Source organism: Lissotriton vulgaris, chromosome 12 (assembly GCF_964263255.1).
Source record: "Lissotriton vulgaris chromosome 12, aLisVul1.2, whole genome shotgun sequence".
Classification (NCBI taxonomy): domain Eukaryota; kingdom Metazoa; phylum Chordata; class Amphibia; order Caudata; family Salamandridae; genus Lissotriton; species Lissotriton vulgaris.
The window spans coordinates 396969150-397257507 of NC_141700.1; positions in this window are offsets into that span (position 1 = coordinate 396969150).

The window sequence follows — 288358 nt, forward strand, 5'->3', positions numbered from 1 at the left end:
GGGGCGGGTTGCGGACCTCCGCACACACCTGCTGCGGTGTTGTCTGTTTTTCCTGTTGTTTCCAGCGATGTGTCCAGGCAGCTGCTGGCCAATCTGAAATCTGGCTCGCCACTGGACCCCTGCCCCGCCAAATTTTTGGCTGGGATGGTGGCGGTGGTGAACCCGCTGGTTAATCCCATCCTCAATGCCTCTTTGAGGGAGGGGAGGGTCCCTAGCTCTTGGAAAAGAGCGATGGTGATCCCCCTCCTTAAGAAACCGGGTCTCGATGCCGAGGTCTTGGCCAATTATAGGCCAATTTCACTTCTTCCGGCCCTCGCGAAGATCACGGAAAAACACGTTCACGGTGTCCTGTCGAGCTTTTTGGAAGCTAACAATCTGCTCCACCCATACCAATCCGGTTTCCGTCCTAATTTTAGTACGGAAACGGCTTTGCTGGAGGTCACCGAGATCATCAGGGAGACTCTGGATGTCGGCGGGAGGGCCATGTTGGTCATGCTAGACCTATCGGCGGCCTTCAACACCGTCCCCCATAGGGCACTCTTAGCGAGGCTTTATGACATCGGCCTGAGGGGGACGGCGCTCAGGTGGTTCACATCTTTCCTTGAAGGCCGCCGCCAGACGGTCTGGGTCTCCCAGAGCTCTGCCGAGATGCCGCCACTGGGAGTTGGGGTTCCACAGGGCTCTGTGTTGAGCCCCATGTTGTTTAACATCTTTATGTCCCCTTTGGCGGCCTTGGTGGAAGCATATGGGGCCCAGATCGTCTCCTACGCCGACGACACGCAACTCCTCTTCACATGCGGGAAAGACCAGGAGTTTGATGGAGGGAGAATTCGGACTGCCTCGCATTGGTCTTCGACTGGTTCCAACGGAACAGTCTGAGGGCCAACTCCAGCAAGTCCGAGGTTCTATTCTTTGGTTGCGTCGCCGATCCGGAGTGGCAGCAATGGTGGCCGTCTGACATGAGCCCTCCTGCACAGTCTTCCTTGGTGGCTAAAAATCTGGGTGTCAAGCTGGACAACCAGCTGTCGCTGAGAACACATATCATGGGTCTGGCTGGCACCTGTTATGGAATTTTGAAAATGATCCGTAAATTCCTGCCCCTGCTGTCTGAGGAGCACAGGCGGATTACTGTGCAGGCTCTCGTGGGCTCAAGGCTAGACTATGCTAATGCCCTCTTTCTCGGCCTCCCTGATTACCTAGTTCAGCGCCTACAGGTGGTACAGAACTCTGCTGCCCGGGCTATTTTTGGCCTGCGCAGACGCGCCCGAGCCTCCGGGCTGCTACAGGCGCTACACTGGCTGCTGATCCGGAAGCGGATCCAGTTCAAATCCCTGACTCTGATGCACAAAGCCTTGTTTGGATCAGGGGCTGGATACCTGCGGCGGCGTCTGGCCTTCTATCGACTAGTCCGCTCTTTGCGTTCGGAATCTCTTTATAAAGCGGTGGTCCCGCGGGTGAGGAAGGCCCGCGCGGGAGGGCGTTCATTCAGTTGCAAAGCTCCCCAGCTGTGGAACTCGCTTCCTCTTTCGCTTCGCAGCACTGCCAATTTGTTCCAGTTCAGGAAGAGCCTGAAGACCTGGCTTTTTAATCTTTAGGCTGTTTTTACTGTTTCTGTTTTAGTTCTGTTCTTATTTTCGCTGTGTTGTGTTATTTTTACTCTGAGTTGCAGGTGGAAAGCGCCGGGACACTCTTTTCGAGTAGCCGTGCGCTATACAAAAGCGTTATAACATAACATAACATAACATAACATAACATAACATTTGAGGAAATCCATTTCGGAGTCCCCGTTTAAAAAAGCTTTAAAAACATGGCTCTTTGGTCTTCCATAGTGTTTTCCGTTTCCCTGATTACCTTCCACAGTTTACTTGCACTACAAGTGCTGGGATACTTCTGAGGGAGGTAGCCGAGTGCTTTATAAGCTGTAATAATTATAATAATATTAATATGGTTTGATGAGCCAATGGCAGTTCCTAAGCCTGAGCGTTTAGAATTTGCCCTTGATGAAGCAAGGATTCAAGAAAACGAAACTTACCCGCATCAATTCCTCATTAACAAGTACTAATCTCTAGATAAAGAAAAGAAGTATAAAATTACATGCACATGACATTCACATATAGGGAAGAAAGCGATATGCACATTTAAATAACAAAGAATAATTTGCAGCGTGATCAAATCCTGCTTTAAACTGAAAATGCTTCTGCGCATGTGCAAACCAGAAACACGTAAATAACCATTTGATTAACTCATTTGAGAGGGAAACTCTCACGCATGCACAAGAATTACTAACCTTAGGTCTTGAGGCATCCTGTGCCTGGAATATGCTTGCCTGAACTTTAAAAGAAACTAGTCTGCTAAAGCTTTTGCTTAAAGAAAAAGAATTTACCATGGGATAGAATAGAAGTGGGTGGTGAACAGTGACAATCACATATTTGAGAAATTAACATATGTTTATGATTCTTTCATTAATAGTGTACACATGAGCCGTTGTACCTTGGCAATGAAAGAAAATGGCACTGGAAGAAAGATTGTACTGCGCATGTCCGGAAAGAGACTAAATATGACCTAGTGGCCGGAAAGATGAATGACTGCCAAAGATCAAGGACAGCAGCTGTGTGAACATGGGAGCGTGTGATATTTGTCAATGGAGCTTGAATAAAATGTTATTTAGTTTGCAATAAAATATGTATGGGAAAGAAAGACATTGATGAGTGAAAGGGGAAGGGTTTATTAAACAAAGGGGTTCATTACAAAAATGAATATGACAGCATGAGGTGATGACAATTCCCCTGCCCCTGCCAAATAGCAGTCCACGAGCAACGGATATTTGCAACTTTTGAGGGTGGGACATGCAGAATTAAAGAGTATAACTAGAGGGACAAAAGTTTTTTTTAGTGTGTTCATCATGAGAGCGATCGATCAATGCTGAGAGAGAGAGAGAGGGAGGCGAGAGCTGTTGCTAGAAAGAAGATAACACATTGGGAAGATTCAATTCTGAAAGACTACCTGATAACATTGAATTTACTAGCAATTACTATCTACATGACTAACAAAACAATATGTGCCTCGGGCCAGGTTGTGTCTTCACATCTGCTCACTCAATGGTTAGGCGTTTACTGTTGAAATCTAAAAGAAAGACTGGACTCTGTAGATAGGTTGAGTTGTAGTTTAATGACCATCCACTCTCCTCACTGGAGAGCACACCAACATTCCACAGAGAGCTTCAATGTGGGGGAACCAACAGGGACGAAAGGGTAGGGGTGGCCAGAACATACCAAACAGCTGATTGCAACACATCTCCCTTCCTTATAAAGAAGCCAAGACAATAAGGAAATGGACACCTGGGATGGAAAAAGAGGCTGGAGAAAAACTGCTGGAAGGGCAGCAACAGAAATGTACACAACAAGTGATATTACATATGTGCATTTACAATGTTGTCAAAACTCCACCATTGACCATTTTCAAGCTGGACCACATTCTTGAGCACTATAACAATCTTACTTGGAGAATGATATCTACTGAGAGTGGTCCCCACCTAGTTGTTCCTTCTAGCTTGTACCATGTCGCCCACCTCCCACTTGCGGGCTTTCACACCATGTTTTTGGTCATACCACTGCTTGTATTTGTCTTGGTGTTGTCTGATCTGTCCTCCTGCCTCCTCCTGATCTACTCCTGTGACGCTGCCACCACTTAACCAACTGGGATTTAACTTGGTACAGGGTTCCCTACCACGTAAAGACACAAAAGGTGAAACCCCAGTTACTTTATTGGGTGACGTATGATATGCCCACAGACATTCCTTAAGAGAGTTCTCTATGTCATGTCCATTGATGGCAGCTAACTGGATATTTTCTTTCATGATCTTGTTCGCCCGCTCCACCAGACCATTAGCCTTTGGGTAGTATAAGGCAGTGGTTTCATGCCTTATGTCAAAACCTCTCAGATATTCCTGCATTTCTTCTGAGGTGAACTGTACCCCATTATCGGTGATTATAATGGAGGGTATCCCTTCCTAATAGAACACTTCTTTTAAGAAATGAATCACCGTTTTTGTGGTGATACTATTTACAAACCTTTGCTTGATCCAGTGTGATGTATAGTGAATCAGGACCAACATAAATCTCTTTTGTACACCAAGTTCCTGCATAGGCCCAATAATGTCCATAGCCAACTGGTTCCATGGCTTGGTTGGCACACTCACTGGAGACAAGGGAGCTTTGTGTACCACCTTTGACTTGTCGCTTCTGTCACATGCCACACACTCCTTTACAATTTGTTCAGCCATGGCATCCATCTTTGGGAACCAGAAACTTGATCTTACTCTAGCCTTGGTAGCACTCCGCCCAAGGTGGCCTTTGTGTGCCAAGTCAATAACTCTCTTTCTGAGCTCTTTAGGGGGTATTACCCTGTTATTGCGGTATACCTTCACACCAATGACACTCAGTTCATTCCTGACTTCCCAATACTCTTCGATCCCTGCTCCAAGTTCGTTCTTCTTATTAGGCCATCCTTGTCTCATGTATTCTTTCAGGGCACACAGCTCCTTATCCGCCTTCATACCGTCCTCCCACTCTTTTTCAGTGATGGCGGGAAAGTCCATTATCAATATTGGGCTGTCTAGAGCTTCTACAGGTATGCCTGTTTCTGGCAAGGGTAACCTAGATAGGAAATCTGAGATTTTATTTTCTTTGCCCGGCACATGTTCTATCTTGAAATTGTAATGTTCAAGTCCTAGGATCCATCTGCTGATCCGCGGGGTGCAATTTTCGAGACCTTTCACTGAAAATATATATGCAAGGGGCTTATGGTCAGTCCAAATCGTGAACCTTAAACCCCATAGAAAAAACTTAAAATGTCTCACAGCCCAAAAGCAGGCTGAAGCTTCCCATTCAATTACGGAGTAGTTCTTCTCTGGTTTTGAGAGAATCTTGATGCAAAGGCAATGATCTTCTCATCACTTCCATCTTTTTGAAAGAGAGTGGCGCCCAGCCCATTGTTTGAGGCATCAGTAACGAGAATAGTTTTCTTTGACGGATCAATAGTTCCTAATGCCGGAGGGTTGATCAGAACGTCCTTCAAGTCAGTTGCCACCACTTCTTGCTCTTCATTCCACTCGAACTCTTTGTTTTTCTTCAAGAGTTCCCTCAAAGGTTTGCATTTTGCAGCAAAGTTGTCGACGTACTTGGACATATGCTCCATGAGCCCCAGGAAAGACTTAAGTTCCTCTTTGTTCCTCAGATGGGGAGCTTCTTTTACTGCTCGGATCAAGCTGCTCTTAGGCCTGAATCCATCTTCTGAGATTGAATGTCCCAGGTACTCGATTTGTTGTACTTTTATGTTGCACTTTTCTTTTTTTACTGTTAGGCCATCATCCATGAGCCTCTTAAAAACTTGCCTTAAAACACCATCATGTTCTTCTGAATTGTGGCCGTAGACCAAAATATCGTCTTGGAAACACATGGTCCGTTCTACACCTTCCAAGATCTTCTGCATTGCTTTTTGGAAAATAGCCGCAGCAGATGCAAGGCCAAAAGGCATTCTTTTAAACATAAATGCCCCGCAAGGTGTAATGAAAGCCGTGAGTGTTCTTGAATCCAGATGCAACTCGATCTGGTGGTATGCCATAGATAAATCTATCACACTAAAATACTTTGCCGGACCCATAGTGCTAAACATTTCATTGATAATTGGCAAGGGGTGTCTTTCTACCCAAATACTGCCATTGAGACTGCGCAAGTCAACACAGAGACAAATTCCTTCTCCATTGGACTTGGCTGCGATAACTATCGGAGCCAACCATTCTGAACAGTCTATGGGTTGGATTATGTCTAAGTCACACAGCTTGCACAACTCATTTTCCAGAGGATCTTTTAATTTGAGAGGCACTGGACGTAAACTGTGTACAACAGGTTTTGCATTGTATTTTAGCTTGATCTTATGTTGGAAATTGTGCAAACAACCTAGTTCCTCCTTGAATAGCTGCTTGAACTCTTCACAAATATTATCCCCCTTATGGAACTTTTCTGTGCACAGGACTTGTTCAGCACTATTAGGGTCTAAAATGATTCCTAGCTCTTTCTGGTGTACCCATCCTAAAATGTTGGAACCTGATTTTACTACATAGACTGTTCCATAAGTCTTCCTGTCCTTAAACTGCAGCTGCACATTTTTCATACTCAAAAGAGGAATGGTTCCCATGTTGTAACCTGTTGGAGAAATATCTTGTGTCTTTAACTCACTAATCCTATTGTTACTCAGGGAAACATAATCATCCTTGTTCAGTAGGGTGAACGGTGAACAAGAATCAGCATACATTTCTACACATTCATCATCAATGAATACTTCACATTTAGGATAAATTGAATTTACTGTGTCACTGACATCTTTTACTTGCAAGGTACATTTTTCCATTTTTTGCTCTATACAATTCACTTCCTTACTAGTGACCTTCTCATTGTTCCTTTCCTGTTCTCTTATGTGTACTTCACCATCACGACACACCCTCGCAAAATGCCCTCTCCTATTGCATTTTGTACAAGTGACATACCTGGCTGGGCATTGGAAAAAAGTAGCAAAATGGTTATTACTGCCACACCTGTAGCCCTTAGGACCCCTTTCTCTGTTATCTACTCTATTATTAACATTTTCCTTAAATTTCATCTTATACACGTCACTCTTGTCTTCTACATCATAAATTTTTGCCACAGCCTCACCATCAGGTTTCATTTCCTTTACGCACCTTGCAGTGTGCTCAACTGACTTCGCTATTTCAATAGCTTCCCTTAGTCCTGGATTCTTTGCTAATAATTTTTCTTGGGTACGCGGATTATTACTGCACCCCACTAGTTGGTCTCTTATTAATGAATCGGTGAGGTTGCCATACTCACATAGTTGAGTAAGTCCCCACAAAGGTGCAATATAATTCTGCACTGACTCCTGTTAGCCCTGACTCCTTTTAAAAAACTTGTGTCGTTCTAGAACTACATTGATTCTATCTCCAAAATGCTTTTCTAGTTTCCCCATGGTTTGTTCAAACACATCTACCTCTCCCACTACATTTCCCTCCTGTTCTGGTACTGGTAAGGATTCGTACACCTTGCGCCCTTGCACACCCAGATTATGGAGTAATATGTGCTGTTTCCTTACTGAGTTGAACCTTTGACCCCCAATTGCTATGAGATAAGATTCAAACAGTTTCACCCATTCCTTCCAACTTATCTCAGGTTCACCAATGTCGTTCAAAAAGGGCGGGGGTTGATTCATGCTGGCTGCTGCCATATTTACAAGAGAGTGAAAAAGCACCACAGGAATATGGTAAGTAATCGGGAATGGTTGATAAGGCGTGAACCTAGCAAAAACAATATGACAAAAGCAAGCAAAATTAACACAGCCTAAATTTCGTTTTTTCCACAGTAGGCCCACTACCACCACCAAATGTTTTATTTACCACTGGATACACCACCACAGTCAAATGTTCAGGAGGGGAGAAAAGGGACGAATGCTGTAATGTTTTTGACTTGAAATGCGGAGCCCAGCTGCAAGACAGTATGCTCACCGCCTTGCCAGAAGGTGAACCTCCAGGAATATAAACTTTGCCTCCTCAATTAACCTTGAAAAACCTAATGTTGCAGATGAACTGCTTCAAAATACCTAGATCTCGTCTGACAGGAAAAGAGACGGCCCCCTGCGCAGTTCCGTCGCCAGTGTTGGAAAACTAAAAGAAAGACTGGACTCTGTAGATAGGTTGAGTTGTAGTTTATTGACCATCCACTCTCCTCACTGGAAAGCACACCAACATTCCACAGAGAGCTTCAGTGTGAGGCGAACCAACAGGGACGAAAGGGTAGGGGTGGCCAGAACATACCAAACAGCTGATTGCAACAGTTACCTGTCCTGTCCTAATCCTGTCCTGAACATGTCACCTGAAACTATTTTCGAGGGGTCCAAAATTCTTGGCCAGAAGGGTCTGATATTTCACCATCCTAGGTAAATATATATCTATGTATTGTGTCAATGAGCCTTTTCTTTCTATCCTCTCTTTCCTGAGGTACTCGTCACTGGAATTATAGAATAATTTAGATAAATTGAATCTTACCTCTTCAGAATGATGGAGTTAACACTGTAACTTTGTCTTTGATTCTCATGGTAAAATTCAGATAAACTTTTAAATTTTAATCGAGTCTGTGGTATTTAATGAATACAACAGGTAAATACTTCTTGGTTAAATGATCAAATCTAATCAAATAAAATAGATCCATGTGTAAGAAAGGGCTTAGTAACTAAATAGGCTTACATTTTCGAGACACATAGAAAAGCCCTAAAATTGATCCCCAGCGGGGTTACATCGACAGGATTATTGTGTGAGTGTATGATTTATGGACCGAATGTGTGTATTTTAGTGATAATTATCCGCCGGTTGGTGTCCCGCTGGATCACTTCCGGCAGTCCATCATCAACTGGCGCTTCCAGGATGGCACCTACGGAAATACCTAGCTCATTGGTAAGTAACAAATAAGCACACCACACACCCCAACTCCACAATCATGCAACTCACAACTCTGGTAATGCACGCGTTACAAACTCACATAAAACATGCCAAACAACATGCCCACCCACCTGACATGAGTGCACAACTTACTGTGGTAAGCTGGGCTAGCCATGTACATGAGACATCAATGGCATGGCACCTCAGCCACACTGTAGCAGATTGTAGGGAGAGGTGGGAACCAGGCATGTGCGAAGGAGGCAAGTGATTCATGAATGAGAATGTACAAAATGCCAAGTGTGGCGTGAATGTGCTGGCCAGACTGCAGTATGCAGACCACAGACATAACCACGTCGACATACACTGCTGGTGTTTGGAGTGTAGTGGACAGTTGACACAACCATCTCGCCTCAGGCAGAGGGGAAGACCTGGGAAATGTAGCTGTGTCGTACCCCCCTGTGAGCGTAAGCGGAGTGGACTTGCGAATGACTGTCCAGTGTAGGGGTATGGTCCATCAACCCGGGGCTCTGGGCATCGTTAAGTTTTGGCCTTGCCAAGGAAGTAACTAATGTGTGTGTCTCTGTTGTAGTGTTCGGCGCCACCCGTCCCGCAATGGACAATGTTGCTATGTAGCATGCCCCCGGTGTGCGGGTTCGGCCGAAATGGTAAATGATGGAGTGCAAGCCCTCTCGTGGTCAGGGATCATACATGCCAACTGTTGTGTGTGTCGCTATTACCGCAAAATAAGCCAAATGTCTACCCTCAACCGCATCGCGAGTTCAGCCAGCCATGAACTCTACATCTGTGTCTGCCCTATCCTTATCATAGGCCTACACAGATGTGGCCTCCCATCCTCAGCGCACAACATCACTGTGTCATTGTCAGGCTTGTGGACATGCGCAGACAGGCATGACAATGGTGTGCCGTAGGAGTGTAAGTGATGCAATTGCACTACGCACAATAGTAAATAGGCCCGGGGAATGGAGGAGCTGCAATGATGCTACATAATACACATTGAGGCTGCACATTTGGTAGAAGCAGTTCATGTCAAACAGGAATCACAAAGTCACACATATCACACAACAATGTACCAGTGAGCCTGCCAACACATCATGCAGAACGAACCATTGACTCATGTCTCTGCACTGTCACAGGTGATCAAGGATATGCACTCTGCGCTTGGATGATGACACCCCTCCAAGTCTCAACACACAGGCCCAGAAGCAGTACAATGCAGCCCACAAACACACCCGGGGCATTGTGGAACGCACATTTGGCATGTTGAAGTCATGTTTCAGGTGCCTGGACATCACAGGTGGAAGCTCCTGTACAGCCCAGACATTGTGTGCAAGATGATCGTAGCACAACAGATGTGTACGCACAAATGTCTCATGGACACAAGTGACAGATGCACCGGACAATGATGAGGAATATGAGGCAGGTGGACCACACCCCACTGCACCCTCAGCAGGAATAGCCCATAGGAACACAATCATTGACAATTTCTTCACATTTGCACGTCACATTGTGACAGTCCTTAGCAATCATGGGACAGAACAAAATGACCACTGGCACAGTGTGTCCGAATAAATGCATTCCAAGACACATTCCCTGAGTGCATGTCACTCATCTGTACAAGCACATCACTCAGACAAGTGTAAGTGCAACATGTAGTGCTAACAATTTCATAATTTGATAATAGACGGTGGGTGTGTCACATCTGTACAGAGAGGCTGTTTAGAGTGTCACGTATTCGAAATTCCAGTTCTGTGTGTCACAGATAGTACGGAATCCCACTCTTCGGCGTTTCACATGTGTCCCAAATCATTACATATAGGTTGTCATTTGGGGACCTACAAGTGACAACAGGGCTTCTTTTGGGGTCAAATATGTACCACTATGATGCAGGGTTGCACCCTGTGACTCAAGTCCCACAACATAAGCAACATGGACGTAAAGGGGAGTCACTGCCCCTACATTCGTCCATGCTTTGATACCTGATTGATCATAGACACAACACGTCTGTGTGCAGGAGGTGTTGATTGTCCCTCTGCAATGTGAAGGGGAGATGAGGTTTCACAGTATGTTCCATGTATGTTAACGCATTGGTGCAGTTTACATGCAGACTGCAGACTGCATGTCAATGTACATTGTGACTGTTTGTTAGGAGATGCCTATTTGATGCGGGACAATGGACATTTGTTCTACGTCACGGATGTGGGGTTGTACTCGTACATTGTCATCTTACCCTTTTTTGTCTCTGCTTCTACAGTGCATTTTCCCGCATAACGTGTGGGAATTGCAGGCCTGTCACTGGTTATCGCTGATTTTTGTGTTGCTGTTTGGGACATCACTGCTTTTTTTACTTTCGTGTTTCACATTTTTGCGGCGTCGTGTTGATTTTAACGTAGTCATTTGACACGTTATCGTGAGACTATCGCATGGTACTCCGTGTTGAGAATACAACATTAACACAGCATTATTATCCAGCAAAAGATTGCGATGTGAAAAGTTGCGTTAAGCTAATTTTGCGGTAATTATCACAAGTTCTTGAGAATATCCCTCTGAGTGTTTCCTATGAAAATGATAATACCTCTGCTGTCAGCGCTCTGCCCAATAGGTCACAAATAGGTCTTGCATGAACAATTGATTCCAGAGCACCCATTAGTCCAGTCAAAAAGTGACCTGCAAAAATTGACCCAAATAAGATATCAAATTACAAGCTTTTAACATGCCAATTACTTTGCGCTCTGAAGTGATTGTCTTTGAAATGCCACAAACCTATTTTTGACGTTCCGTATAATCAATTAAGTTATAGGTGACTCAGCTCTAATCTTACACCCACAGAACATTTAAAAAAATTTTTTTTATTGAACAGAGCAATAGATATAAAACAAACTTCACTTTAAATTTCAATATCAATACATTTCAATACATTTCAGAAAAACCTTTTCCTATTAAATGAGAGGTTAAAAAGAGATAAAAAGGGGAGCAAAATTCATCGAAACATTCTCAGCCAATATTATCATTAAGGATTCCAAAAAAATCATGTGCAAAATTCGCAATTTATAAGATCAAAGTGCTACAGCAAGGTGCAAAAAATGCAATAAAGTGCAATCTTAAAAGTGCTAGTGCCATAATAGTGCAAATCAGCATGAAAAGCTAATAAACTGCAAATGTGCCTGAAAACATATTGAATTCCCAGATGAGGCGGCTGATAGCAATAAAAACATTCTTATCTGATCTCAAATTTCTTTTTTAATCTCCTGATAGCTCCCACCCTACCAGCATAGGCTTTTTTGAAATGACAGGTCCTCCTCATTTTATTAAACCATTTTAATTGGGATGGAACCTCCCTGGATTTCCAGTTTTGGAGTATTAAAGATCGAGCAACAGCACATGATATGAATATAAATACTTCCTCAGCTTTGTTGAACATGCTCCCATCCTTACATATACCAAACAAGGCCACCTCTACCACTGGCAAGAATGTTTTCCCGATGGCCTGTTCAATGTCCGCAAATATCCCCTTCCAAAAAGATTCTAGCTGTGGGCAAGCGAAGAAGATATGGTGCCACCCTCCCTGGCCATCAGCCATACATCTAAAACACTTATTCTGGGCTTTAGGGTACATCCTCTCCAAGGCCTCCGGTGTCAAATACGCTAGCCAGCGTGATAAAAAAGACATCCTCTTATAATTAGCTGCACGTAAGGATTTATTTCCCTGCTGGCACAAAACCTCCCAATCCTTAAAAGAAAAAGTACATTGAGTCGAGAGGCTTATTCTGTCTAAGTGTCTATCTACTAAAGCAATTTGTCCAGAGCAGTGTTTATTTATTTATTTATTTATTTAAACATTTGTAAAGCGCTACGAAGGCCCTTGGGCATCTCGGTGCTGTTATCTGCTAAATTCAGCCCTAAGGGAGGATCTACTTATTGGTCAAATAACCAAGTTTTGAGTTGTTTCCGAAAGGACCACAAAGAGGGACTGTTCTTTATAATTAGTGGCAAGGAGTTCCAGAGCTTGGGCGCGGAAACAAGAAATCTTCTGTCACCCCATGAGACCAGTCTGGTACGGGGTACTTCCAGCTGGAAAAGATCAGAGGACCGCAGGGACCTAGCGGGCCGGTAGGGGATGAGTTGTTGAATCAGAAAGGCCGGTCCCTGGTTGTGCAGTGCCTTATAGACAATGCACAGAGCCTTAAACTTGGCTCTGTTCCTAACGGTAAGCCAATGCAACTCTCTGATGGTGCTCGAGACTGATTGGAATTTGGGGATGTTACCCAGCAGCCGGGCAGCAGCATTTTGAACAGTCTGCATCTTATTAAGGACTCTCTCTTGGGCATTTAAAAAAAGGGCGTTACAGTAGTCCAAGGTAGATAATACCAAGGACGTGATCAAGGTCTTGCCTGCTGAGGTAGGGAGAAAAGGGAGGATTTTTTTGATAATGCGTAGCTTATAAAAAGCGGAGGAGGCAATTTGATTTGCATGGGGAAGAAAAGTAAGCCTGTCATCCACCATGACCCCCAGGTTCCTTACCTTGTTGACTGGAGTAGGCGGAGAGCCCATGGACTGTGGCCACCAGCGAGAAGACCACTCTGGGGATAAGTGTCCAAAGATGACTACCTCGGACTTATCCGAGTTCAATTTAAGGCAGTTGGCGGCCATCCAACTTCCTATAGCCTGCATACCCAGATTAAAGTTGTCAGCCACTTTTTGTCCGTCATTTCTGATGGTCAAGACCAACTGGGTATCGTCAGCATAGGAAGTAAGGCTCATCCCATGAGCTCTGATGGTATTGGCGAGGTCCGACACGTATATATTAAAAAGTGTCGGACTCAGGGATGAGCCTTGGGGGACTCCGCATGGCAGGGTCAAAGTGGTGGATTGAAAAGGCCCTATGGTGACCACCTGAGTCCTTCCGGCAAGGAAGGACGCCAGTAGGGCCTTGGCCTTATGCTTAATCCCCAGATCTTCGACACGGTCGATCAAAATCGCATGATCGACCGTGTCGAATGCTGCTGATAGGTCCAACAATATCAAGACCGCAGTGCCACCTGCATCACGAATGGTTCGAATATCCTCTGTGGCCTTGATCAGGGCAGTCTCCGTCCCATGATGTTGGCGGAAACCAAACTGAGAATCATCCAATAAATGATGGTGTTCTATAAAGGCTGACAGTTGGGCATTCAAAGCTTTTTCGACAACTTTGGCTAAGATGGGCAAATTGGCAATCGGTCGATAGTTCTTGAGCTCAGTCCTGTCTAAATTTGGCTTTTTTAGGAGTGGCTTCAGTAAAGTCTTTTTTAGGTCAGTGGGATAGACTCCAGTGGTAATCACAGTATTGCATATATTAGTAATTGCTGGAAGCAAAACTTCCAAGATTGGTAGCAATACTTTAAAAGGGCATGGGTCAAGGGCAGAGCCTGATTTAATGGGTGCCAAAAAATCCCTAACCTGGGTAATAGAGACCTCCTTAAACTGAGATAAAGAAGGACCAGTTGTGGAGGGATTCAGCTTCTCAGAGGGGATATCTACATGCGTTTCTTCGGAGCTAGCAAAGACCGCATAAATATCATTAACTTTGTCATAAAAGTAGTTGGCCAGAGCATCACAGAACAATTGGGAGGAGGGGGGTTGAAGGTTAGGTAAACAGCCAGCCAGTTGTTTAGTTGTCTCAAACAATGCTTTATTTGAATTTTTTGAGAGTTCAATTTTTTCCGAGAAGTACTTCTTCTTAGCATCTAGGATCATATTTTTGTATATGATAACCGAGTGCTTGTAAATTATTTTGGCCTCTTCAGAATAGTGCCTGCGCCAATTCCTTTCATTCTTCCGACACAGCTGCTTCTGAGTCCTTAGTGTATCCGAAAACCAAGGGGCAGATGGAGTCGATCTGTTTCGAGAGCTTTGTTTTGACTGGACCAGACGAGTGGTAGCAGATGCAACCCATTCATTATATTGGGTAGTAGCAAGATTAGAATCAGATGATAAAATCGGACTAGTTTTAATCAGAGCTGATTGTAAGCTATTGCTGTCAATATTTTTCCAATCCAGGAAGGTCTGACGGTTATTATCATTCTTCACAGTTATTCCTGAGGGATGGCTGGTTAAAGTGGCCGTTATAACAAAGTGATCTGACCATATAATGGGGAAAATTGCAGAAACCCGAAGGTTGTCTAAATTGGAAAAAATACCATCCAGGGTATGGCCACCTTCATGAGTTGGGGCTTTCACTAGTTGGGAAAGGCCGAATGTGGTTAGGCATGCCTGGAGGGCTACTGTGTCTCTGTCTTCAGTTTTATCGAAGTGAAAATTGAAGTCGCCTAGTATGGTTAATGATCCATCCAAGGCAGATACTTCAAGAATGTGACTGATGTCAGAAATGAAAGCCGACCTTTGTCCTGGTGGACGGTAAAAAAGGATACCTTTAAAATTTATGGAGGGAGTGAGTTTAATAGAGAATTTGAGAGCCTCACATGACAAAAGCGGTATCTCATCAGTTCTGACCACATATGTGTCCCGTGCAATTATGGCTATACCTCCCCCTCTCTGACGTTGTCTATCCAATCTGTGGATTGAGAATCCATGGGGAACAGCAATAACCAAGTCCGGTTCCGAAGCATTGTCCAACCAGGTCTCAGTTAAAAACAAAATGTCTAGTTGTTTTTCCTCCATGAGCTCAGCTATCTCATGTCGATGTTTACCCAGCGAGCGGACATTAATAAGAGCCATAAGATGGTCACTAAGAGTCTTATTGGGTTTCCGGTGAGGGAGGGTATGATTAGTTGTAATTACAGCATCACAGTTTGAGCATTGGTGAGCATTTTCCACCAATGAATGCGGGTCAAATGTGGAACATAGGGGATCCTGTGGTGGTCGGTAGCTCCTAAGTTGGCAGGAAGTGTATGTTCTGTAGGATGATAGTGGAGAAGAGCCAGGGGACGTGGCCCTGGGCCCGGATCCGGCGCGGACGGGCGCAGACGGGCTTGCCTTAGGCACGCCTTTGGCGCGCCGTCGGCGCGCCCGCTGCGCCCGCCGCCTGCGCGGACGGGACAACCCCTGACCTAAATACATCCCAATAGGTGGGAGGAGGGTGGGAGGGGCTGCGATCTCGAACGCGAGCCTTCCCCGACCCAAGATGGCGGCTCCAGTTACTGGGGGAAGTGACCAGCGCCTAGCAACAGCGGCGCTGCGTCACCCACGAGGAGTATCCTAGCGAAGTAAATCTCGCTAAGGTAGGGGCTATTATTAAAATCGCCACCTGCTAAAATATATACAACAGTTAAAAATTCATTTGTAAATAACCCCAGTGCTTTCTGATCCACGCTGGCGAGTCAGAATAGAGCGCAAGTAAGCGCAAGATACCCCCGGCTTTCCGCCTCAAGGGTGAGTTTAGCAAATGTCCTCACCACAAGTAGAGACGCCCTTAAGTACCTGGGAGGGCGGGAGGGGCTGCGATCTCGAACGCGAGCCTTCCCCGACCCAAGATGGCGGCTCCAGTTACTGGGGGAAGTGACCAGCGCCTAGCAACAGCGGCGCTGCGTCACCCACGAGGAGTATCCTAGCGAAGTAAATCTCGCTAAGGTAGGGGCTATTATTAAAATCGCCACCTGCTAAAATATATACAACAGTTAAAAATTCATTTGTAAATAACCCCAGTGCTTTCTGATCCACGCTGGCGAGTCAGAATAGAGCGCAAGTAAGCGCAAGATACCCCCGGCTTTCCGCCTCAAGGGTGAGTTTAGCAAATGTCCTCCCCACAAGTAGAGACGCCCTTAAGTACCTGGGAGGGCGGGAGGGGCTGCGATCTCGAACGCGAGCCTTCCCCGACCCAAGATGGCGGCTCCAGTTACTGGGGGAAGTGACCAGCGCCTAGCAACAGCGGCGCTGCGTCACCCACGAGGAGTATCCTAGCGAAGTAAATCTCGCTAAGGTAGGGGCTATTATTAAAATCGCCACCTGCTAAAATATATACAACAGTTAAAAATTCATTTGTAAATAACCCCAGTGCTTTCTGATCCACGCTGGCGAGTCAGAATAGAGCGCAAGTAAGCGCAAGATACCCCCGGCTTTCCGCCTCAAGGGTGAGTTTAGCAAATGTCCTCACCACAAGTAGAGACGCCCTTAAGTACCTGGGAGGGCGGGAGGGGCTGCGATCTCGAACGCGAGCCTTCCCCGACCCAAGATGGCGGCTCCAGTTACTGGGGGAAGTGACCAGCGCCTAGCAACAGCGGCGCTGCGTCACCCACGAGGAGTATCCTAGCGAAGTAAATCTCGCTAAGGTAGGGGCTATTATTAAAATCGCCACCTGCTAAAATATATACAACAGTTAAAAATTCATTTGTAAATAACCCCAGTGCTTTCTGATCCACGCTGGCGAGTCAGAATAGAGCGCAAGTAAGCGCAAGATACCCCCGGCTTTCCGCCTCAAGGGTGAGTTTAGCAAGTGGAGCATCTTATACCAATTTCCTATCCCTTTGTTTTTTCCTCCATAGAGGGCTGTTATCAACACATTGAGGGAATTGAATAGGCCACCTATATATTTTTTAATGAAATAAATGATCTGTAGATATTCGAAAAAAGTCGGTCATCTGGGATTATTTGCTCTGGCTATCACCTCCTGCCAGCTAATTACCCTGTTTTGGACTACAAGATATCTCAACTCACGAAGTCCACAAAGTTCCCAATTTTTTATATGGTTTAAATTGACTTGAAGACCTATCTGAGTACATTCACTTAAGCTCATATATTGGGAGCCATTGGAGCCGTACTTTTTAAAAAGGAGCAGAAGTCTTGACGTATATTCCCTTAATGTCTTATATCTACTCCTCTTTGGGAATTTTGCAGTTTTTAAAAAGATTAGAATCCGAGAACCTGCCTCTTGTAACATTTTTTTGAGGAAAAAGTTATCTCTAGTCTGATTAGTCCTTAATAATCCTGCCAGTATATAAAAAAAACTGCTTCATAGTAGGTCTTAATATGGGATAATGTCAAACCTCCTTGATCTACTGAAAGTTGTACCACAGGTAGCTTGACTCGTGATGTTTTATTGGCCCAAATAAATCCTCCCAACATTGTATCCAGCTCTTTAAAAAAACAAGAGTTAATTTTAGTTGGAACGTTGCTAAACAAAAATATAAGCAGTGGTAAAACTGACATTTTTATCAATGATACCCTGCCTATTAGTGAAAGAGGAAGTTGAAGCCCTTGATCTAGCAGTTTCTTAATTTTATTCTTCATTCTAGTATAGTTCAAGACAAAAAGTTTGCCATCTTCGCAGGTCATGAAGATACCCAAATATATAATTGGGTCCCTTCTTGCAGCTTGGGCCCGCGAATAGGTAGGAAGAAAATGCAGATCGGTATTTAAAGCAAGGACCTCAGTTTTTCTAGCATTGATTCTATAACCCCCTATCATTTCATAATCTTTGAGCTCCCTCATTAGGTTCTCAACATTCTCCTTATTAGGTGTTAAATATAGGAAAATGTCATCGGCAAACAGCTTTAGCTTTGACATGCCGGTGATAGGGGGATGAATAGCTGCATTGTCCCTGATCCTTACCACTAAAGGTTCAATAAAAAAAGGTGAAAAGCGAGGGGGACAACGGGCAGCCCTGTCCCGCTCGCTTTTCACCTTTTTTATTGTACCTTTAGTGATTCAATGCTCCCCAGTTGACCAGGTCGAAAGCCTTTTCCGCGTCGACCATTAGAATACAAGCTGGGGTTGAATTGATGTTAAAATAGTCTAACGCCTGTATTAAAAATGCAGTATTGGCTGCCATAGATCGTCCCGCAATGAAACCAGTCTGATCTTGGTGTATTACTTCCTGGGCGACAAGTACAAATCTTTCCGCCCATATTTTCATGGGAATTTTATAATCTAAATTTAATAAACAAATTGGCCTATATAAATTCACATCATCTGGGTTTTTATCTTTTTAAACAAAACATACAATTGTTGATTCTTTAAAATCTGCAGGTACTTGGCTACCTAATCTAATGTATTTAAATAATTTTTTCAAGGGTATTGCCGGTTCTTTAGAAAATACCTTATAGAATTCAATTAGGTACCCATCCTGGCCACAAGCCTTAGCTCTGGATGTTGCTTTTATGGAGTCTAGAATTTCAGCAATACTTATTTCGAGCCCGATTTTATTGGACGGATTTTCTGGAATTCTGTATATCTCTATATTTGCAAAATATTCCTGGATCATTTCTTCCTCTATCTGGTATTCCATAGAGTAGATATTCTCGAAATGATCCAAAAAGATCCTTGAGATCTGATCACCATCTATTTCTTCCTGTCCACTCTGGGGGTCTTGGATTTTAACTATTTTAGAAGACTCCTGCCTCTTTCTCACAGAATTAGCCAGCAGCTTCCCTACCAATTGGCTATCCTCGTAGACCTTTTGCTGGTAGGCTTTAGAACTATTTATCTCCTCCAGAATAAAAAAGTCCCTTAGTAGTGCTTTGGCCTGCTCCAGTTAGTTCGGGTGCTGTTGGAACTGCAGGGCATATTCTTTCTCTACAGCGGATTGTAGCTTGCATATTTTTAGCTTTCTTGTGTTCGCCTGTGCGCTAGTATAAGCGATAATCTGGCCCGGGCAGCTGCTTTAAATCCGCCCCATACTGAAAAAGGTTCAGCTGTATTATCATTCCTTTCAAAAATATTCCACAATCCACTCTCTAAAACCTGTAACCCAGTCCTGATTTTGGAGCAAGGTACGATCCAGCTGCCACCTGGAACGCTCTCCATCCACTACTCCGAATACCAGCTCGAGTTCAATTTTGCCATGATCGGAAAACGGATTGCATCCATTCTGGGTTTTTAAGATCTGAAGAGATCTAGATATAAAAAAAATCAATTCTGGATGCTGTCCGAAACCGATAGGAATAGCATGTAAAAGATTCTTTATCTGGATTTCTGCAGCGCCAGGGGTCTATTAATTAATATTCAAGTATGAGGGCTTCTAGAAAACTTTTTGTTTTAGGTTTTAATTGCTTCTTGTTTTTATTAGAAGTATCCTTTTTCAGGTCTTGAATATAATTAACCCCTTCGATGCTCATGACGAGCTCAGCTCGTCATGAGGCACAGTGGAGCTGTGCTTATGACGAGCTGAGCTAGTCATGAACAATTGTGTTCATAGTATGTTTGCACAGGAGGGGAAAAGTCACAGCAGCCAAGGAGTTAAAGTCCCCTCCTAAAACAATCTGCCCTAGGACACCCCATAATACTTCATTAATTTTTATCAAGCTAGAAATATCATCAAGGACGGGGCCATAATAGTTCACAAAATTCACCACTTTCCCTTGTAGTTTTTCTACTACCCATAACCACCTCCCCTTGAGATCTCTTTGGACCTGCAAAAACTCCCAGGCCAAATTTCTCGAGAAGTAGATAGCAACTCCTCTCTGGGCAGTCACTGCTGATGAAAAAAAGCATGTGAGAAGCATCTTGGTATAAACAACTTAGGAGCATTAGACTTGAGATGTGTCTCCTGAAAATAGACCACGTGGGGGTTAGAAGATATTAACCATTTCAAAAGATCCCCATACTTCTGTTTGTTTAGCATTCCATTAGCATTAATTGACAGGATATTACATGTATTAGATTTCATCTAGAAAAGATCTTTTCTTTGCTGAGTACCTTCCATTTAGAATTGAATAAATACTGTACCTATTACTCATGTTCCTTTTTACTGCATTTACCCCCCCACCACCCTACCCTGGAACCTGGGAATCCCCTTCCCTTCCACGCTGCCCACATTCCTCCCCTCTTCTTCTGTTCTGGGTGTCCTCTTACTACACCCTGAGTGACACCGTTGAACTGGACCTACCCCTAGCATTGTGAATAATATTTTTTTGACTAGCACTGGACAATCACAATTTGCTTTTATCCTCCAGAAGGAGAAAAGAGAGACACAGAGAGAGAGAAAAAAGAGAGAAAAAAAGAAGGCTCAAGAAAAGAAACAGCATTACAGACCACAGCTTTTAAAAAAAAAAAATAATAATTCAGACACTGACCCCTGTAGAAATCTCCTTGAGAAGAGATTGCGCCTCTTCTAAATCAGTGAACATAAAAAACTTTCCCTTCACCAAGACCTTGAGCTTAGATTGCTGCGCAATCGAGGCTTGAGCCACATGTGCTTTAAATAGATGCAGGATTTAGACGAATTTTTTTCTTCTTCTTGCCGCGGCAGCTGTAATGTCTTAGAATATCCGGCATTTTGCTGTTTCAGACACCGAGAACTGCTGTTGTTGATAAGCTCTAGAAAGAATCCATTCTTTGATCCGGAAGTCGGCAAAGTTCAGTAGAATAGTTCTCGGAAATGTTGAATTTGCAAAGCGCTTTGCCGGGACCCGATGAGCTCTCATAATAGTCAAATCCCCCTCAAATTCCGGTAGTACTGTTTGGTGAATAAAAGAGTTAACCCACTGAAGCGTGTTGGAGCCTTCTATCCCTTCCGGAACCCCCACGATCCTGAGGTTGGATCTTCGAGAGTGATTATCAAGCTCCTCCAGCTTATTTTCGAGGAAATTCTTCTTCTTAGCTGCCTCCTTGGATTCGCCCATAGCCAGGTTCATTTGGTCCTCGAGGGCAGAAATTCTTGTCTCCGCTTCCTGCAATCTGTTTGGGAAGACCAGCATAGTTTCCTCAAATGTATCCATTCTTGAATGTAGAGCCGCGATCTCCACTTGCTGATTATTTTTTATTTCGCGGATCTCATCGAGGATCAAGTTCAGCATTTCCTGTATATCCAGTTGGGATCTTGCCTCGGTTTCAGGGAGACTGGCCTTTTCCATCATGATGTCAGCGTTGGTGGTTGTGCTTCTCCAATTAGGGCTCAGCTGTGTATCCTCTCCTTCCGCCCCAGTGCTTTGCTTTTAGGACTCGCTATTTGGGGGGAATCCTGCACAGTCCCTCCTTCCTCAGCCATCTCATTCAAAGCTAGTAGTGGTGATTGCAATAGCTCTGATCCTTGTTCATGGCACTGTGTCTTGGTTGCATTGGTCCGACATTGTGCACCTGGATCTTTCGCCTGTGGATTATCAGCTGGTATGGGCAAAGTCTTTGGAGTAGTTCTCTTTGAAAATAATGGGTAATCCCTCATCTCTTTCACTCTAGTAGTATCCTTTTTTTCTCCCCCCTCCTGGGCTGGACTTACCGAGGTGGATGCTGGTGTTTCTCTTTCAGGTGTTGCAGATATGTTTAAAGCCTTTTCACAAGCCCCAGTTGCTTTGTTTAGTTCTTCAATTTGTGGGGGAGACGAGGGCGGGGTATGCTCATCTTCAGAGGTCTCTAACAAAGTATCTTCGGCTGAGTTATCCTCCCTGTTTTTATCATTATCTTTCTCTCTGCCCTTTGCCTTGTGTGATGCCTTCCTGGCTAAGGTGAGACGGGTCCTTGTTTTCTGGCGGGCAGCCGTTTCAGTTTTATTAGTTTTAATAGCCCTTCACCCTCTTTCTGGGGCTTGCCCATCGCACAATTGCCTTTCTAGCTCCCCTTTCAACTAGGCTTTTACTCAGCAATAAGTCTTTTCTCTCTTTTCTCTCTTCTCCTCACCCCTCGATTCACCACAAAATTCACAGCAAATCTCCACGAGCTCACCTTGCTCCCTTAGTTCACTGTTAGCATATACTCCTCTGCAATGGCTGTGTCCTTGAATTTCTGGGTGGAAAGAGTGTCGTCTCATCCCCTGAACCGTCTCCAAGCTCCCAAGGCTCTTCAAAGTATCACACGCTGCTCACCAGCACAAACGGAGCAAAAACGGAGATGCGCTGCTATGATGAAATGCGGCTGCAGTTAGGAGCGCTTTCTCGCCCCCACTCTCCAGGCTCACGAATGCAGCTACCATCGCCTCTATTTCGCGGAGAGCCGCAGGAACAGCCATAAAGCGGGGTCACAGGTCACGAATCACTGGAGGCTACACGGAGGCGTGGTACTCCGTAGCCATCCCTCCTCCCCTCCTTACACCCACAGAACTTATTGTGATCTCGGTTATTCATGTTCTGAAAACTACTTGAGTACACAACGGAAGACTGTACCCACAGTGATGCAGCTGCTTGTAGTGTAGTAATTACTGAATCCATCTTCATCTCTGTACGCTTCCAAAGTGAGAACGTGTTGGCACTCTGTAAACAGATGCATGCATTGAGAAGTATTTTTTAAAAGTGAAACTTTTTAAATATGAGCTAAGAAATGATCTCGTCCCTGTGGTGCTGCAGTGGGATCACCAAAGAACCACTCACCAGACTATAAATAGGTTGTACTCATGCAGGTGTTCTTTAAAGGCTTTGGTGGTCTCCGACCGGGGCGGCAGTGTGGCAGTCCCACTCTGAGACCTCCAAGGTCATAATAAGTCCCTAAGTGTCATGTTAGGAGTCATGTATAACCTCTATGGGTGCCAGATTCTTGTTAAACGTGCATTAAAGTTGCACCATCTTACACCATTTTTTTACGTTTTTCCTGTTTTTCCTGGGGGAGACACCCGAATCCCCTGTCTTAGACTTGCAACTCGCTCACTCACCAAAACTGGTTAACCAGTCCTACGCCCCACCTTTGTGAGCGGACATTTCTTTCGTTTGAAAAATATCATAGAGAAATGAACTTGAACGCTACGTTTTTGGATTGAATCCGCTCGGCAGTGGAGGATCTGCTCTTCATTGGAAGATAAATCTTTGAAAAAGCTAAAACTCTATTAGAGAATTGTATTTCACTGTCTAGCATTATCAGGCTGACTATCCAGAGAAGTACGTGGGCTCAAACTTCTGCAAATGCATCATATCTCCTTCCTAACTGTATGAGTTTGACAGCAGAAAGCAAACACTTGGCATTCACTTGGAGGCGACCATGCTTTAACGCTGAATGTTATGATGCTACAGTTTATTCTTTCTTCTGTTTTCATGTAGAGCAAAGCGAAGCAGTCATGTCACGATGTGCAGTACAACCACAGGAACACAGGCAGAGGGGCAGAAGCAAAGAACCTGCCACTGTACGACAGTAAAAGTGCATGGTTTTGGCATGTGCCACGGTCCAAATTCATTGGGTTTGGCTGGCACAAACAGGGACAACGCCTGCAACTACAAGACAGGCATTGGCAAAGCCAATAGTTCTGACGTTGGCTGCCAGCCCTTTCACTTTGTCCATGATTGTTTTCTTGTTATCATGGTGTTTGCAATACTTTAGTGTGGGGTAAGATGTTGGACCCTCGTTGATCCAAAAACAAAAAAATACAAACAAAAAAAATTGGGCCTAAAAAAGCACACATTGACGTAGAAGTCCCTGGCACTAAAGGGAGCTGTTGTCTGTGGATTTGCTCCTTGTCAATGGCAGAATGCTGTCACTCACAGTGAGTGACCCTATGTCTCAAGCTCTATCCTGGCGAGAGCTGAAGAAACGCGTGAATGACACAACAGTCCAATGGATGAATAGTTTTGATAAATGTACATATACCTATAATTTTAGTCAAATCAAAAGGCTATTTTCCTAGAGCAGCCTCAAACCTGCATATGCCGAGGAAGGCACTAAAGTAGGTGCAGTGTGTGGCCGCATCCCCTTGCTAAGGTGTACTGCCCTCGGGGGTACACTAACTGTGTACTACATCCTACATGTACAAAGAGTGACTATGAGTATCTTTTTTACTGGGTAATATTGCTAATATGGTACATGCTCAAAGGCAAAGGTGATCATATCTTTGTGATTATATTATTATGTATATTTGTATGTTATTTGAATAGGACAGACCCACACAAAGTGGAGCACTGGGCACTGCAGGATCAAAGGTAATGATAGAGCCAATGAGTGATTGGAGAGATTATGAATTAAAGTTGGTCTAATTACATTATAATTAGTAAATATGTTATCATGAGGAGATAATGCTTTCTGTACAGTTTACCAATGTGGGAGATGGCCAATTGCTCATGTGCATAAACAGACTAGGAATATAGATATAAGATATATAAACATACAGATCATGATGCTTAGGTGTTTATAGTTATTTACTTAAATTGCAAAAACTGATTAAAACTAAAAGAATACACTCAACAATGAATGCAAATCAATAACATAGTTTATTGCCATAATTTAAAAATTGTGGAATATGGCTAAAGATCTTTTTTAAAAACTATTGACTGGGCAACACCATGCATGCATCTACCTGCAAAATGACTAGTCAATTTTAGTTTTGTCTTTTTGGTTACTGATCAGTGTTGGATCGGTAACTAAAAAGGAAAAAAAATGGAAATACCATTTAAAGCGTGTTTTTTAAGAGGCTGGTGAATAAAATACAGAGGAGGGCAAAGTTATAGGGGCAGAACCAACACGGGGATATGAGTGCAGGAAGAAGCAAAATGAGGGTGCAAGAGCAGAAGCAAGAGGATGGGGTGAAAACAACACCAGAAGGGAACAGTGCAGGGTGGGGAAAGCAGCAAGAAGGACATGGGTGGGGTGGGAAACGGGCACAAGACAACAAAATAGAGCTGGTGGGAAGAAGCACAAAGGCGAGGAAGCAGCGTGGGGAACATGGAGGAGAACCTCACAGGCGAGAGGGAAACAAGGAGTGTAATAGGCAAGAGAAGTACGTGGGGAGACAGGTGAAAACACATGCTCTTTCTTGGACTGTTTAAACAAGGAAAATATAGTGCTTGAAGAGCAAACAGAGGACACAAATAATGCGTCCATGCTCAGGGAAGGGACAAGCATATGAAGAGGAAGGTAAGTCCACATGATCTGGCGAATAAGAAGCAAGGAAAGGAGAGTGACAATAAAGTCAACCAATGGTAAGCATTAGGCAAGCGGTAAGCCCACTTTAAACTAAGGGGCAGATTTATGTTGGGAATGCGCCACGTTTGCGTCACGCATCAGCGGCGTAAACGTGGAGCATCCCTACGACCCATTTACAACGTGACGCATCTAGGCAGATGCGTCACGTTGTAAAGCCCTGCGCCACTTGTAGGCGTTCCGGCGCAGGGTGGGCGTTCCGGGGCAGGTGCGCCTCGCAGAAGTGGCTGAGTGAAATCTATAAGATTTCACTCAGTCACTTTCAGGCCAATGCTGCGTCAAAACCCTGCGCCTGCTTGAAGCAGGCGTAGGTCTTGACGCAGCATTGTAAAGATGGGGCACCCCCGAGCCTTGCTGGAGCTGCGTCGCGCTTGCGACGCAACTCCAGCAATGTGCCACCTTTACGCACAGATGCGTCAAGCATCTGTGCCGTTTTTGCCCCATGGTGCGCCGCATTGTAAATGCGGCGCACCATGGGTGGCGGAGCAGCGGCGCAAAATAACTGGCGCATCCCAGGATGCGCCAGTTATCATAAATCTGCCCCTAAGGGACTTATTTACAAACCCTATGCGCTGACGGTACGTCACTTTTTCCAATAGAAAAAGTGGTGCAAGGGGCTTGTAATTATGGCCCAAACAATATGCCTTGCAGCAAAAAGCGAAGTGAAGTGGCTGGTAGGCAAGACCCAAATTCAATTACTAAACACTTCCTCTTTCACCTTTTTTCGTGAAAATTAAAAATGATCTAATGTCCACAATGAATGGAACCTTAGTTCTATGGCGAGTGCAGTTGCTTTTATTTTAATTGTACATATTTAAGGAGCAAGGGTCTGCAGGGGAGGAGCGCTGCTTCCAAGAGAATTCTAATTTGGTTAAACATATGCCACTGAATGGAGGGAAGGCGCTTTTCGAGACGCCTCAGAAGGCTCGATGACATTGCGTATAAAGACACATTGTTGCGATTGTAACCTTCCATAAACAGGGGCCACTTACATGCTGAATTACGACAGCTCTTTTTCAATTGCCTTGCATGGCTAGGTTTTACATTTCTAACCTAATTTGATTTAGCAAATATTTAATAACATTTGCACTCGCGCTGCCCAGCACGGATCCGTCATGAAAATTTGTCATTCATAACAATGGGCCACCGTAAGCCGGCCTTGGGAACCGCATTCTCTTTTCGGATTGCAAGACTGTGTCTCTTAATTTAATTTGTAGAATGGCATCTGTTTGACAGACACCCGGCTGCTCGATGGTTACACTAGGCCGCTCGTGTTTTTGGCCCTTTAAATATTGGTTCTGAATCTATCTGTATTCAACAACTAAAGAATTGTATTTCTTTTAATTTAGAAAAGCAAAATAGAGGAATTTGAATTTTATTTCTTTTAATTTAGGAAAGCAAAATAGAGGAATATGATATAGAGAAAATGTGCGCCATTATCTGCCTTACCAATTCTTCTTGATATAATACGTGTTTTATTCATACTCATAGAACATGGAAAATGGAGGTGCGTGACTCTAGAGAAAAAGCTTATTTAAAAGTACCTGTTCTACGTGAACCATTTTCCATAAACATTTTTTCAAAAGAATTACATTTTTAGGATGTTAAAAACATTCTGGTGAAAGCCCTTCATGATGAAAAAAACATTGTCGTTTCTTCCAAGATCAAAGAAATCTCTTATTCCACTTTTCTGACTGTAATTCCTACATGCCCCATCCCCCCTCCCTGTCTCTCATCTCCCCCATACACACACATTGCTTCCCTCTTTTCTCTCTTCTTCGTTAAATTCCTCCTGCTGCTCCCTGGCCACTCCCCCGCTCTCTAATGTATGATTTCCCTTAAGCATGTTTAACCACTGTCCCTTTAGTTACCTCAGGCTATATCTCAGGGGCAGATTATGATGGCGGGTGGACAAATGGGACCGCCCGCCATAGGTGCGGCGGTCCCACTATACGAGGCCGATTACGATGGCGGGAAGTCCGCCACCGCTGGCAAGGCGGTGGAGGACTTCCCACCATCACCCTGAATATTCCCACCGCCAAATTAGGATGGCGGTGGGAATGGGAAAGGTACGGCGGTGGACGAAAAGACCGTCTGCCGTGGTCCCGCAAGGCGGTCCTTTTCTGCCCGCCTTGCGGGACAAGGTACTATGGGGCAATGGCAGCGGTGCTGTGCAGGCACCGCTGTGTGCAATTGCATGCCTGTCTTTTTGGGTGTCGATTCCGCCGCAAAAAGATAGGCGGTGATTGCCCTTGGTGGCCCGGGGGGTGGGCGGTGGGGTACTAGACGTGGGGGGTACCTATGGTACCCCCCTACATATGCATGTACAAGGTGGCAGGCACTGCGCGTTGTACATACATATGCACAACATGTATTTTTACATTGTGAAATGAAATGAAATGAAAAGAGTTTTTGTAAAGCGCAGTAGCTACCCTGAGGCATCCTAGCGCTACGGACAATCGCTTGTGGGAGGGCAAGGAGCCTTTCCTAGTCATTGAAAAGGTGGGTTTTGAGCTTTTTTCTGAAGGACAGTAGGTTTGGTTAAACCAAGAAAGAGTAGCAGGAAGTCAAAAAGGGCAACTAACTATGTAAATGTAAAGGAGAGGCTCAACTAATAATATGTGCTAATGAAGTCACGCTTAGGGTATCCCTTCTTTGTAAAAAGATTCCCATCAGTCCCCGACCGAGTCCGCCCTTCATCATCTGGGATCCTTCACACCATGAAGGTAGAGTAGTATGCCCACAGCAGACTGGCAGATGTCAAAGCCTAATCTAGCCTGTGGGACCCAGTGATTTAAGTATCATATGGGGGTGTCCGATGGTGACTGTAAAGCAGTGCAATAAATGTGAGAAAAAGTGAGTGAACAAGTGGGATACTAACAATGGTAAAATTGGGTAATAAAGGGGAAAGGAAACTTTAATATGCACCCCTTCAATCCCAAATTAATAAAAAGTGCGAAGTGGCATAAACAAATAACCACTAAAAAGATTTTTGGGCTGTCGTGGGAACTCCCACGACAGCCCAGAGGGACGTCCGGAGTACCGACGGACAGAGCGGTGCTCCGTTTACCTGCGCTGTAGCCAGGTGAGCTGGAGCGTTTCTCTCCTGCCACTTAGTCAGGAGAAGGATGATATAACTAATATCCAGGTGACATTTTACCTTTTTAAATTGTTAGTAGCAGTAGCGTTAATGGTCCTGAAGAAGCAGCAGGATACCTGTTGGATCCAACCAGTCTGCAGAAACATGTCGACCTTCCACTCTTTTTAGTGGTTATTTGTTTATGCCACTTCACACTTTTTATTAATTTGGGATTGAAGGGGTGCATATTAAAGTGTTCTTTCCCCTTTATTACCCAATTTTACCATTGTTAGTATCCCACTTGTTCACTCACTTTTTCTCAAATTTATTGCACTGCTTTACAGTCACCATCGGACACCCCCATATGACACTTAAATCACTGGGTCCCACAGGCTAGATTAGGCTTTCACATCTGCCAGTCCGCTGTGGGCATACTACTCTACCTTCATGGTGTGAAGGATCCCAGATGATGAAGGGCGGACTCGGTCGGTGACTGATGGGAATCTTTTTACAAGGAAGGGATACCCTAAGAGTGACTTCATTAGCACATATTATTAGTTGAGCCTCTCATTTACATTTACATAGTGAGTTGCCCTTTTTGACTTCCTGCTACTCTTTGTCGGTTTAACTGTAGACGTAGGGACAGTAGCATTGTTAGGTCATTAAACTTTCCCTAGGACCCTCTCCCTCCCTGTTGTGTATATGCAGTAGGTTCGGTTCCCTGCGTAGGTGAAGGGGTAGGGAGTTCCAGAGTTTGGCTATGTTGTAGGAAAAGGAACGTCCACCACATCTAACCTTCTTGGTTCTGGGTACTGTGAGAAGGTGTAAGAGGGTGGATCGGAGCTGTCTGTTTGGTTGGTAGGGGGTGACCAGTGTGTGGTTGATGGTAGCGCCTGATTTCCAGAAGGCTCGGTGTGTGATGCACAGGGCTTTAAATGCAATTCTATCCCTGATGGGGAGCCAGTGGAGTTTCCTAAGTTCTGTTTTAACTGGGGTGCGGCGTGGGATCTGGAGAAGGGTGCGTGCCGCGCAGTTCTGGATGACCTGCAGCTTGTTCAGAGTGGACTGTGGGGCCCCTAAATATAGGACGTTTCCAAAGTCCAAACGTGATAGAATAAGGCCTTGGATCATGATCCTTCTGGCATTAAAGGGTAGGAGGGGGTGATTTTTCGGATAAGCCTGAGTAGACCAAAGCAGGTGGCTGATAGTTTTGCTGCCTGGTAGTTGAAATTGAGGGACTTATCCAGCGAAACTCCCAGGCTCTTGATTGTGTCCTTGGGCGGTGGGGGGGTCCGAGGCACGTGGGCCAGAGGTGGTTGATTTTGGGGTTGGGGCAGTGACCTTGCAGCATTAGCTCGGTTTTGTCTTCGTTTAGTTTGAGACAGGAGGATGTCATTCAAAAGGTCACAGCCTCCAGGCAGTCCCTGAGGTTATTTGGAGCGATTTGAGGCTGACTCAGAGCCACCACTAGCTGAGTATCGTCTGCATAGGTGATTATTTTTAGCCCGAATGGGCGGACGATCTCAACAAGGGGGCTCATGTACACATTAAAGAGCGTAGGGCTCAGGGAAGAGCCCTGTGGCATGCCACATTCAAGGGGTTTGCTGGCGGAGGTAGTGTCGCCTTCAAAGACTTGGAAGGATCGCTCCTTCATGAAGGATTCGATCCAAGAGAGTGCTGTTAAGGAGACTCCTAAGTTGGTAAGTCGATGCTGTAGTATGCTGTGATTTACCGTGTCAAAGGCGGCACTGAGGTCCAGCAGGATGATAGCTGAAGTGCCTCCCTGATCTGTGATCTTCCTTGCCTCCTCTTCTGCCCGCCGCAATGTAAAAATACAGGATGCGCCCGCCAGTGTGGCATGCGCATCCCAATTCGTATAGCAGGACCAACGCACCTATGGCGGGTGGTGCCATTTATATCTGCAATGGCGGTCGGACTTTGTCTGCCGCCATTGTAATTGGCCCCTACGAATTGGAATGCGCCCACCACACTGATGGGCGCAGCCTGTATTTTTACATTGCAGCCGGCAGCAGCACCCACCATAATGTAAAAATATATGTTGTGAATATGTATGTACAACGTGACAGGCACCGTGCGGTGCCTGCCACCTTGTATATGCATATGTAAGGGGGTACCATAGGTACCCCCCACGTGTAGTGCCCTACCCCCCGGTGGCCCGCAACGGGCCCCCAAAGGCATTCACCACCTGTCTTTTTGCAGCAGAATCTCCGCCCAAAAAGATAGGCATGCAAATACACATGGTGGTGCCTGCACAGCACCGCCTCCATTGCCCCATAGTACCTTATCCCGCAAGGCGGGCGGTAAAGCACCGCCTTGCGGGACCACGGCGGAGCGGTACATTTCCCATTCCCACCGCCATCCTAATTTGGCAGTGGGAATATTCAGGGTGATGGTGGAAAGTTCGCCACCGCGGGGCCGGCGGTGGTGGACTTCCTGCCATCGTAATCGGCCCCATAGTACCTCATGCCCGCTAACCAGGTAACCCACAAATCAACAACTCCTTTCTCCTGTTTGAAGAATATTACTCGGACACTTGTATATGCTTCAAGTTGCCATTTAATAACAATGGCAATCCGATGCGTTTTGGCTGTTTGCCTTGCTCACGGCAATACAAATTACATTTTGTTACTCCATTTTAAAAATGCATATACAAAAAGTGAAAAGGGGACTTCACGTGGTGTTGGGCCATATTAGGATGTTGGCTGTTTCATACCTTTCCATGGCGGAGACTTCGCCATGGAAAGGCATGTGGAGTTCTCTTTGGGGGCCCGTTGCGGGTCCCCTGGGGGGTGAGGGGTGGGGGGCTGCACTTGGGGGACCCAGGGTTCCCCGCAACATTAGTATGAACAAGCTGGCAGGCACTGCGTGGTGCCTGTCACGTTGTGCATGCCAATGCACAACATGCATATATTGCATTGCGGCAGGTGCTGCTCACAGCACCACCCACCACAATGCAATATATGCGGGATGCCAGAGCCACTGTGGCGGTGGCATCCTAATTGCCGGTGTGGGACCGTCGCACCACTGGCGGCCGGTCCCGGCACCGCTAGGGTGGCGGGCAGACTGAAGTCCGCCCGCCTTCCTAAAAGACCCCATCATCATAAACATAATGATAAAATATAATGCAAATATCCTCAACAAAAGAAAACACAACTTCAACAAATGTTACAAGAAATGAAGTTATTGATTACAGAAAAAAATAAAGAAACCCGATGTATTTGTACAACTTTGTATACAGTGAAGAAAAAAAAAAGTTTATATCTCATCTCATACAATTGATGTATATTGTCCACTTGTTATGCTATTGATCAACAAGAACCACATTCTTACTGGATTTCATGATAAATACCACCTCTCCGGGGCAGACCCTACAACAACAAGCGAGGGGGACCACTTAAATCACTTCCTGAAGCCATAGATGGCCCTTGAGTCCTCCAACCCCTAGGGCCAGCTCCTGCTATATCCCAGGGTGCCCACCCGTGGGACATAACTGTTTGCTGCGGCTTGGGTGGAGCTTTACCGCTCCCCCAAGTCACAGCAAATGCTCCAACGTCCAATCAATCAATCAATCAATCAATGCATTTATATAGCGCACTACTCACCCGGAGGGTGTCAAGGTGCTTGGGGAGGGGGGGTCCGCTACTGCTCAAACAGTCAGGTCTTGAGCTGCCTCCTGAAGGCGAGGTGGTCTTGGGTCAGGCGGAGGTGGGTCGGGAGGGAGTTCCAAGTCTTGGCGGCCAGGTAGGAGAAGGACCTTCCTCCTGTGGTGGCTCTTCGGATGCGGGGGACGGCAGCGAGGGCGTGGCTGGTCGATCGAAGCTGGCGTGTGGGAGTGCAGAAGTTGAGGCGGCTGTTGAGATATCTTGGGCCTTGGTTGTGTAGGGCTTTGTGTGCGTGGGTGAGGCGACGGAAGGTGATTCTCTTGTTGACCGGGAGCCAGTGCAGGTCTGTCAGGTGTCCGGAGATGTGGCTGTGTCGGGGGATCTCGAGGATGAGTCTCGCTGAGGCATTCTGGATCCGCAGGAGTCAGGTTTCAGGTTTCAAGTCTTTATTTCGATTTTTGTCAAATCATACAAGACACATTAAAATTCGATAGTAAACTGTCAGACAGAATTTAAAGCAAAAAGGACTGTTTAAGAATGAATAATAAAGCAAACATCACTGAACAGAAACTAAACACACTTAGAACAAACCAATAAAAGGAAGATAAATAAAAGAGGCATTAAATATCAGATAAAGCGAAGCCTGAGTTAAAAAAGAGCATGCGTTATTTTTAGAAAAACATTACAATTCATATTCATTAACGGTGAACCATTACTTGCTTAGTGTTCAAAAGACACAGCTAGAATAAATCTGATAACAAGTGATTAAAACGGATACATATTCTATCAATTAACGGAACAATGAAAGTGGGTCCAAGGGGCTATAACATGTGTTTTAGCCTTAATAGCCAGGCCCAGCCCAAATATTTTGCCAAACATACAACGAAGAGTTCGGAGGTGTTGGTCTTTAGCGCCCAAATGGCTTCCGCAGATGTTTTAAATGGCAAACTTTGAAACAGTGGTTTTAACCATTTCTTACGGGGTGCAGCATATCTAGGGCAAGCAAAAAGAAAATGTCCCTCTGATTCATAATGACCTGGGCAACATTTCCAGTCGGGTAATGACCCTGCGGTCCATTTGTATGAGAAAGAGTTTAGAGGCAAAGACCCCACTCTAAACTGATGAAACAGTTTTTTGTCTAACGGTCTAGTTATTACATCCCAATAGGACTCTCGCAATAGGTCAAGTTTAAATGTTAAGAACCTGCCTGTAAGACTGTTATTGCTAGAGAGTGCAACTCTTTTTAAATGGATCGAGGCCCAGTACAGGGATTTATACTCGTGTTTGGAGGGGAAAACATTGGATTGGGGGGATGACCAGAAATGTTCTAAGCCCATATCAGTGAGAATGGTTTTTACAGCAGAGAACCAGGGAATTTTACCGGATCCGGTGAAGGACCTGACTTCTGCCAATTCTTGTGCAAAAAGAAACAGGTCTGGAGACGTCCATATACGTCTCCACAAGGCCACCAGCCTAAATCTAGCCATCTCGTTGATCGGAGGGCACCCTAGATCCAAACAGAGGGGGATAGAGGGGGTCGACTGTGGAAGACCTACTAAGTTACGAAGGAACTTACATTGGGTTTTGAATAAGTTAAGCAGGTCCATATGCCCCCAAAGATCAGCGCCATAAAGGATGGCGGTGGAGATTTTAGCATCATAGATCCTGAGGGCAGGGAGGACCCGTTTGGTGGTCGTTTCTTTTTGCTCTTTTATGAGACAGCCAGTCAACCTTGCAAATTTGAGATGTTGGATGTTAATTTGGTCTTTCCATCTCAAACGGCTGTCAAGAGTAACCCACAGGTAGGTCATGGTATCCACTTGCTCGAGGTTAACTCCATTCAACCTCACGGAGCTGCGAACTGGGTGGTTTTTTGTGAAAACCATAAACTTTGTTTTCCCCACATTTACCGCCAGGTTATTAATAGCACAGTACTTCTCGAAGCGGTCCAAGGCCCGCTGGAGACCGCTACGTGTTCTTGAGAGAAGTAAAGTGTCGTCGGCGAAAATGAGAAGGGGGAATCTCATCCCAGCCAACATCGGGGCGTCAGTGGGGGTATCCATGAAGAATTTAACAACTTGGTCAATAAAGAGGAGGAAAAGAGTTGGGGCCAGGACACACCCCTGACGGACACCTCGAGTTACGGGAAATGTTTCCGTCACTTGACCCTGGCCACCCCACCTTACTCTGGCGTAGTTATCTTCATGGAGTTTGATAATGAGGTCTAGTAGTTCCGGAGGACATCCTAACTTTGCCAGCACACCCCACAATTTGTCCCTTGGTACCAGATCGAAGGCGGACTTCAGATCGATGAATGCAGCAAAGATGGTACCGCCGCCAAGCCAGACCACCTTCCAATAGATCAGGCAGAGTCTAAACACCTGGTCTATGGTGCTGATTCCCGATCTGAAGCCCGCCTGCATGGGGGATAGAATGCTCTCTAATTCGATCCAGCCCTGGACCCGTCCCAAGACCATACGAGCTATGATTTACTGTATAGAGTCAATCAAACTGATGGGGCGGTAATTCCCTGGTATGGACTTGTCGCCCTTTTTATAAATCGGGATTATCTCAGCTCCCTTCCACGATTTCGGGACCGTGGCTCCATGGGCTAGGGAGTTAGCTATCATGGTGATATACGGGAGCCACAGGGCGGAGTTGGATTTGAATAGGTCCGCCGGTATCAAATCCATACCAGGGGCTTTCCCTCGTAAGGTCAGGGCCAGGGCCAGCTCGGCCTCAGCCACTGAGAAGGTTAATTTTTCCCCGTGAGGACTCAACGGGGGTGTCCTGCCCGAGGGATTTATAGCTTTGGGATCATCGGCTCTGAATTGGGCAGAGTAGAATAAAACCCATTCATCAAGGGGCACATTGTTAACCAGGGTGGAGGAATCCGGGTTATTCCCCCATTTAACTAGGTCCCAAAACTTTTTTTGATTATTTGAAGTGGACGCTTCTAGAAGATCGGACCAGAACCTATCTTCCCACTCTCGTTTAGATTCTCGGAGGGTTTTCCTGTAATGGAGCCTGGCCGCCTTGACTGCGACCATGTCCCGTGATTTAATAGATGAGATGAGAGCCGAATGTGCCTCCCTGCATTTTTTATTATACCATTTCTGTGGCAAGGGATTGGATTTAGTAGAAGCACTTCGGCACGGGAGTGAAAGTAGGGATTTTAACTGATCGAAACATCTAGTATGAAGATTCATAATATTATTAGCCAATCCCGAATTTGCCCCCATCAGATCAATTTTCAACATCTCATTATAGGCATTATTGGCCACTGAATTGACATTGTCCCATAAAGATTTGTCCTCCATGACCCGCGACCATTTCAGTCTCCTCCTGTCGTTAGTTAGTAGAACATCCCCTGTTTGAGTAGTGGTAGACTCCTCTTGTCTCTTTAGGCCTGGCAGCTTCAGAGATAATGACAGCGGATTGTGGTCGCTTTCCGGGCGCTCTAGCACTGCCATGTCAACTAATAAAGGCCAATGTTCCATGTTTAACAAGATATAGTCAATGCGGCTCTGTCTCTGCCCACTGTCAAAGGTACAATTGGCCTCTTTGTCCGAGTTTGAGCGGCCATTACATGCACGAAATCCCCTATTTAGGCAAAATGCCATCCAAGACACTGCCGTCTCTGTGGCTTTTACCCTCTTAACCACTTTTAGATCGGGAATGTCCCAAGCAGCGTCCTCAGCCATGCTCCAACTGTCCCCCATGTCGAACAATGGCTCTATGGTGCAGTTTAGATCTCCAGCTAGGATAGTAACATTCCCACTTGCCATTTCAGAGATTTTATAGTCAATGATGCTCAACAATGGCGGGCTTCGACCACCGGGCAGGCCTCTAGCATAAATGTTAAAAATATACACATCTCGTTGGTTGGCTTTGCTTAGTTTAATTTGGATGAGGTCCTGGTGCTGGACCGAGAGCTCAATTGGGTGGAGACCCAGTGACTGTTTCATCCAAATCGTCAGACCACCTGAGGCACGCCCTTTGCCCCCTTTAATCGCAGGTTTGAAGAAGTTAATGAAACCCAGCATGTGGACTGGCTCAGTTGCCCAGGTTTCTTGCAGCAAGATGATGTCGTAGTTGACCACAAAGTTCCACCAATCAGTAGAGGCGAGACGGGCCTTAATTCCTGCTATGTTCCAGGACAGGATTTTTAGGTTGTCATTCAATTTAGGAGATGGGGGAGGTTGCAAAGATAAAGGCGGTGTAACTGCCTGAGAATACCCTCTATCATTATTAATCTCAATGAGCTTGGCATGGTCTATAGGAACCATAGGGTCATCATTAGTCAAGGTCTCTTGGCTATCTCTATCGAGTGGTAGACTGGGAGGCCTAGACTCTGGGTCTCCACCCATAGCTGCTGGATTACTGGGTGGATATGGGCTTGCCATGCTGTGCCCAATAAACTCATGGACTACTGCTTCTACAGGGGAGAGCTCACTAGGTGAACCGTGGAGTCAATCGTTGGCCTCAAGGTCAGAAAGGGGGCCAAAATGATTAAAAAGGAAAGGGCGCTGGCAGTCGAGAGGGGTTAGTGCCACGGGGTGTCTGGTGGCTGGGACCTGACGAAATAGGGGGTAGGGTTGGGGTTGGGGGGGTATTTGCCTGTGTGGGTAGAAATATGATAGGGCTAAAGTTTGTACGTCCCCCTGCCTTGCAAACCTAGGTTCTCTTTTGATGGCATCTACCACCCATACATCTTTGAACGAAATTAAGATGCAATCTCCCTCCAGGTCTTTGGTCCCATGACCCACCCAATCCACTCTTCTCATAAATAGTATCTTTGTAGGAGAGGAGGGAGGTAGGGGTCGGTTTTTATTTAGCCAAAAGATGACTTTATTACGAAGGTCCCCAAATGACTCCTTGCTGCCTGGTTTTAACGGAGCTACACCTGTCAGGACTATAGTATGTTGGGCTGCTCGGGTGGAAGATCAACACGAGGAGTGGTTAATCTATTGCGTCTCCCCTCCCTGTGGTTATTGGTGAAAGTGCGTTGGTCTCTGTGTGTACTGGGGGGAACAGGATTTGTAATAGGTTGTGGGGGGGTCCCATACTTTGATGCCCACCAGTATTTTGCTTGGCCAAAGGTTTAGACTTGGGTGCCTGTGTGATGGTACTAGTGGCTGGTTTGGGAGATGTGGATTTTAGTTTTTCCCCCCCTTTAGACGTGATAGTTGTTGTCCCTGATGTTTTGTTGGATGGTGGATTACTCCTTGCCATGTTATTACTAACCGGTGCCTTGGTGACTATTTGTGACTTGCTGGCACCCGTATGGATAGTGCCAAGTAAGGTTTGTAACATAGCATGGTTTGAACTGATTGTAACCTCCATGCTATCGATTTTTGAGGTCATGAGCCTTGTCCGCTCCAGAACAGGAAGTAATAAAGTTTTAAACATGGCCTCCATTTTTGCTAGCAGGACTTCGTCGCTATTAAGGCACATAGGGCAAGTGCTAGAGGAACCCACAGACGTGAGGGAAGGGCATAGCATGTTGGCAAAAACAGAAGGATTTAGAGTGTCTGGAGGAGGCTCGGACCCCTGACTACATTCGTCTTGGGCAACAATTGTTTTAGGGATCTTCCGGTCTCTCTCCCCCGACAATCTAGAAACCAACTTTCTCTTTTTAGCGTTGGGACCAGGATTAGGTGCGGGGTGGTTAGAGATTTCGGCAGGATTAGAATTAGAATTTGAATTATTAAGGGGAAGGTATCCAGAGAGCTGGCTAGGATCTAGCCCTCCACAGTTCTGTGAATCATCCCCCTGACTGCTTTGAGAGGCATCTATACTGTACCCTTCTTCCTTCGGGGTAGGGGCTGTTGGACTCACCCCTACACTTTCTAGATGGACGATAGCGTCTGTGGGGGAAGTGTGGACACAGTTGTAGGCAGCATGTGGTACAGGGGGTGCAGGGGAGGTAGAGGTAGCTACGGCCCCCAGTGAGGATCGCTTGCCACTAATAAGGTCTATTGAGAGTCTTTTTTCGACCATGGCAATTTCCTTCTCCAGGATCCCGGTAGCCCTTGTGATAAAAGCATCAAGGGGGCCAGATACAACTCCCTTGGTTGTGTGAATTTGGACAGATCGTTCTTTGCCTGACCGTAGCGTCATAGCGAATGGCACAGATGACAGAATCTCGCAGTGGTATTAGGCAGGCTTAGCAACACCAAAGGGCAGGAGATGGAAACGCAAAGCCAGCCGCCTACCTTGAGGCCCTCCGCTTGGCCAGGGGGGGATGGGCCTAGGCCGGACTCTGCCGTACTCGAACGGCCTCAAACGGCCCGCTCTTTGCCCGGTCTTCGCCCCGGTCGCTCGCGCACGCTCCCGTGCAGCGGGTATACCGCCCAGTGAAATAGAGGAGGGCAAGGGGCGGTACCGGCAGGGAGAGCGGCCACAGGTGTTGCACGCAGGGACTCCTGGTCACTGGAGTCCCTGCTAGGCAGCTCGCAGCCCCGCCGGTGTCCAGAAGGTGTTCTTGGCAAAAGGGCTCCCCCTCGATGCCCCACACAAAGTCTTTCCACGCAGCGGGACCCGCGCAGCGGGTCCGGCAAATCGTCGGCGCTCACAAAGGAAATCCCAATCCTCGCAGGCAGATTCAAAGTTTCCCGCTGTACAAGGGAGACGCTGGATTTTAACTCCGCTTGACAGGGGCGGTGCCGGCAGGGAGAGCGGCCACAGGTGTTGCACGCAGGGACTCCTGGTCACTGGAGTCCCTGCTCGGCAGCTCGCAGCCCCGCCGGTGTCCAGAAGGTGTTCTTGGCAAAAGGGCTCCCCCTCGATGCCCCACACAAAGTCTTTCCACGCAGCGGGACCCGCGCAGCGGGTCCGGCAAGTCGTCGGCGCTCACAAAGGAAATCCCAATCCTCGCAGGCAGATTCAAAGTTTCCAGCTGGAGTCTCTTCTGGAGTTTGGCAGTGGTTCCGGCATAGAGGGAGTTGCCGTAGTCCAGGCGGCTGGTGACGAGGGCCTGGGTGCTGGGTGACCGTCTTCCTGGTCTCGGTGGGGATCCACCGGAAGATCTTACGTAGCATGCGCAGGATGTTGAAGCACAACGAGGAGACGGCGTTGACTTGTCTGGTCATGGAGAGGGAGGAGTCCAGGATGAAGCCCAGGTTGCGTGCGTGGTCTGTTAGTTTGGGTGCGCTGCCCAGGGCGGGGGCCCACCAGGAGTCGTCCCAGGCGGAGGGTGAAGAGCCCAGGATGAGGACTTCCGTCTTGTCTGAGTTCAGTTTCAGGCGGCTGTTCATCATCCACTCGGCTACGTCTGTCATCCCTTCGTGTAGGTTGGCTCTGGCGGTGGCGGGGTCGTTGGTGAGGGAGAGGATCAGCTGGGTGTCGTCGGCATAAGAGATGATGTTGAGGTTGTGCTGGCGTACGATGGCTGCAAGGGGGCTCATGTAGATATTGAAGAGGGTGGGGCTGAGCGAGGAGCCTTGAGGAACGCCGCAGATGACTTCGGTGGCTTCTGATCTGCCCGACAGAAGGTTTAGCGAACACAATCCTCACACTTGCTGGAAGCAGAACAGTCATCTGTCTTTATGCCTACTAACAAGCAAGCAGGAAGCGGGAGCCAGCATTGCTTTCAGATGCAGGAAGCTGCATGGTTAGCAGCTTCCTGCATCTGAAAGCAATGCTGGCTCCCGCAGGAGACAGAGGAGACGGTAAGCCAGCAGGGACCGCAGGGGAATACAGGGTCCCACCCCCTGTCTCAGTCGAGACTATGTGCCCTGGGGGCACCCAGGAGAAATGTCGGGTCCCGGGGGATGGTATCCCCAGGGCTTAAATCGTCCAGGGGAGAGGGACCGCCCCCTACCAGCAATATAATTTGGAAAAAAGCTAGGTCCTGATGGATTGGGTCCCCAGGACCAATATCGTCCTGGGGAGGGGAGCCATACGCCTCCCCTCCCTTATCACAAATTGCCTAGGCCCTGGAGGAATGGTTCCCAGGGGGTAAAATAGGCCTGAGGGTAGGGACGCACAGACTCCCTAAACTATTACTAGGCCTGAGTGGTAAAATCCCCTCCGCAGCCAGAGTTCACAGAGTTTTTGTCATGCCACGCTCCGCTTGGAGCATTGTTTTTCATAAAAACTCCAGCTTGACTGCACAGCAGAGTTTACTGGCACTCATCCACTCACCGCCCATGTAAAAAATCATACATACTTTTTTTTACAATACCGGAAGTGCACAGCGCCTGTGCTAATCGCGCTCTAGTGTTCGATAAGCCTTTGTGCCTTCAGCTTCCACCCTCATGTGTACTGTTTGTGACCGAAGACACTTCCTGTCTCGGATGTTGGTGCAATTAAAGTGCTGCTGCACTGGTGGATTTCAGGGATGGTACTCTGCAGTTTCTGTCCCAATACCTACCAGCTATCAACAAAGCAACTAGACAGCTATACTGGGGAGCTAGAGGACCTAAGTTCAGGTCCAGGGTTGAGAGGTCATCACGGGGCCTACGCAGGTAAGCAAAATCATGCCAGCTGCTTCTTATAAAATAACTGTGACAGATTTTCAGAATCATCCGTAGTTTTTCACTTCTGCATCCTTAAGTTTTCGAGAGCTGTGCATCAGTCAAATGGCGAAAATTAGGCACTATGTTAAAAAAAACTCAAAAAACATTCAAAATATAGAAACTGCTCACCGAGATGACATTATATTTAGTGCAGGGACAGAATATCGAACTAGAAATATTGATTGTCGTGGATATTGAGTCAAAAATATTGTGGAAGAAGACTGTTGAGGTCCTATCTATGTCAAAAATATGCAAATATGTGTAAGTTTCAAAAATCAAATTTGAAAATATCGATATCAAAAATATAGTTGTTCCTAATATTGACTTTTTAGTAATTTTATTTTGAAGTATAATGTTTAAATAAAAATATGGATGTAATTGTAGTTATTTTATATTTTCATGAAAAAATATAATTTATACATGTTTGATAAAAAAAATGTAGGAGCGGGATGATAGGTTTATAGGGGATAAGAGTGGGGCGTAATTAAAAATATATTTGTTTGTAATAATATATATATTTTTATTTTTTATTTATATGTTTTAGGAGAAGGATTTTGGGTTTATAGGGGAGAAAGGTGGGGAGTAAGTTAAAATATATTTGTTTGAAGTAATATATAGTTGCATTTTTTTATTTATATTTGTAATTTGTTATTGAAGGATTTTATTAAATTATATAATTTTACATTTTTATTAAAAATCTATAGTATTTTTGTAATTAATTGTATTTTCTTTGGTTTCGAGGTGCTGATATTTGTAGAAAAAGTTGTAAGACTTTGTTTTATTTACGTTTTTGAAAGTCTTTTAATTAAAATTGTTTTATTGTATTAAATATTTTAGTTTATATATGTCTACTATATGACTCATATAAATAAATTATGCTTAGTAGTTTGTTGTGTTTAAAAATGTTAATACAAAATTAAAAATGTAAATAAAAAAATTAATTGTACATTTTATTATTTTTACTATATTTTATCAAATTGAAATTTTGGTTGGAATTTCATATTTTTCTTTAAAAAACGAAGAAAAATTATAGGTTAAATAAAATATTTTTGTAAAATCCTTTAATATTTAAAAATATTGTGAAATTTTTTAAAAAGTTGATGGGAATTTAATTATGTTAATTTGCCAATTTAAAGGTTTATATGTTTTTTTTGTTTTATAACTTTTTGGGAGTATTTAATGAAAAAGAATTTCAAGGTTTTTATGTTATAATCATCTAGTATGTTTTTCTTGGGTATGAGTAGAATTAGTAAATTTAGCATTTTATTCAAATTTGGTTGAGTATATTAATTCTATTTTTTATTTAGTGTTTATTATATCTTTTACAGTTTTTGTATTGTGAGATTGATTCGTTATTCTATTTCTGGATTAGGGTGTGGTATTTTTCATGATTTTTGGGAGTTTGGATTTAGTAATATAATTTTTGTATGATTTATTTATCCAGCACATTTCCTGAATTTAGTTAGTTTGAAGTTGGAATAGTTCTTTTTTTAAGTGTTATTATTCAGGACTTGCCCTGAATTTAGTTAGTTTTTTTTTTTGGTTCAAAACAAGTTTATTTAGACAATTGTCCATAAAACATTCTAAGAAGTGCATATTAATTAAAAACCTTAAAATGAGCCCCGCTCCTCACCACCCCAACCCCATTTCATTTCATTTTTTAAAATTCTGTTTAACAGATTGTAGGAACCAAGCAATCCCAACTGCCACATCTAAATATCGCATCTCAGACAGTAACTCCACCGCCTTGTTCCTATGAAGAGCATCATATTTTAAAAAACAAAGGTCTTAAAAACTTTATCCGATTTGCAAGATAAAAAGCGCAGTCCATAAGAATATGTGTAATAGTGCATTTGGCTTTCAAAGGGCAGGGACAAAGACCGCTATTATTTTTCACCGCTGTCTTATATGGGTGGGATGAATAGATTGGATTGCATCCCACCCGAACCCTTATGATTTCTTTTCTCAAACCTGGATCTGGTAACTGTGATAAGTAAGGGAAAACACCGTCCTGGCCAAGTGAAGCTAAAGAGAAGCTAATAGATGATTTCTTCTTTAGATATAATAAATCACATTGTTGTGACACCATATCAGCAGATTCTCTCAATTCTCATTTGCCTGGAAAGGTGAGCCAAGATGTGACTGTACCACTATTTAAATGGCAATTATTCATTGCAGTCATTCTGGTTCTAACAGCCTTTGCCCACATCCTTTACTGCTTTGGCTCTTTTCCCACCACAATCTGGATACTTTAGCCACCTCATCATTCTCCAGCAAGGTGTTAAAGTATCTTAGGGGCCGAGTGGCGGCCGCCATGTTCCAAGCTACCAGACTGAACTCTCTCCTTATAGCCTGGACCATGGTACCTTGTGGGAGTGATAGAAGTCTTTTAAGTACTACCCCTTCCAGTCTGTCCCATTCATAGGTTGGATCAAGCGAGAATAACTCTCCTCCATACAGGCCTATTGGTAGAATCTTCCCTTCATAGGCCTTTAATAATGGGATATGAGATAGACTCCCAAATCTACCATTACATCCAGATAAACAGCTTGCCTGCAAAAGGGCCTTCTGCCAAGTGGCATCCCAATGCACGCCCCAATTCAGGTTTTTCCTAAAAGTTAAACCCAGGTATTTATACTGATCCACTTGTTCCACCACCTGAGAATCAGGATACCAGGAAAAATTCAGCACTTTTTTCCCAACAATCATAATTTTCATTTTTTCCAGATTAATACGAAGCTTGTCCTGCTTACTGTAAGAGGCCAATGCGTTGAGTTTCCTCTGCAGACCAATTGAAGTGTAGTCCATTAATACCAAATCATCTGCATAGAGCAGACAGGCAATATGCTGATCCCCAATTTTAGGAGAAAAAGATTTTGATTGGGAAATAGATGTTGGGAGGTCGGCCAAAAATAAACTAAAAAGTAGGGGTGCTAAAACTCACCCCTGACGCAGGCTATTGTCGATAGAGATTCTTTGGGACAACCGTCCTGTCTTATCTAACTCCACCTGAGCCCAATTGCCAGAGTGCAGGAATTGAAGAGCCCCAAGAAGGTGTAGTGGTAGCTTCCAAGCTGCAAGTTTTCCACATAAAAATATCCCTGTCAACAGAATCAAAGGCTGTCCGGAAATCCACATAACAACTGCACAGTCTTTGATTTTCCTCCACTGCCTTTTCGAGTAATAGCCCATAAAGCAAAGCAGTGGTCTATGGTTTAATGTCCCTCCCGAAAGCCCTCCTGTTCTAAAGGAATTCTCTTAGTTTCAGTGGCCCATTCTACAAGTTTGGCTAAAATAATCTTGGAGAATATCTGTAATGAAAAATCCAAGAGGCTTATAAGTCTGCAATGCATTGGGTCTGTACCACTTTCTTTTTTTAAAATCGGTTTCACAATAGACCCCTTCCAGTTAAAGGGATAAAGACCAGAACCTGCAACCCAACTGAATAAGATAGAATACATTTTAGCCCACCAAACACTATTTGTTTTAATTATTACCGCCTGGACATTGTCAGGACCGGCGGCATGAGAGAGTTTTATTCTCTCAAAAACTGCCTTAACTTCCTTTACAGAGAACCAGTTGGCTGGGAGGGTTTGCCCGTAGATGTGCTGAGGACCATCTAAACCTGAAGGTCCCCTGTATAACTCCGTCAGATGAGTGGCCCACTGTGCTTCCGGTATCATACAGGTCAGAAACCCCCTACTTTGGACATTAAACTCTTTGACATTTGTCCAGAATTTTTGCTGGTCATTTAATAGTATAATCGCCTGCATCTCCTCCCACTTCCTATGATAAAAAGCTACCTTTTTCGACTGCACAAGGGATTTATATTGGCATTTAAGTTTGACCAACTCTTGGGTGGCTAAAGAAGTGAAACGACACCTAGCACTCCTTGCTTTCAGTCTCACCAGTCGTTTCAACTTTTGGCAGTCTTGATCGAACTAGCCCATGACACCCTTTGTGTGGGATTTTGACTGTCCACCCTTTCCACTTATTTTCACTAAAATGCAGCCCAAAACTTGTTGCACAATATTATTATACCACACAATTACATCATCAGCATGAGTAGGGAGGATAGGAACCGTCCCCTGTAACTGAAGAGTTGCTAATTGTTAAAGATGCATAGGGGCCTATTAGGATGTTGGGCGGTGGCACCACCGCAATGGTGGCGGGGCGGAAAAACAGTGTTTTCCTCCCGCGAGCAGCGGTACTCACATCCGCCACATTAGGATAGCAAAACATAGGTCATTTCCCGCCCGCCGCGGAGTGCCGCGCACCGCCATCAAAGGGCGCCAGAATCCGCGGCGGTGTGAGCCAATCGAGACTCACCGCCGAGCGGAATGACGTCCGCCCGCTATACAAATTAGGATGGCCCAAACAAGCAGACGCACCGCAGCGGAGACACCGCCCAACCTGAGCAGGCGGAAACTTGACAGCGGAGCAAGATAGCCGAGACCCGGTCATCAACACCGTGGACCCAGCCCTCCATATGCATGCGGTGATGTACCTCCTACAACACTACCGTCAGATGGGCCGCCGCGGACGCTGCCGCATGTACGCAACTACACAAATATAACACAAAACACACAGGCCGACAGAGGGTCAAATCACCACACAGACACCCTGCTGGGGGTCACAACACATCCACAAGGGCACCCACACATGACCCACCTGATAACAAGGCACCCCGCAGCGTCCGGGACACACATCCACCGCCAACCAGCAGCAACGTCCCGGTCCCGGTCACGTCACCGCCGCAGTCAACACATGCGCACTATGCAGAAGGCAGGGCCACTCCAAGGCATGGGCAGGGCACAAACACCACAGGGACACACCACCCCAACCACACAGCAACACACCCCAACAAGTCACAGGGCAGGTGCCCATCCTGTGCACCCCCATGCACACCAACAAGCAACACACACTGCAGCAAGCCAGCACAATACACACCCTGCACCACACTACACACAACCAGGGAGACTGCCACTGCAGGAGTGGCTGACAAGGAACACACAACACCAGTGCCACACACACTGAAGGCTCACAATCCTTGCCAGCACACACGCACACACAAACAAACACACACCCTGGGTGTAGCCACAAACACAACACACACACAGGTATGCCTCTACAGATGCCTGCACAAGAACACACACAGACACTACAGGAACACATACTGAACCCCAACAGAAAGAGACACACCCTGTCAGACAAACTGGGGAAAGGCAATGGGAGCACTGACACAACATGAGTTCACAACATCATCACTCTGGAACAAAACACACACACCATAACACATATCACACAACAAGTGCATCAGGACAAACCCTCACTGCCACATCAAACCAACCACAGATGCACATGAAACACCAATCAACAAACACCACAGGACATCAGGGTATGCACATCAGGCAATGCCAAGGCCACATACACACAGCACTGCATGCACTACAAGCAGTGTGTTCATGACAAGCACAACAGCCACACACAGACATGATAGACACAACCTCATCACACACACCACAAATCAGCACCGCACAAATACAACAGCACGCCCAGGAAGGGAAGCAATACCACAGCCAACACACACACACATCCAACACAACAACTACACATGCACCACTCTGGGATACAATAGCCACGCCATCTCCACCAGAGCACTGGGCAGCACACAAAGCTGAAGTGCACATGACCACTACAGAATGACCAATAGCACAAGAACAGGACACATACACCCTTGTGGCAATATCCAAAGGGGAACAACACTCATGGCCCAAGAACTGCACCACAAAGCAAAAGCTCACAAATGAAGTTATGTGGAGGTACACAGTAGCAGACATGTAAGGGGTGTACCACACGCAAATAGAGGGAGGGAAGACCCACAATGGCCATGCACATGTGGCACACATAGGGGATGGCTTTACACCACACATACCATGCCATACAGGAGGATAAAAGCCACGATGTGTCTGCAATACATGACAAACACAAACACAATGCCAGTGTGGAGCAGCAGGGCCACACAGTCTACACAAACACACCCAAGACACATTGAGGATCAAATAAGCACAACACTGATGTGCAACTCACACACTTTGCACACTTCTAACCTACCAACACAACAAGGAGGATTCACACACAACAGCATGGAGACACCAACACAGCACAGAAACAGCTCACACAAGTGCATACAATCTTATTCACAGGGCAAGACAAAACAAACAACAGGTACACAACTCCTGGGTGACACATCTGTGTCTCTCACCATCCAGGGGCACACACACATCCACTACAAACTTACAATCTTCACACTGCACACCTCTGCTACACCCAAGACAACGCATCTCATGTAGGCCATGATACCAGGACTAAGGGCCAACACCAGATAACCATATAGATACACGGCTGGGCACACATAAAGGAATCCACACACATACATCATTACATATCCCAGCCTGCTTCCAAACCTTTGCACAGCATCACACCCTGCGCTGGCAGGGTCCTCCAACCTTCCATGTGAAGTGTGTAGCCAACAATAGCAAATCACCAAGAAGAAAACTGCATGGCATGTGAAATAGCCATCACAGATTACACTATTATCAGGTACAGAATGGGTAGAAGACCCTGTGACCCCTGTCTAGAAATCTGATGCGTGCAAAGAGCTTTGCAATGTTGAAGTGATACATACAGCATGGGGCACAGCCAGTCAAATGCAAACACAAAAATAACTTTAATCAGCAAGGACAGTGACAAAGCACACAACAGGAGTAACTGTATTTATTCACATATTGCACAGATGTAGCAGTAGAACAATATGATGATCATATGCAAGATACTATGCACAGGTTAAATACAAACAGGAAGGCTAGTGTCCATGGCACAGGTGAGACAGCAAGTACATGAGAGGCTACACAGGGGAGAGTACAGCACAGCAGAGCAACAGGGCCAGTGTCCATGGCACATGGGAGAGTCCAACACAGCAGAGCAACAGGGCCAGTGTCCCTGGCACAGGGGAGAGACCAACACAGCAGAGCAACAGGGCCAGTGTCCATAGCACAAGGGAGAGCCCAACACAGCAGAGCAACAGGGCCAGTGTCCATGACACAGGTGAGAGCCCAACACAGCAGAGCAACAGGGCCAGTGTCCATGGTACAGGTGAGAGCCCAACACATCAGAACAACATGGTCAGTGTCCATGGCACAGGGGAGAGTACAGCACAGCAGAGCAACAGGGTCAGTGTCCATGGCACAGGTGAGACAGCAAGTACATGAGAGGCTGCACAGGGGAGCGTACAGCACAGCAGAGCAACAGGGCCAGTGTCAAGGCACAGGGGAGAGTACAGCACAGCAGAGCAACAGGGCCAGTGTCCATGGCACAGGTGAGACAACAAGTACATGAGAGGCTGCACAGGGGAGAGTACAGCACAGCAGAGCAACAGGGACAGTGTCCATGGCACAGGTGAGAGCCCAACACAGCAGAGCAACAGGGCCAGTGTCCATGGCACAGGGGAGAGTACAGCACAGCAGAGCAACAGGGTCAGTGTCCATGGCACGGGTGAGAGAGCAAGTACATGAGAGACTGCACAGGGGAGAGTACAGCACAGCAGAGCAACAGGGCAAGTGTCCATGGCACAGGCGAGAGCCCAACACACCAGAGCAACAGGGCCAGTGTCCATGGCACAGGGGAGAATACAGCACAGCAGAGCAACAGGGCCAGTGTTCATGGCACAGGGGAGAGCCCAACACACCAGAGCAACAGGGCCAGTGCCCATGGCACAGGGTAGACAGCAAGTACATGAGAGGCTGCACAGGGGAGAGTACCGCACAGCAGAGCAACAGGACCAGCAACACATCCAGGTTGTAAACAATGGTCAGGACTAGCACCTGTATGAGGCACAGGCGTATAAGGGGGATTTCAACTCACTCCTGGCTGTCATGCGGACTTGGACCTGGCTGTGTGTCGGTGACAGCAGGCCCACTTGACTGGGGTGACAGAGCCCCAGGTGATGTGGGGCTAACAGTGACTTGGCAAGCTGGAGGGCTGTGTGGACCAGGTTGCATAGTGGCACGTGGAGGTGGAGCCATGCAGACCTCTGACACAGTGTGGGTGGGAGAGGTTTGAGGGGTGCCCTTCCAATTTTTGGGAATATAAAATGGCTTCCCTGTCTTGGGTTTGATGGGAAGTGGTGATGACACAACAGGCACACACCAACTGTCCCACATCAGGTGTAGACACTGGCACTACCTCTGGTGATGTGCTGGATCCTGCGGAATGCTTGGTCTCGCTACGCCTCTGGACCACCTTCTTCTCTTTGCCAGGTGTACCCCCTACAGTGCCATCCTTTCTCTTTTTGCCAGAGGTGGTCTCTACAGTGCCCTCCTTTCCCTTTTTGCCAGGGGTGGTCTCTACAGTGCCCTCCTTTCCCTTTTTGCCAGGGATGGTCTCTATAGTGCCCTCCTCCAACTGCTTCAATTGTCTTGGAATTGGGGTTGATGTGGTGGGTGGATGTTTCCCTGTGCTCTTCCTAGGTGTACCCCTGTTATGCCACACCTCCTCAGTGGGCACAGACACTGCATAGGTAGGTCTGTGTGTTTTTTCAGTGACAGGAGAGTCTTTTGCTGGTGATGCCTCTGCCGCATCTGAGCCTGATGTCTGCCTCATTGCTCTTCTGGCTTTGCTCTTCCCTGACTGGCTCTTGTCTGTGCATTCTGGGGTGGCCCTGCTCTTCAGTGGGAATTGTGTCTGTGGGCGGGAGTGCTTAGGTTGTGTCTGTTGTGTGCTCCTTGTTCTGTATCTTTTTGGTGACGCAGGTGAACCGTGGTCACTGTCATCTGATGTGGCCACTGACTGGGGGGTAGACGAAGGCATCTGAGCTGGAATGGGAGCATGTGCCTGTTGAAGGGCAGACGTCACTGTGGATGACAACGCCTGGACTGTACGGTGTAGCCCACCCACGTCAGAGTGTATGCCCTCCATGTACGCAACCACTTGGCCTAATTTCTTGTCATGGTCACTGAAGGCATTGAGCAGGGCGGTCTGACCCACACAAAGCTGGTGCAGGAGCTCCACACACTCTGCACTGAGGGCAGCAGGAGGGACAGGTGCAGGGGCAGCTGTGCCAGGTGTGAATGTGACTCATCCACTCTTAGTGATGCGGATACAGGCAGCACCAGAGGAAGTGGATGGGAGGCTGGGCACTGACTGCTGGGTGGTAGATGATGATGCAGACTCCCCATCCCCTGTGCCTGCCAACATGGATTTATCCCCTCTGGCATCAGATGATGTGCTACTCTGTGTCTCGGCCACGGATTCCTCCTGCATACTTCGGTCCCCCTCAGATGCGCTGGTGGGCTCTGTGTCACTGGCCTCCGCTGCTGCTGTTGTGCTACTCTCCCCACCACTGGTTTCTGGCTCATGTTCCTCCGTGGTCTCTTGGGAATCTGCATGAGAGAGAGATACAGGGTTGTGTAAGTGTCATCATCTGGTCACACAAATTCAAATCAATGCAGTACAGGAGAGGCCCAAATCTACATGGTAACCACCACACCCTGCAATCACTGTGCAGCAGCACACAACATAGACCACAACAGTGCCTGTAACGCAGAATATCTGCCATGAGTGGGCCAGGTTGATGCCAGACAGCACTACACCATGCCCGTAGATGGAGTGCACCACACACACAACTTGCTCTGCCCTCACTTAGGGACTTGATGTGGGTACAACACTTATTACCACTGACATACCTTCAGGGAACAGGAGGGGACAACACACACACCTATTATGACATTACAGTCCACAATGCCTAGTAGGCCATAGCAAGCACCATGTAGTAATCTGGGGCACATTATTTTCAGATGTGTGGGCCTGAATGATGATGGTGCATGCAAAGTAGGTATTAATGAAGTCACACTCAGAAAGTGGACACTGCTGTTCACCCCATAATAGATTCCCCACACTATCCCAATGATGAATGACTATGTGGAGCCTAACACATCTGGCAATGCGAAAGTACAGCAGGGAGGATCAGCTTAGTAAGGCCAGGGTGGCCCAATGCCTCATACAAGCACATATCACAGCAGCCACTCCCATTACACAGCACAGCAACATACGCACATCACATGGGTCACCGCTGCCACAGGCCCTGTACACATGCATCCACTCCCAGCAAAAGGCACCCTCCCCAGATACTCACCACCCCTGCCTTGCTGGTGATGCTCCTTCAGGTGTGCATCCAGGTCTGGATGAGTCACTGCTAGAATGCGGCCCATCAGTGGAGTCAGGCTGCGCCGTGCCAAACGCCCTGTGTGTGGTAGCATCCCAAAGGTCATCTCTGCCACTTGCTTTGCCAGCCGGCTGATGTCGTCCCACCTCTTGTAACATTGGGTGCGTCGTCTGTTCGATACCCCCAGGGCTCACACACTTGCTGCAATGGCACTCCACACGGCCTTACGCTGGTGTACCTTGAGCTGCAGATTTGAGAGAAAAGACGGGTAAATGACCAGTTACACAGTGTCAGGTACCAACATCTATCAGTACAGTAGCAAGACACAGACTCAGGACCAATTGTAACCTCCCTCCCTCCAAAACTGAGGCACCCCTCACAAGGGCACTCTGCATGGCCCAAACAGATGTGATTGCATGCACACATTGTGGCGTTGAGGGTCCATGACAATCTCACAAATGCAGGATGCATCAATACAATATGCATTGACAGAAGTGTTGTTAAAGTGTGCAATTATACAGGACACAGATAGGCCATATCTACAATTCACTGTGAAGGAACTGGAGCAAGGAGCATGTAAGTCTGGTGATGTTTTCTCATTTGGGTGGGCAGGCACTGGACCTACTCTCTGGGTCACACTGAGTCAGACAACTGGGGCACACTGAAATATTCACACAATCAATTACTGTGCTGGCACCTACATGGATAACATCCAGTGGCTCTGTATGGCTGACAATGTAAAACACCCCACTCACACATATAAGTACAGGCATGGAAAAGAGTGACTTTGGGACACACACACTCCCTTGCCCTGGAGACAGCTTGTCTGTCAGTGTTTGACACAACCCCACACCCCCAGGCATATACTGCATCAGCACAACTGCACGTCTGACACCCCCCTGCCCTACAGCTACCTTCATGGTGACTTACCACTACATTGGGACCACCAAACAGCTTCGGGTACTGTGCCAGCACCTCGTCCACAAGGACCTCCAGCTCCTCACTTGTGAATGGACTGGCACGGATCTTCTCTGTCCTTGCCATCCCTGTGGACATGGGACACCTGTGGTGGAGGTGAGTGGTGAGTGGTCCCAGGCAGCAGGCTCTTGAGGCAGAAGCAGGAGAGGGTCCCAGGCAGCAGGCTCTTGAGGCAGCAGCAGGAGAGGGTCCCAGGCAGCAGGCTCTGTGAGCAGTGGAAATGTGAGGCTCACTCCCACAGATTTATGGCCCCCTGTGCTCGTTTGTAAGCTGAAAAACTGCAACAATTGGTTATCCAGGTCTGTCTCTTTCAAAAGCATCCAATGACCGCCTCCGTGGTGGCGGTACACACCTTTCGCAATTTTCAAATATGCATCATGCCACCGCGATCATCGGTGCCATTGGCTGTAGGCAATGCTCCATGGCGGTGATGCACCGCGGGGGCCCGGGGTGCGTTACCGCGATTGTGCATCTTTCAAAAGCATCCAATTACCGCCTCCGCGGTGGCGGTGCACACCTTCCGCGATTTTCAAATATGCATCATGCCACCGCGATCATCGTTGCCATTGGCTGTAGTCAATGCTCCATGGTGGTGATGCACCGCGGGGGCCAAGCAGTAGCTAGCGCCATTTGGGTGGCGGATCATGCCTATAGCCATCTACACATGTGTCCATGCCAATAGCTACCGCACTTGTGAAGGGGGTGGTGCTGGTGTCACACCGCCGGGGCCAGGCAGTAGATACCGCCATTTGGGTGGCGGATCATGCCCACAGCCATCTACACATGTGTCCATGCCAATGGCTACCGCACTTGTGAAGGGGGTGGTGCTGGTGTCACACCGCCGGGGCCAGGCGGTAGCTACATCCATTTTAGTAACATTTACTGGCTATGTCCATCGTGAACACTGTATCAGTACACAGCAGCAACATGGTGAAGGGCACATCATTGTACACACAATGCCATTATTCCATATCGTACACAGGTGGACGCACGTTCTGTGTGACGCACTTTGGTCTGTGATCTATGACATGTCACTTATGCATTTGATGGTTGATGATGCTTCACACTCTTAAGCTGGTGTAAATGATGTTGAAGAAATCATTGTGTTGTGGGTCAGTGCTGAGCTTGTCAAGGCTTGTCTCACTGTATGGTGTTGTACCAGACTGGTGCTTTCACATCAGCTCATGCACACAACTGAAATTTTTCCATCTACTGTGATCATTGTGTTGTGGATGTGTGCAAAGTTTACATGATGCATTGAGGTGTGACAGGTACAGCAGATGAGTATGATACAGTCATGGTCATTTTAGACACATTGGCGAATGGTACAGCACCAGGCGTGCACATGTGAAATGTGTGGTTCAGTATGTGTGCATTCACATTGACCTATGTGTTGTTTGCTCCACTTGTGTATTGTTATTGGAGAGGTGTGCCCTCTGTGTATCTCAACTGGCCACCCATGTAACCTGGTGTGCCATGCATCTCTCAGGGCAGTCTTTGTTTTGCCATGACATCGTTGATGGTGAGTGCTGTTGCCATCTCATGATGGTTGTCACTAACCCTGGGCGAAGCACTACACTACGCTCGCGGAGTTTGCGCAACTTCGCACTACGCGAGATGCACGTAGCACAGTGCGAACTCGCGTAGTGCAGCGTAGCGTAGTGCAGCGCTCATTTTTTGCTTGTTCGCGGTCCTGAACGTCATGTTCGCAACCACGAGCAAGCAAAATGACATCCCGGCGAGATTCTCAATGCAGGGAGGTAAGTTGTCTCATTGTGACTGGCTGCGCATGCTCGCGACCACTCTCAATGAGAAACTACCAGTTCGCGTTGAGAAAGCTGCAGCTCGAGTAATAATCTACTCGAGCTGCAGAAAACTACAGCTCGCACTGTGCAAGATGTCGTTTTCAATGATTGCACAGTGCCGGATGCTTGTCCGCACTGTGCAATCATTGAAAACACATCTTGCACAGTGCGAACATGCTACTACGCAGCTCGCGTAGTGCTGCATGAAGTTCGCGTAGTGCGAAGTGCACTTCGCGTAGCTTCATGTAGCGCTACTTCGCGAACTCCGCCCACCCTTAGTTGTCACTGACATTTGCACATTTACATCTCAACTAGGAGGAGGCCAAATCTCCTACGTCACCTGACAGTGCTGGAGGACATGGAGAATGTTGCAATCATTTGGAAATTCCGTCTCGACAGACCAACACTGAAGACCCTGTGTGATCTTTTGGAGCCCACCTGCTGCCTCGCCGCCACTATCCAACAGCATTCCCATCTACATACAAGGTGATGGCAGCCCTCCACTTTTTTGCAACTGGTGCCTTCCAGGAGACCATAGCCAGCGCTGGAGGGATGTCGCCGCCCATGTTGAGCCAGGTGCTGAGGGATGTTCTTGCAGCCATGATGCGATATAAGAATCGCTACATTCATTTCCCCAGGGAAGCAGAATTTGCCGGTGTGAAGGGTGACTTCTATCCCCTTGGGCGCGTCCCCCTTGTTGTTGGTGCCATCGATTGCACCCATATAGGTCTTGTGCCACCACAGGCAACTGAGCACATTTTTAGAAATCGTAAACATTATCATTTTAACAATGTGCAGGTGGTGTACCTTGCGGACATGACCATTTCCCATGTGTGTGTAAGATTTCCTGGCTCTGCACATGACTCGTACATCATGAGGAAGAGCATGGTGCCACAGATGATGGAAAATCTGCATCCCGAGCGTGCTTGGATTGTGTGTGAGTATGCCTACTGATATGGCGTGCTGTGTGTTACCTGCTGCACTCTGGCTGTGCAACATTGCAATGGGTGTTTGTCATTCACAGGTGACTCGGCATATCCCAGTCGGCCTTGGCTGTTGATCCCGCTAAGGAATCCCAGGACCCCGGGTGACATCTGGTACAATGAGGCCCATGGCAGGACCCGACGTGTAATCAAGCGGATTTTTGGCGTGCTGAAGTCAAGATGTTGCTGCCTTGACAGGACAGGGGGTGCACTGGCATACACGCCTGGGAAGGTCTGCAAGATCATTGTGGCATGCTGTATGCTGCACAACCTGGCCATCCACAAGGGGATCCCCCTGCTCATGGACGATGGTGAGGAACCAAGGCCACCGCCTGCTCAAGGACCTAAGTCCAGTGATGAAGACAGTGGAGAGGAGGAAGGAGTTGACCTGCGCCAACAGCTCATCGACCACTACTTCACTTGAAGATGGGTGATGAGGTACGACTTGTACATTGTCTGGTGTGGTTGGTGTTGTTGTGAAGGGCTATGCGTGGATGTAACAGACAGGCACATGTGGAGTGACCTGTATGCAAAAATGTGTTAGTGACATTTCACATGTGACCATATGCTGGACTCTGTTTGTTTACACTTACTGCACATTGTGTTGTCTGCCTGTACAGTTATGTTGATGTTTAGTGTTGTGTTATGCCTGTGATAGCACACTGAGACCAGTGACTGTTGTTCTGTTGTGTCTCCCTAGGTGCTACAGAGTCATCCTAGCCTACATAATGTACATCTTTTGTATACATCATGGACATTTTGGACACAGTCAAAATGGCACTAAAGACAAGACTGCACAAACTGTAGTGTGTAAGGTGTTTTATTTACAAAGTTGCCATGTGAGGGGTGCGTGCATTTTCACATGTGGGTGGTGATGGAGCAGTCAGTTGACAGTCATGGTAGATGGGATGGAAGAGTAGAGACCACATGGATGTGGTGACCCAGTCCAACAGACATGTGCCATTCACAAGGCACTGTGGGGAAGGACAGTTCAAAGAGTCAATGCAGTGGGGAAGAGGGTTGCCATCATGGCTGGCTCCGTGACTGGCGTGTCGATGGTGCTTTGCCTCCAGAGACTCCCAGGCTCTCTTTTGGACGCCCCCTTGATCTCTTGGGGGGGATGCTGCTGCTTGGCCAGCGGCGTCTCAGGACTCTACCCTCTCTGTGGCTGCATGGGAGGATGGTGCACTGTCATCCTATGGCACAACAGAGGGGGGCGGAGGTGTTGTTTGAAACGATGGCCTGTCCCTCAGTAACGCCACTTGCTGGCCCATGAGGGCCACTATCTGTCCAAGGCGGTTGTCAATGGACCTCATCAGTAGGATGAGCTCCCATAATAGTTCATCAGACCGGCCACTTTGTCCCTGGACCTGTTGGTATGCCTCCACAACTCTGGTGAAGTGATCCAGGGATGGTGTCCACTCCTCCTGAGGTCTGGTGGTAACCCTGGCCCTCCTACCTGTCCAGCTGCCACAGACCTGTTGCTTCGCCACTCTGGGTCCACGCGCACTCTCCCTGCCCTCCACAGTTGTTGGTGTGGCCTGGTCATTCCCTGGGACAAGGAGGGTGCTGCAGGTGGTACTGGTGGTGGTGGTGGTGGTGGTGGCGGTGGTGGCAGCGGTGGAGGCAGAGGCCGGAACTGCAGGGGTCTGCTGTGCTGCTGTTGTTGTTGCAGCAGACGTGGTGGTGGGGAGGATGGGGTCTTGGGACCTCTGGGTCTGTGGCACACCAGTTGGGCTGGCCTGGAGCTCATCCTCCAAACTGTCCTGGGAGTCAACATCCGAGATTCCATGTACCGGGTGTGGAGATTGGCTCTACTGTTCGTTGTTGTGGTCCTCAGCAGTGAGTTCTTCAATACCTGTGGATTAGATGGGTAATGGTCAGTGTTGGGCACTGTGCAAGTATTGTGTCATCTGCGTGTCATCAACTGTCTTTACACTACACAATTGTGAAGTCACCACTAGTATTATTCAATGCAACACAGTGTGTAATGTCATGGTGCAGAGGAACATAATTTACTCATACGTGTCAGGTGTCAATGCATTGCATGCAATTGAAGTGGCTATCTACCTGTTAGGTGAGGGAGAACATTGCAATGGCTGACACATGCTCCTGGGTGGGTGAGGCCTCCATGCTGCTGGAGTGTGGGCTAGGGGACATGCTGGGAGTAGTGATACAGGCCTCCCACCCCCAAACAGGCCTCCCAAACAAGGTGTACAAACATCACAAGCAAGATGGCTACCTACCTGTTAGCTGAGGGGGAACAGTGCAATGGCTGACACATGCTCCTGGGTGGGTGAGACCTCCATGCTGCTGGAGTGTGGGCCAGGGGCCATGCTGGGAGTAGTGATACAGGCCTCCCACCCCCAAACAGGCCTCTCAAGCAAGTTGCACAGACATCACAAGCAAGATGGCTACCTACCTGTTAGGTGAGGGAGAACAGTGCAATGGCTGACACATGCTCCTGGGTGGGAGGGAGTGCTCTATGCTGCTGGAGTGTGAATTCAGGGCATGGTGGGAGTGGTAGTGCAGGCCTCCCTCCCTCACCAGGCCTCACAGTGAAGACGGCTGTCTACCTGTTAGGTGAGGGTGAAAAGTGCAATGGTGTTTGGGTTGTGAAAGGAAGTACTTATCAGTGTGTTGTTTGGCATCTGTTTGTACTTACCAGCCTCTGTTACACCGGGTACTCCTGTGAGACTCTCAGGATGCAGTATGGCAAGCACCTTCTCCTCCCATGGTGTGAATGTTTTCGGTGGGATGGGAGGGCCACTGCCAGTCACTTTTGCCAGCTCCCAGTTCTTGCTCCTCTTCTCCTGGACAACCCTCTTGAGATCATGCCACCGCTACATGATCTCCTTCTTGGATCTTGGGGTGGTCCCTACTGCATTGACCCTTTGTACTATCCTTTCACACATTTGTGTCCTTGTGACTAACGGGGTCTGTTGGACCAGGCTACCAAACAGTTGTGGCTCTACTCTGACAATCTCATTGACCATGACTGTCATCTCGCCCTCTGTGAATTTGGGCATCTTCTGTGAGATCATGGTGTGTGGTGGCTGAAGTGTTTGTGGGTGCAGGTGTGTGGGTGGTGGGTGTGGTGTTGGTGTGTGAGGTGTGTTGTGTGCTGGGGGATTATTTGTGCTGGTGTGATGGTGGTAGTGGTTGTGTGTGTGTGCTGTGCTCTTTTGCCTCTCCTGTCAGATGTGGTGTATGGCCTTCTCTTCTGGAGTGTTGCAAAGGATTGTGGTCAGTGAAGGGGCTGGTTTTATACTCAGCTATGTGGGTGTGGCCAAGTGGAATTTGGCTGTCAGGTGTGTTGTGAGAGTTCTGTGCTTTTATTTTTGGTTTTGCATTTTTTTATTTCATTTGTATTTTTTTATTGTATTTGGGGGGCATGGTTACTTTGATTTGTGCAATGTTTGGCATCACTGAGGTGTGTTTTGCATCGTCCGCCATTTTTTTCATGTGCCTTCCGCTGCGGTGGCTATGCTGCAGCTCTTCCGCTATCTCTGCCATTCACTCCTTTGTGCCACCGCGGCGGTCGGAAACAGAGGTTCCGACCACGGGACCCTCGGGGATATCCTAATTTCCCGTGCAGTGTCACCGCTTTCCTTGCGGCGGATTGTTGCTTTTCCAATCGCCGTGGTCGGTTTTTTGCCGTCACCGCCCGCGTCGGGCAGTTTTGGTAGGCCCGCTACCGCCACGGTCGGTCTTTTGTGGCAGTTGATCCTAATTTGGCCGTCGGTTTATCCACAGTCCTGGCGGGCGTTTGTTTCCCGCCTCCAAGGCGGTCGGGGTGATTTTCCACCTGCCATAGTGTCTAAATGTGTTGTGAGCCAACGCGGATAGGACATCTCTAAGGGAAACACTCTCTCAGGGGATACTGGCTCACACAAATCAAGAACTGCTGTGGTTGCCCAGTGGTCACTACCCTCATATTTTGCCACCTCAAAACTCTTAAAGAGGGCAAAGTTCCAAAGGGACGTGAATATATAATCAATAGGGCCCAGAGAGTGACCTTGCCGAGATGTTGCTGTAGCTGGTGAATCCTTTTTAAAACGTCCATTTAAGTAAATCAGACCATGACTCGCCAGCCTTTCACTCAGCATTTTGGCCTCTTTTTTGATGGTACCTGCAGGAAACTGTGCTAAGGGAATGTTGTAAGAATCCAACACTTCCTCCAAGTGTTGGTCTAGCTGTACAGGGAATAGACAAGCATTTACATCCCCTCCATTATTATCACTGCTTCCGGGTATTTTGCCACCAAATGCTGGAAAGGGGATTCAAATAATTGCAGCCAGTGATTCATTTGGAGATGGTCTTCTTTATGAATATAAACATTTATAAGTAAAAAAGTAACTGAGGACATTTTTACCCACAACGATTTCCACAACAGATAACTGCAGACCACTTGAAACATTTATGACTTAGTCAGTTCGGAGTTTGAATAGTAATGTTTTAGGTTTTATTATCCAGCACTTTCCCTGAATTTAGTTAGTTTGGAGTTTGAATAGTAATTTGCGAGGTTTTATTATCCAGCACTTTCACAGAATTTAGTTAGTTTGGACTTGGAATAGTAATTTGCTATGTGTTATTATCCAGCCCTTTACCTGAATTTAGGGGCTCATTACAATGGCGGACGGGAAAGGCTTCTGGAAAAAACAGCCTGCGTTGACTGGTGAATATCCAACGGTTATATTACGATACATAGCCTGAAAAATCCAACCGTGGCAATGGGATTTGGCAAAACTCCATCTGCCACGTTTCGAAATCCTGAAACTCCGACCGCGGCGGATGGAAAGGCATTTTTCCTGCATACTAACGCAGATTCTCCAGCGGCATGACCGCAGGGGAAATTTTGATGATCTAGCGGTCCTTTCATAACAATCGCTGTATTCCACCACTGCAGTTGCATGAAACAAACATTAAAGAAATTTCCACAGCAAAGTGTGAATGGAAAAATGCAGCAGATGGTCATTCCTCAGGTAAACACACCCACATAGCAGAGTATAAAACAAACCCCTTCCCTGACCAGCAACTTTAGCAAAAAGGCAGCATTGAAGGAGCACACAACACACAGCATTGAAGGCCCACTTGTTAGGAGAGGCAGCAACACTTTTCACCCACACACCTGACACACCTTTCACACCTCCACTACCACATTAGTCTTTGCACTAGTTCTCATTTTGCAGGCTACTCACCACGGCACAAAAAGATGCCAAAATTCACTGACAAGGAGTTTTCGGTGATAGTAGATGAGATACTTAGAGTTAAACCACATTTGTTTGGAGCCATAGCACCACTTGTCAGGAAAAATCAAATTTGAGAAAGAATAGTCAACAAAGTCAATACGCACAAGGTACCACCTTGTGCACACTGCGTGACATTAAGAAGAGGTGGCATAACCTCAAGACCTATGTGAAATATCGGGCCACCAGGAAGCATGATTCAGCTCAGCGGACTAGTGGGGCCCTCCCATTCCTTCAAGAACACTTACAGAATGGGAGGAGAGAGTGCTTGCCATCCTGCATCCAGAGAGTCTCACCAGAATAGCTGGGGAGTGAAGACTGGTACGTACGATCAACATTCTCCCATCACACTGTCATGTACTGTATTGCACAACTATTGAGCTACAATTTAAATACCAAAACCCACTTATATGAAATACTCCCCTCACCCCTGAGCCACGTGTAAGCCATCGTTCCTCTGATTTACCTTACAGGTAGGCAGACATCTTACAAGGGTGGGGAGTGTGGGGACAGGAGAACACCCTTACAACTCCCTGCAGGCCCTTTTGACTCCCAAACAGCTTGAAACACTCCCCCTAACCCAGAGCCATGTGGCAGCTATCTCACTCTTCTGATTCAATTTACAGGTCGGCTGACATGCTAAAAGGGTGGGGAGTGTGGGGATAGGAGAACACCACTACAACTCCCAACGGGCCCTCTTGACTCCCAAAGAGCTTGAAACACTCCCCTTACCCCTGAACCATGTGGCAGCCATCTCACTCCTCTGATTCACCTACAGGTTGGCAGCCATCTTACTAGTGTAGGGAGTGTGGGGACAGGAGAACACCACTACAACTCCCAACAGGCCCTCTTGACTCCTAAACAGTATGAAACACTCCAACACCCCTGAGTCATGTGGCAGCCATCTCACTCCTCTGAGTCACCTTACAGGTAGGTAGCCATTTTACTAGGGTGGGGAGTGTGGGGAAAGGAGAACACCCATACACCTCCCAGTGGGCCCTCTTGACTCCCAAACAGCATGACACACTCCCTCCACCCCTGAGCCATGTGGCGGCCATCTCACTTCTCTGATTCACCATACAGGTAGGCAGCCATCTTACTAGGGTGGGGACTGTGGGGACAGGAGAAAACCACTACAACTCCCAGTGGGCTCTCTTGACTCCCAAACAGCATGACACACTCGCCCCACCCCTGTGCCATGTGGCAGCCAACTTACTCCTCTGATTCACCTTACAGATAGGCAGACATCTTACTAGGGTGGGAGTGTGGGGACAGGAGAACACCACTACAACTCCCAGCAAGCTCACAAGACTCCCAAACAGAATGAAACACTCCCCCACCCCAGAGCCATGTGACAGGCATCTCACTCCTCTGATTGACCTTACAGGTAGGTAGACATCTTAATCTGTCTTGCATCACCCCTGAACAGGAATGAACAATCCGCTCACCACATTTCTCACCTGTTATCCAAGTCTACAATGCTCCATATTTCACATTAACCGCACACACAGATATGCTCATGTAGATGTAACAGAACTCACACTTCCAATCACTAAGACCCATGTAAAGATAGACAGCAATTACGACATGTGCACAATGCTATGTGTAAGTCAAAATTTTGTGAAGCCTGAAGACTGCCATTACCATGATACATGCATGGACACTCATTCAAATAACCCAGCCCAGATGCTGTCAATGCAAAAATGCCAACACAAATTCGAAAATGCTGGCATATGTGAAACATGGTTTCGCAAAATCAACAATATACATGCCTAAATTCAAGTGGATGAGCACCAAGTTGTTCGCAGATTACATGTCCTTGGTAACAGCCAATCTCATCATGTCAAATGTTTGCCATCTTCATGTCACCTCGAAAATGAGTAATGTATGTTCCTCTAGTTCATGTGATACTGATTAAAAGCTATTAGAAATGACTAGTATGTTCAATGCAAAAACTTAAATCTTCTCCTCCAATACATCATTTACTGTGTCAACAATGGTGTTGAATGCACTCTACCTCCTGACAATTTAAACTTTGTACAACAGGTGGATCACTATCATCAGCTTTTGGGAACACCAACAACCAGCAGAGCCTGTCTCCACACCTGGAACATGAACTCTTTGATGCAGATTCTCTCCAAGTCCCGTACGCGGATTACCGACCTGGCCCTTCTGGCCTGCCAGGGCGTACTCATTCATAGGACCTCCCTGCCCCCACCTCTGTCACAACTCTCACCACAGCTGCAACAACAACACAGAGCCCTGCACTAACTACATGTGGAGCAAACACTGCCACCACTGCTGGCTGCAAAACTGTCCCTGTTGCAAGGGGGACCAACACCACCACCCGCACCGAGCAAGCTGGGGAGAGTGTGCGGTTGCAGGTTCAGCCAAGGCCACATGTCCAGGTGTGTAGGGCAGGGGCGAGGGCACCTGCGGGCCAATCACAGGATACCACTGAGACTGAAGCCCTGGCCACCAATGCCAGAGTCCTTGGGGCATATGAGCAGAACCAGGGAAATATGGGTCAGGTTGTAGAGGAACTCCAGGAGATCAGGCTGCTGCTTGAGGTCGATGGACACCCTTTTCAGACAAATAGTTATTCTCATGGGACGGCTCGTTGGTGTCCAGAGGGACATCCATGCAGCTCAAGCCACGCCTCCCCCATACAGTGGACAGCATGCAGATACTCAAGCCACCTCTGTGGCTGCCACAGGGAGGCAGGAGCTGCAACCCAATGTGTCCTCTGACACATCCGAGCCTGCAGCAGTGGACCCCACACAAACGTCACCAGGGATGTCCGAGAAACCCCACGAGAGAATCTAGTGGCAAAGCACCAAGCCAAGCCAGAAAGCTGAGCCATCCTTAATGTCACCAGTGTTGCAGTGTTTGATACTTAGAACCACTCCATTGTATGACACTATACGATGGCAGAATCATTTGTGTCCTAAAACATTGTGCACCTCAGCACTGGTTCCCAATTTCATCTGTGCTAATTGAGTCTACGTAATTGCAGTTATGGTCAATCTTGTATTGTCCGGTTTAATTTACAACACAGTCCTCTAGGCTTGTCCCGCACATATGTGGTTGCCTGAGTTGTAGAGCAGTTGGTGATATCTGCAGTGGGTAGGTGTTTGATAAGTCACTGCCACACATCCTGATGTGTTTTCTGGCTGAGTATGTGTCGTATGTGAAGATGCATTTGAGGTTGGGGCACAAGATGCTGGATCAATAATTTGTGCTGATGTGCAGTGAGTGTGGACGTTTGCCTGTATACTGTGCAGAAAGGGATTGTGGTGTGGGCACACTAGTATGTTGTTTTGTGTAGATGTGTCCATGGTGACTTGTGTGGACATAGGTTGACCAACTTACATGTGAGTGTTACTCTTGTGATTGCAATGTAGCATACATGGTCAATGTGGGTTTCTTTTGGGCATAGATGCGTGATTCCATAACTTTCAAACTGTCTTGATGCTTAAGGGTGGTGGTGTTATGTGTTGCCTGAGCACCTGCTTCTGTGTTCATATTTATGCTTCCTCATGTAAGGATGAGATTGTCTGTTGTGTGTTGATCTAGAATGTGTGTGGAAGAATCTGTCAGTATGTGTGTACCTGGCACTCTGATGTATACATGTACTTGCTGTTTGGCGTGCTGTGTCATGAGTGTGCAGTGTTGTGAGGTTATTTTTCTACATGGTAGCGGCTGTGCTGTACATGTGGATCTTCATTGGGATGCAAATGGAGTAAGGATTGTGAGACTGCAATGAGGGCTATCTTAAGAGTGACTCACGGAGAGTGATCTGTGTGTTGTGATGTTCTTGTTCATGATGTTGATTTCAGATATGTGTGTCACTGGTTGTAGTGATTTGCACTCACTGCTTACTGCACATGCACTGCTTTCAGTGGCTGATACATTTTCCATCTCAAGTGCGAGGCACCCTGATGTCCAGCTATAATAATGGGTTATGATTTTGCTTGGGAGGCCCGTTTTATTTTGGGTATTTTGCCTCTTTCTACAGACAAGTTCATGTGTGTGTTCTGGTGTTATTGCAGGGGAGTGTGTCGGTAAGGAGTGTGAGTCTTACAATGAACTGAGATGAGTGTTGGTTTAGTACTGTGCACTTAATTTGGCCATGCCACATCAAGCTATGTGGAGTCTTTATTTGCTTGTTGAGTGTGCCCAATTGTGCAATGGCCCTGTATCTGTGCACAGTCAGTTGTCAGGATTGTGCCAGGGAATGTTTGGGAGGAAGACTGAGGCCATGGTCCCTTCATAAACAATGAAGTATCTTTGGCAGTGTTGCCAGATTGATCTAGATGAGGCCCACTTTGGGGTTTAATGTGTCAGTTGTATTTTGAAAATTGGCTGACAGGGAAGGTCACAGCTATGGAGGATTAGTGTGCCAATAGCATACACATGACAGATTAGGTAAGACAAATGGAGGGCTGTTCCCTGGATTGCTAATGACAAGTGCTCTCATTGTGGTCCAATGGATTTCTTGCATAGCTAAGATCACAGTGATACTGCAGTGAAGATATATTTATTTCTATATGGTTCTCAATGCCACACTTGGATCAGTTGATGTCCTAAGTGTAGTCTCATACGTGAGACCTTTAAAATTCCATGAACATATGCTACCACTCATTTTTCCATATATTTCTTGGACAGGTCCCTCCACTTTTGAATACTTTACTTGTTCTTAGACAGAGTTGATGATTAGCATTTTGTGGAAGAGGCAAACAATGATTATTCGGAGTCTTGCTGAGAGTGTATCATGGAGCAGACATGCAGAATGCCCAGTGAAAGGTTTGTAATCTGCTCAATAACTTATTATGTGTTCAATTGTGCTAGTTTATTTACAGAAGTGAAAACCATGTGTGGGAATGAGAATGTTTGTCATGGTGCTTAGGTCATGGTTCACAGCTTTCATTATGGTTTCTTCATGACACATTTGCACTCAGTCCTGAATTTCTGCTTGGTGCTACATTTGAAGATGTGGTGTTGGTTTGGGGGAGTAAAGTGGAGTGGCTGGATAGTCAGTGTTATTGTGGTACAGGACATACTCACATGGTGATGTTAAGTGCAGTATTACACAAATGATAACAATGCCTACTGGTGTTTCCTTTAAGTTTAAAGTTCATGTCTATTATTTTCTACAGGCCTGAATATTATTGCCTGTCATTTTGTGGAATGGTCTGCCATTGTATGGTATGAGCCTTTCAATGTCTGGGGTGTGGTCAGACCTGTGATTATATGGCAGTGGTAGCTCTTGTAATTTGTTATCTAGCTTTGCTCTCTTACTCATCACACACCTCATTGTACTACTGTGAGCTCCCAAAACACATATTTTTTGCACTTGCCTCCTGTACTCTTCCTTGGATCAGGAATAACCATGATTTGACGTTAATGATCACCATTGATACCTTCTGGTGACTCTTCCCTCCACCATCTCTTCTATTGCTCATCCCATTCCTCATGCATCTACTATGGTGCAACTATGTACACTGTCCCTGCCCCTCATTCCTTGCAGCAGCTATGTTGTGCTAATTGGGGCTACTTTTTGGGTGGTTGTGGGCTGGAGAATACTCTGGGGATCATGCAAGGCTGTGCTCTTCTGCGAAACTTCTGCATTCATATGGGCAGCTTTCGCCACTGATTTGCCACTGCTGTGACGTGACCGTCATGGCCAGGCTAGATGGCATCAGTTGTATTGATATGAGTTGCCCCACTGCTGAGGTGACAGTGGACCTTCATGCGCAGCTTGCTTACTTTGTAATATTGGTATATGTTCCTGTGTTCATCGGGGTGTCCGATGTTGCCAGGTAAGTTGTCCATGAGCGATTATTGTGTATTGTTGGTGTCAAGCAGTTGCATATGGGGATATGTTTTGGACTTACCTCGGGTGGGGTCCACGATGACGTCGTATTTGTTGGTAGTGGACCAGGTAGAGCAGTGGCAGGGTTGTAGGGAAAGATCCATGATGTTCAGGAACATGGAGAAGTGTGTGTGAGTTCTATGACGAGCTTGTTTTTCTGCTGCTGTGATATAGGCTGATTAACTCATCATAATGTGGTGGGCAGTCGGGCGTCCTTCCGCATGGCCGGCTTTATCTATTGGCTAGCCGGGACGCCTAGAAAGCAGCATGCACATGCACATGCTGCTTTCTAGGAGTCCCGGTACCTCGAGCCCCGTTTGTTACTCTAACGAAAGACTGCACCACTTCAACCTTTCGTATATTCGATTTTTGAGCTGTACGCTCGTTTAATACCATTATCGAACAACTCGTCCTTTTGACTTGATGATCGTGCTGAATTCTTCGGTCCCAAAGAAATAACGACCAACCATATGGATCCAGAGAACTTATGTTAAAGCTTTCTAACCCAAACCGCAGATACATCTTGTGGATCCATAATTTTTCGGATTTTACCTACATAGAGATTCAACAAAACGACTGTCCACAAAATCTAATTCTCCTAAAGGGTCCTATAAGTGTCAACGCAGACACAGATAATGAAAACCCCTTGGTTTTAATTGTATGTATGCACCTGTCTGTTGTCCATTTACATGTTGGCCCTGAAGAAGGTGAAGCAAATTAATTACATCACCGAAACGTACGTAGGCCGTACGCATCAGACATCCTCAGTTTAAATCAGAAATCAAAATCTGTAGAAGGAAAAGAAATGAATATTAAAAACTGCTAACCCTCAAAACAGAAAGGAAGAAATAAGATAACGGGTTCTAGCCATTTTCTGAGGAGTCTATCGGAGGACACGATACATGTTGTTCACTTTTTTCTCACTGTTCTGTGTTATTGTTAGTAATGTTAGTATAACTGGTATGAAAGTCTGAATTTGTATGAATGATGGTATGAGTGGTAAGTCATCCTATATGTACTGCTTAGGGGTTTCTGTTTAGATATGATTCAACCATGCATTTTTAATTATATATACATATGTCACCATGTCACTGTTTTGTAATTTTGATAAAACGATCACTAGAAAATGAAAAAATAATCTGTTAAAGTAAAAGATATAAAATAAACGAAAGAAATTAAACATACTTTCCATGTCTCAATGAACTATTTGTTGTCTTATGTAGCATCGTAATTACAATTCTGAAGAGACTTTAATGCTCAAATGTAAAGGAATATAGGTCAGTATAGAGGTTCCCTTGTTTGTTTGCTGTAGAGAGTCACTCCCTCCTCTAGACCTTCAAGTACCACAGGGAGTCCCCGTTCACTTATGTTATACCCCCACGCCTCCATCATGACTCAATAGTGTGCAGTCATGTAACAGAGCACCAAACAAATGAAGCACAAATGTAATAATAAAGTGTCATGTACATTCCGGACATGATGTGAATGTCCAGGTGGTGCAACATGTACTCCCTCATGGATGTAACAGTGTAGAAATCCCCTAGATACAAAGAAACAAATTATATTTTGTGTGTCCAAAGATTAGAAATGTACAATCTGAATCATAATGTCAAGGCTGATAACATTGTCATGCATAGTCTGATAAAGTATGATGGTCTCCCTGAAGGCATTACTACATACTACAAACCCAAGCACAGTGAGTAGCATGGATAGCACTCACCAATTATCTGAATTCATCTGTGAGCAGGCATGGCTATTGATGAAGGGAAGGTACAAATCTATAGGGAATCAACAGCAATGTCATCACCACTAATGTGTAACTGTCCGTAGTGAACATCACATGTGTCACTGAGGAAGGGACACTCTTTGTTGGGACATGTCTGCATGTAAACTGCAGACACAACAATCTAGATAGTTTGATGCAACATTGGGGTAGCACAAACATACCATGGTCCAGCTCATTACCATCAGGAAATAGACATATGTTACAGTAAGCAAATCACATCACAACAACTCGTAGGCACACATCAGTCAAAGCAATGTCCTGAAATGCTAAAGTTCAGAATGAAAAATGAAATGCTTTATTCAGCGCCACAATTGAAAAAATTGAAAGAATGAGTCCAGGCTCACAGAAGGCCAATGGCCAGTCCAAATAAAGTGGTGGTGTAGTGGATGTTGTCACACCCAAATTTCCCTGCACATCGAGATTAGATGTCTGTGGACACATGGGGGGCATCATCAGGGTAATTGTCCGGCATCGCAGGGACAGGAGTGGGAAGGGCAGGTGTAGTGGGTGCAGGTGGAGTGGAATCCTCCACCGTGTCTGGTGCAGCGCCAAAGGATGACAAATATTCTGCGCTGCACACTGCTGCCAGTTCTGACAAACTACCACCTGAACAGGGGGACACAATGGGGGTGGAGGTAGAGGGCTGTGAGTCAGGTGTTGTGTGTCTGTGGATGCGTGTGTGGAGTCTGTCCCCTCTCCCTGTGGGTGTGCCTACATCCCCTTGAGATTGGGTGCGTGGAGATTTGTGTTTTGTCTGCCGTGTGGGTGTGCTGGGTGTGTCTGTTGTGGTGTCTGACCTGTGGCGTCTGCGTGTAACTTGGACAGGTATGGGAGAGGGTGATGTGGATGGGTGAGAAGGAGTGGGGGGGCTGAAGCTGCAGGATGGACAGTGCTGCCGTCAGTGATGACTCTATGGCTGCCAAACTCTGACTTTGGCCAGACATGGCTGCTGACATGCCCTCCATGTATGACAACAACTGGGTCATGATGTGTGTTTGGCCATGGAGGACAGTCAGCATCTATGTCTGACCAACTTGGATCTGCCGGAGCAGGTCCACAGACTCAGCACTGAAGGCAGCAGGGGAGACAGGGGCAGGGGCTGCGGTGCCAGGGACAAAGGAGACATGGGGTAGCAAGGACCCTAGGGACCCTAACAACTGGGAGGGTGGAGATGGTTCCGGAGGAGGAGGGTACAGGCAAAGTTGTTGCAGATGGCATAGCTGCATATTCCCCCTCCTCCTGGGAGTCAGAATCCGAGCTGTCTGCATGGTAAGAGGTGTCGTGCTCATGAGGTCCGGCCGCCTGACTCCCCTCACCCTCTGTGCCTCTGTCTCCCTCCGACTCCTCAAAGCTGGTGGCTCTGTTGCTGGGTCCCTCTGTCCGGTCCGTGCCTCTGTCTCCTCCAGATTGTGGTGATGATGCTGTTGGCAAGGAGAAAAAGATAAACATATCAGTCGCCTGTAAAAGTTAAGGTACCAACATGTGTCACAGACCTCCCTCCGACATGATGATGTCATAAGCAATATGCATACTAGTACATTGCACCCTAGGTGGACATGCGCTAAAATGAAAAACCCAAACCAGGGGACAAATGTGGAGGAGGGGAAGGGATGTAAAAGAGCATGTGCTGAATATGGGCATTTAAATGACAATGCATAAAGTGCCTGTCTGACCCCCCCCCCCCAACTGTGGGAGTATTACCAGGCTTCGGAGCACTGCAGGTAGCATGTGACACACATGACAACAAACAGACATGTACCTACTCCCTCCTTCCTGCTGTCCCTCCTGCAACTGCCTATGGAGGTCTGGGAAAACCACTTCCAGGACCCGGAGCATGTGGGGGGTGAGGTGACGTCCGCCGCCATGCCGGCGTGGAGGTGACAGCTTCAGCTGGACACGGGCGTTACGGCGGGTCCAGCACCGGAAGTCCTGCCACCTCTTGCGGATGTTACATATCCTTCGGCGAGGGCCCCCCTCACTCCTGACAGCCCTGGCTAAGGCCAGCCAGATCTCCCCCTTCTCATAGGTAGATACCTGTCAGGAAGATAAAGTGAAACAACATCAGTACACCTGGTCCAAGTCTCAAAGACACACACTTGCACCACATTGACGATAACAACAGGGCATAGGATGCTGACAGGACTTGCATCATTGTCCATGTGAATGTGGCCTGTGAGCAAACACCAATGCACTACATGTCTTTGAAAGGCTAGAGATGCCATAAGAGCGGCAAACCACTCACTGAGCATGGCACACACTGCACAAGATATGCTACTTCAGGGTGTTGGACAGCACGTGACATGCTGTCACATATCCCAATACACCTAAGAACCCTCAACAGACCACACATGCACACCCTGGCACAGATCATTTGCTTGTCATTGTCAACAGAGTATACAACCTCTCTTTGCACATGTCACACTTTAGGAAGATGTGACACAGGCCTCATGCTAACTGTCCAAGGTATGCACACGGCACTGCATACTTGTCACATTAGATGGGTACAGCTGTGGCATACGTCATGCATCAATGTTGCTAAACCGCACATACCCAATTAGCCAGGTGACAAAGAACATTCCCACTCTTCAATGCCCATGACTTCAAACCATGCATTTGTCCAACATCCACACAGGTGACGAATAACAATCATCAACATTGAGTACATTCATCTGTCACTCTGGGGGGAACACTGTCACACCTCAGTAAATCATGCCACAAAAACATGCAAGGTGTGGTACAGCAGAAATTGTGATTCACATTGCATTGAAAGTCACAGTTAGCACAATGCAGGTGAGCAGTAAACACAATTTCACCACATCTTTCAGTGCATGTGAGATACCACAATGTACACAGCCGGCACTCACTCAAAACGACATTGCATCTCAGTTCCATTAATACACAATGGCTGTAGTGTCACACACACAACAGGTGTACAGTCCGAGGTAGTGCAGTCATCACTGATCTGATCCCCTGGTTTCCCATACAGCTTGCTGTAGTTTGGCAGGAGGGCATCCAGCAGGGCCGTGTTCTCCTCCTCACTGAATGCAGGTGCCCTCTCCATGCTCAGAAAAATCAGGGTCCAAGGAATGCAGAGACAGCAACAGTGTTGTCCACTCCAATGTTATGCAGGCAAGTGCCCTCTAACAGCCACATGCAGACTTAAATCAGTGCTGCTGAGGGGCTGTCAGCCCAAGGAGTACAGTGTGATAGGCCACATAACTTTGCATCCTATGTTTCATCCAATCCCATGACACATAAGGCCATGACACATATTTGCATGGTTTAAAAACTGAGCTTGAGCGCAACAACACATTTTGCAACATTGTATAGTTTTGTCCAACTGACGTTTTCCAGAACACCTGTAGAACACACTCAAATTTCTGTTTCCTTGACAACTAGCCTGCATTCTAGGCATTCTACTCGTCGCCTAGATGTTCCCTATGTATTATCTGGAATCCCCACACAAGTACGGTGTGTTTTCTATCGCAAATGCAACTTCTACAATAGTGATACGACCCGTACACACGCACGTACCATTGGGTTACGCTCTGCTCGCGTATGTCTACAATGCAATAGGGAGACGACTGGGTCATGATGTGTGTTTGGCCATGGAGGACAGTCAGCATCAATGTCTGACCAACTTTGATCTGCCGGAGCAGGTACCCAGACTCAGCACTGAAGGCAGCAGGGGAGACAGGGGCAGGGGCTGCGGTGCCGGGGACAAAGGAGACACGGGGGTAGCACAGACACTAGGGACCCTAACAACTGGGAGGGTGGAGATGGTTCCGGAGGAGGAGGGTACAGGCAAAGTTGTTGCAGATGGCATAGCTGCATATTCCCCCTCCTCCTGGGAGTCAGAATCCGAGCCGTCTGCATGGTAAGAGGTGTCGTGCTCATGAGGTCCGGCCGCCTGACTCCCCTCACCCTCTGTGCCACTGTCTCCCTCCGACTCCTCAAAGCTGGTGGCTCTGTTGCTGGGTCCCTCTGTCCGGTCCGTGCCTCTGTCTCCTCCAGATTGTGGTGATGATGCTGTTGGCAAGGAGAAAAAGATAAATATATCAGTCACCTGTAACAGTTAAGGTACCAACATATGTCACAGACCTCCCTCCGACATGATGATGTCATAAGCAATATGCATACTAGTACATTGCTCCCTAGGTGGACATGCGCAAAAACGAAAGACCCAAACCAGGGGACAAATGTGGAGGAGGGGAAGGGATGTAAAAGAGCATCTGCTGAATATGGGGCATTTAAATGACAATGCATAAAGTGCCTGTCTGACCACCCCCCCCAACTGTGGGAGTGTTACCAGGCTTCAGAGCACTGCAGGTAGCATGTGACACACATGACAACAAACAGACATGTACCTACCCCCTCCTTGCTGCTGTCCCTCCTGCAACTGCCTATGGGGGCCCGGGAAAACCACTTCCAGGATCCGGAGCATGTGGGGGGTGAGGTGATGTCCGCCGCCATGCCGGCGTGGAGGTGACAGCTTCAGCTGGACACGGGCGATATGGCGGGTCCAGGACCGGATGTCCTGCCACCTCTTGCAGATGTTACATATCCTCCGGCGAGGGCCCCCCTCACTCCTGACAGCCCTGGCTAAGGCCAGCCAGATCTCCCCCTTCTCATAGGTAGATACCTGTCAGGAAGATAAACTGAAACAACATCAGTACACCTGGTCCAAGTCTCAAAGACACACACTTGCACCACATTGACGATAACAACAGGGCATAGGATGCTGACCGGACTTGCATCATTGTCCATGTGAATGTGGCCTGTGAGCAAACACCAATGCACTACATGTCTTTGAAAGGCTAGAGATGCCATAAGGGCTGCAAACCACTCACTGAGCATGGCACACACTGCACAAGATATGCTACTTCAGGGTGTTGGACAGCACGTGACATGCTGTCACATATCCCAATACACCTAAGAACCCTCAACAGACCACACATGCACACCCTGGCACAGATCATTTGCTTGTCATTGTCAACAGTGTATACAACCTCTCTTTGCACATGTCACACTTTAGGGAAATGTGACACAGGCCTCATGCTAACTGTCCAAGTTATGCACACGGCACTGCATACTTGTCACATCAGATGGGTTCAGCTGTGGCATACGTCATGCATCAATGTTGCTAAACCGCACATACCCAATTAGCCAGGTTACAAAGAACATTCCCACTTTTCAATGTCCATGACTTCAAACCATGCATTTGTCCAGCATCCACACAGGTGACGAATAACAATCATCAACAGTGAGTGCATTCATCTGTCACTCTGGGGGGAACACTGTCACACCTCAGTAAATCATGCCACAAAAACATGCAAGGTGTGGTACAGCAGAAATTGTGATTCATATTGCATTGAAAGTCACAGTTAGCACAATGCAGGTGAGCAGTAAACACAATTTCACCACATCATTCAGTGCATGTGAGATACCACAATGTACACAGCCGGCACTCACTCAAAACGTCATTGCATCTCAGTTCCATTAATACACAATGGCTGTAGTGTCACACACACAACAGGTGTACAGTCCGAGGTAGTGCAGTCATCACTGACCTGATCCCCTGGTTTCCCATACAGCTTGCTGTAGTTTGGCAGGAGGGCATCCAGCAGGGCCTTGTTCTCCTCCTCACTGAATGCAGGTGCCCTCTCCATGCTCAGCAAAATCAGGGTCCAAGGAATGCAGAGACAGCAGCAGTGTTGTCCACTCCAATGTTATGCAGGCAAGTTCCCTCTCACATCCACATGCAGCCTTAAATCAGTGATGCTGAGGGGCTGTCAGCCCAAGGAGTACAGTGTGATAGGCCACATAACTTTGCATCCTATGTTTCATCCAATCCCATGACACATAAGGCCATGACACACATTTGCACGGTTTAAAAACTGAGCTTGAGCACCAGAACAAATTTTGCAACATTGTGTAGTTTTGTCCAACTGACTTTTTCCAGAACACCTGTAGAACACACTCAAATCTCTGTTTCCTTGACAACTAGCCTGCATTCTGCGCATTCTACTCGTCCCCTAGATGTTCCCTATGTATTATCTGGAATCCCCACACAAGTACTGTGTGTTTTCCGTCGCGAATGCAACTTATACAATAGTGAAACGCCCCGTACACACGCACGTACCATTGGGTTACGCTCTGCTCGCGTATGTCTACATTGCAATAGGGAGACGACCCGTACACATGCACGTACCATTGGGGTACGCTCTGCTCGCGTATGTCTACAATGCAATAGGGAGACGACCGTACACACTCACGTACCATTGGGGTACGCTCTGCTCGCGTATGTCTACAATGCAATAGAGAGATGACCCGTACACATGCACGTACCATTGGGGTACGCTCTGCTCGCGTATCTCTACAATGCAATAGGGAGACGACCCGTACACACGCACGTACCATTGGGGTACGCTCTACTCGCGTATGTCTACAATGCAATAGGGAGACGACCCGTACACATGCACGTATCATTGGGGTACTGGGCGTTTCACACGCTCTAGTGAATGCATGTGTACAGTGCATTCAACAAGCTCACGCATGGCACCATTACTATAGTGAGAACAGGAAAACACATGGCAGGGATGTGGGTGTGGGGTCATCATGAGGATGTCCATGTAGGTGTTGGAATGGCATACTTACATGAGCAGGCCCTAGGTGTGGCACACAGTTCTATAGCAGAGGGCATGTGATCTAGTGGCACAGTTGATGGGTGATGGGCTGTGGAGACTTGACATTTGTGATGGGCCACTATGTTGTTCACATTACCTTCACACTTGTCCATGAGTAACATCATGAACATGTTATAATTCACATGCACACTGGGATGTCACACTCTTCAGTATGGGCATCTGTCACATGATGCCAGGGACAGGGGTACTGTCTCACTTGACCAATTGACGCTCAGCATTAGCCTGTGTGACAATGTAATGTGTGTGCCATATAACAAATTGGACATGCTGTTTGTATCCAGTGAACATAATCCTCTTTAGGTGCATCTGTGATGGGTCTTTGTTGTGATTGCAAGTATCTCACATGTACACACACCATGCCACAGGGGCATTTCTACAGCTCATGTGTGTGATGGCATCATAGAGCATTTGTCCACAGACATGCAGATCTTCATTCTGAGGATGGGTGTGGTGTAGTTTAGTCAAATGCACAAATCAGGCACAACATCACAGAAATTAAAAAAAATATAGCACATGTGACATGGGTGTTTCTTGCAGTCAGCTGTCTGGATGTGTTGACAACCTTCTCATGCAGGTCACCTGACGTGTGCCACTGACGTGAAACATTGTTCTGGTAACTCAGAGCAGACCAGCTGAACATTTCAGTGCATGTCATGTCCATTTCACTGACAACAGGTGAATCAGTTTTGTTGTAGGAGTGCCAACTAGCTGGCATAAGTGTCCATGATGTATAGCCAACGGCACAATCTTTTTTCATTTGATGTGTTGAAGCAGTGTTGATTGTGCTATGTACATTGTAATTGTTGTATGCTGATAGTTGTACACCTTTCTTCTCAAACATGTTCTGCAGTGCACCCCCCCTACCAAGGCCGTTGCCTGACTTGGATGCCATGAAGGAACCTGATTGCATACGCCGCTACAGATTCACGCGCGAGTTGATTCAGATGTTGACGGACAGGCTGGAACCACAACTCCAACCGCAACACAGGTATCCAACTGCGCTGATACCCAAGGTAAAGGTGATGGCAGCCCTACATTTCTTTGCCTCAGGTACGTTCCAATTCACCATAGCTGATGTGGGGGGGGGGGGGTGTCCCAGACAATGTTCATCCGTGTACTACGTGAAGTCTTAGCTGCTATGTTGGAGCACATTGATGAATTCATTAAGTTCCCTACTCCAGAAGAGTTGACCAATGTCAAGGGTGAATTCTATGCCCTGGGACACATGCCACATGTAATTGGGTCCATTGATGGGACACATGTTGGACTGGTGCCACCACAGGCTCAGGAGCAGGCCTTCCGCAACCGGAAACATTACCACTCCATAAATGCCCTGGTGGTGTGTCTTGCTAACATGATGATTTCCCATGTTTGTGCACGTTTCCAGGTTCGTGCATTCATCATGAGGTGGAACAGGGTACCACAGATGATGCTGCAGCTGCGCAACCATCGGGCATGTCTTGTTGGTGGGTAAACACTGTTTCACATGTATGTCTTAATGTGATTTGTCTCTCTCACAGCTTCTCTTTACACACTCATTGCCATGATGTATTGTTGTAGGAGACGCCGGATATTCAAACATGCCGTGGCTTATGGCTCCACTACGCAACCCCAGAACTGCTGCAGACCAGCGGTACAACAATGCACATGGGCAGACCAGCCGAGTGATAGAGCGAACGTTTGGACTCCTGAAGAGCCGGTTCAGGTGTCTCGACAAGACAGGCGGATCCCTACCAAATGCCTCGCTCAAGGTGTGTAACATCTTAATTGTGTGCTGCATGCTGCACAACATGGCAGTGGAGAAGGACGTGCCGCTCATCCTGGATCCTGATGATGAGGAACATCATGAAGGCCTTGGCCAGGATGCTAGCGATGAGGAGGATGATGATGATATCCGGAGTCAGCTCATACGCAACTTTTTCTCATAATGTTGAGTACCTGTAAAATAGTGTTAATGCTACTACCATGGAGTGACATGTGTAGCATACTGTGTGTCCAGCAGACTGTCTTCAATGTCACTTTGATGTTTGTGGTGCAGTGTCACACAAGTGCCGATGTGATGCCACACACATGAGCGCAATGAGCGAACTTTGAATGTTCAAGTGCACGACATTGTTAGTGTTCTGTACATGACCATGTCAGAATTAATATATCCATGACGTGACCCCTTGTGTGCCTGTCCTTTCCAGGTCGCCCTGCCTGTTGTCTGTTTGTGTCATCTTGGTCCTCCTGCTATTCCTCTTGATGATGGCAACGTTGGATGAATCTGCGTTCCCTGCACGGACATGTGGAAATGTCAGTTTGGGTAAGGATTACAAACAGGAAGTTTTTTGTTGGTATGGTTCATAAATGTGTGGATACTGTTCATGTGCATGTTGTAGGCCCATACATAAATTGTCACGTTACCATGTATCATTTTCATGTTGCGCCACACCCATTAGAAGACACTCACCTTTCTTGACGGTCATCTGTAGTTGAGTATTGACTTTGGTGAATGCATCAATGTGTAGTAACATTGAGCCTGACACATTGCGGATAACACGGCTTGCCATTGTGTGTGACATCACAAACACAGGCTCCGTGGAGATTTGCAGCCTCACTGTGTGCAGCAGGATGTGTCCCAATCATCCACTCAACCTTGTGGGCCAGTACAGTTTGATTTCCAGATGACAATGCTGTGTCGGTGTGGGCCAGTGTATGTCCCCCATATTCTGTCAACTGTCATGTGAGTCTGTTTGCATGGATGCATTGCCCCTAGTGGCAGTATGTCATGTCACTGTCATGTCGTTACCTCAGTGCCAGTGGAGAACACTGCTTCGCTAGCCTTCTCAGTGAGTTGATGTTCACTTTCCATTTCCATGATGCCAGGTATGTTGCGCTGATGTCATCACTACATTAGGCTGTAGCAAATGGTAAATGTCCGTGGCACCAGTCGAGTGAGGTAATTCACAGGATTACCTTATGCCGTGCAGCATCTCATGGTCACGGTAGGCTTATTTTAGTGGCTTTGTTCCTCATTACTCGCTGTTGAGTTAGGTCACACCTGCTTGTCATGTTTAGCATAGTGGGGCACAGTTGCAAGAGCCAATGACTGGATCCTGTGGGGCTTCCTTGTGTTTAGGTCATTCCTTTCCTCATTTGAGGTGCTGCTAACGGCTCTTGCGGGTGATGTCTACAGTCCTGTCATGGCCCTTACAGATTCACAGGGCTACATACGGATTGTTGTCCTTGTGTCAGTAGCACTGCTATACATTACATTTTCAGAGAATAGGACCCTCAATCATACACTGTGAAATATTTGATGGCCGCATGGATCTAATTGCATAGTAGCAGCCTCGTGAGCGTTACACTTTCTTTGTTCAGGAGAAAAACTGTACTACCTATTTATCTGTTGGTGTTGATGCATCTGATCTAGTCTCATTGCTAAGTCTGTGATCACACATAGGGTACAGTGCAAGTGGTTACAGTTCACAGGTGTGACTGGTACAGTGTAGGTGCAAAGGTATTCTGTGACAAACGTATTGAATCCTTATACATGATTAACTTTGTTTCAGATCTCCCTCCATGCAGTTCCCATCCTCTCATTCCCTCGCCTGATCTCCCTTTTGAGTCTGTCATTTGTACTCAGACCAAGGGGCTATTTGGAGATGGAACCCTCTCAGCATCGCACCACTCTGATGATCAAAGGTACGGCCTGTCCCTGGCAGTCGTGTGGAGAATCTTTCTGCCGCATTACAGGTGACATCATTGCATGACTGTTATTGTCTTCAGAGCAATGCCACTGGGCATGTACAATGGCTAATGCAGCATGGCCTCACAAACAACGTTATCCCATTGTGTACTAAGTGTGTTCAACACAGTACATTGTGCCTCATTGCTGTCAACGCACATCTCTTGCCAGTCTGCATGCTTTATATATGGCCTTGTTTACGATGGTTGTTAACGTGATTACGTGTACAGTGACAACATGCATGCTGTTGGGAATGGCAAATGTACCATATAGTGCCAGACGTACATGGTTGTGTATGTGTTTTTTAGCTTGCTACACACGACATGCATGCTACACCTGCTGACGCTGTGTGTCCTGTGCCCCGCTTGTCTTTAGGCTGCCTAATCCTGTGCCCATGATCTTTGGCAACTGTTCAGACATTTACCTCGCGTTGAGCCATGGGTGACCAGACACTCCAGCCTTCACATACACATGTCACTTTGTGCCCTGCTAGAATCCTTGGATTTGTGTGCTTGTTTAGCATGTTGTCACACCCCTTCTGCCATCATGTGTTCACTCATTTGTGCTGCTGCATCCCCAGCCACAACGCAGCACCGAGGGGCCAGATCCTGTACCACACACACCTACAAGACACTACTATATCCATCTATTCCTAAAGCATGCCACAGCTTGTCTGTGCCACTGTTGCGCAATCTCCATGAGAAAGGCAGGTCTGTCAACACCGGCAACAAGCACACTGCAAGATGCTCACCTATTTTCATGACTCATGTGACTCAACAGACTCTTGCTCCAGCCACCCTCCACACAGTGAACACCAGCCAATCATCCACCCGGTATCACACTACCACAAACACACCCATGACAGCTTCTCAGCCTGTGTGTTCAACTCATACTGGCAACACGATGCAGCCCCACCTAACAGTACTTCTACGTGCAAACAGGATATGGGCCTCGTACAGCACACACACAACTTCCAGCAGCACCACATTGTACTGTGTTACCTCGTCAACACTACTGCACCACACGTCACCTTCATTACTGTAATGTGGTAGTACGCAACATCAGAACAGCGCTTCTACATAGCCAGCATAGATGAATAGTCCAAAACCTACAGGGACCACAGACCAAAACCAGGATTATGATTGGTCCAACTTAAGGAGGTACACCCTCAGACTCACATAGAACACCAAGGACACGCTCCGCATTGTCAAACATCTACACATCCGGGATCACACCAACTGCCTGTCCACCCTCATTGTGACTATCATCTACAGCTCTCCAATCCTACACACACAATTAGGCTAAGCCATCTCTCAAACAATCAATCTATTCTTTTACTAAGCGCCGTACCTACCCGTGAGGGTCTCAATGCGCTGGTCGGGGGGCTTCTACATATTGAAAATCCCAGTCTGGTGAAGTCTTCTGAAGGCCAGCAGGTCCTGGGTCAGTTGTAGCCTTGTAGGGAGTTTGTTCAAGGTCATTGAGGCAAGGTAGGAGGAGAATCTGTCACTGACGGTGGTTTCCTGGAAGTAAGGGACTGTGGCAAGTGCGAGGTTTGCAGAGCGGAGGCTGCGGGTGGGTGTGTATAAGCTGAGTCAGTTGTAATGGTATGCTGGTCTGTTGTGGTTAGGAGCTTTGTGTGCATGGATGATGAGCCTGGAGGGGATCCTGTTGTTGACAGGGAGCCAGTGCAGGCCTCTCAGTTGTGGTGTGATGTGGCCGTGTTGGGGAAATGGACGATCATACGTGACGAGGCGTTCTGGATGTGTTCTGGATGTGTTGCAGCCATCTCATTTGTTTGGTTGGTGTAGCTGTATAGGGTGCGTTCCCGTAATCCAGTGAGCTCGTGGAGAGGGCCCAGATGACTGTTTATCAAGAGTTTGAGGTGATCCATTTCAAGATTGTACTGGGCATGCAGAGGGTGTTGAGGCAGGAAGATGAGATGGCGTTGTCCTGCATGTTCATGGTGATGGAGAATTTGAGGATGACCCACAGGTTGCGTGCGTGGTTGGTGTGTTCTGGGGCAGTTCCTAGCGATGTTGGACAACACGAGTCATCACAGGCTGAGGTGGTGGGGCCGTGGATGAGGTCCTCCGTTTAGTCAGAATTGTGCTTCAGCCTGCGTTCCTTCATCCATTTGGCAACGGCCTTCATTCTTCTGTGGAGGTTTCCTTTGCCAGTCTGTGCTTCTTTGGTGACGGATATAATCAGCTGTGTGTCATTGGATTAGGAGATGATGGTGAGGATATGTTGTAGTGCAACATGGGTGAGTGGTGCCATGTGGATATTGATCAACGTTTGGCAGAGGGATGATCCCTGTGGGACGCTGTGGATGGTCTCAGTGGTCTTGGAATGGAAGTGTGGGAGGCAGACGCTCTGGGCCCTGCGTGAGAGGAAGGATGTGGCCCAGGCCAGGGCTATCTCTAGGGTTCCGGCGTCATGGATGAGTGCTGCAAGGGTGTCTTGGCAGACCGTGTGGAAGGCTGGTGAGAGGTCCAGAAGGATGAGGGCGGATGTTTCTCCTTTGTCCATGAGGATGCTGATGTCATTGTTGGCGGTGATGAGGGCGGTGTCCGTGCTATGGCAGGAGCGGAATCCAGACTGGGATGGTCCCATGATGTTGTTGTCTTCGAGGTAGCGGGTCAGCAGTCTGTTGACGATCTTCAATGTGATCTTTTCTGTGAGGGGGAGATGGGCCACAAGTTCTTGAGGTATTTGTGGTCCGTATTTTGTATATTCACTGGGACATTGAGCTCAGCATTCTCCTGGCTCCCACTGAAGGTAGCTGTCTGGAAGGTGATGTGGATTGTTTTTGGAAGAAGAGGTGCGCTGGCTTAGCTGGATATTTTTGAAATGTTGAGAAGCCATGTGTCAGATGAGGATCCGGAGTGGATGGAGTCCATGGTCCTGATGGTGTGTTCATTGCTGACGTAGTACCGGGCGGTCAGCTTATTTTTGTGGATGTTGGACTAAGGGGGGTATTCTCGTTTGTGGGGGGGGGTAGTGGAGTGGAAGCTGTTGTGGATGTGGATGATCTTACAGGGTCAGAAGGTGGACAGTGAGTCACACAGGTCTTGTGATGGTGCTATGTCATTGGTGTTGTAGGTGGGAGTTGTGAGTTCAATCACGATGTTGAAGTCCTGTTTGCTATTATGTGCGTTGCTGTCTAGGCTGTCCTGTTGGCGGTCCGGATGAGTTGGTGGTGTCTGCATGTGGCGCTCTGGTGTGCAGTGTAGCTGTATGTTTTTTTTTTGCGGAGCCAGATCCACTGCAGCTTCCAACAGGTGCACTTGTAGGTCCTGAGGTCTTTGAACCATGCGGCTATCTTGTTGTTGTGATATGCGGTGGATGCCTTGAGCGTGGCAAGGATGTCGGCGCAGTTGTTGATCCACTGTTTGAGGTTGATGGCAGCAGAGTCGGGGTAGGTGTGGTCGGCGGGTCGTCCCAGGGGGAGGGTGGTGGTCACTTAGTCCACGGTGGCCTTGCACCAACAGTGGCATGGCATGTACTAGGTGCGGGGTGGTGTGGTGGGTTTACGGAAGATGTAGTGGAGGCATCTGTGGTCTGTCTAGTGGTGTAAGGTATTGTGGTTGAAAGAGATGTATTGAGTTGCAAAGAAGATGGGGTCCTGTGTGTGTCCGGCGGTGTGGGTGGGTGTTGTCATGAGTAGTTTTAATCAGAGGTTGACAAGGTTGTCAATCATAGAAGTAAAGCTTGCGCTATTGTTGTTCTCAAGCTGGAAGTTCATGTCCCCAAGGAGTATGGAATCCATGTAGCCAAGGCTGTGCGTGCTGATGAGGTCAGGGATGGAGTTGATGTATCGTGGTCCTGGTCCAGGTGGTCTGTCGATGTGTGTTCCTCTGAGGGTGTTGTTGGCATCAGTGTGTATCTGTAAGTGCATGTGCTAGGCGGTGTGGAGTGTGTCGTTGGTGTTGGTAGTGACTCTGGGAGTGTTCATGTGGATCATGGCGAATGCCCCTCCCACTCTGTTGGTGCGTTGTCTGCGGGAGATCTTATGGCCTTCTGGGATGGCTATAGCGATGTCTGTTGACAAGGTGGTGTTCAGCCTGGTCGAAGTCAACGACACCAGCCAGCACAACTACAGCAAGAACCTCTACACATGTACGAGTACCAGACTCCTTGAGTACTTGTGCAACTCCAGGGTGCATGCACACACCTCATCCTCAACATCCCCTGCTACTGCCACATGACCGTCCACCTGAGATACCTACAATAGTCCCACAATCAACTGCAGGTTCTCCTTCATAATCCAAAGCCACACTCAGTAGGCACTCCACAGGCCCAGGCCAATACACTAATATGTACGTCTACCATCCAACACCCCGTTGCCCACAGTCCGTCCTGCCACCCTTGGCCTGGACACCATTCATGACATCCACAGTACAACTGCATGGGGCTGATAGTTCTCATACCTCTGTACACAGATCCTGGTACTCCCTCCGTGGACACCTACATATTACCCATGATCTGTACACCTCCAAGTGATTCTTCAGTACCGGTCTGTAATTGCAGTATTGCAATCCAACCCCCCCCTTCTGCATTTTGTAACCATCACAAGTGTGTATTGTTATCCATGTATGTAGTTGTTGGAATATTGTGACCTATGTGTGTCCTCAACCGGACTCAAATCCCAGTGTGTGGATGGCTGCAGTTTGTTCAATAATCTTGCATTATTTCCATGTCCCCACACATATGTTTTTGCATCTGGGTACAAAACATCTCCACCACTGCGTATTATGTTATTTACATTTATTTACAGATCTTGTGAGTGAGAAGTGAGTAGGTGCTGTACAAAAAGGGGGGGAATCCAAAGTTCACAGCTGGAGATTTGATGCCTTACAGGTTGAGTCAAGGCGATACAAAAGGGGATGATGGACGGAGCGTTTGAACAAATCAAACGCTCACCCCCAGTCAACTGATCTGGGTTTAATCCATCACCATTCTTTAGTTCACTCAGCCACCCCAGTTCAAACATGGCTATATGCAAATTAGTCTGACCCTGTGCCTCGTGGGAACAGTCCAGCCCGAACTGCCAAGCCATGTCTTCCCTGGACCGGAAACAAGCATCCTGGAACCGGTTTCGGATTCATAATCCTCATCAGCCAGGCTATCTTGAATCCAGTGGCCAAGTGATCAAGGGACTCACGTCTGAGCATACCCTGCCACACTTAGGGCGAACAAAGCGATACAAAAGGGGATGAGTCCAGGCCACTGTGCTTGGCATCATTGGTCACATTTCGACCAGCAAGTCCATGTGGGCGGGTCAGAAAGTCAATGAGGTGATACTGTTGCACACGAAGTCAAGATGCCAGACCAGGTGACCTGGGAGTTGTGGATGGCCCTATGCCTCTCAATGTCTTGTCCGTCCTTGGGGGACCCTCACGTGCAGGCCTTGACGATGCGTGGGATGCTCGTCTGACAAATCCTCCTCTTCCTCCTCCCTCCCTGTGCCTGTTGTTGGTCTTTGCCTAGATGTTTCTGGCCTTGTGACACAGGGAGGGTGCTGCATGTTGGCAGCGATCAGATGGAGTGATTGATTAATTTCCCTATGCACCGTCAGGAGCTCATCCAGTCTTGCCTCCATCCGTCCCTGGTGTTGTTCTTGACTGGCATGTAGCTGGGCCTGCTGATCTGTCATTTTGTTGGGGGCCTCCACTACCAGGCTGAACTCCCTGGTGTCCCGTCGGTATACATCCATGATGTCTCTGAGTTCTGACATACCGGGCCCTGCAGCTGGCTGGTCAGGTTCTCGCCTCTGCCTTGCGCCACTCCCACCCTGGCCGCACGAGCACGGCCTGCGTTTGTGGGCCCATCAGGTTGATAGGACCCATGAGTGCTGGCAGTGGTGGTGCCATCTGCCACCTCGTGGGTGCCCGGCGAACCTTGTTCCTCATTGTCAGACTGGCTCTGTTGTGAATGATGGTCAGGGCTCCCAGATGTCTGCTGGGATATGGCGGGAATGGGTGTGGTGGTTGGCACAGATGTATCTGATCCAGCTGCTGCATGGGTTTGGGATCCAAAGGGGCCTGGTTGGTTGGGGTCAGCCACGGTGTGTTGAGAGGCGTCGCTGTCGGTGGGGTCAGGGTCCTGCTGAGCCTGGGACAGGGGTCCATCTCCCCCCTGGTTGGAGGTAGTTTCCACATGTTGCCCTGTGGATGTGAGAGACAAACACTGTTAATGCACTATCATGCAACATCCAATTGTAATAACCATTGCCGTTAGCACTGTTCCACCTGCTTTGGAGTGTTGTAATTGTTCACTTGTGTATGTGTATGTTGTGGGATGAGATTGACATGTGCTCAGGGGTGCTTTACATGTTTGGTACTGTTTACGGTGACTGGCAGAGCCATTGCTGCGGCTTGTGATTCAACCACCACACAGATCCAGCAGTGCTCTTTGTGGGCCAATCTGCACAATGCTGCGTCAATCCTAAGGCCTGGTTCAAGTATGCACAGGGTTGTAATGCAGCCTGTTTATGATGTGGACTGAGTGGAATTTTGCTGATTTCATTCTGAAACTTTTGAGAGGTGTTGCTGTGCCGTGACAACCACCCACTGGCAATCCCCCAGGACCAGTACACCTTATTCTGGCAGAGGGCTTTAGAACGTGTCACTTCTCCAAGATGCATTACATTCTCAATACCCAGGTCCTTGGTGCTACTTGAGTGCATCCACAGCGTCACAAAACTGTGGCAAAAGCATTGTGTGAGTGGCACAATGGACTTGTGATTCAGCAGTCTGCTTTTTTTGCTTGGATGCGTCATCAGATCAGTATTTTTTATGTTGTATTACATGACGATTGTGACAGTGGTGCACTCCATTGCCTGTCCCCAGGGTATCAGTTTCTGTAAGGGGTGTGTGTCACACCCCATGCTAGTAGTTTGAGTGTGATCTGCAAGTGGGCATTCCGTCGTGGTGTGTCTGTCCCCCCATGAATCATGCTGCCATGCTAGGGGTTGTGAGTTCCTGTGCAGGATACCTGACCTTGCTAGTGTTTGCACTGGTCACAGGAGGCCCTTGTGCTGCCTACACCAGGGCCCAGTGTCCAATATCTTGTCAGTACTTTCACAGTCCATGTGCATTGAGCATGGTGTATGGGTGTGTACCTGGGCCATATGGGTTGAGTGCAGCCTCCTACCCTACACCTTGCACCCTCTCACCCTCCCTCTTGCAGGCTTCTGGCACTCCCCTTGCACCCACCCCCATACTCCTAGGCACTGCTGGGAGTCATGGCCATAACCCCCACACCAACCCCATACTGTTAGGCACTGCTGGGAGTCATGGCCACCCCCCCACACCACCCCATACTGTTAGGCACTGCTGGGAGTCATGGCCACACACCCCATGCTGTTAGGCACTGCTGGGAGTCATGGCCACCCCCCACACCACCCCATACTGTTAGGCACTGCTGGGAGCCATGGCCACACCCCCCACACCACCCCCATACTGTTAGGCACTGCTGGGAGTCATGGCCACACACCCCATACTGTTAGGCACTGCCGGGAGTCATGGCCACACACCCCATACTGTTAGGCACTGCTGGGAGTCATAGCCGCACACCCCCACGCCATCCCCATACTGTTAGGCACTGCTGGGAGTCATGGCCACCCCCACACCACCCCCATACTGTTAGGCACTGCTGGGAGTCATGGCCACACCCCCCCCACACCACCCCCATACTGTTAGGCACTTCTGGGAGTCATGGCCACACACCCCCACACCACCCCATTCTGTTAGGCACTGCTGGGAGTCATGGCCACACCCCCACACCACCCCCATACTGTTAGGCACTGCTGGGAGTCATGGCCACACACCCCAACACCACCCTCATACTGTTAGGCACTGCTGGGAGTCATGGCCACACACCCCATACTGTTAGGCACTGCTGAGAGTTATGGCCACTCCCCCACCACCATCATACTGCTAGGCACTGCTGGGAGTCATGGCCACACACCCCATACTGTTAGGCACTGCCGGGAGTCATGGCCACACACCCCATACTGTTAGGCACTGCTGGGAGTCATAGCCACATCCTCCCCACACCACCCCCATACTGTTAGGCACTGCTGGGAGTCATGGACACACCCCCCACACCACCCCCATACTGTTAGGCACTGCTGGGAGTCATGGCCACACCCACCCCACACCACCCCTTTACTGTTAGGCACTGCTAGGAGTCATTGCCACACACCACCCCCATACTGTTAGGCACTGCTGGGAATCATGGCTACATACCCCATTCTGTTAGGCACTGCTGGGAGTCATGGCCACACAACCCCACACCACCCCCATACTGTTAGGCACTGCTGGGAGTCATGGCCACACACCCCCACACCACCCACATACTGTTAGGCACTGCTGGGAGTCATGGCCACATACCCCATTCTGTTAGGCACTGCTGGGAGTCATGGCCACACCCCCCACACCACCCCCATACTGTTAGGCACTGCTGGGAGTCATGGTCACACACCCCCACACCACTCCCATACTGTTAGGCACTGCTGGGAGTCATGGTCACACACCCCCACACCCCCACCATACTGTTAGGCACTGCTGGGAGTCATGGCCACACACCCCCACACCACCCCATGCTGTTAGGCACTGCTGGTAGTCATGGCCACACCACCCCCATACTGTTAGGCACTGCTGGAAGTCATGGCCACACACCCCACACCACCCCTATACTGTTAGGCACTGCTGGGAGTCATGGCCACACACCCCCACACCACCCCCATACTGTTAGGCACTGCTGGGAGTCATGGCCACATACCCCATTCTGTTAGGCACTGTTGGGAATCATGGCCACACACCCCCACACCACACCCATACTGTTAGGCACTGCTGGGAGTCATGGCCACACACACCCACATCACCCCCATACTGTTAGGCACTGCTGGGAGTCATGGCCACACCCCCCACACCACCCCCATACTGTTAGGCACTGCTGGGAGTCATGCCCACACACCCCCACACCACCCCCATACTGTTAGGCACTGCTGGGAGTCATGGCCACACACCCCATACTGTTAGGCACTGCCGGGAGTCATGGCCACACACCCCATACAGTTAGGCACTGCTGGGAGTCATAGCCACACACCCCCACACCACCCCCATACTGTTAGGCACTGCTGGGAGTCATGGCCACACCCCCGCACCACCCCCATACTGTTAGGCACTGCTGGGAGTCATGGCCACACCCACCCCACACCACCCCTTTACTGTTAGGCACTGCTAGGAGTCATTGCCACACACCACCCCCATACTGTTAGGCACTGCTGGGAATCATGGCTACATACCCCATTCTGTTAGGCACTGCTGGGAGTCATGGCCACACAACCCCACACCACCCCCATACTGTTAGGCACTGCTGGGAGTCATGGCCACACACCCCCACACCACCCACATACTGTTAGGCACTGCTGGGAGTCATGGCCACACACCCCATACTGTTAGGCACTGCTGAGAGTTATGGCCACTCCCCCACCACCATCATACTGCTAGGCACTGCTGGGAGTCATGGCCACACACCCCATACTGTTAGGCACTGCCGGGAGTCATGGCCACACACCCCATACTGTTAGGCACTGCTGGGAGTCATAGCCACATCCTCCCCACACCACCCCCATACTGTTAGGCACTGCTGGGAGTCATGGACACACCCCCCACACCACCCCCATACTGTTAGGCACTGCTGGGAGTCATGGCCACACCCACCCCACACCACCCCTTTACTGTTAGGCACTGCTAGGAGTCATTGCCACACACCACCCCCATACTGTTAGGCACTGCTGGGAATCATGGCTACATACCCCATTCTGTTAGGCACTGCTGGGAGTCATGGCCACACAACCCCACACCACCCCCATACTGTTAGGCACTGCTGGGAGTCATGGCCACACACCCCCACACCACCCACATACTGTTAGGCACTGCTGGGAGTCATGGCCACATACCCCATTCTGTTAGGCACTGCTGGGAGTCATGGCCACACCCCCCACACCACCCCCATACTGTTAGGCACTGCTGGGAGTCATGGTCACACACCCCCACACCACTCCCATACTGTTAGGCACTGCTGGGAGTCATGGTCACACACCCCCACACCCCCACCATACTGTTAGGCACTGCTGGGAGTCATGGCCACACCCCCCCACACCACCCCATGCTGTTAGGCACTGCTGGTAGTCATGGCCACACCACCCCCATACTGTTAGGCACTGCTGGGAGTCATGGCCACACACCCCAACACCACCCTCATACTGTTAGGCACTGCTGGGAGTCATGGCCACACACCCCATACTGTTAGGCACTGCTGAGAGTTATGGCCACTCCCCCACCACCATCATACTGCTAGGCACTGCTGGGAGTCATGGCCACACACCCCATACTGTTAGGCACTGCCGGGAGTCATGGCCACACACCCCATACTGTTAGGCACTGCTGGGAGTCATAGCCACATCCTCCCCACACCACCCCCATACTGTTAGGCACTGCTGGGAGTCATGGACACACCCCCCACACCACCCCCATACTGTTAGGCACTGCTGGGAGTCATGGCCACACCCACCCCACACCACCCCTTTACTGTTAGGCACTGCTAGGAGTCATTGCCACACACCACCCCCATACTGTTAGGCACTGCTGGGAATCATGGCTACATACCCCATTCTGTTAGGCACTGCTGGGAGTCATGGCCACACAACCCCACACCACCCCCATACTGTTAGGCACTGCTGGGAGTCATGGCCACACACCCCCACACCACCCACATACTGTTAGGCACTGCTGGGAGTCATGGCCACATACCCCATTCTGTTAGGCACTGCTGGGAGTCATGGCCACACCCCCCACACCACCCCCATACTGTTAGGCACTGCTGGGAGTCATGGTCACACACCCCCACACCACTCCCATACTGTTAGGCACTGCTGGGAGTCATGGTCACACACCCCCACACCCCCACCATACTGTTAGGCACTGCTGGGAGTCATGGCCACACACCCCCACACCACCCCATGCTGTTAGGCACTGCTGGTAGTCATGGCCACACCACCCCCATACTGTTAGGCACTGCTGGAAGTCATGGCCACACACCCCACACCACCCCTATACTGTTAGGCACTGCTGGGAGTCATGGCCACACACCCCCACACCACCCCCATACTGTTAGGCACTGCTGGGAGTCATGGCCACATACCCCATTCTGTTAGGCACTGTTGGGAATCATGGCCACACACCCCCACACCACACCCATACTGTTAGGCACTGCTGGGAGTCATGGCCACACACACCCACATCACCCCCATACTGTTAGGCACTGCTGGGAGTCATGGACACACACCCCCACACCACCCCCATACTGTTAGGCACTGCTGGGAGTCATGGCCACACACCCCCACCTCACCCCCATACTGTTAGGCACTGCTAGGAGTCATGGCCACACACCCCATTCTGTTAGGCACTGCCGGGAGTCATGGCCACACACCCCATACAGTTAGGCACTGCTGGGAGTCATAGCCACACACCCCCACACCACCCCCATACTGTTAGGCACTGCTGGGAGTCATGGCCACACACCCCCACACCACCCCCATACTGTTAGGCACTGCTGGGAGTCATGGCCACATACCCCATTCTGTTAGGCACTGTTGGGAATCATGGCCACACACCCCCACACCACACCCATACTGTTAGGCACTGCTGGGAGTCATGGCCACACACACCCACATCACCCCCATACTGTTAGGCACTGCTGGGAGTCATGGCCACACCCCCCACACCACCCCCATACTGTTAGGCACTGCTGGGAGTCATGCCCACACACCCCCACACCACCCCCATACTGTTAGGCACTGCTGGGAGTCATGGCCACACACCCCATACTGTTATGCACTGCCGGGAGTCATGGCCACACACCCCATACAGTTAGGCACTGCTGGGAGTCATAGCCACACACCCCCACACCACCCCCATACTGTTAGGCACTGCTGGGAGTCATGGCCACACCCCCGCACCACCCCCATACTGTTAGGCACTGCTGGGAGTCATGGCCACACCCACCCCACACCACCCCTTTACTGTTAGGCACTGCTAGGAGTCATGGCCACACACCACCCCCATACTGTTAGGCACTGCTGGGAGTCATGGCTACATACCCCATTCTGTTAGGCACTGCTGGGAGTCATGGCCACACAACCCCACACCACCCCCATACTGTTAGGCACTGCTGGGAGTCATGGCCACACACCCCCACACCACCCCCATACTGTTAGGCACTGCTGGGAGTCATGGCCACATACCCCATTCTGTTAGGCACTGCTGGGAGTCATGACCACACCCCCCACACCACCCCCATACTGTTAGGCACTGCTGGGAGTCATGGTCACACACCCCCACACCACCCCCATACTGTTAGGCACTGCTGGGAGTCATGGTCACACACCCCCACACCACCACCATACTGTTAGGCACTGCTGGGAGTCATGGCCACACACCGCCACACCACCCCATGCTGTTAGGCACTGCTGGGAGTCATGGCCACACCACCCCCATACTGTTAGGCACTGCTGGGAGTCATGGCCACACACCTCCACACCACCCCTATACTGTTAGGCACTGCTGGGAGTCATGGCCACATACCCCCACACCACCCCCATACTGGTAGGCACTGCTGGGAGTCATGGCCACACACCCCATCCTGTTAGGCACTGCTGGGAATCATGGCCACACACCCCCATACTGTTAGGCACTGCTGGGAGTCATGGCCACACACCCCCACACCACCCCATACTGTTAGGCACTGCTGGGAGTCATGGCCACACACCCCCACATCACCCCCATACTGTTAGGCACTGCTGGGAGTCATGGACACACACCCCCACACCACCCCCATACTGTTAGGCACTGCTGGGAGTCATGGCCACACACCCCCACCCCACCCCCATACTGTTAGGCACTGCTAGGAGTCATGGCCACACACCCCATTCTGTTAGTCACTGCTGGGAGTCATGGCCACTCCCCCCACACCACCCCCATACTGTTAGGCACTGCTGGGAGTCATGGCCTCACACCCCCACACCACCCCCATACTGTTAGGCACTGCTGGGAGTCATGGCCCCACACCCCCACACCACCCCCATACTGTTAGGCACTGCTGGGAGTAATGGCCACACACCCCCACACCACCCCATACTGTTAAGCACTGCTGGGAGACATGGCCAGACCCCCCAACCCACCCCCATACTGTTAGGCACTGCTGGGAGTCATGGCCACACACACCCACACCACCCCCATACTGTTAGGCTTTGCTGGAAGTCCCCACATGTTACATGAGTTGTTTGAATACTCACCAGGCTCCACGGCTCCTTCGATTCCGTGAACTCCCACCGGTGGTAGCAGGGCCATGACATTCTCCTCCCAGGGATGGTATTGTGGAGGTCTGCAGGGTCCACCACCTCCAGTGTGGTGTGCACAGGCGTAGTCTTGGTCCATCTTCTTCTTGACCATCCTCCGCAGATAGGACCACCTGACCTGGAATTCCGGCCTGGTGCGCTTGATGGGTGCAACAGCATTCACCTTATCAACTATCCTCACCCACAGGCATGTTTTGTTAGCTATGCTGGTCTGTCTGACCAATGCGCCAAACAGCTGTGGCTCAACTCTGATGATTTCATCTGTAAGGATCTCCATCTCCGGGTTAGTGAACTTTGGATTCTTTGGTGTGGTCATGGTGTGGGGGGGGGGGTGTGATTGGGGGGGTGATGGTGTGTATAGATGAGGGTGTGTGGGTCTGATTGTGAAGGGGGTGGTGTGTGTGTAAATGAGATCGGGTGTATGTGTGAAGATGTATGGCTGCAGTTGTTGGTGTGCTATCAGTGTCTTTACGCAAATAGGTATCTTGCAAAGGACGATGGGTTGTATGTGTGGGCCCTTTTATTGGTCCATTTGTGGGTGTGGCTTTTTTACAATGTTTAGTGGGTGTGTTATAAGGGGTGGGTGTGACTTGGGCCCTCTGTCTGCATGTGGCCAGGACATTGTTTTCCTATGGTGTATGCACAGGAGACATGTTTTGTGGGGTTGTGCGACTCCTTTGCACCCTCTTTGTGCTGGTTTCGGGGGTTGCGTGCGCTTTATTAGTGGGGGGGTGCAGTTAATTTTTGTTGTTGTTGCTGGTTCATTAGGCACGTTTTTGGGGTGTTCGCATATGCTTTATTGAGGGATGTGCGTTTCATATTTACTGGTGCGGCTGGCTGTTACGGTCCGTTTACCGGGTGGGGGTTCGTGTACGCTTGATTGAGGGGTGTGCGTGTCGTATTTACTGGTGCGGCAGGCTGTTACGGTCTGTTGGGGGGGTTCGTGTACGCTTGATTGAGGGGTGTGCGGGTCGTATTTACTGGTGCAGCTGGCTGTTACGGTCCGTTTTCCGGGAGGGTGGTTCGTGTACGCTTGATTGAGCGGTGTGCATGTCGTATTTACTGGTGCAGCTGGCTGTTTCGGTCCGTTTTCCGGGGGGGTTCGTGTACGCTTGATTGAGGGGTGTGCGTGTCGTATTTACTGGTGTGGCTGGTTGTTACAGTCTGTTCTCCGGGTAGGGGTTCGTGTACGCTTGATTGAGGGGTTTGCATGTCTTATTTACTGGTGCGGCTGCCTGTTACGGTCCGTTTTCCGGGGGGGGGGTTGTGTACGCTTGATTGTATCGAGGGGTGTGCGTGTCGTATTTACTGGTGCTGCTGGCTGTTACGGTCCGTTTTCCGGGGGGGGGGGGGGCTCGTGTACGCTTGATTGAGGGGTGTGCGGGTCATATATGTTGGTGCGGCTTGCTTACACGCGATGTTTTCTGTACGAATCATGCGCGACTACGTTTGCACGTACAAATCGCGTACTTGGTCCCTGGTCTGGATCGTACTTGTTAGTTTGTACGGCATGTTTACAAATCTTACGGTTTGGATTACGACGCCATTTCGTACGGGTCTTCCATTATGGTTCGTACGGTTCGCTGATATTCGTACGTATTTTTGGGATACGGATCGTACTACGCAATTCGGATGGTCTTTTTTGATTTGTACGGAGACGGCTACGAATACGAATCGTACAATTGTTTTTTCTCCAGAATCGGAATCGGGCCCCTGATGTTGTTTGGAGTTGGAACAGTTTTTTTATGAGTTAGTTTAATATATTATTTGTTATTGATTTAGTTGGGTTTTTGGTCAGTTAATTGTTTAGGGTTTGCTATTTTTAATAATTTTCTAGTTTAATATTTGTAAATGCGTACTATTGTTTATAGGGTTTTATATTTTTGGGGGGATATATTTAATTATTTTTGTTAGTTGTGTGTATTTATTACAATGTTATATTATAGTGGTTTTAAGGATTTTGATATATAAATTAAAAATAAAACATAAGACACATATCATTTTGTGATATAATGATTTTTTATTAAAAATAAAGTGTGTTTATGTCAGAAAATGACATGAAAAATGTTTTGGCTCAGTTTTACTTTCAATTTTTAATGTAAATGATAATAAATCATAAAGTGTAGCACGTTTTAACATTTATGTTTTGTATACATATTTATAATATTACAAGTATAATTTGTAATACATTTATAAGTTTTCAAAATTTTGGGAATATTTCACATTGTTTAAAAAACAATTCAGGTAACCGAAATATAATTATAATTTTGAAATTTGTTCAATAAATAAATATACTTTTTATATCCTATATGCGAACCTGTAATTGTGCTGTCAATGTTAACCTTTCCTTGTTTCCTAAAAATCAATGAAGTTGATTATCAAAAAAATAATAATATACTTTTTACGCTTAATATTTCAATTTAATCTGTGCGTGGCCTGGCAGTCTAAGATGGCGGACGCATGAGCCTGTAGATCCGGCCTGCCAAATATCCTGCCTCATCGGTGACAGCCGGGGGTCCGGGACTCGGCGGGGGTCTGATGCCTGTCACTTGGTAGAGCCCAGATGGCTGCAATTTGGTAGCGGAATTGCAGACTGCACCCTGGCAAGATGGCAGCCTAGGTCCCTAGAGTGCCAGAAGAAGGTTTCCCGGAGGCGACCTTCCAACACTGCGCAGGGAACGACGGAACCTGGGCAGCAGGAGAGCGGTCAGCTCCTGGGGCATATAGTTGAGGCTCAGAGGACTCTGCGACTGGGCCATACTGAGTCCGGCAGCAGAAGTACAGGCCCCCAGCACGATGGAGGAGAGAGAAGTGACCTGAGACTGAGGGGCCCGATTTGCAGGTGATATGATATGATATGAAATGGCTTTTATAGAGCGCGACTTACACTCCACGGAGCATCTTGGCGCTAGTAATATCGTGTCGCAGAGGAAGAAAAAAGGGAAGTGCAAAGAGCACTAGGAGAGAGGGAAAGATTGGTGAGATGGAACCCGGGCAGGGACACCCCACAGGAGTGGAGAAACCTACAATACCCGAGCTGCCGGGGTGAGGCTGGAGCCCCAAGATGACTGACGTAGGCCTTGGTCGCACTGTGGCAGTGCTGCACCGAAGCTGGGGCCCTGAACCCTGGACAGACCCCGAGCAAGCAAAGCTGCAAGAGCGGTCGTGGGGAGCAGCGGTGGTTTCTCGGGCTTGAATCGAGGCCCAGTGGAGTTGACTGGTGAAGGGGGTGATGATGGCGCACAAAGTTTTCTCCGGGACACTAAAACAGGTGAAGGAACTTGCTGAGTGGAAGGCAGGTATGAGGGGAAGCCCTGGAAGAGTGAACTGGCCACAGTAAAGAGGCCCAAAGGGCCGGTGCACTGGGAACCAAGGAGGCCGGGCCCATAATGCAGAGACCCTGGTACTGGTCCAAGTGGGGGCACCTGCCTGGGGCGGTCCCGGCTTTAGGGGAAGCGCACCCTTGTCGCAGCACGTGCAGGGGTAGGCAAGGCCTACCTGATTGGGAAGAAGTTACAGAGGCCAGAACCAATACATCAGGTACTGAACAGGACCCACTGGATGCCTTTGCAGGGTACCTGACACCTATCACCCCAAAGGAGGCGCCCACGTGGTGAGCACCCAGAAACATTGACTGTGGGCCTGGCAATACAAAGCGGGGTGCCCGGGTTGAGTGGCAGCCCGATGGGAGTCTGCTGGAAGTACTACCACTGGAGTGGACTGAGGCTTGAATTGCTGGACTGCAGGAGAGCTTCACCAAGATACTTGTCCTGGAGCACCCCCTCACAACGGGCAAGCCTAAAGCAAAGCAGACGGGGATTGCCCTGGACCTAGAGGGGAACACCCAGGAACAGGTACAAAAAGACCTGGACAGTAACCCCCCTGAGGACCCTGTGCAATAGCAACTGACCAGAATGCTGGACGCAATAGCTGATACAAAAGCAATGCTACACAGGACATAGGTAGGATGTCAGTGGGGCTGGGCCTATTTAGAGCAGAACATGCTAAACTAGTGGAGAGAGTGAAGCTGACTGAATCCTTTCTTGCAGACATTGCATTGTCACAACAGGCACTGACACTTCAAGTAGGGAATCTATCCGATAGGGTCCGTACCCTAGAACGGAGAGCAGAGGACGCAGACGGATGGAACCGGAAGAACAACATCAGGGTCTGTCAACATTTTACACTTTGGAGAGGGCCCACAGCGTCACTGCCTGGTCGCCGGCTCCAGGTCTGACTCCTTCTGTTGAAAATTGGCAGCGATCAATGTTAGCATTTAGCTGAAGTCAGCTTGTTTCCGGCAGCCATCTTTTCTGCCATGTGCTCACCATGTGCTCTGTTCTACTTTACTGTTGTTTACCCTTGTGTTCTGCTTATGGACTGGCTATATTTAGGCTTTGCTACTCTGCACATGCGCAGAAGAAACTGTAACTGTTCATACACATGTTCTAGTCTGTAACTGTCAGGTTATTTTTGCCGGAGTCAGCAAACTGCTAACTCCTCCTTACTGTTGACTGTGCATTTTTGTATGACCATTTATGTATGTAAACTTTCCTATGTGTGCTTGTACCACCTTCTTTTGAGCCCCTGTGTGGGTATAAAAGGCCCATGTTCCTTCTACTCAGTGTGCTACTTCATACACAACCAAAGGGTGTTGTGTGAATATAGTTCCACCTCATGAGGTCTAATAAAGATTTTGTTTTATATTTCAATTTCCGGGCCAACTTCTATTTATTGGTCTGAGGACTTATGTGCAGAAAAGGGCGAAACCCTAGCACTGGTAGGCCTGGTTAAGGCCCACCACTAGAAATTGGCACCCAACATGTGGTTCATCGGCGACTCAGATGCCCGAAGGAGTGGTCGAATTGAAGGATTGGAATCTCGCTGCGGACAATCGATGCCCAAGGAGACCCGCGTCTTGGCATCCACTGCGTTTTTCCTCTTTTTCTGATCTAACCCTCCAAGTGGTGCCAGTTCTAGACTGAGATCTCTTCTGTTGTTCACCGTGCAGTGACTATTTGGCCGATTCAGGACTTGGCAGTTGGAATCTTGAGACTTGTGATTGGTAAGGTCGTTTGATACAACGATTTTGAAATTTTATATGCATTGGCCGATGTTTTGTATTTGGATTTGGATATATAAATTGCAATTTATTTAGGCTGGTAATAGGGGAATTTTCTCTACTTTGTATAAAATTTGAACGGCGCATCATAATTTAAGTGCCAGTTTGCATGTAATACTGCATATATTGCACTATTTTTGGCATGCCTGTTCTTAGCACACTTTGTAGAATATGTTGCTCTTGCAGTGGTACCAGTTTGGAACTTGAAACTCGCTCTATGTTGACCACTGAGCGTGCGGCTGATCTTAGATCTGTTGCTCATAAAGTTGCTTGTAATAATGACGTCTCTGCCCCTGATATTTTAGAGGACATGCAAAAATGGCAGGACAGGGAACGAATATATGTCACGGAAATGTTGGCTACGGAGGTAATTGAACGGTTTCGAAAGCATTCTATTGAATTGGAGCCTGACGATATAGCAAAAGATTATAAACAATTGAGTGACGGTCTTTTTCTCTCAACTAAAGATGTTGTTACAGTGGTCCCTACAATGGTGGGGAGCACACAGTGTACTTTAAATAGCCCTCACACACCAAAAGGACCCTTGGTGTCATGCTTCATCATTGGGGTCTTCGCACCCCTCTACGGGATGCGGCGTGCTACTAACTGACGACTACGTGGGAGCACTTTGGAAATGTTGACTATGTGTGGTTCCTGTGGGGTTTGTGTATGCTTTTAAGTGAGTGACGGGTTCCAATAAGTGAAAAAAGTGAATTAAAAAAGGTACCTTGCACGTGGGGTCTGAGAAAATTTTAATGGGCCTCAGTGCTGGTACTGTTAAAAGGGTGGTTTTGAGGTTTTTTGTATGTTAATGTACAACACCTCGTGTGTGCGTGGACATGTTTTGAAGCTAGGCTTCTTCTTCAGGACGGGCCGCACAGATCCCCACTTTACTCGCGTCGCCGTGACTGTTTGGCGTACCTTTAAACTATGATAGTGTTCTAAAAAAGTGGCTAAAATGTGCCTACTTATGTATTCATTGATGTCTACATTGAGACCCTGAAAGGCAACGGAATAAAAGAACACAAAAAAAAGAGAGGAAGAGTTCAGCACTGAGACAGAGGTGAGGAGTGTGAGTCTGCTGGTTGGGCGCCTGACCGGAGCAGTCCGAGGAGGTGCGCCGGCGCACCCTGGGGACCGGTGATGACCTGGGCACCTCTGGGGAGGACCAAGTAGCGTATGGAGACAGTGCTGGCCCTCAGTGGGGGCACCCTGATATATGAAGGCCCGATAGGATTTAGAAGACACCCCAATCAGGCTGTGCTGCAGGAACCTCTGGACCCCACCCTGAATCTTGGCACTTGGAGCAGAGTGCTCATATCAGTGCTGCAGGAGGAGGTGTGCAAGAACTATGCACTACCCCCTTTTCTTGAGAACATGCACCATAAGATGCCTGAAGGGGTTTTGGTCTGAAGTGCGCCTGAGCCAGCCGTACACCACATTGTGGGAGAGAGCAGCAGTGGTATAAGAGGGAACACCAGGATGATGTTAGAAGACACTGGAAGGGCCCAGTGGCAGCTGTGGGGGAGGGGCAGAGGAGACATCACCAGTGGGGTACCAGGGCTTACATGCCCAGGACGGATTTACAGGTACGTTAGCCGCTAACCCCTGGCCGCATAGCATACGGAGCAACAAACTTAATTGTACCACCAGAACACCAGAAGTCAGCCGGTTACCAGCTTAACCCGCAATGTATCTCATAAAGGATGTCTTCAAGATGACCGACAGATGATGAGCTCTGGCCGGGAGCCCCTCAGCTAGGGATTGCCTTTTAGGCTGCAATCCCCTGGAAGCTACCCCCCCTTCTTTGTTCCCCATTCACACTTGGGTTTAGATTTGACTGTGGTTCTAATCTCTCCTATTCCCGTGTTTGAATTCGAAATTTTCAGATTAACCGTGATCATTATCCTGAACGCGGAGACCAAGCAATATGGCCGATGCCCGGTGGAGCTGCCTTGACAGCTATAGAGGAGATCGGCCCTGGTTCACCCCCTCGGCTGTCACCTACCCAGCCAGACATTGGGCACAGTTCTCCCCGTCTCCCAGCTGTGTCTCTTTCTTTCCCCTCGCTCCAACTAATTACCGTAACATTGTTTTTTTCTTATGTTTTAATATGCTCTTGTAACTGATGAAATTTGTAACTTGTAGCTCACTGATCCTCATGTAAAGTGCTCTGATACCTCCGGGTCTAGCCAGCACTATATAGAACTCTTCAAATAAATAAATGTACTTGTATTACCTACTTCTCCTCCCAGGCTGACTCCCAGGCATGCATCTGCTCCATGTCGTGATGCTCTGGCTCTGCTTCCAGTTATTGACCTGAAGACTGCATAGGGACCATTTGTGCTTATCCTCAGCTTTTTAATTTGCTCACCACAGGCCCCAAAGTAGCGAAGGAGTCTGTAAGGCAGTGAGAGAGATGAACATTTGTGCTTTCTTGGCAATGGAATAAAGAGTAAAGTGTCATGAAAGTTCCAGGCATTGGCAAAATAGGCATTAAGGGGTTCTCATGGTACTTCAAGTTGACTCACTTGATGCACCATACTGGAACCCTACAGGGTTACTAGGAGAATACTATTGACTGCCGATAGTCACATTGAACAACTAAAAAATCTCGGGAACTAGCTTGGTTGTTTTTCTAAAGTCCCAGCACATCCTCTGTTGAAAAGAGGGTATGACCATTGCCCCATTCAATGATGCCTGCCTTCACTTGTATGGTCTCCTAAATTCTGAGGATGTACGTGCTGAGGAGGTAGCAGTCTTCCTTCAAGCAGGGTGCATGCAGCGTCCAGCCACATATTAGCACACCGCTCTCCTCTTGCACAATAACAAGTTTTCTCCCTATATAATTCACACAGAAAATGGTTATGTGAGCCAATCATGGGTTCCAAACATAACGTGAAACTCAGAAAGTGGCAAAAAGAAAAAAGTGGAATAAACTTACAGTTTGATGACTAACTAGTAATTTGAAATCTCTCAAGCTTTGCACTGCTGGTATCAGTATGACCTTTTATTCACATCTGATGTCTCAAACTACCACAAAATAAGCACAATAACCCACCATCAAGAAATACTTAGTAATGTTGTAATTTGAGTAGGACGCACAATTTGTAGAACCACCATTTGTTTCTGGCAAACTATGTTTAGCCTCCTGGAACTAGTATCCCACATTTGTGCTGTCATATGACTTGTGTGAAAGGATGGCATTAAAAGAGTGCACAGTGGAATCACTTGCTTCTCACCAAAATCATAATTAAAAGTGGAGCCAGACACAGACATCATTCTACCGCATCACTTCATAGAGGAAATGACATCACTGCAACCCGGCAGGAACTGAAGTGACATTCATGGATTCCATCACAACCATCTTTAAAAGATAGATGGATATCATTCCACAGCATATGAATCTTTACACTTCAAAGTGTCCATCTATTCATTAAGTGACATCACTGCAGTTTCCAGCATCTGTCTCTAAAGAAAGAGATGTCACTGGTTTCTTGACTGAACTATTTTTAAAAGAAGAGGCTGGGGAAGCAGACCTTACACTACAGCATCCATCTCTATAGGAAGTAACATCACTGAAGTTCTCAGCTACCATCTCTACGGGAAATGACAACACTGCATTTCATTGCATCCATCTTTATAGTAAGTGACATGCTGGTTCCCACCTGAAATCTCTTGCCTCTTCCCATACTTCATTTGACTCTTTTGGGAAGCCCATCATCGGGGCACCCCCTGCAATGAGTGTACGCAGACATTGACATTACCTGTTTGAGCTTTTATGGACAGGAACAGCCTACAAATTCAATAAACCACAGGAGATGGACAGAATGTAGAAAAATGTCATACATTCACCCCAGTACAGAGATCTTGGCCAAAATCCAACCTTTTTTTGCACTCCACACCACCCCAGTTCAGACATGGCCATATGCAAATCAGTCTGACCCTGTACCTCATGGGAACAGTCCAGCCCGAACTGCCAAGCCATCCCTTCCCTGGACCGGAGACAAGCTTCCGAGGACCGGTTTCTGGCATTCCAGCCGTCTTCAGCCCGGCTTGCTTGAATCCAGTGGTGTGGAGTGCATGGGACTCACGTCTGAGCATACCCATCCCACTTGGGGTGACAAATGGAAAAACCACAGGTGATGGACAGAATGCAGAACAATGTCATACATTCACCCCAGTACAGAGATCTGGGCCTAAATCCATCGTTTTTTTGCACCCCACACCACCCCAGTTCAGACATGGCCATATGCAAATCAGTCTGACCCTGTGCCTCATGGGAACAGTCCAGCCCGAACTGCCAAGCCATGCCTTTCCTGGACCGGAAACAAGCTTCCGAGGACCGGTTTCTGGCATTCCAGCCTACAGGCAGAACTTCTGCTCCACTGCTACCTCAGCAAGAGCCTAGCAGAGAAGATGTCAGTACCCATTCTCTGAATCATACTCATATGTAGACCACACAAATCCAAACTCATACATATCCCAGTAACTATTACATGCCTGTAAACTCCTGCACATTCTCAAATTCCTGCTCATTAACACACGTTCTGATGTATATCTCAGACCTCATCACCTGTCTTAAGCTTCACTTGCTCTTCATCACAGACACATGACTCACCCCCATATCCTTTCACATCCTAAATAGTACACAACCTACAGCATCCAGCATGCCAACCATGTACATAAAAAGTGAGGAGACCTTGCTGTGATCCATGCATCCTTCTGATACTGCACCCAAAGCAATTAAGTACATTTACTCCATTGATCGACCCAAATGCACTTCCTACATGTCACAACAGAAACCACCAAACTTCACCTTCTCTACTGGCCTCCTGGACAGAAGAAGGATTTTATTAATGAATCTTTAGACCCCTACAGCAGCTATCATACTGAGTGACTATAGTATACTCAAACAAAAAAAAGAAGAGAAACCCTCCTCAACCTCATAAGTGCAATTAATGTATTACAGAACATCCCCATCCAAAGCATTGCAAAGGCCCAATCCTCACCCTTTCCCTCTTGACATCACCTGCCATCCAATGAAAACTTGCCATGTCCCTAGGTGGGATTGCCCCCCCCCCCCCTCACCATCCTCATTACCTTGCTCAGCATCCAACCAACACACTATACAGAACAACTATCCTTCTGATCCTTCAGAACCTTTGATTGGATATAACTGCCATTTTAATTTAAAACTCCCTATTACTGTAAGGGTACAGTGGACAATCAGTGGGAAGATCTTGGTTTTCTCTTTGTTCAGAGAGTGAATTCTGCTGTTATGATGACCGGTACAGCACATCATTGGCATATGCCATGAGAAGTTACGTACCACCCGAGAATGAAAATCCTTCAATAGTGGGGTTGGTCTTCAATGCAATTAACAGTAGCTCTATCACCAGCAAGAATGTCAGGGGGACGAATCTTTGTTTATCAGTTAGATTACATGGCAAAAATAAAGCAGTGGTATTCAAATAATCTCAAGGTACTTTTCCCATTCTAAGAGTTTGCAATGTCCATTCAAAATTGCATAACAGATCTTAATTGATTTTTACCATGATATAACACAGATACATCACTTTGAACAATATCAATAACAGATAAAACAATATTATCTAATGAATACATGCGTGAGGAAAGTGTATTGATGCTTTTGTCTACCAAAGCAAGAATGTTTTCTAAATTGGCTTGACCAATATGGCACAGACGAAGAGCTGCCTCAATCTGCTAAAGTTTTCAAATTTCATTGTAAGCGGCATGAATAAACCTCTTAGATCAAGGATTCCTAGGTCCTAAGATGAAGTCAGCCAGATTGATGTCATTCGACAAGAGTGTAAGGTGTTGTTACACTGATGCTAATGTGGAATGTTCCAACCATTGTTGGCATAATTTATCCACCGTGTAAGTGTGAGTAAGTAAGTAAATTCTTTATTGTACGGTTAATTAAAACCATTACAATTTATAGCATTCTACAACATTTAAAACAAACTTGTAAGACTTTGACAAGGAAATAAATAAGAAAAGGAGAAGGGAAAGGAGATAAAAGAAAGAGTTTGAGGACTATGTTGCCTAACCGGTTTCAGCAAACTTTTCTAGAGCACAGGGACGAATCTCTGACAGAATATCGATGGATAGAATATTGACCTATAAAACATCGACGCTGGAATATCGAAGGCAAGTATATCGACACCCTATCTACAACATGGTAAGTACAAAAATATCGAAACCAAAATATCGATGTTAAAAATATTGTCATTAAAAATATCGTTTTTGTTTCTGTTAAAAAAAGTACAATAAAGTAAATAATACTTATAAATAAAATAAACATATTTAAACATATTTAATAATGTTTAAATTAAATAAATAATACATATTTATTAATAAAACTTTAATTAAAAATAAACTTAAAATATATAATATATTCTTACTTAATAATAATTTTTAATAATTATTTTAATTACTTATAAATTATTTAAAAAAATACAGTAAATTACAAATACATCTACACACATTACACACGCATTAAAAAAAAGAATAGACGGTGAAAAGCTACTAGCAGTAAACGCCTCAATGGAAGGCAGTTATGCGGCGTTACCTCTAAACTATCCACTCGGAAATACATACATAATTGATGCAAACTCCGTTCCATTTGCTGAAATCCCTGGAGTGGGGGACAGAGAAATCCCAAACAGGAAACGGAAGGCTTACTTGGTTCAAGAAGCACATATGGGAGAGGGTCTGACACATCAAGGAATCTTTATATCTCTAATAGAATTACAAATGAAGTGCTGGTGGCTGGGAATGAGCCTGCAAATTTATAACTTTGCAATTAATTGCCAAAACTGCAACAGAGATCGCAGTTATGAACCGGACCAGGTAACTGTCAGTCAGCCAAGACACCTCTGTTAGATAGCATTAGACTGTCTACACGCAGACGTCCCTACGGACGGATGCAGCCCCACAACTACTAAGACAAAGATTCATTTGGATGTGGCCCCAGTGCTCGGCTGACGCCAGAACTGTTGCGAGTCTTTATCGGCACATACACAATCGGCACGCTACATTCTGACCAGGGTCCTGCGTTTAGCTCCCGAGCTTACAAGGAGGCCATGGCAAACTTGGGTGTTGCATTGCGGTACTCTAGTCCCTTCCATCCTGAGGGTAATGTGGTAGTGGAAAGAAAAAACCGTGACATAAAGCAATCTATAACAGCGAGAGTATTAGGTTCGGGTGATGGGTGGGTCAAACATCTAATAAATGTCCAACGTTGTCTTAATAATCTGCCAAGAAATTCTCTGGGTGGAATCCCTCCGTATGAACTTTTGTTTGGTACTAGAATGATAATCGAAGGCCTTGATAGTCAGACTTCAGTGGTGGAACAAAAACCTTTGATATCAAAGAACGTTTGGCTGTTTTACAGGACTTAAATGAAACAAGAAGAAGTCTAAGTAACACAAAGCAAAAGCCAATGGCCACTGATAAAAACCACCTGTCCCAGCAAGACCTGTCTGGATTCCAAAGATTGGGGATCTGGTCAGAGAAAAGATCACAGTGAAGAAGGAATTTGGGCCTTCTTACAGAAAAGCAGTACCTGTCTTAGCAATCAACGGAACAAGATCAGTAGTACTACCGCCCCTTGCTGGTAAAAAGGAGAACAGAGTTGTATCAATCAACCTGGTAAAACCACAATCATGTGGCCAATAATAAGTAGTAGGCCCAGTGGACTCCCAAGATGTAGCAGAAGACCAAACCTTGCTACAATTCAAGAGGTTCAAACTGAAAGACTAATCACATTTGATAAACCTGCAGTGAATAAAAAAGGACTATGCAACAAAGCCATGGAACTTGTGCATCTTGAAACCCAAATAACAGTTCGTCAAGAAACACCTATCTACAATGATGTAGCCTCTGACTATACTGAAATGACAAAGGAAGAAGCAACCAAAAAAATTAATAACAATCCTGATGCGATTCCAACAATTGACAGAACTGCCTCTGGCTATTTCATCAATTTCGATGACTTTTCTGAAAATCCCAGTGAACATGAAGAAAAGCCAGCAAACAAACGATTCAAAGAAAAAATAACAGAACTCTTTCATCAACTTGGAGAAATATATCGAATTTCACCATGGATTGAATTGTGGATTGTGTTAGGTGTACTTTTCCTCCTGCTCTGGCTCATTTTAGTTTTAAGCTTGGGAAGAATGATTGATGGAAAATACAGTACAATGGACACAGCAAGTCAGAAAATCAACTTGGTTCTAAAACCTCACGCCATCTCATGTTGAAAAAAGAGACCTGTCATCAGTAAATATCACAGCCATTCCTATACCTGGTGGTGTAGCATGAGACGCTACTGATTACGACATCTATGGCCCGGTTGAACTCTTGAAGTATCCACACCAGTTCAAGGTTTCTTTAAGTGACTTTGTCTCACAGAGCACTTTCTCTGATGATTGGGACTTTGAGACTATTAATAATATGATGTCTGATTTAGAAATGTCAGCAACATTTACAGATCATGATTATTTAGAAGGTTCATCTGATTATGAAGAAATGTATTGCTTTAATCATTATGGGCACCACTATTTGCATAAATCTGCAAAACCTAGAAATGTTTTAACTTATAATCAATGGGAACATTGTCCAACACCGCCAAAAGGCAGCTTATACTTCTGAGGGTTTAATATCACAGATCCAGAAAAGTTTTATTTCAAAAATGTGAATAAGACAGGAATGAAAAATATGTTGACCAATACAAAACAGATATATTCAATAAAAGTTTATGAACAATTGTCTACATTTTGTTTTGAATTCTGGAAAGATAACATTGAAACTAAAACAATATGGGGTTCAAAAGATTGGCAAGTACAGGGATTAGAATCATTATCCAGAGCCTGCATGATCCCAGAACAAATAATGTTCCTGAATGACACCATTCAACAAACACCTGTCTTGGCCTAGCCAAGATAAAAGATTTAAACAACCCGTCTATACCAAAGCCTATGCCTGATAGAAATAGCACTACAGATGAGGGGTTAGACGTGTCCCATATTTTACACCAAAACAGAACTAATCCTGATTGGAAAAATGGTTGCTCTGGCCCACAGAAACTAATAACTGTCAAGATAGATTCCAGGACCAAACACAGGGGGTTCAAACAGAACAGTCCAGACCCCAGATATTCCCAGAGACAACATCTAGGGATAATAACAACATACAGTGTAGGAAGACTCTGCCTTGAATGGCTACAGAAATCCACACTACCTGAAATTAAGCAACACTTGACCTTATTGGGACCTCGCAAACAGCGTCAAAAACGTATCATATACGCCGGTATATATGCTGCTTACAACGAAGCTTGGAAAGTAAAGCAAATTGAAACCTCTGAAAAAATACGAGAAATTGATCGTATTCATTTGGAAAAACCACTATCTGTAGTGGACAATGGGTTAACGACTCTGTCCTCCAGAATTTATTCTTTGGACAGCATTGTATCATCTGCTATTGATATAATAGAACAGAATATGCTAATGTTACAACATGGCCAGTCCCAATTACGTTCTATTGTACAGTTAGGCTGAACGTCACAAAATCTGCGTTCAGTCTACGTGCCTTGGCGTCTAATCAACACAACGTCATTATTTTCTATCTTTAACCTTACAGATAAACAAGTCTCTTTGGCACAAAAAGGAGCAGACTATACGGTGCTGAGCATTGAAAAACTAGAAAGATTACTATTAAAAGTTTCCTAGAGGCCTGTCATTGAATGGTTAATACATGGTACCATAACAATGCCAATAACGACATTCCAGTTTCAATATTGCTTACAGCATATACCAGCGGGCCTGTATGAAAGGTTGGGTAAAGGATATATTAAGTCGACCGGAAATTTACCTTACACACATAGATGTTGGAGTGGGCGTAACAAAGAAGTATTTCTTAGTGGGAAAAATTGTGAAAACTCGCTAAGTGGTACACTTCTGTGTCAAGAAATTAATATACATGGAGCCTGTGAGGGTTCATCTAATGACCTTTCTTGCCACTTGCACGGCACCCAGTCACACAAATAGAACCTGTTTTCAGGCAGCTTTCCAACGGCAGCTACGTTATGTTAAGTGACCACAGCTGTTGTGGCATGTTGCCAGGAACAGCCTATCTTGTCAGTGTTACATCCAGGGTCACTTGTTGTATGCAAGTATTGTATCTAAACAGCAAGCCAGACAAGGAGGCATCGGTTGGCCTTCATTGAATATCTCTTCTATTCGAATTGATACATTAAGCAGAATGAAAGCCATTCTTTTACAAAAAACGATGCCTTTAACCTCGTCTAGAGAAACGTATGATCTGCAAGTTGCAAGGACTTCAGCAGAGATACATACATTAGTATCAACAAACTGCCCCGTACATTTCGTAGAAATGTTAGGTCAAATTTTAAACATGTCAGATACCAGTGGCATCGCACATGTATTTAAGACACTTTTTTCGGAACTGTTAGCACCCTTTGAAGCAGTCCTGAGCATTTTTCCGAATTTCGTGCACTCTGTGTTCGGCGGCCTACCTCCTATTTTGGGACTCGTAGCAGGAATTCTATTTTTGTTCCTTCTGCTTCGATATGGCAAGTCCAGTCACCAGCGATACCCAGATTACCATAGAACAAACGATCAAGGCAATGCGGTACCGAAATAAGATAACACAGGTCCTCGGCTTGGCTCGTCTAAGAGATCTGAATACCACATGGTTTCTATCATTCAGACCAATCTGGCAAGATTGCATCTTACCTGTTCTACGATACCTACTCTGCGGAGAAGAATGCGTGCTAGACATCTGTCTCTCACTCCTATCAGCAGTGCCTATGGATGTTGATACTTTGCTTTGTTTGGTAACGGCTCATGCAACGTGTTGTCCCCAGCGGCTACCAATTCTGATGACGGCATTCGTTGAGACCTCACCATTACGACTAGGTGGCGGTGAAGTACGAGATGAAAGCGGCACACAGGTACAACTTTCTGTGAACATTGCTGATCCAGATCACGCTGATGGTAATGCATCTCACATATGCAGTATTTCTACTTTTTCGGAAATGGCCCAACTTTCACCTACTGTGGTAGACGAATTCTTTGCCAGCCTATCTGAGTTAATGTTTTCTCCTAACAACGAGAATAACTCTTGAGAAACAAGCACACAGCGTTCCCTGAACTTTGATTTCGGCCTTCAGTTTTGATAAACAGAACTTCTAAAATGTGGAACTATTTTTTGCTACAACAAAACTATTTTTTCTCAATACCAAAATAGTAACCTTTTTTTGGCACAGAGTAATCAGCTTAATGTAGAACTATTCTTAGAGAACAAGATTTCTATTTTTGAAACCTAGAGACAATATTTAAACTGAGCCTCTAGCACATGTACAGTATTATATAAATCTGTGATGAAATGGTCTCGACTTTCTCTTCTGTATTAAGAGCCGTTTCATAAATGTGATTTCATGAATCATTCAGCAAGCATTTCAAATGTAAAACTATATGCATTGTTTGAATGATACCACTGCTTAGAAAACTTACAGTACAATACTATTTTTTCGTGTACAAACCATTTCAAATGCATTTTTATGTATTTTTGGGGTGGGATTGTAAACACATGCTTAGAAATGTCATAACTGCTTAGTATTTAGTAAAGATGGACATTCTACGTGGAGTGGGTGTTGTAAACGTATCTAGGGCTCTAGTGTAATTTTCCAGATTCATGCCCTTAAATAGCTATAACTTAGGTATATCCTTATATAGGCATAAGAATCTTAACCATATTTAGACACAGCCAATGCAGTCCAAATACGGCATGGCTACTTCCACTAAGCTCCTAGAGTACAACGAGTTCTTGAAGACAACCAGCCTTCAGCAGTACGGGACTTCCCCCTGCTTCAGTATTTATTTGTGCCAGAACTCCTGGGGAGTGTAAAGTAATTCGGGTTTTTAGTGACGTTATTATGTCCACCCTTACGCCAAACTCTGCACCTTCCAGGTATAAATATACCCACATCTTCCCTCGCAAACACACGGTGGTTTGGAGCAGATTGACTATCTACTTGCCCGAAGCCCTGCTGTAGAGAGTGCGGAAGGAAGCCGACCTTCCAGCTGACGCACTGAGAGAGACTCTGTCTTTTCTCCTGACGAGAAATCCAGCTGCAGTGTTTCCCTGCTACCCTTGCGGGTTACTGGGAGATTGAGTCCTGAGAGAGAGATACAAGACCTCCTTCATTCTATAACCAAGGTACGGAGCTTATTAGACCCTTAGAGAATTCTTGGATAGATTCTGGGCAGAAACTATTTAACTCAAGCTACACCTGACTTACTTCTTCCCTTGTACTAGACGTAGGTTAGGTACACCGGGGTAGGCGTATTTTAGATGCACCAGTTGAGTACTTTTAGTCATTATTTATCATTGTATGTATTTTATCTATTTTAAGTATCTTATGGCTTAGAAACCATATCATGCTTTTACAGTATTATTTCATTATACTCTTTTTACTGTACGCACTTTACTTCAAAGTAAGTATTACGATTGTTGCAAATAACTTCTCTTACATGAGAAAGAGAACTGCTCAATAAATAACCTTTTTATTGAAAACGCCCGTCTCTCTATTTTCTCTGCAAAAACCCTGGTGAAACAAAACATGCACAATTGACTAGGTGAAATAGCCATCTATTGTTTCCGCGACTCTGAAGATATATTTCTTATTCTTGGGGAACAAAGTTGCCATGTTATATGGTTGTCAGAAACTAATCCCTTCTTGTATATTCGAGAAAGTTTCTAGTGACCTCTGAGCTAGCTGGCATTCACAAATTAAGTCTAACATGTTCAATAGAGACCCAGTCGACCTAAGTCCTACATCTAAACTATCGTTTATGTTATTCAAATGCACAGAGCGAATTGGGAATATATGAATTACACTATAGTATGGGCTTTGATTAAATGTGTAGCCATTGCTTGTGGGGATAAATAGATGCCAAATATCTATAAGATTATGATTATTATAGAATCTCTTCATCTGATTGTGGGATTTGGATCCTCTCAATTTGATTTTCGATAATCTATCTGAGCTTCCATATGTAGGCAGGTTAAAATCTCCACCTAGTATTATTTTATGGGTCCTTATAAAGATCTGAGGGGCATATTAGCAAGAACCTCATTAAAATTATCACAGTTTTAGCGGCAGGAAACTGCTGCTAAAACGGCGAAAATGGGCTTGCTAATATGCGTTATAGAATTCCATTAGAAGCCCAGGTTAGATGTCCTGCCCATTTAACCTGGCCTTTTATTGGAATTCTATAATGCATATTAGCAAGCCCATTATCGCCATTTTAGGGGCAATTTCCTGCCGCTAAAACTGGGATAATTTTAACAAGGTTCTTGCTAATACGCCCCTGAGAGTTTTATCTAGAGATTCTTAGAACCCAAGAAAGTTTTCTGTAGAAGCATATATATTGACAATGTGAAAAGCCTTGTCATTCTCCTTGCCCTTAACAATAAGCTATCTCCCTTCCTTGTCATATGAGTGCGAGATGATTGAGATTTCAGATTTATTTGAGAAAACTGTTATAGCTCCATTTCCTTTATGTGGAGCTGGGGAGATGATGCAATCAGATATCCACGGGCTTGAAGTTTAATGTTGCCTTTTGGGTTGATTCTTGTCTTTTGCAGCAAGATTATATCACCCTTCAATAGTTTGCAGTAGTCTAAAATCTTACATTTCTTGATTTGATGGTTTAGGTCTTTGGTAACCAGTGATATCATTTTTAAAGATGGGATGTCATGTAGATTGATAGGCCTGTCAAGGTCATGAGGTAGAAGGGAAATCATATATGGGTACTCCAAGTGAACCAAGAAGTTATTTTCACAACCTGAGTATGGCTCGGAGTAGTGATGGTGGTGGAAAAAGACGTATGCTGGAGAGCCCAGCAGGTGTGTGACTTTTGAGTAGTGTCTTATGAAATGTAGATGTATTGGTAGGCACTTAAGGGGAGGGATGGATGAGGGAAAGGGGTGATTGGAGGTGTAAAAGAGAGAGAGACATATGAAAAGAATGTAACCTTCTTAAAAAACTTAATGACTTAAACCCACCCAAAAACCCACCCCGGAGTAAGGACCTCCTCATCCAACATTCAACCAGAGCATGGAAGGCCATAGCGAGGGTCACCCAGGATCACTATAAATGTCCCAACAATGTTGGAATATAAATTATACTGTTTTTATTGTCAATAACAGAACAAGAACTTCATGAACAACAGTCATACAAACAATGTGATAATGACATAATGTTTGAGCTATAATACTATATTGTTATAGTGCCACAGGATTTCAAGACATTATGGTAATGTAGATAAGCAAGGGGTTTGGATGAAGCTCTATCTGGGGTCCTAAATAATGTCTCTCAATTGGGCTATTGTCTGTTTACCAAAGCAAGATAATGCTGTGGTAATATTTTGGATAAATAATTGGATAGCATAGCGTGGGCTGTTAACAGATAAAAATGAGCATTCAGTTATGGGGCACTTGGCTTAGCTTGAGCAAATTCAGCCCAACCATTGAGAGCATGGCTGGAGATTGGGGAAACATCTTTGGCCCTTCAAAGGTCAGGAGTGAGTCTGAGGATATTATATATACCCTTCTAAGTTTACAGAAAGGCAAGGGATGTTTCTGACATGTAGCCAATGTGTAATTTGGGCAGAGCAAACCGTCTGCACGGGAAAGGCTTTCAACACTGGGATGTTCATTAGTGCTGTATCTAATCAAGGGTTCTAAGAAAAAAGAGTGTTGGTGAATGCTAGCTCTTGGAGGTAATCACCTTATTCATGATGCACATTTTCCTGTATGATGTCTGCATGTTTCTAGGTAGGAAAGCCTTATACTTGATGGAGTATGAGCATCATTACAACACTAATACTGCTACTGTTTCCTCACACGTCCCCCTAGGTATCGCTCAACAGCAGGAGGTCATCAGTTCTTTTGTGTCCACAGCAGGAGGTCTTATGTTCCGAGTCTGGAACATGAGCTGGGCTCAATCGCTTTCACAAGGGCTAGGGGTGACCTAAGGGTTGGCAGGCGTAATGGAGATTGCATGATCGCGCTCATTAGATGGGCGCCTCTACTCTAATGATGAAGGCCCCTCTTGCATGTGTCTGAGGCGTGGTCTCTTACCCTCACCCGGTTGGTAGAGTGCTTAGAAATTGCAGATTGCATGATGCTTACAGTTTGCAGAAAGACAGCATGTACAAAGGCCTGTGGGTAGTCAGGTTCTCAGTGGGTGGCAGGAGCCCCTTGTTACGGGCAAAAGTCTCATGGCGGCATACATGTTGAGAGGTCCACAACATCAGACTCGTGCTGCGCGTATGTCGTCTGTGTGGTGAAAGGAAAATGCAGGATTTCACTTTTGAGAAGCCTTCCAGGTTACCAGGATAGTTGGAAATTATCTTTGATGGAAGTGCATGTCTTGAAGTGTGTGGAAACCTCCTCTATTGAGAGCATTCGGACAGAGCTGTGAAATCAGATGACCTTTTTGCTCAGACCCAAACCACATCCCTGATGTCGGACACACTGGAGCAGATTTTAATATCTATTCACTCACAGACAAAAGCTTATCAACCCAAGTGCTTTTTTTCTTTTATGCTTTGTGATAATGATGGAGTCCCAAAAGTCTGTATTAGGCCTAGAATAGGAGCAAAAGGAGAACATCAAAACTGACTTTATTCAAGGTTTCAGGGCCCTTATTTATGAGGCCTTGCGTCAGTTTTGCGCCGCCGGTGCGTCACTTTTTGTGACGCACTAGCGGCGTACAAAATGCGCCTTGTTGCGCCATATTTAAAAAGTGACGCATCTAGGTAGATGCGTCACATTTTAAACCCCTGCGCCACATTATACCTGCGTCAGGTATAATGTATGTAGCGGGGCGTTCCCCCGCAAAAAGCCTCGTAATAGTGACGCAGTGAAATCTATGAGATTTCACTGCGTCACTTTTAGGATGCTGTTGCGTCAAAATCTTGCGCCTGCCTCACAGCAGGCGTAAGACTGACACAAGCCCTTTCACATGGGGCTTGCCCCATGTGAAAGGACGCATTGCTGGAGTTGCGTCACTTTTGTGACACACTCCAGCAATGCGTCACTTTTGCGCTTACAGATGCGTCAGAAATACTGACATATCTGTAAGTCCTTGCGACATGATGCGTCACACATTAAATATGATGCATCATTGGTGTCACAAGGAGTGCGGAGTGAAAAGTGACGCATCGCTGTTTTCACGCAGCGATGCGTCACTTTTCATAAATGAGGCCCCCGGTGTTTAGAGGATTGATCTAGGGTAATGTGCTTTAGTGCTGGCATATTTATGCTAAAATGTCTGTGACCAAATGCACCAATGTTTGTCCTGGAGAAATTGAGAACATGCATGATTTACAACAGCATTCTCTTACCGACTGCCCATCAAAAAACATGGGGATGCCTTAAGTGTGTCCATTCCCAAATGAAATTCACAAACGTTTGCACAAGGGCATTTTGAAAACTCCAGACATCTCAAAATGTGCTCCAATGCAAACCATTTGTGATCAGCGAAGAAAAATACTCATATAAAACCTGATCACTCGGGCAGCTTTTAATTCGATCCATATAAATAATTTGGGAATCTGCCAAGCTGTGTATTCTGCATCAATAACCGGCATTCAGAGAAAGCAAACACCCTCCTTTAGCGCCAAAATACATGTGAGTGATGAGAAAGTAACAATATGTGCACAAACACGGACTCTTGTTTATGATAGGAGAATTGAATAACAGAAAGACATAAAAGAAGTGCTGTGATGCTTTTAAATCGCCAGGAACATCTTCTGGTGTTTCTGTCCCACACAATTTAAAATAATGCATTTACTCCTACTGTGCATGCCCAAAATGTCATCATGTAAAAACATTATTATAGTGTGCGGAAGGCAATTACTGTTTGCATTCGCATTGCTATGATGTGTGGTGTGTTTCACTCCCAGTGTAGGAGGTACACTGAGCTCGAGAGGTCACCTGACAGCTAGATTTCTATGGCAATAACCACTGGTTGTTAATCTTGCGCAGTCTTACAAGAATCCTGAAATATTTGCTCAGAAGTGGTCTGAGTGTAATTTTACTTTACCCCTGGGTGGACACTGATAAATCCGTTCGATACACATGGTTACTGATGCAAGTGTCTCTCTTCGTCTTTACTCATTTTGAACATTTAGTCTGGGACTCACTGTAAGACAACATGATGTATTTGTTTATTTTCTTCGTGCTCTTTTTAGCTGTTTAAATGTACTAGCTCAATAGAAATTGCCACATTTTAGCAGTGCCCGCGACTCGTTTTGAACCTTTGTGTTGTAGTAACATTTGCGCGGTTATTAATTACATGACATCTATTGATTGGACAAAGAGCCGGGACGTTGTGTCCAGTTCTTCCAGTTCTTTCAGCCCTGCAAGCAGTACAGATACAAAAAGTGTTCTGTTTACGTGATATGGCACCCAATTGATAAAACACTAATTCGCGGGTTAATGTTTTGTACGGTGATGATTCAAACAACAGACTGGCATTCACTATCCGAGGCATTTCCAGTATTTTGTTATGTTCCAAATTGAAGGAAATGTTCCCATTGTGTGCTCTGTGTCTCGTCCAGAATCTGCCACAAATACTAGCTAAATGTCTTACAATCTTTAGGGCTATCCATTTGACACTTTTGATTAAAGTGTTACCCATCACAATTTCATCCCGAAGATCATTGAATACCTCCTAGAGAATGGTCAGTGTACTCCTTGCCATGCCCATTCAATTTGAACTTACTATGACAACAGTTGAAAAATGTGCACCAATGTGAAGCTTAGGCCTGTAAAATATCTGTGTGAGCTAGGTTAGAAGTATTTTGCAGCTACTTTTGACATGGGTCATACCGTTATGGAAAAATAGCAAGTGGAAAGTCTCAATAACTTTTATTCCAGTCTCAGGAGAGACGAGGTAGAGCATAGGTAGTCACTGAAAATTAGAAAAACTCGGATAAGGGATGTAGAAGGTTTAACACCAGACTTCTCTATAGAGAAAGTGAAAGAAATTATTAAAAAATTAAACTTATCACGTGCAGCAGGCCCAGATAATCTTCCGCCATCCTAATTAAAACCCAGATAGATTGGTGGGCTGGATTTTTATCCCACATGTTTGTGGCAATCCTGGCTTCAGGTCATTTCCCCAAATCCTGGAGAGGTGCCATAATTAGACCCTTGCATAAAAAAGGAGAAAAGAAAGACCCTAAGAACTATAGATTAATTAACTTCATAGATATCGGGGAAAAGGTCTTTTCTAAAATAGTCCTGAGAAAATTGAAAGAATGGGTGGAGCGGCAGTCAATAGTTCCAATAGAGCAAGGTGGCTTCAAGGAGGGGCACTCCACTATTGATCACTGCTTCACACTTTGGGCTGTAGCGAGGAAGTCCATGGAGCAGCAGAGCAAATTGTTTTGTTGCTTCGTGGACTTTCGAGCAGCCTTTGACTTGGTGGATAGGGACTGTTTGTGGGAGACATTGAGAAAGTATGATGTTCCGGCTGATCTTTTGTTGATTATCCAAGAACTGCATAGCCATAACTGGGCACGGGTAATTAAAGATGCCTCTGGCGGCCTTACAGTGGAAATACCGATAAACAATGGGTTGAGGCAAGGCTGTGTTCTGGCCCCGTTACTTTTTGCCATATTCTTAGCAGACTTGCCCCTTCTCCTGGGTACAGCCAGAGGAGCGAGCCCTAAAATAAATGGTAAGCATCTGTCCTGTCTGTTGTACGCAGATGACCTTGTAATAATGGATCAAACAGAGGTGGGGCTTCAGAGGAAGTTAAATGTATTCAATGAATATTCTATTGCAAAGCGACTTACAGTAAACATGGATAAGACAAAAATTCTATGTCTTGGGAAAAAGAGTACGAAGTTTAGCTGGTACTTGGGCCAAACCAAGCTAGAAACTGTAAGTGAATATAAATACCTCGGAATATGGTTTACAAGGTCTCTGAAGTGGGATACCCATTTGGAAGCGCAGAAACTAAAAGCGCATTTAGCGGTATGTGGGTTGGAAAGATTCAACCATAGCTATGGCGATATGTCACATAAACCTCTCTTGACTGCCTTTAAAGCTATGGTTCCACCACAATTTCCATATGGGGCTGAAGTTCTCTGCATGGATGGGAAAAGCACCTGGGATAAAGAGGAGGGAAAATGTTTAAAAGCCTTGCTGTCCCTCTCTGGGTCGGCAATGATCCAGGCAGTTAGAGTAGAATTGGGCCTAACCGCATGGAATGTCCAGGTGGAGATGACTCTCCTCAGATTCTGGAATCGCTTGGGTCAGGGGGAAGTCACTAAGGTATCACCATGGTGTATGAAAGAAATTCAGACCAGTGAGTTACAGTGGGCGAAGGCAACAAGAAGGAAACTCCTGGCCATTAGTGATTACCTGAATGTGAACATCGACCCTATGACACTCCAAACTAATGTTATAAAGAATGTTCTTAAAGTGCAGGGTAAAGAAATTTCTAGGGCGACAGACCAAATGTATCTGAGAGAGAAAGACTCTGTAAAGTTTATGAGCTCAGGATGGGAGAAAGACTCTAACTTTCCATATATAGACTTGCTACCAAACCGTTGGATAAGAGCAGAAGTTCTTAAATTACGAATAGGTATTACTCCGTTATTTACAAATAGTGCAATAAAAACTGCCCTAATGCATCCTGATGGTAAATGTGTGTGTAAACTAGGAATGAAATGTGATATTTTGCACATCTTGCTGGATTGTTATATGTTTTTAAATTTACGTAAACAGTTTCTTCGCCCGATATTTTTAAAATATGAGGTTGAGGATCGCACTAAAGCACGGGAGCTTCTAGTTGACATGGAAAATCTTGACATTGCGATAGCTATCGGGAAATATATGCAGGCGGTATATAAGTTCCTGATCTGTCTGGAGACCCAAAATAGCCAATAGCCCTATAATCCAAATGAATTTTGGTTTTAAATTGTATAAAGGTTGTTTTTAGGATAATTTTTACTGTTAAGAATATGAATTTGTGTTATGTGATTTTAAATGATAAAGAATGAACTGTGGTTTATAGATCAAATGGTCTAAATAAACATATTTTCGACTTGACTTGTTCTTCAATAGAATGAAATCTGATGAATTCACACGTATGCACAATCAGATGATTGACTCCAAGAGCCAGGGCTACTCTGTGTTCCTCATATCTGTCTAGTGGGGTTACATCAATGCATTTTAATTTTCGGGTTTCTGAAAATGATCTTGAGTAGACATGGTAGCATCTACAAAAAGATTTATAAGAACTGCCAATGTAAAGATGATAGGTGTAAAAAAGTTATGTTATTAATTCAGGATGCCTGTACCCTTGAAAACTAATCAACACAATCTAGATAGGCTAAGGCACAGTTGTTAGAAAATGGCTGTACAGCCCTGGCAGTGTTGGCTCAAAAGGCAGGCAATTGCCCAGAGAAATTTGTTAGGCTCTAGTAGTACAACAATTTTAAAGACAAGAAAACATAAAAAATCCCAGATAAATTCAGAAATATAGATCAAATTACGATGAGCAAATGGAAAGTAAAACAATCAAAATCAGATAAGAGGGACCAAAGATATAAAAAAGTGCAGAGAAAATGTAAAGCCTTAGTTTTCAGTTGACCATGACCTAGTTGCAATATCATGATGACCGCAATGGAGCAGAGATTGGCTACACCAAGTGGGTTACACCCTTCAAATTTTTAGGACATTTGGGAGCTCAAAGTCTTCCAGCAGGACAAGGTCCAAATCTGAAACTGGTAAGGGTCGCTTGAAATGAAAGACATACTTGGATACTTCATTATCAAGCTCCCATTGAAAATGCTTTCATTGGCATCAAAAGCTCAGAGGAAGAAAAAGCTAGTTCACATAGGTATTGATGTAACTTTGCCACTTTGATCGATGTACCTCTTCGCCGTAGTCCAAGGATTTACTTTCAAACTTACTTAATTCTGTATTTCTCAAAATCCACCTGCAGGGCAAGGCTGGAAGCTGCAGCTACACAGGGTTCCAAAAAAGCCAGCTACAATTCCATAAGGTTCAGCTGAACCAGTTTTGAGAGCATCAAACAGCTTGGATTTGCGCAAACCAGTTTCTGTGGCTTGTCAAGAATCAAGCTCACTAGGGAAAATTAACACTTTATCCTGGTTGTTCAGTGAAAAAGATGTCCCAGTGTTCTTCAGCTGGTAAGAGTTTTCCTCCTGGTCACTCCTGCAACCCTCAGATCCTTAGAGCAGATGTTTAGGCACTAGATCTCTCTACTGCCAGGGTTCATGAATGGTCCTGTTCTCAGTGGTCTACTCTGACCTATTGGAGTCAGGACTCCAGCTCCATTTGGTGTTCCTGGAGTAAGGAAACAGGAGGTCAGCCACTTGACTCTTGTAGAGCAGTTCCTGTCCCTGGGTGCTAGCAGGAGACTAAAGACTTGGGGTCTTCTTCTTCCAGCTGTTAGACAGAACCTTTCTTCTTTAAGATGTTGTCTCCCCAGTTTGAGGAGTGCTCTAATGACATGATGGTGAAGCTCCATTTTTATACTATGAACTTGCCAGTGATTAAATAATTCTCTTCATACAATCCTAACTATTCCTTACAAATCATACACTGTCTTTTACAATAGTTCCTCAGGGTCTAGTGCAAATCTTCCCATAAGTCCTAAATCAAAATGGCTTCTGCCATCCTTCACCTAAGGGAACTCTAGACCTTTCTGCAGTTACTCTCCTATATCGATAAGTGCCCTCCCTTCTTTCCTCCAAATGGGGTTGGAGCCAAGTCCACAGTAGCCCTGTGAGCAAATGGTAACAGTTCCTGTCAGTCTTATTTGTCATCTCCAAGTGAAAGAGAATTTGTTACGGTTGCCTTTTTTTCTGTAACCTGTTCCTGTCCAGATGGACAGTCCTTGCTGGCTGACCACTTGTTGTCAATACCCCTGCTTTACTGGATCTCGAGGACAAATGCCTGTCCTGCATCAGCAGGGTCATTAACAGTGAGCCAAGTATTTTTGTTGGGCCTCTGGGTCAAGGCTCAGAGTTAACCAATTGTAACTGGTTTTCTCTTGGACAGCCCAAAGAACACTTTCCTAAAATTACTTTTCTACTAACATAATGAAATAATTTACTTTCACCTTTGAATTAGACATTTGGAACTAAATGGAAAATAACTTTTAATTGTTGATTTATACTTTTTCCAGCTGAACCTATGAATAATGCTTTAATCCTTAGTAAAGACTGTTCATGAAAATCGTGGGTTTACTTACACAAAAAAATACTTTAAGATACTTGTTAACTGTGGGGACCCACTATCAACATTGTGTAGTATGCAGCAATGAACATATTAAACATTTAGCTCGGTCAGCTCACAAGGCATTTTAGGGGTGACTTAGCTAATATATATATAAGTCTACATGGTGCAGGCTCTTTTCCTTGCCATGTAACTTACTACAATGCTATCAAACTGCAGCCAAGCCAGAACATAATGATGCTACCTGAAGTGATACATTTTTGGACTATTTGTGATTGGTGTAAATACTTAGCTATGACACAGTGTTGCCTTAAAAATATTGTTGTGCACACTATATATTGTGATACTAATATTCAGTTAACATACCTATGCTATAAACCACAAAAATATTGTCTACAAAATATTGTGGTGTGTAAATATATATATATGTATATATATATGTGTGTGTGTGTATATATATATATATATATATATATATATATATATATATATATATATATTTATATATTTTGGAGAAAGCTTCGAAACCATCCCTGTTTTCAACACTCGTAGTCAGGACAAACAGAAGGACGGCACACAGGAATCCTTACAGGAGTGATTTATTAGGCTTCAACTGCTTCCGTACATTTTTTAGCTAATAACCAGCAAAGCGCTAGGTGCATGTTAACCCACAGATCAGACCTACACATTTCGGCCGTAGCCTTCTATTGGGTCTTCTATCGTTTCTATAGGAAAATCAGTTTTTTGGTTTGCTAATAACTTTGGTGCCATGTAACTGATCTTCATGGCATTTTCAAAATTAGTTTGCTTCTCAGTTCAACTGTTTTTTTTGACTGTTTCATGGTGATTCAACAAGGGTGGAAGAGAAAAATGTGGGTCCCAAAATGATTTTTCCCCATGCAATTCACCCATAGGGATTCTAAGCACGACTATAGGCCGAACCACTGGACAGAATTACACCACATTTGGCAGAAAGGTACCTCTTAGTCCAGAAAGATCCATTTGTGTTATTTGGTGTAAATACATTCAGTAGTTTTGTAGATACTAAAGGAAAACCAAATGTGTGTATCTAGAGGTGTAGACTTTCCGCGAATCCTACCAATCTCATGCAAAGATCTGATGGGCTGCAACCAATTCAACCAGAAAATGCTGCCAGCCATTCGCTCAGCAACAAAAATGTTAAAAAAGAGAGGGGGACAGGGTAGGAATATCCGAACCACCTAGGCATGTTGGGTTCCAAAACGCCAGATGCAATTCCATATGGTTCAGCTGAACCCGTTTTGAGAGCAGCAACCAGCTTGGATTGGCACCTACCTGTTTTTTATACAGCCACTCACAAACCACTTCAAACACCCATGCAGGCACTCATAAAACCAGTCACACACTCACACAGCTACTGGCAACACTCACTCACAGAACCTATAACACTACTCACACATCCAAATAGCCACTGCCTCACACACCCATTCTGCCACTCTCACATCTACTCACACTCCAACAAAGCCACTCACACACTCATTCAGTCACTCACACGCCCACTCATATATCCACATAATCACTCATACACCCACTCCCATAGCCATAGTCACTTACACACCAAGCCACACACCCACATAACTACACAGACACACACTCACAGATCCATACAAGCATTCACAGACCCATACAGTCACTCACAAACCAACGAACACTCCCAGATAGGCAAACTCAAAACCACTCACGCACCCACTCATAGACCCATATAGCCACTGATTGATACAGCCACTCACACATCCACTTGCACACTGGCAAAACCACCCACACATCCACTGACAGACTCATACAGTCACTCGCACACCCACTCACAGACCCATACAGCCACTCACACATCCACTCAATGACACCTATAGCAGCAAGACACCCAGTCACACACCCACAAAACCACTCACACTCCCCACCCACTCACAGACTTATACAGCCACACAGACACCTATTCCCTGACCAATACAGCCACTCACACACCAATTCAAAGACTCATAGAGCGACTCATACACACACTGTCAAAGGTTACAGGTTGTAGTTAGGAAATAAAATGTAAAAAACCTTCAAAGTTCACTCAAAAAACCAATGGTTACAGGGAAGTTATAGTTAGGAAATAGAATTATTAAAAAACCTTAGAAACTCAACACTGATGACATCATCTACAGAACCAGTCACACATTCATTTAAATACCCACACAACCACTCATACACCCATGCACACACCCATAAAACGGATAACAAATTCACTCACTCATCATCACACACCCATTCACTCACCCATTTAGCCACTCACACAACCACTTACTCTTCTATAAAGCTACTCACATACATCCACTCACACCCCCATTTACTCACCCATTCAGCCTCTCAACAGAGCCTCTCACTCACGCCCCCACTCACACCCCCAAACAACCTCTTATAGACTCATTTAAGCATCCATACAAGCACTCACACATTGACTCACTCGCCCATACAGCCACTCACACAGACACTCACTCTCCAACACAGCCACTGACACACCTAGTCAGTTAACCAAATACCCACTCAGTCACTTACTCATCAATACAGACACTTACACAGCCACTGAGTGATCCATGCACCCACTCACCCATCCATACAGCCAGTCACAAAGCCACCTACTCACCCAAGTTGCCACTCACACACCAACTCACTCACCAATACAGCGACTCACATTTTCACTCACTCACCCATACGTTTAGTCACACACCCACTTATTCACCCACCCAGCTACTTACACACCCACTTATTCACCCATAAAGCTACTCACGCACCCACTCCAACACTCATATAGCCACTCACACACCTACTCTCACATGGATACAGACAGCCACACAACCACTCAAAATACAAGTGTTAGAAAAAGTATCACTTATTAGTACAGAATAAATAGTAATTAAACTCATGCAGTAGCTTAGTATAAATCTTTTCTCAGAAACATTTACAAAATACACTCGCTAGATGATGTCATCACTGATGTCATCAATGATGTTATTCTAAATGTCAGCAGTGATATCATGAGTAATGTCACTGTGCATGTCATGAGTGATGTAATATGAGAGGTCATAAGCAGCACATTGCAGGGGCGTATGAATGAATGAATGAATGAAATTGAGATTTATATCGCGCAACTTAGCCCCAGAGGGCTTCAAGGCGCCTAAGTTATAGTTAACTCAGGTAACTATAACCGCTGAATTTCACTGGTTTTGTACAAGTGAAATCTGAGCATAACTATAACTTACCTGTAACCTTTGCTTTTTTCAGTGAATATATACATACATCTTATGATAGTTCATTCATGCTTTCCTCCACAGTGGGGGTGTCTCTAACTGCTGGGTGCATTCCGGGTCAACAAATTCCAAGACAGCACAGTTAGAAGTGCTATAACACTCGGGAAGGAGAGCGGTGTATAATCCTTTATTCTCAAGATTCTCCAAGCACAGAAATGTATTACAGCCTCGATCAAGTTAACTTGCCATAGTGCAAGATAACCTTTAAAATGCATAAGACCATTACAAACATAAAGAAGGGAACTTAAGTTGCCACCAAGAATGGCGCCATCTTAGATTAGTCATTGAATCAACTGAAATCATACAAAAAAAATACTTTTGTATATCATACTAACTTGGTACGCTAATCATGTCAATTTCATAATTATGATAGTTGCTTTCTCATTGCGTTCAATGCTGTATTAATAGCTTATCTTCAAAATAGGCAAAGAAACTGAAGTAAAAAAAAATCATGTAATTGTCATCAATGATGATTCTATTATGGTACGCAAGTTTTACAGTGAGACCAGACTCCCACTGCGGCATATACATTGTCAATACCTCCTAATTCCAAATGGAGTCAAACATTTTACCCCAATGTGCATTAAATATGCCATCATCATCATATAAAGGCTAAGGGGGCATTCTCACCTTCAGTCCTCTCACCTACAATTAAAAATAGAATATAAGTGCACTTTAAAAGGAGTTTTGCACTACGGCCGGTGAGCATGATGAAGGCTGTAAGGCCGAAATGCTTTACTTTCCTGGGAGAATCTTGTGAGTAAAGAATTATACACAACTCACCTTCCTGGGTGTGCATTTTAGTGCTTCTGACATGAGTGCTGTCATGCAACATCTAAATCACAATGATGGACTGAGATATGAAATCTAGCAATATGTCCTATTGACTCTATTTAGGGTACATGTCTTGGCTAGTGCGAAATATCATAATTTACTAATGAGCTTCTAAAGTAACTCTGTGTTTAAGTGCAAATCCCATGTTGAGTTTTGAGATAAAATATAGCTCATTTTGATGTTAAATACCGTCATTCTAAAGAGGCCTCGTGCTTATGTGAAAACAAAACTTAGAGTGTGCAAATACACTTAAGCCCATACCTTGTATATAGATACAGTCACTACTGGTAAGACCTCGTGATCCTGTTATACAGTTCATGTCAAGATTGATATTTTTAGTTAGTCCTATAGGGCTAAATAGACTCCAAAGTAACACCATGCCTATGTGCAAATCATAGCTCAAACTACAGGATACATGCATAGTAGTCATAAATCTTTAAATCTTCATGTTATTAGGCGTGAACCTTAAAAAGCACTCATTCTTGGTATCCTAGTTCACATCATGCTGCTTGAAGAATGAGTTTAGAAAAGTGAATGGATGCATAGATGACATTGATTGAAGATGATCTAAAGGGACTTGGTGTTAAAGTGCAGATATCCAACTGAAATTCAAAAACATATAGGCATATAATTACATATTATGTAGATAATCTTTGGCATCTAATACCTACTACCTAATAAATCAATAACCTCAATGGTACAACCTCATAAAGTGCAATCGCGTAAAAGGGCTGACAGATTACTGTCCATTCCTGGGAAATATGGATTTTAAATGTACAGGATAATTTCTTCCTACGTGGGGGTTAGATGTTATTAACAAGGTAAGAGTCTTGTGCAGTGCATAGGGAATTATCATAACATTAAAAATTATTTTATGTGAAGCGATACAACTTCAAACAACAATGCTAATACATCCTAAGGTAGATTATGTTTCGGTTTGCTCTAATAATTGTATATCACTGATCAAAAGAAAAGATTTGTGCATGGAGCATTCAATAACATGAACCTCAAGGAGATCACTGTTTAAAAAGGTGCTGAGGGAGCTGTCATATAGTACACAGTGTTGTATCATGTTGTCATGGATCTGTATTATTAAGCAACCTATATATGGATATAGAGTTCTGCATCAAGATTGTGACCCCATGGCTTTTCTGTACCCAGTAGTAAGATATTCTGGAATCAGCTCTTCGCAGTTCAAGTTCCTGATCACCCTTGGGTGGGCCATTAAGTGAGTGATCCCATAAAAGATAAGACTGCTAGAGTAACAATTGTGGACATCCCAAAAATACTTAGCCGTTGGGTGTTTCTATTCTGATTCTTTATGGCTATGAGGTGCTGTAGGAAGCGAGGATTTAGTTTGTGGGAAGTGCTTCCAATATATTTTATTTGACAGCCACATTGCCGAGCATAGACTACCAATTCTGTCTCACATGTTATCTTCACTAAATTGCACATGATTAAACTCTACAAAGAACCTGATAGGAGCAGTGTCCAATGCTTCTTCTTGCATGATGGCAGGCCCATGGTTTCTCATAGGATGTGTATTACCATAAAGCAGATCATCTCTATCTTCCTCGATTTAACCCCGCAGTATGCATCATTGAGGATCTTATGGGGTATCCTTGTTCAAGAAATCTGACAATCATGGCATAGGCTTCCTCTTTAAATAGTGTATCCGTGGAACTTATCCTTAGTGACCAGAAAAGTTGGCTATTTGGAATACTCCATTTAAAAGCTTTGGCATGCAGGATTGAATTGCAGGCTGTTGGTTTACGAGGATACATCCAAGAGTTTGATGTAATTATGGCTCCAGGTCAATGTCAAGTGGATGTTGTACTTGTTCTCATTCAATTTCTCCATATATTCCTCTAACAGGCTCTCTTCCCTGACCCAGATGAGAAACAAGTCATTGATGAAGCGCACCCTGAGCACCACTTTATCCATATTTTGTGTGTACCTGTCAGACCATGCAACTTCTTTTTCCAATCAACCCATATATAGGTCAGCATATGTCAGCACAAAGGAAGACCCCCTTTGTGGTTCCCTGATTCTGGAGGTAGTTCTTGCTGTTAGATAGAAAAGCATTGTTTGAGAGGCAAAACTTGAGCATTCTCATGAGCATCTCTGTATGCTGGACATATTTGATTGGATGTGCTTTCAAGAAGTATTGACACACATGTGGACCATATTCATTCTTTATGGACGTATAAAGTGAAGTAACATCCATAGTTACCATAATATAAGTAGTGCATTAGGGAAATGTTATAAACTTTGCCCAGGAAATAACCTGTGTCTCATATATAAGAGAACAACTTCATAACATATTTGCACAGGAATAGGTCAAGAAATCTAGATGTTTTTTCCACAAGAAAATTTACAATGCTCACTATGGGCACTGTTTGCCTTTTTGCACCTTAGGCAAAAAGTATAGAACTGTATTCCTGAGATGATCTTTTTTTAAGTATGCCAATTCTTCAAATTCCAATAACCCTTGATTGAGTCATTCCTTGAGCATGTCATTCTATTCAGATTGATACATTTTAGTGGGATTTACGTTCAGACATTCATAGTTCATCCATAATAACAAAATTTCCACCCTTATCTGACGGCTTGATGCCAATTAATTTGTTATCTTTTCAATTATTGGATTTCTTGCCAGTCTCTATGTGAGAAGTTATTACTTCTTCTATTTCTGGTGGATGTAAATAATTTATTGATGTCATCCGCTACCTGTTTTATGGAATTCCTCAATGAGATTGCCACTAGGTAACTGAGGGCAAAACCTACTCATCTGTTGTATTTAAACTACTGTAGTATTGTTAGAGTCAATCTCAGATGGTATATAATTTTCACTGCTGTTGGCAAGGTAATTGATGGCCAAAAGTACTGGGATATCTTCATTAACAAAGGTGAAATCGGTCTGGCCAGAATCACCATGTAGTCTCTTATGCCGAGGAACCCTCATGGTATGATGTGTACAAAGTTTCAATTTTCTAATGATTTTTATGTTTCAATTTGAAAGTTGACGAAGTCTGGAGCTGGCTGTGGGACAACACCTGAGATTATAGTTTACAATTCTTTCTTGGTTTTCAGTGAGTATTGTCTTGGAAATGTTCATCAGTTACCTTCATATTGATTAACTCTTTGTCGATTTTGCATTTCCTTTTGCCCCTCCATGTTTAATGCCACTGCGTCCCCTGCCTCACTGTGGCATTGTCATGTAAAATCATCTCCCCTTGAAAATCCATTTTCTCTCTGGGAGCTTCATCTTCTGAAGATGTCAGATCCGAGCTGACATCAATGTCACTAGGTGCACTCGGTACTTCTCTCACCGGAGACCGCATACTTGTGCGGTGTACAGGGAGTAGGATACTGTACGAGAGGTGGCTTTGATAAAAGTGTGACTACAAGCCCCTCTACCCCTGGCTTAGACCATGATGCAATAATATAGCATCTACAGAAACACAGATTAATCACTAGAACCATATTACAGCGTAGTTCCAATATTCCCAATAGGCTCTGCGCATTGGAATAATATATCCTATAGATTTGACGTAGGACTTAGGTCAATAGGTCTCTATTGAAGATACTATACTTTATTGTGTGTGTGCCAGCTAACTCAGAGGTCACTAGAAACTTTCTCAAATACGCAAGAAGGGATTAGTTTCTGAAAACCGCATAAACATGACAACTTTGTTTCTCAAGGATAAGAACACATCTCTCAGAGTCGCGGAAACAATAGATAACTAGTTCACTCAGTCAATCGTGCATGCTTCGTTTCTACAGAGTTGCAGAGAAATAGTGAGACAGGCGTTTTCAATAAAAAGGGTTTATTGAACAGTCTTCTTTCTCATGCAAGAGAAGTGAACTGCTACAATCGTTAGGCAGACTGCAAGGTATAATGCGTACAGCGTAAACAGTAATATGAAATAATGAGCATTGTATGGTTTCTAAGTCATATAAAAATACATACATAAATAACATAGACTAAATTACTCAACTGGTGCTTCTAAAATACGCCTACCCCAATGTACCTAACCCAAGTCTAGTACGAGGGAAGAAGTAAGTATTGTTTAGCATAGGTTTCGTTTTTGCCAAGAATCTACCAAAGGTTTTTCTGGGTTCTAATCAGCTCCATACCTTAAAATGAAGGAGGTCTGGTATCTCTGTCTCAGGAACTTGATTTCCCAACACCCCGCAAGGGGAGACTGAAACACTAGAGCTGGATTCTCTGCAGGAAAAAAGCAGCTTCCTGATCAGTGTGTCAGCTGAAGAGCCAGCTTCCTTTGGGCTTGGGGTAGCGAGCTGCGTCAGGCAAGTAGGTCTTCCAATTGCTCTGAACCACTGTATCTTGCTATAGCAAGTGAAGTTATATTTATAACTTGAAGGTGTTTAGGAATGCCATAGTTTGACGTAAAGTTGGGCATATGAATGTCATACATGAACCCGAACCCCTGGGGAATAGTTGTTCATTGTAAAGTAACTGAGTTCTTGGAGAAATCAATATTCAAGCAAGGGGAAGTTCCCTAACGGCTTAAGCTGGTTTTCCAAGAAATCGTTGTGACGTTTGGTGAACAGATGGAAGTAGCCATGCCTGTATTTGGGTAGCATGGGCCATGCCTAAATAAGGGCTGGATTTCTGTGCCTATATATAGTCTAGTCAAATTAGTTAAAAAAATGGGCTAACCTAGAATTAATTGCAATACAATTTCTGTGAGTGGATTCTTATTGAAAATTTTCCATAGAAAACAATGGTGAAAAGTCTACCACTCTATCAGGATGCGTTAATCCAATATGGCGGATTGTTCAAAATGGCTGCCCATTATTTGCGATATAGGGTATAACTGTTTATATGCCCATGTGTGGTATCATTTTATATGCTTTTAGGGACAGGAAAGTCAAAAATAACATCAAAAATTGTTTCTGATGACTATAACATCAAATTGGGATTAATAAAATAAACAACGATAATTATATGTTAATATGCCAAACATAGTTTTGACATTATTTTTTATTTACATTTTTTAACATCATTTGAAAAGGATAAAAAAATGTCAACTAGATAATATAGCACTTCTCAATATGACACTGACAAATGAAAATTGTTAAGGAGATAAATTCAAACAACACTCCTTAGTATAAGAATAGTATGATTTCAATCATCGGCCATGTCCACTTCCATGGAATTGCAACAGCTTATTCCTCGGCAATCAGTGCACGCATCTGTGAACACTATTCCCTGTCTTTTGCATATACATGGCCATCTATTGTAATAATATTGTGATCAATATTATCAGCTGCATATTGAACTAATTTTGGAGGGCTTTCAGAAGGTTCCACGAGGACAGGTATAGTATTTCCTCTTTCTGCAGAAGAGCTTCTGAATAGGAGCTGCAGAATCCCATATCATTTAATGCTTCAACTATAAATCTAGAGCTTGTGTTGTCATGTAATTGAACTGCCTGCCCTAACTGCAACTGTGCAACTCAGACTAGTGGGTGCACAGCTTGCATAATTGCCTGCCCTATAGAAGCTACTTTTCTTTCTCTGTTGGTATTATCAGTAACAAACACTGATAATAAGAGCCTTAATGAATCAGGAATATAGCTCACATTATAGTCAACACTACTCATGTTTATTTCTCTTTCTCTTTCTGGTTCTACAGGAATGTCTTTAATATAATTTCTTATAATTTCAGGAGCTGCTATAAGGAGATTGTGTCGATCCTCTTCAAAAAAAAATAATAATAATAATAATAAGCCATTTATTGAGCGCCTGGTTACACAGAAGACAGTGTGTCCCCGCGCTAATTGCTGCTAAGATTTCAGAAGGCAGATGATAGCAGAGCCATTGGAAGGAAGAATTACTTAATGGGAAACAGGAATGTCTTAAGTTTACCCCGGAATCTAGTTTCCGAAGGTCCCATGCGAAGATGTAGTGGGAGTTCGTTCCATTGTTTAGCGGCCAAGTATCTAAATGAGCGGCCGCCCATCCTGGCCCTTTTGACTCGAGGAAGTTTGAATAACATCGTGCCGGAAGATCTTAAATTCCGGGTGGGACGATGTATACTGAGGAGATTCTGAAGATAGTCCGGGCCTTTACCTTGTGTGATACGATGTGCAAAACAAAGGACTTTAAATTTGATTCGCTCCCTGACAGGGAGCCAATGAAGCTTTGCCAGCGCGGTCTTCCCAGAGGCTCTGCGAGGAAGCCCAAGCACAAGTCGTGCAGCAGCGTTCTGGACACATTGAAGTTGGTGAAGTCCTTTCACACTCAAGCCTGCTAGCAGGGCATTTCCATAATCAAGGTGAGGGGTCACCAAGGCATGGACAATAGTCTCTCTGGCACCTATGGGGAGGAGATCCAGAACCTTCCGAAGGACCTTAAGATCGCTGAGACACTTACCTGTCACCTTGTTGACGTGTGACTTGGAGGAAAGGTCCGAGTCAATCATCACGCCAAGATTTCTTACCGAATACACAGGAATGGGCGGGCTACCCAGTTCAGCAGGCCACCACCTATGAGACCAGGCAGATACTGCTTTCCCCACCACTAGCAGTTCTGTTTTTTCGCCATTAAGGTGCAGGCAGTTATTGTTCATCCATGATGCCACTGATGACAAACAGTTGGAAAAATGTGTGGCATCATCACTGTGGTCGGACGTGAGCTTGAGTATTAGTTGGGTGTCATCAGCGTAACTAACAATGGCCACCCCGAATGCCTCCACCACGTGAGCCAGGGGTTCCATATAGATGTTGAACAAAGTAGGGCTCAAACTTGAGCCCTGAGGAACCCCGTGGCTCACCTTCCTAATGGATGACCTGAAGGGTGGGCAATGAATTTGGAAGCTCCTATTGACCAGAAAGGAACGTGTCCACTCCAGTGCTGATCCTTGGCTGATCATGGCTATGACTGTGGTACTCTTGCAATACATGAGTAGCTGTACTTTTAAAAGTAACGACATCAGCAGTCCCTGCATCTGTTCCTATGAAGATTTCATCTTCAAAATGCTCTTTGAGTTTTTGCTTCATATACTCCGAACTGTATGGTTCGCTATCTTCTGGCAGTAATTCTCGCATTTATTAACAAGTTCTTTAACAGTAGTTTGTTCTTCATCATTTTCCTCCATGTATTTAACTACTTGAAGAAAAGTTTCCTGGTGAACTGAGTCCTCTGGTTGACCTGAAGGTATTGGAGGGTTATCAGTGAACTGCCCGGGAATGAATTTTCCAGTATAAAAATTGATGTAACACTGTTTGTGGTAGCATGCATCTACAACATGTAAATTAGACACATTTTGGATATGTCTCTTAGCTTTGTCTGCCCATTCATCAAAAGTTAATTGCAATATTTACGTTCCTTCACACTTTGTCATATAAGTCAACGAAAAAATTATACAAACTTTGTCTATCTGACATATTCCGCGATTATTTGATATTATGGTCATCAGAAATAATTTTTGATGTTAATTTTGACATTCCCGTCCCTAAAAACATATAAAATGATACCACACATGGGCATATAAACAGTTATACCCTATATCTCAAATAATGGGCTGCCATTTTGAAAAATCCGCCAGATTGGATTAACGCGTCATGATAGAGTGGTAGACTTTTCACCACTGTTTTTTATGGAAAATTTTCAAGAACAATCCACTCACAGAAATTGTATTGCAATTAGTTCTAGGTTCCGCAACAAATTGACTAGTCTAATAAGGGCAACGTGAATTGTACCTATATATGGGCATGAATCAGGAAAATTCAATCGGAGCCTAAAACGCCACACAACAGTATGTACACAGTGCACATTAGGTGTGCATGGTTTGTGTCCTTATTACAGGGTCCTTTAGGTGTGGTACACACGGGGCTGGACCCCATGCAGTCCTGATGAAGAGCTATTAGGGGAACACTCAAAACATGTTCGCTAAAACACATTACTGAGACAACCAGACTTATTAAGGTCAGGTTTCTTCTCAGTTAATGACCCCTTCTTTTTAACCATACCAACTAGGGGAGGAATAAATGAGTGGCCAGCTAGTTAGTTATTTTTAGATTTTCTTTCCCTTTGTACTCCACATCACTGCACTACACATAGTCTACAATAAAAAGTGTACCTACGTAATTCGCACGTCCCAGCATGCCTCAATCCATGGAGGATTGAGAGGAACCACAATGATGAAGCATGCCACCTAGGGGCAACCCTGGTGGGTGAGGGGTCTCTAGAAAAAACTCTTCTAGACAAGGGATTATAACGAATTCGTGCTGTATACTACCTAATTGCCTAAGGGCAGGTTTTCTTCGATATACTCGATTTTTGTCTAACTACGTAGCTGTCCGGAAAATAAACATAGCCTCTACCGATGCCTCCCTCTCTACTTTGGTAACTATAATAAATAATTAGCATTAAATTCCCTTTGACTTGGCAATGCCTATTTGCTTGGGTGCAACTGAATTGGAATATTGAGTGTCACGTAAATGCCGTCATGAACCTGGTATGAAGAGTGCTAACAGTGTAAAATTACTGGTTAATTTCCTTGTATATTTCATGTGTCTCAAATTCAACATTATAAATATATTTTCATATAATGCAGTTGAAAAATCGTGGTTTGATAATCATAAGTTACATCCTTTAAAATGTGATGTTTGCAGCCGCCAAAACTTTCAGGTTACTCCTGCTTCTTAAGGACTGAAGACAAGTAAAAAACGATCTCTCTAGTTTCTCCTCACAAGTATTCAAATATTATGATTATCTGCGATCTCCCACTCTCACTTGACTATATACAAGTGCAGGGCTTTATTCAATCACAGTCTAAAATGCTCTACAAAAATCACTATAATTTCTGCGCATCTAAGATGTACTTGATTTAATTTCCATCCACCGATTTTCACGAACATGAGTAGGTTTGCTTAATTTAACATGTGATACTATGTATATGTATTAATTTGTCTTTACAAATAATACAACACATTTCAGAACAAGGAGGTATCCATCCCTTGGCTTCATTGCACGGTACGTAATCTGAAATCCTGGGTTTAACCCCACCTACCTTGCTTGAGCAAAGTCTGTGACCCTAGGCAACTATGCTATTTCACTGTGTTTCCTTTTTGGTGATCATCACATTTGAAAGTGTCTTGTAATAATTTGCTTCGGGATGCACTTTCTACACAAATAACTACTGTATATGTTTTAATACACTATTATTTTGCCTTGCTAAGAAAAACATTGGCCATCTACAGGGGCCACAAGAAATTGAATTGACTTTTAGGTCACTACTGACATTGTCCTCAGAGCAGAAGGTTGTGGGCGGCGGTTTATGAATGTTTTTAAGTTAATATTTAGAAAATGTCACTTCTATTGAATGTCACTCCATAAAGTGATATATTCCAATGTACTAAAGTGAAATATTTGTAACTGTTAAAAGAATAACGTTTTTGAGTTTTGAATGTTTTTCGCATATGTTTACACTACTTTTGGTGCATGGTTTATGTGGAAAATATTTGGATGGCTCATCTCATGCTTTTGCCCTAGACCTTTGGCCCAGCTCTGGCTTGCGCACATCTATTTTCTACTCAATTTCTCGAGGAACACATTTTGCTTGGGGCAGGCACCTCAATTTCCACCGAGGTGGCGGTACATCATCTGCACTCCCTCATGAACAACTGCTTTAAGTAGTGGTTAGGCGTCCAATAGTTCACTTTGTTTTATTGAATCTTTTCACTGCATTTGATAAAATCAATTACAATATACTACAAGGTAGGTTGGCCAAAGTGGTCAGAGTGGCTGACTAACTTAAGACACTTTTTATCAAGAGAGTCAGACAGGTGCAGTGCGTTGAATAAACACACCTTGCTCTTTGGGAACTTGTTGTTTTCCACAAGACACCACCATATCCTCAGGTCTGTTAAACCTCCAAATATACCCTTGACATGAGTTGTTTATGAATGTGAATGAGGGAAGCTATTTCAATTTCTATGCTGATGATACTTGGTTGCTCTTCACTGTTACAGGTAATGTTGTCAATGACACCGGGCAGTTAATTAAGCAGGGCGATGTCAATAACCCTCAAAACAGGGCTGATGTTGGGTGTTCTTATCAAGCTACTGAGAAACTTGGATCCAGGCACATACAACAATAGAAATGTTACTATTGGCTAGGATAGTAAAAATAATAGACTCCCTAGTCAACTCCCAATTTTCCTTTCCTAATCAACTTCCACTTTTCCTTGACAAAGTCAAAACACTAACGAAATATTGCAAATGCTGCCGTAAACTGATTACTAAGCTTCACCGTTTTTTAATTAATATTCCAATAAGCTGTGGAAAAACACTTCAATATGTTGGTCTTGGGGTGCCATGTGCACATAATGCCAACTCAAGGATGGTGAAGCTTTTTGTAAAAATGGCAGATTCCAATCAACAGTTATAGACAACGTGGATCATGGAGATGAATAAGGAATCAATCGCAGGTGAATAATGATCTAGAAATTCTGAAAGGTAGCTCATCAAAGTGTCACAACATCAACCTACAGTTCAAAAACACTCAACCAGGTGATATGAGGCAGCGCTGAAGGTAAAAAAAACGTCTGCAAGTAAACCGCCCAAGCACATGGGTCACAGAGAACTAAACCGTTAGTAAAATCTGGATGTGTTACTGCAAATTCATACATGAAGCTACAGAATTAATCCTTAAGAACCTGCTAAACCCAGTAGTATTAGAGAGGACTTGGCTTGGACGTTTGGGCTGGACTGTTCCTATTGCAGCAGAACCAAGACTGATTTGTATATGACTTGGTCAAATTTCAAAATTATTTATAAAAGCGCTTAGTTAATTAAAACCATTGCACATACCATTAATTTGTCACAAAACATATAACCCTCTTATTAGAGTTAAAAACAAGCCATAAAAGCAAAAACACAGTTTACAATCATTTCATGTAAAACTGCACGGGATGATACACTTATTACAGTCTGAGCATGTAGATACCAAAGGGACAGTGCGAAGCAATGTTGGCTCGTGCCGTTGTGATGCCTGCAATAGTTTCTTAATTTATGAGGCAATTTCTGGCTTTAATATGGTTAGAAATGGGCAATATGGTGACCTTTTTACAATCTAAGTATATAAATAGCAAAATAAGAGTGCATACTAAATGATCTCTTGGCCAGATGAACCACCTGCAATGGCCTCTTGCTGTCTCTTGCAATGAAGGTAAGGTTCCAGGCCAGGTAGTATCAAGAGAATCAATACAGGCTTTGAACATTGGTTATATATCATGATGTTAGCTCAGGCCCTCAAGAGCTTTTACCTTTGCCATGGAGGTTGCCATATATTTTACCCGTATGGGTGGGCAAATCTGGGGTGGCATGATGGGCAAAAGAGTGAGGGGTTGGAATGGTACCCCAAGAGGTTGCCAGTGGTTAGACTTGGTGCAAGCATTCCTCCCATCATCTTTTGTGTGTTTCATGATACAAAACAAACCTATTTTCATTTAACCACCAAAGGTAATTCTTCACTGATGAGTATTGTTGCCTGGAAGTTTTGACAAAGACCATCATTTATTTTTTTCTTTTAAAATAAGTTACTTCTAAAAAGAAATCATATCACACTCATGTACGCTATTTGCCCCTTTACTGTGATAGTTACCACAATGATAATCTAACATAATATTGGCCAGCAACAACTGGCAAAAATACAGGCAAATATAATAGGTTTAGCTTTTAATCCAAGGGGAACCCAATGAAATATAATGCTATTATAAATTAAATATATATAGATTGAAAACCAATTAAATGAATTAGCGAAGCAGGGTTGGCACATATCTTTCAGTTGGAGTTGCAAAAATGTTTTTGAATTACAATCAGAAGTTCCTAGTCAAAATTCACAGAAGTTGGATTTGTGTAATTTTACAAAGTAGGAAGAGTCTGCCTGCATACTTTTCTTCTTAGTTAAGCCTCTGTGAGGAGCTAGAAGGGTAAAGAAAGGGGTCATACAGGTGCTGTGAGGAGGCAATGCCATTTGTTGAGAACACCTACAAAGCAGTAACTTTTTGTTTAGTGACACAGGCCTTCAAGGAAGTTTCCCACCTTGGAAGCACATGTACAATATTTGCTTCTAAAGGCAAAACAATATTTAAAGAGTGGGCAAGGAAAGGAAATAACCCTGCATTTGAAAGGGAATGTGGGGAGGCGTATTCTTCAAGAGGAAAAATATCTTCTTTCTGGTGGAGAAAACATATTTCATAAGAAAATGTTTAAATGTATTTGTAAACCTCTTTCGTTTGGGGAGAGGAGTTGGCCTAACAGCTAGGGCAGTCGACCTCGAATCTTTGGATCTCGATACTAGTCTCGGCAATGACGCTGAACATCCTGTGATTCTGGGGAAATCACTTGCCCCCCACATGCATCAAACTCCCGTTTTGCGTTTCCAAATTTGCGATTCTTACCGAATCGCAAATATGGATTCGCAAAACGGGATGCATCATAGAAAGTGCTAAATATTTCTGATTCGGTAAAAATCGCAATTTTTACCGAATCGCAAATATTATGCGAATTCAAAATTGCGAATTCGCTATTCCCATTGATTCCTATGGGCTAAAAGGCCCATAGGAATCAATGGAAATTGCGAATTCGCAATTTTGAATTCGCAAATGTTGATGCATTCCATGGGTGCAGGGGGGGGGGTCCAAAGGACCCCCCCCTGCACCCCTGAAATGTATTTTCAAATGGATGTTTCACACAGACATGTGTGTCTGTAACATGACATTGTTTAAAATGTAAATTAGAACATTTTAAAAATTTTTCGCAATTTACCACGAGGTTCAACCTCGTGGTAATTTGCACTTCCAAACTTTGTATTCGCAATTTAATTTCCGAATGATGCATTGCATTTAAGGAATCGCAAATTTGCGATTCCTTAAATGGAATCGCATTCTGGAAAGTCGCAAAATTAGCGATTTTCAACACAAAATAATTATGCATCTGAAAAAGCATTTTTGGAATCGCAAACGGCCGATTTTAAGGAATCGCACCGTTTGCGACTCAAAAAATGCTTGATGCATGTGGGGGTTAATCTTCCTGTGCCGAACAAAAATGAATGTGTCCTTATGTAATGCACTGGTGCTATTTAAAGCGCTCTGATACCCGATTCGGGTCAAGTTCACGCTATATACAACTCTGTAACAAAAAAAACAATTGCAGTTAGGAGGGTTAGGAGGGTTGGGCATCAGAGGTCAGATTTATATCTTGGCAGCAAGGGAACTTCATCAATGCGCCAACATAGTTTCCTGCCTCCCAAGACTATAGTCCACACGCCGTATTCAAATGGGGGCAGACCATTGTTTGGCAATGGCGATGGCCATCAGAAGTTTGGTGATATGTCTCCCTGCATAATTTAGAAGGGAGGATCATATGTCCATTACAGCCAGTAAAAACCTGGTGGTAAGGAGCACTGAAAAGTGTTCAATGCCCCCAAACTCCCATGGTGTGGGGGGGGCATTGTTTTATTTTTTTCCTAAAGAATATTCCACTTTGAGATTTTCGTTTTGAAAATATAGAAAAATTGTAACTTTGATGGAGCGGTCTGGCAAAGTTACAATGCACTGGCAGCTACCTCCTTGATGGCGGTTCCTGTCTACGCTTGAAACGTTCACTGGGCTAGCGGACATTTCAAAATATGGCAGGCTGCACCTCTGTCAGGGGGACTGAGAAATTTACTTCATCAACGTGACGGCTAACTTCATCTGCCAAAATATAAATAGGGTCATATGTCTGGAAGTTTACAAATGTTGTAAATCGTAATATTGTGCAATTTCGTGAATATCTAAAAAGAGTAAATCTTGGACAAACATAGGCTTAAGTGTACTCAACTAAATGTACTCTATATTTTGAGAATGAGTCTTGCCGTTGTTTCAACAGACATCGTAGTAGTCTCACATGTGCTCTGCAGTAAACGCTTATCTCAGTGCCCCACTGAAACATTCATGGGAACGGGGTACTAAAAAGCTAGTTTCAAACATAAGGCCCTGCAATATCATGTTTTGAATTTATTGCTGAGCCCTGAAAAGTATTCCACAAGATGTTTGTTGTTTCTCACAGATATTAATCCATTTATTGTTGGTCTGCAACAAATCCCAAACACAAAAAAAGAGGCAGGTGCATTGTTAGGAAAGAAAGGCTCATTGAGACGCAGAGCAATAGCTCAAGCCTTTCATTTGTTGGGCTTGATATACAATTTTGTTCTACAGACAACAATCCTGTTTGTCAATAGACGTGTTTTCTTCTTCTAAAATGCTACATTTCGCCATTGGCCATAGAAGACAGAAATCAGTTAAGAAAGGCTCATGACATGGAGCGGGTGAAACAAATCCTATATTTTATTTGCCTCATGCTCTCCTTTCAGGGAATCCATACTTCTGCCTTGTCTCCCTCCTTTGATTAAGTTGTAATCGTCCAAAAACAGATTTTGAGTGCTCCCGTCCCCCCTCCCTCTTTTAACCCCCTCCCCACCCCGACACTCATCACAGAAAGCCGTGCTTGCCCTATGTCGAAATGTCACATTGTACACCGGTGCAACCGGGAAAAAAAAGAAAAAAAAGGCGCGATGATCAATGGACTGCCCAATCAAAGCGTAACAGATAGGCAGCTATTCGGCGCCGCTTGATATAAAAGGTGTTTTATTTCTCATCACTTTTTTTTTGTCACTGAAAGAAAGCTTCCTATGCGCGGATTAATTAAAGTGTAAACATTAAATATTGATTGATGCATTATCAGCGTGGAGCAGTTGCCTCCGCTCCGATTGATTCGCGCAGTGATTGATCGTCATATTTGAGGAGTCATTTCACACGATAACAAAGAGGGATCGCCAGCTACAAGCCTGTACCACTCTCTGCTTCCTTCTTCCTGCTCATCACCTCCTTCCTGTCTTCAAGAGGCGACTAGGCTGCAAAAGCCCAAAACATCTCCATCTTACTGTCAACCGCAGAGCCCTGTGCTGTGCCTCCTGCGCAGGCAATTACTTGAGCAATTAACAGTTTAGTTGAGCGAATAACAAATTCCCTTTGCCCGAGTATGGAACAAGCGTTTGTTCTTGAAGTGTTTCTACCCTTCATTGAATTGGGTTAACTCTTATGTGAAAAAGGCACAATCTTTATATGTTAATATCTTTCAGAAGCATTTGATTGGTAATTGGATTTTTTGACAGCACATGTTCCCGACTTTGGCCTGAATTAGTGGATTATTTTGAAGGGAAGCACCCTCGTTCAGAATTAGGCCTCTGATAGCGATGGCTCACCAACGTTATCAACTTTCTTTCTTTAAAGTAAAAAATTACTGAATTATTGTCATGACAATTTGTGAAGAGACAGGCATAACATAAATGAAAGTTCAATTTGGGATACATTTTTAAATTGTGAGTGTAGCTACTGTATGTACAACTTAGGTATAAAAAAAAAGTGTGAGGTGCGTCCACCAACCATAAATCCTTGTATGCAGAATCGGTGCACGTTGTCTGTTCAGTGCCAGTATTGGACACACTATAGTGGAATGTTCCCCACACTCTTACTACAATTGTAACTAGGTGCACATTTATGATCTTTTGCGATCATTTTTCCACCCTAGCAATCTTTTGAATCTCACTCTTAAAAAAAGTGCAAAGTAGTGGTGCAGTGCTTGAAACTTACAAATTTAACGGGTGTATGGGGGAATACACGTCTCAGCATTAAAAAAATGACGAAAGAGTTTGTGGCCATGCGTCTGTTGACTATTTTGACGACTCTGGACACAGAAGATCCGTGCTCTATTCCGACTTAGCACTTGAATAAAGAACACTTTGGGGTTCTTTACCAAATCACTTAAATTCGATTTGTCTAAAATTGTAAATACGCGTAAGATAATTTAAAGATGTGCTATCTAGTAAGTTTTTCAATCAGTTGTTCTAACCAGCTCTCCTCATCCCATCCTCGTTTTTTATATGCAACCTCGTGCACCTCACCCACCTTACTGTTCTGTGAAGTGTACCTATTGCTTGATCTGATTAAGCTGGATAAAAATGATTCTGACTGGTGGGTCGATGCTCCATGGATCCAGTATTATATCACTTGGCAATAAAAATACCATATTGTCACCCAGAAGTTTGCACAAAACTCCCAAGTGAATGCAAACATTCACTAATGCAAAATAGTGTCTCTTTGCCAGAATAAAATGAATGCAATGCTAGTGGAAGTATTTTACATTATGTTGGCAGCCAAGACCTGGAATTCCCTCCCCATTCACCTCCGTCTTACTCAAGACCACCTCTCCTTCAGGAAGCAACTCAAGACCTGGCTGTTCGAGCAGTAGCGGACCCCCCCCCCATCACTATTTAGCTATGCTTTCAGTGTTACTATATAAAATAGCTATAAATAGTCATTAATCTTGTAGTCACTGTATGATGCCCCTTGTGAATTGTATTGGTTATATTAATTTAGGCTCCATAATTTAGGTCGTTCCTCATAGCATTCATTCATCAAAATGAAAGGGGTATTGGAAGTGACATCATATACCCTTTGACCTTGATGACATCACCGAAAGTGACATACGACTCAACCCTGTTTTTATCCAGGAATGCATGTCACATGACCCTAACATCACACTCACACTCTCTTACATCCCCTTACACTCATTTTTCCAATTATCAGTTACATATTTGCATTCACTCTAAATCTCAATCATACTCACTCATACTTACAGCTCTGCAGGCCCAGGTTTATTAATGCTTTTAACTGTGTTTGTGCCACTTTTGTGTTGCAAACCTGGGTCAAAGTTTTAGTGTGGGATTTACTATCCAGCGTAAATCCTGATTTGCATTGGATAGTATCCCAAAGTAACACAAATTGAGCTATATACTGCTTTGCATCATGTTACAACAAGAGGGGCACTCCATGGGTGGTGCATGGAAATTCCCATGCAACCACCCATAGGTTTTGATCTAAATCCCTATATACAAACATTGGTCGACCCCAATTTGCACAAAAATCTCACGATTTCTCAAGGCTGGCATGATAAGGAGAGTTTATTTATTTCTCCTCGGTTTTCCAACTTTGCATGTGTGATGCATTGTATAGCACATGTACAAAGTGGGAAACACATTAAAGCATAATTTTTGTACTGGAAGTGACCCCTTTTAGAACAAAACCTATGATTCACAGAAAGCACCCACCCTTGCACTACGGCGCAAGAGTGTGTGTGTTGTATGCCAAAAGGGCATCAGAGCAAAAGAAGAGCAAATATTCATCATAGTGCATTTTTTCTCCTTACATTTGACGCCAGGCAGTGCAGCAACTTTGGTGCAGCGTTGGCTTGCATCAAAGAATAGTAAATCTGGGCCTCAGTCTCACAATCTACATGTCAATTACGCTCACTCACGTTCACTCACACACATATGCTAACACATGCAGACATATGCTCAGACATAGACAAGCTGCTTCTCAGATAAACACACTATCACACTGGCAAGCACAATCAATCAATCAGGGAATTGTGAAGCACGCTACTCACCCATAAGGGTCTCAAGACTCTGGGGGGAGGGTGCAGCTCCAGGTCAGTCGAACAGCCAGATCTTGAGGCTCTTTCTAAAGTTGTGCAGAGTGTGTGCGTGTCTGATGTAGAAAGGGAGCTAGTTCCAGGTCTTTTCCGCGATTAAAGAGAAGGTTCTTGCATCAATTCCGGCTCTGCAGATGCGCGGGGGTTCAGCGAGGGTGAGGCCAGCGGATCAGAGGTTTCTCTTGGGTACGTGGAACGATATTCTTTTGTTGCGTTATTGGGTTCGGTGTTGTGAAGGCATTTGTAGTCGTGGGTGAGTATCTTGAAGGTTACTCTCTTCTTGACGGGGAGCCAGTGGAGGTTTTGCAGGTGTTTGGTCATGTGTTCATGTCGAGGGATGCCGAGGATGAGTCTGGCTGCTGTGGTCTGTGTGGTCTGGAAATTGCGGAGCAGAGATTTGTTGATTCTGGTGTAGAGGACGTTTCCATAGTCCAGCCTGCTGATTATGAGTGCATGGGTGACAGGGGGATCCATTTGAAGGTATTGCGAAGGATGTGGAGTGTGTTGAAACAGATGTTGATGTGGAGGGTGTTGAATCAGGTGGAGCCGAAGGCGTTGATCTGTTAGTTCATAGTGAGGGAGGAGTTGAGTATGATGCCGAGGTTCTGGGCATGGTCCATGGGGGTGGGGGGGGCTGCCGAGGGCGGTGGGCCACCAGATGTTGTGCCAAGCAAAGGGGGAGTCCGAGGATGAGGACTTCTGTCTTCTCTGAGTTGAGATTCAGGCAGCTTCAGCTCATCCAGGATGAGATGTCCTTCATTCCTTCCTGGAAGCTGAGTCTGGTGGTTTCGGGGTCCTTGGTGAAGGAGAGGTTGAGCTGGGTGTCATTGGCATAGGATACTATGCGGAGTCCATGCTGTCTGAAGATGGTGGCGAGGGAGGCCATGTAGATGCTGAAGAGCGTAGGGCTGAGCGATGATCCCTGCGGTACACCACAGTTGAACTTTGTGGGTTCGGAGAGGAAATGCGTTAGTCTGATTCTTTGGGTTCTGCCGGTGAGGAAGGAGCAGAGCCAGTCGAGGGCGGCTCCCTGTATGCCTGCGTTGTGGATTCTGGCAGTGAGTGTGCGGTGGGAGATGATGTCAAAGGCTACAGAGAGGTCTATCAAGATCTGGGCCAGAGTGTGGCTTTGATTGAGGAGGGTACAGATGTCCTCTGTGGCAGCAAGTAGGGCGGTCTCGGTGCTGTGGTTGCTGCAGAATCCAGATTGGGAGGAATCGAAGATGGAGTTTTCTTCGACAAAGTTAATTAGTTGGGCATTGATGATCTTCTCTGTGACTTTGGCTGTGAAAGGGAGGAGAGAGTTGGTCGGTAGTTCTTGAGGTCCATCGGGTCTGCTGAGGGCTTCTTGGGGAAGGGCTTGCCATTTGCGCGTTTTCAGTCATCAGGGAAAGTGTCTGCTTAGGAGGTGGCGCTGATGGTGCGTCGTAGCTCATGTACTATGGTGGCGGCGGCTTAAGGAAGGGGTTTCATGTTTAAATATCGATAACAAAAATATAGTTTACAAAAATATAGATGTAAAAATATTGATTACAAAATTATCGACTCCCTATACTTAAACAGGTAAGTGCAATAATATCGACTCAAAAATATAGATGTAAAAAATATAGATGTAAAAAATATCGACTTTTAAAAATATTAAAACTTAAATTAAATAATTAAATATTATTAATATTAACAAAATAAATTACATTACATTTATATTTTAACTATTTATAACACATAAACTTAATTTAATCAATATAAATGTGTACATATACATATATTTTCTTAAATACATTTTAATATTATCTTTAATAGTTATATAAAAATAAAATAAACACATATATAAAACATTTCGAATAAAATAACATTTTCTATATTTAATTAACGCATAAAAGTATTTAAAAATAATAATACATACATTTAATAACAAAATAAAAACATTAGTAGTTAAACCATTTGATAGCGAAAGGGTAAAAATTACTTTTTACCATTCCAGTGAGTGCAACAGTAGGGAAAGCGCTGGATAGCAGAGGGGTAAAAATTACTCTTCCCACTCCAAAGGGTGCAACAGTAGGGAAAGCGCTGGATAATGTAGGGGTAAAAATTACTATTCCCACACCAGAGGGTGCAACAGTAGGGAAAGCGTTGGATAGCGTAGGGGTAAAAATTACTATTCCTACTCCAGAGGGTGCAACAGTAGGGAACACGTTGGATAGCGTAGGGGTAAAAATTACTATTCCCACTCCATAGGGTGCAACAGCAGGGAAAGCGTTGGATAGCGTAGGGGTAAAAATTACTATTCCCACTCCAAAGGGTGCAACAGTAGGGAAAGCGTTGGGATAGCGTAGGGGTAAAAATTACTATTCCCACTCCAGTGAGTGCAACAGTAGGGAAAGCTTTGGATCGCGTAGGGGTAAAAATTACTATTCCCACTCCAGAGAGTGCAACAGTAGGGAAAGTGTTGGATAGCGTAGGGGTGAAAATTACTATTCCCACTCCACAGGGTACAACAGTAGGGAAAGCGCTGGAACCCAAAACAATAAAAAAACAAACTATCAAATTTTTTATTAAATTGAATTTACAATATAAACATAATTAATATATACATTTAAATATATTATTATTAACAAAGATTAAAAAAAATAATTATTCACACATTATTTAACACTATAATATCCACCACACACACCTAAAATTAATTACACAATTACATTTAATATTTACTATTTAATTAATGAAAATTAAAGTATTTATCTAATTAATTAATTAATAATTGAATCGACAATTTCACACCATATACACTTATAAACACCACAACACAAACCTAAAATTTATTACACATTTACAATCAATAATTAATTAATGGTAATTAATTTATAAAGTATTTAATAATTAATCAATAAAAATGTAATTACTTCACACCATTTACACATATAAACTCCACTACACACACCTAAAATTAATTAAACAATTACATAATTAATTAACATTATTATTAACAATTGACTAATTGAAATTAATTAACAAATAATTATTAAACAATTAATATTAAATTAACACAATAATTAATCAATTAATTTTATATATTTAAATTACTTCCCACCCTATTCCCCTATAAACCCACAACCCGCTACGGAACTAATAACACAAAATTCAACATAAAATACATTAATAACTAATAAAATTCTACAACATATAATAAAATGACAAACAATTCTCATTAAAAACACTAAAATACATAACAATATTAAAAAATCGATATTTTTGTAAAGTATATTTTTGTAAACGATATTTATTACAACTATATTATTGTTATCGATATTACTTACCTGTCAGTCGATATTCTGGTCAAACTATATTTTTGTTGTCGATATTTCTTCAAATCGATATTTCTGCTGAGATATTTATGTCACACAATATTTTTCCGTCCATATTCCTGCTCTGCACCTAAGGAAGGTGTGCGGAGGACAGGGGTTCATGGGGGGTACTGAGTGAATGCCTTTCATGGTTGAGGGGGTGTCTTCGGTGGTGACTGGGGTCCAGGAGTAGATGGTGGGTTGGTTGTCGTTGCTGGGGGAAGGAAGGGGTCGGTGTTCGGAGTCTGTTCGTTGAATTTGTCATGGAGGGAACTTATCTTCAGGTGGAAGTAGTAGACACGTTTGTTGCAGAGGTCTTGGCAGGGTTTGACATCCATGGCTTTGCTGGAGGGCTTGGTGAATTCCCGAATGATGCTGAAGAGTTCCTTGGAGTTGCTGGGGTTGGTGTGGATTTTGTTTCGGATTAAGGTCCTTTTGGTTGATCTGATGAGTTGGTGGTATTCCATTATGGCGTTCTTGTAGGTGGTACGGTCTTCCAAAGTTTTGCTGTTTTTAAATAGCTTCTCAAGATGTCAGCAGGTCCGTCTGGATTCATGGAGGTGGGCGGTGAAGCAAGTGGCCTTCCTAGGGCACTGTTTGTCAGGGTTGTGGTGGGAGGCAAGCTTGTCTGTGCACTTGGTGATCCATATGTGGAGTTCTTTGGCTGCAGAGTTGGCGTCGGTTGAGGTGGGTGGGGGATCATGGAAGAGGGCGGAGTTGAGTTGCTCCTCAGCGACCTTGCTCCAGTTCCTTTGCGGAGGGCCCGTTGTAGGTTTGGGGTTGGTGGCTTTGTCAAAAGAGAAGTGTACGTAGTGGTGGTCTGTCCAGGGTGGTTGCGTGGTGTGGTTGAAGTGGATGTTGTTACCTCCTGTGAAGATGGGATCGAGGGTGTGTCCTGCTTTGTGGATGGGGTGGTGACAAGCTATTTTAGTCCGAGGTTGGCAAGGTTGTCCAGGAGGGTGGCGGAGTTAGGGTCGCTGAAGTTTTCGAGGTGGAAGTCGAGGTCTCTGATGAGGATGTAGTCCATGGATGTGATGGTGTGGGGTGCGATGAGGTCAGCAATGGTAGTAGGAAACGTAGTTTGAGGTCCGGGGTCTGTAGGCAAGGGTACCGCGTAGGGTCATTCTGGGGCTGGTGTGGATCTGGAAATGGAGGTGTTTGGGGTGGATGGGGAGTCACCCGTGCTGGAGGTGGTGAGATGGAGGGAGCTCTTGTGTCTGATGGTGAGTCCTCCTCCTGGGTGGTTGGGGCAGTTCTTCTTCTGCATCTTGTATCTGTCGGGGATGGCGGTGACAATGCTGCACTTTGAGGAGGATGCATCTCTTGGCATCGGGGTGCTGTCATCCGGCATGAGTGTGTTGGTCGTTGCGGTGCGGAGGATGGTGAAGGTTTGTTGGCAGTGTCGGCAGGAGAACTGGCCATGGGTGGTGTTCAGCGTAGACTGCTGGCAGTTGCTGTTCCTTTCGGGCTTGATTGCGTGGAGGTGGGCTGAGTCGTTGAAGTGGGTGTTTGGCGAACCAGGGTCCCTGGCGCTGGTCACAGTGGGGTCACAGACGGGCGCAGACGAGCTGGCCTCTGGTGCTCCTTTGGCTGTGCAGCGGCCACCATTAAATAGGGACTGGAGAAAGGAAGCACAGCTAGGAGGCGGGAGCGGGAGCGGTTACTGGCAGAAGGGAGGGGCTGCGGGGGTAGCAGTGCCAAGAAAGGGCAGTGAAATGGACATGGAGGACACAACAATGGCACAGGTACAATCAAGAAATTAAAAACAGGCAAAAAAACAGAAATACAGAAAATACCAATTACAAGGCATAATAACAAAAAAGACAGACAAAAGACTTAAAAGGGTACAGAAACAAAGACAGAGAACGGCGGACCAGCAGAAGAGCACGGGTCTTCCACTGGACCATCAGGGATGAGGCACAGGCAGAAGTCTCTGGGTGGAGGAGGGCCTTGAACACCTACCTACTCAGAGAGGTGTAGGATACAGCGGCATCGGCACAACAGCAGAGCTGCTGGGGTGGAGACAGAGTCCCTGACTAGGAGGTTAGTGTTGGTTTCCGGCCGTCTATGCCCATACAATGCAGGAGCGATGAATGAACCGATCCACTACCCTTGCCCCTAAGCGACTCACTGAGGTAAAAACAATGAGCCAGCAGAGGAACAATGGACAGGGGGCGGGAAAGGGAAGTAGACAAATAAGGGACCCCGGGAGCTCTTCTATGGACTGTTGCAACAACCAGGATGTTCTTATCTCCACAAGACAGCACCTGCAAACAGGCACAAATTATAGACTAACATACATAACAACCCAACTCATAGTACATCTAAATGTGACCACATCCAGCAATACCCAGAAACCTCTCTTACCCGCTGTGGCTGTGTCTGGATCCTTGTGGAGGTGTCTGAGAAGAACAGGTATTGATTGCCAATGACGAGCAAGGGGTCCAGGGGCTTACAGGGGTTCTCTGCAGAACGCAGAGTCTACATGGGAAGGAGGAAAAAGTCTTTAAACGACTGAAAAAACCTCCGTGGGATTCTGTATTGACCCCACACAGAACAAGGGAATACTCCAGCAAGGACGCTTCACCTCCGGTGTCCTACGCTGCTTCTGCTCGATCAGGAAGCGCTCGATCCGGAAGCGCCCGAATACACACTCCGCCTCACACAACGATGTCAATAGGGCAGAGTAGATGCGGAAAAGCGCCTTACGTGACACACACCGTCTGCAAGTAATGGATAATGTAATCCGGCCGGACTACCGATGGGTGTTTTAGAGAGCGCTGGAGCCCCAGCCACCCTCGTTACCCATCCGGGCTAAAAGTCTACAAGGGACAAAGGTAGGGAAGTACTCGAGTACAGCAAACAAATAGCAGGGAGGGACAGGGACAAGAGAGGAAAGGAGCAAGGAAGTCCAATACAGCAGGGGAGGCACTCAAGTATTCCACGAGCCCTCAGTTAACTGGATCCAAAATAGTCCCGAGCCCAAGACCTGAAACCACATGGAATAGATATCAAGCGAGGAGGGAAGGGGGAAGGATGTATTTAACTCCCCCCAGCAGGTCACATGAGCACCCGGACATGGTCACAAAAAGAGGACTACTGCCAGATCCTAACAGTACCCCCCCAACAACCCTCCCCACGGGGCGGGGCTTAGTAGGATGCTGGCGATGAAACAGGCGAACCAACCGGGGAGCATGAACCCCCCCAGCAGGCTCCCAGGTTCGATCCTCCGGGGCATACCCCTTCCAGTCTACCAGATAAAACAGACGGCCTCTCCTACGTCTGGAGTCTAGTATAGCCTGAACCTCAAATTCCTCCTGACCATCGACCAACAAAGGGGGCGGGGAGGCAATACCTGGGCAGAGGGCACAAAGGGCTTCAACAGAGATGTATGAAACACAGGATGAACCCGGTATTCACTGGGCAAGTCAAGCTTCATGGCCACAGGATTTATAACCTGCACAATCGGGAAAGGACCCACAAATCTAGGCTGCAATTTACGGGACCCACCTAATCTGAGGTTCCTAGTGGCCAGCCATACCCGTTCACCTACCCTATAAGCAGGAGCAGGTGCCCTGTGTTTATCAGCCTGTTCTTTCATGCTGGATTTAGCTGCCAACAACCGCCCCCGGGCAACACCCCAGATATCACTCAAGCGTTTACACACATCGTCTATGGCTGGTACTCGCCCGGTAGGTTGGATAGCCAATGCCCTCGGATGGTAACCCAGGGAGCAAAAGAAGGGAGTCATACCCAAAGCGGAATGCATGCTATTGTTATACGCAAACTCCGCTATGGGAAGAGCCGTCACCCAGTCACATGCCAGGGAAGATACCAAACATCTGAGATATTGCTCCATAGTCTGGTTCGTGCGCTCGGTCTGCCCATCAGATTGCAGATGATAAGCAGAAGACAATCTGATTTCCACCTTAAGCACAGAGCACAACTCCGTCCAAAAATGAGACACCAATTGAGCCCCCCGATCTGACACCACTGCTGACGGCAGCCCGTGAATCCGCACAACAGAAGACATGAATATCAGTGCCATTTCCCTGGCAGTAGGTATTTTCGATAGCGGGATGAAATGCGCCATCTTTGTGAACAAATCAACTACCACAAAGATGGTGGTAAAACCGGAAACAGGTGGAAGCTCGGTCACAAAATCCATACTGATGGTATGCCAAGGAGCAGGGGGGACCGCTAACGGCTGTAACAGGCCTGCTGGCCTACAATGAGTGGGCTTACTAGTGGCACAAACCGGGCACGCTGCCACATAACCCCTAATGTCCTGTGCCAATGTTTCCCACCAAAACCATCGCAAGCACATCTCCTTCGTCTTTTGCATTCCTGGATGTGCAGCCAAGGTTGACGAATGACACCACTCCAAAACCAATTCTCTCAATATAGAAGGAACAAACAGCCTACCCTCATGATACAACAATCCATCCTGGACTAATATCCTGGGTAAGGACAACCATGGGGCTAAATCCACTTGACGTAGCCGGTCTCTCACCAATGATGGAAAACCTTCCATAGTAACCACCCCGATGATCCTATCACCAGCAATCATGGGTCTGTCCTCCTTTCCTTGCCCCAACTCCCTGGGATCTACATGGATACGGGAAAGTGCATCTGATTTGATCTGTTGTGCAGCGGGTCTATAAGTGATGACAAAATCAAATTCATTAAAGAAAAGAACCCAACGCATCTGGCGAGGTGTTAAAGCACGTGCTGAACGGAAAAACTCCAGATTTTTATGATCCGTGTAAATCGTGATGGTATGTCGTGCTCCCCACAAGTAATGCCTCCATTCCTCAAAAGACAACTTAACCGCCAACAATTCCCTTTCGGCCACAGTATAATTCCGCTCTGCCGGCAACAAAGTCTTCGAGAAATAGGCTATGGGATGCATGCAACCTGTTTCTACATCCCTTTGGGACAACACCCCACCCACCGCACACAATGAGGCGTCCGTCTCCACAAAAAACGGCAGGGCAGGATCAGGATGTACCAATACCGGCGCCGAAGTAAACGTCTCCAACAACCGCCGAAAAGCGTCTTCTGTCTCAAAGGACCAAACAAAAGGAATCCCCTTCCTCAACAGCCGGGTCAGGGGGGCCACAATATCAGAAAAATGGGAAATAAAATGCCGGTAAAAATTGGCGAATCCCAACAGAACCTGTATGTGTTTGACCGATATAGGAGTAGGCCAATTAACAATGACCTCAATCTTTCTAGGATCCATCCGTACTCCTCCCGCCGAGATGATAAACCCCAAGAACTCCACCTCAGGGGTACTGAACTGACACTTCGTTAACTTTGCATACAGATGGTGGTCTCGCAGTTTCTGCAGCACTTGTGTCACATGTTCCTGATGCTCAGCCCCAGTCTCCGAGTAGATCAGTATATCATCTAGATATACGATGACACTCTTATCTAGATGATCCCGGAGAACCTCATTGATAAAGAACTGAAAGGCCGCCGGCGCATTGCATAAACCAAACGGCATCACGCAGTATTCGAACAGGCCATGTTTGGTTTTAAACGCCGTCTTCCATTCATCCCCGGGGCAAACACGCACAAGATGGTAAGCACCCCGCAAGTCCAACTTGGTAAACACTGTCGCCTTGCGGAGTTGATCTAACAACACGGGGATGAGCGGAAGCGGGTATTTGTTCTTAACTGTGGCTCTATTTAACGTTCTATAGTCCACACATGCTCTCAACGTACCCTCCTTTTTCGGAATGAAAAATATCGCTGATGATACTGGCGAACAGGAGGGACGGATGAACCCCAACCTCAACATCTCATCAAGATATTCTTTGAGATGTAGCTACTCAGGTTCTGAAAGAGCATACACCCGACTACACTGGAGCGGAGCACCTGGTATCAAATCTATCTTGCAGTCAAAAGACCTATGAGGTGGAAGGGCTTGAGCCTGGACCATATCGAACACGTCCTTATATGCCATGTACGGCAATGGTACAACCCCTGCCTCAACCACAGCACAAGACAATGGAAACGCCCGCTCACCGGCCTCTTGGTAACAGTGCTTCAAACAATGGAGCGAATCCAGCGTCACTAACCGCTGCACCCAATCAATTTTGGGATTGTGCTCCTGCAACCATGGCACACCCAACACCAAACCAAAAGACGGAGCATCGATTAAATCAAAACACACCATCTCAGAGTGTCCGTTCTCACACACCATACACAACGGCACAGTCCGCCTAGTGATGGACCCTGAAGTCAATTCCGTACCATCTATTGCCCTTACAGGCTCTGGCTGATCCTTCACACAACATGGTATCTTCAATTTCTCCGCAAGCGTGATATCAAGGAAGTTCCCTGTCGCCCCAGAATCCAGTAACACTGACACTGGCACTCGATTGTCCCCCACAAGCAATAAGTGAGCGGTAATAATGAAATGCCTTGGTGCCCTATCAATGGCTCCTAGAACCTCGTACGTTCTCTGCATCTCGTCTGAACCCACAGGTCCCCTCTCATGATACAGGCCTGCTATCTTCTTACCAAAAGAAGCACCAGAGGGCTTTACCGGACAATCCCTGGCAAAGTGACCTCCCTGGCCACAATACAAACACAGGTTCAATTCTCTACGTCGCTTCTTTTCATCGATAAACAACGGGCCTCTGACCCCACCTATTTCCATGGGTTCAGGCACCGAATTAGTGTCTACTGGAGTCTTGCCTTCCGTTTTCACATACCCCCCTCGGGATACCTGAAAACGGCTCTTTTCACCACGCCGCTCAGATAATCTATGATTTAATTTGACCAACAGATCTATAAACGCAGCGCAATTGGTTGGGGGATCCACCACCTGCGACACCACATCCTTTAGGTCCTCAGAAAGACCCTGATAGAACAAAGAGGTCCTCTTATCTTCAGGCCAATGAGTTTCGGATACCAGACGATTAAAGGTAGAAATATACGTCAGCAAATCCTGTCTGCCCTGCCGCAATTTTAGTAGTTCAGCGTCGCTAGCCTGCATGAACGCATGTTTTGCAAATAGGCCATGCATTAATTGCTTGAAAGCTGGATAATCGGTCAGAACCTGATCATCCCTCGCTACCAAAGGTATGGACCATTGGGCAGCAGTACCAGCCAGATACGATATCGTGAAAGCTACCTTGGCCGAATCATTGGGGAAAGCAGTAGGTTTGCAAATGAAATGTAATTGGCACTGATTCATAAAAGTACCGAACTTCTCGCTATCCCCTGTGAATCGTTCAGGAGGAGCCAAGGGCACAGGAATAGGCGTATTCACGGTAACCGCTAAGGGAACCCCACTTCCTGAACTCGAACCCGTCCCTCCTCCATATTGAAACGTTGCGGGCTGCAGAACTGGACCTGGAGGTCTCTGCTGTCCTTTTTCTCTGCTAACCATAGCCCCAAATTCTTGTTTCAACTCTACGTTTTCCTGTCTTAACTCATGGATTTGCACTTGTAAGGCAGCTAAAGCGCCCATTACATCCTGCAGAGTGGGAACTACAGCAGTCCCACCAGCAGTACCCAGTGGTTCGTTCATTCTCGCTCAGGCAATGTAAGTTTAACGTGGGCTTGATATTCTGTTGGTTTCCGGCCGTCTATGCCCATACAATGCAGGAGCGATGAATGAACCGATCCACTACCCTTGCCACTAAGCGACTCACTGAGGTAAAAACAATGAGCCAGCAGAGGAACAATGGACAGGGGACGGGAAAGGGAAGAAGACAGAACTGCTAAATCTCCTGAGGCGGAAGCCGGGAGACGACCGAATTTTTTAAAAACTGTTTTCTCTGTGTCACGCTTAAATAACTTGTATTTTTAACTGCGCACTCACCCGGCTGGCACCTCTGCAGCGGGCTTGAGACACGCCAAACAGCGACCCCTTCGCTGCACCGAATCAGGAACAAAACAAACAGTTGGACGCCATTCACGGCGAGGAACTGAGGCCACGCCCACTCTCAGGCCACGCCCACCCGCCACAGTATAAAAGCGCGAGTTACAGCGCTAAGTAATTAGAACTGCTAAATCTCCTGAGGCGGAAGCCGGGAGACGACCGAATTTTTTAAAAACTGTTTTCTCTGTGTCACGCTTAAATAACTTGTATTTTTAACTGCGCACTCACCCGGCTGGCACCTCTGCAGCGGGCTTGAGACACGCCAAAAAGCGACCCCTTCGCTGCACCGATTCAGGAACAAAACAAACAGTTGGACGCCATTCACGGCGAGGAACTGAGGCCACGCCCACTCTCAGGCCACGCCCACCCGCCACAGTATAAAAGCGCGAGTTACAGCGCTAAGTAATTAGAACTGCTAAATCTCCTGAGGCGGAAGCCGGGAGACGACCGAATTTTTTAAAAACTGTTTTCTCTGTGTCACGCTTAAATAACTTGTATTTTTAACTGCGCACTCACCCGGCTGGCACCTCTGCAGCGGGCTTGAGACACGCCAAACAGCGACCCCTTCGCTGCACCGAATCAGGAACAAAACAAACAGTTGGACGCCATTCACGGCGAGGAACTGAGGCCACGCCCACTCTCAGGCCACGCCCACCCGCCACAGTATAAAAGCGCGAGTTACAGCGCTAAGTAATTAGAACTGCTAAATCTCCTGAGGCGGAAGCCGGGAGACGACCGAATTTTTTAAAAACTGTTTTCTCTGTGTCACGCTTAAATAACTTGTATTTTTAACTGCGCACTCACCCGGCTGGCATCTCTGCAGCGGGCTTGAGACACGCCAAACAGCGACCCCTTCGCTGCACCGATTCAGGAACAAAACAAACAGTTGGACGCCATTCACGGCGAGGAACTGAGGCCACGCCCACTCTCAGGCCACGCCCACCCGCCCCCTTCCCACCTACAAAAATGTGCAATCACCGGACGCGCAGCGGACGGGCGCAGCGGGCGCGCCGTCAGCGCGCCGAAGGCGCGCCAAAGGCAAGCCCGTCTGGGCCCGTCCGGGCCCAGCCGGCCTTAGGCCCAGCCACTCTGGCCGTGGCAGCTCCTAACAACCTGACCTACACGCGGGCTGAGTTGCTAGCCCTGAACACCAATAAACATTCCTCCTGCCCGCGCATCCTAACCAGCGACACACAATTCTCCGGTTGTGACCGCTGTAACCCCGCCAATCAGACCGGGGCATCAAAGGGTTTGTACTTAGGCCTACTTAACTGCAGGTCGCTTGTGAGACATGCACAAGAAGTGAATCTCCTAATCACCAACAATGCCTTAGACATTCTGTTTTTAACAGAAACCTGGCTCACCCCCAGTAGTGGACCAGACATCGTTTTAGCACTCCCCCCCGGGTACGTTATGTGCTCACAGAACAGACCAGAGGGCAGAGGAGGTGGACTTGCAATAATATTCAAAGACACCCTCACCTGTAGAACGTCTGATGGCGACATCAAGGGTTATGAAAGTTACCATTATACCATTACAATCTCCCCTGTCACCTCGATATCAGGAACGCTGATATATCGTCCACCAGGCAATTTAGGGGACTTTCCGACCAAAATTGTTGACCAGATCTCCATCAAATGCACATCTACTACCAACTACCTCCTATTAGGAGATCTGAATGTGCATTTCCTGGACCAACACGATAAACCGGCCAACGAACTACTACAGGACCTCACCTCAATGGGCCTAGATCTTAAAAATCCACAGGCCACTCACGAAAAAGGGCAACTGCTTGACCCCATTCTTTCCAACATCCCCAACCTTAGATCCCTAGACCATATCCCCCTTCCCTGGACGGACCACTTTTTGGTTCCCCTGGTTTGGGACATTACTACTGTGCCCCCGCCACCCCCAAAAATCAGAACGTATTCCAGACAATGGAAAAAATTGGAACCAGACATCTGGGCAGCCAAACTTCGAGAAAACGTTCCTCACCCCCCCAATAACACCTTAGTAGGGGACAAAAAATTCAGTACCTGGATTACCCAATCGCTGGACGCCATTTTGCCCAAAACCCACTCTCTTAGACATACCAAGAGAGTTAATCCCTCACCCTGGTACACCCCTGAACTCAATTTGCTACGTAAGGCATGCAAAAGATATGAACGTATCTGGAGGAAGGAAAAAACCGAGGAACATAAAGAAACATTCCGCGCCGCAGTAAAATCCTATAAAAAAGAGCTCCGTAGCATCAAAACCAGTTTCTACGAGGACAGAATTAAAAACGCGGCCTGTTCGGCTCACGAAACCTACGTAGTTCTAAAAGAATTACTCCATGCCCCCGACCCCCCCACTCAAACCCCTCGATCCCAAAGCAGCTGAAATCAAATGTCAAAAATTAGCCACTTTCTTCGACGAGAAAATTCAAAACATTCTCCTTACCATACCCCCTCCCGAACAGGACCCCACACAGCCGGACCCTACCATTACCACCGCCAACCCTCCACTGCTGCCAGCTCCCCAACCCTCCCTGGACACCTTCGGACCCGTAACAACGGAAGAGGTAGGAGCCACGTTGGCCGCAATTAAAAGTGGTTCTCCCCTCGATCCTGCCCCCCTTCGTTTTCTAAAAAAAGTGGCAAGCACCATCATCCCTCCCCTCACGGCCCTGATCAATTCCTCTCTCTCAGAGGGCATTGTCCCACCCAGCTGGAAAGCAGCAGCAGTCAAAGGTCTGCTGAAAAAACCCTCTTTAGACCCGCAGGACTTTGCCAACTACAGGCCTATATCCCTTCTCCCCGGAAACAGCAAGATCGCGGAGAAGCTGGTAAATAGGCAACTATCGCTTTACCTAGAAAGCAACAACCTCCTAGCGGCCTCCCAGACAGGATTTCGTCCAGGTCAGGGCACTGACATCGCCCTCCTGACCGCAGTGGAGAAGGCCAGAAGCATTCTGGACACAGGAGGATCAGTGGCAGTGATCCTCCTAGACCTCAGTGCGGCCTTCGACACTGTAGACCATCCCACCCTGATCCACCGACTGGGAGAGATTGGAGTAACGGGTCTGGCCCTGAAATGGCTAGAATCCTTCTTGACTGAACGCTCCTTCCAGGTGCGGGAAAACGACAGCTGCTCGTCCATCATCCCCCTCCGGTGTGGAGTGCCACAGAGCTCATCTCTGAGCCCTACACTCTTCAACGTGTACATGGCCCCACTGGAGAAGAGGGTCAGTTCGTACGGCGTGTCAGTCATCAACTACGCCGACGACACTCAGCTGGTCGTCACCCTTTCCCACCCTCACCATGCACCATCTGACCTCCACGGCTGCCTCTCCGAAGTCCACCGATGGATGAATCTCTCCTCATTAAAATTAAACGGGTCCAAGACTGAGATCCTCCTGATGGGCCATAATGGACCCTCTCTACCACCGCACCTTTGGCCCAGGTGCCTAGGGGACCCCCCTGCACCCAAGGAAGAGGTCAAGAGCCTTGGTGTGTGGATTGAGAAAGACATGAGTTTCAAAACCCAGGCAAAGAGAACCGCAGGGACTTGCTTTGGATTACTTAGAGCCTGCAGGAAGATCTTTCCCCTGCTCCCAGAGACTGCAAGAAGGCTCCTCATACAGGGTCTAATCCTGGCAAGATTAGACTACTGTAACGCTGTATACTTGGGAGCCCCTGAAGCCACCCTGAACTCACTGCAGAAAGCCCAAAATGCCGCAGCCCGGTTACTTACGGGCACTCCTGGAAGATCCTCCGCCAGGCCGGCCCTCAACTCTCTCCACTGGCTCCCAATCAGAGAAAGGGTTTTGTTCAAATCCCTCTGCCTGGCCCATAAAACAATCTATAACAACGGCCCCCCTCTTCTGAAAGAACTTTTAATCCCTTACAAAGCAGAGAGGGATCTTCGATCCAACACAGAAAATCTCATTGTTGTCCCTAGAGTGAGAAAAGCCAGGACTGGTGGCCGCCGTTTTTCGGTTCACACGGCAAGACGATGGAACCAGTTACCCCGAAAACTTAGGACTGAACCGAACTATCTCCAGTTCAGAAAGACCCTGAAAACCTTCCTTTTCCCGCAAATATAATCCCTTAGTTGGCTAAAAATCTCTGGAGAAGCAGTTCAGCGCTGGGATGCTCCTCGGAGTTACTACGCGCTTTACAAAATTATTAAATAAAATAAATAAAAATAAATAAGACAAATAAGGGACCCCGGGAGCTCTTCTATGGACTGTTGCAACGACCAGGATGTTCTTATCTCCACAAGACAGCACCTGCAAAACAGGCACGAATTATAGACTAACATACATAACAACCCAACTCATAGTACATCTAAATGTGACCACATCCAGCAATACCCAGTAACCTCTCTTACCCGCTGTGGCTGTGTCTGGATCCTTGTGGAGGTGTCTGAGAAGAACAGGTATCGATTGCCAATGACGAGCAAGGGGTCCAGGGGCTTACAGGGGTTCTCTGCAGAACGCAGAGTCTACATGGGAAGGAGGAAAAAGTCTTTTAAACGACTGAAAAAACCTCCGTGGGATTCTGTATTGACCCCACACAGAACAAGGGAATACTCCAGCAAGGACGCTTCACCTCCGGTGTCCTACGCTGCTTCTGCTCGATCAGGAAGCGCTCGATCCGGAAGCGCCTGAATACACACTCCGCCTCACACAACGATGTCAATAGGGCAGAGTAGATGCGGAAAAGCGCCTTACGTGACACACACCGTCTGCAAGTAATGGATAATGTAATCCGGCCGGACTACCGACGGGTGTTTTAGAGAGCGCTGGAGCCCCAGCCACCCTCGTTACCCATCCGGGCTAAAAGTCTACAAGGGACAAAGGTAGGGAAGTACTCGAGTACAGCAAACAAATAGCAGGGAGGGACAGGGACAAGAGAGGAAAGGAGCAAGGAAGTCCAATACAGCAGGGGAGGCACTCAAGTATTCCATGAGCCCTCAGTTAACTGGATCCAAAATAGTCCCGAGCCCAAGACCTGAAACCACATGGAATAGATATCAAGCGAGGAGGGAAGGGGGAAGTATGTATTTAACTCCCCCCAGCAGGTCACATGAGCACACGGACATGGTCACAAAAAGAGGACTACTGCCAGATCCTAACAGTTAGAGGTCTTGCTCAAATGTCCGAACAGCAGCCGCCATTACATAGGTAAGGGAGAGGGAAGTGCAGCTCAGCTGGGAAGCGGGGCAGGTACCGGCAGGGAGGAGGTGATGCAGCAGCAGCAGCGGCAGGAAAGGGCAGGAAAACGGGAACTGAGGACACAACAACCGCACAGGTACAATCAAGGAATTAAAAACAGGCACAAAACAGAAATACAGAAAATAACAATTACAAGGCACAATAACAAAAAAGACAGACAAAAGACAGAAAACAGGAACAAACACAGAAAAAGAAAACAGCGGACTAGTATAAGAGTAAGGCTCTCCCACTGGACCACCAAGGATGAGGCGCTCCAGGAGCCTACGGTGGAGGAGGGCCAACGAACACCTACCTTTTCTGAGAGGTGCAGGGGGCAGCAGCAGCAGCAGCACAACAGCAGAGCTGCTGGGGTGGAAAGCAGAGTCTCTGACCGGGAGGTCAGGGATTCTGCACGCACACAACATACATTTAAAACATGTTACTTGCCAAAGCTACCACCAAAGGTCCAGTTTCAGCTGCATGTGGTCCATTTTTATTACACTAATAGTGAATAATAGAATACTATTCATTATGAGAATAATGAAAAACAGGGAGCAATTAAGTAAAATGAAGCTGCCCCTGGGTTCTTGGCACTAGTTTTGCCACCTATGAGGATAGGGGCCGCAAATGCACTGCCAGTGGTAGCAAGGGGCAAGTCATGGGTTTCTGTTGCGTGGTAAAAGCATGCGTTGTAACAACGTATATCTTTGCTAAACAGTGTGCATACACTCCAGGCCACCCAATTTGCAATATTACATAATCTGACAAAAAAAAAATCAGGCAAAGCCGAAAAATCTGGATTGAAGTGATCTTTGCCAATTCATGTTTGTTGCTTTTGATTACTGTCATAGCGAGGAAAAAAGAGAATGGGAGTTAGAGGCCAAGGGTAGTGGAATAAAAGTGTAAAAACTCTCTGCAGCTATCTTTGACTACTACTGAAACAGGTTAACAGTTTAAGATTGTTATAGCATTCCATTGATCACCATTTTTAGAAGGAACCAATTAACTAACATGGAACAATGCAACAATGATACAATATGCACTATATCATTCCAAAATGGTGAGCCAACAAACATAACACCAGGCAGCCGTTTTAAAATTGTATTGCCATAAGAAATGGTTGCACTCCTCTTCGAACAGTAAAACAATGTTAACACATTGGAATACCATTTAAGGATGGCCACCAGTTAAAGCAGAGTGGGATGCGATACATGGCAAGTGACAGCATGGCAAGTACGTAGCCTGGTAGCAGAGTGTAGCGTGCTCCTGGGCTCGCCCAACAAGGCCAAAGTAAAACAAAAAATATATATATAAACACTACTGTCACTGTAGTGGACTAGGTTTTAGACAGATGGGCACATGTGCACAAGTAAAAGTATGCCAATCACGGTGAAGCAATGGCTGGAGCTATGTCATCATGATATCATTAAAATGTCAAGAGACGTGTAATATTTGAGGACATAACAATGCATGATGAGGGCACAAGATATAATTAGTTCACTAAACTCTAACTGGTGAATTTCAGTGTTTTTTAGTTTTTTAAAGGTTAGTTCTTATCTCATTTCAACACCTAACTATAATGCCGTTTTAACCTTTGGTTTTTCAGTGCATTTCTCTGTTTTGTTTTTATCATAATCTATGCTGGGAATATATCCAACTATTTGGCAATCTAGGTCAACCCACCTAAGAGTGGATAACCCCTGTTGCACACAGCCTTTAAGAGAGGGACCCACCACATGGCCATGATAGTCAAGGTGTGACAACCCTGCCCCGTTATGTGGCCTTTCATTATTTTCCTGTAATTGCAGCCACAACATTTTCTTCAGTGATGTAGACAGCCAATCAGATAATTCAGTACCGCAGTGCCAGCACAAGTCCCACAATACTGAAATGATTGCGAGTAAAGAAGATTCCTTTGCCAATCAGACCGGCCTACTTTGTTATTTTTTGGTACCACAGGAGACCCGGGTTACTCCTGCAGGACCAAACATCCACAATCTGACTCCCTTTTTTAATGCTGATTACTCACAAATGACTCAACATATTTACACCAGGGTAAAGTTCAAACTTTTTACCATATTCAGTGTAATTCAGTTTGTCATTTTCTTCTCCATCAGAGTGGAAAGTTACCAGTGGGAATTATCATGGGAAATTACACTTCTGAGACCCCTTTCCTTTTTCGTGGACCTCACTTGACAGATCAGCATGGAACTTTCATTTGTGGTGCTAAGGTGTTCTACCTTTCTTTGGAAAGTTTCATGCAGATTTATCAAAAAGGTTACAAAAAATGCTCTTCCCATCTGAACTCAGACCTAACCATAACTAAAGAGTGGTGATTGCCACTGTGTAATATACAAAACGAGTCAACTTGTATTATGATGCAATTTTGCCATTAGGGGTTCTAGAAACATAAAAAACCATGAGGCCAAAGGTCAATTGGTATTTAAATGACACTGAAATATTCATGATACCGGTTATGTAATTTTTGATAATGTCATGCTTATTTTGGTTTAGTCAGCTTGAGGAAGCTGCTTTCATCAAATTACAACTAATATTGGGTACTCATTGGAACTATACCTTTCAAGTTTGGCGAGGTGCCTAAGATCGAAACCTAACAATGCCGACTCAGCCCTCCATCCTTCCAAGCAAAGTCGATTCAATCTTCCATCCTTCTGAGGTCAGTCAATGGATTACCAATAATGTTGTTAATGGCACAATTTTGTTTACAGTATTTACATTGACACATGTAGGGTATGAAAAAGCTACATACAAAGTTAATACTGTAATGATTGAACTAAGGGCCAGAAGTGTTAATTTTTACCAACTGCAAACACTCTGTTTCAGTGTTTACAACCATTAAAATGCTCTTTGAATGAACTAAAGTCAATTTAGTACTCAGTCAACTCCTAAAATGGCTTTGCGAATAGATACCGAAATGCAATGTGGAAGGGTTGTGTTATAGGTATCACTACTAAACAGCAATCAAATAAGTATGTTATGAATCAATGTTTCTCCATCAAAATCTAGATGCAAAAAATTGGAAAGTCACAGACTCCTGAATTGGGTTGTAATGGTCCCTTCGGAACCTTTCCACTTTGTGAATCTTTAAAAAGTTTGTTTGAGAGTGGGCAGTGGTCCATGATGGGACCACTGCCAATTCTAAAACAAACTTTAAATGACTTTTTTTTTAACAGAGCCCAGTTTCTTTTAAGTAGAGAGAGCTACATTTTTTTGTCAAGAAAGTTTTCTTTATTAAGAGGCAATCACAGACATGCTAGTCTGCTGAGCCTAGCAATTCACCAACATCCCTGTGATGGCCTCTAGTCAGAGTAACTTGCAATTAACGAACTACGGGGCATATTACCTACAAACAGCGATATTTATTGCTAAGTAGGGTTAGCGGCAAAATTATTATCGTTGCGCTTCACCGATATGTATCGCTGAGATAACTTACTATTAGCAAGGTTTATCTCAAAATCGATAAAAATCAGGCGAAATGCTTGAATATCGCTGACAATATAGCGATATTCACGCTTTAGCGTGAAACAGCTCTTAGCCATGTTATCAACCTCCCATTGGAAAACATGGTTAAGAACTGGTATTAGCAGCTGTTAGCTGTTGGAGATATTCGCGCTTAGCGCGAATATTTCCATCTCTTCGTCTTTATAGGTAATAGGAGATAGCGATGTTAGCGACTGTTTTCAGTCGCTAACATTTTGGCACGCCCACTTTGCATGTCATTAGCGATAATTATCGCTGACATGCAAAGCGACCCCAAAATGCTCGCTATCGCCTACAAGCTGTCGCTAACTGGTGTTAGCGACAGCTTGGTAATTGGGCGATGAAATTTTCATCGCTTTAGCGGGAAAAAGTCCTGCTAAAGCGGCGAAAAGGCCCTTGGTAATATGCCCCTACATATTTATTAATAAGGTCGGTTAGATTGCGACCTACTCAGAACCCTTTTATTTGTGAACCGACTTATTTCTACCTCGGTTGGTGCGCAAAAACGTTCTAGTCACAAAAATACTGATTGCAAATTGCTGCTAGTATTTTCAACCAGAAAGTACATAAATCTGACCCTAAGTCATCAAAAAGCAAAACTAAGATTTTTTCCCACTACACAAAATCCCAAACTATTGGCTTTGTCAATGCCTGAATGCCTGCCTGAACAGTTTTGCCGTGGATTTTTGCGAATAGTTCGTCTAGTAATGTCTCTTTTGAACGGTTTCTTTCGGAAAGAGCTCCTTTTCAGCCAACACACAATGAACAAAGAGGGCTTACTGACCCGCAAAGGGCACAAGGGAACAGGCCATGGGATAAACGTGTTGCACATTAACAAACTTGCCTTGTTTTCATTAATATTTGCAGCACTTTTCTCAGCTTCCATCTAGCATTTTCAAAAACTGAGGACTCATCAAAACGTGCCTCATGAGAGAGTGATTCCTGACCTGCTGGCCTGTCACAACAGCCGGTGATGCGAACGGAGCCGGCGGTGCAGCGCCGACCTTTGATCAGCCCCGCGAATGCTGCGTGGGCACTGAAATTCATGCATAATATGATTTCACGTTCATCTCTGTTTGGAATCCTCTGTGAGAGCAGCGGCCTAAACAAACATTAGCCACGTCGAGTTAGGCTTCTAAGAACTATGTCCCCTCAGTTCTGTGAAAAGTTGTCACAAAATGTGTACACAGCGTACATGAAAAATAATAAGGTTGCATTATGCGGCTTCTATGATCAAACAATTATGCTGACACAGCATGTGTTTTTAAAGCACCAGTTGCAATTGTGGCTAGTAGGCATAAACTGAAGTGACAAAAGCAATGCCCCTGAACAAGCCGCACAGTTCTTGCAAAGCCAGCACAGACAAAATTACAGAGAACAGTAGCAAACTGATGCCATTTTAAACTCCCGTTCACATTCACTCGAATTACTGGGGATTAGAGAGACATTTTTTGCCCTTAGATACGTTTGTGATCAGGAAATATGCGGCAGAACAGAACAATAGATCATCCGGGGAATGATGTGGTCATGCAGAAACGCAAACATCCATTTGTTAGAAAGAACAGCACTTTGATTCAGAGGGAGCTTATATTTGTGCTGGATCACTGCACTGGTTACTCTTGGATGGTGAATCTTAAAACTGAAAATATGTATCACTGGTTGGGAATGCAATAGTTAATGATGCCACTTTTTAAGGAGTAAAAGAGGTGTTTTCCGTGTTCTGCGCGTTTCAGGTTCAGCTGATTCCTGTATTTCATAAAATGGAAGCTAAGTCACAGATAAGAAACAGTTCCTGGAGAATTGTGCGAGCCACATTCACAGCCATCTCCTGGGAACGTTCTTGATCCCACTTCACAAACCATTTGTGTGACCAACTGGCACGGGCGCAAATCAGGACGGCGAGTCTAAAAATTCAGGACAAAGGATCAAAATTCAGGGCACAAATTCAGGACAGGAGATCAAAATTCTGGACAAAACTTCTGGACAAAAGGTAGGTTTTACAGACACATCAGAGGAGGTCGTGCAATAGTATAAAAGTAAATAGACAACCACTTAAGTACAAGTCAAAATAAGTTTATATTAGCTTGAGACAATCGTGCACTTCATGGTTTTTCAGTATGCCCGCAGCTTGCTACCTTAGACGATTCAAAACTCGCATCTCGTTCCAGCTGGTAATAGTCACCAGACAATGGTGAACCACACCTGAATAAAAGTGGGCCCGCTTTTATTGTTGATTGAAAACTACTGGATATACAAGGAACTTTGTGGTGCCAGCCCGAGTAAGAAAACTGCCCCCACCACCACCACCTTTCCAGCCTCCCGGAAAAACACCCACTGCCTGGTGCGGCCAATATGGCCTTGCTACCACCCTCCAATGGTGCCCCCATCTTCACATAGACTGTCTTTCATGTGTATTTAATTTCTTTTATAGTGTTACTCATCCCAAGTATCTAGGGCAGGGAGTCGGAGTGCGTTACATCACACACACATTATATAGAGACAATGACTCATATAAACGTGAAAGTTAATGTATAGGAAATGTTACTTAAGATAGTGGATTCTACAAGGTGTAATTGTTCTTTTATCTGTCATTCAGTCTTTCACCATTCATTCTGTGTGCCCATCTATATCCAAACATATTCAACCATTTGCAAACCTATCCACCATGTATCGTTCCATCCATCATTTCACTCATCCATCCCTTCATCCACCCTTTCCCTCATCCATCCATTATTCATCCATCCACCCTTTCACCCCATCCATCTGTACACTCATCATCCCCTCTTCTACCCATCCATCTATTCACTCATCCATTCAGCCAGTTACCCTATCACCCATCCAGCCATCATTTCACTTACTCATCCATCCACTCAGTCACTTATCCTTCCACCCATTCACACTTTCAGTCATTCTTCCTCCCTTTCTCTCGCCATCCCCCTTTCACATAACCATCCATCCTTCCACCCACCCACTCATCTATTCATGAACCCATCCATTGGCCCTATTACTCATCTATCCTTTCTCTCATCTATACACACTTTCTCTCATCCATTCACCATTTCACTTCTTCACTCATCTATCCATCCTTTTGTTCATCTACCCCCTCTTTCACTCACTCATCAATCCTTACATCCACCCTTTAACTCATCCATCCATCCATCCATTCACCCGTTTTACTTATCAATTCATCAATCCATCCATCTTTTCACTCGCCCATCATCTATCCTTTCATTTATCCATCCATCCTTTCACCCGTCCAACCACCCTTTTACCCATCCATCTACCCTTCCACCCATACATCTATCTATTTACCTTTACTCTCATCCATTCCTCCACACACTAATCCATCCAGCTATTGACACATTCCTTAATTTATTTACTCACCCACCTTTTCACATTATGAGCTGAGTCTTTGTCTGCAGACTTGCAGACAGAAGAGGCCCATCAAGAACTTCACTGTAATGCCTAAAGCAAGGGGTGGGGTGGGGTAGAGGAGGGTTCACTATGACCCTGCACATAGACAATCTGAAAACTGCATGAAGCACAGTGCCAGGACGTGAGGTGACTGTGACATGGTGTTGTTTCCAGGGGCTTAAGTGGGGTTAAAAAACTGTGGGGTCTCTTCAAAGGGGGTGTTCGATGTCATTAAGGGTGTGGCTTAAAATCCCAAGGCTAAAAGTCTGTGCTTAGCATAGTGTTCCTCCTGACTGGTATTATGTTGTTTCTGTCATTGCATCCAGATATATGATACAACAAGTATTATTACACCAACAACAAGCCAGGACTATTGGCTTTGTCAATGGTTATTAGTTGCATAGAATAAAAAAGCATTAACCATGACTTTGTTGTATATAATACTGAAAATGCGTCAGTTCTAAAACGATAAGATAGTGAACGAACTATAACACATTTTTTTAACTTCTTTCACAGGTTTCTTTATATAAACTGTATTCTCATGTTGCAGAATAAGCATTTTACCTTTTATCCATCTAACAGAATGACCTGCTTTAAACTGAGGCAGGAGGAGGCCACCACATGCTTTACCAACCCAGCGTTTTGTATGTGGCAATCAGCCAGCATAGAGATTGACAATGGCCGTGGTGGGGCTGAGCTTGTCCTCAGAGAAGTGCTAGGGAGCCCCATCAGGGGGCTAAGGCTTCTCACAGTGGAACAGTGCTGAGCCCTGTAATGGCCATAATTACGGACAAAAGGCGTCCGTAAAAGGGATCCTCACGGACAATGGACATGAGGTCCAAATAACGGGTGATCAGTGAAATTTAAGGACGGTTGGTCACCCTATGAACAATACAGGTAATATAATATACAGGATAACACCTTCACATGTTCACTTCATGTGATCGCCTGTGCTGGAACAGAATCGGAGCAGTCAGTACTCCAGTTCCAGCTACAATTCTTGACCCGGAGCCTGTGCCAGGCCTTTTGCAGCTGTTCATAGGTCAGCATCAGCATACATTCAATGTGCCCTGAGGAAAGCAGCAACATGTACTGGGTAGGGAGACATAGAGTTAATTTCTCCAACTGCTCTGAGGTCCAAATGCCTCCCCTTGAGAACAAACAGCAAGTTCTTTTTTTCCAAGGAAAGTCCTCGCTGTGGAAAAAGGCCTCAATAGACCTTATCTAGATGCTACCAAATTACCGCCAGACACCTGAGCTCATCAAGTAAAAAGGTCTGCATGTCATGCAACTTATTGTGTATTATCACAGAAAAAAACAAAGGTTACAGGGTATAGTTAGTTGGACATTTCACTTGTGCAAAACCAGAGAAATACAGCTGTTCTAGTTAGCTGAGCCAACTATAACTTGAGCCACCACCAATGCATGGCTTATTATTTCATATATTACAACACTCATGACAAGGTCAGTGACATCACTGATGCCATCTCGAATTCTTCTCCGGGAGTCCATCTCCCGGGGCCTGGCCTTTTAATTTCTTTTAATGAAGCGGGCCGTATGGCCCCACTTCCCTTGGCCATTTCTGGCACCGGGGACCCCTACTCCCGGGGTCTGCATTCTTTAAAAATAGAAAAATTGGGGAAGGGGGCTGTATGCCCCTCTCTGCTGAAGCCAATATAGCGGCTATGGCCAAATCCTTTCTTTTTAAAACAAAATAAAAATGGGTGGGAGGCTGCGCGCCCCCCTACTGGGGCCACTTTTGGCCCAGGGGACCCCATTCCCCAGGCCATGACCACATCCTTGGGGACCGCGGGGAGAGCCTCAAGGCCCCGCGGTCCTCACCGCCTCCCCGCCTCCTGCGGGAGCCGGCATTGCTTTTGGGGACGGAGGGAGCAGCTCCCCCTGCCCAAATGCAATTCTGCTTCCCTTCATGGAAGCAAGAGCATTTTGAATGCTCTCACTTCCAAGAAGCGAAGCAGAGTTTACTATGGCATTGCTGGAGCAGTGCACCTGCCATGCCATAGCAAACTGCAATGTTCCAAGGGTGGGCACCCCTAGACATTGCTGGAGCTGGCAATGGGGGTGTGGTCCTCAGGGCCATGGAGGGCTCTTGGAGGGGGACCATGTGCCCCCCTCCCATTTATGTATAGCTCCGGGGAGGTGGTGATCCCCGTGGTCTGTAACGGACCCCCACCTTCACTTAAATTGTGCACAGGGGAGGTGGCAGTCCCCTGGGCTCCATGGGGGGGTGGGTTTGAGCCACCCCACGCAGCACTTCAATTTAGTCCCAGGGAGGTTGTGGTCCCCAGGGCTGAGGGAGGGCATATGGCTGCCCCGCATTTAACAATATCATCCTCCGGGAGTTGGTGGTCCCCGTGGCTGTGTGGGGGGGGGGGGCAGCAGCCCCCCACGCAGGATTCGCGGATCCTATGCAAATCCTGCCAACATATTTACAAAAACATTTTTTTTTAGGCCCTAGGGGTCCATATGGGACCCCCTGAGTAGTCCTTGGGGCCAGGGTGTTTCTACCCTGCCCCATTGATTGACTTTTAACCTTCTTCGACCTTTTTTCTTGTGACTCGTTTCAACCGAGTCACAAGATGGCTGCCAACACATCCTGGTCTGAAGTTTTGGCAGCCAATCAGATCTCAGGCACGAGATCCAGAGGTTCGTGGATCTTTCCTGGCCATACTTGTATATCTGAGAAATCTTTACATTTCTCAGGAACTACTGAACAGATTTACACCATTTAACAAAAAGAGTGCACTATGATCCAAGAGCTACCTTTCTGCCAAATTTGGTATAATTCCTTTCAATAATTCGGGCTGTAGCTGGGTCAACAGTTTCCTATGGAAATTAACATGCAGAAAAAGTGTTTTAGGACCCCCCTTTTTTCTCAGCCCGCTTGATGAATCACCCGGAATCTTTAAAAACAGCAGCTGAAATGAGTGGGACATTAGTTTTTAAAACTTCGCAAAGATTTGTCAAACGGCGCCACAGATATTGGCAGTTTAAGCCCTCAGTAAGCCCCCGCATCATCGTATGACCTCCATCCTATGTCTCGGCCCCACACATGAGAATGGTGTATCCAAACCCGTGGCCCCCTTGCAATCCTGGGGTGGTGTAGTCTCGGCGAAAGAGCGTCCGCCTATAGATTTCCAACACAAGGCAGCTCACACGAGACGTACTCGAGCATATATATAAATATACACTCGAGCATCAACAGGTTACCAGCCTTTATTCCATCAGTTTTCAACACGCTTCGTATGCAGGTTGTAATGCAGCTTTCCAATTTCCTTACGCATTTCGAGTATAACTCATCTTCAGAGGCTACTGGCAAAGTTTGTGCTGTGGAGGGCAGAATTTCCCAATATAACAAAGTCACACCCATAATTAGAGCCATTTAGAGACTTGTGGGATTTGCAGTGCGCAAACATTCACTGTCCAATTCAGAGCACCAATCACTGCAGTTTAAGCCCTGGGTGAGCCCCCGCATCATCGCATGGCTTCCATCCTATTTCTCAGCCCCACACATGAGAATGGTGTATCCAACCATGGCCCCTTTGCAATCCTGGGGTGGTGCAATCTTGGCGGAAGAGCGTCACCTATAGATTTCCAACACATGGTAGCTCACATAAGACGCACTTGAGCATCAACAGGTTACCAGCCTTTATTTCATCAGGTAAGTGCACGCTTGGTATGGAGGTTGTAAAGTAGCTTTCCAATTGCCTTACGCGTTTTGAGTATAACTCTTCCTCAGAGGCTACTGGCAAAGTTTGTGCTGTGGTGGGCAGCCTTTCCCCAATATGACAAAGTCACGCCCACAATTAGAGCCATTTAGAGACTTGTGGGATTTGTAGTGCCCAAACATTCACTGTCCAATTCATCACACGAATCACTGAGTTTAAGCCCTCGGTGAGCCCCCGCATCATCGTACGGCCTCCATCCTATGTCTCAGCCCCACACAAGAGAATGGTGTATCCAAATCCATGGCCCCCTTGCAGTCCTGGGGTGGTGCAGTCTCAGCTGAAGAGCGTCGCCTATAGATTTCCAGCACATGGTAGCTCACACAAGACGCACTCAAACATCAACAGGTTACCAGCCATTATTTCATCAGGTAAGGACATGCTTCGTATGCAGGTTGTAATGCAGCTTTCCAATTGCCTTACGCTTTTAGAGTATAACTCTTTCTCAGAGGCTACTGGCAAAGTTTGCGCTGTGGCAGGCAGCCTTTCCCCAATATAACAAAGTCACGTCCACAATTAAGGCCATTTAGAGTCTTGCGGAATTTATAGTGCCCAAACATTCACTGTCCAATTCAGCACACTAATCACTGCAGTTTAAGCCCTCGGCGAGCCCCCGCATCGTTGCAGGGCCTCTATCCTATGTCTCAGCCCCACTCATGAGAATGATGTATCCAGACCCGTGGCCCCCTTGCAATCCTAGGGTTGGTGCAGTCTCAGCAGAAGAGCATCCACCTATGGATTTCCAACACATTGTAGCTCACACGAGACGCAATCGAGCACGTATATATATATATATAAATATATATATATATATATATATATATATATACATATATATATATATATATATATATATATATATTACCTACTGGCGGTCGCCACTAGGTAGTTATAGTTAGGACCTAGTTTCCATAGGAAACCTGCAACATTCTATTTGGAATAACTTTGGCGCCGGTCGACAAATCTTCACGAAATTCTCCAAGACGATGGGGCGCTTTGCTCCGCTCCTATCCTGAAAGTTTAGGGGTGATTAGTCAAGTGGGGACTGTGAAAAAGACGGTCCCAAAACGTGTTTTCACCATGCAATTTTCCATAGGGACCTTCAGACACGGCTACAGCCTGAACTGCTGAACGGAATCAGACCAAATTTGACAAAAAGGTAGAGTTTGGTTCGCAGATTACGCTTTTTGTTAAATGGTGTAAATCCGTTCAGTAGTTCCTGAGAAAATCAAAATTAAAATCATAGATATATCTATACGAAGTACCGTACGTGTATCCTCCCAAGCAAGAACTTTATGCTAAATGGCTGTACCACACTCCAAACCAGGAAGTGTTGGCAGCCATCTTGTGCCTCGGTAGAACCAAGGCACAAGAAAACAGAAAAACGAGTGCGCAAAAGACGCAAAAGGGACACAGTGGAAACACCCTGACCCCCTAGGCCTGCTTAGGGGGTCCCACAAGGACACCCAAGGCCTTTTTTTTTTTAAATCACGGGATGCGCATAGGGTATGCGTACCCTGCTGATCCCAAAAGAAACACCACTCTGCAAACGCGCCCCCTGGCGCATTTGCAGAGGAGGAAGTAATTCCCCTTAAATACTGGGGGTCCCAGGGGGCCAAGTAGCCCACCAGGAACCAGTATGCTCCAGTGGGCTGCGTTGCAGAGAGGTGTAAAAAGGGGCGTGGCCTCATTACACTTCTCTGCAACGCAGCACCCTGGCGCATTCTGGAGGTTTTTGGTGGGCTAGTTGGCCCCTAGGGACCCCCATTTTTCAAAGGGATTTAGTTCCCCCTCTGGAAACACGCCAGGGGGCTGCGTTGTAGAGAGGTGTAATGAGGCCCGCCCCTTTTTACACCTCTCTGCAATGCAGCCCCCTGGCGCATACTTTAGATTACTGGTGGGCTAGTTGGCACCCACCGACCCCCAGTATTCAAGGGTGTTTAGTTCCCCCCTGGATTTGCACCAGGGGGCAGTGCTGCAGAGAGGTGCAATGAGGCCACACCCCTTTTTACACCTCTCTGCAACGCAGCTCCTGGCGCATACTGGAGGTTCCTGGTGGGCTAGTTCGCCCCCAGGAACCCCCAGTATTCAAGGGGATTTAGTTCCCACTCTGGAAACACGCCAGGGGGCTGCATTTCAGAGAGATGTAATGAGGCCATGCCCCTTTTTACACCTCTCTGCAACACAGCCCCCTGGCGCATACTGGAGGTTCCTGGTGGGCTAGTTGGCCCCCAGGGACCCCCAGCATTCAAGGGGATTTAGTTCCCCCTCTGGAAACACGCCAGGGGGCTGCGTTGCAGAGAGGTGTAATGAGGCCATGCCCCTTTTTACAACTCTATGCAATGCAGCCCCCTCGCGCATACTGGAGTATCCTGGTGGGCTAGTTGGCACCCAGGGACCCCCAGCATACAAGGGTGTTTAGTTCCCCCTGGAAACGCGCCAGGGGGCAGCGCTGCATAGAGGTGCAATGAGGCCACGCCCCTTTTTACACCTCTCTGCAACGCAGCCCCCTGGAGCATACTGGAGGTTCCTGGTGGGCTAGTTGGCCCCCAGGGACCCCAGTATTCAAGGGGATTTAGTTCCCCCTCTGGAAACATGCCAGGGGGCTGTGTTGCAGAGAGGTGTAATGAGGCCACGTCCCTTTTTACACCTCTTGGCAACGCAGCCCTCTGGCGCATACTGGAGGTTACTGGTGGGCTGGTTGGCCCCCAGGGACCCAACACACCAGGGGGCTGCGTTGCAGAGATGTGTAATGAGGCCACACCACTTTTTACACCTCTCTGCAAAACAGCCCCCTGGTGCATACTGAAGGTTCCTGGTGGGTTAGTTGGCCCCCAGGGACCCCCAGTATGCAAGGGGACTTAATCCCCCAACTTAGAAAGCGCTAGGGGGCGCGTTTGCACAGTGGTGATGGTAGGGGGCGGGGCTTGATGTGATATGTGTGCAAACATGCCCTGTGGCGCGTTTTAAGTGGGGGAATTAATTCCTCTTCAATCCAGAGGTCCCCTAGAGGTCAACTAGCCCAACAGGTACCTCCAGTAAGCATCACAGAGCTGTGTTGTAGAGTGTTGTAAAAAGGAGGCGTGCACTCTGAACATCTCCCTGCAACGCAGCTCCCTGGCGCATACTGGAGGTACCTGGTGGGCTAGTTGGCCCACAGGGGACCTCAGGATTGAAGAGGAATTATTTACCCAACTTAAAATGCGCCACAGGGCGTGTTTGCACACATGTCACCTCAGGCCCCGCCCCCTTCCTTCACTATTGAGCAAAATATTCCTCTAAAATCGGCCGAACTACGAATTCCGATTTACTCACCTGTTATGACGAGAGACGTCAGTGCTGCATCTTTGAACCCAGTACGGACCTTGAAAAGTAAATCTAAGCGTACTTACCAGTAACTTGTATTTCCTTAAATAAGAATCTATTTTGTGTTTTTCACCAGAAAAGTTTCCAAGTCTCTATTTTTGAAACATACAAAAATTCCTCTAAGATCAGCCGAACTACGAATTCCGATTTACTCACCTGTTATCAAGAGAGACCTCAGTGCTGCATCTTTCAGCCCAGTACTGATCCTGAAAAGTTATTTTAACCGTACTTACCAGTAACTTGAATTTCCATCCGTAGGACATCATTGCCTGCTATATAAAATATATATAAATAAAAAAATATATAAAAAAATATTACAATTTCAATATTTAAAAAAAAAAATCAATTTATATTAAAAATAAGTAATGTAAAAAAATAAAATATGTAACAATAAATACTTTAAAACAATGTTGTAAATCAGTATAAAAATATAACAATTAATACATTTAAAAATAATCATTTACAAAACGTTTGAAATTCACTAAAAAAAACATAGGTTTCAGCCACGTTATAGTTAGGAATTAGCATTTAAAAAACCTTAGAAATAACCATAGGTTTCACACATGTTATAGTTAGCTGGACATTTCACTCATACAAAACCATTGAAAATCCCCTGTTATAGTTAGTTCAGCTAACTATAAATTGCGCGCCCGCAATGCCCTGCTGATGACTTCAAGTATTACATCACTCAAGACATGGTCAGTGACATCACTCATAACATCACTGATGGCAATACTGATGACATCATCCTTATGAAAGAGTGGCAGACCTCCTCTCACCCTAATATAACCTTTGATACACACCTTCAAAAATAGAAACTAACATTTTCAATAAAATGGAGATACCAATACCAGTTACAACAACCTATTCAGTAATTCCAACATCTACATACGCGTCTTCTCACTCACCAACAGTTCTATAGAGTCACTCATACATGTACTCATACATGTACTCACTCATCATATGTACTCATACACCTATGCATCCTGTTACACACTGATACTCATCCATACAGTTACTCACACACATACTCACACATGCAAATAAACTATCAAACATCCACTTACTTGCTTATACAGCTATACACACACCACTACACTTACTTCTACAGAAACATCCACATACTTACTGTCACTTATAGAAACACATACTTGTTTATACAGGAACTCTTCCAATCTCTCACTCTCACATATACTCACTTATATACATCAATACTCACATATACTAGTTTAAAATATATGTAGTTACTCATAAAGATACTATTGATACAGTCATTCACTCACTAACATACCCATATACACACTCATCCACCCGTACAGTCCTGCACACATGCTGTCTTCAAAACACATACAAACAGTGAGTCAGTCATTCATGCATCTGTGTGCTAAGTAACACCCTCCACCAAACCATACAGACACTCATTCTGATATTCAAAAAACCAACTAATAACCCATATAGACACTCATATAGCTACTCACCAACCCATGCAGCCACTTATACACAAAGTGAGAGACTGATACAGATATTTACATATTTAAACATTACTTGCTAATACATGTATTCACTAAGATACACTTAATAAGTCAGTTATACAATCAATTTTACCCAAAAAATATCCATTTAGACACGTATTTACTAACCCTGGGCGGAGTGGGCGGAGTGGGGCTTCGCAGAGCTACGCGAAGTGGGCGAGAAACTACGCCCACCTCCGCACTCCGCGTAGCCCCACTCCGCAAACACCACTGGCCGCCAGCCCCGCCACCCGCCTCCCTCCCGCCCTCCCTAAATACTTTCAATTAAAGGAGTCAAATAATTAAAACGCACTTACCTTGCCCGCCGCTGCCAGCCGCGTCCCCGGGGCTCGCTATATTCCGTCTTCCGTCTTCTTTACTAATGCGCATGCGCGGGCGGCCGCGCATGCGCATTTCTCACGAGAAAATGCGCATGCGCGGCCGCACGCGCATGCGCTTTAGTAAAGAAGACGAAAGACGGAAGATAGCGAGCCCCGGGGACGCGGCGGGCAGCGGCGGGCAAGGTAAGTGCGTTTTAATTATTTGACTCCTTTAATTGAAAGTATTTAGGGAGGGCGGGAGGGAGGCGGGTGGCGGCCAGCTACGCTCCGTCTGCGGAGCGTGCGTAGTGCCGCCTGGCTACGCCCGCTCCGCAAAATGCGGAGTAGGCGGCACTACGCACACTCCGTGCACGGAGCGTAGCTGGCCGCCCACCCCTAGTATTTACCCATTTATTCTTCCATCAAACTTTAGATATTCATATATAAAAAATATTTATTTTTCAGAAAGACACACATTCACTGGATGATGTCATCAGTGATGTAATCAGTGAGGTCATTTGAGATGTCATCAGTGATGTCATGAGTGATGTCACTGACCATGTCATGAGTGATGTAATATGTAATCAGCAGTGCATTGCGGCCGGGAGAGTTATAGTTAGCTGAACTAACTATAATGGGGGAATTTCAATGGTTTTGTATGAGTCAAATGTCCAGCTAACTATAACATGTGTGAAACCTATGTTTTTTTCAGTGAATTTCTAAGGTTTTTTAAATGCTAATTCCTAACTATAACGTGGCTGAAACCTATGGTTTTTTCAGTGATGTATATATATATATAACGGAGACATTGGTGAGAATCCAGTTTGAAAGCGCCCACCGGCTGTGAAGTAGAAACCTACTACAGATGAATGGAAGTGGCCTCTGTGTGGGACCCGCCTTGACTGCAGAGATGAATACGGAACAGCCAGAGTTGGCGAAGGAGATTGCTCCTAGCCCGACGTGCTGAATAACACCTTGGTTGGATGATTAAATGTGAAAAGTACAATCCGGATGGTAGCGAGATTGACTTTGGTCTAAGCGGCAGCCGGGAAATACAAAGCCACACACGGAAATGTTCCTTTAAAGGCGAAAATGTATACTTACTGCCGGCGAACCCAGAGGAAACGAATTTTGCCAAGGACTACATTGAAGGACTTGACCTGCAAAGCGTACCAGTGAAGGTGTATTCTGGGAACTGTGGTCCGTTTGACACAGTAATAAGAACAGTGACAAAAGAAGGCACATGTCGGTAAACAGGTATGATGGAAATACTAAATTTTCAACGGAACTGTCCAGAAATGACTGTTAGTACTTACCGACATTGTGCGACATAAAATGAATTAAAATCACCTCACTGTCACCTTAAGGAAGAACTGTTGGGCACTAGTCCCTCTTCAATGTTTTGAGTTACGTTGAATTTAAGAGCCAACGAACCCATCCTGCGCAGAGCTGCATATGATTAAGCCTCATGGAAGGCGAAACGCGTCGTGCTAAAGCTATGCTGTTTTCCATTAAAAGAAAATTAAATCAGCACGTTTGGAGTGGCCGTTTGTGAGTTACTACTGTGGCTTATGGTTGGTGATTTGTTTAAGGTGTCTGACACACCTTGGTAAAACGACCCCGACTCGACTGGCTGAGGCGCTTTTCCTGTCAGGAAACGGAGACATTGGTGAGAATCCAGTTTGAAAGCGCCCACCGGCTGTGAAGTAGAAACCTACTACAGATGAATGGAAGTGGCCTCTGTGTGGGACCCGCCTTGACTGCAGAGATGAATACGGAACAGCCAGAGTTGGCGAAGGAGATTGCTCCTAGCCCGACGTGCTGAATAACACCTTGGTTGGATGATTAAATGTGAAAAGTACAATCCGGATGGTAGCGAGATTGACTTTGGTCTAAGCGGCAGCCGGGAAATACAAAGCCACACACGGAAATGTTCCTTTAAAGGCGAAAATGTATACTTACTGCCGGCGAACCCAGAGGAAACGAATTTTGCCAAGGACTACATTGAAGGACTTGACCTGCAAAGCGTACCAGTGAAGGTGTATTCTGGGAACTGTGGTCCGTTTGACACAGTAATAAGAACAGTGACAAAAGAAGGCACATGTCGGTAAACAGGTATGATGGAAATACTAAATTTTCAACGGAACTGTCCAGAAATGACTGTTAGTACTTACCGACATTGTGCGACATAAAATGAATTAAAATCACCTCACTGTCACCTTAAGGAAGAACTGTTGGGCACTAGTCCCTCTTCAATGTTTTGAGTTACGTTGAATTTAAGAGCCAACGAACCCATCCTGCGCAGAGCTGCATATGATTAAGCCTCATGGAAGGCGAAACGCGTCGTGCTAAAGCTATGCTGTTTTCCATTAAAAGAAAATTAAATCAGCACGTTTGGAGTGGCCGTTTGTGAGTTACTACTGTGGCTTATGGTTGGTGATATATATATATATATACATATATATTTTGTCTACTGGCGGTCGCCAATAAGTAGTTATAGTTAGGATTTGGTTTTCATAGAAGCATAGGGAAAGCGTTTTTTGTTTTGCCAATAACTTTGGCGCTGTTTAAAGAATCCTCGCAAAATTTTCAAAACTAGTGTGACGCTCACTTCAGCTGCTGTCTTGAAAGTTTCGGTTGATCCATCAAGCGTCGGCTGAGAAATAGGAGGCGTCCCAAAAATAATTTTCCTCATGCAAATTTTGTTTGAGATTTTAGACACGACTACAGCCCAAACTGCTGAACGGAATAACACCAAATTAGGCAGAAAGGTAGCTTTTGGTTCACAAAGTGACCGTTGTGTGAATTGGTGTAAATACGTTCAGTAGTTTTTGAGATACTCATAGACATCCAAATTTGGATATATGGACGCAGATCCTTCGAGGATCCCAATTCTCAAATATGATAGGCTACCAACACTTAAACCAAGAAGTATTGGCAGCCATCAAGCTGAGTCCCACAAAAAACATTTTAAAAAAAAGAAAAGGGGGCATGGTTGGAATACCCTGACCCCCTCACTGTGATCCTGGTGGTCCCCAGGGCCTAAAAGCTCTTTTTAAAGTAAACGATTGTCACTGGAATGCTACGGAGCCGCAAATCCATCCCAAAATAAAAAAAAAACAAGCACAGACTCCAAGCTTGTTTTCTATATAGCCCTGGGTGGGCCAATTTCCGTGGTCGTGCAGGCTTTTAAAAAAAGTAATTATGTCCCGGGTTCCACCACCTCACCAGGGGTTACTTTTAATAACATGGGGGGTCTCGGACTCCCTGAAAATAGGGGACCACCACTTCCCTGAGGGTATAAATAAATTGACTAGAGGGGGCATCGCAGATTCCCTTTCAGCACCGTCGGCCGCAATGTAAAAAATTTGGGATGCACCCGCCACTGTGGCGGGTGCATCCTAATTCGGGTCACGGTACCTCCGCCCTTGTGGCGGACAGTCCCTGCCCCAGACAGGATGGCGGACGGACCCCATAGTCAACAAAAATATTGAATTTAAGGTAAGGAATTTAATATCAATTTTCATAAATATAGAAAGTCAAAATATCGAAGTATATATTATAGTTATTACATTTATCAAATTTGTAATAATATCGAATTTTTTGAAGTGTTTTGTATGTTAGTATATGTGTGAAAAGTGTATATTTATTTTATAATTTATTTTAAGTAATGAATTTTATGTTATTTAACTTTTGTGCAATGTAATTCTGTAGCGCGTTGTGGGTTTATAGGGGAATAGGGTGGGAAGTAATTTATTTATTGGTATTTATTTTTAATTAATTATTACTACATTTTTAATTGGTAAATAATTACATTTTAATTGGCATTTAATTTTTAATAATTGATTAATTGATAATTATGTTAATTTTATAAATGTATTTTCCATGGCGGGTTGTGGGTTTATAGGGGAATAGGGTGGCAAGTAATTTAATTATAGTTAATTAAATATTTTAATATATTTATTGGTATCTGTCTTGAATTAATTGTTAAATAATATTTAATTGGTAATTAATTAATATTTAATAGGTAATTAATCTGTATTAATAGGCAATGAACTTTAATAATTAATTTTTATTTGTATTTTTAATTGATTAATTATTATATTATATTAAATCGGTAATTACTTTTAACCGCATGCGCGCTAGCGGAATTCCGCTAGCGCGCTGGGTTTTTCAAAATCGCACTTTGCGTGACGAGCTGGGCTCGTCATCAGTGTGCGAGCGGGCTACACCATGACGAGCCCAGCTCGTCATGAGTGTCGAAGGGGTTAATTAATTTTTTTATTGGTATTAATATTTGATTTATTTTTAATAATATATGAAGTATTTACTTTCCCTACTGTTGCACTCTCTGGAGTGGGAAAAGTAATTTGTACCCCTACGCTATCCAACGCTTTCCCTACTGTTGCACTCTCTGGAGTGGGAATAGTAATTTTTAGGCCTACGATATCCAACGCTTTTCCTACTGTTGCACTCACTGGAGTGGGAATAGTAATTTTTACCCCTACGCTATTCAACGCTTTCCCTCCTGTTGCACTCTCTGGAGTGGGAATAGTAATTTTTACCCCTACGCTATCCAAAACTTTCCCTACTGTTGCACTCTCTGGAGTGGGAATAGTCATTTTTACCCGCCCGTTATCCAACGCTTTCCCTACTGTTGCACTCTCTGGAGTGGGAATAGTAATTTTTACCCTTACGCTATCCAACGCTTTCCCTACTGTTGCACTCTCTGGAGTTGGAAGAGTAATTTTTACCCCTACGCTATCCAACGCTTTCCCTACTATTGCACTCTCTGGAGTAGGAATAGTAATATTTACCCGTACCCTATGCAACCCATTCCCTATTGTTGCACTCTCTGGAGTGGGAATAGTAATTTTTACCCTCCCGTTATCCCTCGCTTTCCCTACTGTTGCACTCTCTGCAGTGGGAATAGTCATTTTTACCCTTACGCTATCCAAGCTTTCCCCACTGTTGCACTCTCTAGACTGGGAAGAGTAATTTTTACCCCTACGCTATCCAACGCTTTCCCTACTGTTGCACTCTCTGGAGCGGGAATAGTAATTTTTACCCCTATGCTATCCAACGCTTTCCCTACTGTTCGCTGTCTGGAGTGGGAATAGACATTTTTACCCCTACACTATCCAACGCTTTCCCTACTGTTGCACTCACTGGAGTGGGAATAGTAATTTTTACGCCTATGCTATCCAATGCTTACCCTACTTTTGCACTCACTGGGGTGGGAATAGCAATTTTTACCCCTACGCTATCCAACGTTTACCCTACTGTTGCAGTTGCAGGAGTGGTAATAGTAAATTTTACCCTCCCGCTATCCTATATCCTACAGTAAAAATATTGTATATTATTAATTAATATTATGTAAAGATATATATATATATATATATATATATTCACTGAAAAAACCATAGGTTATAGACCATATATAGTTAGGAATTCGCATTTACAAAACCTTATTTTACTCACACAAAACCATTGAAATTCCATATATAGTTAGTTGCACTAACTATATATCGCGCACCCGCAATCCACTGCTGATGATGTCACATATTACATCATTCATGACATGGTCAGTGACATCACTGATGACATCACTGATGACATCTCAAATGACATCACTGATGACATCACTGATGACAACATCCAGTGACTGTATGTTTCTGTAAAGTTAAAATATGTCTTACATATTGAAGAATGAGTGGATGTATAAGTGTCTGGATGAAGGATTTAGTAGGTGCATGACTGACTGTATGAGTGAGTGATTAAATGTGTCTCACTGAGTGCATGGGTTAGTGACTAAACTGTCTTAATTTGTGCATCATTATGTCTGTTGTTCTGTAAACTGTTGCATGTGTTGATAAGTAGCTATATGAGTAACTATATGGGTTATTGATTGGTTGCCCAAGTATTTGTATGGGAGACTGAGTGTGTGTGTGGGTGGCAGGGAGGTGTATGACTCTGTGCATAGATGTGTGAGCAGTTGATTCACTAGATGTATGGTTTCAAAAGTGCATGTGGAAACAGCTGTATGGGCGGTTGACTGTGTGCATGAGTGTATTGGTGAGTGAATGGATATCTTAGTGCTACATGTCAAAGTAAGTACATATGTAAAACACAGTACATGTGAGAGTTGACATATATAAATAACTGTGCATAAGAGCCAGTGAATGTGTGAGTGGCTGTATGGATCATTGTGAACTTGTATCAGGGATTGTATAAGAGAGTAAATATGTGTTAGTATATGTTTGAATAAGTTAAGTTTGTATAACTGTATAGTTGAGGAAATGGAGGTGTGATTGATTCTTTGCATGACTGACTAGGTGTGTGAGTAACTCCATGGATGAGTGACAGTCTGTGAGTGTCTGTTTACACTGATTGTATCTAAGGTTATATTAGAGTCTGAAGAGGTTCATCGTATTATCACATGAATGATATCATCAGTGATGTGATCAGTAATGTCAAATGAGATGTCATCAGTGATGTCATTTGAGATGTCATCAGTGATGTCATCAGTGATGTCACTGACCATGTCATGAATGATGTAATATGTGACATCATCAGCAGTGGATTGCGGGTGCGCGATATATAGTTAGTGCAACTAACTATATATGGAATTTCAATGGTTTTGTGTGAGTAAAATAAGGTTTTGTAAATGCGAATTCCTAACTATATATGGTCTATAACCTATGGTTTTTTCAGTGAATTTTCAAGGTTTTGTAAATGCTAATTCCTAACTATATATGGTCTATAACCTATGGTTTTTTCAGTGAATTTTCAAGGTTTTGTAAATGCTAATTCCTAACTATATATGGTCTATAGCCTATGGTTTTTTCAGTGAATATATATATATATACATACATATATAAACATATATCATCTGTATATCTATATAAATACACACATAAATGCATGCATACATATACTTATATGCATACAGATGCATGTTATTTACATGAAAGTTGAAAAAACACTAATAAAAGCAAAGCTAAAAAGCCACCTCATTACAAACAGAATGGCTTTAACTTAAACGAGGGCGAGATCTATTGCATTTTCAATGCTTGTTTACTTTGGTTCCATCAAGAAGGCATTCAGATGTGTCACACATTTGCCATAAATTCTGAATGTTAGCACTCTAGTTGCACATTAGATCACTGTAGTAAAGCTACTGCTCACCAGGGACGTCTGCTGCTGGTATTCAAAGTGCATGTTTCAGTCTGCATGTCAGAATTTTTTTAATGAAATAGAAGAGGATTTGAGAAGTCACTCAAAATGATCCCTAATTTTTCTTTCTGAAGCACTAATCATACTTTCAATGGCAAAATTAACCCCCTCATGTTGTTCCTTTTTAAATTGAGTGTTTTCAGACTTACCACTTCATTCCAATCAAGATGGCTTCTGGTGTGCCATACTTTTGTCATAAGTAAGACTGTTAGCGCTCTAGTTGTTCTTTAGAACACTCTGGGACATTCTGTCATTGGGCTATACTTGGGCTACATCTGGGTGATATTTGGGCTACATTTGGGCTCTTTTGTCTCTGGTGGCCATTTTGGGAGACTGCATGTCAGAATTTTTTAATGAAATAGAAGATTTGAAAAGTCACTCAAAATGTGCCCTAATTTTCTTTCTGCAGCACTAATAATACCTTCTATTGCATAATATACCCCCTCATTTTGTTCCTTTTTAAATTAAATGTTTTAAGAGTTACCACTTTATTCCCATCACGATGGCTCCAGGTGTGCTATACCTTTGTAATAAGTAGGACTGTTAGCGCTCTAGTTGTTCTTTAGAACACTCTGGGACATTCTGTCATTGGGCTATACTTGGGCTGCATCTGGGTGATATTTGGGCTACATTTGGGCTCTTTTGTCTCTGGTGGCCATTTTGGGAGACTGCATGTCAGAATGTTTTAATGAAATAGAAAAGGATTTGAGAAGTCACTCAAAATGTGACCTAATTTTTCATTCTGCAGCACTAATCATACTTTCTATGGCAAAATATACCCCCTCATGTTGTTTCTTTTTAAATTAAATGTTTTAAGAGTTACCACTTTATTCCAATCAAGATGGCTTCAGGTGTGCCATACCTTTGTAATAAGTAGGACTGTTAGCGCTCTAGTTGTTCTTTAGAACACTCTGGGACATTCTGTCATTGGGCTATACTTGGGCTACATCTGGGTGATATTTGGGCTACATTTGGGCTCTTTTGTCTCTGGTGGCCATTTTGGGAGACTGCATGTCAGAATGTTTTAATGAAATAGAAAAGGATTTGAGAAGTCACTCAAAATGTGCCCTAATTTTTCATTCTGCAGCACTAATCATACTTTCTATGGCAAAATATACCCCCTCATGTTGTTTCTTTTTAAATTAAATGTTTTAAGAGTTACCACTTTATTCCAATCAAGATGGCTTCAGGTGTGCCATACCTTTGTAATAAGTAGGACTGTTAGCGCTCTAGTTGTTCTTTAGAACACTCTAGGAGGCTGCAGTAGAACACAAAGGAATAAACTGACAGTCTCTGTCCTTGTTGGATGTACATGTTTTACTGAGAATGTCAGACTTCATTTTCACATGACTGAGAAAGATAATGTGAATTTACAGAAAATATGCTTTCAGTTTAGCTTATAGATCCCCTTCCAAACCACTGTGGGAAAATCATGAGATATTAGTTTTCTTTCAAACAATATTCATGATATCACAGCAGAAGGTTTTTTCACATGGTAAAATCACCTTAGAACCCACCACAATTCCTAAAACGAGTATGGTACCATCAACAAATGATTTATAATGTAACTAAAGTCCTAAAACCCTCTATTAACTACAATGCTTTTTAATGAGGTGCTATCATGTATATTGGTCCCAAGATGGCTGCCAACACTTCTTGGATGAAGTGCTGACAGCCAATCAGATCAGATGTGTGGTTAGGCTCCGCCCAGATATATATCTTTTTTTGAACCTAAATTACTCAAAATCCACTGGAGCACATATATTGAGACCTAGCAAAGGCACATCGGGCTAACAGTCCCTACAATTTTGCCAAGTTTCGTGCAAATCCATTCAGCCGTTCGAGCTAAAAGTGAGGCCAACCGCCCTATGGAAATTAACATTGGAAAAACGCGTTTTGGGACCCCCCTTTTTTCTTGGCCCCCCCTTGATGAAACCCCCCCAAATTGTCAGGGGCTGCTCAGAAACAAAATGTTCCATTTTCCTGAAAATTTTAGCCAATTCCGTCCACAAACGCCAAAGTTATTAGACATAGAATTTTCAAAAATCCCATAGAGAAAAAATCCTAACTATATATACCTACTGGCGACCGCCAGTAGGTAATATATATATATATATATATATATACATATATATATATATATTATATATATATATATATATATATATATATATATATATATATATATATATATATATATATATATATATATATATATATATATATATTACCTACTGGCGGTCGCCAGTAGGTATATATAGTTAGGATTTTTTCTCTATGGGACTTTTGAAAATTCTATGTGTAAATGTGCCCTCATCATATACGATTACAGTTTGCTCCGTGGCCGGCCCACGTGGTTATAGGCCCGTATTTGTATACTGACATTTTCATAATAAAGGTTTTTAAAACAAAACATGGTAGTAGTGCCTAGATTGGTAAAGTTTTGACTAATAGCCACTGTTTTCGAATCAGTAAAAGGCAAGTGAAATAAAGCAGCCCGATTACATGACGGTTAAAAGGTATAATACGCAGGAAAGCAGTAAAGATAAATGGTCAAGGGCTGTTGTGTTTTCCACTCCTGCAACATAAAGTGATCGATAAGAATCCGATATTCATGCCTATCAGCGACTAAGACAGCAGGTCGAGCCTCTTTTGTTCAACGGCTCCCTCATGGGACGAAGAAACGCCCTTTTTCTCGAAATTAGGAATATTTTACTTGCAGGACAGTTGTAAATTTCCCAGGAAAATACATTAGCCTGGAACATTGTTAGTGATAAACTGTAAATGCATCTGGGTCCTTTGCTTTACAAGTCAGAGTGAGAATAAAAGGTGGGGCTTTCATCATTTGGGAATTTTTTTTTTCGAAACCAATGAAAAGTGTTATTTTTAGGTCATATGACCAAGCCTTCCATCATTAGAAAAACAAAAGTAAAATGAACCAATGAAAAGTTTTATTAACAAGTCACATGACCTGTTATGCTTACGTTACGCGCTGCGCGCCGCGCCCTGGATCGCTTCCGGGAAGCTGCGCCTTGCGCACCGGAGCACTTCCGGGTGCGCTAACGCGTCATATGACGCATTACGCGACAACCCAGGTCCAGAATATAGTCAAAATGTCTCCACCAACCAGCGGTCGGAACACAACCCCTTTCAGCAGTCCAAAAAGTTCTGTTAAATGACAACAGAAGGGACAGGCAACAAGAACCATCAGTCAAAGAGGGCAAGTTCTTCTCTACCGGGTAACGTTGGGGCTCCACCGGAACTGATCGAATTGGTAGTCTACAGTGTTTCTGGATGTTTCAGACTGAAGCTGGGGTCAGCATGAGAGCACCACCATCTCGTGGCTACGTCGTGGCCATTCCGCGAGCAATCATGGCAGTCGCTCCCCACTGGAAGTCTACGGGAGTCGGGGGTCCCGGTGACTGTTGTAGAATCTTCAAGGATGAGGGGACGCTTTTGGGAATGGGGCCCATGCCCTAGCAGTCAAGCGTCCGAGTTCCACGGTTGCCCAGAGCCATCTTTGCAGGCCAGGCCCAAGTCTGTGGAGCCGACCGCCATTTCGTGAGCTCCGTAGCAGCCGCCTGTCGCTGTACCGCAAGATTGGGTGCAATTCCGTTGGATGGCGGGTGAGACGTTGTAATAGCAAGAGCAGGCGCAATTCAGCTGGCCGAGCGAGGCACTGTGTCGCAAGAGCGGGCGCAAGTCAGCTGGTCGAGTGAAGCGCTGGGGTGTAGCTGAGAAACCTCCACCTGGGGAGGTGGGGGAGGCTCATTCGCGCCGCCTCTCCCTTCTAGTGCACCCCACGCCGTCTCCTGGCGCAGGTATATGTGATGGTCGGACCAGGGCACCGCAGGACGTGTCTTCAGGTCAAACGGATTGTGGGACAAGGTGTGGAGCAGGGGAAATTATCTCGGGGGCCTCCGTCAAGCGGTTCAGGGAGGCACCGCATCACATTGTTTTCCAATGCAGTCAGGTCCACAAACAGCCCCCACTTACTTTGAGAATAGTGATGCTGCAGCAGGTGCAAATAAGCTTCAGACAGTTTTACAAGCGCTGCTCGGAACCCTCAACTATGGCACCCAACATCCAGGACTTATGCCATTTGTGCAAGGCAGTGACATCGAAGCATCTCAGGGACCAAGCAACATACCATATCCAGAGTCCTTCCCACAACCTCTGCCTTCCTTCTTACCTAGTTATTGTTCTTTCACTCCCATTCCAGGCTTTTAGTCTGTGGATGGAAAACCATGAACCTACACTCACCTATGAAAATCTTACTATTGATGATTGATTTTGAGCCACAAACACAAAGGCTTGTTTGGATCGATGTTGCAGCAGGCTGCCATGTAAATAGATATTTAATAAAACGTTTTACCCTGTTACTTGTTGATTTTGAGCCCCAAATACAAAGGCTTGTTTGGATCGATGTTGCAGCAGGCTGCCATGTAAATAGTTATTTAATAAAATGTTTTACCCTGTTACTTTGCTGGTGTGTTGTATATATTTATAATATTTGCATAGGGTTTGTCGTTATTTTGGGTGGGGTGGGCGGCGGGCCGAGCTGTCTTGCAGCCATCATGGTGTCAAGCTCAGTTCCTCTCACTAGTTTCGTATTTCTCATGAGGGGTTGTTCATAATGTTTCTATTTTAGCGAGGTCAAAAAGAGATCCCATTAGTGGCCTACTGATTTTGCTTGATTCCTTTAGTTTTTTTAACGATTTTTCACTATCTGCAAAGACTAAACAGAGTATTGCGACTCTGTGCTTGTTTGTAAATAGAGAATAAACCAAAGAGAACCAATTCCAAAACAATAAATGCTAGGATAACAATCAATCAAATGGAGAGGGAAGCAGGCACGACGGATTACAACGGGGGCAAAGGCCTGCGTTACCTACCCTTCACTATCTGCAAAGAGAGAATACTCCTAAAAGAAAAGAGGAGGGGGGGCAGCGTTCAAAGCACATCAGCGTGCATAAACACGAAAATGTTTTTACCTACCACGTACTTGACATTTTAAAGCTTTTGATATTTGCTATTAAAAAACCATTGAAATTCACTGAAAAAACCATAGGTTATAGACCATATATAGTTAGGAATTAGCATTTACAAAACCTTGAAAATTCACTGAAAAAACCATGGGTTATAGACCATATATAGTTAGGAATTAGCATTTACAAAACCTTATTTTACTCGCACAAAACCATTGAAATTTCATATATAGTTAGTTGCACTAACTATATATCGCGCACCCGCAATCCACTGCTGATCATGTCACATATTACATCATTCATGACATGATCAGTGACATCACTGATGACATCACTGATGACATCTCAAATATATATATATATATATACACCGTGGGATTCTTAACAAAGAGGAATTATTTTATTCTCTCAACGAAAATGGCTTCACAGTGGGTGCTACGGGAATATATACAAGGTTTTTGGAGCTTACTAGTGACGTGCATCGGTTGCTATGGTACCCCTCCTCATTTTGATTGACATGGAAGAGGTATGTTGCATTCGGCCAAAAATTTATTGCATGACATGTAGTCTTTCTTTCAAATTAAATACAGCATTTGATAAGACAGCAATTCATGTAAATCTTATCTACATAATTAATTATGTTTGATTTAAAGAACATTTTATAAAGATCTTATTTAAAAACATACTTTACAAATAATGCTGTTGATAATATATCCTCTATATGATATATCTGTTTTTCCATAGGAATGCAACAATAATAACCATACACGCAACCCCTGGATTTTGTGCAAAGAAATTTTTTTTTTGAATAGTAAAACTTGAAAAATGAAATTCGAAAATAGAATTAAATAACACAGTACTGAATTACATTATGAGCTTCATGTCGCAAACATGTATCAATTTCCATAGACTATTTGTCGCCATTATTACATCTTGTGTTCTGCCCCAGTGGGCTTTGAACCGACTATGGACTATTAATATCCTCTCATTCCTATTGGTAATGAGTTATCCCATCCAATAGCTCTCTATGCCTGATGTTGGATCTCTCAGTACTGTGGCTAATATAATTCCTATGTGTAAATTAGTGAAAGTGTGAATTACCCAATACGCTCCAAATAGTGAAATACCATATTGCGAAAATTAAGTTAAATCAAATTATTGGTGCTATTGTACTTGTTAGAGCACCCTTACCACAAAGTTTTCAGAGGAGTGAGATTAACAGCATTACATGAAGCAAAAAATTGGTGACATTACAGATACAGGACCTATCTTTATGTGTTAGATTATAAATGCACACTCAATGCTTCGTCAGAATTTAAGCCATTAGGAGTCTTGGTGTCGAGCATGATGATAAATCTCGACTCCAATCTTCTAAGTGCTAGGAGTCTATTGCCTCCTCTTATGTTCTTGCTGACACTGTCGATGACAAAATATTGCAGGTCTTCTATTCTCCCTCCATGAAAAGCGTTAATGTGGCGTGCCACAGGGTAGCTTTGGTCATCGTTGGCAACCGCTCTTAAGTGCTGTAAGATCCTTACATGCACTGGATGCAATGTACTACCAACATAACGCTTTTTACATGTACATTATAAAACATAGATTGTATAGTCTGTTTTACAATTGAAGTTCCCACTTATTTCTGTGTGTACAGTACATAGCGTATAGAAGTGTACGTTTCTATTGTATATATGATTCATTTTTGGTAAATCTATGTATGATTTGATATGATATATATCTTTTCCCTTCCATTTTTCTTTGTATAAACTTCTAGTGTATATATGTATATATGATTCTGTGCTGTACTATATTGAATGCTATTGTGCCCTGCTCATGTCCTTGGGGGAAAAAGGGGAAAAAGTTTTCAATACAAATATTCAAAAAAAAAAAAAAAATGAAGTTCCCACTTATTTCTAATGGTGTCTTCCTAAGTGGGAGCTGCACTTTGCTGGTATTTATGCCATGTTGACATGCTTTGCACTTATTTTGAAAAAAGGCCAAGGTGCACTACTTCAACATTTAGAGGAACTAATATATTCAATGAGGTAAACAGTAATGATCACATCAGAGAGGTTTTTCTTCATATAATTTTGAGAGTTCTTTATTTAGTTCAGATGGTTAAAAAATATACAGGATCTACAGCCGACGCGTTTCGTCCACAAGGGACTTCTTCAGGGCTGTTACAGGAACAAAACACAATATACAAGACATATAATTAAAAGGTTTTGAAGTTAAAAAATGTTCTTTTCTTAAAAAGACAACGTTAATACATAGATTGCCAGGCTTCCTCAACATTATATAACAAGATTTGATAAAGAATCAGATCCTAAATCCCTAATGCCAACAAATACGGGTATAACTCCAGCTAACTTGATCGTCTCAAGTTAGTTCTTTTTCGCAATATGGTATTTCACTATTTGGAGCGTATTGGGTAATTCAACAGCCCTGAAGAAGTCCCTTGTGGACGAAACGCGTCGGCTGTAGATCCTGTATATTTTTTAACCATCTGAACTAAATAAAGAACTCTCAAAATTAATTGAATATATTAGTTCCTCTAAATGTTGAAGTGGTGCACCTTGGCCTTTTTTCAAACTTTGTTATAGTTCATGTTTTGAACCTGCATTGTGACAGTGGGTGTTTTTTGAAGTGTGCACACAGACTGCCCCATGTACTAGAGGGTAAGATTTCTTGGAGAATAATTTGACTAGGTGCTGTCCCTTTGGGAATCTACCACTGTTGCTTTCCCTTTCTGTATATATGCTTTGCACTTAGTGCACTTGAAAAATCCCTTTTTGCTTTGAATCCAGTTGATATTACTAACTTGGCCTGGTATGTTGGATACCAGTTCCTGCTTCATCGACTTGGCCCTTCTATATGTTATCTGCGGCAACTTGGCACATGATATTCCTAGTGTGGGATCACTACGTACTACGGGCCAGTGCCTATACAAAATTCTGCGTACTTGTGTGTGATAGGCATTGTACCCTGTAATGATTCATGGTGTCTCGATTTTTTTACTAGATGTTCCTGGTGTGGTGTCTTTGAATAAAAGACTATCTCTACTCTTAGTCATGCTCTTAGTCTCTGCAGTTTTAAGAGTCTTCTCTGAGTAACCTTGAGAGCGCAATCTTTTGATCAACTGTTCTTTGGATGTTTCAAAGCTATCTTGTGTGCTACAATTGCGCTTCATTCTGAGGCACTCAGCATAGGGGATACTGGTGATCAGGCTGGGAGGGTGAAAACTCCCGGCATGCAAGATAGTATTGCCGAAAGTAGGTTTTCGATGGGTCCTCGTTTGAATCTTATTGTTGGAAACAAATAGTTCCAAGTCTAAGAAAACAATCAAGGTTTTGCTTGTGTTACATGTGAACTTTAAGTTCAAAGAGTTCTCATTCAGTTCTTCAGCAAATTCCCTTGCACTCTCCTCACTGCCTTTCCATATTAAAAAAATGTTGTCTATGTAACAATTATATTGCATCACATTTGTTGACATTTGCATGCTAAAATCTGCCATGAGTACTTGCTCCTGCCACCAGCCCATATGCAAATTAGCATAACTGGGGGCGAAGCAAGTACCCATGGCAGTCCCCTGTATTTGCCTGTAGAGAAGTTTATTGAACATGAACGTGTTATTTTCGAGACACCACTCTATCATTTGTAGTAGCATGGCAGTGTGCTGATATAGTTCAATGTTACTGGTGCATAGGTAGTGTTTGATGGCATGCAAACCTTCACAATGTCGAATACTGGTGTATAAACTCTGTACATCCAAAGTTTCAAAGACAAAATCTGACTGCCAATTGACATCATAAATTTTTGCAAAAAAATCCCCACTACCCTTAAGTAAGAAGGCAATTTCTGTACGTAGGGTTGCAAAAAATAGTCAATGAACTTGCTGGTATTTTCAAAAAGTCCCCCAATTGCCGATATTATGAGCCTTCCTGGGGGATAAAGTTCATTTTTGTGGATTTTTGGGATGAGATAGAGATATATATATGTGTTAAAAAATCAAATTGTATGTTTATTTTTTTAACATAAATTAATTATTTAATACTTTTAAAGTTATTTAGGTATTTTTAAGTATGTTTTAGTTAATTATAGTTATTATTTCATTAATTTTAAATTACTTTAAAACAATTCGATATTTTGACAAACTATATATTTTTTTTATATTTTTGATTCAATATTTTTGTACTTACCTGTAGATAGGACTTCGATATTTTTGCTTTCTATATTTTTACTTCAATATTTTTAGTATTCTATATTTTGTCAGTGATCCCTATGGAACACTACCTACCTGGGGCTAAATACAAAGAAAAAGCGGGGCCATGACGACCCCTGAAGGCCACCACCACCCTGTGACTATAAAATAATTGGGCTGTGGGGCCTCATGGACTCCCCCAAACCCCAGGGACCACCACCTCCCCAGGGCTAAGTTAAATATTGAATGGGAGCCATGAGGACCCCTCCGCACTCCAGGGACCACCACCTCCCCAGGATTTCTTAGCCCCTATGACAACCTCCTCCCTGGGATGGCCCTTGCAAACAGAAGAAGGGAGACTCTCTGCCACCCCTCATGGAACCATACATGTTCCTGGGGATCACCACTCTCTAGGACTGGCTCCTGCAATGGCCCAGGGGGACCACCCCCTGAATATAGCGGTTGGCTTTTGCTTGGTGGGAGCTTTGACAGCTCCCGCCAAGCAAAAGCAAACATTCCAATTGCAGCAGGTGGGAGCTGTTAAAGTGCCCTTGCCCACTGGAAGCAGAGTTTTCATCTCTTTCCCTGCCTGAAGACATGCAGGGAGGGAAAGAGATTTCTCTTGTATGGAGGGAATTGCCTTTCCAGCAGGTCCCTCAGTGCAACAAGAAGGACAGCTCCCACAGGAGGCAGGGAGCTGGCTGGGACCACCTGGGCCATGAGGCTCCCCTGCAGCCACGGGGAAAAGAACAGAAATAGGCAAATTAAAGGTCAGAAATGACCAGAAAGGCAGAATATAGGTCAGAAACAAGCAGCAAGAGGCAAAATAAAGGGAAGAAATCAGCAGAAAGAGTCACGACAAAGGTGAGAACTTGAGCAAAAAGAGGCAAACTAAAGGTCAACAAAAAGCAGAACGAGGCACAATACAGGTGAGAAACAACCAGAAAGAGGCAAAATAATGGCCAGGAATGAGCAGCAAGAGGCAAAATAAGGTGAGAGGGGAGCAGAAAGAGGCAGTTTGAAAGGTCACAAGGGAAAAGAAAGAGGCAGAATAAAGGTCAGGAACTAGCAGAAAGCAGCAAAATAAAATTGAGTAGTGAGCAGAAAGAAGCAAAATAAAAATGCCTACAACTATCAGAAATAGGCAAAATAAAGGCAAGAAATGAGCAGAAAGAGGAAGAATAAAGGTGAGAAATGAGCAGAAAGAGGCAGGAGAAAGGTCAGAGTTGAGCTAAAGGAGGTGCAATAAAGGTTAGAAAGGAGCAGAAAAAGACAAGATAACGATCAGAATCAAGCAGAAAGAAGCAGAATAAGCAGAAATAGGCAAAAAAGAGTTCATAAACGAGCAGCAACAGGAAAAATAGAGGTCAGAAACGTGCAGCAAGATGCAAAATAAAGTTCAGGAACCAGCAGAAAAAGGGAAAGTAACAGGCAGAATGAGAAGAAATAGGCAAATAGAGGGCAGGAGCAAGGAGATAAGAGGTAGGAAAATGATCAGAGGAGACATACAACTGAAGGCAGCAGAGGGTAGCGGACTGCAGGTAAGCTGGACATGAAGACCGTCACAGGGAGACTTGGCACAAAGATAAGATTCAGTGCCCCCTACTTTTTTGCCATGTACAAACTGATAGACCCTCACATACACTCACTCACCCCTTCACAGTTCCACTCACAGTCACAGGCCCACTCAGAGACTTACTCACCCACTGACAGGCACACTCGGACTCTCATGCACCCATTCACAGATCTATTCAAGCACTCATTCACCCACTCACAGACCAACTGAGAAACCCATACACACTCACAGACCCACTCAGAGGCTCACTCACACCCACTCTCACACTTATGTATCCAGTCACAGACCCACCCAGGGACTCACCCACCCACTCCAGACCCACTGAGACACTCACACACCCACTCTCAGATACTCATGCACCCACTCACACACCCACTCAGTCACTCTTGCGTGCTCTCACAGACCCACTCAAACACTCATCCACCTACTCATAGTCCCACTCAGACACTCATGTTCCCATTAACAGGCCCACTCAGAGACTCATTCACCCACTCACTTAACCACTCAGACACTCCCTCACCAACTCACAGACCAACTCAGACGTACCCAACCACTCACAGACCCACTCAGATACCCATGAACCCAGTCACTTACCCACTCAGAGACTAAATGTAAAATGTAAAATGTAAATTGATACTTGTATAGCGCACTACTCACCCGCAAGGGTCTCAAGGTGCTTGTACGAATACCGCTGTGGAACCCATCCTGGCTTTCTCTGTGAGGCGTCCACTCCTGGACACCCGCAAGGTGGAGGCCAGGCATCCTTAGTGTTGTGGGGGCCGTTGTGGAGATTAAGCAAGCTATTGCCCAGAGTTGCAGAGTGGGACTCCATGATTGGAATAGGCACCGAGGCGGGAATTATCAGGTCCGTGGAATTTTTGAGCCCAAGACCCGCCGAGGCGGGGAATTAAACCCTGGTCCCGGGCTAGACCTCTGCATCAGGGTCTGCCGCTCTAACCATTGAGCCACCCTTCTCCACTATCTCCATGTCTTCAGACTCATCCAACGCAGTCAGAGACTCACACACAAATTCACAGACCCACTCAGATGCTAATGCACCCACTCACAGACCCCCCTCGGAGACTCTTGCACTCACTCACAGACCCGTGCAGACTCATGTACTAACTTGAAGATCCACTTAAGCACCCACTAACATACCCACTTAGACACTCATGCACCCACTCACAGACTTACTTAGACACACTAAAACCCACTCACAGACTCACTGAGACACTCATGCACTCACTCACACACTCACTGTCAAATGTTAGTGGTTACATTTAGGAAATAAAATTCAAAAAACCTTAGAAATTCACTTAAAAAACATGGGTTGCAAACTGGAGTGGCATAGTGAGCAAGAGAGAGCGGATCAAACAAAGTGTCTGAAAAGTTTCAGTGCTTCGTCCATCATCTCCTTGTGTTTGTGTAGTGAGCAAAAGAAAATATAAATACCAGCATTTGTAAAGCACACAGCTAGCTCCGGAGAGGTGTGATGGCACTAGAGGCAGTCTGGAAGATTAAGCGAGTTATTGCCCAGAGTCACAAGGTGCTGGGCTAACCTGCCGCCGGCACCAGGAATCGAACCGCGAGCTCCCATGCTCCAGAGTCGGCCACCCTGGCTGCTGCATCACACCTGTTCCCAAGAACAATGTATTTAACCCAGCTCTCTGGACTGGGGTGAATGTTTGATTTATTCAGCATTCTGTCCATCATTTGTTGTCGCAGGTGAACATGCAAGGGTGTCAAATCACCTGCAAGCTCCGCTTGTTTGAACCCACCCCTTCCATATTAGTAGCAAGAAATTGTGCTGCTTCCAGGTGGGTTGCCCGCAGGGCCTGGCCTGCCAACCCCCTTCTGTGCATGGCAAAGAGGTTGTGAGCAGTGTGTTGTTGGCTGCCTGTCGGGGCTTTGCCACAGGGCCTAGCCACAGGCCGGGTCCTGCTGACAACTCCTCTGGCTTATGACCAAAGGTTGTGCACTGCGGGTGGTTGACTTTACGTATAATACTAATGAATATATTACTTTACTTTGAAAAAAAAACTGAAATTCACTGAAAAAAAAGGTTAAAGTAACAGTATAGTTAGGTATACATGCCAGTTTCAACATTAACGTTTTGAACTAAAATAAACCCAGCAATTCTCCAGTTAACATGTGCCCCTGCCATTCACTGCTTATGGCCTTACATTTGCATCACTCATGACATGTTCTATGGCATAATTTATGACAGACTTATCACATCTCAAAGTAAATTATTGATGTCATTACTGATGCAGGCAATAAAACGGTTGTTAGTGGAACTTAATGTTTATTTCCACTCTTTAACCCCTTCTCTGTGGGGGGGTTTCTCCTCCTGTGCAGGGGAGGGGGGCTGCATGCAGCGCCCCCATGCTGGTGACGAGCTCAGCTCATCATGAAGTACAGCCGAGCTGTCCTCATGACGAGCTGAGCTCATCACGGCCGCACCCATTTTTGGAACGTTCAGCACAGCGGGGAAATTAGCCCAGCGTGCAAACGTTCCAATGGCAGTGACGAGCTCAGCTCGTCATGAGTGCAGCTCCACTGTACTCCATGATGAGCTGAACTCGTCAGCAGCATGGATGGAGTTAACACATTTTATCAGACTAGCAAGCACTAATACAAAGATGCAAGCAGTGAAAGTAAGATTTCATGCACCTATTTGCATCACATAAGCTATTTTAAAAAGATTAAACATGTGACCTATACCTTATCCATGGAATTATTCAACAAATGAAATAACCGACCAAGCTAACGAGTTATCAATACCCCAGCAGACTTAGGCAAACCTCATTAACTCTGCCCTCTAAGAGTTTACCCCTTTTGGCTCCAACCTTCCTGGCTCCATCTCTTTTCGGTGTCTCCAACCATCAATTTGTTGGTTCCTAGAGAAAATAATTTCCATTTCTATAACTGGTAATGCCATTGTTAGACATTAGGTGGGAATATAGCATATCTGTTCCCTGACCCTCATTGCTACCCTCTATAGCGCTCTACGTGCCTTATGTGAAATGCAGAGAGATCAATGAGGAGATTGTTGCTACATTGCCCTATGCAATTGTCCTACATATGATGAAAGTATATCTGTTGGCCTCTATTAAAATGTGCCAGTGTAAACAAGGTTAAAATTGATTAAATACTCTACCTGAGCAACTAAAAAGCTCTGTCCTAAACCACCACATCTCAGCGCCCGCTCTTGAAATAACTTTTTTCCATTATATATGCTCCTTGACAGCAATTTCAGTGGCAAAAGTCGAAATCTGTGTTAATTGTTCACTTACATCAACTCAACCTGAGTCAACTATTGCTTAACATCTCCTGCAAATTTTCCTCCTCACGCTCCTACAACTGCACACAAAGGAAAAACTCAGCCCATTATCATTTTCAGAGGCTTTGGATTACTAATTGATCTCTCCACAAAGGCTCAATCCATTCTCCACCTCACCATGTTTGTTATCATTGACACACTCTTTGGACCACCCGGTTCCACATTCAAGTCCTCCATTGACAAACACCTTTCCCATTGTACCAATAAGGTGAAACCCAAAAATATTGTGCCCTGTGCACCGAAGACATGAACCCCCCCCAAACAAACATTAGAAAACTGGAAGCAATCCGGCACTCTATAAAGTCATCACAGATCTCATAGGTCTCAAAACTAAGGGTGTGAAACATTCTTACAGCATTTAACAAGTGCTTCCAATTCTTATCCTTCACAACCATTGCAAAGATTGTAATATTATCTTCTATTTCACAATATTTTCTACATTGTACAATCCTTTTCACTCCAAACGTATATAGTTCATCTGAAAAATATATGTGTAAATTTGTAAATTTACATTTTACACAGCTTTTCTATGCACAGCGGCAAACGATTGTAAATGTTGTTCTAGCAAGTATACAATTTCCAGTTCCTTCTTGGCAAAAAGTGTTGGGCAGGCATAGAACATTGGCAGTTCCCAGTGAACAAAAACTCATTTGTGACATAAATTGTTACAAATATTAAAATTTTGAAACAAATGTGTTTAAGTGAAACATTTTGCCACTTTCCATAGAACTTCTCAACTGTTGCAAACAACATGGCACACCCCTATTTACAACTCTGTCTCAAACAAAGGGTAAACACCAAATCAAATCTGCCTACTAGTCCAGACCCATCATTGAAGTGGATACAACAATTATTTGCACAAAATAAGTAGACCCTTACTTCAGTTCAGTTCAGAGGATCTTTATTCAGTGATTAAAAAACATCATTAAAGGACATATATATACAATTTAAAATACGATTAAATGTTCATCTGGACCCCGACTGATATTTACACAAATAATTAAAAAACTTTACAAAATCCACAGGCAGGCCTACCCTCTTGTTTTCCTTAATCTTAAAGAAACTTTCATAAAATTCATTATACAGCACAATGTACGGGAATCATTCGCCCTTTGTAAGAAAAGTAAAGCAGCTTTAGCATGTGTCAACTTGGCCTGTTTTAAAATGTCTACCAAAAATCTACGCCTAGGTGTTGCATAAAAAGGACACAAAAGTACGAAATGAAGGGTGTCCTGCGGAGACCTATTGTCGCAGCCGCAGGCACCCTTCTGCTCAACTGATAATGTAAAACCTGGTGGATCAGCCAGTTAATTAGGTAAAAGATTAAGCCTAAAACGGGACATTAAAAACCTTTCCTGGCATTATACATGAGGGAAAGGTACGGTTCCATACCCTCGGTACTCTTAACAAGGCCATAGGCACTTACTGAGTGTTTGGTCCCTTTAATTGCTGCTCTACGTGTTGTTCTTCAATCCAAGAACGATCTCTTTATTTTAGGTTTGTCCTGTAATGAGATTGCTGTGGGGTTTATAAAAAGATCCTTCCGATCTAGGTCTTCCAAGGTAATCTTCACGTATATCAACCACGGTATTTCCAGGCCTTGTCCCTATCCAAGCAGTCTCTTAAAATGTGTCTGCTCAAGACTACCTCAGGATTTGCCCAGATTTTTATCCATGCCATGATCGGTCTGAGCTTAACCTGGTCCTCAATGTATGGCCTCCCTAGTTACCTGTGAGCAATTACAGCTGGGGTACTCTGAGGTATTTTTAGGATCGATCACAAATATTTGTTTTTCTCCCACTGCAATTGGTCAACATTTGCAAAACCCCACACTTCAGAACCATACGTAACTTTGGAGTAGCATATAGAACTGTACAAGTTCATAACTTGTTCAGGGTACCAGCGACCCAGCCTATGCCAATAGCCTGCTATAGCTCCATTTGAAGATACCAATTTGCTACATCGTTCCTCCACCAGGAAATCAAACTTTAATAACCCATCAAACAACAAGTCAAGATAGGAAAAAGACTGCACCTTTTCTAATATGTGGTTCTCTATTCTATAAGAGAACCTTTTGCATGGTTTTGTGCCAGCCAACATTACATAAGACTTACTTAGGTTCACAGAGAGATCTAGTGTTTCCATAAATTTGACGAATCCGTCAATTAGGCTCTGTAAACTCTTCGGGGTATGGGTCAGTAGGACCGCGTCATCCGCGTACAAGAGCACCGGAATATGGTGCGTTCCTACTTTCGGGCAATCTGTCTTGAGAGCAATCAGAGCCTGCTCTAAGTTTTAATGTAGAGCGAGAACAAAAAGGGGGCAAGAATACAAGCCTGCCTCACCCCACTAGTACACGGAAAGGGTTCTGTATTCTCCCCCTCCGTGTTATAGCCGACCGTGGCGGTGGTATCCCGATGTAATTCTCTCAGAATATTGATCAGGCCCGGGTCGATTCCCAGATTACTCATCAAGGACCAGAGCTTTTCCCTATTGACATGGTCAAAAGCGGCTGCCAGGCCCATAAACCCAAGATAAATCGCTTCATTGCTGGTTTTGGTGTATTTTGCCACCAGCAAATAAAGGTTCAGGCATTGATCACTTGTGGACCTCCTTGTCATGAAGCCATACTGAATGTCCGAGATGATGTTATGTTCTTCGGTCCACTCAGTAAGACGATTAAGAATTTCCCGACCCAGAACTTTGGCGGAAACATCTATCAATGAGATAGGTCGATAGCACTGGGGGTTGTCCCTATTACCCTTTTTAAAGATAGGGACAATTATTGCCGTGAACCAAGAGCGGGGTAGTCCCCACCTAACAGCCGCATTTAACACTCTAGTGAGGATAGGGTCCCATAGGTCTACTTTACTCAAGTACAGGTTGGGTGGTGTGCCGTCAGGGCTGGGGGCTTTTTTTCTTGTAATTCCTGAATTCCCGCAATAATTTCCTCTAAGGAGAATTCTACTGCTTGGTCCTGCTGGCCGACCCATCCCCCCGCGGGGTAGTGTCCTGTCTGTAATTATACAATCCCTTAAATTGTGTGCGCCATTGTTCCGGGAGGATATTTGCTCCAATCTCAGGGTCATTACTATCCTGGAAACACGGTTTGTTAATTATTCTCCAGAATTCTGTCATGTCCCTTCTGTCTGCAGCCTCCCTTAAATCTGCCCATGCGTCTGCTTGGAGTGATAATTTACTCTACTTTACTGCACTCTTATATGCCTGTCTGCACTGCACTACTCTTTGTTTGTCCCTAGGATGGTTTTTTAAACTAATTTTTACCTCCTTCAGGGCACGCGAACATTCCCTGTCAAACCCTCTCGGGTGGATAATATAAGACACTTGACTTCATCAGCCCCTCTACCAAACTAGTTACTAGCCCCAACGCCTTAACCAACAATGGCCCCTCAACCGCGAGATCTAGACACTCGCCAATAGGTACTTTCCCAGTGACCATTAGTGATTTATAGAATGCCTCACCATCAATTTTTGACCACCTGAGCCGTCTTCCCTGGTCCGTTACCCTCACCAAGGTACCATTCATGGGACCTATCTTAGGTTGACCCAAGTGCATGATCTCCAACACCAGAGGGTTGTGGTCACTAAATGGGCTCCAATCAATCCCCACCGATCTAATCTAGTTTTTTAATAACCTGGACGCTAAGATATAGTCAATAAATGACGCACACCCTCTCCCTTTAAAAGTTGGGAAGAGGGTTCCGTCTTGCTCCAGTCTTACCTAAGTTTGGGCGAAATTTGCCAATTCGCGTACCGCGAATTCACGCGAAATCGAATTCGCAAAATCCGCGAATTCGTGCAAATTTGCGGATTTTTACTTTTTTGCGTGTTCGCGGGGTTTTTTGCGTGTCCGCGGGCTTTTTGCGTGTTTGCCGGCCGCTTGCATAGCGAAGTTACCCATGCGGTCGTGTATGGGCACAGCACCCTCTAGTTCACCACTGCCACCCTCTGGTTCATCACTGCCACCCTCTGGTTCACCTCTGCCACCCTCTGGTTCACCACTGCCACCCTCTGGTTCAGCACTGCCACTCTCTTGTTCACCCATGCCACCTTCTGGTTCAGCACTGTCACCCTCTGGTTCACCACTGCCACCCTCTGGTTCACCCCTGCCACCCTCTGGTTCACCACTGCCACCCTCTGGTTCACCACTCCCCCCCTCTGGTTCATGACTGCCACCCTCTGGTTCATCACAGCACCTCTGGTTCACCCCTGCGACCCTCTGGTACAGCACTGTCACCCTCTGGTTCACCACTGCCACCCTCTGTTTCATGACTGCCACCCTCTGGTTCATCACAGCACCTCTGTTTCACCACTTCCACCCTCTGGTTAACCACTGTCGCCCTCTGGTTCAGCACTGCCTCCCTCTGGTTGACCACTGCCACCCTTTGGCTAACCCCTGCCACCCTCTGGTTCACCACTGCCACCCTCTGGTTCATCACAGCACCTCTAGTTCACCACTGCCACCCTCTGGTTAACCACTGTCGCCCTCTGGTTCAGCACTGCCACTCTTTGATTCACCACTGCCACCCTCTGGTTTACCCCTGCCACCCTCTGGTTCACCACTGCCACCCTCTGGTTCATCACAGCACCCTCTGGTTCACCCCTGCCATCCCATGGTACAGCACTGTCACCCTCTGGTTTACCACTGCCACCCTCTGGTTCACGACTGCCACCCTCTGGTTCATCACGATTTAGAAAAGGGGGTGGTGATGAACAGAGTGTCTGAGTTAAACAGACCACTCTTACCCAGTCCAAAGATCAGGGCTTGATCCATCACCGTTATTTATCTCACTGCCCCATCCCAGCTTAGAACCTGGCTATATGCAAATCAGTCTGTCCCTGGCCCAGTGCATCATGGGAACAGGGCAGACTAAACTACCAAGCCAATTCTTCACCAGAAAGGAGACAAGCTACCGGGGACTGGTTTCTGGCATTTCAGCCTTCTTCGGCCCGGCTTGCTTGAATCCTGATGGAGCAGTGAGAAAGGGACTCATGTCTGAGTATACCCTGCCACACCTATAGTGGCCAAAAACGATTTAGACAACCTTCTGGTTCATCACAGCACCTCTGGTTCACCACTGCCACCCTCTGGTTAACCACTGTCACCCTCTGGTTCAGCACTGCCACCCTCTAGTTCACCCATGCCACCCTCTGGTTCACGACTGCCACCCTCTGGTTCACCCCTGCCACCATCTGGTTCATCACTGCCACCCTCTGGTTCACCCCTGCCACCCTCTGGTTCAGCACTGTCACCCTCTGCTTCACCCCTGCAACCCTCTGGTTCATCACTGTCACCCTCTGGTTCATCACTGCCACCCTCTGGTTCACCACTTCTACCCTTTACCGAGACAAAAGATGCGCCATGGTGCTGGGTATTAACAACGTGACGCATCTGAGAGATGCGTCACGTTGTAAAGCCCTGCGCCATCAGGAGGCGTTCCAGTGCAGGGGAGGGTGTTCCTGAGCAGGAACGCCTCCTAAAAGTGGCTGAGTGAAATCTACAAGAATTCACTCAGTCACTTTTAGGCCAATGCTGCATCAATACCCTATGCCTGCTTGAAGCAGGTGCAAGGCTTGATGCAGCATTGGGGAGATAGGGCCCCCCAGAGCATTGCTGGAGCTGCGTCACAAGCTCGACGCAGCTCCAGCAATGCGCTGCTTTTATGGCACAGATGCGTGATGCATCTGTGCCATTTTTGCCACATGGTGCGCTGCATTGTAAATGCAGCGCACCATGGGTGGCGGAGCTGTGGCGCACAATAACTGGCACATGCCTGGGGATGCGCCAGTTATTGTAAATCTGCCCCTATACTGTGGTAAATATAAATTACCTATACTTAATTTTTGCGGTAAAGTTCAATAAGAATAACTCAGAAAAAATAAGAGGCAGAGTCCGTGGCACTGAGGTTTTAAAAGGGGTTTTATTCCTTAAAAAGGAATTGGTTCGAACCAGGCAAATCGTATTCCATCACCACGAAGGTTCAGGAAGGGATAGAGCAATACTTTATTGACAGAATATCATATATATAGTCAATGCATTACAGTGGTGATGGATACAGAAGGCGTAACAGCTGAGAGGAGAGATAAGAAAACATATACGTAATGAAAAAGGCGGAACAGGAGGTGTGCACAAGGGGGTGTACTAGAAACGTCACATAAAGGTGTCACAAGTAGGTGGATCCATAAGGGAATCCTGCAGTGTCAGCAGAAATATATGGCAGAGATGCGCGCGCAGCAGCATGACGTGCAATTGACGTGGAACTGGAGGGTGAAGGACATGAGAAGACAGAAGTCTGGGGTGTCAGAACAACCTAATCCCAAATCATATCTAATATCGGGTGTTTGGAGAACTGTATTATCTAGAGGGAAAGGTCTCTCGGGCAGAGGCTATTCTATACTGACTGCTAGTGCGTGTATATGCGTCTACGTGTCTACATGTAGTGTGGGGCCATGGGCCTACCATGGTAACAGGAGCAGTGAATTACTTGCATGGAGACAGAAAAGCCGGGCCCTTTGCTCTGCAACTGGGAAGGATGTTTACCTAAACTACTAGACAGGAATGTATTTTCGAGGAGCGGAGCAGATAACTTGAAGGCAAAATACAGTCTTGGCAGGCAAGCAGGCCGAGCCTGGCACCGCTAGCCGCGCAGGGAGTAAGACAAAGGTCAGGGATACAGATGCAGGTCCAGGCTGCAGCATCCAGAGACAGAAGGCAGGAAAAGACCTCGATGACAGAAATCAGGGCCTAACTCGCCTGAGCCAGGGAAAACGTGAAAAGTGCACCATGTAAAGACGTTGGCAAGGCACACTTAGGAACGGAATATCCGACCCATTCATGGTGGATCTGGAAGAGGACATGTTAACGTTGGACGCAAATGTATTTGCGTCTTCATAGCTAAAAGTGGAGGGAACATACATGTACTTGAAGCACGTACATGGAGCTGTTGGGGTCTACGATAGGGGACATAATTGACCATAAAAATTCATATTTCCTCATTCCCTCCTTGTCCCCTACGGACCCTTCATGATATATCAATCCTCATTAATCTATCAATCTGTTCATGTAACATCATTTGCTCTTCTTTCTTCTTAAGGTGTTTTGAACGTGGACTTGAATGAGGAATACATGATGTGGCGCACAAGCCGCAAATCGCTGGCCCACATTGTAAACATAGGCAACAACTGAATACTATGAGAAGGGCAATACCTAGGAAGGATAGGATCTTCCATCCCCAGGCTGACAACATGCTCCAGAACCAACCGGACCAAGTCCAGGTGCCTGGATTCTGGTGTATCTGACTTGCAATCTTGTGAAGACGGGTTATGGCTCTATATACTGATGGCGCGTTTTCTGGAATGAAAACACAGCAGCTCGATCCGATGACCCTACAGGCTCCGCCCCTATCGGCCAGGATGACGTCAAGGACAAGACGATTTTGAAGAACAACAATCCGCATAGCAGACTGCTCCTCCGTTAAGTTGCCTAGGGCGGAAGTAGTCTCATTCACTACTGCTTCGAGGGTTCTTGTTAATCTATGTATCAGTTTACCATTAAAGACAGCACCTAAGTAGGGAAAGAAACCTTTATTGAAGTCTGTATATTGCTCCCATGCCGTTTCAGTGTAGTCGACAATCGGGAGATCTCTCTGGGGTCTATTGTGTACTAGATGAGTATTCCTATGATAATCAGGATGGGCTAGGAAAACAGGTGGCAGAAGGAATGCAATGTAACAGGTGCCATCCCAATCTGGAGGTAAGCGTATGTATGCGGTATGACCACAAATGAAATAGGAATGACGGGAAGCCTTAAACGTAGACTTGCCTTTATCACTGAATTTGATCACAGTAGTACATTTACTATGACCCAGGTGTACTGAACCATTCTTTCTAACACATAATTCACCTTTGACGGGTAATACTGACATAGCAGGCAAGACTGGTGCTGTTTCAGATTCAACATTCAGAATCATGAGGTTAAGTGTAAAGTTACCTAATCCATATACTTCATTTTCTAGATCAGTCCCTGTCCTTTTGGGGAGACCCTCCTTGTCAGGGAAACATACTTTATGCAAAACGGTGTTCAGATTTCCCCATACCCAGTTGCCCTGGTAAACTACGGAATTGGAATCTAAGGAATTGATCAAACTAAACCATGCACCACAGGAACCATTGTGTGTGAACGGGTACGGAAAGAGAGGCAGAACTCCCTTGTATTTCTGATAGGGAGGGAGTCGGCCGCATATCCAACAATTTGTAGCGTTGCTGGTCTGATGGGAATGATGTAACATACTAATGAATGTGTTGTTGCGCAGCGCAAGTCGGTAAGATAATTCATGCGGGGGTAATTCACTGAAAGAGTGTTCTGCAGTAACATTAAAGAGAGAATGTGCACGTTTGAAAATAGGGTAGTATATATGCAACAGTATACTTGCAGCACTAATCAAAAGACTCAGAAAAAACATAATCAATAGTGTCACGATACAGTGGCTGCGAAGTGATTCACAATATTCATGTTTCTTGAGCTGTTTCTGTCTATCTCTCTCTCTATTGGGGTCTAGGGCATACATGTCAGAGACTCGTCTAACCGATTCACCTAGGGGAGGACTTAAACAATTAAACTGTCTGACTTGCTAGACCTCAATTTCAACTTATATTCTTGGGAAGAAGTTTTCTCGACCAGAGGGAGTTTTGTATCAGTCTGTGGAGGAGGGCAAGGCTGAGAGTTCAAATCTGGCGGTAGTCCATGAAATTTTTTGATATGGCTCGAATGCAGCCAGCCCTTGCGGCCCTCCACTTTTATCGTGGTCCTTGTGGTCAAAAGTACTAGCTTCGGCGTCCGCCAACGGGGCTCCAGCGGACTCCTCCTATCGAAATTTCTTATGAAGAGGAAATCGCCTGGAACAACTTCATGGGGCTTCACCTCGGTGTTGTCGGGAAAGGCTGCAGCGACCTGTGAACGACATGATTGTAGTGCAGACATCAAGGAAGCAAGGTAATCTGTCAGCATATTACAGTCAACATCGGTAATTTTTCGAGGCAGAGGCGTCCCCCACATATTCGGTGGCCTACCAAAGACCACCTCGTACGGGGATAGCCCTGTTCTGGAGTGTGCAATCATTCTCATGTAAAAGAGTGCGACTGGTAGAGCTACTATCCAGTCGACGCCTTTCTCTCTACAGATTTTGGCAAGACGAATTTTCAAAGTCTGATTATGACGCTCCACGAGACCTGCTGCCTCGGGATGTCGGACACAATGGAACTTCCACTGATAGCCGAGCAGGAGTGTAACCTGTTTCACAAGCTCGGACGAGAATGGCTGACCGTTATCTGAGTATACGATACGGGGCAAACCATACCTGGGGAAGAATTCACGTACCAGCTGCTTGGCAGTGGTCGGAGCAGTGTAATCTGGGACTGGATATGCTTCTGTCCAACGGGAAAGTGCACATACAACTACGAGGACATATTTGAATCCTCGACAACGTTCCATCTGGATATAATCCATCTGGAGGACTTCAAAAGGGTGATCGGGAGGATGAAATCCACCTTGCTCTACAGGAATGCTTTTACCTGGGTTGAACTGACAACAAATCATGCAAGTACGCACTTTCTGTTTGGCTGCTGCTCGTAAATGTTTATTGAACCAGATGTTTTGAATACTGTCTAACATGGCTTTTTCTCCTAGATGTGCAGGACTATGTACTGTGTTAATGATAACTTGAACCATAGAGTCGGGGAGAAACCATGTAGATTTTCCCTTCGTCATCCATCCCTGATCTGTTTGGATCCCTTCTAGTTCAATCCATTTCTTTATTTCATCTGGTGTAGCATGTGTCTGTATGTCAATTACATCAAGGGCGGGATCCCTAACTGTCATGCAGTGTGTCGGTGTCGAGACTATTGTCTTTGTCAAGTCAGTTGGGTGAGCCTGATTCTGAGCTGTCTGCTTGGCTGTTCGGTCTGCCAGGTCGTCACCCTGGGATATGATATCAGTGACTTTCGTATGTGCCTTGCACTTCATGATGGATATGGCTGTAGGCAGATGTATTGCATCTAACAGTGCTTGAATGAGGGAACCGTGTTGAATTTTGGCACCGTGAGAAGTCAAATAACCTCTCTCTCGCCAGAGGACACCGAAGTCGTGTACGACTCCGAATGCATAACGTGAATCTGTATATATGTTAACTCTCTTATTTCTGGCTTGACGACAGGCTTGTGTCAGAGCGATGAGCTCTGCTGCTTGAGCTGACAGGGTGTCAATACAACTCGTTTCTATGACTTCAGTTTCTGTCGTGACTGCGTAGGCGGCCACTAACTCTCCTGTACTTGTTCTCATGCATGAACCATCCACATAAAGTGTCAGGTCTGGATCTGGTAATGGAGTGTCTGTTAAGTCTTGTCTGGGTTTCATCGTAATAGTAATGATTTCAATACAATCATGTGCCAATGGGTCAGTTACACTTAATGGCAGAAGTGTAGCGGGATTCAATGTATTACAGCGTCTGATTTCTATGTGTGGCTGAAACAATGTCAATTCATAACCTGTCAGTCGTGCTATAGTCAAGTGCTGAGTCTGTGTACGGTTTAAAAGAACTTCCACGGAATGTGGAACTTGTACTGTCAATTGGTGTCCTAACACTATGGAATCACTTTGTCTGATTGCTAAAGCTGTCGCTGCTACTGATTTCAAGCACGCAGGCAGAGCCTGGGCTACTGGATCTAATGTGCTAGAAAAGTAAGCACACGGTTTGTGTGAACCTGCTTGTTCCTGAGTGAGTACTGACAATGCAGTACCTTCACGTTCTGTAACAAAAAGTGTAAAAGGCTTGCTGTAACATGGTGTTGCTAAAACAGGTGCTTGGCATAAAGCTTTCTTTAAGTCTTCAAAAGCTTGTGTATGCTCCTGAGTCAAAGGGAGGACAGCCGAAGACGCTGCCTCCTGAGTTGTCAACTGTATGAGTGGCTTTGCTAGAAATGCGTACTGGGGAATCCATTGTCTGCAGTAAGAAGTGAGGCCTATGAAGGCCCGCACCTCCTTTTGTGTCTTCGGTGGTGACATGTTTACAATTAACTGGATGCGGTCAGGCGTGAGCTGTCTCCCCCTTTGGACAGCAAGTGCCCAAGGTACACAACTTGCTGAACACAGAATTGAAGCTTTGAAGGGGACACCTTGTGCCCCTTGTCGGCCAGAAAATGTAAAACCGTCAGTGATGCTCGTTCACATTCGGGTTCGCTTCGGGCAGTGATCAGTAGATCATCAACATACTGAAGCAGGGCAGTGTTATCAGGCATATGAATACTGTCAAGTTGTCTTTTCAGTGCTTGGCTATAGATGCTGGGGCTTTCTGTGAATCCTTGAGGTGCGCGTGCAAATTTGAAACTTCGTCCATTTAAACAGAATCCGAAAAGATATTGGCTTTCCGGATCAATTGGGACACTAAAGAAGGCGTTCTTGAGGTCAATTACAGTAAAGAACGCTGCTTCTGAATCAATGGCAGTCAATAATGAAGAGATATCTGGGACCACAGGATACTGTGGTACAATGCATTTATTCAATTCGCGTAAATCGATAACTAATCGATAAACTGGGGGTGCATTTGGATCAGTACGTTTAAGAATCGGGATGATGGGGGAATTACAGAGATTGGAGTCGGTTTCCACAACCACTCCTTGTGCAATGAGCTCGTCAATGATTTTCAGTAAAGCCACTACAGCATCTGGGGGTAACTTGTATTGTCGCATTCGTGGTAATACCACTCCTGGCTTGAGCGTAACTCGATATGGTGTAATGTGCATACAACCTACATCAGTGGGGCCTTGTCCCCATAAATGTGCAGGAACATTCTGTAATCTGGGATCAATATCTCTCAACACATAGTGACCCTTAAAGTCACGCAGGAACAATCTTACTCCTTCCGGAGAACAGCAAATCACAGCTCCTAGAGCTTTCAACGTCTTTATACCTAACAAATTTTCTGGACATGATTTTGTAAGTAGTAAATCTGTAGTACGTGTCAATGGACCAACTGCGAGGGGAAGTGGTTGCGATACTTCATTAACAATAGGCTTTCCTGAAAATCCAAGGGAAACATTCTGTGAGCCTGAGAGGGGTGCCCCTGGAACCTCGTCGTGACTTATAGTTGTCCTGCTTGCCCCTGTATCAATTAAAAACTTTCTGTCTTTCCCTAATACTTGACTATGTACATAAGGACCCTCTTGATCTACAGGAACCTCAATAAGAGGCAAGCCAACCTCCCTCTCTAGGCTGTTTCATGTGTATCGCTGATAATCAGGATAATCATTTTGTGCATACTGGTACATCTGTTGTGTCGTGTTTTGTGTTGCGGTAATGGGCTGTGACTGTGGTACTGCTACGGTCTGTACTGTCTGTTGCGAAGCATGCATAGGCTGTACGTTCTGGGGTACTTGTTGTTGGGCTTGATCTTGTCCAGGTGGACGCGGTCTCTCTTTGGTTTTACCCGTAGAGATATTATGTTTCAAAACTGCACAATCGTTTATATAGTGACCTGGCTGCTTACAGTAGTTGCATGTCCCTTTAACAGGAGCTGCTGAATTATTGGACTGTGTCGTACCCTTTTTATTACCGTCAGCTGGAACTGACTGAGCAACTAACATTTTCATTTTTGTGTCTTTCATACGTCTTTATTCGTGTTCATGTTCTTCTCTAATTCTATTCTGTTGGTACTGTAACATTTGTAACATTTGTGAAGGGGTATTAGCTTGCCAGGTGCTCTCGACTTTCAGTACTCGGTTCTTAACCTGGGGCAGGGAATTCTCGACTAATTTGGATACAAAAAGATGTGGATATGACTCGCTACTTGCTTTCAGGCCACTATTAATAATAAAACATTTCTCAAATCGGGAATAAAAATCACTGGTGTCTTCATCGAGTTTCTGTTTGCAGGCTGAGATTGCATCCCAGTCTTCCTTTTTCGTTGCTAATAAACGTGGCAATACTTGTACTAACAATCCTGGTAATGCTTTAGTTTTGTCCCCAAGCCCTAGGCCTGGAGTTCGAGTGTTTTCTTCATTTTCTAATGCAGCCCAATCAATCTTTTGCTCTCCCACCTCCCATTCTTTTTCTTTGAGTTTCTCGTAAATACCGGCAGGCAATAATACTTTCAATATTTTCATGATATCGGGATAGGTATAATCACCCATGAGTAACATGTCTTTTATTTCACGGTGAAAACCTGCTGGATCCTTGTCATGGCTGGGCACTAATTTCTTCATTTCCAATAGTTTTATTTTAGTTATGGGTGTGTATACAAACATGCGTCTAAAAGTATTATCATCATTCCTGACTGGGTGCACTTCTCGTAAGGGATTCTGTCTGTCTATGTAATACGCTTTCCTTTCTATGGGTGGAGCTGGATCAAACTGTGAACATAGGAAGGCACTATATCTGTGCCGATGTTCTAGAATTACTTTAATTAAATCGGTACCTAGGCCTCTCCATTTATTCATGAGTAGTTCTATTAATATATCAGGTAGGGGACCAGGATCAGAGTGTTGGCTTTTATACAATATAAGGAGGTGTTGTATCATGTACATACCAGCTAGACGCTGTTCACCTGGGGAAAGATTCAAAAACGTTTGTGCTAACGCGTCATCACTATATTTATCAGGACTGTCAGCCCATTGTACTGCTGACCTGGCTAATTCTTGTTCATCCATGGAATCGAGTACATGGTACCCCATTCGTTCTTGAAGTATTTTGTCGGTAGCCTGAAATAGGTGTTCAGGGGTCTTTGGATTTGCCATGGCTGCTTGAAAAGCTCTCTTACTTTCTGGACGTACTGGACGTGTACTATTATTAAAGTATCTTCCCTTACCTACATATGCTATCATTTCTCTAGCTGGTAACTGCACTGTTCCTGTTGCTGTTTCTAGTTGTTTCTCCTCCGAGGATTCATTCTTGTCTGTATCTATTTCCCTTTCAGGCTGTCTTCTTTCGTGTATTTGTTCTACTGCTTTTCGGATCCGTCGATACATATTTTCTATACAACTTTGTTTATCATGTTTCCCGTCCGCTATATTCTGGCCCCATTTGTTAAGTGCTTTCATTTCTTCCGGGTCTACACCGGGCCTATCTTGGTCTCTTATCAAGCAGTTTATGAAGAAACGTAATATCATTTTTTGAGTGTCAACTTTCTGGTGTGCCATAGCCTCGCCAATACTTTCCGGGCCTTGCCCCGTTTGGACAAAAAGATATATTCTGTCTAGATGCTCAATCATTCCTGGTAGTAACATTAAATAGTTTGCAACTCGTCGCAGACGTACTGATGACAGCATCATTCTGTCGTCTTTACCGGGTACTGGATCATATCTACAGTCTGTAAGAGGCTCTTTAAATATGTCGTAACTCACTGTTTGAGGTGTACGTTGTTGTGCTAAATCCCTATAAGTCGTTCGATGTGTTGGTGGCGGTGTCTGGAAACCTCCTGCCGCACCTCCTGAGGTGCCAGGTAAGAAAGGATTTAGTGGATTCATGCCAGGAAGAATAGGTGCAGGAAGGATTGGGGCTGGTGGAACGGGCGCAGGATGTGGACCGGGAGGAGGAGTTTGTTGTTGCGGAAGTGGGTGCAGATTATCTCGGGGTGGGGTGCCGTCAGCAGGTGGTGTGTGTGGCGGCGGAAGATTAACATATTCGGGGGCTACATCGTCTAAATAGGAAGAAAGGAATATGTCCTTTGCGGTCTTGTGGTGTAATTTAGTCGGGAGTAATGGAGGTGGCAGGTCTTTCGGTACTTCCTGGGTGGCTTTAGGTAAACCCTCGGTCAGAAGAGGATACATACCATTCATAAGAGTATTTTGGTGTCTGTCTACTTGTTCTGCTTTAACTCGTATACCTTCCTCCACTAATACGTTTTCACTGGCTTTGTCTGAATCCTCTCTAGTTTTCTCTGCTTTTCTGAGTGCTTTCTCTGTGCGTCTATGCGATTCTTTACGCCATAATTCAATGGCATCCTTCTGTGACTGTCTGGCTTTCTTTTTCCATAATGCTTTTCTACTCTCATGATGCAGTCGGCATCCCATGTCCCCGTAGCGGGCCATTTCTGATTCTCTTCTAAATCTTTGGTATAGTCCACCCATAAATCGATATATAATACGGCATCTAGGCCGTGCTTGTGGTACATAAAATATCCGGGAGTGACCCTGGGTGGGATGGGATACAGCTTCCTCGAGTATCCCTTTTCTAGTTTTTATTTGTCTTAGTTTGGAAAATAAAGGCATCTTGAACCCTGCTACTTGATACTTACTCGAACTTGAACACAATAAATACAATAAACACAATAATGAAGATCGAACAATCACTCATACCACGACATTTAAAACACACTGAAACATTTAAAAAAAACGAACAATAATGATTAGAATGAAACTAACTGCATACTGGATATACTGCTAAACAGTACAGATACACCGCTAAAAACAGTGCAGACCGGATATACTGCTAAACAGTACAGATACACCGCTAAAACAGTGCATACCGGGTCTGTGTACCCAAACCCGTCTTGACCGGCACAAATTAATGCGCTCGTCTAGATGCGTCCCCAGCAACGGTACTCACCGGGAAGCACGGACCGGAAGGCCTCGGAAACTTGACACTGGACTGGACCGGACTGGACTCGACTCGTGATGTAGGTACTTCGGGACTTCGGAACCTGGTGGGCCTCTGAATACCTCAGACCTTGCTCTCTCAGCTAGGCTCTGGTCGGGATCCTCCGCACTCCTCACCGCCTCGTCTGGGTGTCGATCGCAGCCTCAGTCACCTCCGTTGGCCTGAGGGAGATACAGGAAATCCTGCGGATACGCGTAGTTGTCCGTCCGGCTGTGGCAGGGGACCGGCCCTGCAACGCACCGCCGGCGCGTAAGGTGGGGGAGGGGTCCCTGTTCGGGTGCCAATTATGTGGTAAATATAAATTATCTATACTTAATTTATGCGGTAAAGTTCAATAAGAATAACTCAGAAAAAATAAGAGGCAGAGTCCGTGGCACTGAGGTTTTAAAAGGGGTTTTATTCCTTAAAAAGGAATTGGTTCGAACCAGGCAAATCGTATTCCATCACCACGAAGGTTCAGGAAGGGATAGAGCAATACTTTATTGACAGAATATCATATATATAGTCAATGCATTACAGTGGTGATGGATACAGAAGGCGTAACAGCTGACAGGAGAGATAAGAAAACATATACGTAATGAAAAAGGCGGAACAGGAGGTGTGCACAAGGGGGTGTACTAGAAACGTCACATAAAGGTGTCACAAGTAGGTGGATCCATAAGGGAATCCTGCAGTGTCAGCAGAAATACATGGCAGAGATGCGCGCGCAGCAGCATGACGTGCAATTGACGTGGAACTGGAGGGTGAAGGGGACTTGACATTTAGCCTTACATGAGAAGACAGAAGTCTGGGGTGTCAGAACAACCTAATCCCAAATCATATCTAATATCGGGTGTTTGGAGAACTGTATTATCTAGAGGGAAAGGTCTCTCGGGCAGAGGCTATTCTATACTGACTGCTAGTGCGTGTATATGCGTCTACATGTCTACATGTAGTGTGGGGCCATGGGCCTACCATGGTAACAGGAGCAGTGAATTACTTGCATGGAGACAGAAAAGCCGGGCCCTTTGCTCTGCAACTGGGAAGGATGTTTACCTAAACTACTAGACAGGAATGTATTTTCGAGGAGCGGAGCAGATAACTTGAAGGCAAAATACAGTCTTGGCAGGCAAGCAGGCCGAGCCTGGCACCGCTAGCCGCGCAGGGAGTAAGACAAAGGTCAGGAATACAGATGCAGGTCCAGGCTGCAGCATCCAGAGACAAAAGGCAGGAAAAGACCTCGATGACAGAAATCAGGGCCTAACTCGCCTGAGCCAGGGAAAACGTGAAAAGTGCACCATGTAAAGACGTTGGCAAGGCACACTTAGGAACGGAATATCCGACCCATTCATGGTGGGTCTGGAAGAGGACATGTTAACGTTGGACGCAAATGTATTTGCGTCTTCATAGCTAAAAGTGGAGGGAACATACATGTACTTGAAGCACGTACATGGAGTTGTTGGGGTCTACGATAGGGGACATAATTGACCATAAAAATTCATATTTCCTCAATACATTTAGCCAACGAGGGAGCACCAGTGATTAGACAGTAGAAAGTACTCCAGTTGAGTAGAGGTATTGCACAAAAAGGTGGCATCTTCGTGGACAAACACGCAGGGCGGGATTCATTCTGCCCCCTGTTAGACTCGTTTTTTGTGCCCTTCTGCCCTCTGTTAGACGCGTTTTTGCCTTGTTTTTCTGCCCTTCTGCCCTCTGTTAGACTCGTTTTTTCCTTGTTTTTCTGCCCTTCTGCCCCCTGTTATACTCGTTTTTTGTGCCCTTCTGCCCTCTGTTAGACTAATTTTTCCCTTGTTTTTCTGCCCTTCTGCCCTCTGTTAGACTCGTTTTTTGTGCCCTTCTGCCCTCTGTTATTCCCTTGTTTGTGTGCCCTTCTGCCCTCTGTTAGGCTCGTTTTCCCCTTGTTTTTCTGCCCTTCTGTCCTGTTAGACTGTTTTTTTGTGCCCTTCTGCCCTCTGTTAGACTTCTTTTTCCTTTGTTTTTCTGCCCTTCTGCCCTTTGTTAGACTGCTTTTTGTGCCTTTTTGCCCTCTGCATCACCACATCATCACTCAGCGCTACCCCAGCATCACTCAGCACCACCACATTATCACTCAGCACCACCACATTATCACTCAGCACCACCACAGCACCACTCAGTGCCACCACAGCATCACTCAGCGCCACCACAGCAACACTCAGTGCTACCACATTATCACTCAGCACCACCACAGCACCACCACAGCATCACTCAGCACCACCACAGCATCACTCAACACCACCACAGCACCAATCAGCACCACCACAGCACCACTCAGCGCCACCACAGCATCACTCAGCACCACCACCGCATCACTCAGCACCACCACATTATCACTCAGCAGCACCACAGCACCACTCAGCACCACCACAGCATCACTCAGCACCACCACAGCATCACTCAGCACCACCCCAGCATCACTCAGCACCATCCCAGTATCACCCAGCACCACCACAGCACCACTCAGCATCACCACAGCACCACTCAGCACCACTGCAGCACCACTCAGTGCCACCCCAGCATCAATCTGCGCAACCATTCAACAACAACTTGTTCAAATATGTTCTCTCAATGTTTCAAACTTTATTACAAATGTCACAAAAAGATGTTAATATTTCACTTCTGTTCTTGGATTTTTGTCACAATAAAATACACTGAACATAATCTTCACAAAAGTTATTTACAAAAGTTTAAGCTATTGCCATTATAAATTAAAATCACTTTTATTTAAGTATTAATAATTTAAAAAAATTAAAAGCCATTGTAATTTGTAATATCAATACAGCTAAGTCACGTAAATACAAAACATGTAGCATTACAAATGCTATAGGTGTCACATTTGCTAAAGTTATAACTATTGGCATTGCAAATGACAAAGCTATTAATTTAGCTATTTTCAAAACCAACACATAAATAAAAAAATTGTCATTTACAAGACCAATAGCTCAAACTTTCCTAATGTGAAACCTATTGCATTGCAAAAGCTTGTTTTTATATCTCTCAGTGCTTCCTGTTGAGGTTTAATTTTCGTGACAGGCGCCTCATTGCCTACTTGTAACTATTCTCTGACCCTGCTTCAAGGTTCAGAGCAGGGTCAGAGAATAGTTACAAGTAGGCAATGAGGCGCCAGGAAGCACTAACAGGCTTACAGCAGCAGGTGCCCAAGTTGAAGTTAATTTCTTTGTAACCCTTTTGTAAAAGGTTACAAAAAATTAGCTTTAACTTTTGCACCTGCTGCTGTAACCCTGTAAGTGCTTGGCAGAAAATTCGTCCCCGCTGATTCGCGGATTTTACCGCGATTTTGTGAGATTCGCGGATTGCAAAATCACGGAAAATCCGGAAAATCCCCAAATTCCGCGAGCGAAACGAATTTTCAGCCCATGCTTAGTCTTAGCATATCAATGGCATGTTCCAGGACATGGGTTTTTCGGAGTTTAATAAAGGCCATTCCCTCAGTTGTGTGTTCAAAATGAGGGCCTTTCTCAACTGGACAGCTGGACCATTCTGCATTCAGGGGGAACAAAGTTGGACATAAGTGCCAGTTAAGATCACCCATGACTAGAACAGTTGGTTCCAAGGCCCCTTTCCTTTCGGCTATCTCCTGGTTAAGTCTATGGTCTAATTCCTGGAATATGGGATTATTTTCTCACGGGGCTCCTGCATTATATACATTGAACATGACCAGCCTTAGTCCAATACCCCTAAACCCCAATGCCTGGAGATTATGAGATATCCAGGATGGATTGATCCATGTTCCTTGCAGATTTAAATCTACATATACAGATAGTCCTCTCATTGCTCTCCCTGATCTCGATTTCTGGGCGGGCACAAAAAAACATTTATACCCTGTCATATGGAAGAGACTACTATCAACCACCCAGGTCTCTTGTAGACTAATTATCTGGAACTTGCTTATGTATTGGCGCCATTCAATATTATCAAATTTACTCGCTAAGCCGGCTATGTTCCACAAGATCACTTTTAGCCCCCCTTCTAGTGACTGGTCACAGGCTGGTCCCTGGGCACGAATCATATGACCAACAATATATAGAGTATTTGGAGGGTCCGAGGGGAAATGGTTTTATAGACAGAATAGGTACCTAGTCCCCCAACTTGTATAGCGAAAAAACACAGGAGGTACCTTCGGTCTGGGTAAGGGAATGGACCCAAGTGGTGTCCAAAAAATGCATGCAGACCACACAGTTGATCTTGAGAGAAGACAATATTATGTCATGTCAAAGAGAAGATGAAATGGAGAAGATACAGAGTCATTGAGACTAGAAAACAGTACCCATCAGCCCACTCAAAAGCGGAGTATCGTCATCTGGGTAGTGGGAAAGAAGGTGTCCTATAGGCTCATCCTCAGCCGGAGTCTGAGGTTGCCTGATCATGGACCCTTTAGATCGAAACATCCAACCCACAGAAGACAGGATGTGAGCAGACGGGGCAGGAAGAAAAAGTTGCAGTGCAGAAAATAAAGGAAAAGTGCTCCAAGTGTTTAAAAATGCCTAGTTTGATGACATAAGGTAACTTTATTAGGTTTGACCATCAAATTGGCATCATTAAAAGCAGTATGCTGATAGCATGGAAAAAATGGTTTGCTATCTGTCATGAGTGTTACTTGGTCGACATGTTTCAGCCTTTAACGGCTTTCTTCAGGACCATGATGAGCTACCGCAACACATACTTATCGTGAATAACGACCAATGTCCCATGGATTCAAAGGAAAAAGGTGTATCTTCTCCTGTATATATAGTGTGGGAAACAAAAAACAAGACATCATGTTAAGATATATACATAATGTAATACACATATCATGATTATGCTGTCAGAGGCTATTATAATCAGCACTCACCCTAAATGCAGGGAGAGAAAACCTCACCTCGCCTGGCGACTGCTCAGGTAAGAAGGAGGCCACGCACTGTAAAAAAGTGCATGAAAAAAGAAAGTTAATTTATCTTGAAAAAACGTGTTCCAAAAAGCAAAACCAATGAGGCAGATAAATAGGACCGGCTCTCTGAGAGAGACCAGTAAAATCCAACTCTAAAAGAGATTCAGAGAGGCTGGAAAAAAACCCATCTAAACAGAAGGGCCATTGTAAACCAAAAAGGTTTCTTCAGAAAGACCATGGCTTAAATCAGCATATTAGCGCTAGACAAATACCAGGAAAAGCGCTCAGCTAGCTTTGGCCCTGAGAACCTAAAAGAGCGAGTGCAGAGCTCCAAAATACCCTACCTCTCCGTCGTTGCCTCGGGTCTGTAGACTGAGCCGAGGGGGAGGTAACGAACTCACGTAGTGTGAGTGTTTTTAGAGAAAAGCGGCGGACCTGAGAGAAGCCTCTCTTCAAAATCCCCGCTATTGGTTGAATGGCGTGAGCCAATCGTAAGCGATGTCAGCTAATTAAACAGGAAGCGCGCGGATGACGCCTTCCAGCTGGTTAGAGACAAGCGGCGGACCTGGGAGAAACCTCTCTCCCAAAACCCCGCTATTGGTTGCATGGCGTGAGCCAATCATAAGCGATGTCAGCTAGTTAAACAGGAAGCGCGCGGATGACGCCTTCCAGCTGGTATGTATGTTGTACGGCTACCAATCCAAACGGACAAGCCGTGTGGCAGACTTGTAGGGAGCCGATAATAGGAAAGCAAACATTGGTTGAATAGATCAGCCAATGGACGTGTGTTAAAAAATAAACATCGCGTATTACGTGGTGTGAAATGACACGAGTAAAAATGCGGACGCGCATTTGTATCTGCATCGAACCCGGTATATGTTATCAACTGTAGCGGAAGTTGTTAAAATTATGTATATATACCGAGGAAAACGTCCGAAAATGCAGGGACGAGTGTCATGTTGAAGTTCATGGCAAACCTTGCCTAGCGTGGAGTTACCACACGTAGGCTGACAATAGGCAAGAGACCACTAACAAATGCTCATGCATTAGTATTATTGCCCCTAGAGAGTAAAGTGTGTAAGTTAAAATGCTGAGGGGTCATGAGTAGCTGTCAGAGTCATTAAGATGTGTCCAAAAAGCGGACATCATCCTATGATCATGGGCGAAGTATCTCCATCGGAATGTATCCACACAAGATTTCACATCTGCATTGTCTACAGCAGTATACAGACACTCATAGTTGCAACCAAGGGATATCATCATTCAGACCTTCGCTGTCAGTGCGAAGTTTGAAAACCCACCTTTGCTCTTTCCTGAGGAGGAACAATGGAATGTCAGTTATGTGGCTGGGTATGTGGGGTTGTTCTAAGATCAACCATCTGAGTTCGTCCGGATGATGTTTTTGCTCAAGGAAATGTGTTGTAAGGCGGGTGGCCTGTTTGTTGCGTCTAATGGTGCTTTTATGCTCTTGGATGCGCACTTTGATTTTCCTTGTTGTCATGCCTATATATTTAAGGCCACATGGACAAGTAATTTGGTAAATGACTTTGTCACTGTTACAATTCGTGTGGTGCCTCAGTATCCAGGGACGGTTGGTACCAATGTCAACCTCGAGGGTCTTCTTAGTTTGGGCACACACTGAGCAGTTTCCGCAGGGATGATGTCCCTGTACTGGAGGGAGATTCCACAAGTTGGGAGTGGATTCAGCTGGAATGTCCCGAGGTCTTGTATGTACAAGAGCATCTCTTAAGTTTGCTCCTCTTTTAAAGGAAAACATAGGTACCGGGATATGTTCTCCTGAGCTGTTGAGAATACGCCATCTTTGTCTGATGATTTTTTGGATGGTAGACGAGGAGGTATTGTAGGTAGTGACACATACCATACGATTGGTGGGTGGTTTTACCACTGGTGGTTCTAGTAGGGCCTCACGATGGTTGTTGGAGGCACGCTTCAGGCTTCTGCGTACCAATGATTTCGGGTAACGTCGCGCTCTCAACTTACTGGAGAGATCTCCAGCTTTTGAGCGAAAATCAGCCATGTCGGAACAGTTCCTCCGGACCCTGAGGAACTGACCAAAAGGGAGGTTCTCCCTCAGGGAGCGGGGGTGATGGCTATCAAACCTAAGCAGTGAGTTGCGTGCCATAGGTTTGCGGTATAAAGAGCTAGCCAGATGTCCTTCTTGTGGAAAAATCGTCAAATCAAGAAAAGGAAGTTCGGTTCTGCTGAACTCTAAGGTGAACCTGAGGTAAGGGTTCTGTGCATTCAGCCATTCCTGAAAAGACTGTAATGATTGTATGTCTCCTTCCCAGACTACTATGATGTCATCTATGTACCGTTTCCACAATTTCAATTGTTGAAAATGTGGATTGGTGTTGTTTAGTACATGTTGAGTCTCAAAACTATGGACATAGAGATTCGCTAGACTCGGTGCGAATTTACTGCCGAGTCTAGCGAATCTCTATGTCCATAGTTTTGAGACTCAACATGTACTAAACAACACCAATCCACATTTTCAACAATTGAAATTGTGGAAACGGTACATAGATGACATCATAGTAGTCTGGGAAGGAGACATACAATCATTACAGTCTTTTCAGGAATGGCTGAATGCACAGAACCCTTACCTCAGGTTCACCTTAGAGTTCAGCAGAACCGAACTTCCTTTTCTTGATTTGACGATTTTTCCACAAGAAGGACATCTGGCTAGCTCTTTATACCGCAAACCTATGGCACGCAACTCACTGCTTAGGTTTGATAGCCATCACCCCCGCTCCCTGAGGAAGAACCTCCCTTTTGGTCAGTTCCTCAGGGTCCGGAGGAACTGTTCCGACATGGCTGATTTTCGCTCAAAAGCTGGAGATCTCTCCAGTAAGTTGAGAGCGCGACGTTACCCGAAATCATTGGTACGTAGAAGCCTGAAGCGTGCCTCCAACAACCATCGTGAGGCCCTACTAGAACCACCAGTGGTAAAACCACCCACCAATCGTATGGTATGTGTCACTACCTACAATACCTCCTCGTCTACCATCCAAAAAATCATCAGACAAAGATGGCGTATTCTCAACAGCTCAGGAGAACATATCCCGGTACCTATGTTTTCCTTTAAAAGAGGAGCAAACTTAAGAGATGCTCTTGTACATACAAGACCTCGGGACATTCCAGCTGAATCCACTCCCAACTTGTGGAATCTCCCTCCAGTACAGGGACATCATCCCTGCGGAAACTGCTCAGTGTGTGCCCAAACTAAGAAGACCCTCGAGGTTGACATTGGTACCAACCGTCCCTGGATACTGAGGCACCACACGAATTGTAACAGTGACAAAGTCATTTACCAAATTACTTGTCCATGTGGCCTTAAATATATAGGCATGACAACAAGGAAAATCAAAGTGCGCATCCAAGAGCATAAAAGCACCATTAGACGCAACAAACAGGCCACCCGCCTTACAACACATTTCCTTGAGCAAAAACATCATCCGGACGAACTCAGATGGTTGATCTTAGAACAACCCCACATACCCAGCCACATAACTGACATTCCATTGTTCCTCCTCAGGAAAGAGCAAAGGTGGGTTTTCAAACTTCGCACTGACAGCGAAGGTCTGAATGATGATATCCCTTGGTTGCAACTATGAGTGTCTGTATACTGCTGTAGACAATGCAGATGTGAAATCTTGTGTGGATACATTCCGATGGAGATACTTCGCCCATGATCATAGGATGATGTCCGCTTTTTGGACACATCTTAATGACTCTGACAGCTACTCATGACCCCTCAGCATTTTAACTTACACACTTTACTCTCTAGGGGCAATAATACTAATGCATGAGCATTTGTTAGTGGTCTCTTGCCTATTGTCAGCCTACGTGTGGTAACTCCACGCTAGGCAAGGTTTGCCATGAACTTCAACATGACACTCGTCCCTGCATTTTCGGACGTTTTCCTCGGTATATATACATAATTTTAACAACTTCCGCTACAGTTGATAACATATACCGGGTTCGATGCAGATACAAATGCGCGTCCGCATTTTTACTCGTGTCATTTCACACCACGTAATACGCGATGTTTATTTTTTAACACACGTCCATTGGCTGATCTATTCAACCAATGTTTGCTTTCCTATTATCGGCTCCCTACAAGTCTGCCACACGGCTTGTCCGTTTGGATTGGTAGCCGTACAACATACATACCAGCTGGAAGGCGTCATCCGCGCGCTTCCTGTTTAACTAGCTGACATCGCTTATGATTGGCTCACGCCATGCAACCAATAGCGGGGTTTTGGGAGAGAGGTTTCTCCCAGGTCCGCCGCTTGTCTCTAACCAGCTGGAAGGCGTCATCCGCGCGCTTCCTGTTTAATTAGCTGACATCGCTTACGATTGGCTCACGCCATTCAACCAATAGCGGGGATTTTGAAGAGAGGCTTCTCTCAGGTCCGCCGCTTTTCTCTAAAAACACTCACACTACGTGAGTTCGTTACCTCCCCCTCGGCTCAGTCTACAGACCCGAGGCAACGACGGAGAGGTAGGGTATTTTGGAGCTCTGCACTCGCTCTTTTAGGTTCTCAGGGCCAAAGCTAGCTGAGCGCTTTTCCTGGTATTTGTCTAGCGCTAATATGCTGATTTAAGCCATGGTCTTTCTGAAGAAACCTTTTTGGTTTACAATGGCCCTTCTGTTTAGATGGGTTTTTTTCCAGCCTCTCTGAATCTCTTTTAGAGTTGGATTTTACTGGTCTCTCTCAGAGAGCCGGTCCTATTTATCTGCCTCATTGGTTTTGCTTTTTGGAACACGTTTTTTCAAGATAAATTAACTTTCTTTTTTCATGCACTTTTTTACAGTGCGTGGCCTCCTTCTTACCTGAGCCAGGCGAGGTGAGGTTTTCTCTCCCTGCATTTAGGGTGAGTGCTGATTATAATAGCCTCTGACAGCATAATCATGATATGTGTATTACATTATGTATATATCTTAACATGATGTCTTGTTTTTTGTTTCCCACACTATATATACAGGAGAAGATACACCTTTTTCCTTTGAATCCATGGGACATTGGTCGTTATTCACGATAAGTATGTGTTGCGGTAGCTCATCATGGTCCTGAAGAAAGCCGTTAAAGGCTGAAACATGTCGACCAAGTAACACTCATGACAGATAGCAAACCATTTTTTCCATGCTATCAGCATACTGCTTTTAATGATGCCAATTTGATGGTCAAACCTAATAAAGTTACCTTATGTCATCAAACTAGGCATTTTTAAACACTTGGAGCACTTTTCCTTTATTTTCTGCACTGCAACTTTTTCTTCCTGCCCCGTCTGCTCACATCCTGTCTTCTGTGGGTTGGATGTTTCGATCTAAAGGGTCCATGATCAGGCAACCTCAGACTCCGGCTGAGGATGAGCCTATAGGACACCTTCTTTCCCACTACCCAGATGACGATACTCCGCTTTTGAGTGGGCTGATGGGTACTGTTTTCTAGTCTCAATGACTCTGTATCTTCTCCATTTCATCTTCTCTTTGACATGACATAATATTGTCTTCTCTCAAGATCAACTGTGTGGTCTGCATGCATTTTTTGGACACCACTTGGGTCCATTCCCTTACCCAGACCGAAGGTACCTCCTGTGTTTTTTCACGAATCATATGAGACAATTTGTCTAGGATAAAAGTATCCTAATGGCAAGGATCGTATACTACTTGCCTGATTAACAGTCCCACAGGTTAAAATGTGCTGCACTACACTTACATCCCTGAAATTCACAATTATGCAATTCCCCACTATATCTTTACACCTGGTGCCTTTCCAGCTCATCCTTCTAACATGGAAGATTTCCCCATTTTTGTTACCTGCTAGAGGCCTATTCTGATTCAGCCAATGTGTGGTCTTATTTCTCAATTCAGTGTGTGACTCTCTCTGCTCTCTCTTTAAATCTGGAACCCCTGCGAGTACTACTACGTAGGGGCACGCTTTAGGTGGTAAATTTGTGATGGGTATAGTATCAGTAGTTGATATATTGGCCACACGACCAATTTGGTTTACCGCTAATAATTCAGGTGTGGGAGAATGATTACTTTGCCGTTCTGTCGATGGCACGGAAAGTCCCACCCCTGCCCCTAAAACCCCCTCTCCAGAAACTATGCCCCTATCTGAGTCCAGGGGAATGCCTGGTAAACTAGGAACCTGTATAACCATGGGATGCTCACTGGACATCCTGCTGGGTTGCATGACCGTCTGTTGATCTTGACTGGTATCAATAATGGTCGGGTTATTTGTGGTACAAATATCCAAGGAAATACCCTGCACCCGACCCCTATTCTTTAGTTCATTTATCATTTTATCCACCCTACTAGCTAATGGCTTTATCTGACTTGCAATGAAAGATTCTAGATGATTTTGTAAGTCTAAAACTATTTGAGCCATCCAGCTCGGGGGGCTAACAACCTAGGCACCTGCTCGGTCCTAGCTTCTCTCAGCGAACTTTCTGATTCAGTTGAGGGGAAGCTTATTTTAGTTTTCTTATTTTTTGGCATCTTTGGGCAATGTCTTCTTCTCCTGCTAGTTGCAGCTTTTTTGACGGGCATAGATTCCACCCTATATACACTGGTACCCAGCTGCGCACAAGGGATGTCCTGATCGGAAGACTCTAAAGAGATGAGTGGGGAAATAATCATCACCTCATTCTCTAATTCCTGGGGCAGAGTGGGTAGGTCAGTTATTGGTGTAAGTGACAAGCGTATTTCCGTGCGCTCTATTTTGCTCGATACTGCCCCGATGGCTTTCCGCAACATAAGATCAATTGTGGTAGTCTGTGCGGTAAAAAGGGGGGGTATACTTTTATCATGTCAAACCACCCGGGGCGTGGGAGGGGAATTTAGCTTTGCTTTAGTGGAGCGGGTTTTCACTTTACTGGCCATACTGGGAGAAATCAATACAATATACCCAGGATGAGCCTGATTTTGCAAAACATGAGTGCTCAAATTGATTCTCCTCCCCTTACCAAAATACAATCCAACATAATAGAAAGAAAACACAAACCAACCCCCCAACACCGTCCCTCTCAGTCAACTGGTGTTTTACAGGTCCCAAAGTCACTGTACAGTCTGCCTCCCCTCTGTTCTTTCTTCTTTCTTGATTGCCAAGTCCAAACACACTAATGCCAGTTGTCAAAACCATGAGGGGGGCCCAGCCCGGCCTCCCTTGGCCCCTGACGGCCACAGACGGCCCGCCCTTTGCCCGGGCTTAGTCCGGCGCATGTCCGCACGCGTCCCGCGGGCCGGCAATGAAGTCCTCCTCTAAACTACTACGGGCGGAAGGGAAGGGCTGTAGCTGGCTCAAAATGCCCCCAAGGCTCCTTGGACCAGTAGTCTGTTGCAGGTATCCTCTTGCACACCCGGCGCTGCTTCTCCCGCGAACCAGGAGGCGCGAGGTGATTTAAAGCCGGTGCAGGCGGAAGGGAGGGCTGTAGCTGGCTCAAAATGCCCCAAAGGCTCCTGGGGCTGGTAGTCTGTTGCAGGCACCCTCTTGCACACCCGGCGCTGCGGGCAGAAAGGAGGGCTGTAGCTGGCTCAAAATGCACCCAAGGCTCCTGGGGCGGGTAGTCTGCTGCAGGCACCCTCTTGCACACCCGGCGCTGCGTCTCCCGCGAAGCGGGAGGTCCAAGGTGATTTAAAGCCGGTGCGGGCGTAAAGGAAGGCTGTAGCTGGCTCAAAATGCCCCCAAGGCTCCTGGGGCCGGTAGTCTGTTGCATGCACCCTCTTGCACACCTTATTCCTGTTCACTTTGATCATCCTACACTCAAATGAAAAAGTAACATACAATACTAATTCTTCAGGAGCAAAATTGTATCCATTTAGCCACAGGATGGTCTTGCACGCTTTCACAACATAGTTATCAATCCTGTCTACTAACAGACATTGATTCACCAACAGACATCCCCCAGCTTGCCTTCCAAACTTTCTTGAACAACGATCAGATTTTCATCCTTCCATCCTTAATAACAATCACATATTATGATGACTTACTTCCCTCAACCCCTAATCATTAAGTCTGTCACATGTCGTTACTGATTCACCTAGCTCAAAACTAAATTCTTCACGTTTGTGCCACGTACCAGCCATTTCATCCCCATTTTAAGCCAACCCTATTGAGACACTGATAACCTTGAGAACTATCTCATTATTTATCATCCATTCATAGACAAAGTAAAAACAGTAGCACTGACAATTCTGCTAATACAACCAAATTTAAAAGGAACAGTCAATGTTCTAGTCTCAATGCTGCACAGTCAACAAGGCCTCTTAATTGTCAATGTGGTGCTTCATTTCATAGATAAATGTGACCCTCGCGTCCTAGTTCTCTGTGAAATATTGGCCGCATTTAACACCATCGACCACAAGATCTTCCTTATATTTAGGCATGACATGTATAGTCTCCTTTTTCTGCTCAGTCAGATGTCCAAATTGATTGCTCAATGTGTTATCTATGGATAGTCCCTACATAGGCCCTTGAGACTGGTTAAGTCAAAATAGAGTTCCAAGAGAATCTTTGTTCAACCCCTGGTAGCATTGGAACAATCAATAGGAATCTGCCTGAGATGTGTGTGTTTAGTTTCAGCAGTATCAACAACTGTAAAGTCATGAACACAGCACAATTACATTGCTGAACCAATTTATAAAGATAGAGGAAAGTGTGATCACAAATATGTAACCAAAATCATTAAAATCAGATGTTGAGAACTGGTGATGTGATTATGTAATATTTTAGGGTGAAAAGTGCAAAAAATTTAACGCACCATTGAAAAACACTAATTTGTGGTGGACTGGAGCTTAAACGCCATTTCAGACCAACAGCAATAGAGTGGAGATTCGGTACATTCATTGGATTGTCCTGGTCAATCTTTTTACCTTCGAACATGGGGCCTCATTTAGAGTTTGCTAGACAGTACACCATCTGTCAAGGTGGCAGACGTCCATTCTGGTTGGACTGCCATCTACCATAGTTAGAGATCTCTACTGGTCCTGCAGATATCTCTGTGCTTTCAGAGGAGCCGTCATCACTTGCAGCTCCTTGAACGCTTTGTCAGTTTGGAAACTGAGCGCCATGTTTTAGGAGGCCGCTAAAAGAACCTTTTTAATTTCCACAATAAACTTCCAAAGTGGGAGTTGTTTTCTGGAAAACAAAAAAAATGATGACCCTGAGACATTGTTTCCCCCAGGGTATAGGGGTAATTTCTCATATTTGTGGTCAGGGCCACCAGGGTTTCCCTGGGAGGCTCGAACTAAAATTTTTACATTAGACCATTGAAAGGAATTGGGGTGTTAGTTGAAGGAATTGGTAACCCACCTCAAATAATAACCGCAATCCTTGTCAGAGTGGAGCACAAAAGTCCCTAAATAATTCTGTGTTTAACCCTTGGTAACTTGGCAGAAAGCAGTCACTTGTAAGCTAAAAGCAATGTGTAAATTATTTATGCAGTGCTCAAAATAGTAATAAAGTGAGCACACCACAAAAAAAATCCAAATCACTTTAGAGAAATGGTGTAAGTTTTGATTAATAAAATTACACCAAAACAACAAATATGCAATATGTAGAACCAAAGGTATGACTTTTTCAATGTTGAATTAAAATAGTACAGAATAGAACAAAGCACAAACTGTGGTTATCAAATCGTGCTGGACTGAGTCAAAGTCAAAAGTTAAGGCTGACCGTGATGAAATGCTGATTGGATACAGGAAGCAGTTTGGTCTCTATGGAAAATTTACCTTCTCATGTCGAAATTTTCTGTACAAAAATTGGGGGTCGACAAGTCATCAGCGAGGAAATTGGCAAGCTGGAGCAAAGCAGTGCTGACCACAGATGGTCACTGAGGAGCGGGGTCCTGGTGGTAAAGTTCAGATCAGGTGAAAATTAGAGTCCCTGCCCAGGAAGGCCTTGACAGGTTGCTGCTCAGCATTGGACCCAATCAAGCCCTCTACATTCGGACTTCAGTAGGGCAAATCAGCAAGTTGAATCTGACCGATGATTTAATGTTAACGGCTTAAGCTTGATATGTGTTACTGGTCTCCCACTGGTTTTCTGCAGGAAAAGTTGACAAAAAGTTTCTAAGTGGCAGCTTTTGCAGTTTGGTCAGGGAGCGTACACTCTAACACCAACCAAGTTTCCAGGACCTTGAGGTCACCGTTTGGGGACTAGGACTCACTCAACAAAGGCCAGCAGCAGGGTCTAAAGCAGGTCCAGTTGGTACTGGTCAACTGGGCAGTTCCAGGGAGATAAACCTCTGGACACTTGTTGTGTGCCGGTAGCTTAAACAGGAGGTCAGGCAACTAACACTAGGAGTCACTTATGGGGACTTGGATTCATGGTATGCAGGTCCAATCTTCCTTGAGGTCCTTCAGATGGCACAGCAGTTTTTCTTCTGATTCTCAACAGGACCAGGAGTGTTCTGAGGAGGACACTGGGGATGCCACATTTATGCCCAATGCAAGCCTGTGGGTGGGAGAAACACCTGACCCTCACTATCCAATCGGTTAACAGTACCATGGGATGTACCTACCAACCATTGCAATATTTCCGGTGTGTTTTGGTGTAAACTATCGTGCAGAGGGCTTACACAAATGGCTACAATCTCCATCAGCCCATTGTTGTAGGGTTTCCTCTATCAGAGCCAGTGGGAGCATTAGTGTTGGAAATGTGATGGCCCGCCTGACTCTCAGTACCGCAGGCTGACCATCAGTTTTCTGGACAGGGTAATCAGCCACACTTGTTGTGGATTACTTTGTTCGCCAAACTCTAAAGGCCATTAGCTTTTTTTTACTAGAGGTCAAAGTCTATTAGAGGAACATGGTCCAAAGGTGAGGCCAGCATGGGCCACCTAGAGTCGGATATATCATTGCTAAACCTTCACTAAAGCCATTGGTTCTGGCACCAAGAGCTGCAAGTGGGACAAAGCTGGATTTTCATAGCTGCTGAGATATATCTGACACAAGGCCAAATACATTTTCTTCTGTGGGCAAACCTTTTCTTTGCCCGCCTTTGGTGCAATCTTCCTACATAAGTCTCAGCATGTTCACCCGTTCCTAGAAATATCAAAACAATGGCTTTTCTTCGACTGCTGGCTGGAAAATGTATTAATGGTCAGTCATGAAGCCCATATGTCCCCAGGGACGGTTTCTAGGAACTAGGTATCTCTTCAAATAGGACTACTGCAGCGTCCAATTATATGTGTTAAGCTGGGTCCTCTCGGAGTTAGGAGTCATTATGCTTTTGATGTCCCTGTAGCATGTAAACGTGAGGCCAACCACTTGCTTCATGGTGAAGACATCCATTCACTGGGTGCCAGCAGGAGTCAGGAGTCTGTCAGATATTTTCTTCCAGTAACATCTTCTTCCTTTAGATGCTGTCTTTTCAGGGCTAGTAGCATTCAGAGGGCATGGTGGGGAGGTGCCAGTCTTACCCTGGCACTAGCCAGTGATCGGAGAATTTTCCATACCCAAACCTGTCAACTTTCTTACCTATGCCCACCACCTTAAGCAGCACTTCCTCTCCATTTTCCTTAAAAAAATCCCAGAAGTTCTAAGTACATGTTGGCTGTACCCTTCACCTCTCTGGAGAGCTCTGAGCTGGCCCCTTTAAACTAACCTATTTAGGTGGAGGCAGAGCTAGCGACCATGATGGCCACTCTGAACTGAAGCTCCGTGGCGGACCAGCTTTCTAACATCCGAAGCGGCACTGCAATTAACTTCCCTCCGGATGCATATTTCCCACAATCGGAATGCTGCCTGATCTCAATGAGCTTAAAACAGCCTTTCTGCGATCCTGATCATCCGCGAAATGTCCTGCGGAGTCCCCGTATGGGAGCGAGCTAAGATGGCGCTCGGAGATCTACGCGAGAGGAAGGGAGCCAAGCACTGTGATACCGCTTACTTATCACTTGAACTCCCAGTGGTGTTCCCTCTCACCCCACGGTAGCACAGACCTGTCGACTGATCTCCTGGGGGTAGCTAACTCGAGGAGTTGGTTGGTCATCCCCTCCTGCGGTGCTGGCATAGCGAAACCCGGATCTCCCTCCCTCTTGTGGGACACTCGAACTGCCACCAGAGATCTGGAATGGAATTCATCCACGGCGCTCAGCTCACGATTATTTCAAACACTACTGATCATTATGCTGCCTCAGAGAGACAACCTTGTTAACTGAAAGGTCTCCATTTCACAGAGGCACCACCAGGACAAAATGGTGGCCTGTTGAATCGGCTCGGAGCAGAACGACTCCCATACTCTGGAGGGATGGCAAAAGCTCTGATTGTCCCCCGATGAACACCACAGACTTGTGACAGGCACCTACGGCCCGCAACATCTCCCAAGCACACAAGAGCCATCCTCTCCTCACCCCCTCAACTAAACTCAACATCTAGTATCTCCCATACACGGCATGAACCTCGATAGCCTGGGCAACTCTTCAAGTAATCGGTCTTTCATGAGCTTCCCCTCTGGGGCAGCAAGCAGGGAGAATTCATTCACGGAACGGGATGCCTGACTCTAATAAGCAATTATCCTCCCAGGGGATGCCCTAAATCCTCCTGAGAATATTCTCACAGTCTTAGATATAAGACAGGAGGGAGGTCAAAAAAGGGCAGAGGTAAAAGTCAATATATTTAGATGTGTTTTCTAAAAGTGAACCACGTGAAGATACTATGGGCCTTCCTGGAATGTTGCTGGGGTTCTTGTGAATTTTGAGCAGGATGTATAGTAGGAGAATCCAGGGAATTTGTTAAAAATAAATTGATATGCTTCCCACTCTGTTAATCCCCAGTCCCTCCAGTCAATCAACATCTCACAATGTTTGGCATTTTATACGCCACATCATTTTTAGTAACCAACACATAGCATGCTACATCATTCAATTTGCGAAAACCCTCCCCTACATAAGATGTCATAGAGAGCACTACAACATTGCCCCCGTAGTCCAACTGCTGGGTAACAAGGTTGTGGTCTTCCCTGAGATCCCTCACCGCCACTATTTCTGCGTTACTCTTGTAGCAAGGAACTACTAATACATTCTACAACTCCACTCCGCCAGTGGAACGAATCAGCACTGAGTCCCAACATTGTGACCTGAAGGGAAACCAAGGAAAGTGAGAAGGGACTAACAACATAAAATCCCTAAGAGGGTCTCTTGTCTCTGTAAGAGGAAGGCAAGGCGAGTCCCGCTAGGTAGGAAGGACTAGATAAAGGGGCACTGCCTGAAAGAGAAAACATGGTTGAAGAGGGTAACTGCTGGCAGAGCTGGCAACGTTTCTGAATATGTTAGTTAAACTAATTAAAAATGTCATGCTTTCAGGAGTCAAAATGAGAATCCTTGGCCTCCTAATTGTAAAGTGAATTTCTCCTGGGATTGAAGAGTTAAGTAATGCTGGGTTTAGTGTGTCTTAAGCTATGCATTCGACTCATCTTATTGATGCTGCAGGTCTCTCTTATCCTTAAAGCACTCCTGCATATGCTATTCTACATCCTTTAGGTTCAGTACATCGTAGAAGTCCGGGTGGGGGCACTTGGTGGGGTTTTGCTCATAGAGCCAGGAGCACGTAATAACCTGCCTGCAAATGTGTCTTTGGTAAAGATATGTATTTACAATACACTCATTGAACAGGCCACCCCACACAGAGAGTAAAAGGCTACATTAATTGGTTATAAACCACCCATGATGGAGAGGAAAGCTTGCGCTGCACAGTTTCCCAAGTCTGCAAAGCAGTTCTGTGAGGTGCCTGTTTTACTTTATCCATTACGTGTGTTCAGTGCAAGGTGTCTTGCTTGTTTGTCACACCACAGCAGGGATTGGATACACTGTGGTACCTTGAAATACTATCACAATTTTAGGGGCAATAAACCCCCAAATGCAATCACAGACACCCGCATTCCTAGCCAGGTGACCTTTGACTTCTTTTTTTATCCCTACTCTCAAGGGCTAAGAAGTTCACTGAGTGCCCTTTTTGGGGAATGAGAAATGCGGAATGGATGTAGGACTCCAATCAGCCCCCGCCATTTTAACAAGCAGTCAGCACTTTACAGTTTTCTGCTACATGCAAGTGTATAAATCAATTACACGAATGCGCACAATTTTACCAGCACCTATAGACAAAAGTTGGGATCACTTGGAACAACCTGCCCCCTTCTCTGAGCTCCTACTGTAGCTTCCATACTGAGCATGGCATTACTGTGAGAGGGGCATGTTCACTTGTGGGTCAGTCTCTAAAAAATATGCAATAGCCTCAATGCAACAAAGTCTCTTGACTGTATCCTGAAAGCAGCTGGATGTTCACAGACAGTAGAGGTCGTTAATGAGGGTGCCATTTTTCTCATCCCAAAGTAAAAATAATGTGAACACTTGGGGTGGGCAGAACTCTGTGAAATCTCACAGAGATTTTATGTAACTCCATAGAGTTCTGCCCAACCCAACTCTTTAGGCCCAAGGGAACCCAACCCCAAAGCTGTATGCAAATAATTAAATGGGAAGGGAGCAGCACAGTTGTGTTTCCGTTTGCTGCTGCGTGGTGGGAGCGGACTTTGTGCTTGCTCCCGTTTGGCAGCAGTTTAAAAAATGCTTCCACAAGGCAGGAGCAGACACAAGTGCCCCTGACTACTATGATGCATGCAGGGAAACTTATTTGTCCTTGTGGTGGGCTACCTGGGATGCAACAAGTGAGCCGGCCCTGGTGAATGGGGTGCCAGGGGCCATAGAAGGCTCAGGGAGGGGTGCTGTGAGGCCTCATTACCTTTTAAATAACATTACAGCCCTGGGGGAATGGGATCCCTAAGGCCTTTCTAAGGCTCGGGGAGGGAGTCACTTGAACCCTCTCCATTTTTTTTAAATGTTTCAGCCTTGGAGGAGGACTCCCCAAGGCCTATAATGGCTCAGGGAGGGTGGCCTTATGGCCACCTCCTCTTATAAAATGTGACCTCTGGAGTCCCACGGCAAAACGTGCCTTTTTTTCAATTTTGGATCAAGGGGGCCCCTGCATATAGCCTAGGGGGGCAAAGTCCCTGCTACCCTACAATATTTGTTTCATAACATCAGGACAGTCCTTGTGTCCTGTAATGACTGTCAGCAACATTTTTCTGATGTTTCTGGCAGCCAATCAGAACACGCTCCTGTGAGGGTATGACTCCCATGGGAGTGAATGGGCCCAAGGGAAATAAGACTCACTGGGCCAAGGAGCAAGAAGAGCCCTCTATTTCTTAAATGGCGCTCCCGCGAGAGCCTCTTGACCCTCTTGTGGACCCACTGTCCAGATATACACATTTTTTCAACCCTAATTTTCTTGAAAACTACTAAACTGATTTTCACAAAATCACAAAAAGCACAATCTGTCGACTAGCAAATTTGGTGTAATTCCATTCAATAGTTTTTGCTGTAGCACTTTTAAAGAAGTATATGGAAAATGCATTAGGAGTTTGCATTTTGGGAGCCCCCATTTTTATTTGGCTCCTGCTTGGTGGATGACCTTAAATTAGCGCCAAAGTAGAGCCTTCTTGCAAAGTTATGTAGAGATATGCCAAACAGGGCCAACGTTATTAAAGCGCTTTTCCTATGGAACAGTTGGCCTTACTATATAGAAATTCTTGGACGTCTAAAAGATTTTTCCTTCTGACTTGGACATTGAATTATTCCAGTGTTTAAGGTTTCAGGTTGTATACATTAACATCCTTTCAAAGCCAGACAAATTCCCATAGCAATCAGTGGTTTAGGAAGAAAAAGTCAGAGATAGAAATTCTGATTTTGAAGCCACCACGCTCCTTGTGTCTGCCAGATACTCTTAACCCCTTTGCCAGTCAACTTTTCTACGTTTGAAATTAGTCTTTTTTATGAGCTCAAAATATGCTTGAAATCAGCCACTTTTGCTTTGAGGCCCTTTTGGACCCCCAGAGACTTTGGAAGTCCAAATATTTTCAAAGTCCCAACTTTTTGCAACTTTTTACAATTTCTGCTCACACAACCCAAGGGACTGCAATTAAGGGCCAGTACTCACTCCAACAGAGGTCACCAGTAGGGTCCTCTCCAGGTTCATTTGTTACTGGTCAGCTGTACAATTCATAAAAATGCCTCTTGAAGACTGTTGTGTCCATGTAGCCAATCAGAAGCCCAGCCAAATGACCCTTGGTGTCCACTTCTCAGTCAGGGGTGCGCATGGAAGCAGATCCAGCCCTTCAGGTTTCTACATAGGTCACAAACAGCAGGCCTTCTGTTCTTCTGCAGGTCCATATGTATTCTGATGAGCTATGGGTGAGGTGCTATGTTTGTAGCCAGTGGGTAAGAAAGACTCATGGATACTTCCTAATGGATGAAGAGAAATGTTCCAAGAGCAAAAATACCACTTTTTGCAGCACATCCTGTTTGCTTTACTGCAAACTATTACACGGTGCACGATTTTAAATAAAATCCAAGATGGCACAGCCTCTTTAAGGTGGCTTGCGTGCCAGCCATGAGTGTCTTTTAGGTAAATGAGCAGTCCCCTACACCTCAGCTACTCCAAACCGTCTCTGGGACCATTTCTCACTCACATTGGGCTAATGCCAAACTGGGCTAGTACCCAGGAGACAAAAGCTTTCTGGTAACTCAGGTCCGTTATTTCACCTATGAATAGGCAGGTGTCACCCTGGTCCCTATAAAGTTAATCAAGTTCCTGAACCCTACCCAGCTGTGCTACCTGAGCTGATATATGGCACATACCTCACATCCAGTTCTTCCGGCCAAAAGGCCTAAGCCATTGTTTCAGGTCTGGGAGCAGTTTTCACACCTCATTAATGGAAAGGACTGGCAGACCAGCTGCTGGCAGACTCATGCAATTAGTCACCTGGAAGTTCAGGCAGACTGTCTAACTTTTTAAAGGTCATGTTTACAAAATATTTTTTATGAATTTGACTTTTGCACTAAATTGAATGTTTAATTAATGATTAAATTGGTGCTTAAATTTTACCTGTAGCTTATCTCCAATAGGAGTGTGTCACATTTGCTTTTACATAAATGTACGAAAATTCAGCAAAATTACATGAAATCAAAATCTATTAGTTTGCCCTATATTTTGGTATGAAAAGCATCTTTGTATCAATATTTGGCAAGGGGATGCATTTTAACAAAAACACAGCAAATAATAGCCACTTGCATCCTGTTTCTGGTGGGCAGGGACAATCCACATTGCAGGACACATTGTACACTGTGATCCCCAGCTTGCTGACCATAGAGGTGTTGGGACAGTCGCTGGAGAACAAGATAGGAAACTGAGCCAGGACCTCTTTCTACTGCAGCAAACTACTGTACAACACCACAGACTAGGTAACAGAAACTAAAACCCACATCTCTGAGACTGAAGACACCCTCTACACATTTCAATCCTAAATAGCGGATCTTCAGAAGGTCATCCACCAGTTGCTCACTTTACCACTGGATTCAAGCAAGCCTGGCTGATGAGGGTTGTTACCAGGGGAGATCCTGCATGCCTTGAGCGAGGCCACTATTGTGGTCATCCCCAAACACAACACTCCACAGACTTCTTGCTCTGTGTGCAGACCTATCTGGCTCTTAACCATGGAGGTCAAGGTTTTTGACAAGGTCTTGGCCAACAGATTGGCAAAGGTAATTATGACACTTGTAGGAGAGGATCAAAATGGGTTCAAGCTTTGGCGCAGTACCAGGCATTGCCATAGGCATTTGCATTCGGCATTGGCTCGGCACCAGAAGCTTGAGACTCTCCTGGCCTTGGTTCTTCTAGATTTCGAGAAGGCTTTTGATTTGGTGCAGTGCGAATTCTTATTCCCAATTCTGCGCAAGATGAACTTTGAGCTCCAATTCATTAACCTATTTGAAACATAAGTTGCCTCAACCTGGGTGCAGGTGAGAGAGAACAGGGTACTGTCTGGGCCCATTCCTTTGAGATGGGAACCAGGCAGGGTTGTCCTCTTTCTCCCCTGCTGTTTGTCCTTACAATTGAGCAACCGGACGAGCTAATATGCAAAGATGCCCAAATTTGGGTGTTCAGATGGAGGGAGGGATTGGAGGATCGTATTTCTCTATAAGTGGACAAAGTCCTGCTCTTTATCAGCAATCTAGCGATCGCTGGCTGCAACTTTTCATTGCGGCCTCAACCCTATTGATAACTTGGAATGAATCATAAATCAATGGTGGTATCATTAAGAGGATCACCACAAAACTTTGGCAGGCTATCACAGTTACATTGCTGCACTGACTGGTTCTTGAGGCATGCCTGATAATGAAACCCAATGGAGCACTTTAGATTTCGGACCTGTATTGTTCCTTAGTGGTTAAGGCCTCCAAATCAATGACTAGTCTCATGACGAAGTGGCAGGAGAATGTGTGGACCCTGGATGATGCTGATTAAAGAGAGGGGTAGATGGCATCCCGTGACCTGCAACCGCAGAGCGGATGTGGAAAATGGGCAGTAGGGAGGGGCTGTGGTGTCCTAGGTGTACTGAAGGTATCTTCTTATATATGACATGGGAATATGCCATTGTTGTGCAATATTGGAAACAGTTTGGATGGGAAATGAGACAGGTAATGGGTAGACTGGTGTAGCTCATTTTCAGGCTTGCACTACTGGGACTGGTGAGAAGGAAGGGGGCCCACGAGATTAGCAGTTGCGGTTTGGGTGTATGGTTGCTCAGTGAAACATAGCCATCAGGTGGATCGCCAGGGAGAACTGATTATCCAGTATTGGAGAGGGGTATGAATCATTGCAATCTCATTTAGATGGAGGTATACTTGGTGAGAGGCTGTCCCAAAAACCATTGCAAGATCTGGAAGGGGGAGGCATGTCTACAGGTTGCACCCGACTGAGGCAACCCCATAGCGAAATGGGAGAACACTAGCGGCACTGCCCTGAGAGTACTATGGCAGACCCACAATAAATTCACACCACCCATTGGTCAAACTGCACGGGGGGGAGAAGAGGAGAAGAGCATATCGGGGGCAATATATCCACGGGAAGGACTTTGCATAATAACCACCTCTCTTTCATGTGGTTGCTGAGTTGGCTATGTGATTATGGTGATATGTCTTAACTTACTAAATAGCTCAATACAATTATTAAAAATATTTAAAAGTAGGATTCTTTCCTTTCAAAATAGATATTCTGGATATTCTGCAGCACACATAGAACGAAGAAAATGCCTGTAAGGATTGTTTTTGTACAGGAAGTTATTCCTTACTGCAAAAAAAGACAATCCTGTAAAGGTGCATGCAATGGTGCTATACAGCACAAAGTTTGCTAGGACAAGAAGAGGGCAGACATTGTGCATTTCTGCCCTTTCACACAACGTAGCACATCAACTTTGCTTGCTGCCGCGTGTTACATGAATAATTAGTAAATATGCCCCTATGTTTATATCTAGGTTTAAAGTGGAAAGGATGGCAAAACACATTTCTGAAGAAGAATTACAAACTTATCTGAATTAATAATGAGCTGAAAGTTTTATTTGAACAAGATCTGATGTTGGCTTACAAAAGCCAGATGAACTTAAAAGAAATGTTGATGCAGGCAGACAAAATAAAAACTAAAGTGCAAAGTATTTTGAAAACCATGATGCAGGCTAGGTCCACTTGTTTAAACTTTATCCACTCTTCAGATGTGATCAGAGGATGTTGATAGGTTAATTCCAGAGAAAACATTCCTCTCAAAGATTTTGCAACTTACAGTGCCTCCTTTTGTATACCTTATATCAAATGTCTTGAAGGCACGGATGAATGGGCAAAGCAAAAAATGAAATTTAAAAGCATTTTGATGGAATTTAACAGCATTATGACTGAACATTAATACGCCACTGGCAGTGGAATATACTTCCAAACACTTAGACTAATTCATTAAAGGAATTTTGATAGAAACTGAGAAAGTATGCTGTCATATTCAGAAGCAATTTGAATCAAGAGATTTAGGACATTTTATCCAGAAGGTTTGAATGACCGCTTAGAAATTAAGTATCATATTTACTAGCCCCTTCTCCCACCGGTGCATCACTTTTTGTGACTCACCGGCGGTGCATTCTGCTGCCTCATATTTACAAGGACACATAAAGCCGCCCAGCATGGCTTTGGTGTCCTTGTAAATACGGCCCCTTTTCATGCAGCAGTTTGCGTGAAAGGGGTGTTGCTTTGGGTGTTCCCACGCAAAAAACATGGATTCTGCCACATTCCCAGATTACAACCTTTAGTAACCCTGGAAATGCATCATAAACCTACGCCTCTCCAGGGGAGGCATAGGGAGGAACAATGAGGAGAAATATTTTTATTTCTCCTCTTTTTTTCCTCTTTCTGATTGTTTTTGTGCAGGAAGGTGTTGCACATTGCTCAAAAACAATCTACTCGCAATGAAGGCACCCTTGCACCATGATGCAAGGGTGCCTGCATTAGCGCAGGGATGCAACATATTATTGTAAATATATCGCATCTCTGTGCTTTGAAAGTGACTCAGAGCAGCACAGCTGTATGGCTTGTTCTTGTAAATTTGACCCTAAATGTTTTCTGTCACTTACATAGATTATAATTGACATAGAGGAGACCCATAGTGTGTTTTGTGATTTTGTATCTACAATGAATTTAGAATAGTTGTCTACCATGGGTAGACTAACAGACAGAACATCCATCACATGTAAATATGATTTCATCATGGATCAGGCATATATATATATATTCACTGAAAAAACCATAGGTTTCACACCAGTTATAGTTAGGAATTAGCATTTAAAAAACCTATTAAATTCACTGAAAAAACCATAGGTTTGACCCCAGTTATAGTTAGCTGGAAATTTTACTGATATAAAACCATTGAAATTCACACGTTATAGTTAGTCGGACTCACTATAACTTGCGCGTGCAATGCACTGCTGATGACATCACATATTACATCACTCATGACATGGTCAGTGACATCACTCATGACACCATCCTTGTGACATAGTGACAGACCTCCTTTCACTATAATGTAACCCTTGAGACACATATTCAAAAATAGAAACTGAAATTTTTAAAAAAATGGAGATACCTATATCAGTTACAACAAGCAATTCAGTAATTCCACTATCTATATACACATCCACTCATTCACCAATAGTTTTATATAGTCACTCATACATATACTCACTCATCATATGAAGTGATACACCTATACATCCTGTTACACACCGACATTCATCCAAAAGTTACTCACACACATATTCACACGTGCAAATAAACTATTGGACATCCATTTATTTGAATATAGAGTTATACACACACTTCCACCTTACTTCTATTTAAAATTACACATATTTATTCTCTTAAACAATCACTTATAGAAACACATACTTATTTAAACAGGAACTCTTACAATCTCTTACTCTCACATATACTCACTTATATACATCAATATTCATATATACTAGATTAAAACATATGTAGTTACTGATAAAGACACTAGTGAGACAGTCATTCACTCACTAACAAACACATATAGACACTCATCCACCCATACAGTCCTGTACATATGCTGTCTTCAAAACACATAGAAACAGAGAGTCAGTCACTCATGCATCTATGTGCTAAGTAATACCCCCACCAAACCATATAGACACTCATACTGATACTAAGAGAAACATCTAATAACCCATATACATACGCATGTAGCTACTTACCAACACATGTAGCCACTTATACACAAAGTAAAACACTAATATATATATTTAAATATTTAAACATTACTCACTAATATTTACTTTTTCAGAAAGGCACATATTCACTGGATGGTGTCATCAGTGATGTCATGAGTGATGTCACTGACCATGTCATGAGTGATGTAATATGTGATGTCATCAGCAGTGCATTGCACGCGCAAGTTATAGTGAGTCCGACTAACTATAACGTGTGAATTTCAATGGTTTTATATCAGTAAAATTTCCAGCTAACTATAACTGGGGTCAAACCTATGGTTTTTTCAGTGAATTTAATAGGTTTTTTAAATGCTAATTCCTAACTATAACTGGTGTGAAACCTATGGTTTTTTCAGTGAATTTCATAGGTTTTTTAAATGCTAATTCCTTTCTATATCGAGTTTGTATCCTTTTTTTTTTACAATTTGCTGTTTTTTTGTAAGTATTCTTTTTTTTATATATTTTTTTTTTTTGCGCTCTTGGTGCGCGCTCCGAGAAGCTTTCAGCTAAGCGCTCCCGTAAGCTTTCCGGTGAGCTTAGCAGAAAGCGCACCCGGAGCGCTATTGTCGCTCGTGAAAAAAAATATGAATGAAAAGATAATAATAATGCAAAACTTTTCGTACTATACAAATAAAATCAGTTTTTTTTAATAAGGAAAATGATTATGCATTTCTGTAAAAGTTTGATGACATCACTTCGGCGCGCAACGTAAGTGCCCTCGGAAGCGCCTACGCTCGCGCCTCGTAAACGCACGCAGAAGCGCCTACGGTCGCGTCATATGTGCGCCCCGGAAGCGCCTCAAATCGCGCCGCGTAAACGCACCCGGAAGCGCCTACGATCGCGCCACGTTTGCGCCCCGGAAGCGCCTCCGCTCGCGCCGCGTAAACGCACCGGAAGTGCTCCGAAGCGCGCAGCGTAAGCGCGTCGGGTCATGTGACCCTAAAATAACACTTTTCATTGGTTGCTAACAGTTTTTTTTACAAAGAATGAAATCCCCACCCATTTCCTTCACTATTGCTTTGTACTTGGAGAGAGCAAGAGCTGTTCTGTGTACTATCTTCATCTCCTACTTTCCTGATCTACAGCAATGGCTGCAAGAGAGTCATCCAGCAGTGATTCAGATGCATTTGTAGATGAGGACCCTCCTACGGAGAAGAAAAAAATCCATTTCATCTGGAAATTTTATAACATCCCTGAAGGTGAAAAAAAAGTCAACGCTCCAAAAGTAACCTGCAAAATATGTGGGAGTACTTTATCCAGAGGCAATCCTCTGAAAAAATATAGTTTTGGTAATGCCAATTTAATCAGGCATGTCAAAAGAAGACACCCAAACAACTTTGCGAGGGAGAGTGTCAGAGACCTGGCACGGAAATTACCCACAGATGGCGGCAGCACCTCCACTGGTGGAGCAACACCTTCGGGACCATCCCGTAGAAGAATGGTCCCTAACATACAGCCAGAGTTTGCAGGCATCAAATTTCTGTGCACGGAGTGTAACGAACTGCTCTGCTATGGGGAGCAGAGTGTTGAACTTATTGCCCTAAAGAAACAGCAACACCGCTGCCCTGACAGTCCCTAAATTTTCACATTTTTTTGCTCCTGTTGAGCCGTTTTTGAATTCCTGTTTTTTGTTTTTCCCTTGACAAAAATCCAAAAAAATTATAAAATTGTTTTAAAAAGCCAAAAAAAGTTCAAAAAGTTCAAAAAACACAAAAAAATATAAAACAACAAAAAGAAGAAAAAAAAAAGTTCTTTTCAGAACTACCTCTAATTTATAAAAAAATGCATTTTTTTGTGAAAAAAATCTGTCATTTTTTTTCTCCTTAGTACGCTCCTCAGTAAGCTCCCCGGTACGCGTACCGGGTGCGCCCCCCGCGGAAATCGAAAAAAAATAATTTTTTTTTGAGGCCCCGCGGGGCCCTTTAATGGCCCCCACATCAAAACTAGGGGGTCAGAGGGGGTGTACTCTTCCCCCTTATTGTCATTTCCCCCTTTCTTTTAGCCACCTCTTGTGTCTCGATTTTACCGAGACACAAGATGGCGGCCGCTCCAGACTGTTTAGAATGTTTACAGACAACTGAGATCCAATCAGCTTCCTGCGCGCAAGTCGCGTGTCGCGCCTCGAGCGCTCTCCGGTGCGCGCACCGGAGCGCGGCTATAGATATATATATTTTTTTGAACCTAAATTACTCAAAATCCACTGGAGCACATATCTTGAGACATAGCAAAGGCACATCGGGCTACCAGTCCCTACAATTTTGCCAAGTTTGGTGGAAATCCATTCAGCCGTTCGAGCTAAAAGTGAAATCGACCGCCCTATGGAAATTAACATGGGGAAAACGCGTTTTGGGACCCCCCTTTTATCTCGGCCCCCGCTTGACGAATCCCCCCCAAACTTTCAGGGAAAGACCGGACCGCCATGAGACCATTTTCCTGAAAATTTCAGGCAGATTCGTCAACCGGCGCCAAAGTTATTCAAAATAGAATGTTGAGATTTAACATTGAAAATTATCCTAACTATAACTACCTACTGGCGACCGCCAGTAGGTAATATATATATATATATATATATATATATATATATATATATATATATATATATATATATATATATATATATATATATATATTACCTACTGGCGATAGCCAGTAGGTATATATAGTTAAGATTTTTTCTCTATGGAACTTTTGAAAATTCTATGCCTAATAACTTTGGCGTTTGTGGACGGAATTGGCTGAAATTTTCAGGAAAATGGCACATTTTGTTTCTGAGCAGCTCCTGGAAATTTGGGGGGGGTTCGTCAAGGGGGGGCTGAGAAAAAAGGGGGGTCCCAAAACACGTTTTTCCCATGTTAATTTCCATAGGGCGGTTGGCCTCACTTTTAGCCCGAACGGCTGAATGGATTTCCACGAAACTTGGCAAAATTGTAGGGACTGTTAGCCCGATGTGCCTTTGCTAGGTCTCAATATATGTGCTTCAGTGGATTTTGAGAAATTAACGTTTAAAACAAGATATATATCTGTAACAGCGCTCCGGGCAGCGCTCCGGTTCGCGAACTTTTCGCGTATCGGAACTTTGCGAAGCGAAGCTGATTGGCTCTCCGGTGTCTGTCAACATTCTAAACAGTCCGGAGCGGCCGCCATCTTGTCTCTCGGCAGGATCGAGAGACAAGAGGAGGCCAAAACAAAGGGGGAAATGAAGGAAAGGGGGCAAGGTAGACCCCTTCTGACCCCCTAGGATTGATGAGGGGGATATTATAGAGCCACGCCGGGCCCCAAAAAAAAAAAAAAAAATCCGATTTTTTTCGCCGTAGAGACGCGTCTTGGTTCGCGAACCGGGCAGCTAACCGGGCAGCTAACCAGGAAGCTAACCGGCAGTGTAACCCAAAAAAAAAAAATCAGATTTTTTTCGCCGTAGAGACGCGTCTTGGTACGCGAACCGGGCAGCTAACCGGGCAGCTAACCGGGAAGCTAACCGGCAGTGTAACCCAAAAAAAAAAAAAAATCCGATTTTTTCGCCGTAGAGACGCGTCTTGGTACGCGAACCGGGCAGCTAACCGGGCAGCTAACCGGGAAGCTAACCGGCAGTGTAACGGGAGTCTGAGGAGTAGCTGATTGGCTGTCAATATTGTAAACAGTCCGGAGCGGCCGCCATCTTGTCTCTCGGTAGGATCGAGAGACAAGAGGAGGCCAAAACAAAGGGGGAAATGAAGGAAAGAGGGCAAGGTAGACCCCTTCTGACCCCCTAGGATTGATGAGGGGGATATTATAGAGCCACGCCGGGCCCAAAAAAAAAAAAAAAAAATTCCGATTTTTTCGCCGTAGAGACGCGTCTTGGTACGCGAACCAGGCAGCTAACCGGGCAGCTAACCGGGAATCTAACCGGCAGTGTAACCCAAAAAAAAAAAATCCGATTTTTTCGCCGTAGAGACGCGTCTTTGTACGCGAACCGGGCAGCTAACCGGGCAGCTAACCGGGAAGCTAACCGGCAGTGTAACGGGAGTCTGAGGAGTAGCTGATTGGCTGTCAATATTGTAAACAGTCCGGAGCGGCCGCCATCTTGTCTCTCGGTAGGATCGAGAGACAAGAGGAGGCCAAAACAAAGGGGGAAATGAAGGAAAGAGGGCAAGGTAGACTCCTTCTGACCCCCTAGGATTGATGAGGGGGATATTATAAAGCCACGCGGGGCCAAAAAAAAAACAAAAAAAAAATCCGATTTTTTTGCCGTAGAGACGCGTCTTGGTACGCGAACTGGGCAGCTAACCGGGCAGCTAACCGGGAAGCTAACCGGCAGTGTAACGGGAGTCTGAGGAGAAGCTGATTGGCTGTTATCATTGTAAACAGTCTGGAGCGGCCGCCATCTTGTCTCTCTGTGGGATCGAGAGACAAGAGGTGGAAAAAAAAAGGTGTAAATGAATGAAAGGGGTAAGGCAGACCCCTCCTGAACCCCTAGGATTGATGAGGGGGCTATTAAAGTTCCCTGGGGGGGGAAAAAAAAAATAAATTGTGATTTTTCGCGGTAAAGGTGCTTCCTGGTACGTTAACCAGGCAGCTAACCGGCAGCGTAACGGGAGTCCGACATATTGTGTTTTTTGAACGTTTGTGATATGTGCACGTGTGGATTTTGTCTAATTAAGGTTAAAAAAATATATATATATCTTTAAGCGTGTTCTGGCGCGCTTACGTTTTGGGTTTGGTTTGCGCTGCAGAGACGATACGTCACGGTTATGCGATGCATCATGAGGCGTCTCACGGGCTACGTGATACGCCACTTAATAAAGAATATATTTTACAGCTATAGATATTAGCTTTTAAAAAACCAATGAAATTCACAGAAAAAACCATAGGTTATAGACCATATATAGTTAGGAATTTGCATTTACAAAACCTTGAAAATTCACTGAAAAAACCATAGGTTATAGACCATATATAGTTAGGGATTAGCATTTAAAAAACCTTATTTTATTTGCACAAAACCATTGAAATTCCATATATAGTTAGTTGCACTAACTATATATCGCGGACCCGCAATCCACTGCTAATGATGTCACATATTACATCATTCATGACATGGTCAGTGACATCACTGATGACATCACTGATGACATCTCAAATGACATCACTGATGACATCACTGATGACAACACCCAGTGACTGTATGTTTCTGTAAAGTTAAAATATGTCTTACATATTGAAGAATGAGTGGATGTATAAGTGTCTGGATGAAGGATTTAGTAGGTGCATGACTGACTGTATGAGAGAATGATTAAATGTGTCTCACTGAGTGCATGGGTTAGTGATTAAAGTGTCTTAATTTGGCAATCATTATTTATGTTCTTCTGTAAACTGCTGCATGTTTAAATCAGTAGCTATATCAGTAACTATATGGGTTATTGAATGGTTGCCCAAGTATTTGTATGGGAGACTGAGTATGTGTGTGGGTGGCTGGGAGGTGTATAACTCTGTGCATAGATGTGTGAGCAGTTGATTCCCTAGGTGTATGGGTTCAAAAGTGCATGTAGAAACAGCTGTATGGACAGTTGACTGTGTGCATGAGTATATTGGTGAGTGAATGGATATCTCAGTTCTACATGTCAAAGTAAGTACATATGTAAAACACACTCCATGTGAGAGTTGACATATATAAATAACTGAACATAAGAGCCAGTGAATGTGAGAGTGGCTGTATGAATCATTGTGAACTTGTATCAAGGATTGTATACGAGAGTAAATATGTGTTAGTATATGTTTGAATAAGTAAGGTGTGTATAACTGTATAGTTAAGGAAATGGAGATGTGATTGATTCTTTGCATGACTGACTAGGTGTGTGAGTAACTCCATGGATGTGTGACAGTCTGTGAATGTCTGTTTACACTGAGTGTATCTAAGGTTATATTAGAGTCTGAAGATGTATTATCACATAAATGATATCATCAGTGATGTAATCAGTAATGTCAAATGAGATGTCAGTGATGTCATCAGTGATGTCATTTGAGATGTCATCAGTGATGTCATCAGTGATGTCATTTGAGATGTCATCAGTGATGTCATCAGTGATGTCACTGACCATGTCATGAATGATGTAATATGTGACATCATTAGCAGTGGATTGCGGGTCCGCGATATATAGTTAGTGCAACTAACTATATATGGAATTTCAATGGTTTTGCGCAAATAAAATAAGGTTTTTTAAATGCTAATCCCTAACTATATATGGTCTATAACCTATGGTTTTTTCAGTGAATATATATATAGATATGTATATATATATATATATATATATATATATATATATATATATATATATATAGATATGTATATATATATATAAATATATAATTAATATATATTAATTGTCTAGTGGCAGTCGCCACTAGGTTATTATAGTTAGATCGGCTTTTCCATAGACAGAGCATTTTTTGGTTTGTTAATATCTTTGGCCTTGTTTATTCAATTTTCACAAAGCTTTCTAAACAAAAATTCCATTGTTCCTTCCTGGAAAGTATAGGGTGATCTATCCAGCAAGGGCTGAGAAAAAAGGGGTCCCAAAATGCAAAATGCCTATTCATTTTCCATAGACTTCTTACAGATGGCAAACAGCAAAAACTGCTGAACTGAATTATACCGAATTCGTCAGGAAGCTAGATTTTGATCCACAGATTGTGCTTTTTGTGATGTGTTGTAAACTCTTTCAGTGGTCTTTTTAGATATTATGGGGGGAAAATTATTGATATTTGGAGGGTTGGGCTTGTGAGAGTCATGAGAGCATCCATCGAAAGCGCAAATTAAAAAAAGGAGCACTGTGATTAGGCGGGAGACCTGTTTATACCGTGAGCCGTCACATACTCGGGGGAGTGAGAGACTTCCACAAGTTTTGTGAGAGCAAGTGCCCTGATTGGCTTGCTGTCGAAATTTTAGAAACAAAATGTCCGCCATTACTTTTTACTGTGAAAAATTGCAAGTGTTGGGAAATTAAGTAATAAAGCTGTATAAGAGGGCAGCAGAAACGCATGCTGTACCTCTAGATTGAGAGGAGGTCTCTAAGGAATAACTAATGTGATAAAAATAAATGTATATTGTTTTAAAAAAATGTAACGACCTCACAGAACTCTTGGGGGATCATGAATAGTTAAAAGGAGTCGGTGAGTTCTCTATACAATTTACTAGTAGGAGTGAATATTGTGCTCCTTGTTATTGAGAGGAACAGTGAAAGTACTGTGATGAGTAGAAGATTAATTATGTTTTTAAATGTTGCGATCTCGCAAGACTCTTGTACCATCGTGAAATATAGGAAAGAGTAGGTGATCTTTGAATACACTCTAGTATGTAGATGTGTTACTGTAGGAAAGAGTCTTACTGAAAATCATTTTTATTAGAGACTACTATTTACACCCAGCAGTTTTGTAAGAGTTCTGAGTAGAGAGTTAAGGCTTTGCCTACTTCCTACTAGCACACCTGTCATACAATACAGGGTTTTCATTGGAGATGCAATGCCCTCCCCATGCACTACTATGGACACATGTGTCATCTTAGACGGAGGTTTCAAAGGAGAGGTTACTTCATCCACGCAGCCTACTTGCACACCCATAATCTGAGAGAGTACTCTGAAAGGAGAAGCCAGTCCATCCTCACACCCTACTATGCACATCTGGCATTTGAGAGAGAGGTGTGAAAGGAGAGGCCAGTCCCTCTCCATTCACTACTACATACACCCGTCATTTGGGAGAGAGGTCTCAAAGGAGAGGCCAGTCCATCCACTCACCCTACTACGCACACCTGTCCTGTGGGAGACTTGTCTCAAAGGAGAGGCTAGTCCATGCACATACCCTATTATGCACACCTATCATTTGAGAAAGAAACAAATGGCCCTGGGGTACGGGCCCCTAAGCCAAGCTCCATGGCCCACCAACCACTGTACATGGCCAAAGGCTGTGCACAGCGTTGGATTGGCCATATGGAGGGGAATTGAATGCCATCAAACCCCCCCCACACACACAACTGGAGGGTGTGCACAGCAGGTTGCATATGTGTATGGTAGTTAAGCATTACTTTGTATTTAAAAAAACATAGAAATTCACGGGTAAAAACCAAGATTAAAGTAACATTATAGTTGGATGTGCTATAAAGATCTTATACAGTTTTTTTTAAATTAGAAATTCTCGGAAAAAAACAGAGGTTAAAGTAGTGTTATAGTTAGGTGAATTTGTCAATGATAACATTAATGTTTTAAACTAAAAACAGGACAGAAATTCACCAGATGTCAGCTCTAACTATAACTGGCTTCCCTTCCATCCACCGCTTAAAACCTTACTTATGACATCACTCATAACATGTTCTATGATATAATTTATAACATATCTGATGACAACTCAATTGACATCATTAATGACATCACTGATGACATCATCTAATGAGTGTGCTGATTTGTTTTTATAATTTTCATAGTAGCATGTAAGTACCATATTAATTGTCTACCTAATTTTTTACAGCCAGGGTCCAGATAATGGTTGTAAGTGTTTACAAAACACATGTGCTCCTAATGCATCATAAGTGTGTAGATGTATTGAATCAGTTATAAATGTATGCATTAAAGAGCAACTCTGTGTGCGGGTGACAGTTGACATGTATTTATTATGTTCCACACAGTTTTTTTGTTTCTGCAGAAAAAGTATTCAAGAGGAGTAAGATTCTACATAGTAGTTACTAACTCTTATAAGCAAGCTTGAGTTATTAGACAGAATCGTGTCAGCATGGCAATTTCTACATAACTTAGCAGGCTTTGTGAGACAGGCACTAACCTACATATGTGTGTTTGTGTTCCTTGAAAGGATGGACCACTTGTAAAGTCTTCGCCACAGTATAAAGTGTACAGGTAGTAGAATGCCTATCACCTTCAGATCTTGGTTATTTTTTAGCAAAAAGAGGGCCAGATGTACGACCCTTTTTTGCGGATGCAAACGGGAAAACCTCCCGTTTACGGCCGAAAAAAAGGCTAATTGCATGTACAAATGCTATTTTGCGAGTCATTCACTCGCAAAATAGCATTTGCGACTCTCGCTATTAGGAAGGGGAGTCCCTTCCTCATAGCAAGTCAACATGCTATGTACAAGTGTTTTGCAACCGCATTTGCGGCCGTAAAACACTTGCAGTTTACCACCTACTTCAAGTAGGTGGTAAACCACCCGCAAAGGGGAAGGGGTCCCCAGGGGACCCCTTCCCCTTTGTGAATATGTTGGAAAATATTTTTTAAGAGCAGGCAGTGGTCCCAGAGACCACTACCTGCCCTTAAAAAAATGAAACTGAAAAGTTTCATTTTTCTTTTTTAAATGCATCCCGTTTTCCTTTAAGGAAAATGGGCTAGATTTGAAAAAAAAACTGCTTTATTAAAAAAGCAGTCCCAGACATGGTGGTCTGCTGAGCCCACTAGGCCACTATCCCTGGGAGGACCTATCATTCCCAATGGGCTCGCAAATTGCGAGAGGCTCATTAATATTCATGAGCCTCGTAATTTGTGACCATATTGGGAATCGCAAACAGTGTTAAACACACCGTTGTGCATGCAAAATAGCGCGTCGCAAATTACGAGTCACAAATGAGTCGCAAGTTGCGATGCGCTATTTTGCAGGTTGGTCATGTGCCCAGAGTCTTTTTTGACAACTGTTGGACAAAGTGTACAATGTTGTTAGTAGATTCTTTTAAACTTTTTAATGTGGAGTGTTTTTTATGTAAGTTTCACTGTTTGCAAACAGTGTGGTATAAAGTAAACTTTCTCCATAAAGTAAACATTGTTTACAGTACCCAGTTCTCCACTGATATCAACATCATTTCTCAATGTAGGTTTGGTGAGGTTCAGGTGTTTGATACAGATAAAAGCTGTCCATAGTGGGTAATTTGTTTTGTGACTGACATTCACTATTTCTAGGAACGTGGCTTTCTCTGAACAGTTGTACACAGATTAAACATCATACTTCATGACGGTTTCCTATAAATGTGTGGTGGATTGTTAATGTGAACTATACTAGCTGTAAAGTGTATAGTATAGAGTCAACGTTGAATATAATACATGCTTTCTATACCTAAGGGAGTTGTATCTGTGATTGCAGTAATGATGGCTGAGCAATTTTGTACTTACTGTCAAGCTTCTTTTTAAAAACAATTTTTTATTAAGCCAATAAATAACACATGTGTACAAAATACAATATTTGAGATTAGAACAAATCCATTAAGAAAAATCAGGATTGCATGCTATCACTCCTACATGAAAATCATGTGTCATACAATTTATGCGATCAACCTAAATATGACAAAGTGCATACAGATCCAATTATAGGGATGAAGAATTTCATGCCTCAATATGTCCTATATGATCTAGCATGGCTCCCCAGATCTTTATGCCATGTCTACGTGTTTGGGAACCTTTGAGGGTATACAGGCTATACTCTAGATTACATATAGCATAAAACCTTCCTATCCACATTTCAAATGATGGTGGTTCTTTCTGCCGCCAGAATGAGGCTATGCATAGCCAGGCCACTGCATTTGCCATAAAAATCAAATACCTAGATTGATACATTTCAAGGCTAATCAGAGGCTCATCCAGCACTATTAAGAGCAAAACCGTTGGTGCGATAGAAACATGTACCCCAATTATTCCTGTCAAAAAGGTCTTGATCCCCCCAATCAACTGTCTCAGCTTAGGACATATGAAGAACATATAGAGGCTATCCATCTGATCAGCACACCACATTGTGTGCATTTACCATTGTTTAACCTGTACCATTGAGAGATTTTAGCTGGAGTATAATCTAAATTAAAGATGGTCTTGTAATGCTGTGATTTAAGATTGGAGGAAATCAAAATCTTCTGACTGGATGTGATGGAGCCCTGTAGGATGTACCTCCTTGAGATAATCGAGTATTCCATTTGAGGTTTTGTACCTCCACGTCATCCTGTTATGTTTCAATGAGATCTTGATAAAGAATGGCGGCCCTCCCATAACCTCTAACTGCCTCAATCAAAAAAAAAATTTGAGCGAAAGTTACTTAATTACTTTCTTCTGTAGGTAGTCCAGAATCTGCAGTTACTCAAAGAAATTTGTTTTTGGTAAAGAATATTCTGCGGCCAAACTCTAATAAGGCAGATTACCATCTTTCAACCAACCAACCTTCCAGTTGAATTTTCAATAGTGGCAATTGCACGCTTGGCATCCTTACACCTTATCCTTTTTGCCAGACATTTACCAGTTGCCTCCCCATAGGTATAACATTCCTTTTAAAAAGATTATATTTATTAGCATTCTCCTTGGACCAATGCACATTGATTCTGACCTTGCAATGGGCAACTTCAGTTTGGGCCTGGGTAGTGCCTTCTTTCCCTTGAACACATTGAATAAGACTCTACCTTCTGGAGATCCCCATATAGGCCCTGCATTAACTGCTTTGCTGTCTCTAAATATATAGTCCAAAACTAGAAACATCCCCCTGGAGCCCTGCCTTTAAAGCCTCCCAGACTACCCTATGAGCGGCAGAGTTCCGATTAAAAGCCAAAATTGATTTAACCACTGACGAATATGACCGACAAAGGACTCATTGAGCAATAGCTTCCTGCCAAAAGAAAAAGACCTGAGTGGTTGTACCAAACTTCGTATTGAAAGATCCAATAACAGAGGGTTATGATCTGAAGTAACTCTGTTGAAAACCTGTATATGCGCTTCTGCTACATGTTTCTTAGTTATAATAATCAAGTCTAGCAAACTGTTGGTGTGGACATGAAAAATGTGTGACGCCAAGATCTGAATGTTTTAATTTGGCCCAAACATCAATTAAACAATGATCACCTAAAAGCTGCTGTAAGATTTTAAAGATCTTAGGTTTCCGACCAACATATGTATCCCTGCCTGCTCGTACAGCAGTATCATCCAACTGGATATTAAAATCCGCACACAATACCAATGGTGTGGGCCAGTAAGCCAACTCTAGACTGAGGAAATCTAAAATCTGTGCTTCGTCCATGTTGGATCCATAAATAGAGCATATTACAAACTTACTGTACCATAGTAACTTATAAATAGGGCTCCCGGTTTTATGGTATTTATATTTTTGCCATTTCCGTCTTTATTTATCCGTATTTATTCTTTGGGCATTTTTTCTTTATTTATCCACATTTAATTTTGCCACAAGTAAAAGACGACGCTACAGCTAGTATTTTTCCACATTTATTTAAATTGACAATGCACACATGTGCTCACTTACACTAGCGATTTGTTGTGGCTTTAGCAGTGCTTAAATGGTCCTGTACCGAGTAATTTGAAAAGGGGAGTACCTGTGCTTCTCAGTTCTGCTATAAAAACACTTTAGGATAGAGTACAAGCACCTATCAGGAGCAAACATGTGCCAGCGCTACTGTATTTCCATCTAAAGCCAGTTAGAAATCTACCTTCAAATGTCTATGGTTTCCACACAGAAAGTATGTAAGGTTACCTATATTGGTGGTGGTGTGTTTGTGTATGGATAGACAGACAGATAGATAGATCTTTAGAGTGCTTGAATCTATCACGTTTTTCCATTCATACTGTCCTTTGCATTTTGCATTTTTGCATTTTTTCACTCTTGATACACTTTCAATCCAATATGGAATGATAGGTGTGAAATATAAATATGGTGTTTAGTTATTCTTCATCCGTCTTTTAGTACTCGTTGAGAACTTCGCCATGTCTGTCATGAAATAGCAGCACTAGGGCAAACACACAAACAATGCAGTCGAATGCATGCACAGACCTACCAGCGGGCACGCATGTGCACTACGTACGTGCGCGCACACAGTTGCGCACTAAGACAAATACATGGACATACGGGTGTACACGTGTGCAGAACATTTGTACACACACCTACACTCCCACGGGCAAGCATAGTTGAGCGCACACACACGGCCATCACGTTGACACATGCGCATGCATGCAACACATATGAGCCTCCATGCACACGCAGTGCACACACCCAAAACCCCACCTCAACACCTCTTGTCCCCTCCCCCGCAACCTTTGCTAGGACATTTTCCCAGCTGCCATGGCGTTGTAATTGCAGACTGCGCTGCACAATCGCCCCTCCTCACTCCCCGTAAGTGCAGCCCTGTCCACGAGAACCGGGGGCCGCAGCAACCCGACCCCCAAACCGGATCCGGCCACACAAGAGCTTGAAAGGGAAAGGGCCGGCGCCGGAAAACACCAATCCCGATCATTAAGGGGTGGTGGTGGGTGTGGGGGGGAGAAGAAAGGCGCTGAGCCCCCGCGAGGACCGGAGGGGTGGATGGGCTCGGAGGTGGGAGGAAACTGCCTGGACAGACCGCCAACTCCAGGACAGACAGTCTTTCAAGCACCTGTCAGCCCCCTTTGAACTGTAGCGCCCAGCCCAAAGCTCACGTCCGCCCCCTCTGTAAGCACCTTCACCCCCAAAACAATGAGGCAACCTTCAGCCTGCCCTCTGTGGTGCCAGGTGCTCCCACGTCAGCAGAACACCATGCTGCCAGTCTTGGGGTTTCCTCCTATTCATCACTGTTCTGAGGTGTGTCGATACAACATACGGGGTTTGAAGAAAGGTAAAGTCTACTTGTTCAATACATCAGCTGATATCATTGGGAGAAATGACACGCCGTAACCTGCTTTAAAGCCTCTGGGTGATAATAGGTTGTGGTTTATCCTGCATTCTCACTGGCACCGCCTCCTTTCAGATTAATGATAGATTTGCCTAAGGATTCTCGTTAAATTGGCCCGCTACGGGACTCATCTTTTTTGCCACGTGAGTGAATTAAAATCATACTGTTATGCTTGGTTAAAACTAAAACGAAATAATTAAAAGAAGCTACAAAAAGATATAATTGTATTGTTTTAATAATACTTTCTTCATATGTGTTTTTAAAGCTAGTGGCTACAAGCTGATGTGGGCGATTCATAAAGCATATCAAAATGGTCTCCGATCACCCCAAATATTAGATCAACTATAGGAAATGTTCATATAGCATATAAAAATTTTTGGTGTGATTATTCAGACAGCCGTGGCAGAGTAAGGCTGCATTATATCCCTTAAAAAGGCCCTCGGGTATCCCTGAATGTCGCCCTTGGCGTGCACTTTGGTGCGTAACCCTCGAGTGATAGAGGTCATGACTGGCGCATGTTCTGTCTTCACGACCCATTGGGACAGTAGAGAAGATATCTCTAGAGGCTTCCAAATGCTTAGCACAACTCGACTCTACTGACTTGCAAGCCTCAGCCCTTAACCAGAGCAGAGAAATGCACTTACCTGTAACAATAGTTCTCCAGCAATAGCATCTTGCATATGAAGAGACAGTAACGTACCTGTAACTACATTTCCACAGTGTCAGTTTCTACTGCACACACATGCTGTGTAGGCCTAAGGGAATGTCAACACACCAGGAACCAGTAACAAATCTAATGAAAGATCTTCCTATGCACACACAGTCTCAAGAGCTGTCACGCTACTGTTTGTAGACAAAGCAGGTACTGGCCAAGAGGCAAGAAAGGGGCGTCTCTCACAGGATATAGGATACAAGGTGGCTCCTTAGCCGCTCTGGTGCAAGTATTACCATAACCCCAGGCAAAATTAAATGTTACCATTTGTCATCCCTGTGATGCTGCAGCCAGTGCCCTGTTTGGATACTGATCGCCAGATAATGCTGTTTTCTTTCATATGTTGAAGTGCACACAAGGAAAGCCTGTGGGGCGGCCAGCCTGACGGGGGACTTGATTATTCAAAAGTTTTGATCTTTGCTTATTTATTCTTCTGCTGCAGCACTGTGATTTGAAGTGCTTAAAACGTGCACTGTATGGGGCCTGGGACAGGAGGTGTCAGGATCGTTGGGGAGGCTCGGGCATGGGGTGAAACAACAATAAAGCCTTGTTAACAAGTAAATTGTCTTTCAAAAGACCTGTGAAGTACTCGGGTGCAGCTGTGCGCACACCCGGGAAGGAATTTCCAGAAGCAGGAAGGGGGCTTAGCTAGATTTGAGCATGGCAGCGTGGCAACATTTTCTAGTATTTTTCTGTTTCTAAATATAAATACAGACAAAGGAAATATAGATTTCCGTCTGTATTTATATATAAAAAATCGTAAAAATGGAAAACCGGAGCCCTACTTATAAACCAATATGTGAGAAAACAAAGCTTGGGTGATGTCATCAGTGATGTCATCAATTATGGCAATTGAGATGTCATGAGTGATGTCATAAGTGATGTCATACAACATGTCAATAGTGATGCCATATGTGAGGTCATATGATTCAGAAAAGGGGGTGGTGATGAGCAGAGTGTCTGAATTAAGCAGACCACTCTTACCCAGTCCAAAGATCAGGGCTTGATCCATCACCGTTATTTAGCTCACTGCACCATCCCAGCTCAGAACCTGGCTGTATGCAAATTAGTCTGTCCCTGGCCCAGTGCATCATGGGAACAGGGTAGACCAAACTACCAAGCCAATTCTTCACCAGAAAAGAGACAAGCTTCCGGGGACCGGTGTCTGGCATTTCAGCCGTGGTCACCCGGCTTGCTTGAATCCTGATGGTGCAGTGAGCAAGGGACTCATGTCTGAGTATACCCTGCCACACCTATAGTGGCCAAAAACGATTCAGAAAAGGGGGTGGTGATGAACAGAGTGTCTGAATTAAGCAGACCACTCTTACCCAGTCCAAAGATCAGGGCTTGATCCATCACCGTTATTTAGCTCACTGCACCATCCCAGCTCAGAACCTGGCTATATGCAAATTAGTCTGTCCCTGGCCCAGTGCATCATGGGAACAGGGCAGACCAAACTACCAAGCCAATTCTTCACCCGAAAGGAGACAAGCTTCCGGGGACCGGTTTCTGGCATTTCAGCCGCCGTCGGCCCGGCTTGCTTGAATCCTGATGGTGCAGTGAGCAAGGGACTCATGTCTGAGTATACCCTGCCACACCTATAGTGGCCAAAAACGATTCAGAAAAGGGGGTGGTGATGAACAGAGTGTCTGAATTAAGCAGACCACTCTTACCCAGTCCAAAGATCAGGGCTTGATCCATCACCGTTATTTAGCTCACTGCACCATCCCAGCTCAGAACCTGGCTATATGCAAATTAGTCTGTCCCTGGCCCAGTGCATCATGGGAACAGGGCAGACCAAACTACCAAGCCAATTCTTCACCCGAAAGGAGACAAGCTTCCGGGGACCTGTTTCTGGCATTTCAGCCGTCGTCGGCCCGGCTTGCTTGAATCCTGATGGTGCAGTGAGCAAGGGACTCATGTCTGAGTATACCCTGCCACACCTATAGTGGCCAAAAACGATTCAGAAAAGGGGGTGGTGATGAACAGAGTGTCTGAATTAAGCAGACCACTCTTACCCAGTCCAAAGATCAGGGCTTGATCCATCACCGTTATTTAGCTCACTGCACCATCCCAGCTCAGAACCTGGCTATATGCAAATTAGTCTGTCCCTGGCCCAGTGCATCATGGGAACAGGGCAGACCAAACTACCAAGGCAATTCATCACCAGAAAGGAGACAAGCTTCCGGGGACCGGTTTCTGGCATTTCAGCCGTCGTCGGCCCGGCTTGCTTGAATCCTGATGGTGCAGTGAGCAAGGGACTCATGTCTGAGTATACCCTGCCACACCTATAGTGGCCAAAAACGATTCAGAAAAGAGGGTGGTGATGAACAGAGTGTCTGAATTAAGCAGACCACTCTTACCCAGTCCAAAGATCAGGGCTTGATCCATCACCGTTATTTAGCTCACTGCACCATCCCAGCTCAGAACCTGGCTGTATGCAAATTAGTCTGTCCCTGGCCCAGTGCATCATGGGAACAGGGTAGACCAAACTACCAAGCCAATTCTTCACCAGAAAAGAGACAAGCTTCCGGGGACCGGTGTCTGGCATTTCAGCCGTGGTCACCCGGCTTGCTTGAATCCTGATGGTGCAGTGAGCAAGGGACTCATGTCTGAGTATACCCTGCCACACCTATAGTGGCCAAAAACGATTCAGAAAAGGGGGTGGTGATGAACAGAGTGTCTGAATTAAGCAGACCACTCTTACCCAGTCCAAAGATCAGGGCTTGATCCATCACCGTTATTTAGCTCACTGCACCATCCCAGCTCAGAACCTGGCTATATGCAAATTAGTCTGTCCCTGGCCCAGTGCATCATGGGAACAGGGCAGACCAAACTACCAAGCCAATTCTTCACCCGAAAGGAGACAAGCTTCCGGGGACCGGTTGCTGGCATTTCAGCCGCCGTCGGCCCGGCTTGCTTGAATCCTGATGGTGCAGTGAGCAAGGGACTCATGTCTGAGTATACCCTGCCACACCTATAGTGGCCAAAAACGATTCAGAAAAGGGGGTGGTGATGAACAGAGTGTCTGAATTAAGCAGACCACTCTTACCCAGTCCAAAGATCAGGGCTTGATCCATCACCGTTATTTAGCTCACTGCACCATCCCAGCTCAGAACCTGGCTATATGCAAATTAGTCTGTCCCTGGCCCAGTGCATCATGGGAACAGGGCAGACCAAACTACCAAGCCAATTCTTCACCCGAAAGGAGACAAGCTTCCGGGGACCTGTTTCTGGCATTTCAGCCGTCGTCGGCCCGGCTTGCTTGAATCCTGATGGTGCAGTGAGCAAGGGACTCATGTCTGAGTATACCCTGCCACACCTATAGTGGCCAAAAACGATTCAGAAAAGGGGGTGGTGATGAACAGAGTGTCTGAATTAAGCAGACCACTCTTACCCAGTCCAAAGATCAGGGCTTGATCCATCACCGTTATTTAGCTCACTGCACCATCCCAGCTCAGAACCTGGCTATATGCAAATTAGTCTGTCCCTGGCCCAGTGCATCATGGGAACAGGGCAGACCAAACTACCAAGGCAATTCATCACCAGAAAGGAGACAAGCTTCCGGGGACCGGTTTCTGGCATTTCAGCCGTCGTCGGCCCGGCTTGCTTGAATCCTGATGGTGCAGTGAGCAAGGGACTCATGTCTGAGTATACCCTGCCACACCTATAGTGGCCAAAAACGATTCAGAAAAGAGGGTGGTGATGAACAGAGTGTCTGAATTAAGCAGACCACTCTTACCCAGTCCAAAGATCAGGGCTTGATCCATCACCGTTATTTAGCTCACTGCATCATCCCAGCTCAGAACCTGGCTATATGCAAATTAGTCTGTCCCTGGCCCAGTGCATCATGGGAACAGGGCAGACCAAACTACCAAGCCAATTCTTCACCCGAAAGGAGACAAGCTTCCGGGGACCGGTTTCTGACATTTCAGCCGTCGTCGGCCCGGCTTGCTTGAATCCTGATGGTGCAGTGAGCAAGGGACTCATGTCTGAGTATACCCTGCCACACCTATAGTGGCCAAAAACGATTCAGAAAAGGGGGTGGTGATGAACAGAGTGTCTGAATTAAGCAGACCACTCTTACCCAGTCCAAAGATCAGGGCTTGATCCATCACCGTTATTTAGCTCACTGCACCATCCCAGCTCAGAACCTGGCTATATGCAAATTAGTCTGTCCCTGGCCCAGTGCATCATGGGAACAGGGCAGACCAAACTACCAAGCCAATTCTTCACCCGAAAGGAGACAAGCTTCCGGGGACCGGTTTCTGGCATTTCAGCCGCCGTCGGCCCGGCTTGCTTGAATCCTGATGGTGCAGTGAGCAAGGGACTCATGTCTGAGTATACCCTGCCACACCTATAGTGGCCAAAAACGATTCAGAAAAGGGGGTGGTGATGAACAGAGTGTCTGAATTAAGCAGACCACTCTTACCCAGTCCAAAGATCAGGGCTTGATCCATCACCGTTATTTAGCTCACTGCACCATCCCAGCTCAGAACCTGGCTATATGCAAATTAGTCTGTCCCTGGCCCAGTGCATCATGGGAACAGGGCAGACCAAACTACCAAGCCAATTCTTCACCCGAAAGGAGACAAGCTTCCGGGGACCTGTTTCTGGCATTTCAGCCGTCGTCGGCCCGGCTTGCTTGAATCCTGATGGTGCAGTGAGCAAGGGACTCATGTCTGAGTATACCCTGCCACACCTATAGTGGCCAAAAACGATTCAGAAAAGGGGGTGGTGATGAACAGAGTGTCTGAATTAAGCAGACCACTCTTACCCAGTCCAAAGATCAGGGCTTGATCCATCACCGTTATTTAGCTCACTGCACCATCCCAGCTCAGAACCTGGCTATATGCAAATTAGTCTGTCCCTGGCCCAGTGCATCATGGGAACAGGGCAGACCAAACTACCAAGGCAATTCATCACCAGAAAGGAGACAAGCTTCCGGGGACCGGTTTCTGGCATTTCAGCCGTCGTCGGCCCGGCTTGCTTGAATCCTGATGGTGCAGTGAGCAAGGGACTCATGTCTGAGTATACCCTGCCACACCTATAGTGGCCAAAAACGATTCAGAAAAGAGGGTGGTGATGAACAGAGTGTCTGAATTAAGCAGACCACTCTTACCCAGTCCAAAGATCAGGGCTTGATCCATCACCGTTATTTAGCTCACTGCATCATCCCAGCTCAGAACCTGGCTATATGCAAATTAGTCTGTCCCTGGCCCAGTGCATCATGGGAACAGGGCAGACCAAACTACCAAGCCAATTCTTCACCCGAAAGGAGACAAGCTTCCGGGGACCGGTTTCTGACATTTCAGCCGTCGTCGGCCCGGCTTGCTTGAATCCTGATGGTGCAGTGAGCAAGGGACTCATGTCTGAGTATACCCTGCCACACCTATAGTGGCCAAAAACGATTCAGAAAAGGGGGTGGTGATGAACAGAGTGTCTGAATTAAGCAGACCACTCTTACCCAGTCCAAAGATCAGGGTTTGATCCATCACCGTTATTTAGCTCACTGCACCATCCCAGCTCAGAACCTGGCTATATGCAAATTAGTTTGTCCCTGGCCCAGTGCATCATGGGAACAGGGCAGACCAAACTACCAAGCCAATTCTTCACCCGAAAGGAGACAAGCTTCCGGGGACCGGTTTCTGGCATTTCAGCCATCGTCAGCCCGGCTTGCTTGAATTCTGATGGTGCAGTGAGCAAGGGACTCATGTCTGAGTATACCCTGCCACACCTATAGTGGCCAAAAACGATTCAGAAAAGGGGGTGGTGATGAACAGAGTGTCTGAATTAAGCAGACCACTCTTACCCAGTCCAAAGATCAGGGCTTGATCCATCACCGTTATTTAGCTCACTGCACCATCCCAGCTCAGAACCTGGCTATATGCAAATTAGTCTGTCCCTTGCCCAGTGCATCATGGGAACAGGGCAGACCAAACTACCAAGCCAATTCTTCACCAGAAAGGAGACAAGCTTCCGGGGACCGGTTTCTGGCAGTTCAGCCATTGTCGGCCCGGCTTGCTTGAATCCTGATGGTGCAGTGAGCAAGGGACTCATGTCTGAGTATACCCTGCCACACCTATAGTGGCCAAAAACGATTCAGAAAAGGGGGTGGTGATGAACAGAGTGTCTGAATTAAGCAGACCACTCTTACCCAGTCCAAAGATCAGGGTTTGATCCATCACCGTTATTTAGCTCACTGTACCATCCCAGCTCAGAACCTGGCTATATGCAAATTAGTCTGTCCCTGGCCCAGTGCATCATGGGAACAGGGCAGACCAAACTACCAAGCCAATTCTTCACCCGAAAGGAGACAAGCTTCCGGGGACCGGTTTCTGGCATTTCAGCCGTCGTCGGCCCGGCTTGCTTGAATCCTGATGGTGCAGTGAGCAAGGGACTCATGTCGGAGTATACCCTGCCACACCTATAGTGGCCAAAAACGATTCAGAAAAGGGGGTGGTGATGAACAGAGTGTCTGAATTAAGCAGACCACTCTTACCCAGTCCAAAGATCAGGGCTTGATCCATCACCGTTATTTAGCTCACTGCACCATCCCAGCTCAGAACCTGGCTATATGCAAATTAGTCTGTCCCTGGCCCAGTGCATCATGGGAACAGGGCAGACCAAACTACCAAGCAAATTCTTCACCAGAAAGGAGAAAAGCTTCCGGGGACCAGTTTCTGGCATTTCAGCCGTCGTCGGCCCGGCTTGCTTGAATCCTGATGGTGCAGTGAGCAAGGGACTCATGTCTGAGTATACCCTGCCACACCTATAGTGGCCAAAAACGATTCAGAAAAGGGGGTGGTGATGAACAGAGTGTCTGAATTAAGCAGACCACTCTTACCCAGTCCAAAGATCAGGGCTTGATCCATCACCGTTATTTAGCTCACTGCACCTTCCCAGCTGAGAACCTGGCTATATGCAAATTAGTCTGGGTGAGAGTATTCTGCTTTATTCAGAGACTCTGTCCATCACCACCCCTTGTTGTTAAATATGTGAGGTCATAAGCAGTGCATAGTGGAGGCGCAAGTTATAGTTAGTGCTGCTAACTATAAATGGTGAATTTCTGTGTTTTGTAAGTTCAAAACATTGCTGTTGTCATTGACAAATTCCCCTAACTTTAACCCTACTGTAAAACACAAAAATATTGTCTGTAAAATAATATAGACCTGAATACAGAGACTATCTATCTATTTGTGTGTCTGTTGTCTGTCTGTTTGTCTGTCACGGTATCTATCTCTCTATCTATCTGCAATTTTGGGACCCCTTTTTTATCTTTACACCCCCTTGATCACAGTCAAAGTTTGCATCACCCACCAATGTGGAAGGAATAATAGGTCTTCAAAGTTTCTTGGAGATTGCTCAGACTAGTGCAAAGTTATTAATGGCGAAAACTCCAAGAAATTCCTATATCTGGTATCCCTAACTATAACTACAGAGTGACTGGCAGCTATATGATGATGACAAGTCATTATATGATTGGCAAATGACTGCTTTTACAAAACTTAAGGCATCCATGTTGCTTTTAGTTACACTTTTCCTGTGTTCTTCATTTTACCCTTAGATCTAGGTAAGTATTAGGTTAGATATGTTTCCCCTACCTATTACCACTTTATTAAAGTGGTAATAGGTAGGTTAAAACATTTATACGTTTCTATATATTTAAAAAAAATGTATGGAACCTCAGTACTGTCTCAGGAGTACAGCGGTACAAAATACACTGTAGTACTCTGTATTTTACAAACATGGTGCACTACAGTGTATTTTCCATTTTTACCATATTTAAGTTTTTACTAAAAAGTCTAAGGAGCACCTCAGTTATACCTCCAAATTACTGTGCTACTTACTTTTAGTTTTTAAATGCAGTTCTCCCTTAACTGCTACAAAAATACATAGAAAGTTATAAATACATTTCTCCACCTATTAACACTTCAAAGAAACTGGTAATAGGTATTGAATAACAATAAAACCTACTACTTGCCAAGATCTTAGACCCTAACCCAGAATACAGTGAAATGCAGAAAGTAGAACTCAGACAAAATGCACTGAAAACGACATGGTAGATTTTTATGTTTATTAAACACAGCCATTAGCACATACTGCTTTATCATGCTCAGTCTACTGCAGCATACCACTAACATACTGTGGTGTCCGTGGCACAATACATAACAAAGTATTTTTAAAGCTATCAATTTAACACAACTTGCACTAGTCACACATATTACCAAAAATTAATATTTACACCAAATATTCTATATTCCTGCCACATTACATCTACATCAGTTAAAATACTTTCACACTACCTCTGTTTCAATTAAAACACTGCACTGTATGCCACTACACGCTATGGCACTTCAATGTACCCCACTCCACTCTACCTATAAGACTTTATGCCTCTTCACTCTATGCCACTTCACTCTATGTCACTCCACTCTATGCCACTCCACTCTACAACACTACATAGTACACTATTACACTCTGCGCTACTCCATTTTATGACACTCCAGTGTACACCAATACACTGTACACGCTTCTACTCTATGCTGCTCCACTGTATGCTATTCCAATATCTGCAGCTCTACTTAACACCACTGCACTGTATGCTATTCCTCTGTACACCACCAAACTTTATGCCACTTCTCTGTTTTGTACTCCACTATATGAAAGTCCACTCACGGACAATCCATTGTATGCTACAGCACTGTACATGACTCCATTCTAAGGCACTACGATGTATGCCACTCCACTCTATGCCTGTCAGCTTTACCATACTACACTCTATCCTATTCCACTGTATGGCACACCACTCTATGCTACTCTGCTCTATGCTATTTCACTATATGCCACTACACTCTGCGTCACTACTCTGTACTCCAGTAAAACTAAATGTTATTCCAGTCTACACCACTCCACTGTATGCTATTCCACAGTGTGTTACTCCACTCTATACCACCTCACTCTGTGCTGTTCCACTGTATGCCACTCCAGTCTATGTCACTCCACTGTGTGCCTCTCTACTTTATGTTTTTCCACTATACACCACTCCACTCTAACACACTTCACTGTAAACCAATGTACTGCACACCACTCCACTGTATTTTCTTTCACTGTATGCTGCTCAACTGTATGACCCTCTAGTCTACGCCACTTTACTGTATACTACTACACTGTACGCCAATACACTCTACACTACACTGTTTCCAACACTTCTGTATGACAATCCACTCTATGCTATTCCAGTCTATTCCACTTTTCTAATCCACTCCACTTCACTGTATGCCACTTTGATATTTGCAATTCCACTGTACACTACAGACTACACCACTGTACACCACTCCTTTCTATGCCAATCTACTCTGCTCCACTCCACTCTATGCTACTCCACTCTATGTCACTCTAGTATTTGCCACTGCACTGTATGCCAATCCAGTCTACCCTAATACACTATACCATATTCTACCATATAACACTCCAATCTATGGCACTGTACTGTACGCTATTCCACTATGTGCCAGTCCACTCTACATGACTATAATGTACGCCAGTAACACTTAGGGTTTTGCACTCACCAACACTTCACTGTACGCTATTCCACTATACGCTACTCCACACTATGCCAATCCAATCTATGGCACTCCACTCAATGCTAACCCTGGGTGGTGAACTCCACTATGGTTGGGAAGTTTGCAATTTCCTGCACTCTGCTCATAACGGAGCACGCAGATTTCCCAAAAGCTCCACTCTGAACTCATCAATGTCAAGTTGGTGAGAGATGAAAATCCACCTCCCGGCAATATCTTTCCTCGCTCGTGCTCAGCAATGTCTAGTTGGCGAGCGCAAGTGAGGAAAAGCAACCTCTTGGCAAGATTTGTCAACGCGGACGGTCGCGTTGAGAAACCTTTTACTCGCATTGAGAAAGAGGCCACTCAAGCAGAAAATCTTCTCAAGCAGCAGAAAGGAACCTACACCCTCTTGCACTGCGCTCCACTTTATGCTATTCCACTCTTTGTCATTCCACTGTACCCCACTACACTAAATACCACTCTACTGTACTCTACAGTACGCCATGTCACTCTATGCCACTACTTCACTCCTCGCCACTCCATACACCACTGCACTCTGCACTACTCCCCACTACGCTACTGCACTCTATACTATTCTATTGTAAACCACTCCACTCTCCCCACTCCACTCTACTCTATTCCACTCTACATCACTCCACTCAGTTTGACTCCACTGTACACAAATCCACTATACGCTATTCCACTTCATGCCCCTACACTATATGACTCTCCACTGTGCGTCACTCCACTATACACTATTCCACTCCATGCCAGTCCACTCTATGACACTCTACTATGTGCGATTCTACTGCACAACACACCACTCCACTCAACACCACTTTACAATACTCCCCCCAATGGTATTCCACTCTAAGCACACCACTATACACCACTCTACTCCACTGCACTCCATTGTAGCACACTCAACTCTACCTCACTCCACCCTACACCACCCAACACTATGCTATTCCACTGTATACCACTCCACTGTATGACATTCCACTCTACTCTACACTACAACCCTATACGCTATGACAATACTATTTAAAACACTCTCCTTCACTATACTGTACCACTCTACACTTAATGACATTCCACTCAACAACAGTAATTTCTATGATTTCCAAAAATGTTTTTATCAAAAAATAAAAAAATCAATAACAAATAAACAAATTTTATACCTATTTTAAAGTTATGAAAACTTTATTATTTCTATAAACCCCAAACTTAAAATGCACAAACATTAGAAATTTGCTATGCCTTACATTTATAATTTATGCACCACCTTTAAATTAATAATAATTTATTTTTTAGCTACAAATAGATAAAGTATAGGATTTTTTTATTTCTAAATGTATAATTAAACACCTTTAGATTATTATAACTTGTGCATCTCCATACACAGTGCATTCAACTCAGTAGCCACACTACATTAACTATAACTGATCACTCTAGAATGCACTGTGTTCTCACAAAAGGTTTGATTTGCGATAGTATAACTGTTCTTATAAATACAATATGTTTACATGGTATAAGTGAGAAAATATAAAATTATATATTCAGTGCATGGGGAAGGCAAGAGTCAAATGAGCTAGTGATAGGGCTGCCCTTTGTTCTACCATTTGCTCCTGTACACTCTCATATAGTTTATCCCTGGTAAGTGGTTAGCACGGCTAACACCCATTGGCCCTTCCTGGTCTCAGCGGAAGGCCATTGTCTTCTGAGCCCGGCTCTCAGAACGCTCCCACCAAGGATGTGTATTCCAACTCTGGAGGTGTGATAACTGTCAGTCTGGCTCTGGAAACCTAAAGTACATCTTTATACATGTCCTTTTTTGCTTAAGTTACCAAAATATGATTTCAAGATTGAATCAGATTTTAAAAACCAAGCAGGAAATAACCTTGAAGCACTTTTCAAACCTTTTCCTAAGTGGAGATAGGGAATCAAGATTTTAATCTTGCATATGCTAAGTAAGGAAAAATTCTAGTAAGGCCTATGCAGTGAAATAGCTTTCAGGTTTTATTTCACTGTGAGGACACACTAACCACAGTGTGTAGTGAATGTTTATATATCAGCACCCTGCCCTGTGGACTTGTAAGGCACACTTTACAGGTAACACACACACACACATATATATATATATATATATATATTACCTACTGGCGGTCGCCAGTAGGTAGTTATAGTTAGGATTTTTTTCAATGTTAAATCTCAAAATTCTATTTGGAATAACTTTGACGCCGGTTGACGAATCTGCCTCAAAATTTTCTCAAAATGGCCTCGCGGCGTTCCGGTCCTTCCCTGAAAGTTTGGGGGGGATTCGTCAAGCGGGGGCCGAGATAAAAGGGGGGTCCCAAAACGCGTTTTCCCCATGTTAATTTCCATAGGGCGGTCAATTTCACTTTTAGCCCGAACGGCTGAATGGATTTCCACCAAACTTGGCAAAATTGTAGGGACTGGTAGCCCGATGTGCCTTTGCTATGTCTCAAGATATGTGCTCCAGTGGATTTTGAGTAATTAAGGTTCAAAAAAATATATATATCTATAGCCGCGCACTGGTACGTGCACCGGTACGCGCACCGGGCACGCCACGCGAGGTGCGCACGGAAAGCTGATTGGCTCTCGGGTGTCTGTAAACATTCGAAACAGTCTGGAGCGGCCGCCATCTTGTGTCTCGGTAGGATCGAGAAACGAGAGGTGGGCAAAACAAAGAGGGAAATGACCATAAGGGGGCAGGGTAGACCCCCCCTTGACCCCCTAGGTTTGATGTGGGGGCTATAAAAGGGCCCCGCGGGGCATTTAAAATATATATTTTTTTCGTTTTGCGTGGGGGAAGCGCCCGGTACGCGCACCGGGGAGCGGCCCGGGGAGCGTACTATGAGGGAAAAAGATGACAGAGTTTATAAAAAAAGAAGCCTTTATTTAGAAATTGGAGGTAGTTCTAAAAATAACTTTTTTTTCCTTCTTTTTGTTGTTTTATATTTTTTTTTTGTTTTTTGAACATTTTGTACTTTTTTTGGCTTTTCAAAACAGTTTTATATTTTTTTTTGTATTTTTTTAGGGGGAGAAACAAAAAAAGGGAATTGAAACTGGCTCAACTGGAGCAAAAAAACAAAAAACCCAAAAAATTACTTCTTTTTGGGGCACTTGTGATTATCACCTGCAAGGACGATGAGCTTTACGCTTTTTTCACCATAGGCGATAAGCTTGCCACCGGCAGAACAAGTGATTTTAAAATCAGCAAATCTTGGCTGAATACAAGGCATCATCTCTGATGTTTCTGGTCCCGATAAAGTGGGTTGGTTTCTTTGGGAGGTGGTCCTTGACGACTGGGGGAGGTTACTGGCCAGTTCCCTGAACTCTGCACGAGAGTAGTTGTTTGGGTGCTTTCGGGTCATATGACGAATCATGGTATGGTTACCAAATGAATATTTTTTGTTTGGGTTGCCCCGTGAAAGTTCTTCATTGCAGATTAGGCAAGTTACCTTGGCCGCATTCACTTTTTTCTTGCCCTCTGGGATTGAAAAAAACTCCCATACAATGTGTGGCTTGGGTTTGTATGGGGTATTTTCTTCAGGCAGCCATCTTCTCCTCCCCTCCTCCTCTTCCTCTTCCTCCTCCTCCTGTTCTTGACCACCAATATAATCTGGAGCTGGTCCTGTTGGTGGTGGTGGTGGTGGTGGGGCAGATGCACCAGCTGCTGCTGCTACTGAAGCCATTATTAAGATCAAAAAGGTACAGAGATGTACAAACAGGTCTTCCTCAGTCAAAGGACAAAGCCAGAATAAGGAAAAAAGGTGGGGTCTTTCATCATTTTGAAAAAAAACTGTCCTGAACCAATGAGAAGTGTTATTTTCAGGTCACAAGACCAGGGGCTTCATCATTATGAAACTAAAACTGTTATGAACCAATGAAAAGTGTTATTTTCAGGTCACATGACCCGACGCGCTTACGCTACGCGCCCCCGGGCGCGCCCGGGGGCGCTCCGGGTCACGTAGCTTAAGCGCGTCGGATGTTTACGTTGCGCGATCGTATTCGCTCGAGTACTTCCGGGTGCGCTTACGCCGTGCGTATCACGCGGACGCGGCTACGCGATACGTCATGATCATGTTTTCGTTCGCGATATTGGCGCTTACGGGACGCTCCCCGGAGCGCGCCCGGGGGCGCTTTATAAAACTACGCTTTTCGGGGCGCTCCCCGGGAAGCGCACCGGGGGCGCTCCAAAGCAAAAAAAAAAAAAAAAAAATTGGGAAAAATTGTAGGGACTGGTAGCCCTATTCTTAAGTGGTTTTTACGAAAATTAACTTTAATAAAATATATATTGTGCTACATTGGGCTATATATATGCCAAAATGTAGCCCAAATATAGCCCAATGTAGCCCAATGTAGCCCAAAGATGGCCACCAGAGACCAAAAAATCCAAATGTAGCCCAAATATCAGCTAGATGTAGCCCAACTGTAGCCCAATGACAGAATGTACCAGAGTGTTCTAAAGAACAACTAGAGTGCTAACAGTCTTATTTATAAAGTGAGACTTATAGTTAGGAATTAGAATTTAAAAAAAGTTTGAAATTCACTGAAAAAAACATAGGTTTCACACCAGTTATAGTTAGGAATTAGCATTTAAAAAACCAATGAAATTCACTGAAAAAACCATAGGTTTCACACCAGTTATAGTTAGGAATTAGCATTTAAAAAACCTATTAAATTCACCAAAAAAACCATAGGTTTCACATCAGTTATAGTTAGCTGGAAATTTTACTGACATAAAACCAATGAAATTCCACGTTATAGTTAGTTGGACTCACTATAACTTGCGCGCCTGCAATGCACTGCTGATGACGTCACATATTACATCACTCATGACATGGTCAGTGACATCACTCATGACATCACTGATGACACCATCCTTGTGGCAGACTGATAGACCTCCTTTCAGTGTAATGTAACCATTGAAACACATATTCAAGCAATAGAAACTAACATTTTCAAAAAAAATGGAGATACCCATACCAGTTACAAAAACCAATTCAGTAATTCCACCATCTATATACACATCCACTCATACACCAACAGTTTTATATAGTCACTCATACATATTCTCACTCATCATATATAGTGAAACACATATACATCCTGTTACACACCGACAGTCTTACAAAAGTTACTCACACACATACTCACACATGCAAATAAACTATTGAACATCCATTTATTTGCATATACAGCTATACATACATTAGCACATTACATCTAAGGAAACTTACACATACTTACTCTCTTAAACAATCACTTATAGAAACACATACTTATTTAAAAAGGAACTCTTTCAATCTCTCACTCTCACATATACTGACTTATATACATCAATGCTCATATATACAAGATTAAAACATATGTAGTTACTCATAAAGACACTAGTGAGACAGGCATTCACTCACTAACACACACATATACACACTCATCCACCCATACAGTCCTGCACATATGCTGTCTTCAAAAAACATACAAACAGTGAGTCAGTCACCAACCCATGCAGCCACTTATACACAAAGTGAAACACTGATACATATATTTTAAAATATAAAAATTACTCGTTAATATATGTATTCATTAAGATACACTTAATAAGGCAGTTAACCAATCAATTCTTTTAAAAAAAACATCCATTTACACACCATTTACTCTTCCATCGTCCTTTACAAATACAAATATAAAACATATTTATTTTTCATAAAGACACACATTCACTGGATGGTGTCATCAGTGATGTCATGAGTGATGTCACTGACCATGTCATGAGTGATGTAATATGTGACGTCATCAGCAGTGCATTCATTGCAGGCGCGCAAGTTATAGTGAGTCCAACTAACTATAACGTGGAATTTCATTGGTTTTATGTCAGTAAAATTTCCAGCTAACTATAACTTATGTGAAACCTATGTTTTTTTTAGTGAATATATATATATATATATATATATATATATATATATATATATATATATATATGTGTTCCACCAAAGTGCCCTCGCGCTCTGAGAAGGCACACACAGCGCTCTCCCCACCTCCGGCTTGTAAGCCTCGCTGTCACTCGCAAATCCCTCCTTCATACCATTACTTCCATAGTCGACGCTTTTCAAGGCAGGTACGCCCCTTCATCATGGACTCAGCACAGGGGAAATGACAAACTCACCACTCGCTCCATTACACCATTTATTGTATGAAGCACCGCCCTGAGTGGGCGTGGCATAGGCTTGACTCCCAGCAGCATGCTGGTATTTGCAGTCCCAAGAGCAGTGAGTACATTACAACCTTAAGTAGGCTCAGTCCCCCTGGATTGTTGGCTGTATTGTATTCCTATAGTAGGATAGAGGGTCGGGTTTGTGAGCAGAATCACCCTGGGAGAGCGCTCTCACCAGAAAGGAAGGTCCTTTCACAAGCCTTTCTGCGCTCAGCTGCACTTCCAATCTAAACCGGAACCTGTGCTTTCCTCCCTGGACCAAGGGAAGTCGTGTAAATGAATGTTCCACCACAGAGCCCTCGCGCTCTGAGAAGGCACACAGCGCTCTCCCCACATCCGGTGTGTAAGCCTCGCTGTCACTCGCAAATCCCTCCTTCATAACATTACTTCCATAGTCGACGATTTTCAAGGCTGGTACGCCCCTTCATCATGGAGGCAGCACAGGGGAAATGACAAACTCACCACTCGCTCCATTACAACATTTATTGAATGAAGCACCGCCCTGAGTGGGCGTGGCATAGTCTTGACTCCCAGCAGCATGCTGGTATTTGCAGTCCCAAAAGCAGTGAGTATATTACAACCTTAAGTAGGCTCAGTCCCCCTGGATTGTTGGCTGTATTGTATTCCTATAGTAGGATAGAGGGTCGGGTTTGCGAGCAGAATCACCCTGGGAGAGCACGCTCACCAGAAAGGAAGGTCCTTTCACAAGCCTTTCTGCGCTCAGCTGCACTTCCAATCTAAACCGGAACCTGTGCTCTCCTCCCTGACCAAGGGAAGTCGTGTAAATGAATGATCCACCACAGAGCCCTCGCGCTCTGAGAAGGCACACAGCGCTCTCCCCACCTCCGGTGTGTAAGCCTCGCTGTCACTCGCAAATCCCTCCTTCATAACATTACTTCCATAGTCGAAGCGTTTCAAGGCTGGTAAGCTCCTTCATCATGGACTCAGCACAGGGGAAATTACAAACTCACTACTCGCTCCATTACACCATTTATTGAATGAAGCACCGCCCTAAGTGGGCGTGGCATAGTCTTGACTCCCAGCAGCATGCCAGCAGCATGGTGGTATTTGCAGTCCCAAGAGCAGTGAATACATTACAACCTTAAGTAGGCTCAGTCCCCCTGGATTGTTGGCTGTATTGTATTCCTATAGTAGGATAGAGGGTCGGGTTTGGGAGGAGTATCACCCCGGGAGAGCGCGCTCACCAGAAAGGAAGGTCCCTTCACAAGCCTTTCCGCGCTCAGCTGCACTTCCAATCTGAGCCGGAACCGGTGCTCTCCTCCACGGCCAAGGGCACCCGTGGAAATTAATGTTCCACCAAGGAGCCCTTGCGCTCTGAGAAGGCACACAGCGCTCTCCCCACCTCCGGGGTGTAAGCCTCGCTGTCACTCGCAAATCCCTCCTTCATAACATTTAATTCCATAGTCGAAGAGTTTCAAGGCTGGTACGCCCCTTAATCATGGACTCAGCACAGGGGAAATGACAAACTCACCACTCGCTCCATTACACCATTTATTGAATGAAGCACCGCCCTAAGTGGGCGTGGCATAGTCTTGACTCCCAGCAGCATGCTGGTATTTGCAGTCCCAAGAGCAGTGAGTACATTACAACCTTAAGTAGGCTCAGTCCCCCTGGATTGTTTGCTGTATTGTATTCCTATAGTAGGATAGAGGGTCGGGTTTGCGAGCAGAATCACCCCGGGAGAGCGCACTCACCAGAAAGGAAGGTCCCTTCACAATCCTTTCCACGCTCAGCTGCACTTCCAATCTGAGCCGGAACCGGTGCTCTCCTCCACGGCCAAGGGTAGCCGTGTAAATTAATGTTCCACCAAAGAGCCCTCGCGCTCTGAGAAGGCACACAGTGTTCTCCCCACCTCCGGTGTGTAAGCCTCGCTGTAACTCGCAAATATTTCCTTCATAACATTACTTCCATAGTCGAGGTGTTTTTCTACTACATGAACCACTGGAGAGCTATCTATCATTTGGTTATGCCATTTATCCTTGGTTTTACCATTAAACTCATCCGATCAAAAGTGAAATTCTAAATGCCCCTAAAATCAATTACACTACTCTGTTTTCAGAGAATATGAAGGTAAATAAAAAAAAATACTTTTAGATTAGAATTTATTCTGTTCATTCTAGTGCTGAAGTGTTCACTTGGCCACCTAAACAAATTGGTTTTCTTTTCCTTTCTGTCCTGTCAATTATCTATACCAATCTCTTGGTCCTCAGATAGACCTTGTTTTGTGCAGCGAGGGGTTGGATTCAAGGGTCACAACAGTCATCCATTCAAGACAAGGAATTGGATAACTGAGCCATAAACTAGAATTAAACGCTTGTTAGTTTTCACAAGGACAGTTTCTCAGACAGCTGTTTGGGATTGTAACGAAAAATGTAACAAAATGTCTTGTTCAGTGCATGGGAACTCAGGAAAGAAAATCCTGTTTTATGTTATTGGTTATATTGAGGAATTCTCTCATAAGCAGTAGACTCAGCAAGTCAAGGGACTTCACATTTTCAGTCAGGTCCACATTAAATCAAGCTAATTTAACCTAATATATATGATCATTGGACATATGTTCATAGAGAACATAAAGGTTTCATGATTCTAGAGTGACTGATGCATTTGAAAAAATTTAGTGTGGTTACAAATAATAAGCGTCAGTATGATGTAGTAGTACTACTTTGAACGTACCAACGTGTACAAATATTTTAAATCAAGGTATTAAAATCTTGTTTTAACTGTATAACATTAGTAGATGTGTAAAATACAGTCTCTGAAAGTTTCACAAATACATCTGTGTAACGGGAAACAACCTTTACAACGCAATTTTTACAACGCACTACCATTACAACAAAACTTTTACAACGCAACATCCATTAGAACGCATGCTGTTACAACGCAACCATTACACCGCATGACACTACAACGCACACCACTACAACGCATGCCATTACAACTCAGTCATTATAACGCATACCATTACAACGCATAGCATTACAACACATAGTACCCTTACACTATCCAACTCTTACCCTACTGTTGCACCCCCTGGAGTTAGAATAGTAATTGTTACCCCTACACTATCCAACACTTACCCTACTGTTGCACCCCCTTGAGTTAGAATAGTAATTTTAACCCCTACACTATCCAACACTTACCCTACTGTTGCACCCCCTGGAGTTAGAATAGTAATTTTTACTCCTACACTATCCAATACTTACCTTATATGCAATGTAATGTTATGCGTTGTAATGGTATGCGTTGTAAATGTAGTATGCGTTGTAGTGGAATGCGTTGTAAAGATAGTTTCAAAGTATTCGTTGTAATGGTATGCATTGTAATGGTATGCGTTGTAATGGATGTTGCGATGTAAAAAATGCATTGTAAAGGTAGGCGTTGTAAAAGTATGCGTTGTAACGTCATACATCCCTGTGTAACACCTTTTCTTCTTTTGTCATTCGGTGCACATGTTTACACATAAAAGACATATTTTTTATTGAATTCTTCATCATATTCAGGTTAAATCTCTATAATTAACTAATTCCCATTAGTTATACACACATATAAATGATAGCCACCATTTACACATTTCTAGCACGTTAATGAAAAATAGAATTTTCAATTAATGAATCACACAAGTGAAATTGTCTAGTCCACATCTTTTCTACATGCTTTTATGATGCAGTAACTAAAATCATCATGTCTTGTCATAATTTCTTGAACATGTAGTTGGCGCACATTTATTGTTTCCCTCATAATTCAGCGGCATATTAGCAAGGAATAGCGATATTTATCGCAAAATGCGCTTAGCGCATTTTTTTTTATCGCTGCCTATCACTGGATATGTTAGCGGCAAAAACATGCTATTAGCAACGTTTTACACCATTGTGCTAAAATATCCAGCAATAACAGTGAAATATGTAAATATCGCTGGAAATCCAGTGATATTCACACATTAACGCCAATGGGAACTTAACCTGACAATCCACCTCCCATTGGATAAACAGTCATGTTTTTAGCAGGCGTTAGATTATAGCGATAATCGCGCTTAGCCTGATTTTTTTATCGCTTTGCCTGCCTTGCTAATAGGCGATAGCTGTGTTAGCGACTGCTTTCAGTCGCTAACAGTTCGGGTACGCCCACTTTGCATGTCATTAGCGATAAATATCGCTGACATGCCAAGCGGGCCCCAAACCGGTCGCTATTGTCTAAAAGCTGTCGCTAACTGCTGTTAGCGACAGCTTGCTGATAAGGGCGATACAAATATTGCCGCTTTGGCGATATGGCCCTTGCTAATACGCCCCTCAGTTCCTCAAATCTTTGAAAGTTTAAATGTGATTCCCTCTCCAACACCAGCATTTGTCAGAATGTCACCTTGCAGCTTGTAGTGATAAATGACACTGTTCACCCTCCCGGTTTTTCAGATTTTAATTGACTATAGCTGACCTAATCGAGCATCCAATCAAGATGGCCAATTCTCCATTTACTGTGTTTGAACAGAAATGGCGCCAAAATCACTAGTAGAAAGGTGTTTTCATTTGCAAAATAGGGAGAACACTGATTCATGTGACACCACGAACTCTGCCCAAACAGCCCTTAATAGTTTATACACTTCCCTCTTCTGAAGAAACCCGTTTACATTTCACAAAACTGGTCTCTTTGCCATTAAAACGATTAAGAACTGCTGCTTTATTTATCTCACATTTAAAATAAAGGTTCTCCTACAGGATGTGTTATAATCTATAGAATCACTAATTAATATGTACTTTGTGAAGTAATACTATGCTATACTGTTTGTAATTTGGACGCATGGTGGACATATATTTTGAGTACTTTTTTTCTGAATGTATAAATAAAAAGTTAAAAAGGTGACGTGAGGACCTTTTTATATTTTTTGACATTGAGATTCTTTTCTAACGTTACCGGGAGAAGAGAACGTAAAATGGAGAAAAAGAGAAAAATAAAGAGTGGCTTATGAAGCCAGGAGCAGGAGTGGAATAGCAATTACTCCATGTAGAAAGGAGTTTCCATGCCCTCTTTGTGCATACTGTTATGGAAGACTTTTTCATTGCACACCTGCCTACTATTTTCTATTGTACACCTCTGAATCCACAGCAAATGACTGTCCATCAAAACTAACCATGATTGCTCTTCCAGAGCTCTGATGGGATGTGTACAAAGGTGTCCTATAAAATGTGCACAGGCTACAAACCTATTCGTTTCAAGGAGACCAGAAAATGTCAAATCACTTTGAATGCCTGCTGTAGCTGCACCTCGTGAGAGAAGTGTGAATCACTGCCTAGACCACTGCACAATTGCAACAGTAGCTCACTCCCTGCATTGCAGGCCTCAAAGTTCCTGTTGTGCTTCTAGGTTATTCTTTCTGATGATGCTGAGCCATGTCTGCAGATACTATCTTGGATCAGGTCTCATAAACCCAGTGGAGGCAATTTCTTTACAAAATGGGTGATTTGTCACTTTTGGTAGCACTGTCCCTCCACAGCATTTTCTGTCAATGCACCCCGCTAGAATTGTGTGAGGCAGATTGTGGAATAGTGAGTACCTTGCCGTGCCACCATGATAAAATAGGGAGCACTGTGTGTCACAAACCTCTGGGACACCTGACTTCCGTCACTGGAATTTTCCCCAACTGCAAAACAGTATTTGGGTGAGGAAAGCTTTGCCAGGGCTTATGGGAAATAGTATGAGTGACTCCTAATACCCCTTTAAAACATTTGCTGCACTTTATCTGATTTTACCCCCACATGATATGCACATATTCGACCATCCAGCAGTAAAAACATGGAGGATAACGGAGGAAGACAAGGAGTAAAGGTGTCTCTGTCAGCACAGGAAAGGACACTTGCACACCTCCATTCTCCATTTAACATAAATGTAACACTGCATCTCAGATAAGGATACGCAGCAATCCTAAGAGCTTGTTGAAAGGAGCCTGATGGCAGGTGCCACTTCTTTCTGACTTATTTCCTCTCATAATCAAATCATAAAACTGCAATCTTCCTTAGCACAGTATGATAATAACACTTTCTAAAAGTGATGTGTAGACATACCAATGTAAATAAAAAAAAGGCTGAGATTCAGTTATATGTATACTCCTCTGAAAAGGAATTCCCAAGACAGGCAATAGCTCCACTTACACATCTCCCCCATTCAATTTCAATAGGGCATCATCTACCAACTGACTTGCACGCAATCAAATTCCAGAGTCTTCTTACCATTCTGTAACCCAATGAGGGTTGACATTCCACCAGCTTGAATGGTTTTCTAAATTGATATATTGTTATTCTTCTTGCGCGATTATTTAGCTGCTATTGTAAGCGAACCCATGGGGATACGGTTAGCCGTGTTAAATTGAGCACCATCCACCGAAAGTAGTCTACCCTATTTTGGAAGACATCTTCATTGTTGCAGTATACTTTTTTTTTACCAGTAGACACAACAAGTTGTAAATCCTCAGGGCATGTCATAAATTCATTAGAGTGTACATTTGTTCATACCCTAAAGGTGTCTTTGAATAGCCACTGCTACTAAGATCACTAAACCACATAGGAGTGCCAAGCAGACCAAAGATAAAACACAGCTCACATTCAGGCAGGGCACTCATGAGGACAGACTTTTCCACTACCACCTCCCCTATAGGTGTTGCGCTAATATACTCGTCTAATAACATGTCATATTTACATTGGTTGATGCTTACAGCACCGGGTCATAAAATACATGGTAAGGTTCCCATTAAAGTGGATGTTAACACTGCCCATGACAATGAATGTACCATGGGCATGGCCCTCAGGCAGAGAATGCAGACTGACAGTCTTCTGGAAAAATATTGTCCCGAATCCTTTCCATCATGAGAAACCTCCCTTCTACACCATCCTACTTCCTACTTCGTTGTGTGGGAATCTGTTTCCAACATCAGATAAGCATGTTCTGTGAGGGGAGTGGTGCATTTGAAAGGATTGCGATGGAAAGCTAGAAGGCACGGAAGTGGGAGGCAGTGATTGTTCATGAAAAAATCCTGACATTTGTAACATTGGCTTCTGCTAATTGAATGAATCCTAACCATCTAAAACTTAACTCTAATAAAACCAAAGTGAAGATTGTGGGCACTACATAATTAGCTTCTACTTGGTGGCACCTTAAATTTGGTCTGTCTCCTCAACAAACATTTCCGGGTTGAAATCTGGGGGCTATTTTGTACCGTTGACTTCCCTGTTAGACAAAGAATTGGTGACCTCAGCATTTACCCAGATAGCACAGATCCTGCAAATGGGGGGTTTCCTTTTCACTGGTAATCTCTAAGCTATGGATCTCCATCCACTTGCCTCTCACTTGTGCTCCTCATCATAAGGGTTTCAGGAAAGCACTTAAAACATGGCGTTGACTTACTTATTCTGAGGCTGCACAGCTCTTCCAGTTATTTCTACACCAGCGCACAATTTTGTGTCATTTATGCACTTTATATATATACTGAAGACAAACATAAAGTAAATAGATTAAAAAAACAGCATCTACTGGATGACCAAGAGTTTTACCAATGACTTCTCATTCAAGAGATTTCCCAAGATCTTCCAGGTCATGGTGACATTTGATGCAGTCTTCAATTATTGCACTATAGAGAGGCCTTCTTTGGTGCCTCAGCTGTGCATGGCTCATTGCTGCATCTTTGGTCTTGCCTAAAATTGCATGGTTCTCTTAGTCAAGCACCTCACAGAAGAGAGGAGGTGCCACAATCTCCTAACATAATGAAAGCCCTGGGTAATGGCCTTACTTCAACAAATTAATTATGCTGGAAATGATGGTCAACCAAAGGTAGGGGTTGGACTGTCCAAGCAGGGTATGATGCTGATCTTCATCATTTAAGTCTGTCTCATAGGGTCTGCTTTAGAGTTTCAGATGAAGAATACTCCTTCACAAATGTGACCAATATCTTATCTGCTGTATGACATGTGCATTATATCCTATGGCACTGGTAATTCATCAAACTCTAAATCAGGCCCTTAGGATGACATCTTCTTGGTTTCATATATTCATTCTTCTCCACTTCCTCTGTAATAATGCATAGAACATTTCCCAGGCTGGCGGTATTGTTGCCCCACTGCAAGCATAGTATGTGTTGTTGAGGGAGGTGTTGGTGGTCATTACGTGGAGGTCTCTTTTTCTACTCTTATTGGAATTGCGATGAATGGCACGCTCCTTGAAAAGCCAGATTCACGATCATCCTGCTTGCCATTGGTTTTCTGTGTGTCGCTTGCAAAGGGAGGGGTAACTGATCTGTGTTTTCTGTCTGTGTACTCTACTTATTCAATGAGTTGCCTATTTTGATTATTGAAGCATGCAATAGTGCTATCTACTACAAAACAGTCATAGAGCCTAATTATAAGGCTACCTCCACCCTAGAGGTTGTGTACCAAGAGTATAGTCTCCTCCCAAGGATAGAGGGTCCACTGTTTTGTGAGTAACATGCTGATTCCAGACTCAGTTAGCTCTGCTTTGTAGTAGCAAATGAATCACTGGACATAGCATTGAGGCAGAAAGAACCTGTTATGGCAGGTAGTGAATCTCCCTGTGTGGTGTTTATTGCTATTTTGAATTGCTGACAGCCGACAGCTATGCTTCAAAGGCAGCTAGTTCGTCAACATGCACTAAAGCCATTAGTGTGGCACAAGGGGAAACTTAAAAAATGAGGACAATGCCTTCGAACTAGTAGTGTATGCTAAAACATAGGCAATAACCTTTAGATAAAAATTACAGTGTGCAAAATTTAGCACCATTGCCCCTGACCTTTTTAACTGTACCATGAATAAGTTCATTTAATTTAAACAAAGTAAGTTTTGTAGAAGAAAAAAACCTTATACTTTCTTTTTGTGGGAGAAATTTTTACTCAGCAATCCATTTTTTAATGTAAATTGCCATTTTTTGACATTCATAAATGTTGAGTCTTCAATAAGTTGTAAAATGGTGACCTTTGCACTGCTTCTCTTGTGAATTTTACATATAAACCATATAAATCTTCTATGCATCACCAAACATGGATTTGAAGACTGATAGGGTTTTAAATGCCCAGGTGCCACACATTTTTTTTTCAGTCCAAACAAATCATGGCAATCTAAAAAGTCTGCAGTTTATTCCTTGTGAATTAGTAAATGAAAATAGCAACGTGTTCAACCATTTTGCAATATGTCATCTTTGTTTCACTTGGTCATTGTCCTATATCTTCCCCTCTCCTTCATCTTATTCAATACACACATATATATACATATATATTACTTTTTGTAGAGTTTTATATAGCGCGAACTAGACCCGAGAAATTGTGTATCAGAGCGCGCTATATAAAACTCTAAAAAAAAACATATATTCCCAAATTTTGCATTTGAGTTCTTCCCTTTAGGAGACTAAGGGGCATATTACCAAGGGCCTTATCGCCGTTTTAGCGGGAATTTTTCCCCCTAAAGCGGCAATAATTTTACCGCCCTATTACCTAGCTGTCGCTAACACCAGTTAGCGACAGCTAGTAGGAGATAGCAGGCATTTAGGTGCCCACTTTGCATGTCAGCGATAATTATCGCTAATGACATGCAAAGTGGGTGTGCCAAGATGTTAGCGACTGGAAACAGTCGCTAACATCTCTATCTCCTATTACCAACTTTTGGAAATAATCCCGCTAAGCGCGAATATCTCCAAAAGCTAACGCCTGCCCAGAGCTGTTCTTAGCCATGTTATCCAATGGTAGGTGGATAACATGGCTAAGAGCATTTGCTCGGTAATGCATGAATATCGCTGACTTTACAGTGATATTCATGCATTTCGGCCGATTTTTATCGCTTAGGAGATAAACCTTGATAATAACAAGGCTCCTAAGCGATAAAAATCGGTGGACCTCGGCGATATTAATATTGCCGCAAAGTGGGCGTGCCAAGATGTTAGCGACTGGAAACAGTCGCTAACATCTCTATCTCCTATTACCAACTTTTGGAAATAATCGCGCTAAGCGCGAATATCTCCAAAAGCTAACGCCTGCCCAGAGCTGTTCTTAGCCATGTTATCCAATGGTAACCGGATAACATGGCTAAGAGCATTTGCTCGGTAATGCATGAATATCGCTGACTTTACAGTGATATTCATGCATTTCAGCCGATTTTTATCACTTAGGAGATAAACCTTGATAATAACAAGGCTCCTAAGCGATAAAAATCCGTGGAGCTCGGCGATATTAATATTGCCGCTAAACCAACATAGCGATAATTATCGCTAGTTGTTGGTAATATGCCCCTAAGTTACCTACATGTCTTGTATTTTATTTTCTTATGGTAATTTCTTGCCTTGAGTTATGTCCACGAATTGTAACTAGACTGTATAAAAATGTGCTAGGCATATAGGAAATCAGTGGGGTGGCTATTTTGTATATGTGTTTATTTTTTATATATAGCATAATATTATGTTTATGTTTGTACCATTATAGTCCTTCTAGAAGAACATTATCTTAGTAAAAAAACATGACTTACAGATTGAATTTACATTTTAGTAGAATGGCTTTTTGACTGAAATCTAAACAAGAATTAGTTGCACACAGATTTATGCCCATAATATTTCTCAGAAATAACCATGGGGCATATTACCAACAACTAGCGATAATTATCGCTACGTTGGTTTAGCGGCAATATTAATATCGCCGAGCTCCGACGATTTTTATCGCTTAGGAGCCTTGCTATTATCAAGGTTTATTTCGTAAGCGACAAAAATCGGCCGAAATGCATGAATATCGCTGTAAAGTCTGCGATATTTATGCATTACCGAGCAAATGCTCTTAGCCATGTTATCCACCTACCATTGGATAACATGGCTAAGAACAGCTCTGGGCAGGCGTTAGCTTTTGGAGATAATCGCGCTTAGCGCAATTATTTCCAAAAGTTGGTAATAGGAGATAGAGATGTTAGCGACTGTTTCCAGTCGCTAACATCTTGGCATGCCCATTTTGCATGTCATTAGCGATAATTACCTCTGACATGCAAAGTGGGCACCTAAATGCCCGCTATCTCCTACTAGCTGTCGCTAACTGGTTTTAGCGACAGCTAGGTAATAGGGCGATAAATTATCGCCGCTTTAGCGGGAAAAATTCCAGCTAAAGCGGCGATAAGGCTCTTGGTAATATGCCCCCATAACCTAGACTTATCCTTATACAGAAAAACTAAATAGGATTTGAATGCACTCCGATTTATACCCAGAGTATGACATTGACGTAGCCATAGGCTAGACTCATTGTTGCACACACCAGTATTAGCTGCCAAATTGGCTATTGCTGTACACAGGATAGTAAATCAACAACGTTGGCGTACCCATGAGTCTGGTGATGGCTGAGTTACTCACAAAGTCAGTATAGTAGGGTGGTAAAATGCTGATGCTTAAGAAAAGGGGACTGCATCTGTGGGAAAAATGCAGGATTCCCTACTTTTAGGTGCTTTCAAAATATATTCACTTGCAAAGAATTTCAGCACAAAACAGGAAGGCTGGAGGAAGTTGTCTCCTACTATAACTATTGAAGGCCGGCTATTTATTGCGGGATAGGGACTCAAAAACAGAGTTCACTCATTTTTATGGAAACGCCAGCTATTTTCACATTTATTCTCGACAAGCACCTCTTCTATGAGAGGATTGTTATTTTTTAAAAACATTTTTCAAGCAAACGTAGCTGTCTAGAGTACTTTTAAAACAACGTTTTTGTTTCATCTACTAATAGTTTTTTGGCATTTGAGAAGAAATAAATAAATAAACAAAATAAATTACGGTCTTAAAGACGAATCTACAAGGGGAATCCATACGGTGCATAGAGGTTTGTTTCAGCACGTGACCGCTTAATTTTAAATCATTAGTTCAATTTATCTTGGTGCGACTCATCTTCCCAATTAATTACAGCCATTGATTGGTCCATTCAAGTGACAGGGATCCTCCCCGTGCATATAGTTCATTTGTACCTACTTGATTAATATATAATCTATCACATCAATCATGTCATTATGTGGACATCCGGCGATGACGGAGTCACTGTGCTCATAACCCTAACATTGCATATGTACACATGTAAAAATATATCTTTAAATTATTCTATGGACTCTATCTTATCTCGGTGCTTATTGGAAGAATGATGACTAGTGTTATGGATACCACATTGGGACCAATGTTTGATTTGGAACTTTTCTTTCATGTCTTTCCTAGTGCAAGCTGTCAATCTTTCTCTCAATTTCAAGGAGACGTCCAACCATTTTCGTATTACACAACCCACACAGTATCTGCTTATATTGTAATTACTATGGCAGTCGATAGCCCCATTTGCTGTCTCTAAATTGCATTCTGTGCGCATAAGATGAAGTTTTATGAAGACAATCAGCACCGAAATTCTTACGTTATGTAAAATAAAATGCTTTGTCTAGAGACGAATGGGAGTGTATGCATTTTTTGTTAACACCATGGGCAAAATATACTTATTTCAGGAACATTTTTACTAACATTTTGTATCAGGTTGTGTTACTTTTTCACACAGCCTGACGCAACATCTATTTTTGTATATACTAATCCACTCAAAGCCCAAATTGCTTGGCTTTGTAAAAAAATAAAAGTAAGAAATGCAAGACAGAGCATTGCACATCACACTGCAATGTTTTACCTTGCATCAGGGAAGTGTTACATGGATGGTGCATGGGTGGAGCATGGGTGGAGCATAGGTGTTCCTTTGAATCCACTCATGTATTCTGATGCAAATCTATATTTACTAAATTCATAAACATAGGTTTGCGCCACAATGGTGTGCGTGCGCGAGTCTAGTGTAACAAGGCCTAGTGTAAGAAGTAAAAAATTACATTATTTCTCCTTGCTACCTCCTCTTTGCATGGGTGCTGCTTTCACAGCAAACACACAAAGTGGAAAAAGCAACTAAGAATAGCTTTTGTGCAGGAACGTACCCCTTCCTGCAGAAGAACTATTCTGACCATAACGCAAGCACCCTTGCGCCTTAGCGCAAGTATGTCTGCGTTGGTGTTAGGCAGCCAGAACTGCCCCAGCAATACGAGAGTTGAAAACTGTGGCCATATCTGAGTAGATACAAGAACAAAGGTCCTAAGCTCAAAACAATTCTTGGAAAAAAGGGTAACAAATGGACCACAATCGGAAACCATGTACAGTTCTTCTACTACCCAGCCGGGCATAGAATTTATTTTAAGAATGTTAGACACAAGGTCAATTTGAATCTTTCAATCACATAACAAACATAATTTTGTTTGAAGTAAGGCACAAGCCTGTACCAAACTCATCAGAATATAGAGAAAGATTGTGAAAAAGGGTGCAAAGGAAAAAGAGTTTTTAACATCAGGCAAAGGAAGAATTGAGCAAAAGAGTGGTACTGCTTCAGAATTAAAAATTGGCAGTATTCCCTATCGTAGACCATACATCAATAATCCACAATAAATAGCAATGTATGTCTACATAGCAGTGTCGACGGCGTTTCGATCCTATGCTCTATAATAAAAGGATCATCATCAGGACTTAATATATGCCTGGAATTTAAACAATCAAGCCCAGAAGAATGATTGATGAACGCACTTTCATTTGAAGTTGGCCTCGTTTTTGCAGTACAGTGATGGACAAGAGGCTATAACTTGCTTGAGCTGGTACAAATACCCAATTCAGGCTACCTCGTGGCGAGGAGATAATTAGAGGAACGATCTTCACATGGGAAAATTAATTCCCGTAGCAGCGCCAATCGGCTGAGTAAGGTCGAATGAGCGCCGAGCTTGGCGTTCTCATTCGAGTTCCTGGGGCTCTGTGACGGCGGTCGGGTAGATACACCAATCCGCTCGTTTGTGGTCTAGACGTCGTTACATCTGTTCCGCGCTGGCGATGCAGCTTCTGCACAGAAGCGGAACAGATGTAACGACGTCTAGACCACAAACGAGCGGATTGGTGTATCTACCCGACCGCCGTCACAGAGCCCCAGGAACTCGAATGAGAACGCCAAGCTCGGCGCTCATTCGACCTTACTCAGCCGATTGGCGCTGCTACGGGAATTAATTTTCCCATGTGAAGATCGTTCCTCTAATTATCTCCTCGCCACGAGGTAGCCTGAATTGGGTATTTGTACCAGCTCAAGCAAGTTATAGCCTCTTGTCCATCACTGTACTGCAAAAACGAGGCCAACTTCAAATGAAAGTGCGTTCATCAATCATTCTTCTGGGCTTGATTGTTTAAATTCCAGGCATATATTAAGTCCTGATGATGATCCTTTTATTATAGAGCATAGGATCGAAACGCCGTCGACACTGCTATGTAGACATACATTGCTATTTATTGTGGATTATTGATGTATGGTCTACGATAGGGAATACTGCCAATTTTTAATTCTGAAGCAGTACCACTCTTTTGCTCAATTCTTCCTTTGCCTGATGTTAAAAACTCTTTTTCCTTTGCACCCTTTTTCACAATCTTTCTCTATATTCTGATGAGTTCGGTACAGGCTTGTGCCTTACTTCAAACAAAATTATGTTTGTTATGTGATTGAAAGATTCAAATTGACCTTGTGTCTAACATTCTTAAAATAAATTCTATGCCCGGCTGGGTAGTAGAAGAACTGTACATGGTTTCCGATTGTGGTCCATTTGTTACCCTTTTTTCCAAGAATTGTTTTGAGCTTAGGACCTTTGTTCTTGTAAATAGCTATTACCCATGGTCCAAAGCCATTAAGTGGGTCCCCCTTGTTTACTTAAAAAACATATCTGAGTAGATGGCACATTTCTGCTCTCTGCCTTTGATGCAACCCAGTGCAGCAACTTCCCTGCTGTGCTGAATTGCGCCCAGTGCTTAATTTGTATTAGAACATTGGAATGTTGGAAGCTCCTTTGAAAACAATGGAGTGCTCTGGGCTTATAATGGCTGGTATAAGCCTGGAGCTCCAACATTCCAATGTTTCTTTGTTCACAGCTCTGGCTGTGAACAAAGTCTTCAGGGAACCTAAGGGGATTCCAATCCCCTCACGCTTCCAAAAGTCTTCGTTTTTTTTGTTAGAACATTCTGTCCTCTAGTGACAGAATGTTCTAATAGCCTTATAGCCCTTCGTAGATGGGCTATACAGCTATTAAAGTCCCTCTCCCTTGTTAAAGGCCCTCGCCTTCGGCTCGGGGCCTTTAACGCTGGAGAGGGCCTTTAATAGCCGGTATAGCCCTCTACGGCAGGCTATAAGGCTATAATAAAATCAGCACCAGTGCTTTTAAATGTCGGCACAAGAAATACCAAGGCTGCATAATCTTGAATCAAGCTCAAGGCTCCTCCTTCAACTATCAGACACTTCCTACCCCCATATCTCACTTGTGCAGGTTCCTACTTTCTCGTTTTGTGACGGTTTTCTCTTCTGACTTCTTTCCCCTTTGGGTGTTTTTGCCTTTCTATTTCGTGGTCAATGTCTAATGAGGAAAAATAAGTGCCAGTCTTCAAAAATGAATGTCAGTGCCTCCCACCGACAACCACTGGCTCAAATTACCCACTGATTGCAGCAACGTTTATTAAGGCTCGCCCTTAGTATATTGAAGAGGCAATTCTGTTTTGATAAAATGTTTTCAGCCAGTCCTGAACCACGAGCAAAAATTAAAAAAACTGTTGAGAATTTTTGAAAACTGATCCACTGAAACGCAAGGAATGCCTTAACAGGCCAATGAGTTAGTATGAGTTATGAAAGCTTCTTAAAATTGTTTGTTCAGTAGATAGTACCAAGATAGCACGGTGGTCTGATTTTCTGCTTTATTGTTATCAATAATATTTTCACATCTAACCTAAGACAGAGCAACAGTATACTAAGATAAGGGTCCATAAAATAATATTAATTAGCCGGCAGAATTACATTCTTTATTATCGATATCTTCAGAATGAAAACAACTAATTTAATCGTCCAAGGTCTGTGGCATGCATTTCAGATGGTGAAAATGCATAGATGATTTTTTTTTTGTTTGGATCTTAGCGCTTTAGTTTGCTTTCATAGCACTTTAGTGGGCTTTGACTATGTGAGTGAGACGCTGCGCAAGGGAGACAGTCTGTAAGATAATTGTTGGGAAGAACAGAAGACTTAAACATATTGAGATATTTTAACACGTTAAAACTTTGCCGTGGAATTCAGAATTTTTTAGGGATATAGAAAATCCTATATATATTACCTGGCAAGCAAAGCTATGTTGAGAATAATACTGTGGAGCAGAAGCAAATAAACAACATAAGTTATACAGAAATGTGAAAGGAATTACAACATAGGGTAAGATGTAGAATGGAAAGCAATGCCAACACTAATATTGTGAATACTCACATACAACACAGTGCACGTGCACCTCGTTGATAACAATTGTGGTGCATTTAAGCATAAAGTAGATTTGTAATCAACTATACAGGATCTGGCTGGCATATAGGGCAAACTAGTAGTGCCAGAAGGGCTCTTCTAACAGGTCAGTATGTGGCTGATTTTGTGACTATTTGTGGGAATCTTTGGTGGTTTGGAGGGTGGTTTTTACTGTGAATTTCATTCCATGCAGCAACAACAATGTATTTACTAGTTCAAAACTCATCCGATTTGTAAACGTGGGACTCTTTTTAGCTACTTTTGTAAGTCATTGTGCCCTGATAACTATCTAAGAGCAAGTGTTTTGTTCTTGCAGCAATATTCCAACACAACACGATCCTTGCACCTGCCTGCCCTCCAAGCCCCACACCATTTGTCTGGGTCGGTCCTTTTATTCCAACTTGCAAAAAGACTGCTAACACAGACATGTGATTGCCTATTTCAATCTCATTCAATATTGTCGGCTATACCTGTGTGAAACTTTTATGGTTAGCTTTGGTAAGACAAGTTGGCTTTTATGGACGTCCGTTTAGTGTAATGGACTCCGTCAGGAAGTTATGATCTTTCAACAGCGTGGTCAACATTGATCTGCTCTTAACAGACCGACCAGATTAAAACAACAAGCTGCATCATTCACTTTTAGGTGCAAATATGTAGCAACTTTGGGCAATTTTCTCATGAGCCATTTTGTTGATCGCAACATAAATATTTTATAACTGCCAACAAGATTAAATATTTTACATATTCTATTTTTAGGTTCCCCATAGACAGTGCATGCGCTGTCTCTTTGAGACATTTTGTTTTCTATCAGTGGGCTTACAACCTGCCTATTCCTTACAATTGGTTGCACTCTTTGTCACACTGATATGCCTGCTTCTCTGTGGTCAGCGAGTGACGGCTTGACTTCCTCTTCTTCTGTTGAACCCTCCCTTAGAGCATGGTCCAAGTACTTGTGTTCTTCTGCTGCTTCTCTTCTGGAAACTACTTTTTTCTTTATGCTTGAACAGTCTTTGCGAGTGCATGGTTCCTACACACACTAGATTCTTTAAATATTCCTTTTTTGTTTTACAGTTGCCAATGTTGTGAGTTTTATTTTTGTTGCCCACATCATGAGATTTATTTCTTTGAATCACTCACATCCTGAGATTTATATTTTTGACACATTGCCCATTTATTTCTGCTTATGTATTTCTTTATTTTCCAACAGACCTTTGGAGTGCACGTTTTTGTTTTACACTTGTCTGCATATGTGTTGCTTCTTATTCTGCCCTTCCCTCTATCCCCGTTTATTCTGCCATTCCGTGTTGCTTCTTACTCTCCTTCCCGTCCTTGTTGCTTCTTATACTTCTACTACCCTACATGTTGCTGCTTATCTCCACCCGCCCTGTCCCTGTTTCTTCATTACAAACTATGCTTCTTCTTCCATTCCCACCCTTCCCACCCACCCCTCAGCTCAGTTTCCTGCCCCCTCTTCCCGCCCCATCGCTGTTTTTCTCCCCACCCAGCAGCCAAAAGGAAAAAAAAGCATTGGTTTGGCCAGTTGTGGCCGCTTCCTAACTGTTTCTTTATGATCCTCTTCACAAACCACACCTGCCCTCCTATTCTCCACCCCCAAACCACCCTCCCATTCTCCACCGTAACCAATTGCCAAGGTCAATAGTTTACCCATAGGCGAGACCTATTGGGTATTACGGATGCTTGTTTGCTCTTCCTTAGCCAACTACACCTGCTGTAAATAGGTTTGGTTATGTGTTTAGTTTTGATGGGTCATTATCCTGACATTGCAGTTCTTAAATGTATTTGTGAATCAAGTCAACATTATGATTCCTTGAGCTCCCTGGTGAATAACTGTGAAAACGTGGAGCCAAAGAACGAGGTGATGGCTTAGTGATCTGCAGCTGCTCTGAAATTCTCACTGTATGAAATGTTTTCTGACTCCCTGTTTTGCTGAGATATGCACCCAGGCCAGGCAGGAGCCACCAATCTAGTCAGGGCAAGTTGGATACACTCTAAAAGATAACCTGTGCTGACCATCCGGTAGTTAGGCACAGAGCAGTCAGGCTTACCTAAAGAAGCAATGTGCAAATTACTTGTGCAACATCCACAGAGAGTAACACAAATAATACACCACAAAAAGATTCCACACAGGTTTAGAAAAAGAGATTATCATAATATGAACTAAACAAGATCAAAATGACAAATATCCAATGTACAGAAGTTGAAATATTGAATTTTAAAGGAGTAAATGCAGTAAAATGCTTAGAAGCAAGTAGTGCTAAGAGGGTTACTTTCGGTCACGCTGGACTGGGGCAAAGTCAAAGTTCAGGCTGGCAGCGATGGAGCGCTGGCTAATTACAGGACTGACGCAGGCCACTGTAAACAAGGTAGCATTCCTGGTCACAGATAGCGAAATGAGTTGATGTTGATGCCCATAGGTGAAGGATACACTGATCATCCCCATACACTGAAGGTGATGCATCAGTTTGGAAGACCAGTGTTGGAGTGGAGAGACGTCGAGTAATGCACCTGATTCTGCCACACGATCGAGGAGATGCATCTATTTCACCAGGCTGCAGCAGCGGCAATATGCTGTCCGATGCGTAGATCTCTTAAGGAAAAGCACTAGTTTCAAGGCGAGGTGCCAATTTTACTCCCTCAACCAGGTCGATGTGTTGGTTCTGCTACACGCAGACAGGGGAAGAGTCGAAATCCATGTTGCAATTATTCGGGCCACTACCAGTGAGTCAGGCATAGGAGCAGGGGTAGAGCCTTTAATTTCCAAGAGTCTCAAGCAACAGTAAGCAAGTCAACAAGCCCTTGGAGATCACTTGGAGGGAAGGTAGAGTCAGCTCTCCTTCAGCAGAGTCAAAGAGCAGCAGGCAGCATGGCAACAATCATTTAAGCAGGCCTTCTAGATCAGCAGTTCAGTTGAGTCCATTAAGCAACACAGCAGCTCTTCTGGTAGAGCTTCAGTTACAATTCTAGTAGAGTCTGATTTTAGGACGTCAGAGCCCCAGTACTTATACCCAAAAGTGAATTTGATGTGGGGGGGACTTCACAGCAGCTCTCTGAAGTGCACAAGTATACCTTTCAACTCAGACCTGTCTGGGACTGTCTAGAGGGAATGCACTAAGGGGCAGATTTACAAGCACCGTACGCCACAATTGCGATGCCGTTACATCACTCTTGTGATGCAGCGGCAGCACAAAGCCAGCGCCATGCTGCAGGGTATTTACATTGTGGCGCATCTGGGAGATGCGTCACGTTGTAAAGCCATGCGCCACATGTGGGCATTCCGGCGCAGGGGGGGTGGGCGTTCTGGTGTAGGAGCACCTCCTAAAAGTGGCTGAGTGAAATCTACAAGATTTCACTCAGTCACTTTTATGGCCATGCTGCGTCAAAACCATGCGCCTGCTTGAAGCAGGCGTAAGGATTGACGCAGCATGTTAGGCATAGGGGCACCCCGAGCCTTGCTGGAGGTGCATCACGCTTGCGAAGCGACTCCAGCAATGCATCATCTTTATGGCAGCAGATGCGTCATGCATCTGTCTGTTCTTGCCCCATGGTGCGCTGCATTGTAAATGCGGCGCAACCATGGTGGTACAAGAGGTGTCTGCCGTGATGCACAATAACTGGCGCATCCCTGCTGATATGCAGGGATGCCCCAGTTATTGTAAATCTGCCCTTAAGTGTAGCTGTCACCCACCCCAGGTGTGTATCAGAGACGGCTGTCAGGCACACAGAGAAGATAATGCACAGTAAAGTCCTCTTTCTAAAAGTGGCATTTCTAAAACAGTAATCAGGATTTATCATCTCCATTCCAAACATATGAAACATGAAAATGCTACTCCTCTCTGATCAGGACTTGCTCCTTAAAAGTGTATAAAGAAAGTCCCAATGTTAGCGTATGAGAGGTGTAGGCCTCACAGTAGTGAAAATCAAAATAGGCTGTTTTTCACTACCAGGACATGTAAAACATAAAGGTACATGTCTTACCTTTTACTTACATTGCACCCTGTCCTTAGGGTTACCTAGGTCCTACCTTATGGGGCAAATATCTAATAAAAGGGGAGTTTGTAGCTTGGCAAGCAGTTTTAAATGCCAAGTCGAAGTGACAGTAAACTGCACACACCGGCACAGCAGTGACAGGCTTAAGACAGATGTGAAAGGCTACTCATGTGCTTACCACTATTAGCACTTCAGGCCCTCTAGTAGAATTTGAAGTATGGGTCCTGAGTTTATGGTATACTACTTTACAAGGGACATTCCAGTGCATTAAACATACCAATCAGGCATACACAAATGTCACCATATTTAGGGGAGCAGCACATGCACTTTAGCACTGGTTAGAAGTGATAAGGTGCTCAGAGTCCTAAGGCTAACAAAACGTATCAGCAAAAACAGGAGGTGAAAGGCAAAACATCTGGGGAAAGATCACCATAAGGATGACAGGTCTCACACTCCCCATGTCAGTCAATAAACCTTTTCAAGGAAAAAGCTGCCATACGTGTTAACTTCCGCTGTTGATTCAGGGGTCAGAATTTGCTAAACCGGTTCTGAGCAATTGCAAATGCAGAGTCTACTGTCTCTCTGCAGTCTGAGTTCCATTAAACTTTTTATTTGAGTAGATGTGCCTTCTTCCACGAAATTCATGAGTAAGCTACTTCAACATTTCGAGCAAATCACACACTCATAGAATTCTTACTGTGAATTGTGGCCATACTAAGCATTTCCTTCCACATTCTATAATGTACTATTCCACAGGAGCATTAATCACTCCCCAATTGCTAATATAAGAATTACAGACTCAACAAATATCTAGTAGTGTTTTAGGTAGGACAATGTTTCTTTTTCTGTCCAGAAATGTTGGCAAATGAAATGTTGTAAACAAAATCTAAGCTCTGATTTACAAAGACTTTACGCAAGCAAAAATTCCTACACTGTGTTGCATGAACGGGAGAAAGAACTGCACCATATCTACAAAGAAATGCCACAGTTCTGGTCACTCCATGCTTCGGCACACTTTGTGCAGCCATGTCCAATGCAGGTATCTGCGTTAAGCTCTGCATAGTTTTTGGGCATCATTTTCCTGCTCCAAAACTATGCTTTATTGTTATTTCCTATATGTATGTGTGCTGCAGAATGAAGCACACATGCAAAGAGGAAAAAACGCGGCGAAATAAAGATATTCCTACTCAGTAGGACGGGGGCGAAGTAGTCGCAGGATTCTGGCATTAATCCATGTGTACAAGACTTTGTACATATTGATCTGCGTCAACATTTATGGGTGGATGGACGGGAATGACCATACACCACCCATGGAGCACATCCCTGAGGCAAAATAACACAAGGGAGTGCATTGAACTGCACTGCATTACTTTTTGTTACAATCCAACATACATCTCCATTTGCTTTGGTTTGTAAACCCCAAACAGGATTTTGTGTCAG